This window comes from Styela clava, chromosome 13, assembly GCF_964204865.1.
Source record: "Styela clava chromosome 13, kaStyClav1.hap1.2, whole genome shotgun sequence".
NCBI classification, from domain to species: Eukaryota; Metazoa; Chordata; class Ascidiacea; order Stolidobranchia; family Styelidae; genus Styela; species Styela clava.
Window position 1 is genome coordinate 8,196,684 of NC_135262.1, and position 288,358 is coordinate 8,485,041.

Sequence of the window (288,358 nt, forward strand, 5' to 3'; positions counted from 1 at the left end):
GTAAAATGACTTTGTTGGTCTTCAGATGTAACTGGGGTGAGATGTATATGGTAGAATATATAAAACGGAATAATATAATTCTTGATTAACTTTAAATCCTTAACAAAAACATTTGAAAAAAACATTCCGAATACAATAAAAATATTGAACAAAAAGTGGCTTATTTTATCAAGTATATAAATTACTAGGCTCGTAGATGAGACGCACATATTAATTGACTAACTTTTGAGACAATAACTTGTACTTAGGTTGAAGTTGACGAACATTCGTTGCTACGAAAAGCGCATTCATTGTGCTATTATTACTTATCGATTTTAATCGGTAAGTATGTTGATAGGTATTTGGTTGTCAGTATGTCTGTTAGATGCACGCGATATCTCACGAAAGCAAGATGGAATCTGCTCCAGAGTTTGCATGTGCGTTCATCATATGTCGGACCAGAAGTCTATCGATTTTGGATGAAATATAAAAAAAATATTAATAAACAACCTGAGTAAAAATAGCGTATAATAATAGACTTTCGGATGGAAATCGTTCTCATTATTTATCCAATCCAAGTGAGGCATATTTCCAAGTCGAGGCCTCTTCGATTGTATATTTCAATTTATAATACAGATTAAGCCAAGTACAGTATTAACCTCGTCATATTATCTGGCAGAATATCTTCACGATTTGTTCAGACTTTTTTGACACAGGTAAGACAGGTATATCCAGTGTGACATAAACCTAATGATTTTAGGCTGAAATGGCATTTGTTCTGACGTTCGAAGCCAACTTCATCTTATTTCCATATCGTATGAAATTTTAAAAATATATTGGTATGAAGGAACGTCTGACTTTATTAACATAAAAAGATTTACTAGTTAACGAACAATTTATATTTTATAATAAATATATTTTATTTTGTGCTTGCATGCCACAAATAAATACACGGAAGTAGTGATGTTTGCCAGAGCGCTACTGACATTGCAAAATATCAGACGTCATATAGTACGTGACTCAAAAAACGTCCCACATAACTTCCGTAATAACTTTTATGAAAATTGAATCAGTTATTTCCTTTTGCTTAGACTTGAATTTTTGTTTGCGTTTGCTTGTATCTATAAGTTGTAGCTATCGAGAACGCTATGTACAAAAGTTATGTTTTCTACAGAATAGATTCCAAATTACTTCCTTGCCATTAGAGAAAGCCCTAGATTTCTATTTTTAGGGGTATTCGAATGGCAACGTGTATATCAGAACAATCCTCAAACAATAGGTGAACTCAAGGCTGCAATTGCTGAAAAATCTTACTGATTCATTCCAAAATTCTTACAATTTTGCGCAACTGATGCGAGTCTGCCATTTTATTCCTTGAATTTATTTCCCAGTAATTACTTCAAAGTGAGAAAACTAAGCGTGACTGCCATCAGCAGGTTTTTACTATTGAGCAACACTTTAATACACTTTATTGTTTTAAGGTATAGCCAAACTACGTTGATGGCAAACGGATAAATATGGGGAATACTAATACTCAAACAGAAATGTTCAATGATGACTCAGAAGTTACAGGCACAGAGTACTTTCATGACTTCAATCCTGACCCGAACGGTTTGTTGATTTTTGTAAACATTTTATATATTAGCTATGGCACCATCAATTTATTTATTTTCATAACTTTCTGTACACTTTGTATAAATAATCATACAACTATCTAGCAGCAATCTGGTTGAATCATGAGCACTTCGTTGATAAAACTGTAAAAATCCGACGGGGCGAATATGATAAGAATCAGGATCCAACTATAATTTTATTAGCATGCAAAAATTACTGCAGTGAGTGTATGGTATTGATAAAAAAACTGTCACATTTCACTAAAAAGACAGGTTTAAACAAAAGCGGGTCACAGGAGAATAGGATGTAGCATATTCAATGTCAATGATTGTTCGGTCTTCCAAAAGTGTGATAAGAGTATAGTATAAATGAAACAAGCATATCCTTGAAAGGCTAAATAAAAAATATAATTTGCAACAAATCTGTTTTTTCAATATGAATATATCCTTAATAAATGATTGTGGTTCATGAATTGGCCAGTGAAGGTATTTTCTTATTAAGTGAAGATCAACGCATGTAGCTGAACATTTATTCTGATATTTAATTTAAAAATATTATATTCAAAAATAATAGTTTTTATTAAGGAACACGCTCATTTCGTACTGTAACTTCTGACTGTCTTTGCTTTCTTATTAAGCGAAATAGACAAGTATCTGACTCCAAAAACAGAATATATAATAGGTTACGTGTTCAAATTGAGATATCTGTTAATTTTATATAACAGTAAGGATCTGACCAATTTGCCTGTAAAGATTTTTGTTTCCACGGATAATATATCACAATAAATTTACTTACAATAAAACACACTCACAATCGTGAAAACCAAGTCGGTGATGAATTAGCATTGTTGTATCGAACGAATTGAAATAGAAAAGCCGTGTCAAGTCAATCGTGAAAACCAAGTCGGTGATGAATTAGCATTGTTGTATCGAACGAATTGAAAAGAAAAGCCCGGCAAACCACGATCAAAATGTCTATTTAAACGGTAACATCTTTTTCATCTCGCTCGCCAAAAACGGTACCTTTCTTTATTATCCAAAAATCTCGTTTCCCACGGAGCAATTTTTGCTCATATCTAGAATGTTCGGTACCCTTCTTACAATAATTACACTTGTTTATAGGTTACCTGACATGGGAAATATCCATTTTCTCATACACGAGAAAGATCTAGACTCAATATTTCGAATGATCTAGAAAGATCTCTTCAATATTTCGGTTGTTTATGGGTCACCCGACATGGGAAAATATCCATTTTCTCATACACGAGAAAGACTAGAAAGATCTCTTCAATATTTCGGTTGTTTATGGGTCACCCGACATGGGAAAATATCCATTTTCTCATACACGAGAAAGACTAGAAAGATCTCTTCAATATTTCGGTTGTTTATGGGTCACCCGACATGGGAAAATATCCATTTTCTCATACACGAGAAAGACTAGAAAGATCTCTTCAATATTTCGATTACGTCAATTATTATATAGAATTTGACTTCCATTATCCAAATTATTGGTTAATTTGTTACACATTCCTGGCACCACAAGTGAAATATTTTAAAAACACATATTAAAAATTAACCGATAATTGTAGAAATATAAGAATGAAATCGAAATTATCATGACAGTAATCAAATCTCGTAACTTTTGAAGATGGCAATTTGAAATGTCAAAGTAATTTGTTTGAAAACTGTCGGATGAAGAGCAAAACATCCACTACGAAGAGCAAGAAAAAATGGTCGAGTGTAATTAATCAATAAGACACAAGACTCAGAAACGACAAGACAAATTCCTTAATTTTGGATATTTAAAATGGCAATTGAAAGATTTATATACAAGAAGAAAAACATGAAATTTTGAGCACTAATTATACATGCAAGAATTAAAAACATACAACTTAAGAACTCATTGTAGCCCCATTTATTATGATTCTGACTTGGGGTCTTTTCAAATTATAAGGATGAGACATTTGTATTGTGAAAGGCATTTGAATTGTGCAATTCAGTGAAACAGTAATGGTATTATTATACCTTCTTCTCACCTACACGACTTTCAAAATTGTGAGCACTTGTGAATTTTAAGATTATATCCATTTAGGCATTACTGAAATTTATAAAAAAATAATTAACAATCTTCAATACGAATTTTTCAATATATCTATATAATGACTGTTTGTAGCCCTTTTATATTTTAGTGATTGCAATTAGAGGGATTGTGAGAAAAATTTGTTTTTCCAGCCGGACTGTATTTTGAACAACAAATAGGCAAAAAATGGAGACAATAAGGTGGTGGGGAAGTGGCCACTGCAATAAAATGGGCAAGAAATAAAACATTAAAAATTAGGCGAATATATGTATAAGACACTGAAAATTGCGAGAAAACTACGGCAAAAATATATAAGACACTGAAAATCGGACGAACAAAAAAGGCGGGAATGAAACAATAAAATGGTGGGAAATTAGTACTGCAATATTTTCTTGATTACGTATGACACGGTAAACCAACGAGAAAATAAATCGAAAAACTGGCGAAAAATAGACGTTGAATTGACGAAAAATTGCCACTCCATTTGGTGGAAATTGGGCACTTCAATATTTTCTTGGTGTTTAGATCAAATCATAAGCCTAGTTGGCTGCTCGACTGAGCTTCTTTCTCTGTTACGTGTCAATGTTTGCGCGTTACCAGCTTGACTTTTTCATCTGAAAAAGATCCTTTAGACCCCATTTGGTCATCCTCCTGGGTGCCTCTGGGCGCATTGTTACAATTTTTGACCTAGTTGGTCTGTATTTACCCATGTCGGGTTGAAATAGCGCATTGTTGCAATTTTGCGACCTAGTTGGTCTATATTTGCCCCATGTCGAGCTGAAATAGCGCATTGATGCAATTTTGCAACCTAGTTGGTCTATATTTGCCCCATGTCGGGTTGAAGTAGCGCATTTTTTTGTTTGTTTTGTTATGCCAGCTTCGGGCTTTTTCGGAGAATATAACGTATTTCGTCTAATTTTTGTTAAGTCGAGCGTGGAGCTCATTCAATCACTGAATTTACTTTCAAGGGCATTTTAGTAATAACGAAATCTATCCAATCAAAAAGGGGTTTGTTAATTCCCGCCAAGCTTTCAGTTATTATAAATCTCTCGAAAGTCATTTAAAGTTTAAACATTCAAATTCTTCTACCATTAATTCATCAAAATTGAAAATTGAAAAAACTTTGCCAATGCACTTTATTAATTATTTCGTATTTAACTGAATTAGTTTCAGAAATATCCAAATCTTGAAGTCCGAATTGTGGGTCGTTTTCGTCAACAAATCGACCTTTTGACATTTGTGGGGTAATATGTGGTAATTTATAATGATTCACCCCTAATTTAACTTACGTAATATCTATCCAATATAGACCAAACCCCACTAAGCAATACCAGTTACAAAATTACCATAACAAAATTAAACCACCAAAACAATAACAGGTACATAATTACAATAAGTATGACAGTAAGACAAAATTAAAAAACGTACAAAACAATACTAAGTAATAAGATATAAAGACTTGCTTACGGTTGTTAAGTATAATCCATAATAGGCTTGCACGTAATTTACGGATTTACGGAATTACGTAATTATTTGGAGTTACGGAAGGGAAGTTACGAATTACGTAAAGTCGTAATTATTGCATTGAAACGAGCTTTCTTCAAAGCAGTCAATTTCGTCGATTGCGAAAAATGAAAGCTCAACGAGTAGAAGAAGTTAGAGTTCCGGTATTCGCAGCCGTTTTTCTCTCTCTTGTTACGTAGGTGAAGGAAGGCATGCCGCGTTGCCATTTACTAACCTATTATCAACTTATCTGGCGTGGCCAATGTAAATTATTAGTTAGTTAATGGGGGAAGAACTGAGTAGGGTCGTTTGACGTCAACACACCTGGTTTTAACTTCTCCCGCAACTAAACCATAGATAAGGGATAGAATTGTGTTAAGACCGATAGACGCTAACACGCCCGGTTTCAACTTCTTCGGGTGAAATGACTAATGAACGCAGGAGATCAATCTATCAAACATGGCCTATCAAACATTTGTATCCATTTTACTTTTATTTATTATTTACTTGTTCCAGTTTTCCGTTACTTATGGTATATATGTTCCGTTTCTATTTTATATTCACGCGTTTGAATAGTGGGAATTCCCCGCCAAGTGTGGATTAGCAATGCTTAACCATTCTTTATTGTTAATATCAACACTTGATATATGAACATGGAATATCATATTGTTTTTGGCTGTTTCATTTCAGACTTGGGGTATAAACAGGAAAATATCCATAACCTTTCAACACGACGATCTTGTGAAATTTAACGAAGAGCTTTCGCGACGAATTGGAACCAAATAAGCAAAAAGAGCGATTGATCACTCGCGCCAATACCTCGCCGTGATAATTAATGTGCGCTTATCAAATAGCAATTTGACGACAAAAGAGAGATTGCGTAATGAACCAAAACGACGGATTCCTCGCGGACCGTTGAAAATTTAACTGCTATCATATATAATCAAATATGAGCCTGTGTGTTTATTCTGTGCGAGATCCATTTTCTATTACAAAATCTTGATGTTCTGTTAACGGTTTTATCTTATATATCAGTCCGGACTTGGCCTTGCTCATGATGTTTTTCACAATTCCTCTCAATATTTCGGCCATATATGATTAACTGTCTTACCAAATGCGGCAGCTTATTTTGATTTATCGTCGACTTGAATACCACCGGCACTCGACCAAACTTTTGTCAATGTTGGCCGATAGGATCGTCGACTTGAGTTAGCAAATAAATGTTGTGAGTGTAAAATAAATGTCACAAAATGCATTGTTTTGCGATAAAACTTTGTTTTTTCGGAGAAGGCATGTCATATAAGTTCGGTATTTAAATTATACGCAAATAAATAATATTTGATCTAAATTTATCGCAAATAATGTTATAAACATTCAGTCCGCGAAATGATTGAATGTAAAATGAAGCATGGTAATCGGAATATCGTCAATAAGTCGACATCAATAATTATTATTATAAAAATGGCATTAATGTCGGATAATGCAGAAAACGCTGCAAAAACAAGTCTTCGTCGCGAGGAAATCGCAAGTATAATCAAATGAGAGAATACGCTCGTCGTTGGTTAATAAATTAGAAACCCGTAATTTTCTAAGGTGGTTTTAAAAAACTATCGTTTCCATAAATATCCGTATACCAGTGTCGGTAATGATAAAATAAAATTGATCGCATAAAAATGGGACGGTTAATTTGCGAAGGTGATAAAGAAAAACCAAAGCTAACACAAAAGATAAAAATCAGAATAAAATTAATTTGAATTCACTCCTTGATAGTTGTCTTTAACATCTGCCGCCGGCGTGTAGTACTGCCAAGAATAGAAAAACCCAACTTCAATGTCCCATACGGAAAAAAAGTGGATTCAATGGGTTGTTACGATAGGTTTAAATGCGTAGAAAAATATCGCAATTACGGGGTCATTACGTAATTGATTTTGCCGTAATTACGGAATTGATTTTTGTCAATTACGTGCAAGCCTAATCCATAATAATCTCGATATTCGGCGTCATCAGTGAGACGACTTCTGGTGATGAATAATTTCAAGTTATTATTCATAACAGTAGCGTAGCGATCATCAGAATTATTGATATTTGACGATAAGGATGACGATCGCTTGAAATGTTTGAGATCGCATTTAAAGGGATACACAATTTTCTCGATTATTCGAGACCGTTCTTACACTGATTATTCATGTAAAACACGGTCATTCAATCGTGAAAACCAAGTCGGTGATGAATTAGCATTGTTGTATCGAACGAATTGAAAAGAAAAGCCCGGCAAACCACGATCAAAATGTCTATTTAAACGGTAACATCTTTTTCATCTCGCTCGCCAAAAACGGTACCTTTCTTTATTATCCAAAAATCTCGTTTCCCACGGAGCAATTTTTGCTCATATCTAGAATGTTCGGTACCCTTCTTACAATAATTACACTTGTTTATAGGTTACCTGACATGGGAAATATCCATTTTCTCATACACGAGAAAGATCTAGACTCAATATTTCGAATGATCTAGAAAGATCTCTTCAATATTTCGGTTGTTTATGGGTCACCCGACATGGGAAAATATCCATTTTCTCATACACGAGAAAGACTAGAAAGATCTCTTCAATATTTCGGTTGTTTATGGGTCACCCGACATGGGAAAATATCCATTTTCTCATACACGAGAAAGACTAGAAAGATCTCTTCAATATTTCGATTACGTCAATTATTATATAGAATTTGACTTCCATTATCCAAATTATTGGTTAATTTGTTACAGTACATCATTATTGAGTTTTTATGACATTGTTTTGCCATTCTTAGGCGAGGTTGTTCAGATTTTGAAACAAGATGAGGACAACAAGTTAGTGCTGGATCAAAATGCTTTGGTTGGAATGCTGCGGCACCCAAGCATTGGGAATAGACCTGTTTCCATCATTACAATTGCAGGCCCATTCAGAACAGGAAAGTCATTCATGATGAATTTTTTTCTGAGATATCTTCGAAACAAAGGGGTGTGTTTGATTTATGCTGTTGTTTTTGTATGTTACAAATATCTAATTTCATTTCACGATGAGTGTAAATTCTAGTCCGGTCTCGACGTAACGTTATTGCGGATGTCGTCACGCTTTGTTGCATTTCCGTAATATACGTAAAGTTGTGCGTGACGAGACGTAGCCTCGCTTCAATGAGAACGTCATTTTGACGCAGCGTCGCTGTTAAATCTACAGAAAATCAAACATATTTGGCCATGAAATTTGAATGGCTCGTCGTGAAATCGTTTTGGATACGTCTTCAAAAAGCTATTCAAATTCTCTAGATATATTGTCGATTGTATATTAGGTTATTCAGGCAGGAAATAGTCAATTTTTGATATTTAATTTTTGTTTTTATCAAATAATTTTACACACTCATTTTTTGCCAATTACCCTCAGATAATTGGAAAATATAGCAGCAATATTTAAAGTGTAGATGGTTCTAATGACCAGCTTTCATACAGTATAAGACTTACTTAAATATCTAATGTGGTTCTTGAGATATGAGGGAATAAAGTTGATTGATTTTCACGCGATAAACTGGCCGGTAAACCGGCCAGCAGGGTTCAAGAGGTTAACGATTATAGCCGTCATTGTTATGCAAGCACCCGCAAATCGGGTCTTACGATCAGAATATGCATTGTTATGCAAGCGCGATGATTCTACCGTGTTTCCTCGAAAATAAGACCAAGCCTGAATTTTAAAAAGGATTTTAATATAAGCGCTCGCCTTTAAAAAAGACTTAGTCAACAACGCAACTTTTTTTTTCGACTCAATCCCGTGCCGTCGTTTCAATTTTGCTAAGGCGTCGGAAAATTTCGTGATTCGTGAACCTTTCAAACAACCCATATCTTATACTTTTACTGAAAAAGAGAAAAATAAAATCGGTCTTATCTGTAATGGAGCTATAATAACAAAGTTTAATTATGAAAATTCGGTTTTCTGTGGATAAAGAATATTTTTCCTTGATTTAAAAAGCGTTGCGCACTCCCATCTGCTTTGCGATTTCGTATTTATATGGGGCAGATTCCACTGACTGTCGTTAAGATTCGTTTGTTCGTTTATATGAAACTCATTGCAAAAAAGTTTTTTTTTAAAAGGTATCAATACTATTTTCACGGGGAGTCGCAACTTGTGCCTATTTTTCAAGGGCGTCAAAATACAATGAAGTTCGGGAACCACTGAGTCCCAGTCTAATCTATATGTAGCCGTTATTTTGAAAAAACGTGCTATTTATAAGTAAATGGAAATCGATATTCATATTTTGTATAATAAAATATCTCGTTATTCTTTATCCCAAAAATAAGCCCTAGTGTTATTTTCGAAAGAAAAATGAAGACAGTGTCTTATTTTTGGGGAAACACGGTATTATGATGATTTATTCACTCGGAATCGTGAAATTTTTGTGTAACACTATTTTTATTAATTGTATTTCGAATCAAAAGTCTGCTGAAAAAGTACAATAGATATGGTACTTTGTGTAAAATTGGTGTTCTCTTTGCGGCCCCTAAAATTCGTTTCGCGGCCCCTAGTTTGGGAAGCCCTGATCTATAGCATTTCAATTTTGATGAAGTCATACACAAAACTCAAAAACGAATACCATGGAACAATCCCCAGTCATTGAAAATTCCAATGAAATTGTTCCAGTAGTCGAAAAATAGGTGATTTTTTCCCAGCAACAAGAATAGAAAGAAGGAGAATAACAACAGCAACAAAATATTAACAAAACGATTTATCTCTCACTACGGTGAATTGTTGTCGCGTGTTTATCATGACGTATTTTCGTTTCAATCACCTAGTTTGCAATGACATATTCTACCTAACTTCCAGAATCCGATTTCAAAACAACAAAAATTTATCAAGAATAATAATTTCTCGAAAACGACTATATTATAATCACGCTTAAAAATCGGATGATTTACACATGGAGCTTATGAACTAAGTTGATATATTGGCTCAATCTGGAATTGTAATTCAACTTTCAAAATTCTCGATTCAAGTTCAAAATATCACATGTCTGGGAACTTTTTATTTTGTAGTATACAAATGCCGACTGGATGGGATCTAAAGATACTCCTCTCAATGATGGTTTTCATTGGCGCGGCGGTGTCGAAAAAGTTACCACTGGAATTTCGGTTTGGAGTCAACCTATTATTGTGAGGAGAGAAGGCGGACGGGAGGTAATCTTATATTTAGTTTAAAAATATTTATTTTCAAGGTCTTTTTAGATAGTCATATTGCAAACTGTGTTTGTTCTGTACTTGCTTTGTATGTTATATTCAATGGATTAAAGTTTAGAGTGTCGAGCAATATTAATTTTGGGATAAAAAAAATAGGCAATTATTAAAGTATTTAAACATGCTAAGTTTTCATAATACATTACAATTATATTATAATAACGAACGAATATTCAATCTTTTGCAATAATCGAGCTCAAAGATGCTCGAAAATTTTACGGTGTCTCGAAAATATCGTGTCCCGTGTATCAAACTTGTACTACCTGATCTACGTGTCCCCCTTGTCCTACTTATCCCACTCGTTCTACGTGTCCCACTTTCTCCACGTGTGCTACTTGTCCCAATATTGTAAATTTGGAATATAGGTGAACTATACCTGATTAAGCTAAAGGGTACTCCCGTAATGTGTGTACCAGTTTAGGTTCATTTTATTTCGATTTTCCTATTTTAGTTCTACTACGACTGTCTGTGTTAGCCAAGTGAATAAACCCACTGCCGTAGGTATCAGTCCCTTACACAACTTGATGTAAAGTAGACGAACAAACATTTTATATTTGTGATGCATATGCATACATGACGTGTCATTAGAATCAATGCTAACGGTTCAAGATACTTGAATCAATGGCACCGTAAATTGCTTTGCAACCTAGTACGCATGAAAATTGCGCCTCAACGCTTTTATTGAATAAATTAAGGTAGTTTCTGCAGACGTTTTGTTGTGTACAGGCGCTTGGAATCACGATATTTGATCTGAGTAATCTATAAAATTGTAGTTATAGGTAAGTATATTTGGTAATTTAATGTCTTGTTCAACTACATACATTTCATTCAAAAAGTGCTTCCTTCACTTATGTCTCATTCACAGGGGGAATTTATTCCCGATATTTTGCCTAAGTACATGTCGAATGTGTTAAGGTAAAAATAGTAAACGAGAGTAATGGTAGATGTGGTACAAACGGTGCAAATGGGACGCGCACAAAGAGAAAATGATTACATGCAGTACGAATGCAACGATATATACAAGTAGTGAAGGTGTACTACAACTATCATTGCAAAGTGGTACGAGTAATACAAGTGGGAAATAAATACATGAGACAAGCAATACAAGTGTGTAACACGTGAAACAACTCAACTTGCTCTCGTCACATACAATCTAAAATACTAATGACACTGCCTTTGTTGAAACTCGGACGGCATAGTGTTTTACGATTACAAAACACTACATTTTATAGACTACTTGTTGATGTCCTAATCCAAGTTATGTTAAACGTCTGGTTCAATCGACAATATACTCATACCTATGCAAAGTCTTCGTCGTTTAAATTACATTAAGTGTATAATTGCCAAAAGCACCTTGTCCATATCATCACGTACTGCGACACCAACAATCCGATAATTTTAATTGAAAAATAGCTGCCATATATGGTAATTAAAATGTTTTGTTTAATCGGGTATAGTTTATCTATACACCAACTATCACAACCTTGGTTGCTCTTCTGATTGCTCTTCTGATTCTCTTCTGAATTGCTCTATCTGATCATTCTTTAAGTGAAGTTTTCCCCAAGTGCATACTATCTATCAAAACTATTTTCTAATAAAACTATCTAGTTAGACAAATAATGGGCACGTAGGACAAGTGAAACACGTGAGATACGTCGGACACGTGGGACAATAGGGCACGTAGGAGTAGGACACGTGAGACAAGCGGGAGAACTGGGATACGTCGGACGCGTGAGACATTTGAGACAAGTGGGGTACAAGGGACACGTAGTACAAGTAAGATACTTAAAAAGAGTGACACGACATTTTCGGGACACCCGAAAAATTACATATATACTTTTGGAATGATTAAGATTTCGGTATTTGACTATCTTGAAATAGGTAAGCCAATGTTATTTACTGTAGATGGAGATATACGAAATGGCTTTAAAAAGTGACCATTGAATACGTAATAGAGCGGCTTTGTACTTTGTAACCACATTGGAAGTTATTGTAATTTACCAAAAACTATTATCACTATCACTACGACGACATATTAGTGATCAAAAGCAGAACGGTGGTTGAAATAACACTATATATATATTGAAATTAACAGGAGAACAAAAAATAATAGTCCTAGTTTTCGGCCGAGGCTAAATGGCACTTTCAATTTAAAACATCCGAGGCAGGGTTCTCAAACCATCTGAATTATCCCAAATGAGCTATTATCACAGCTACTACTGAAAAACTAATTGAAATGCAGCTGTATGAACACAACAAATATTTCGATCTTGAGGAGCAGGCTACTTATTACAAGGAGGCTTTTTGAAAAGGCGTTGGCTTGAGCCCTACGATAAAGCCTACCCCGCTTGCAGTCAAATATCGGGATTGTATATTTCTGAAGACAGTGGGAATTAATCCTGCAATCTATTACCCAGGTTTGTTATTGCAATCAACAAACATTTAAAATCTTTCATGCTTCGATCAGAAAAGTTTTATGCTTTTCTGCACCCTAATATTACAACCAACAGAAACACAGTCCGTTCAACATGCAGAGAACCTACCCGTCAAAATGCATTTTATCACCATTAATGCACAACAGCAGATGAACTCATTTTCAACTTCAACTGAGGTAACCACATATTCCCTACTTGCAGTGAACAATATTTTCCTTACACAGGGCCTCTAGTCAGTTTACAGACTCGTCCACACTGACATTGTGAAATGCTGATAGTATTGGAGGTTTAACTGGGTGAAGATGTTTTTATCTTACAGATAGCAGTTCTGTTGTGTGATTCCCAAGGAACGTTTGGTAACCAGGCCGATAAAGGAGACGATATGAAAGTTTTTACAATGAGCCTAATGATGAGTTCTGTTCTGATTTACAATCTGATGAGTAAAATACAAACTGACAACTTGGAATATTTGAAGGTTTGTAAACAAAATTCATGACTACAACCAAACAAGTCTATCCGAGTCGAACATATACTAGCGCCTGTTGGCACAATATAAAAACTGTAGATCAATTAAGCTTGTGTGTAACATCTTATTATTATTGTATTATTAAGCTCTTCATCAATTATACGAAGCGTTGCACGAAAAGCGCAGGAAAGCTATCACAGGCAAGTAAATGAGGCAGATGAGTGATACTTACAATAACAAATCACTATCTTTTATTTTACCTATTTTTTTTTTTACGTTATCTAATTGTTACAGAAATTATTCTTTCTTGTGAGAGACTGGGTAGCACCTTTTAGTTTCGAGTACGGTGATGCCGAAGCGAAAAAGTATCTGGCAACCGTGCTAGAAGGAGATGAACTCGATAAAACCTTCAAAGCAATATCATGTTATCTGATGCCGGCACCAGGAAAAACAACTCAGGTTTTTCATGACCGACAGTTTGATGGAAAGCTAGGAGGTTGGTAACAATCTGTTGTTTCGTGAATTAAAGAACTTCTATTTGTATTATATTAGTTGTATCATCAACTTCTGTTCATACTTAATCTCAACAATAAGGATGTATTTTAGATCAAGCTATCAAATTTGCTTGACTTGAAATGGGTATCGGTCAAACTGTATCTATTGTCAGATTTGTTGAAACCGATCAACCGACTGAATGTTCTATTCATAAATATGGACGGAGCCAAATGGCACCATTTTTATAGTGCTATCTTTAGGACATCTTGTCACTGCTAATTGAATCAGAAAACGAATTTGAATTTTATGTTTAAAACAGTCACATTGGAGATTGAGGAGTTTATGTATGACTTTTGTAACGCTCTTGCAACTTTCGATAAAAAAGAAGAGAGATTTCAATCCAATATTGCCTAGTTAGGTACTTAGGTATCCTCAGTCCGCAAAGTATTTTTCGGCTTGTTACATCTCAGGTTGCTATACGCCTATACATTGTTTTTGCTCGGCCTAAAATAAACTGGAATTTAGGATTCATAAATGGTCATTCAAGGCGACAGCATAGCTAATTTCATTTGATGTTCATTTTAGATTTGGACATTGAGTTCCGTGATCATCTTTCTCCATTGGCTGCTTGTTTGTTGGATCCTCAAAACCTTGTAGCGAAAGTTCAGTCCGGTGAAATGTTAATCAATATCATTGTCAAATCTTGGGAAAATATCAAAAAGTTTGAAACCCCAAATGGAATTGACGAAGTAAATTTTATTCATTTTATGTGTAGTTGTTCACTAGCATTAACTTATTCATAAACACAGAATCACTGTTGAAAAAGTTACAGGCAGTCATTTGAGCTTGAACACCTTGAAGTGTCAAGTTAATATCAATCAGATAAAGGCGATTTGAGTAAGAGCAAATATTTGCTCTAGCAAATAAAATACAGTCTTGTGAAAATTAACACCTAATCAACTTTTTTTTTATCTTGCAATCAGAACATAATATGAGGTCGATAGTAATCTTCTGTCATAGAATTATGTTATTCACATTGGTTTTTCTGTGAGGTTCAGTTATTGAACCTACATTGTTTTTGGTATTCATCAATGGCTTTTAGATTTTATTTACTTACTTATTAACCCCAATTTGGTCAGTAAATAATTTAATATATTTGTAGTCGTATTATTATTGCATTTTTCACTTATAGATAAGAATATATAATACATTGATATCAATTTACGCATTTATGTCCAATAGTTATACCAGGATCATCATTGCTTGGAGGAAATTTTCAAAACTATGAAGTCATACCAACAAGACGAAGCAAAAATTTTGGTAAATAAAATATTGTGATGAAGTTTTTGTTGTGAATAATAACAATTGTATTGTCACGGGTTAAATACTCACCTAGTTGTGCTATCATTTTAATGGTGCCAGACTAATTCGGGGATATCCAAAAATCGTCATTCTGTTTTATTTTTCCAGTAAGTAATGTAATTTATGAGTATAAGTCACTACGAGTTCAAGATGCTTTAAATATTTGTTCGTCCCGTTTATTAGATTTATGTTGGATAATCATATGAATATAGTATAATGTTGGATTTATATATCGTCATGCTAATAACCGAATTGCGTAAGTCATTTTTGCGATTTTGAGTTTTTTTTTAAAAATAGGTATTTTTGTAATGCTGCGCACCTGTCTGTTAACTCAGATTTTATTTTAGGAATTCCAAAACCCATAAAAATGAAGATTTAATGCACATCTGTGCAATTGTTTCGTCATAATGAATTATCATTGTTAGCGCTGGACTATTGTGACGTCACAATGATAAAATAACCTCGGCGATGCATTTTCGAGTTTTGCATCTCGGATTCTAGCTTAGCGCGTATTAATTTGAATTTATACTACAGTATAGGAAGGCGCGCACTTGTGATATTCACTGTCCGAGTCCAATTCACCTTGGTTGGCTTTTATATTGGATGCATTGCTTTTTTATTCTTTTTATTTAATCTTAATCTCATTTCGGTGGGTGTGCAGAACGTGTTATATTAATGAAATATATATTTTTGAACATAAATAATAATGTAATTGAAACTGATTAGCTATTTTGGGGATTGGACATTGTAGATACTGAGAATTACATTCGTTTTTGGAATGTTTAGTTTTCAGGACTGGTGCATATAGTAAAGTTGCAAAATTGGGTATGTCCCCAAGTCATAGACACATTTTTGCCTATGTCACAGTGCGCCATTATGACGTCACTTAACTGCGTCATACAAATTAACTTAAATCCGGCTACAATCAAAAAATTGAACCATGGCAAATTATTGACTCTCAATGGCATAACAATATCATTAGGAAGTTTTTTACGTTTTTTTCAAAACTGCTAAAAATGACTTACGCAATTCGGTTATTAGCGTGACGATATATATATATATAGAAGGTCCATACATTGTAAACAAAAGAATTTAGCAGTTATTGATCAGAGGCCAGTGTCTGAAACGGAAACTTCTAACGTTGTTGCTTCACAGTAATTGTTCAAATCGAGAATTGAAAGGGATGACAAAATATTGAACGTGCTTATTTGAAACAATTATTTGATAGTAGACTTTTTTCAGAAATTAAGACATATTCAAATATCTAATATTTGAGTTGTGGGACATGTTTGACTCTCGAAAAAAAATTTCTATAATTAAATATATAGAAAATTATACTTTCAAACAATCCTCATCATTAACAACTCTGATTACTCGAAATAATCAACTGATATAGGAAATCAGTGATCAACACACCTTTAGTTTGTTGAGTGGTGAAATATGTGATATATAAAACTGCAACAGGGTGACAAATCTGTAAATGCGAAAACGACAGAAAAGCAATTGTCAAAAGCAAGAAACCGGGCTTTACTTCAATTCGAAAAAAACTGTGCAGATTGCAGCAACAAGAACATAGTTAATAAGGCAAAGAACATTCTTCATGAACAACTCAAAGGCGCGAGGACACAATACCTGCTTCAAAAAGAACTTATAGAAGTATGTGGAGCGTCACACTTTTCTGGAAACTGAAAATGACAATGTTTTAAAAATGTTTTATATCATTGTAGCTTGACAAGAAGAAGAAAACGCAGTCAACATTTCAGAATATCAAGGAAGAATATTTATTCAGAATGGAAAACGTAAATATTAGATTACTAACAAGCGTAAATTCAAGATATTTGTCTCTAATAGTTCATATACAAGTTGGATGTTCTATAAAGCTTAGGTAAATGTGTACGCAGTGGAATTTGTTGGTAACCCCGATGGCCTTGTTATTAATACTCTCCCCACGACATCAACAGTATTCCGACCAATTGTAATTTAAAATAGGCCAAGTGTTGTTGGTCTTCATCGGAATTATTTTTTTTTTATATTTATTTCACAATACAAAACAATTTTAATAAGAGACGTTTCTGTACTCGTCTATTAGTTGTTCAAGCTTATTTGAACCAATTTCCTATATATACCATTATCAGCTACCAGTATAAATATTGAGACTATGAACTGATAGTACAGAGTGAGCACAAAAAATTTAACCAATTAATTTTTTAATAACATCTACAAAAATAAAGAAAATTCATTAAACATTGTTTTGGTTTCAACTTTCGTTTGTGCCGGACTTTACTTGTAAGTTAAGGAAATCTAGAACGCTTTGCACAAAAGTTATCCGTTGCGTAAAATCAATACACGATCGCGTACTCCTCTATGCGAAATTTTTGCTGCTGCAATTGCAGTTTTAAGTTCACCGGTGGTCTGAGGAATGTTATGATACACATTGTCCGTCGAATACTCAACCAGGTTAATCATCTTTTTTGAAATCGCTCTCTATCAGTCAACCTAGGACGTGAGGTGTTACGTGGGGCGTCGCCCCATCTTTTGGAACCGCTACTAATCAACTCGATGAATTTCCCTACGTCGTCCGAATGATGTCCAACGCTTTCTCTGCACCGTCACATAATGTTCCATATTCACCGCGTGATTTTCGTTTTTGAAAAAACACGGACCAGTTATGCAATGGTTACCCATGCTGTGCAATTCATCGGGTATAGCAGTCTCTGTAAAACCTTTTTTGGAGGTGTTGTACCCAGCAGGTGAATATATTTTCACTATTGTCATGCCCATATACAACAGAAAGTGTGATTCATCAGAAACCTGAGTGGGTGATTGACAAATTTGCCCAACGGTTACAAGTCTGTTTATGTTGATAAGGGGACAATTGGATCATATTCTAGGGAGAACATAACTTTTGTGCAAAACGTCCTAGATTCACGAAACTTAGATGTGTAAAATCAAACAATTTACTCCATTTCCACGTGGGTAACCAAGAAATTTATTGGTTTTGTTATTAGAACCACCCGTAAATAATAAAAATTTATTTTATTTTTCTCCAAAGCAAAAAGCACTCCTCGGACGGGACGATGGATCTGCGCATCACGACGTTAAAAAAGAAATGGAAGAAAATTTTTTGCCAACCCCTGACAACGAAGATTTTAAGTCAATCAAGGCCGATTTGGACTTTCTTTTCAAACGAATGGACTATGATTGTTCCTTTAAACAGGTGGCTTCAATTACCGCGATAGTTAACCAAATTGTACTTTAACTTTGTGTACTCATGAGTTTGCTTGAAATTATAAAATGTAAGTATAGTAATATGAAAATAGAAAGCTCTAATTATGTGTAATTGCCTTCAATAATTTGAAGTTGCTTGTGCATATAAAACCTTTCAAAATTCTACTAATTACAGATATACCAATTGCGATATTTGAAATTGTTGATATCACCAATATTCCAATATGATGTAGTTACCAACATATGTATATACAATTTTTTGAGTAGCCGGGCGGATGGGATAAAATATTTGTTCGCGAACATTGTTTACAGTGGTCTAACGGTATATTAAAATACTTGACCAAGCGCAGCTTGCATTTTGAGCTTTTACGAACGCGAAGATGCTCATCACTTCCAGCGGATCTCTTTACCAAATCCCCATGTCTCTTTATTGCGTGGTTGTACTAGATTCAAAAATGAAAGTCTATATCTAAAAGCCGATATCTGAACTTGCTAAACTGTTGCAGATTCAACATACTATTGAAGTGAATAATGCAGTAATAAAGGCCGCAAAGCATTATGAAGAAATATTTAAGGAGGTATTCATGATTTTATTTATATTATGAGTTTATAGCAAATGCATATCTGTTTTGAATCACTAATCACTACTTATTGATATACGCAGAAAGTAGGCGGCTATCACAACGAAAACGAATTGAAAATTTTCCATGAGCAGTCAATCGAAGAATCTGATAAAATATTGTACGCAGAACTGCCAGAAGCAACTATTGATCAATCACAAAGACAACGGGACAAACTCATACAAATGATAAAAACATATATCATTTACTACAATACTATGAATCAAAAAGTAAGTCGACGCCATGAAAAATGACCAACTCGTGATAAAATTCAGTTATCAGTAGGTCTACATGTTGCGCTGTTAATAATTTCATACGCTTGAGCTATGAATGCTTTTGTCGACATTTACAGCTGCTTAGAATGCAAAGTTATCTAATGAGAAGACGTTTTCAGATTTACCTTAATAAATGAATTGCTTCTGTATTTGGGGTATTTTCATTTTTTGTGATTTGTATCCTGAAAATCCAGAAAATGGATAGTTTAAGTGGAGGTTTGTTTACAATTATTTGACTACAAAATTACTACATTGACTGTTTCGTTTTATTAGAAAACAGATGACACGGAATTGTACAAGATATGGCAGTCATTCAACCAATTCATGAAAATGGTAATGTTTTAGAAACATGATTTTGAAGAATACATAACATTGTACAGTATTCAACTGATATATTGTTACAGGCTACCCGCGAAAAGGTGGTTGAAGATTCTTACATAATAGAAAAAACTCACGAATTCAACGAATCAGTAAAAACTATGAGTGAGGCTTTCGAATTTTCACGATATGGCGAATTCATGACAAAAAAATGGAATTGCAATGTTGACGAAATACGCAATATAACAATGATGAGAAATATGTATTTAAAGGTGAGATATTTTGCGTTGATATTCTATATTCTATTCTATTTATAATTTCAAAAACTAATTCCATGATTTATGAAAAGTAAAAATACCAGTACAAACATTCATTCATGTGTATCTGACGTTTGATGTTCACCACTCATAACGAAAGGTTGTGTGGGACCAGCGAATGAATGGTATTCATTCAGTCTACATGCAAAACTGGTTGACCATATTTTAGAATTTACATTGATTAGCTTATTAGATATTTCATTAGAATACGGAGAAAGATGTCGTGTCGCCTCGTCGTAGTTTCAGAAACGAATAGAAAATTACATCACACGCGCAATTTACGTTTCATCTTTATGCCGGTAGCATGTTTTACCAGGGCTCTCAAGACAAAGTTTATGTTGAAATCAGCGAAGCAGCAAGCAAGGCCGAAGCACTCAAGAAAATAAAAGTGTGAAAAAAAGTCCAAGGAAGGTTAAAAGAAGTCCATAAGCATAAGTGTAGGTAAACCAAGCCCTAGTCAAGCAAAATATTAGTAGTACCAGGAAGCAGTCAAACAAAGTTAAGCCGGCAACATGAAAATGGAGTGAAGAGAAATAGCGAAAAGAAAAAAATGGAAACCAGCGAGTTTGGGGCAGCAAGCAAAGCAATCAGGCCCCCGCCCCAGCAGCAGTCGAAAATAGGATTAGATAAAGACAATGGTTTTTTGCTGCTCTGAAGGGTCCTACGAGATGTTTCTGCGTTTGAAAGGCTTGGATGAATTGTGTCAGTGCAGAAAATGTATGCTATTGTCATTGCTCTTATCAATTTAGTATTGACAAATTGATGATTATGTTGAAAAAGGGCATAAGACTTTAGGACCGTGCCACTTACAGAGACGGCTCAACTACTGCACTATGAAGTTTGAAATATCTTCTAACCTAGGCTATATGTTTATTATATTTATAGAAAGCTATTACATTGTTCTAAAGCTAACATTTAATATGGAATCGGAAATTATTACACTAGCGGGGACTATCACATTTTTCAGCGAAGATTTAAATTCTATTAAAAAAGAAGAACTCAAATTTAAGTCTAATTTCGTTTTGGACATTAGGATAAACGATTTTGGTATAACTGCTAAAGTAAGAGCTTCCATGAAAGATAAAACATTTTGAGACACTATGTAAGGAGATGGTGCCGGAGGGATTGAAAGTGCAAACTGCGAATGCCCACGAAGAAATTGAGTTTGCAGCCATATGGCTGCAGTTGCAATTAAGGATGCTAAGTATGACTACTTACAAGTATTCGATTCTTATCCGATTCCAAAATTTTCGATTCCGATTCTCGATTTCGAATCTCGATTCCTCGACATAGCTTACCGAAAAAACATACCCACTTAAACAATACCATATGAAATCGAACAAGAGAGCGATGTTCAAATGTATGGACATTAAGACCAAAACTAAAATCGCACACATAAAAAGTATCCTTTAGTTTAGAGCCCACAGAAAATTTAAAAAAACATAAAATAAACGTAATAGCCTTCTAGAAAAAGTTTTCTAACCACTGAAAATTTCAAAGCGATAGTTCCAGTAGGTGAGCAGTTATTTTTTCATAACAATAACAAGAAAATGAATTCTAACCACAACAACAAAATAACAAAACGATCTGTATATCCACTTTAAGTCCAAAAAAATCACTGTCGTATTAAATAGAAAAAAAAAGCTATTGTAATCTAAAGTTCAATTCGTTCACATGCCTTCCTGTAAGTCTCGATTGCAGTTTGAAAACAGTAAGCTCCGCTGAGCTAAATGCTTGGGGCTATAGATGTCATTGTACAGAACAGACTGCGCCGGCATTTCAATTTTTTAACATATCTTGAAAAAGTGACCAAACTTAGTCTTTGCAGCTAATTTTATCCCGGAATCTTTAAAAAAAAATTATTAGCTGATTTCTTACTCATTGAGATTCGAAAAAGGGAGTAAGGGTTTTCGAAACATCGTAGCAAATATTTATGAAATTCTTAACGTAGAATATTTTTAAATATGCCCAATACTATAGCTAACCAAATAATTGTCCATATTTTCGAAGGAAGTAGCCGAAGCTGAACTATCAACTTATGGACATACACTTCTAGAAACATTGCATGCTGAATTGCAGGTGTGTAATATATTTTGTTTATCTATGATATCTTCCTACTTTTTTATCAGATTATTGGGCACAAAATGTATTCATTGGTCGCTTTGCAATATTAGTGTTGTTGTTTTTAAGAAAGTCTAGCAAATTCAATTCGAAAATGCCGTCAAAGCAAGGGGACGCTAGAACAGGGTGGTCCAAACCCAGGCCCGCCGCTTCATTATCTGTGGCCCGCGTCACATTCGGAGAGTAATCAAAAAATCCCATTTCGTGTTGTTTCGTGATAAAATTATTCAGAAAAATCTTTTGACATATTGTTACATCACTAATGTCACTGAATTGACTAGTGCCATAGCTAGCTGAGGCAACTAGCGAAGCTTAAATGATGTGCTTGGCAGTCTAAATTATTATCTGGCTTTCTATCTTTTTGGTCGGGAATATAGGCATCGTAGAAAACTAAAAATCGAATATGGATTTTATTAGCCTTGGATGGCTATGTCTGATAACTATGTGTTTGCACAATAAAAGTGTTTGTTTTGTGTTGCACTGTTTATCTATTCTTGGCACTATTGTGGCCCGCGAACAATGCAAAAACAAATTTGTGGCCCGCGGAGCCCACAACCTTGGACCACCCTGCGCTAGAGACTTATTACTTATATATATTTTTTTCAAATTTTGCACTTATTGCGCCAACTGGGTGTTGTGACTTGTGACGTGCAGTTTTCTGGTGCCATCATGTTGCATTTGTAATACAGACTTGAGTTTCTCGAAGGGTTTTTAAATTCCAATTAATATGAAACTAAAATTTCGCAATTTAACATTCATATATGACCGCATCATACATTTTACTTAACCGCGAGACGTCTATAATGACGTAACATAAAATGAAAATGGGATGACCAAAGTAATCCATCCGCAGATATGAGAATTTTTGAATCCTAACCATTTCAGGAGTATGAAGGAACCTATTTTTACAATCTGGGAGAAATTCTGCTTGAAGAGAAGTTTTTCATTCAAAGACAATATGACGAAAAACTGAACGAACTTTTTTTGGACGGTTGGAATAAAGGGCCACGCAATGAATACTTTAGTAAAATTGAAATAGAAATAGATTTTGCTCGCAAAATCAACAATAAAAATCAGGTCAGATGAAATTTTATATAAACCTATAAGAGTATTAATATCTAGAAGTATGCTGTTATTTTTTTTATGTTTTTATGGCGGCTATACATTATCTGCTGTTGGAAAATGCTTTAGTTTATAAATATATTACAAATATTAGTAATTTACAACAATTAATCCAAGTTATTTTCTAGGGACTAGTTGAGTTGTATTTTGAAGAAGATGCTATTCGGGCACAATTAGCTTACTGCAGAGCAATGGAAGAGGTTCATTTCAAGCTATTTTGTTTTGTATAGGAGTAACCTATTTGCTTATTCATTATAGTTTATTACATTATTATAGAAAATGACTGGTGCCTATATCAAACCAGATGTTTTGGAAGAATACCACAATGAACTTGTGTCTGAAGCATGCAAAAAATGGGAAGAAGAGGCCAAAAAAACAGATGTCGAAACTCGATTGAGATTGGAGAAACAAATTGAACGGATGAAATTCAACCTAGACGGGTTGTACAGAAAATTCAAGAATTGGAATGAAGCGAATAAATCTTTACTCAGAAGAGTAGTGGGTGGTATTTCCGGAGTTGTGGGTGCAGCTGGAGTAGGAGGCGGAGCTGTTGCTGGAACGGTTTTGGCAGAAGAAGTGACAAGTATCACTGCTACTGCGGCACTAGCGTCATCAGTTGGGATAGGTCTGGGAATTCTGGCCGGAGTATCTGTCGCCGGTATTGCATTTTTGGTCGGTAAAAAATATTTGGAAAATAAAGACAAAAGCTTTTTCGCCGAGGAATGTCACGACCTCAAGAAAAATTTAGAGAACGTTCAAAGCAGTCATCAATAGATGGAATACAATGAAGGACGTATTGCAATAAGCTCTCATCATTAATGAACATTTATTAGTTTTAGTTAGTTGGAATTTGGAACGCTTATGTCCTGCATTGTCAATGTAGATTTAGTATATCGCAGTGATTATTGTATATATTTTTTCTGCAGGGGTAGTACATATACCTGAACTGTAGGCCTACCTGAAAATATTAATGTTTCGTGAAAAAAATGTTTGAGACACGCCTCTTGCGTGTAACTTTTTTAAAGAATTGATTGTGTAAAAACCGATTATTTGTTGTTTTAATCTATAATTTAAAAATTCATCTTCAATCACAATGAATGAAATTTCAGTATATGACAGAAACCATTATTGTATATTTGCTACGAAGCTCGATATAAATCAATATATATATATTATTATATGATCTTGCAGTACCGTTCATAACTATATCCATGTAATTCAATATTAATTTAATATTCGGTACTCTCATGCTTACTGATTAAAATTGACATCCACAAAAAATTGAACTACATTGAACCCCTTCATGTTTTGCAGTGCTAGATGTTTTGGGCGTTAGTACTACAATTTTATATGGTGAAGGTAAAAGCACGTAAAATTGCGACGGTTGTTCCATACAGGTATAATCAAGATTTAAATTTGAATTATAACGACGGGTAAAGCTTTCTAAATATATATATATATTAGCTAACATAATGTTAAAGTTATTTCGTACATGCCTTGCCGTTATGCTAGAGCAGTGAGTATCAAGTTGAGGACAGCCTTCCAGGTTACCGGAGCAGCTTAAAAATCACGACGGGCATAGACAAATGTCGATAGAATTTCCCATAAATTATATATAGGTTGGACTGTTACAAACAGCACTTTTTCGCGTTTACAAAACGAATGCTGGTTGCTTACCGTAGAATGTCTTTTCATTCAACTTGATATAACTTCAGCGAAATACATCGATATTCTGTATTCCTCTAGCACTGGTATTTCTCAACTTGTGACTCTTTTGAAGATTAGTCTCAACTTAGTCTATCATGCATGTTTCTGTCCAAACATTTTAACCAATTTATATAGTAGTATATTGGAGAAGGGCGTAGCAGCGGTATGTAGACTATATTCAGGAATTTTCTGGTAAACTATGTAAACATTTAAATATTCAACTATTTCCGAAGAGACAATTTGTAAATTTTATTCCATTAGATTCTTGCTTTCGCATTTTCTCGATCCAAATTTTATTCGATTAGCTTCAAAAATAGCGGAAATGAACCATTTTTGTTATAGGTATTGTGTGTGGTTTACTAGAACAGTTTATATTCAAATCGGACAAATGGTAACTTTTTTGTAATATATACCAGGATATAAACATAAATAGATATTTTATCTGACCAAGCATGTAGGATAAAACTCAAAGAATTCTATCCTGCGCAGCGGTGGTTGGGCATATTGCATCTTATCTCCTGAGTTATTGGTTTTCCACTAATAGCTGCACAAGGCTCCATATTCTGAAAAAAAAAAAATCAGCAACAGTTTAGATATTTTAGCAAGTTTAGGTATGGACATTTTAGATATATTTAAATATTCAACTACTCAGCACTGCTTCATAGAAATTGAAGATTGAATTTTATAATTTCATAATCTCAAACAATTTCATAAAAGTACAATTTGGTTAACTAACGTGTTTATTGAAGTACAAGTGTACTTTCTGTCATATACAATTATGTGGAAAAGTTTTGTATTCAAGCCAATCATTAGGATAAACTATTTTCTGATATTCAATATGATTACTAGATGCACTGGACGACATTTGAATGATCCCTGTGATATATTTTTACCAAAACTAGTACGTTGTGCAGAGAAGGACAGAAACCTAACGAAATACTGTCAGTAATTGTTACTGACTGTCATAGAAAAAAGTCGTTATTAGTTTTGTCGCCCGTATAGAATAACTGAAGTCGATTGTTAGCCGCGTATATATAGGATACATAGCAAATAAAATGTTTCCCATCGAATGTTCTTATAATTTTACTTTGACAATAACTCAATGCACAATGAAAGTTATAGTTTCCCGTTTAGGCTTCATAAAACTTAGATCAAATGCCAAACATAATTCCTACTTGTAACATTTATTAAAAGATGAAAAAGACGCAAATGTTGAACAAAAGAGCGCAATGGTCTAGCTCAGAGTGGTCCAAAGTCCAAACTCTGGCACTGGCACACACAGTGTAAGTTAATAACTGCCACGAAAGAATATGATTTGCTGCGACATTACAAAACCAAACACGAGTAAAGATGGGGAAAATACCACGGCCCTTCTTGGGAAGCAATTTTAAGATAACTGAAGTCTTTATATATATTTATAATAAAAAAACGCCATTCATGTAACACAACAATATGCCTACTAGAACCGTAAAATCTCATTCTCTAATGTATTTGAAGTAAGCAAACTCGCGATATGTTGATCAATTTTGGATTTTTTCCGACTGCGGCCCGCGAGACGTCCTCAAAAAATTTTGCGGCCCCACCTTGCACCACCCTGGTCTAGCTTATTTCTCGCGTGCAAAGATACAAATTAACTTTACAAAAAAATCATCAATAGTCATAAGTAAGATCTAATTATTTTTAATTAGAATTTAAGAAAAAAAAAAACGACAAATCGACAAGACCTCATGTATTCGATAAAAATACGAAGCATCACAAAAAAAATTATTTTTCTTATTTCATTAGCGAATTTTATCTCGCATACTCAACCTAAGTGGTGAATCCATCGGTTATGAAGTGACACTCAGTAATAGAAAGAATATAGATTTAATATTGGATACATAGATCGAATATTGGATACTAGTAGTATAAAAGAAAAGTGTAAAATTCTGAATTTCTAAATTATAAGATTCTAATTTTGTTGCGAACATGTCAGTTAACGGTATAAAAAATATCTAAATTACACGAGACTCATAATAATAAATATGACATGATGATAATTTAAGTACAATTTTCGATAATGTTTTTCTCGTAAACATGTGATCACTCAGTTCAGTCATCGCTGACAGCTACATAATATTGAAACAGCATGCTAATATTACTAAATTCTGGCTATAAGCATGGTTGTGCTAGGCCTTGTTGTTGTTAGTCTTTTTGCTTGGTGTTTTTCTTGTTCAGTACATGAAGATAAAAGTAGTCGCCAGATGGCTATTTTTTTAATTTATTCCAAGTTCCCATCGGGTCTCAAATTTTGCTGTCTTGTAATTCGTGGGAACATTGTTTTTAAATCGTCAAGTGTGTCCGTTACGACTACCCTCCGTTTTAATTTTTGGATTCGGTGCTCTTCCAAATTTCCTTGTGATTCGCATAAACTACTGCTGTTAGTAATTGCATCCTTGCGACCATATATTTTACCATTGTTCTCTTGTTTTAGTTTCGTCGCCTGTGATTGGGAACAACCTGTTCCACTGAAACATGTTTTCCATTTTTTGACAACAGAAAAACTCACGTTATCAATATGCTCAAAGGGAACTGGTAAGCTCGACCACGAGGAATCATTATGGTCTAATTTTTCAATGAGTTCCGTTTGCTGACTGCAACCAACGACATATAAGGTGCCATCAACAACGGTGAGACTGCAATGTGGTCTAGCATATGACATGTTAGGAAGCAAGGTCCAGCCATTTACAAATTCATTGCACATTTCAACGCTATTTAATGATACTCCGTTTTCGCCTGTGCCACCGGCTACGTATATTGTACCTTGGTAATATACCGCCGATGCCTGGAATCTTCGAATTTTCAAGGGCCTTAGGCGGCTCAATGTATTTGTTGCCAAGTTCAACTTTTGCACCAAATTAGAGGTACTAGGTACTAATTTTCGAGATCTTCTGTGCTCTGTTGAGTCATCTAGAATATGTAATCCACCCATGAAAAAAAGATTGTGACCATCAGCAGTGACTGCTTGCTGCTTCCCCCAACTTTCATTTGGACCCAGGATACTCCATTTGCCTGTTTCTATATCAAAAACTTCGCCGACACTTACGATTGTTTTTGATAGTAATGGTTCAACTTCATTATTGCGTTTTCCTCCACAAGGATTTATAACACTTGCTACTGGATGAAAGGAATTACGCTGGCCGATAACAACTAGATATCCACCACAAGCTAAAAAATTCGAAATGGTTCTTTGGTCTATTATCATGTCATTTAGGTACGTCCAAGAGTGTGAAGATTTTCTAACGTCGTATCGATACAATGATCTTTCAGAAAGTAAATAAATACAATTATCCGTATATGTAATTTGATGAAGTTTTTTTTCGTAGCAATGTGTTGGTAGTTGAACAACCTCCTCCCATATGCGACTAAATGCGTCATAGGCGGATATACAGTTGTCAGTCTTATTGATTATTGCTAGCCTGGCGTCTCCATTAAGATAGCTTTTCCCCATCATAGCTTGAAGCAATAAGTTCACGCAAGCAGCTGACTCTTTGGCAAGGGGCTCCTGCCAAACGGTATTGTGTAAATAATCAACAGGGAAATGTTCTATGTGTATTGCATTTAAAAGCTCGAAGAAAAAGTCCTTTCTTGTTTTTATATCCCAATTAACCCATGTCAGAACGGCTTTCCATAGCACATCTTTGCTGGATATTATGATTTCATCAGATTTCAGATATTTTATAACATCGCGGAGTTTTAGCAATGAACCAAAGTTCTTACAATCTATTATTGACTCAAAGTTTTGTAAAATATACCGTTCCGCAGCTTCTGAGGCCAAAACACTGTCATATTTCTCGGCCATATCTTTTATAACCAAACAATTTTTCGGACTTATGTTTTCGATCAGAGACTTACATATCTTGTCTGACATGCCGCTGATTCCTAAATAAGCAGCCGCTTCCAGACAAAACCATGCAGACTCGATAGTAACGTGCACTTCTCCTGTGTAAATATATTTCATACAGCAACTTACAGCTACTGGGTTTAGACCGGTTAAGGTTATCCTACCGGCATCTTGGTTCTGTTCTAAAAACAAGTCTCGAAAATACACAGAGCATGCTGCCATTATAATACTGTGTGCTGGAAATCCCTTGCCGTCGCAAACAACGACAATATCGGACAGAAACCGTCTCTTGCGATATTCGTTGAACAGTTCAAAAGCAGTTATTGTACGGCCTATCTCCATTTCGGTATCACAGACGCAATTGCAACCAGATTACACCGCGCATTTGGCCAAACGCTAGTGCTACACTTCCAACCAACAACGATAATAAATTCTAGATAGACTTCGTCGTCTGAGTCACTTCACAGTGGTGTCGATAGACTATTGCCTACCTCGCACACCGTTCATTCACGCTTTGTTGATCTCGAATATAGTATTCGTCAGCATATGGCAAACCAACATTGAATAGAGCCAACTTCTTTATTTAGCGGTACATTTCTAACATTTAAAGACCATTACCTGATACTCGTACTGACACTCTCTCGTTTCCGTGTTATAGCCTGCGTGTGTAATGTCTTTCTTAGTGTAGGGTAGGCAATAAAGAATAATACATCGTAAAAATACTGATATTTCTGAGGGGTAAATGGAATTTCTATTATTCAAAACTTCCAGTAAATCTCACTCTACAGTACATAACACAAATACAAACATCAGTCGTCACGGTCTAAAATCCATACGCTAATTTCACTGTGTGCAGAGTTTACACCAACGATTACCATGCCACATATATATCATTTGGTTCCATTACATTTGAACCCACGTACATTTGAACCCATGACAATTGCACCTGTATGCTATTGCACCTATGGAATTTTTTTTTGTTTCACGGATAGTTAAACCCATACTAACCCTAACCCATGGGTTTTAGCATCCGCATATAGATTGAACCGGTGGATATACACATGGGTTCAAATGTACGTGGGTTCAAATGTACGGTACGGTCACCATATCATTTGCATATTGCGTATCCTTAGACCCTTGTGCACTACGCATACGCTTTGTACTAGTCACGCCAATGTGTGACTTTCGCAACACATTTACCAGTCAAATGAAACTGGTAGAACATAGAGATTCGTGTTCTAACTAAAATATACCTGACCACAAAGACAAATGTAATTAATTACACAGACAGTGACATGGTGATAATGATACTCATCAAAATACAAACACAATATATTCGATTTCATCATGTATAGGATTTGGGGATCGATGACGAAGCACAGAAGGTTTCTTAAAACATAGCCACTTGGAAAAATTCGAAAGCTGATTTTCTCCATAATGCACCGATGTACGATTGCGTTATTACAATTTCGACTCACCTGATGTCAAGATTTTCCGTTCATTTTTCTTGTAATGAATAAACTTCTGTTCTTCGTATACTTTCAGCCTCAGTTTTTTTTAATGTACACTTCAGTCATTTCCTCCAATGCTATTTTATACCCCGGGCATCTGCTGAGTTGCCAATAAACTCAAATGTCAATTTATACCTGAAACATTGTTTCAATGCATATATAAATAAATTTATATCCGGTACCCAATACTGTTACTTGTACAAGGGTTACTGGTAGGCTATCGTTTTCCGGCAATGATCAAATGCAACTACCGGTATTTTTATTATAAAACCCATTGTATCAATTTGATTTATTACACCTGACCTGACTCGCTCTATCAGTGCACAACGTCTAACACAGTGGTTCCCAAACTTTTAAAAGAAAATCCCTGACGGCCCCTCGCAATTTTTTCAATGATTCCTGGCCTTGTGCAAAAAAAAAAAAAAAAAATAAAAAAATCACAAACAAAAATTCAATGCGCCGTACGGTAGGCCATATAGGCCGCGAGCCGAGGCCATTTATCTTTCAGTTTCGTAGCGCACATCAGGTAACTACCTGAAAATGATTTTAAAATGTTCCTTAAAAATTTAGTAACAAATATTGTCTTGTTCCCACTTCCAAAAGTTGCACGTTTTACAGAAAAGACGTTTTTACTACAATAAATATGTGTTACCATCTGTCCTATTTTCTCTGCTTTTCCGGTATCATGGGCCAATGAACGCAGACTTCTGCAAGACGTAACAGTCAAGTTAGTCAGCTGTAGGTGGATCCCCTGTGGTCGGATGAATATCAGATGTACTACAACTGCTCGCTTTTGCGTTGAGTAGCCTTTCCATAGTTTTTTTCAGTTACCGGTAATATTAGTTCAGTTATTCTAAGGAGGTGTTGAAAAGTATAGGTAAGATATCAAACACTTGCATATCCTTACCATAAATAGCAATTTTAGTTGAGCACTAGCTCATAAGACGTTGTTAAATAGGTACGGTGCGGTAACTCCAACGTCTCCAAGGAAGGCTAGACCTAGAATAATATGTCACAAACAACGATATTTTCTGGCTTGCATGAAATGTTTATGATTAATTTAATGACTCTTCTTGACTATTCAGCAGACTTATACTACTATATACAGATATAGGCCACAGCATATTTGGAAATAGAAATGAATGGCTGTTTCTGTAATGCACGGTTGTGTGAAAGAGAAGAAAATCAATTTTACTAATGTCGGTTGGTCTAAATCTAAATTCATAGAGTCGACAAGAACCTGGGAAGCAATGATAAGTTATGCCGGAGTGGAAAGAAAGGTAGCATTGGAAACGATTGAGAGGTGAGAAATCAAGTTGTAGACAAACAGTTGATGTTTTAAAATATAGTCTATAGTCCATACCGGTACTCATACTGTCATAGGACATTTCAGACTGTGATATATCAAAATTTAGTGTAGATATAGTCTAGTACCGGTAATGGTATGCAAACACTGCTGGACTGTAGTACATGCAATGAGCATATATACGCTCATTTAGTACATCAGATAAAATGCATTATGTATTCAAGGTATTAGTTAGTATTTAGGGGTATTTTAAAACTCATGCTGCTCCAAATATTATTTTCTTCCTCATTTTAGATACTGTACTACAAAAGAAAACGGCAATGTTCCACCAATCCGACCTAACGCAGGCTCTGATCCCTGCTGCTATCAGTGCTATAAAATGGATTAAACAAGAAGTCTTGAAGCTTAAAGGTATATGAGAATCATAATAGTTGCAAACAGCTTAGATGGGCTATTCATATTGAAATACTTTAGCACTTTTCTGCAATTGGAACTGCCCATCAAATTCATGTTGGAGACTTCATTGAGATTTTCAATTCATTTTTTTCCCTCGACTATGAAGATCTTTTGAAGTTAACGAGGCATTAATAAATAAAGCTGAGGAATTTGAAGAGGATATGAAGAATGTAAATGATACCAGGGCACGTCTATTTAACACTGTCAAACATAAGGATTATACTCTCCACCCAACAATGATTCACTGAAGAAGCATGTGGCCCTCAAATCAGTTCTTGAGTTGGCAAACTGCAAGTGTAAGAAAAATAGTCAAAATAATTTATGAAAGTGTGCCAAAATCAACTTAAATTGCACAGATTTTTGTTTTTGTATTGACTGCAAAAATCACAGTACACTTATAGAGGAAAAGTCGATTTTTGATATAGTGGATTTCGAAAACAATTCAGAAGAAAGTGAATTAGATATTACTGTTGATTTAATAAGTATCATTTATTTGTTTTGTTTTTCGGACATTTGTTAGTGTCGTAGTCCTGTTTCTAGAAATATTATTGCCTTTGTTCAAATACATAACCACATAAACTAAAAAAAGATTAATTGTAAATTGTAATATTTCTGTTCACTATGTTATGTACATTATGTTAATTTTCTTGACTTTTGCGGTAAATTTCTAAGTGAGAAATAACTGATTTATTTGTGTTTTCGTGCTCACGATGTTAATTTGTGACTTCATTGCTTAAAAATAAACACGTTTGATAGCTTCTATAAAACGGATGTAGCTTTTTATGCTGTTCTTGTTGTAAACTGCTTGTGGTTATTACATAAAATTTATTTATGTGAATCAGCGTTGTTGGTGTCGCTGCTTTCGAGGTCACTCCCGATTCCTGTCACACAAATAAAGTATTTTTTGTTGTTGGTTACATGTAGGCCATATTTTTCGTAATCTACCTAATAAATTATGATTGACTGAGGAAGTCCGATTTTGGTCAGGCAAAACATTACAGGAATACATTTGTGTTAGTGTGCTGTAGGGCTCTCGAATTGCATAGTTCTTATGTATGTGTTGTAAACTTATGGTTATTGAATTTCCGGGAACCTCTTATATTCAATTTCGCACTAGAATTGTGGAACAAGCTGTAATGCGTTCATTATGTTCGTTTTCACACAAAACTGAAGAATTTATTTAGTTACCAGATGTGCGCTACGAAACTCATTTTCTGGGCGTTTTCATGGCTTCGTCTCACGGCCCATATCCGTGGTAAGGATCTACAAGTGTTTAATAACTTACTTATACATTTTTCAACAACGTCTTAGCATAACTTAACTAATAATAACTAAACAGGGCTATGGAAAGCCTGCCCAACTCAGCGCAAGGTCAAGCAGTAATAACTAATATTCAACAGCTGGTTTAATTCAATTGTTACGTCATGCTGAAGTCATTGTTCCTTGCCGAAAATGTAGAGAATATAGGACAGATCGTAGCACATATTTCTTGTAGTAAAAGCGTCTTTTCCGTAAAACGTGCAACTTTTGGAAGTGGGAACAAGGCAATATTTGTTACTAAATTTTTAAGAAACATTTTAAAATCATTTTCAGGTAGTTACCTGATGTGCGCTACGAAACTCACTTTCAAGGCGTTTTTCAGGGCCTCGGCTCGCGGCCTAATAGTGAAAAACATCTTTTCTCCACCTGCGTTTATCACGATAAACCCTAACTTTTCATAAGATTCGTCGTATCTCAATTTCCTTTTAGGAGGCATCTCTGGCTACGCTCTACTCACCTAATGCTATCTACCTATCTTTCAATATCGTATAAGCGTAAAACAGCATTTAGGAGTTGCCTGGCGTAAATTTATAAACTGCCTACTGCCCTACCGTAAGTAACAACATCATATACCAACAACCGTGCAAAAAGGTATCACAGCTCTGTGACATCACAATGGGAAAGAGTGTTCAAAACAGAAAGTGAGAAATCATAGGTAACTTAATATATCCAATTAAAGAGTCCAGCTGCACACTAACACAAATGTATTTCTGTAACGTTTCGTCCGACCAGAGTCAGACTTCCTCAGACAAGAAGTTTACAACAATGGCAAGAAATAAATTTGGTACATGAATTTGAAATATCAAATCAAGTATGACGTAATAATGCATAAACATTTAATTTGCATTTAGCCGTAGAAGTAATGATGGGAAAATTAGAACCACGAATATCAGTGGAGCTCATTTCAGATGTAATTAAAAAAAAAAAAAAATTATTATTGCATTTACGAAAATTATGGGTAACTAAATGTAATTAAAATTAAGATTATGGGCACTTAGAGAACACGAGGAAGTAAACCAACATTTAAACATAAATCAATGCTTAGTTTGGTGAGGACCAATTTCGAAATAAAAAAAAGTTTAAAAGTTATTGCTGAATTTTGATCTTGAATAGCGCCAAAATATAATAATAATTCATAATAATAAATGAATGAACGAACCATCTAGCATATTTCGAGTAGGACAAAAAAAAAAAAAAATTAAAAAACTATCGCAAGCACATAAATCCAAGGTTTTGAATTATAATTAAAATTAAACTTGGACACTTGAAAATAATAGTAAAATAAAACGCCAATCAAGGGGCGAGTAATAATATAAACTTAGGAAAAAGGGTGATTGTTAAATTTAAATATCATATGACGTTGAAATGAAAATTATTATTAAATAATAATTCTTAGATGAGTCTACAGTCTATTTCTCCCGTGAATTGAGTCCTTGGGGTTCCAATGTTCCGAATTTTTTGATGTAGTATGCTTCTACTGTTTGGCGATAGCTCTGGTCTCTGAATAGTTTTTTTATTCCAGTTACTGAAAAGTCACTTATTGAATGTCCCAGTTTGTTCAATGACATTAAACAACATGATGCGCAACTCCGGCATTTTTGTCCGAAGATCGTATTCGATAGCACGCTCCAATGCACATACTTGACGAGACGAAAACGAGCGGATGTGTGCTGCTTTCAAGGCGTAGCACGAATGGTGTTCGTGCCTGCTTTGACAGTTGTTGTCGATTTTAATGATATTTTTGAAAGTTGGGGTAAAAAGAAATCGGTAAAAGGTAAGGTGAATACTATTGTTGTATATCACACCCGGGCATCGCACTGTTAAGTACATGTGGGAAAGCCAGCCTTTGTCAAATACTACGAAGTTATTAATTCAGTACGGTACGTAGTTGCCCATTTGCCGAAATTACATATTTACTTACCCGTTATGGTTTCAAATAGTTCATGCACCTCCAGTTAGATTTTTTTAATCAGTGAGGATATATACTCATTGTTGATTGCTGCTCATTGTAACATACTATTACGCATTCACTTTTATTTGCGTATTGAATCAAAGTGTTAACAAGTTCACCTAACATTTCACTCATACCGGTCTATATTGTATAGTCTGATTTCTCAAGTATTTGGAGCCACGAATGCTTGTAATTTTCTGACTAAACCCTTTTATTAGTTGGTTTATATACCAAATTCAGTAAAATATTTTTTAAATAAAACATGAGATGTTGGATTTATTAGCTTTTCCATTCTGAATCATATAGACTGCTTTATTTATTCTTAACGAAAATTAATAAATCTCCTCTCTTTCTTCAGATGTGAAAGTTGTGGACAAACCTGTCTAAGCATTGTGAGACTCTTGCAGCACAAGAGGCAATAGCAGAAATAGTAAGTATATCAATCAAGAAATTAAGCCGACATAAAGCAAAACTTTCAACTATTCGTCTAATCTCAATTTCCTATTATTTATTCACAGGACAACTATAGCAGACGGGGAGATATCAGAAGTCTGGCGACATATTAGTGACAGTGTGATTCCAAGAAATATAATGCAATTGAAAATAGAAATTTGCAATAGAAAAACAACCTATGGAGGCATGCAAAGACATTTGACCCTCCGGTAGAGTTGTGTATGGCCCCCACATCCTGCAGGGCTTGAGGAAAATAACTAAAAATTCCAAAGCGTAAGATTGCTTGAGCGGTCTTATTTGTAAAAAGGCACAAAACACGCCAGACATAATTAAAACAGCTTTGGAAATGAGGATTACGGGTACCTCACTGCACCTGTGTTATATTTGGTTCATCAACTTTTGGTAGTACTATAGAAGAAATTCCGGAAGGGGTATAATCATCATTCATGATAAAATACTATCATATATTTTTTGAACAACTTCAATCTAGACCAGGGATCTCAAACTCGCGGCCCCAGACAACTTCCAGTGCGGCCCTCGATTAACAATAATTGTAATAGTATTTTGGAAGTTTTTTTTTTATCTAAATGTAATAGATTTTTCAAACCTTCTAAAGTGAAATTGATTATTCACACAGAAAACAATTTACTGAAAGTAGTTTTGGAATATTGATTTTTTTTGTCCACATTTTGACCCAATTAAGAATACACATCAAGCTAGCAAAAGAATACTTGAATAAAACACTTGAGTAATTAAATTAAACGCAAAGTACATGAAGAAGGTGGCATTTTCGAAGAAAATGGGAGTTGTAACATTTCTGCTCTTCACAAAATTCTGAAGCACATTGTTTAATTTGTCATATTTCCATCAATACAATCAAAAAACACAATAAGCTCAGCAGTCAATATGACAAATTCGAAGACCAACTTCGAACAGAAAATTTCCATGTGTTTGTATATTAATATAACTATACAACGACTTAGTTACTAAAAATCAATATCAATAATAATTCAAGCAATCCTATGCCACGCAATGTAGTGCGAAATGTCTTGTCGAAAAAATCTGTCATTTGTTTTTTTACTGATCTATACATGAAATGATAAAAGTAACTTTTTTGCATTACTGGAATTAATTAAACATTCGTAAAGATCCAGATAAACCCATGATCATGTGGCCTCGTTAGTTAGAGTTGGTACTATAAAATCATTTCAGACTGGCCTTAGTATGCTGGTGACACAAAAAAGATGCCAAACGCCAGGACAAATGTAATTATTAAAACATTGAGTTTATACTGTAGTATTTTTGTTAATTTTAGGTTCATATATTTGGATTAAGTTATTTTTAGTGTATGTATTATTCTTTCCTTATTCAAAGCTTGTTCAAAAATGATTTTGATGGTTGTACATAGAATTTTACGATTTTTTATAATAAATACTGTAACTCGCAAATGTTGCAATAATAGTGGAATGCAAATATTAATATGTAATTGCATTTGAAATTGAAGAAAATAATAAAACTTAATCCAACTGTTTAGTTGCATCACAATATATGTCACAAACTAAAACTATCTTAAAAATATCTTTTAAGTATACATTATCAAAAACTGTTTGCGGCTCTTTTTACAATTTTCAAAATGCAATGCGGCTCTCGAAAACCCATGAGTTTGACACCACTGATCTATTCTAGACGATTCAAGCATTGCTTTGGGAGATTATATCACTTCAATTAAATTGAAATAATCTCGCTATATTAAATACAAAATCGTTGCTATCATAAAGGTAAACCAATTCAGCCACTCGAAATATATTGGCCTTCACAAAGCAATGGAGGCAAAATTGAGAGTTCATGAGCTATGAACATTTGTCTTTTTCTTTGTCTTGAACTTTCCATACTCCACAGCCCCTATTAATTTTTTTTATTTTTAATTACCATGTGATGGTCATACATATCTTTAACTTGTATTTTCTGTCATGATGTATTATCTCAATGTGCCAAACTATTAATTAGTGTGCATATTTTGCTTCCAGATGACATAAATGTATTGTCATGTTTATTACCTCAGCTTGGAGTATTGACAAGAAAAAGGTGCCAGTAAATTAGGTAAAAAAATTTTCAACTCATTGTTATAATCAGACTTCACAATCAATAGGAATTATAAACAGCCAACAATCAGTGAGAATTATATGCGAAATCCCTCAGAATAAATTTGTCTAAAATCGGAGGAAGGCAAAAAATATAGGTAGTTTCCATCCACACAAGCATTTCAAGGAGACTTGCTCGAGCCAAACTAAATGAGCATCGTCAGGTGATCGGTAAGGCTGCAAGTTGAATTCAGCCCTGCAACCTCCTGCATAGAAGATAATATTAATTAGTGGGCTATGAGCTAAATTCCTAAATTTAAACAAACCTCTATGATGCATTATGTACCAGCAATGTTACCTACGATTAACTGAATATGTAATATGTCTAATAAATTTACCTACAAAAGCAAGTTCGATAGGTGCAAACTTTGTGTTATGGAATTGTATCGCAGCACAGTTTTGTATGACACCCTCTTTAAATGAAATTTCAATGATTAAGCGCAAACATTAAAATTACTAACTTTGAACTTTGTCATTATCTGCAAAATGTTTCACACAAATCTTTCCGCTATCGCGTTTGTAATCTTCTCTGATAAAACAAAACGTCTATGATGTCCAGAATTGCTCTTTACAGCTTGCCTGTTATTCCAGCTTTCCAAGTAAGCAAAACTTCTTAGATATAGAGATTATTTTCTTACGTTACAGGCGCAAAAAGGCAGGTACTAAACGTAAAGAGGACGCCGATTAGCAAAAGCAAGCGGAAAACGGTCGCGAAAGGCGACGAGAAATATGTGCATTGGAGCGTATCATGAAATACAATCTTTCGCATGTAGTCTTATGGAGTGACGTCAGAGTTGCCTATCATGTTGTTTAATGTCATTGGTTTGTTGAAGTGTTCTCCCACTACTAAATCATATTTCCTTTTCGTAGTACTTATCAGATGTTCTGTTTTACGATATTTTAACGACCTTCCGGTCTCGCCGATATACTGCATCCCACAGAGCCATGTTTATTCCAGTTACAGTATCCTTGCAGTATACGCATACGGATCCACTAGCATAAAGGCATAGAGAAAAGATAGGAAGTTAGTCTCGCGCAACCCAACTCAAATTTAACTTAATATAGTTCGCTCACGCTTTCTACGTTTCTGTTTATTTATGTGACACTGTTCTCTCGTTACGCTTGAGTGATGCGTCATGGTATTCTCTCTCTCAACGCGATATTGTGGCGCGTGTAGTCCTTAGCTATCTGGCTGTAGCTGATGTCTAATGGGGATGTGCGTTATCGGACCGATTATTGTTTGAATGTCTTGTGCCTTTGACAGAAATCGATTGCTGCTGCTAGCAAAACTCATAAAATAACATCTTAAGACAAATTCATTTATGTCACCAAATTTTAATTTCTAGTTATCATCGTTATACCAGAGCCATGATATAACTAGTCTGGAAGGCCGTATACTGACCTGTTGTTCACAGCGTCATCTAGTGTTGGCGTGGGTAATCCATAACCACAGCGTCGTCTGCTGTATATTTTAGGCTGCTCGCTGTTAACAATATTCAAAGTTCGAATGAAAATGGATTTATCTGAGGAAGAAATGCTTGAATTTTTTGATGACGTGAGTTATATAGTACTGATTGCTTACTAAGATAGGTTTCGATCCTGAAAGAATGAATAGTAAGAGATTATAGTACCGTAGTTTAATATATGAAAGAAGAGACCGTTTTTGTTTTGCTAAAAATTTGGTCAGTATTTTTTCATCACATTTGTTTTTCTTTATGCAAGCACTTAGGCACTGTTTTAGACCCGATTTTATATATCTTACAGCTTGATGACGAGATAGAAGGAAAATGGGACATATCTGTAGTAGAAATCGACTACGGAAGTGTTGATTGCAAGAAGACACTGCAGACTGCATTGAATGATTTGAACATCACATAAATCAGGAATCACCACTATGGGCAGAAGTTATAGCGGATATGATGGAAATTTCTAGGGAAGAATCCAGAAGTTAAATGACAGCTAAATACATTGAAAAATTGCAAAAGCCATATTCGAACAATTCTGAAATCTCTCATTGGACCTAAAACGCATAATCTAAGCTGTAGCACCGAAAATTATAAAAGAAGCGTTTCAAGTAACTGAGCCATTCATGCAAACGTCAATAACCAAAGACGACAAAAAGGTGAATGAGTACCTAGCTGGGGGATTGCTAAAATGGGGATTAAAGCGTCTAGGTCAGTGATTCTTAAACTTTTTGAGCTGCGCCCCCCTTTGAAAAATTTTATGAACTCCGCGCCCTCCATCTCTTTCTTGCTTTGGAAAAATGGTTTTGTGATGGGCAGGTTGCTTTATATTAAGATAGCGCTGTAAGAGTGTTGGTCTCATAGCGTCATTGCTCAGATTGCTTAGGCATAAAACGCATCGGGATACAATTTCGCCTTTCATTGTTGTATGTATAAAGTCATACACAAATATTGTTCATCATACATTCTCTTTTTTCTGCTCAGTTTGCAATACCTGGTGAAGTCAACTTAAGATTTACGTAAAATTAGGGTCAAAAATACAGTTTACACAATAGAGAAGTGCAAATGAATTCATGTAGATTTGTAGCATAAAAAAGCCGTTCAATTGTTAATAGTAATTATGCATGTGGACTTTTCCCGGCCCTTGAGCGCTGAAAATTAATGTCCCTAATGACGTTTGCGATTGCATTTTGTTTAAATCTCCGATTGTTTTCGCCCGCGTGACGTCCTATTTAAGCCGTAAAAATTATTTTTATTTCGGTGTTCATCTCCCTAAATCGGAAATTTCTCTCAACAAATATTTTGTGCCGCGAAGACATGATAATTACTTTTTGCGTTCTCGCATGAAACCATGACACCTGTGGGGAAAACGAGTTTTTATTATTTAATCATCAGCGACGAGATGCTAAAGATAGAATAAAGAAGTGAATCCGCAACCAAATATTTCTTGATGTCAAAAGGGGCATTATAAAATACTAAAACTAAAACGGAAACCAACCAACGGGTTTTGTTATGGAATGGAACGCGATAGTTCAAAAACACTTTCTTAGACATCGCAAATCTCGTGTATTCCTTGTTCGTGCGGCACACCTGTAGTGTGGATAAAGCAACCATTTCAAATATTTATATCGATCATGGGCCGTTGAAAAAGTCGGGCTATTTTAACGAGTGGTGTGATATCAACAACTGACCCAGGAGCCGTACCGCGGGTGTTATGGGGCGATGAATATGTATTTCTGATTTACTAATATACTTTATATGTAATTTCATTGTACTAAATTGAATATATATACTTTCTGAAATTGTATACCAGATCTTTCTAACGACAATAACGAATTTGCATGAGCGCAATATATATCAAAACTAAATATATATTGTCGGGCAGTTGATCTCACATCCTTATGTCCAGGGATTGATGTGCTATTTTAGATCTGTAATGAGTTTATTTTGTCATGAGTCGCCGCAACCGCGAGCTACCTTGAACACAAATAAAGTAAAATAGAGAGACATTTAGAATTCTTGTAGTTGTCATAGATTGAATATTGCGGGACAAAAAAGGGGTTTATATCGTAAAAAAGCAGGCATTTTTAACGAACCGAAGACCGTTTCAGGGTACGTTGCATGAAAATTTTCGATTCCATCTTGTGATCTTTCCATCTCCTGACCATTCTTGTGAAAAGATTTATTCGAACGAGGGCCCATAACCATTGCAAGACTGAATTGCAGAACAACGTTTCAAAAAGAAAATATGAACTCAAATCATATGGACTTCGCGATGGTTTGAAAATTTGTTTTTCTAAATAACCTCATTATTACCCTATAATAAAAATTAGCCAACAAAAAAATTTCTACTTCGTGTTTTTAGCATAAGAAATGCCAAAAAAAACTGAACCACTAGCCAGCCACTAAAATTAGAAACAAATTTAAGAAAATGGACTAGTACTTGTATATAAATTCGTATGCATGTATTTAAGCAGAAAGAAGTCAGCTTCTAGAAATTTATCAATCATTTTCAATCGCAACATTAGAACCAAAAACACTACTACTCGACTAAAGGTGGGGTTTCCAGTACGGGAACCACGCTCGCGTTGGTGACCAAAATATGCCTCTAGAGCAGGGGTCTCCAACTCAAAACATGTCGCGGGCAACGTTTTGAAATTTATTGGCCACGCGGGCCGCAAACCAAGAAATTAGGTACAAAAATGAGTACCTGAATGTATTTGCCATAGTTATGCGCATCGCGTCTGTGTAGCGTATTTAGGTATAACAACTATATAAATCTTCGATTATAATTATGGATGTTTCCTCGAGTATACACTTCCTTATGTACTGCGGTGACATTAGCCAATCAGTATAAATGCAAATTTTGACATGATAATAAACATTTTAGAAGCGCTCAGATACTTTTGCCATTCAGACAGTCTGTCGTGGTTGAATTTTGAATTTCAGTTGCAAAAGAATATCCGGAGTTATTAACTTATAATTCGCATAAGCTTATAATTCGCATTAGTCATAATAAACGCTATTATTCATTTTATACGCTAAGTTTCATATAATTTTATGCAAGAAAATTGATAGGGTCAACAATAGTCTTAAAATCGATAACTAATTTTATGCTTACCATATGCTTGGGTTGCGAGAAATTAGAAAAAGAATTTTTGGGTCACGCTGAAAAGTAGCTGCGGACCTCTGCTCTAGAGGGTCTTGGGTTATGCGGTAAAACATAGCTCGCACCACTGTCCAAAACAATACGAATAATCGCAGCCATAGAAATAGATGCCACTCTCAAGCCATTTTTCGTGGCATCACTGAGCAGCATTTTCTGGCGATTAACTTCTCCCACTACTGTATGCCTTTTCTTCCTAATCATCCAGGTATCTTAGAAAATCTTTCTCAAGCCATTCTAATCTTTTATCATAGATGTTGTAAAAAGGCTGAATTTTCTCTTGTCACTGTCTTGATCATGCACATTGAGACGCATACAAGTGAAGCAGATGTTGGGTCGTGTACCAGCATAAGAATAAACTATTTCACATTGAGAGCTGATATATCTGTATTGATACAATACCAAAAATAAATTTAACAAAAATACAACTAAATAGAAGTATATCTGACTAAATGCAAAAATATCTTACTTTGATTTCAAGGAAATTCTGCCATCATCTTCTATTTCTGGAACACTTCTGGAAATCCATGAACTATTTGTGGAAACAATATCGTAACCCAAACACGGGGTGAGATCAACCAAGTTTTTCAGTAGGATTAAAATTGGGACTTCTCTTAAATTTAGTGCCGATGATATTGTGGAAGAATAAACTCAAGCAAAAGCACAAGAAAGGGAAAATTGTTTTTGGTCAAATTGACAAATTAGAAGGCTTATTTCCGGTGTCGCATGTAAACTGTGATTATTTAGAATAGTATGTGAAATGAGCTTTGTATGTATTGATTTGATGTATTCTCCAGTTTTTCAAAGTGATACTTTCAAAAGCTGAAATTATTTCATTAATAATGGAATGTAGTTAATAATTGCAGATTGAGATGATGAAAGTGGATTAATAAGTCATTTATAGATGAATATTTGGGAACAATTGGGGGATGCTCCAAACTTAATCCAACTTTTTTTATTAGCCTTTTGAATATCTTCATCCTTGACATCATCAGCACAAATTCTAGCTTTTCCATCCTCAACTATGCTTTTAAAGTTAGGAGAGTAGCGATATTTAAACACAATCTGGATGCAATAGAAAATTACTTAGCAATTAATATGTCAAAATCATAAGTGAGTTAATAAATGGCTAACATTAGAATACAAGAGAGCTATGCTCAAATATATGGACACGTAGCGCCACCCAATGACAATGATTTTGATGACGTCATAGCGAGAGAAAAAAAGTAATAGCCTTCTGGAGAAAAATTTTATCTTTAACCACTGAAAATATCAAAGCAATTGGTCCAGTATTCGAAGAGAAAAACAATTTTTTAAAAATGGAGACGGAGACAAATAAAAACAATAACAACCAAATTTTGTAACGATCGTTATGGCCACTAAACGTGTCCAATAAGGCACAAAATAAACAGTGAAAACTCATTACATCACATACAGCAGTAGCCTACACCATATTTCTGAAATTGGAGCATAAACTTTGCCCTTGCTTTGGATACCCAAAATAAAATACGGTAAAATTGCGGATACCAAAAAACGTGATAAAACTTCTGTGTCCATTCTTTTGAAGGCATTCCAAATTTCCTTTTCTTACCAACCGGGATACGATGCTTGCTTGGAACCATAATTAACTCTGTAACTAAAAAACGAATGTTACCAGCATCGGAGTTACCAGTAGCTTAGGATAGGATTCTAGACTACCTTTTCTGCATATACAGTCTATATTTAAGTTTAATATTAATAGTTTGCCTTTTTATTTCAGTTTTACATATCTTGTCAACTTCGCGCAACTTGAATATGTAAACATGGCCTGAAAACAATCACACATCACCTGCATCAAACTGCCTGATTCGACTGTCCAGCAGACGACAGGGGTGTAAAACCCACGTCAACACCAGATGTCGCTGTTAACAACTCGGTGTCATGCAAAAAAACGAGAGCTTCCAGACTAGTTATATAATGGCTCTGGTTATACATACCACGTGTGGCAACTTTTTTAATTTGGTGTCACTAAAATACCGCAACACACTCGGCCAGGCGTATGTCGCGCTTGGGCGATAGGAACAGATTTATCAGTGACTCGAAATCCACGATATATGTATTTTATTGGGAGCGCAAAAGAAATGTAACAAAACGCTTTGTTTTGCTCTATAACTTTGTATTTTTGGAAACCTGGTGTCGTGAAACGTAAAATATGATCAAATAATCATTTTTTTATCTAACGTCGGGTACTCAGCATTTTCCGCGAGAATTCGAAAAGTCATTTATTTAAAATAAAGAATGTTTCACTATTCCATAAATGAAGATTGTTGCAATCAGAAAATTCCATGTATGATGGCAGTCGGCACCAATAATAAAACGGTGCCATAACGCTGTCTTCGCGTTATGAATATTCAAGCTGGAATTACGGTGTTTGATATCTGGCGCATACGCGTTCGGGCTCTTTGCGAGAAAACACAAGTATAATCACGCGAGACATATTTCGTGGCGAGAGAATAACGCTCGTCCCTGATTTAATAAATTATAAATTCGAAATACAAAAATTGACGCACGGCGCCGGAAAAGACGGAAACCGAGTTCGAGGGATTCGAATCCTTCGGATTCGGTATGCTATATCGTCCATCTCTACATAGGAGTAATTGAATTCTTACTTTTGTGCTATAATCCTGGTATAAACCTTTAATTACTATCCAATAAATGCAATCACAGAACAGCAGAATTACTCTGCCCCTACCTAATCAACTTTGATGACTTGTGGTACCGACACAGAGATGACTAGCAGATGCCACGGCCCCCTACTTTATCCTAATGCCTCAGTATATATTTTCATTTATTCCAACCAACAAAACCATTCCAAATACGCAAATAAAATCAAAACGGAAATCCCCTTCTGTAAGCTTCAAAATATAGCAAACTGATGACGTAGTAACGCATCACTCATGCGTAGCGAACCGTCCGTGGGCGAACTTTATTCAGTAAACTATGGAGAAATCAGTGTCGCCAGCAGTGAATGCGAAGCAGCAAAAGACGAACAGTGTGCATTTGCAAATTTAAACACTTAATTTTTGTATTATCGAAATATGAGCCATATATATAACAAATTTCTTTCGCGGGCCCCCGGAAAATGCTTCACGGATCTCAAAAGATCCGCGGACCCCACTTTGGGAACCACTGGACTCTAACCGTTGTTGCTACATTGTAACCCCCTACAATCTTACATAGATAGATGGATAGATAGTTTATTCGAATACTCCAGAATATACACAAATTTAAAATGGAGAACTCTGGAGGGCGAGCAAAATCTTTAAAAGAGTTTAGAACATGAGAAATATCATGTGCCCGCCCACCAACACACACATACAAATAAATTACAAAAAACACAAACCTATAGTTAAAACAAGGCTTGAGCCAGAAATAATCAAACGAAAGATACTCGAATGTATAGGAACTTCCGGGCTGTTATACTTTTGAAACATCTAAGCAAGGGTGGTCCAAAGTTGTGGACTCCGCGGGCCACAAATTTATTTTTGCATTGTTCGCGGGCCACAATAATGCCAAAAATAGGTAAACAGTGCAATACAAAACAAACACTTTTATTGTGCAAACACATAGTTATCAGACATAGCCATCCAAGGCCAAAAGAATCCGCATTCGATTTTAAGTTTCCAATGATGCCTGTATGGTTAGCATATATTCCCGACCAAAAAGATGGAAAGCCAGATAATAATTTAGACTGCCAAGCACATCATTCAACTTCGCTAGTTGCTTCGGCTAGCCATAACACTATACTCAATTCAGTGACATTAGAAATGTATCAATATATCAAAAGATTTTTCTGATTAATTTTATTACGAAACAACACGGAATGCGATTTTTTGATTATTCTCCGAATGTGACGCAGACCACCGAAAATGAAGCTGCGGGCCACATGTGGCTCGTGGGCCTGGATTAGGACCACCCTGACTAAGCTATCGCAGTAATAATGACCAGTTCAATATGTACAGTATATATATATGCCAGCAATACGCTGTTAATTAAATGTTTATTTTGCCCCATCCCACAGAAGCACAAGCTGAATGTCCTGTACGGTCGTTGGATGTCTGTATGTTGATCTCTTCAAAAACCATTATCCGCATTACTTTTCCATGAATTTTCTTTATTCGCTTTACACCTTGCGATTGTTCTGTTTCATACTGCAGCCGAACTTGGTCATCAGTGACCGTCAACACCAATTTGTCCATCACACTTTGATTCACAGTGTTCCATTCCACATCCAAATCCAGTTGTTCGAGTTTAATCCCATATGCTTAAAATTGTCTATGTTTTGTAACTTATTGTGAAACCAACTTAATCCAACCCTTATGTGCGATACGAAGATTGTTCATTTCCCAGAAGAAATCCACGGATTTCAACAGATATAAAACAGAGCAGCAAAAACACAGCAGCCAAACTTATAATCAACATCCGTTGGTATTATGACAATTTAATATATATAATAATATAATCACTACAGTTTATCTATCTCTAGTAAGCAGTATTAGTCGGATAATTCGTGCGGTATTCTCTGTCAATATAGGTAGAAACTCTAAAATAACAAAATTTTTGAATTAAAATTAAAACTGTGTAGTTATCATTTTCTCGTAATATTTGTTCGAGTGATTTTTACCGGTTAAATTAACTTGACTTGGCGTTAGAAATTGGCTGCTTGATATTGAAACATTCCAGATGATGACGTACGGCGCGATGATATACATTTAATTTTATTTAAATTACAATACAATTGCATTTCAAACCGATAAAATAATATGAATGGAATGTTAGACGTCGAGATATTAATATTAATTAAGCGGTTCAATTCATTTTTCGGGTAACAAGCGTATAACTATATTTAAGCTATTACCAGATATCAACAAGTTCAAAAACCCACAAGCGCGGTATGTCAAAATGAAATATACAAATTGAGTCAATAATAATTTTCTTCAAAACGCTTTGCAACGAATTGTTGAAACGAGGCGTTTCGAGTGTAACAATAAAAATAGCCTGATGTAAAGCACAATTTGTTTTTATCCCTCATTCATAATTATTAACAAGCAATTGCGTAATAAATCATCAAATCTACAGATTGAGTCAATAATAAGTTTCTTTAAAACGCTTTGCAACAAATTCGTCTGAAGACATTGGTACATCGGTGGTTGATATGCTGCCGTCTTCAAATTCTAATTTATCCAACATGACTTCTTTGTCTATTTGAAAGAAAAAGGCCAGCGATCTTCTGGATTGTAACCTTTTATCTCTGTCCTCAGGAATAACGACACGATGCATCTGAAGTGTTTTTTTAATGTTTTCGTTAGAGAAGAAAAAATATGAAAATGCACCGGTAAAATTAGAAAATGCCTGAGATTAGGAAATACAATTGAACAGTGCACATACTATGAATATTTTCTTCTAATATTTGAGTTAAATGAGTTGTGACAATAACACACGGAAGTGGTCATCGGATGTGGGATTAACACCATAAATTGTATCTTTTCACTCAATTAATTAAGGAACATTGGGGATTATTTATGACCTACTGATGAAAATATGGGGATTTTTTATCATCAACAATTTTGTGTGAGATTTTGTCATTGCTTGTTTTGCAGGCAAGAATAAGTAACTAAACAGCCACGTAAATAAAATCAGATGTAAGTATACTGAGTAAATAAATCGGAAGTGATATAAAAACAGGTAAAATACCGTGGATTTAAGTCGTCCACCTGTCCAATATTGCAGTTCATCACCAACGTTGACAAGAATCGAATTCGGAACTTCAGATATATTTTTGTACTCTCCTTCGGAATTCTTTATCTAGTATAGGAATAAGTGACAAGTGAGATAAAATATTACATATCAATTTCGGCAATACAACAAGAACTATTCAATTTTTTGAAACGCTCCCACTAATTTCAATGCATCATTAATCTAATACAGTCAACAGTTGGCGCTATACAAGACTGACTGACTACCTATCATTCATTTGTGATTTTTTTTTCATTTGTGAATGGATTTGAGAGTTTTGCTGCACACTGCTACAAATGCAATTTTGTTACGTTTCGCTTGATCAAGGTTCCAAATATGTCAAAGATGAATTAATTTTTTCTGATTTATTTGATAGATTTATACCAACCTGCAGTCCACTCAAATCATCGCCGAATAAAAACGTCAAAGATCCAAAATCAGTATGCTCAGGAAATCTAATTTGAACTCCTTCCGATATGACGTCATCATTCACAGGAGGATAATGGAGGAGTTTCAGTATAGACGGATTCTTTTCACAATTGACCGAAAGATGAGATTTGAGTAATTTATCTTTATCCTGTAAAATGGCAATGCTTGACAAATTTTACGATAAACAATTTGGCCAGGTTTGTGAATAACTGTTAATACGATTCATCAAGTTTGTGTATCTCAACATATCGTCTGAGCTATTCAGAGAAATGAGAATTAAAAAAAAAAATTGTGGTTTGAGATTAAAACGAAAGCACAGTTGAAAGTAATTAGATATATAAAATTAATTTTTAATGAATACACTCTATTAAAGTTTACTCGGTGCAAAAAAACTGATTGGTGCCAAAGCATGGAAAAAGTTAGTTAAATGTGTCTCTAAAACAACATATCTTCATTTTAAATCTGAAAGTACGCATTAACTTGCCTTCAACTTCATAGCGAGGCCCAGTGACTTGAAAACTTGTAATCCAATAACTTTACATTTTTCTTCAAACTTCTGTATTTTTTCTCGGAACCCGGGTAAATCAGGCCAATACTCGGCTCCGATAAAATATGGAAGCTGCAGACCTTCTACATAATCTGGTTTCTTCACACTTTTCGAATGAGATCTGATTTAATATAAATATGGTGTTCTGTAAATTCATCTTTGAATGGGCTGCAAAACGTTTTATGAACGCTCTGAAATTGTTTTACTTGAACGGAAGAGTAACTTACGGTGAACGGTATTATATGGAACTTTACGATATAGTTCTTGTCCGATTAAACTAATCATACTGAATAATTCTTACGGTGATCAAATCAAATTGTCAAAACTTTATGCATTTGAATTTTTTTTTAAAACCCTGATTGCCATTGACAGGATTGATTGATTAATGGTCACATGCATACAAGAGGGCAGTTATTTTACAGCTTGTGTGAATTAATATAAATTAGAAGTTATCTTCCTGCGGTCAGTGCAGATAATTTATTTTTGTTGTTATTTTGTTTTGTTTGATTGATTACCCTTTAGTGTGTCGTATTACACACTATTTCATAAACTGAAATAGCTATTTTTGATTACGGCTTGGCATTTATATTGGAACATTTAGGAATGGTGTGTAAACCAAATTCAAAATATATGACTGAGAAATCTACCAAATCATGCGCATTTTTATCTATCGTTACTTCTAACCGATCAACGCAACAGGTGAATGCAGTTTTTCGCATAGTAATAACACTCGGTAAAAATTACTTCCTTGTTCCAATTGGAACGTAGGTTAATCCAGTGCGTCCATTGTTAAAAGTCTTCTTCTTTTCTGTCGGCAGTGAGAAAAATTTCTGGGATAAAGTGTCAATTTCCAAAACTTCCTCTCTGTGAATGTAAAATTGATTTGGGTATTTCAATTATAAACCGCGAAATGGCGATTCATTTTCAAGCCAAATAGCTCACATCAGTTCAGCACACACTCAGCTCTCAAATCATTAGGACACAATGTACATTGTAGTATATTCTGCAATATAAGTTCTGAGGAGAGTAAAAAAATTCAACCCTTCGATTCATTAGGCTAATCAACACGGCAATTGTGCGCATATCAAAGATGTTCCTTACTTGTGCGCATATCAAGGATGTTCCTTACTTATAGACTGAACACTTTGAGCTATCGCCCATATGTCAACTGGCATAATATATACCTGCTTACATACCTCGTTATCACGCTGGTAGTGATGTATGCAAAACCATCTTTGGAGAATGTTTCACATAACTTCGTCCCAGCCTCAGTCAGAGCGGCACTTTCATTTTCATCTTTTCTAAAACAATCTTCAAAATCAACAACCTGTATTTCCATATCAATTGCCTTTGCCAAATTACCACATAGCTTGACAATCTATCTTTGCGTACACTGAACGGGCAATGCAAACCTTTCGTAGTATTTAACGCCGTTCAGCCTCGCTGATAAAGAGTACATATACAAATAAAAAGAACAGGTCAGTTCTCGTTGGATACTGAGTGACGACATTGCAAAATTTTAGATGTGTTGCTGCTGGAACGAACGTCGAACTTTGCATAAAATACTGACTCAAATGATTTTAGATTTTTTAGAAACCAAAAAATTATAGTTTTTTATTCTCCACTTTCTAAAGTATAAAAATTTTGACTATAGCTCTAGGCAGAATTCAATTCTAAAATCATGTGAATAACACGAACTTGTATTTTTGAAATAACTGATAAAACTTGCGATGTATAAATACCCACCTGCGCTATGAAAGTACCCAAATTACATACTTCATAGTTAATTTGTGGAACTAATTCTGTATCAGAATGAGACGTTTCTAGGCGATATGCATAACAGCTGTGTAGCAGTTTGAGTCAAAGTAACTGTTTTTCGAAGCAATATAATGTTGTAGTCTAAATGTATTTTTGAACTAAGCACATGCCGTATGCATTACCTAATAATGTACCTATTCGATGTACCAAGTGAATATGAAATGTCGTGTAGGACAAAGCACATTTATTTGTGTTTTTCGTAACTGAAGAATTGATCTTTTTACTTGAGCAGAGTATCCAAGGTGCCAAGTAGGAAGTAGTACTGATAGGTGTTGCAAGCTTCCTATATATATAACTGATTGAATATTGGATGGACGGAATATTGGATACACGGGAATAGTAACGTCTAAAAAATACTTGGGTGTATAATCAGTGGAAATGGGAGATGGAAAACGTTTTCCTAAGTAATTAAGTTGACAAGCAGCAACTTATAATATGCATGGACAAAATTTTGCTGGGCTGTAGCCTTACTGCGTTATACACGTGAAGTAATACTAACACTAATACTCGACCGTTAACTTATTTACACTAGAGCAGAGAGATTCCACCTTATAGTAAGTAAATAATGGATATATAGTGAAAACTTTTTTTTTTAAATAATACATGCTTATTTGGTCTAAAGGCTATATAACTTCAGATATATACTAAAAAATTGTTAAACCTTGGTAACACCGGTGACGAATTTATCTCAGTGAGTTAATATTAGGTTTCTATAAAACGCTTCCAATGAACTGCTCTGACGACATTGGTGTCCAACCATCGATAGCGGCTATGCTTATGCCTCGACTGGCTAAAATCCCGAGAATTTGCTATGAATATATACTATCTATCGATCTTTTAGAGCAGTGGTGCCGTGTGAGTCGTGCCGTTTTAGAGTAGTGTGCCGCGAAGAGATTTCATTTTTGAATTTATTTCATGTAGTTCCAATTCCCAATCTCTTGAATTCCGCGAGAATCACCCCACGGCTCTTGCTAACAAACAGAAACGAGAAATTTGAGGAGTCGTATTTGGGTATTGTCTCAATTCTGAGTTTTGCATAAAGCGCGCCAACACCGTTTCGCAAAATTAAAAATGTCAAACAAGGTAACAAATTAATGTGCGAAAATTTTCCCAAATAATTATTATTTGACTAGTAGAATTGCAATCATAGCCGATTTATTAAATCATCATTTGAACTCAAAATAACATTTAGGATTCACGCAATGACACGCAGTTTTTTTTTCACTACTTAATTTAATAGGAAAATAAAACAGACACGGAAGAAAATGAAAGGATAACAAGGTCAACTATCGTCTTCATATATATCCGCATTCCGGTGTCAGAACTGGTAATATTGTTAGCTTAAAATTGGGACAAGTAATTTACAAATGGTGGTGAAAATTCAAAGATCAAAGCCGGCGCACAAGATGGAAATCGGAATAAAATCCCGAATTCACTCCTTATTATATGTCGCCGATATGAACGCATAGTCCTTCCAGGAATATAAAGCCAAACTTCGACGTTCGCCGTTGTGTTATAATTGGTCCTTGTAAAAAAAGAGTACGGGCGGAAATAGCTCACAAACATTAGAATGTCTAGCGTTCTGCATGCCTGTTGTATATATACTAAAAATACCCGATATTCGATTTGATAAAACGATTCTATTTTACCCTCCCTTGCGACCTTTAATCACGCCAGTAATTTGGCGAAACGCGTGGTAGTCCAAAAACTGTTGCAATCAAACTTCATAAAACCTTCATTTAATTTAGTAAATTGCACTAATTCACAAAAGCGTGGTAGAATTGACGATTATTTTATATCTCGAACACAAAAACGGTTACCTTTTCCGAATAGTTTCTGCGGTCTGAATAGTCGAATAAGCGTTTCGACATAGTAAATGCTATGATCATCGCCATCGATAAATATATGCTCGGGCCTTGCACAAAATTCATAACGAGAAAAGATACGTCCAGCGGTTTATAACAACTTGAAACCAATTTAGTGTTTTTAACAATAATAATTAATTGTTTTAATGAAATACAGTTTGTTTGCCCTTTCATTTCTCTCGTAAGTGCCGACAATAACACTATTGAATGATTTTGGCAATGGGAGAAACATATCAAACTGTAACAAAAAAAAAATAGGTTTTGCAAAAGTGAGAATAACTGTGATAATAATAAGGCCGAAACGTGGAACGCGGAAGGTGGTGCGTCTGAAGACCACGTATTACTCGTACGGCCGCGCATCTTTTACAATAATGTCGGGTGCGCTGAAGGCGCTCTCGTGTACATTTTTGTAAGAAAATAGTTATATTATCGGTAACTATTAATCATTTGTTCGCGCTCGACTATCGCACTTTTCGAAAATGATAATTTTGTGAAGCGAAAACAACATGTGTTTAAATATAGACGAAATTATGAGGGGCGACTGCGCTCCCTAACCCCCCCCCCCCTCCCCTTCGTTGAGAGTGTGTATCTTTCAGAGAGTTAGGAGGATGTCTCCCTCACAAAAAGCAGCAATAATAAAGAAGCACCAGACATAACAGTCCTACTGACATTCACCATTACTATTCTATACCTGTTACTAAATACAGGGTATGTTGTATTTATATGAATATAATTCCCTTTATCTGATCTTCTCTTTTTATTATTATTTTATAGCAAACTGGCTTTATGCATAGAAATGTTCATGTTTTGTTATAAGTGTGCCGCAAACATTCAAAGTGCTAAATAGTGTGCGGCGATATGAAAAAAAATTGGGAACAACTGTTTTAGAGTGTCAACTGCATATCTTTAGTTGTTTTTCATTTCAAACCAGTTTGGTAAAAAATCATATTTCTCATGTAATCATAGGTTTAGGAACGATCGAACAGTACAGTATATATTGAATAAATGGTCAATCTACTGCACAGTTGGGTATATTGCCACACGTTAGGGTACATTTGGCACGTTTCGTAAAAACGTCTCCATGCAATTGCCAAAACAGCATTCTAATAACGTCTAATGATCACTGTTAGTAACGCTTGTTATGGCATATTTTGAGTATATGATCTACAAATGGTATTTCATTTATATTTTTCACATACATATTATGTCGTCCTTCTTGACCGATTAGATGAAACCCACCTACCTCGTGATCACGCTTGTAGTGATATAAGCAAAACCGTACATGTAAAACGTTTCGTATAACCTCATTCTAGCCTCTGTCAACGCGGCGTTTTCGATTATATATCGACTATTTTCAAAACAGTCCCTAAAGTCCACGATTTGTATCTCCATGTGAACGCCCCACTGACAATATTTCTTTCACAACGGCGACGCAAGGTTGAAGCAGTCAACAAGAATAATGCGATACTGTGCAGAGTGTTTCGCAATATTTGTCGATGTCTTGCCTCACTACACAAACTTGCTTGATGACCGGTTACAATTTTTGCTTTTAAAAACAAGTAATGCTATGTTCGTTTAATTCCGGTACATGACATTGACATTTTAAATGCTGTAGCACAGGGGTCGGCAACCCCCGGCACGAGATTTTATTCCGTTTTCAACTGTGATGATAAACGCGATGTCTGTAGCCGAGAGGTCAAAATCAGACGTGAGTCAATTTCGAGAATTGTTGACAACAGATTTTAAGTTTGTTTGCCGTAGTGACATAACTATGTGTACAATCTGCTGTGAAAATGTCGTTTGCCGTACCTCAAGTATTAAACGTCATTTTGAAATAAAAAAAAAATTATTCAATGGTGATTCTGAGAAGAATGAAGCTCTCAAAAGCGCAGCTTCTCGTTACGAAAAACAAAGTAATATTTTCAAAGAATTTTTTCATTCGCAATTCAAAGCACAGAAAGTAGCTATCAAATGCAGAATGTATCGCCAATCGCGCGCGGGGAGCCTTTTGCCCTTGGTATTTTCATTAAATAAGTATTTATCAATTGTTCCGAAGTTCTTTTGAAGATGTGCCAAATAAACATGTCATTCTCTCAATGAATAAACAGTTCTCAGTGTCTGCTATGAGTGAGGAAAAGCAAGGGTAGGATTCCACTAAAACAGAAGGTTATTGTGAATATTTCTTTGTATAATGTATATATTAAAACTAACTTCAATAACTTTATTATACAACGCAATATTTCATCGGTACGCAAACGTATATCTTAACATTAAATTGGTACGCCGGAAAGAATACGTTGCTGACCCGTGCTGTGGCAGTATAGCCAAAAACGAATAAATTTTTTGAGCACGTAGCAACAATCTAATCCAGAGTTACGCCAGGAGTGCTAGGAACGCCAACAAGCAGTGCTAGAATTACAATCCAGTAATTTTTGCGTGTGTTCATCGAGGCATTTCACGTGAATATTGCTCCGAACCTTTCTAATAAAAGTGGGATATTCTTCTAGTTGAATTCCATTCGTGGACTACCGGGGTCAGTTCTCGCTGGGCACTGAGTGATTCGAATATTCAACAATTAGAATAGTAATATACTATTCGAAAATTTGGTAACACGTGACGCGAAAGGTCACTTGTGCCACGCTTAAACGATTGGATTTCACAACTCACTTGCGGATTTCCGACGGAAGCACAAGGTTGTACACGCTTCGATAGATACCTAAGTGGTGTTTCTCGCGAATTCGAACAACGAGGAATATTTTTTTTTTCTGTTAGGTGCCAATCAATGGTCGCAACCCAAATTTTCTAAATTAAAAAACGGCAATACAAAATACTAAAAATAAAACGGAGAACACCATAAGTTTTGCAATAAAGCAAGGCGATGAATATGTATTTTTAATTTACTAATATACTTTATATAATCGGGCAATATATTCTCACATTATTATGTTCGCAGATTATCGTGGCATTTCAAAGAAGTAATGCTTTCATCTTGTTATGAGTCAACGCGACCGCGAGTTACCATGAACACAATTAAATTAAAATAGAAAGACCTTTTAAATTCTCGTCGTTGTCATGGATTGAATATTGTGCGAGAGAAAAGACCATTATACACTAAAAAAGGCAGCTCTTTTAACGAACTTGTAATTGCGGCGAATTTCCGATTTTGAAAATCATTAAATTTCTGTTGTGTTTAGTTTTATTGCTTCTTCACACAGACTACGGTTGCAATGATCGCACCTTGAGGCGCAAAGGTTTTCGCGGGTAAGAAATTAGTCCGCGACCAAAAAGGTTGGGAAACGCTGGTTTAGTTTGACGCCCTTGAATTCTTTATCATAATCATCACGGCAAATGTTTTTACGTTTACTCATTTTATCTCGTATGAAGTTCCAGATCTGGACTGAATTTAAAGTTTAATTTAGCGGTATATTCATGTGTTTTCTAAATCACTTATTCTTGACTAACTGCAAAGTCGAAATTAACACGTGCTGAAATGCTTGGGAAGTAGACAGTCGCTTAGAACGCCAGAAAACTAAATCAGTAGGCTACTGCTACACTTATCAAATCTATCAGATCTCGAATGGTTCTACTCGTCAACTGCAAAGCTTTCATTCACTACTGTATTTTGATTCGTGTTACACAAAAAGATCATTGCCGGTAGGCTCTTGTTTTGTCACTGTGGTAATTAATTTGATGTCATTACGTCACGTCGAATACGTGTAGCAATAGCAATCAATGGACCTTTCCCCGAGCATCGACTTCCTTGTTTACTTCGTGACATTGGCCAATCAGCCAGATGCAAAAAGGGACGTAACAATCCCCTCTTTTCGCATCCGCTCAGACACTTTTCTCACTCAGACAGATTTTCAAGCGTAGTTGTAAACATTACCTCGTTTTCACGTTTTTGAATTCTATTCGTTAGTTTTCAGTTGTGTTTCGGAAATTTAATTAAAAATCAGATAATTTAATGATCACTATGTCTTCCTAGGAGTTTTAATTTAATTGCAGTAATAAAAATAAGTGTAGAAATAGCTGTGATAGACTAGCCTGAAATACTTACCGGTTCTTTTAAAAAATAGATTGTTGTATGCGATGAATCATAATGATAGTTTGAAACACATACCCCATTTTACAGGCGCCAATTCGCAATAGCACTCTTAAAATAGCCCGGAAAATTTTGCAATAGGAAGTATAGGAAGAATTTTCCGAGGGTCAAAGGTCGGGGAAAGGTCCATAAGGTTTTAATCATTTCTAGCAAATCCATTGTCCGAATTGACCCCAAACTAAGTGCTCGATATAAAAATCTCTCCCCCTAAAATAAGGACAAAAATAAGAACACATGTCAAAATAAGGACGTTTCTTATAGAAATAAGGACGAAAAAGTTTTCTAAGACCAAGTCCTTCAAAAACTATAGCCCTAGGAAGAATTAAACTGTAAAATCATGTGAATAACACGAACTTGTATTTTTGAAATAACTGATAGAACTTGCGATGTATAAATAATACTCACTTGCGCTATAAAAATATTCGAATTACATACTTCACAGTTAATTTGTGGAACTAATTCTGTATCAAAATTAGTAACCGTTTTTTCAAAGCCATATAATGTCGTTGTCTAAATGCAAGTCCGTACTATACGTCAAGTGCAATAACATCAAGCGCCCTCTATCGCCAATTAACTTTCGTACGAAATTTTCCACTGCATTTTTTAACTATGCGCAATCCGTATGCATTACCTAATGTACCAAGTGAATATGAAAGGTCGTGTAAGACAAAGCATATTTATTTGTGTTTGACGTAACTGAAGAATTGACATTTTTACGTGAGCGAGGTATCTAAGGTGCTAAGTATAGGAAGTAGTACTGATAAGTGTTGTAAGCTTTCTTTCTAATATAGGCTATATATACTGATTAAATATTGGATGACACGGAAATAGTAACGTCTAAAAAATAATTGGGTGTATAATCAGTGGAAATAGAAGATGGAAAACGTTTTCCTAAGTAATTTAGTTGACAAGCACAAACTCATAATATGCATGGATATAATTTTGCTAGTCTTTAGCCTTGCTGTGTTATATACGTGACGCAATACTTACGCTAAGATCCGACCGTTAACTTATACACTAGAACAGAGAAATTTCACCTTAGTGGATAATGCAAACATTTTTTCCAAAATAATACAGACTTATTTGGTCTAACGGCCATATATAACTTCAGATATATTGTAGAAAAATGTTAAATCTTGGTAACACTGGTTAAGAATGTTAGCTCATTGAGTTAATAATAAGTTTCTTTAAAGCGCTTTGCAATGAACTGCTCTGACGACATTGCTATCCAGCCATCGGTAGTGGCTATGCTGCCGTCTTCAAATTCCAATTTATCCAATAAAACATCGTTGTCTATTTGAAAGAAAAAAGCGATTGATCTCCTGGATTGCAGTCTTTTCTCTTTGTCATCAGGGACTATGACGCGATGCATCTAAGAAAATAATTTAAGCGTTTCAGTAGTGTCGTTACAATGTTCAAAATGTTAGTGATTTACGAAAATACGTGCCACCAATTCAGAAAAGCTGGTAGAAACATAAAATTTAGTATTGATCAGTAATTACATTTGTCAAGACACAATATTGTTTCTATCACTCATGAAATCGATTTCACTTTAGATACCGTTGATTTGAGTCGTCCACCAGTCCAATATTGCAGCTCGTCGCCAACGTTAATCAGGATTGAATCTGGAACATTTGATATATTCTTGTATTCACCGTCCGAATTTTTCACCTAAAACGCAAAAGCCTGGAATTTATTTAGTTTTCATATCGGGAGATGCATAATGAATTCCGGTCTGCATTTTGCCTCTCGGGATTTATCGGATATGCAACACGACAATTGCTTAATGCTATTTGAGTTCGTCCCTTTGTACGTTCATAGTTGTTACAAAGCAGAATATAATATTCGATACCGAATTAGTGATGAACCTTTCAATTCTCACAATCAATGCTCTTAAATATTACTTTATTAATAATAGAATATCTGGCAGACTTGGCACCAACCTGCAGTCCACTCAAATCATCGCCGAATAAAAACGTCAGAGATCCAAAATCAGTATGCTCAGGAAACCTAGTTTGAACTCCTTCCGATATGACGTCATCATTTACAGGAGGGTAATGAAGAAGTTTCAAAGAAGACGGGTTTCCTTCGCAATTCAAGAGATGATGTGAATTGTAAAATTTATTCTTGTCCTGTACAAACAATGGCGCGATCGTTTAACCCAGAATTGTGAAATGATAGGAATGATACTTTAATTAAATGGTGATATTAACTTGCCTTCAATTTCATAGCCATGCCCAAGGACTTGAAAACTTGTAATCCAATAAGTTTACACTTTTCTTCAAACTTTCTGATTTTTTCACTAAATCCCGGTATATTTGGCCATTTGTTGTCACAGGTGATATAGGGAACACGAAAACCTTCTACATAATCTGGTTTCTTTATATCTTTCGAATGAGATCTGATTGAAAAATTGTGTTCACTAGTTACTGTTTGCCAATTGTATACAGAAATCTCGCTCTTTTTGTACTCAGAGTATTTTGATTGTCCTTTTGCCTTGGAAAACGCTGCTGATAAGTTACCGTGTGAGAGTATATAGTGAATCTCCTATGAGACGTGGCGGGATTTCGTAGTAGTGGCACGAACAAGTAAACAGGCACGTCTGTTTATTTGAGTGTGTCGAAACTGTCTGGGCTGCAATCGCAACCTCAGCTGGGCGAACAGATAGGCAGTAAACATAACTCAAAATGACCCCATTAAGTCTGAAACGGCCTGACGAATGATAGGTGGTATACCATATTAGTAGACGATGACGTCAAATTAACATGGACACATAGTATAACAGTCTGGGGTGATACTGAGGCTTTATAGATGAACCAAAATCAAAGTAAAATACGACATTTTCTTGTAATGAATAATAAAGATTACTTTCTTGTTCCTATTGGAAGATAGGTTAATCCCAATCGACCGTTGAAAAACGTTGTCTTTTCTTCCGTGGGCAGGCCAAAAAACTTCCTCGATAAACTGTCGATTTCGAGAACATCTTCTCTGCAATCATAGGTATAAGTGCGTTTCACGATTAAGATGAACTTAGAAGCATGAAATTATTTCATACAAATTTAATTGAGCTACGCAATAAAATTGAACAACTGCAAAACGCAGTCATGCAATGCATTCATTGGTTAATTGCAACTCGACATGAAATCATATTCTGAATACAAAAGCCACTGAAGTGGGGCCGCCTCGACTGGCTAACATCCCGCAAATTTGCTACGAATATAAGTTATCTATCAATCTTTTAGTCTTAGTTAGAGTATCAACTGCCATATCCTTGTTGCTTTTTTTAAACTAGTTTGGTTCAAAAATCATAATTCCCATGCAATCATAAGGTTAGAAACGATCGAACAGTCCAGTATATATTGAACAAATGGTCAATCTGATGCACAGTGGGATATATTGCTACACGTTAGAGTACATTTGGCACTTTTTGTAGAAACGTTTCCATGCAACTGCCAAAATAGCATTCTGATAACGTCTAATGATTACTGTTGGTAACGCTTGTTATGGCATATTCCGAGTATATGCTCTACAAATGGTACTTCATTTACCTATTGCACATGTATATTATGTCGCGGTTGTTGACCGATTAGATTAAACCCACCTACCTCGTGATCACGCTTGTAGTAATATAGGCAAAACCATCCCTGGAAAACGTTTCATATAACTTCATTCCAGCTTCTGTCAACGCCGCGTTTTCACTTTTATTTTGACCATTTTCAAAGCAGTCATTGAAATCTACGATTTGTATCTCCATGCGAACGATTTACTGATAATATTTCTTTAAGTACGGCAATTGAAGGTTGATGCAGCCTACAAAAGTAGCACGATGATTTGTAGTGTGTTTCGCAATATTTGCTGATGTCTTGCCTCACTGCACAAACTTGCTTGATGGCCGGTTACAACTTTTACATTTAAAAACAAATATTGCTATGTTTGTCTAATTCCGGTACAAGACATTGGCATTTTGAATGGCAGTATAGCCAAAAACGAAGCAATTGTGAGCACATTACAATCACTCAAATATAAAATGCCGTCGAATTGCGACAATCGTACACGGGAAAATGTTATCGAGAGTTACGCCAGCAACAAGCAGTGCTAGAATTACAATCCAGTCTTTTGTTGCGTGTGTTCATCGAGGCATGTCACATGAATATTGCTGCGAGCCTTTCCAATAAAAGTGGACCTTTCTCCCAATCGAATTTCATTCTTGGACTACTGACATAATAAATACCGTGATCGGTGGTGGAAAATTTAAAAAGTTTTTGATTATAAAACAATTCTAGTTTTTTTTTAAGTAAAGGTATGAACATTGGGTAATTTTTAAATATGTGCATTTGCCTGCCTTGATTTTTTCAAAGTAACGTAGCGAAAACAATTACCGTGCCACACGGTTTACAAACATTTATGGGTGCTCCCGAAGTATGCGAACCAAGATGGCGGACATCGGAACGTAACATGGGTAACAGGTTAGGGTTGGGCGATAATTTTTTTCCAATTTTCCTTATTTTAGTCCTATTATCAGTTCGAAGACTAGCCAAGAGCCTCCCGTAGTATTTATACCTAAAATTATGGCCTAACCCTAACCTAGTACACATATTACATTCCGATGTCCGCCATCTTGGTTCGCATACTTCGGGAGCCCCCATTTATGACATAATGAAATCACCAGAAAAAAGAAAGCAAGTGTGAAATTTAATATAGGACACGGCGCATCATGGCCTTTAGACTAGAGGCCCTAAGCAGTTAAGACTTTGGTGTCTTATATATAATAACAAGAGAGCTGTGCTCGAATATATGGACACGTCACAAGGTGTCGCTATTTTTTTATTCTGACACATTAAAAACGAATTTCTTGAAGTCCACAGAAATTCTTGAAATAAGTAAAAGTAATAGCCTTCGCATATTTTAAAAATGGTTCTCATGCCTGAAGACATTTATAGAGGTTTAAGATGATACGTGAGAAGGAAAAGCAAGCAAAATTCATTTCAACCAGGCTAGCATTAAGGTCTAAATCGCCTGTCCAATCATTTCAATAAACACTGAGACCTTGAAAAACGGCTATGAAAATTTCTGTGATGCTCCTCTTCCCCCGGTGCCCTTAAGCACGTGTCTATTTCGCTTAGTGGTCAATTCAGCCCTGACTATAACATCCTTGCTTTATTACACGCCCACAAATCCATCAGCATAATAGAGAAAGACTAAATAGCGCGTCATAATCCAAACTAATATCTTCAGTAAAATCGAATACTAATAGAATCGAAGTTACGGTGAAATTCTGTTTAAACGTTGAACGACTAGCGATTTTTAACAGTATTACTGTGTGTAGTTTTGCGCAGATGTAAGTTTAACCTATAAATGACTGTCACACCTTAGATTACAGTTACACTTCATCGAAAACTCATATCGTCACAGATGTCGTAGGTTTTGGTGTACTTTTTTATCATAGCGCTTTCTGCATGCTTATGGGCACGAAATATCTCAGATTTTTAAAAAATGGTAAATTTTTGACTTCTATTCCTTTCATTGCCCCGATCCTTATCCACCGTTTCACTATAAATTCTGTACGCTTGAACCATTTTCTGTGTTTCGGTTTAAGTTTAAAATCAATACGCAAAACATGGGTTCAAAACGTAATGCAATTCATTTCAGCAGAAAAGCTCACACTTGTGTTCAATTGTATTGGGTTACTCCAGCTATTGGCATATATCTATAAAAATCTTGACAATTTTAAAATATTAATCTAATTTTATATTATTGCAGCCAACAAATATGTCAACAAATTCTATCTGTCAACGATCAAAATAAAATTATCGATGATAAGTTCAGTCTTTGCTAAAAAGAAAGGATCGATACAGTCTGTTAAGATTATTTTGCTAAGCATTCTGATGAAACACAATATCTAAACTATCTTGAGGAAAATCAATGTACACTAATTTCCTATAATTTGGCATTTCATTCTTTTCGGGTCAATTTATAAATATTAAGGTTACATCTGGCAATCTGAATTTCTGATAAGAGAAGTTTAGAAAAAAAATAAACTCGATTATGTGCGAAACTAGGCCCTTAAAAAGACTTATTTAAACGGCAACACGTTGAATGTAATTCAAAATAAAAAATATACGCACGCTTTTTACAGATATATATTGTAAAAACATCTCATTTATATTTATACAAGTGTTCGAATTATGAGATATCTATACGAGTTTTTCAACAACGAAATCCTCCGGTAACTTCCAAACAAGCTCCGTTTACATATGAACTTTCTTCTGATGCTAAAAATAAACAAGCGTTAGCGACCTCTTCTGGTTTACCAAGTCGCTGCATCGGTGTTTGGGATATGAATCTTTCGCCGATGTTTTCGCAAGATCCGGCTAGCATTGGTGTGTCAATTCCACCTGGTAAAACGGCATTGCACCGAACTTTATGCTTTGGATACTCTAATGCAATTGTTTTCGTCAATCCAACCACTGCGAACTTTGACGCACAATAACTGCCAGCTTGAAAACTTCCTCTGATTCCGGCAATGCTTGAAATGTTAATCAATGATCCCCTATTCCCAGCATTCGTTTCATTGCTCATTGATGCTATAAATTTTTTTGACATCAGAAAAACTCCAGTTAAATTGACTTTGATAATCTCATCAAAGTCTTTTTCGGGTATCTCGTTAAAAAAGCATGATTTCAAAATGGCGGCACAGTTAACTAAAATTGACGCTTTTTTGTTGAGATTCTCTTGCGCTATTTCGAACGCTTTTGCAACTTCTTCTGACAAGCTAACATCGCATTCGATAAAACAATGTTTGTTTCCAAATTTTGTAGGTAAGTATTTCACTGTTTCTTCAATCCCGATCTTGTTGATATCAAGAACTGCAACACTGGCACCTTCTTTTGCAAATACTCGACAAATTGCTTGTCCTATTCCACTGCTACCGCCTGTTACGATAGCAGCTTTCCCAGCAAGCCTTCCAGTATTCATCGTAAAAATTTTTTCAAAATTTGACCTATTGCTGCCAGTGGAATTAATTCCTAATAAGAGACCACACCAGCCTTCTTGGCTTCTCAAACTATTTTAGAAATATGTACTATCGCAACTTTAATGAATGGGACGTCTCCCGCCGATATGTACCGTGCTGTAATACATAGATATGTAAACAACTTGATCGTTGGCTACAAATATACCTATGCCCAGCATACCTATATTTATTGAAGGTTAATTTACCTGAGTGTCCCTTAACGGCTATATACACATCTCATATAAAGATTATGTATAGGACATTACATGAATTTAATTTTCCCATTGGCAAAATGCATCTACAGTATAAACATCATTGTTTTGGTTTCATTAACCTTGTTTTATCTATATGTGCAATTATTAATGTCAATATATTTGTTAAGAAATCAATATGGATGAAACCAAAATCAAGCTTACTAGAGAAGCTCAAAGCCAGGTCACGCTCAAGAAAAAAAGAGACCCATCAAGAAAATAAGATAGACCTAAAAATCTGACCATCTATAAGCGAAGTAATTAGTTACCACTGAATCGGCCGGAGCTAATCAGTTTGAATTGTGGTCGTACATTACACGCCAGTAAATTTGAATTGGCTCGTAACTTGAAGCAGTTCATGTCATATCGTCAGGGATACTAAAATACGTTATTGAATTCCATAGAAATGAAGTTCTGGATTGGACCTTCTGCCAGAAAATTTCTTCTGTCCAGAGTTGAGGGTACAATAACAGTAAACGGATGAGGCCAATCGAGCAAGCTGACTGAAACCTTTACTTGGAGGGTCCGAATGCACAGCTTTTTATATATAATATCTGTAAAATAAATATAACAAGCCATCATGCAATGCCATGAAAAAGTGTGAGCTGATTCTATTTGATAGTCTCGTATAAATTCGGTCAAGAAGGTATTTCATACAAGGGCGTATTATTGGATTTATACAAGAAAAATATGTACTGGTGGGTGCATTAATGGTTGTGTCAAAACATGAGATAGCCTATTTCTAGTATGGGAAACCACCGGTCAATAAAATAGACCAACAATGAAATGCTGGAAATCAGCAAACATTACTACCAACACCATGCTTGTCCATCCTGATTATGGTTGAGTGGTTGAGTCAACGGTTAATGGTCGAGTCAAAACATGAGATAGCCTATTTCTAGTATGGGAAACAACCGGTCAATAAAATAGACCAACAATGGGATGCTGGAAATCAGCAACCATTACTACCAATCCCATAATGGTGTTTCTTCCGTACCAGAGATGTTTTAACTTTCAGAGAGCACTTGCGAAACACCCCTTGATACGCTTAAACGTGCTTCGGAGCCCTGAGCATTAAATCTGTTTATTTGTGCCACCTACCTTTCCGCGTATAATATGACGTTATGACATATTATTTAATTATTGCTTGACTGCAACGACAAGCCCTAATTATATCATGGAAATTGACCATCGTCTGATCTAGTCTGTGGTCGTTATTTTTATAATTTTGCTGGGGTGCCAAAGGAACATTTTGTGCCGGAGGTTACTACAATAACAATTTACATTCCAAACATAAAATTAGGAATTTTTGAATTTAAGATTACGAAATTAGATAAAATTCCACACAGTTTAATCTCAGCATTTGTATCATGCTGGGATGTTAATAGATTTATTTGGTAAATTTCAGTTTATCTGCCTACTTGACACAGGGCTAACACAATAGTCTTTTAAGTTTTGTCCTACAAGCACAGCCATTCTCAATATTCATGAATCAATTCGATTGATCTCCTGAAAAACGCTGACACGGTAATACAAAACTTCCTGCATAGGCACCGGCCTACGCTTTTATTTTGAATAGATCAAATGAAGTCGACTAAAGTACTATAGTATAAGGTAACACAATATTGAAATGCGGTGCTTTATACATCATCTTGCACCAACACACGGCGAACTCATCAATCATTCCGGTTATCACCGATAATTACAAATTAAATGGCGCTAAGGGCATAGAATCGACTGGCTAGCTATAGGGGTATGAAATTGATCTACGAAGAATACAAATGCACTATCGAAACTGAAAGTTCCATAAAAAACGCGAGGCAAGCAAGTGGTAGAAATGCTTTAGAAATGCAGGGCTTTATACAAAGGTCCAACAATGCCACTTCCTGCTCGCATCGGGCTTATAATATTATTCACACACATACGTCATTTCGCTGGAAACCGCTTAAATGAGCGTTACATATTGCACGACTTCAGCTCTGTTTCGGGACATCTCCCAGACAAATACAAGTTGACTCAAGTTTTAGAAACAGAAGTATAATTGCTGAACCAGTCCGTATACAAAGTCGATTCATATACCGCATTTAAATCGAGACTTGAGACGGTAGAAGATGGGAGGGAAGCAAACTAAGATTAAAAAACGACGAAGCAAGTCGAAAAAATTAATAACTACTAAACTTGATATGCTAGAAACACCAGATCACAAGCCAAAAATTATATTGCTTGGTACTGGAGGTTCGGGAAAGACTACAATCGCAAAACAAATGAGAATTTTGGCTCAGGACAGTTTCTCAGAAAAAGAAAGGAACGACTACAAAAGTACTATATACAATGGAATGTTAAGATCTATAAAAACTTTATTACCGGCTATGAGTGCTTTGAAAATAGCATTTGAGAGCAATGAGAGACTATCAGATGCTCAGATTGTTTTACACGAGAATTATGTCGAGATATCAGAACTTTCTCCGGAATTGGGTACGGCAATGAAAAACTTGGTTTGTGATTCTGGATTGAAATCATGCTTTGAAATGTTAGACAATTTTCAAGAAGAAGAATTTTTCACATATTTTTCGAAGGAAATTGACAGAATAACAGACCCGGCATATGTACCGACTCTTGAAGATATTTTACATGTTAATATAAAATCTACTGGTATTTTCACATATGATTGCTCGTACGAAGAGTTAGATTTTACATTCGTGGAAACGTCGGGAAGACGCACGGAAAGAAAGAAGTGGATTCATACTTTTGACGAAGTGGATATCGTACTATTTTGTGTATCAATGTCTGATTATAATCAAGTATTATTAGAAAATGAAGAAACGAATTGTATGACAGAAAGCTTGAAACTTTTTCAATCTATCTGCAATAATACTATTCTCAAGGAAAGCAAGTTTGTTCTTTTGTTGAACAAGAAAGATGTTCTGAATGAAAAAGTAAGGAGATGTGCATTTGGACAACATTTTGATGAATTCAAAGGAGAGAACGCCTACGAAACAGTTTCACTGTACATCAAAAACATGTTTGAAGATGTTATCGTAAACAAAGAAAAACGAGAAATACACACTTTCTTCACATGTGCTACGGATACAGACGATTTTCGTGCTATACTAGACGAACTACATAGACTTATGACTGAAAAATCACCATCTGGCAATTTTTTAAAATAATTTTTATTGGGAAATTCAAATAGTCTCATTTAAATATGCAATATTTTTTGTACTTTAAAAACTTTTTAACCTGTAAATTAGGTCGTCCAATGAATCCCTGTAATTTTTCAAGTGGAAAATATTTAAGAAAATCAATAACCATTTGAATGAATATCATTTAGTTACTTTCGTGAAGGATAAAAAGAGTGTAGTATACTTGTATACGTTCAGTACCTGAAGTAGAATTCCATAGCAAATTCTTAAATCATACAAGCCGTGTTTTATCGTCAGCTGAGAATGATTCGTTAAGCCATCCAATCAATTCGTTAAGCTTTTCGATCATCCACATTTTATGTATTGAACTATGTATGACTTCGACTTCACCATATTATACAAATTGGCATAAAATACGATCATGCTAAACGTCGACTCCACTACAAGATCCGAACCCTTGATAGAAATGAATCAACTTTTACTTACAGATTCGCATATAATTTCAGTATTAACCTTGAACGGTGGGAAAAATCTTATTTGCGGAGGGCCCAATTGATAAAAGTACTTAATGCTTTTGAAAGTCCGTATCATATACTTACTTTTGGTTGAAATTTAACATGTAAAACATTCCGAATCAGAGATTTTCAAAAAAATATTCAATATTAAGTAAAAACATGAACTGAGACAAATTTATTTGTGCTTGATTAGGTCTCTTGCTTATCTATGCTCATTTAGGGTCTTAGAACAACCAGCCACAATGTCGCCAACTTTTAATTGAGAAAATTAACTGTGACGTCACAGTTACTATTCACATTCAACATAACAGTATCGTATGTAATGGCATTTTGAACGAGGGATTCAAAAAAAACTCAAAATTAATTTTACAGTGCATAGTTAGATATTTTAGATTAACTTAAATTTTGTATATAGCCCAGTAAGAGTGTTTCACAATTTTCTCCAAGAGCAGGGGGCTTCACAAAATGCTTATCCACTTTACCCATCCTTGCCCTAAACCATAAAAATACACTTTTCGCTTTTGGGCACGAAATGTACCTATAAATCGGTTTAATAATATATTGTTGTTAAAATTCTTTATCATGTTCTCGTTCATGTATTTGTTGGTATGGAAAAAACACTGTTCCTTTTAATTATTGAACTATTTTCTTTGAAGTTTTTAAAGATGGTCGCTAGAAGACTATTAGTTTTATTTATTCCCAAATGTTGAGATAGATATTTCATTCAAAATTTCTCTGTATTATTTTTTATTTGTGGGAACACTGTTCTTAATCCACCAAGCGTGACGGCTGTCTTGCATTTTAATTTTGCACAAACTTCTTATTTTATTCGTGAATTTCTCAGGGATAGAAAAGTATTGAAGTGTACGTTCTGCTTTTGCAACTGCAATGCAAATGCTCGTATTTATAATATATTTATGATTATTAATTTAATAAAGAAAGTTAACATAGTGTATTTTGTCATTTGGTGAACAAAAGAAGCTGTTTCAATATTTCTGTAATTTCTTGGTATATTTTTTCTTATCATGTTTTTCACATTTAATGTCAATAATTTAATTTCTTGAATTTCATTTTCTGGTTTATTTATATTTCATTGTCTTTTATTCTCATTTCATAAAGCAAATATAATTTGAATGTACAAACTTTTCATCTTGTTATTGGAATAAGTTATCTGAATATGAGTACTCTTTCTTTACCCTCTGAGAGACGTGTACTGAGAATAAGCATTTTCTTCATTTAAAGTCTCCAACGAATTCTTGCAATTAGGGTTATTAACGTAAAATAGAAACAGTGAATGCCTACTTTTAAGAATCTTTATAATAACGTAAGTTTTTTGATATTTCAATCATGCAATTTGGGTAAAACCTAAATATGAGTTGCAAATCATTATTCTAATTCTAAGTGTTGTATATTCAACATACTGTAATTGATGCTTTAAAAATGTGCGGACAAAATTCAGTTTGTTACCGATTTACATCAAAATGAAACTTTTGCCATCAAACGTATAATCGAAGGTCTTCTCTACCGTTAAATCACTTTCCTGGAATGTTGTCTTTGCGAAAAGTTTTAGAAAACAGCGCTTGTGAAACTGAAGTATAAATATTGTTATATCATCCGCTCTATAGAAGTTCCTAATATACAAATATTTTTCTTATATGGCTAACTTCAACCCGGACCTAACGTTGCTTCGCTTTGCTTATTGGAAACGAAGTCGACCCATTGATGGTTTTGCTGGACTCTTGTTGTTGTAGTGATTGATGCTGATCGCTTTTCTTCCCAGACAATGAATCAGATTTCAGATTTTTATTACTTCAAGGTGGAAGAGGTTGATAGACTAGAAGGCTAATATTTTTATTTAAAAGTGTGACCGAATATTTCACCACAAACTTTGTTGTATCAGTGGCATTAAAAAATGAAAACTTTTTATTCTGTATTGGTCGACCGCCTTCATGTTGCCTGCTTGTCCGTCAATCTTTTCAAAAAACTCAGTGCTCTTAGACCTTGCCTTACCCGTACCGAAGCGCGACAGTTGTATATATATATATATTGAGCATAACCCTCATGTTTTACAGATATTTAAAAGATTGTGATATTGCATTACGAATTTGCCGAACAGAAAGCACAATATATATATACTCGCGCTAAATTGGAACTATTTTTCCTCCGTTGAATGTTACTTTTCATCAGGAAAGTTGCAATTCCTATGCCCTTGGTCATCACTCTTCAAGTGGAAATTTGAGAAATAAGTAATATATAGCATTGAGAATAATGGTTAGGTTATCAGTATCAACTCATTTCAAAATTGTTTTATAGAGTGGCTTTTCTATTAAAATGAATTGCCGATTACTGCTAACTTGACGGCATTGGATCTAGTCGTATTTGCTCTGTATCGCCACCACGTGCTGAAACTTTTATACGCGATGTCGGGACCGATCACGCCTGTAGAACAGGAGTCTGATATTGCTAGTATTGAAGCCGGAGCTCGGAGACTTCTTTTCAGATTTCCCAACACCGGAGTCGAAAATCGATATTGTTCATTAAATAAGGATTTGACCAAATCACAAATCCGCTACGAAATATTGCTACAGGAATCTGCTCAGATTCTCTTTTTGATTCAATTATCCTGAATATTCACATTGCTACGTTATCACCTCACTACGTCGTAGAGAAAGTTTAATAACGGATGCAACCACGTGAAAGTGTCTAAAGGAAATTTATATTTGACACTCAAATCGACCCATGACACTTGAGCTTCTGCTACCGGTACTTTTCCGTTATAGTTATCATATCAACTCTGACTTTGCTTTAAGTAAACTAGTGTTAAGGATCCTAGCCAGGTAGGTTTTCAACCCAATTTCACCCTGATTCGTATTTGTCCTTTTTATACTTTTTTCTTCATAACCGTAAATATAGTCGAGTTCACAAACAAACTTGTACAACAATTTCCTAACTTCTTCTGTTAATAAGGCCACACGCTGTATTATTTATGAAAGAGCTTTTATTTATTAGTTTAATAACCTTGAAATATTAAACCACGTTTTGAGCGTATATTAATATCATAATAGTATCATCTGTACATTTAAAACATAATAAAGCATGAAGATAATACATGCATAACAAATAAAAAAGAACCAACATCGCTATATTTTGTAGTTTTGTGACGAATATATCCATCTGATATATCAACATAATATCATCTTTAAAACGCTTATAACCGCTACAAATTATTCAGATGAAATAAAAATGAATGTGGCATAATTAAATTGTAGCCGGAAAACTTTCCTATCATTATTAGTAGTTTAGATACAGATTCGAAATATCGCAAGAATTAACAAAAGTTCATAATTTGAATTTGCCTAATGTAAAGTTGTGAAATTTTGGCTTGTAAAAGTTATTTTAAATAACCACTTAAATTCCGACTATCTATGGGTAGTAAAGCGGAGACAGACGGCAAATAATGTTGAGCATGTTTTAAGAATACACTAACACTTGTATGAAATGCAGAGAAACTATTCTGACATCATTATAACAGTAAACTTAACAGCGACAATAAAAAAATAATATGTTTGAAATTTTTTCTTCTAAAACGGATGAATCTCCAATGTAAACTTGCAGTGAAATTCAAGAAAATTTACTAATTTCCGTATGCAGTGTATAATATTACTTCAAATTATACATTTAATGCTTCTAAATAAAAAATATATAACAGTGAAAGAAAACAAATAAACATCATGTTCAGAAAATAAAACGTCATAAGCCGAAAGAAACGTAAATAAGTTTAAAGAAAGCAATGCGTACACAATTCCGTTTTTTTCGTATTTCATCTTGTGAATGGAAAGTAAAATCCAAAATTATTTTTAGTTCAGGCTGATAAAAAAAACTTATCAACTCTATATTTTGTAAATGAATTTCAGATATTTTGTAAAAGAAGTATAGCAATTTGTAAATGATAAATAATCATTTTTTTAATATATTCCCATGTTTTACATTGGATGTTTTGTGTTCGCGCGTTTGCTACTTGCAGGGCAACATGTTTACGGGCTTCGATTTGCCCACACGTTGGTCAAAGATGAAATAATCGGGGCTCAAGCTTTTCCCTAACATGTGATTTCAATATTACTTGATCTCAGCAGTAAACATTGTTAAAATAGGAAAGAGTACTTAATGAAATAAATCGACTAATATAGAATGCGATTCATAAAAACATGAAATTCATCTATCATTTCAATGAAAAATAATTGTAAATTTAACAATAGTTAAAAGTATTTCGTAATGTTTTCAATCGCTCTCTAACCAAGTCCAGATATCCCTAATTTAGTTCAGTAGAAGCAACGAATTTATAGCGAAATTCTTATTTTCGAGATATGTCATGATTAAACCAAGTTTGATTATTTGGTCAAATATTCATTTACTACACCGAAATGCAATACTATCAGGATATTTATTTGCACCTGTATTTTTCATCAAAACATTGGGTAAGGGAAAATATGTATAAATTACTATAGAAGACAAGAAAAAGTTAATAATAATGATATAAGGAAGTAGACATGATAGTCGGAAAAGTTGAAATGAAAAGAAAACGAAATTTAAGACGACTTCGTTGAAAATTTTTTACAAAAATGAACTGACTGAATTATAAGATGTCTTGAGCCAAGTTTAATAATATGAAACTCATCAATAATTCTAACGAGCAGTTAAATGCTGAAATTTAGCACAACTCATTACATGAATAGTGAAAAGTTATTGTTGCGGGTTTAGCTCTTGCCGAATTGATTTCAACTTGGATGATAAGAAACGTAGAAAAATCGCCGTTGTTTAAAAACAATATTTCAAGAAGGCACACGAGAGATATAGCACAAAAATTTGCATAATAAAAATCTAAAGCAGTTTTTTATGTCCTTTTGCTTCAGTTTGAAATAAACTGTGTAAAACAATACACTCTCGCCCGCAGGTCATGATGGGTTGATTTGTGTTTTTATTTGCGGTACAAATACCCCATATATTCTCCACGCCGCTTATGCTTTTCAAGACAAGCACAGTCGACTTCGCCATTTCTCTAAAAGTATATTTAACCTTAAAATAACCAGTCTAAACCGGATCTGTCCGGTACTTCTATTGATACATTACAGTAATCGGTTGCATCATTGTGGTGGGATCTATTATCGACAGAGGCATTGACATTGACATAGGTACGGTGGGTGACGGGGTAGATACTGGAACGTATGTTGCGGATGGAGCCGGGGCAGCTCCGTTCGTCATAGAAGGGGGTGAAGACTGAGATCCACGTACATTTGACAACGGTGCTGCGGCGTACATGCCCTGAAAAAGATTTTTTTTATGATGAATACTTAAAACAAATACCCAACTGCCGAAATTCGGTTATAACTTGTTGGATTAAATGAGTATAATCAATGCCCAGAAATTGATTTAAAGTTTTTTTTACCATACTGTGAATTTCATTGCTTTGTGTTTAAACTTCTTTTAAAGGGAAATTGCAGAGATAAAACGACAGTATTTGAACTTGCGTTCATTTTTTAAAATGAAATAATGGGAAATTTCATTTTTCAATTTGAATCGATTTGTTTTATTTAATTAGCACAATGAAACTTTTCCAGATACCAGTCGAAAGAAAAGACTGAATTGTGTCAAGAATAAATTAGCTGTTCTGAATGAAAACTTGAGAAAAAAAGAAAGATTTCTTTTTTCACAGACTTTATACAATTTTGATCAAGCTTGGAGGTGATTGTGTAATTTCTATAGCGACTTTGTTTCAAGTACACTAAAAGTCCCAACCTTTTATAAGGAACATAATTAGAGTAATAATGACAAGAAAAGAATCGGCGGGTTATTATAATAACACAAATCCCAGACTGATTTTTGTTGCGCATTCGGCCATTGAATTATCAAAATACTAAACTTTTATATTTTGTATAATAAATTATTGTGCAATTAAATATATATACAAGCTATTTTTGAAAGTCAAATCAAGTCAAATTTTCAATATAAACGGGAAAACAAAGAGCAATCGATATACAGACAACAAAGGGCCAAGAAATTTGTAAAGTAAATTTGAATGTTCCACTCAGAAGAAACTCGAAAACTGAATTATAAATTTGGTCATAGATCATTAATATAGACAAGGTGGCATATTTGCCTTAAATGACCGGATTATAAGAATCTTACGATAATATTCTATTTGATAAAATGTTTACGAAAAAACGATCAATTCATTTTCATTTACTAAAATACTTGTTCGGCCCTTTAAATTCTTTTATTGACAGATCCTCTTATCAGAAAGGCAAACAATATTTAGGTGTTTTGAGCTGCAGTAAGTATATTAAAAGTATGTTTGCATAAGCGTGTCTATATGCTTGTATTACCACCTAATATACGGGACGAAGGTCGTAGTAATTGCATGTCGCATCGCAAAAGATTATTTGAGAAAAAGATATTCGCTGACTGAACAAAGAGAAATTTGTTTGCTTAAATCTTGAAAAGAATTTTGTGATCAGCACCGGGAGATTTTTTACGGACATCGTGGAAAGCGCCGTCGTCGTCAGTGACGACTCATCACATACTTAAAATATTGAAAAGGAAAGGAAAGATCGCCAAGAACAGAATTTCTCGAACTTACGAGCTACGCATGACCCGTGCTTAACGCTTAATTTTGAAAATAGTGAAATGGTTCAGACTGTACGTATAATGATATACATTGGTAACTTTAATTTGATCAATAATCCTATCGCATTGAACACGTCTTATATAAAATATATTGATGTTATCATACATACCGAAATCTAACAGGCATTAATAATATAACTACTTTAAAAGTGTTTTATTGCAATTTTGTAACAGCACGAGGCTAAGAATGAGTGGATGATCATATGGACTCTTTTTTAATATGACCTCTTTGTCAGACTTTCACTCCCACATAGTATACACATACCGAAATGTATTGACGTAAGCGTTTTGCATTCAATTATCAACGAGGTCGCTGACTATGTTTGTACAATGCATTTATGTGCAGAATTTTAGTTACTCATTCACCATTATGCAACGGGTACTGACAGTACCATGGAGATAAAAAAAAACTGCAAACAAATAATATTTGCCACTGTCGAAATTTTGAACTACCGTGATGGCGGTATCGATGCTGCGCAATTATATAAACAGACACGGTACGTATAAGCCACGCACCATATTATGAAGTGAACAATTGTACTCAAAAAGTTTCGGCCTCCAGTTCGACAACACTGACAACATGATATATCATAGTTCTCGTTTACATGTACGCCTGTTAAACGTCTAGGTATTTCTAATTAAACCTTCCTTGTAAAAGGATGTATACGAACAAATTAACTAAATACCTGGTAAGCTCCGGTCTGTGGAATCACCGCTGTAAATGGGACAACAGAAGTTTGATTTGGATCTGGTTGGACGACTAATTGCGATAAAACATATTCAGCAGCATACGACTTTGCTTCATCTATCGTTGTACAGAGTTTATTCGGCTGAAAACAAAAACGAGGTAGATTAAGGATTGTTATGTACCATTTCTATAGATGTATGTGTATTTCTATTCAAGACTTTGATGTAGTAATAAATGGCAACATTTTGATCCTGAAGGTCTATATTTAAATGTCGAAAAATCCATTTTGCCCATTTGTTTCTAGGATTTTGAACAAAAATCATTTTTGCCTGCCATGATTACAAACGCTCAACAACCGACATTGCATTGTCAAGGTGATGGAATTGAAATAGCTTTCACCGCTCTAATCTGCTGGTGTATATACCAGCTATTATAAAGCAGTGCAAATTGAAAAAACGCCTTGAATACGATGAATTTACTCATATATCTATACCTGAAAATATGGCTGGTGTGGGTATAATGTCGCCAGGGCTGGAATTGAAACTTTATACACATAGAGTTGTCTGCCTTCTGGTCCTTGAGTTGTCATTAGTTGATACGTTGGAATGCCTAGCATCTGTTTTTGGCATAAATCTTCTAAAATTGCAACCGCTTGTGGGATCGCTGAACCCGTGACGGGTGGAGGAGCCACCAACGTTTGTTGAGGCGCTATGGCACTAATTGTCTGCGGAGCACATGCCGCTGCATAAGCTGCTGCCACGGCCGCGGCGTTTTGTTGCTGAGCACCAATGTTTTGAACGGGCTTATATAACGCCAAGGAGCCTGGTGCGGCAGCAGTTGGTGGAAGCATTTGTCCTGATGGACTTAGTTCTATAATATTGCCGTTAATATCAACAACCCTTTCCCCGGGATTATTTTTTGCATAGTAACGCCCGTATGTTGCTTTTCCTGCGCTGTAACCAAGATAACTGCTCCTGTTAGCAGTTCCCCTCCCGCGACCTCCCCTTAAGGCCCCACCCCGTGTTGGGTAAATACCCCTAGTGTTGGTTGTGAGATTGTATTGACCAAGTGGATAATATGCCATATCTGGTTGGTATACACCAGCCATGGTTTGTGGATAAACGACCATGCCCCCTTGGGTCATGACAGGTTGGACCTAAAATAATAGAATAATATTAGTGAGAAATACATAACAGAAAGCAAAAAAAAAAGTTTCTGTACCAAATACTATATCTAATCTTTTTAAAATCCTATATAAATGAGGCGGCCATTCTTTCAGTGATACTGATATCTTATTCGCATAAAGGCCACTTCGAATGAACATAAATGAGCTATCTTACCAGCGTCGAGGCAACGGAAGGCTGAGCCTCAACAGTGGTGCCCGGAGTCGCTCCCAATACTTTGGCTCCGACCTTTGCCAGTCTGTTGTAATCACTTTTGTCGACCGGTTTAGCGAGAGTAACTTCGATTTCTGTTCCGTCAATTTTAGTTGCATTTAGTTTATTCATCGCATTCATGCAAGCTTCTCGATTTGAAAAATGAACAAAAGCATAGTCGCGTATTTTCTTAACCCTTTCCACTGTTCCGGGGTGAAATTGACTGAAAACTTTCTGCAATGAGAACATAGAGTCAGTTACATTTTGTCAACAAACGAAATTTCAGCCAAGTTGAACTCAGCCAACGGTTAATCCAATGTTTAGTTCAAACTTATTTGTTTACCTAATATTGCCTTACGTGGTATATATATTGTGTCAAATTTGTTGTAGATCATACCGATTCCCTGTTATTTGAAAAATATTCTTATTATTTTGATTTTTTCTAACAGTGAGTACTAAATCGATTTATCGAATGAATACATGACGACAACAGTCGGTGGTATTTTTGTATTTGATTTTCAAAATCGATTTTACAGGTTTGATTGTTAATAAAACAGATATCACTTCGTACCTCTAGTAAGCATGACGATGCAAATATTATATTTGACTGTCACCTGGTAACTCCTGGAACAAAAAAGTTTTATTATATTGTCCATACCTGTATGGTATCTTCTGTGGTATCTAGCATCAAGTTTCTGACGTAGAGAACTTTGACTTGGTCCATGATGTCCTGGTCCACTTCCTGTTCCGGTTCTGCCCAATCGACCGCGATTGGATGACCCCACAGTTGAATTCTTCCTGGTATTAACTTTCGTCTGGCCATGGCGGCGGCGCGGTGGCTGTCATATTCGACGAAAGCAAATCCACGGTTTTTAGACTTATCGGAAGCACTTGGATAAACAATAACGTCAACGACGCCCTCGGTTACTTTTGTCATTTCGGCATATATTTCGTCTTTCTTTTTGGTTTTGGGTATTCCCCCAACGAACAATCGGCAATTGTCGACGCTGTAGCAAACCCCCAATAGTCTTCCCTTTCGAATTTCGTAGTTATTAAGTTTTCGCACCGCCTCTTTTGCATCGGTTTTACAAGTATACATGACGAATGCATACCCGCGGTTTTTGCCGTCAAAGTCCATCATAAGTCGCATTTCGTACAACTTGCCGACAGTCTCAAACACGGGTACGAGTTCGTCTTCAAATACGTCACGTGGAATCTTGCCGACGAAAACTTCGCTTCCTCTCGGTGGCGATCTGTTGTTCCATCCGGGGGGTGGCCCACCGTACTTTCGTTGTCCATTCTCTTGAAGCATGTTATACCCAGTACGTTTCATTAGTGCTCTGAGTGCCGCTTCGTTTGGTGCACCAGCAATTCCCTCCACTCCATTAGTGCCGATTTCAGAATTAGGCATTTCCGCACCGACACCATTCATTTTAGGCGCGCTCTGTTCCAAAATTAAATCTTCGGCAGTCATCCTAATAGGAGAAATAAATAAAAGGTCAAAAATTAAATATTTTTAAATATAATTCAAGAACAATTCCTGATTGAAACATGACTTGCTATATCGGTCAATTCTTTTTTCTACACCTTGTCTATCGGGAAATAATTCAGATAATTATAAACCACGTTAAAATTATCAAGCACTAAGAGATACCAAGTACTAATAGCAGACGTAAGATTTGATGCATAGCCCCAATTTCTCTACAAACTTACGCCATGGGCTAGATATATCAACATAGCAAACTAAATGTATATATATCAGAAACTACACATACTATACTGGGGATTCGTACTCTGTATACAATGTATAAATGCCGTAAATGCATAATGTTGAAGATTGCCATAGACAGAGATATGGTATTTGATTATACTATTAGATCAAAAATTCAAATCTATATTTTTACGAATCAAAAGTTTTCAAACAAGCACGCTCTCTAATTCGATTATAATTTGCTTGAATCGGAATTAAAATCAGGGGGTATAAACATAATATTTTATTAGTCTGAAAATCATGTAAATCTGGAATCAATTTTTTCATACGAATAGATAATACGAAATTCCTAGAAATATTTGAACGATTAACCAAAGAATCCACGACGCAAGCGCGGGGTACAGTCACATGACGTAATTTAATTAAGCGGGTGTTCATTAATTGCGCGAAAACGACCGGGAACAGATTATTAGCCAACAGAAAATATCGTTATAACGTCAGCTATGCTGAAACTAAACCTGAATATCTATCATCTTGATTGACAAGAATAATGGTCTGTTATTGGCGGTGCATGGTGAGTTCTTTTTATTGTCTATTTTACTCTCGTGCTACTCTACAACTTGCCAAAAGTTAGTTTATCGCCCTGAACCCATTGCTACATTAACGCTACACGTGGACCTTCTGGTCTAATGACTCTTCCATGTATGCGAGTCGCAGTGGCGGACGTTGCACTCGTGCAGAGTTGCATTGTTGCAAAATCCGTAGTGAGCTGTGCCGTTTGTCACTTTTATGCTATTATCACTAATGTAAGCATTAAAGTTGAATTAAATCGGAGAAGGCAAACAAGCACGTCAGTTGGTACCTGTCGCAAGCTACCGGTACCCGTCCGGTTGCAAGTGAGTAAAAGTTAATTGTTAACTTTACGACTATCTGCATGGTTATACAAACACATTAAATGTTGCATTACGATGTCACCATTGTAACAAAATTAATGTATTTTCACATTGCTTTGCTTGGTCTTTCAGGCTCTAATGCCATAAATTGTTGGCCTTTCTGTAGTAATTGAGTACTCAGGTATAACTGAGATGAATATGCGCTGTAAAGGTACTGCCGAGCTAATGCATGTGCAATTACAATACCATACTCCCAATATATTTCTGTACTACACTGTCCTCATAACCCAAATTACGTTTTATGCGATATGATTCCATGCTATGTGCAATATACGCTTGAAAAATACTTGGAACAGTTTTATGCCCAATTATGTTTTTATCATACAATATCCTGTTTCATGATATCACTCAGCGCACCACATTTTCTTTGTGAATCAAGCTAGTAATTTATACTGCACGCAGCTTTTACTGTAAAATTCGAACCATTCGCTAAACGCGTCCATAACCATAATATTTGTTAAAGGAAACAAGCAAGTAAGTCTACTCTTTAAGAACAAAGCCTGTTGAATTTGTAATATATATTATACTTATATATTGTATGAACAAACTAATGTTGGAGTGAGTAATATGCCTTCGATTATATGTTAACGACATCGGTATCTCTTATTTACTGAACTTTATACTCAATGAATGCAAAATAACGATTTTAAGCAATGCTGCATATAGTATAGTATGCCACGCCTTGGCCGCACCCATTTTCAGCTCCCAGCTGAATTTACGACACAATCTCGCTTAAATGAAGATCTTCGATACTCTCATCACCTCACTTAGGTTCATCGAAGTCTCATCTTGGGCTCCTTCATAATTAGTCAGTAAAGCAGGAAAGCTGTCTTCAGAAAGTTGTTTATATAAATATCAGTAAATGATGAAAGCGAGCAAAGGAAACTCTCCCACATATTTCCGCCATGTATAGAGCCACCCACGACTCACTGTCAATAAGAGTGTACTTTTATATTGAAAGCTTTCGTTTTTCAGTTGATAGACCGCATAATTTAGGTTTAACAAAAAAGGGAAATAACTCTGCGAACTGCGGCTACTTTGCATTTCATGTATACGGTTTACAGACGGCTGTTGACACTTTTTGGGATACTATATTCAGTCATGGACTTTTTACAAAGAAGCAGATTTACAGTTTTCTAAGAAGAGTAACACAACATGAACCTTGGCACGTTTTTTCAATTGAACAAATATTTGATAACTTTATAGGTTGAATATGCGGACAAAAGACAGGTGCTAACGATCACCACTATGTCTATGAAACCAAAATGCACCTCTAACAATGAATGAATATATTCGGTGTCCGGATTGACCGATTACCTATTGATGTTTGCTAAATTGACTGAAGAGACTAAACCAAACTTTGCGCCGAACAAATGTAAATTCCTTCTTAAGTGCGCAACATCATATGTCCGTCCACTTTTACCTCATGAATACTGTTACACTACTCATCAACAGATGAACCCATTTCACTTTTACACGACATCGAAAATAAATTGCTCAATTTTATTACAACGTAGACTAACTTCTACATGCTGTTTAAAAACTATATACGGGAAACACTCTTTATCTAACATATATATCAAATAAGTAGCAAGCACATCATCGTTTTGGGATATTTTCAACATTTATCTTCCTCTGTTTCTGAAACTGCAGTATTTTCTATCATGTAACTTACAAATTTGAAATTTTCAGAGTTAGATGCAATATCATCAATATTGCAACTTATAATATGCATACCGTACACATACCGAAATCTCATGCGATGTATCATATTTAACCACGATGACGTCACACCTCGGAAAGGGGTGATTCTTTAAAAGTATGGACCGTTGACTAATTATGTCTTGAACCATGTACCAACTACATATCATACTTGGTCTAGTGTTCAAATCTTCGTAGGTTTATACGACATTTTGCGACTTTAGCAAAATTGAAAGTCCGTGTCACGCGCTACAGCTTCCGCTAATTCACGCAATATCCCGGTAAATAGCATGAGTTATTGAGCATACTGTCTAAGGTAATTTTATTTATTTTAACTTTATTCATGTCATAATACTGCGGCTGAGCTGTAAGGCTGGAGTATTGATGCACAAAACGGATGGTACGCGTCCGTTCGTTGAGCTATTATGGCGTGTTGCTCGGAATCATAATCGCGACAATCGTTGTTTGATTCACATTGTGACGTCACAAATATACTAATCGTGAGATGTACAAAGAGTCGCATATAATCTGCTACTAGTCTACAAATTGATACAACAAAAATTAGTTGGTTGGAATTTTCGTTGAAAAAAGTATGTTATTCGAAAACTAATTAATACCTTTATCCTATAATGTTTCGATCGTCTTCTAAAAATCCATTTTTGAATCAAATTTGCCACCTGTCTAAAACACACGTCGACTCGGTAACACAGCCCCACCTATATTCAGCAGTGAAAGCGGTCTACCATTGAATGAAAATATAAATTGTTTCCATGTCTCACAAGAAAAACCCACCAGACAATAAAAATACGTTATTTTTAATAAGATCCGAGAGCATATTAATCCCTAGTAACAAAGGTAGCATCGGAGATGTGCTGAAAGGATTCCACGAAGGACAAACTTTAGTACAATGATATTCGGGAGCGGCCGACCAGCGAATGACACAAACAGTGTTTTCGAGTTGAATAAATCTCAATTTAGCTTGATAAGTGACCGAATCGTGTTTTTGAAGCATGATTTATGTACCAAACGCGCCTAACCGCCGATAGCACGAATTTGCGGACGCTTTATCCAGTCGGCGAAGGAAAATATTTATATTGGGTATACGGTGTGAAATTGCATTCACTAAAATGACACCTATGTTTATCTAACCACGTGATTATGGAAGATGATGGAATGGGAGAAAGTGACTGCGAATGGTGACAGTAAAATTCGTTTATGGAATTCTTGCGCAATCCACAAGTGGGCGGTTCAGAGCACAGATTTCCATCGGCTATATTTACTGGCTATTACAATGGAGATCAATCATTATCTTATTTAATAAAATATCATTAAGTTAAGTTATTGGCTAAATAATGGGTGCTCCCGAAGTATGCGAACCAAGATGGCGGACATCGGAACGTAACATGGGTAACAGGTTAGGGTTAGGCGATAATTTTTTTCCAATTTTCCTTATTCTAGTCCTATTATCAGTTCGAAGACTAGCCAAGAGCCTCCCGTAGTATTTATACCTAAAATTATGGCCTAACCCTAACCTAGTACACATATTACATTCCGATGTCCGTCATCTTGGTTCGCATACTTCGGGAGCCCCAAATAATGTTTTTGGAATTACAGAAATTTAAAAATCTTTTTAAATAATCAAATATTGTAAAAAAAATTACAATTAGTTTTATTTATTCAATGATCAAATTGAATAGTAAGTAAAAATTACAAGTATTGAAAATAATGAATTTGTGGCGTATAACATCATTTGTAGACAATTCTTCACATAAATATTTATGTGTTCACTTTTCCTGACTCAGAAATCCGGATATGCCGAATCTCAGACAGACCGTCTGTACTAGGCATGAATATGACACCGACGCCGTCGAGTCACACAAAAATTTTTATGTCAAAAAAAAAGTTGCGCCAAAAATTTTTTTTTGTTTTTATGACGCTATTATATGTTCAATCGATCGACTGAAAGCCACCCATTGTTATTTTCGAAGGTAAACTTTCGCGTCGAATATAGAAAATGCAACGGACTATGACAAAAATAAATATACTTTTTTTTTGTTAAAAATGCTACAATAACTGTAATACAATAGCTGGCGAAAGATGTCAACGGGAACTATTTAAGCTTTCAAAAACTTCAACATACACAAACATTATCGTTACGAGAATAAATATTTCATGAAATACATATCATAAACAATAGATGTGTTTCTAATCTTATATCCGAACAAGGCCCGTATAAGCAAGGATATAAAAAGATTCTATTTTCGGAGGAATCGTTTTTTCTGATTTGAAGTGTCAAATCTAATCTCTAGTGCTTGGATTGTGCGATAAATAAACATGACGAGTTTATAAAATGCGATGCTAACGTAAAAAGCGAGTCTGCCGTTAACATAACATCATCACCCTCCATTATGAAATATTTCTCAGTTTATTATACATTACCTGATTAACGTTCATAAACATTAGTCGACGTATTTGCGCTTGTTCGCGGGCGTACACTTAACTTGGTTCCATTTGATTTTCCACGTCTTTCATATTCAATCTGTTTGGGTTTGGTTGGAGTTCATAACGTACGTCATGCGCATTTGTCAACAATAACAATTCCATTTTGAGCTTCGACTAACTATGGACATTATTGGACAATATCGGACATTTTGACTATACCGTGTTCTTGCGGTTTGACATTTAGAAAACCATAAATTCCATGCTTATGAATAACAATTGGAACGCGAAATTCACGCTTTTTAAACTGCGATAAAAACTTTACTTGTGGCGGGACGATGGATTACAAAAGATGCGTACAAAAAGTGATAATTTTACAAATAATGTTCATAAGCCTATAAAAATCCTTATCAGTAAAATTCCATGCCATCATTTTTTATTCGTGAGTCGTGTATACAGTCATATTACGAATCAAGACTCATTGTATATTGAATTCTAGCGCATTCAAAATATATATATTTACTGCATAGGCACGGTTACTTCGAAAAAAATCGGCTTGGGAAACAATAGCCAAAGTTCAAGATATGTTATTATTATTATTGGCTTAACATAATTGGCTTATGGATAAAATAATCGATTGTCATTTCATTGCCTGGTGACGTCATGAATAACTCAACTTTGCGAACCTTTACTTTGTATTCTTAAATAGGTAAAATTATACAAGCAAGTTTTAGTAAAATTTTAATAAGTGATGTTACATTTACAATCACTTCCGCCATTTCACACTTAAAAATTTTGGAAATTTGGGAAGCAATTATTCTCGTTTTTCTTGCATTTTACCACACCAGAACAAGACCACAAGATTCGATTTTTGAGATTTGTGTTCTTCATTTATTACTGCACCGAGTGGTCATAAAGTGACAAGAAAGGTGTGTTCGATCGCGTTTAATAACAAACAAATCTTGCTCACAAAGCACCAATGCAGAAATCACTCTCATTTCGACAGCATAAATAATGCAACAACTGACGAGTCAGGTATATTGCGTCAACTTCAATCAATAGTTTTTGTTATGGAAGGAAGACTTTTATTCATCGAGACAGATGTTTAACGCATGGACCATGGGTGATTATCTCATATACCTGCTTGGATTGTGTTAAACTTAAAACAATTCCGCCATTGTCACTAATTTATTCAATCTTCCGCAACCTTTACATATCAGGGTTGGCCAAGCAGCCAAATTTAACATTTGAACTTGGAACTTAGCATCTTAAACAAAGAGGTAATTAACTTATTACAATACTTATTGTTTGAACGAGCATGAAGCCAAAATCTGTATACAGTATATATTAAAATTTGCTATAGTTCATGAAAGACTCGCAATAAGTTATTCACAAATAAGTTCATATTCTACTGCATGGATGATTTCGCAAACAATGTGATAGAAATATATATACTCCCAACACTGCATTGTGAGACGAAGTAATTAATTAAAATGTCACAGCGTGTTGAATATTAGCATAAACAGGCGACTGAAAACCTTAAAAAAATACAAATATTTTGTATCGGAGGCCGAATATAACTTTCATGTAAACCCCGTGACCTGAAATTTAAACCAAATGTTTAGCGAATCATCTTCCGGCATAGGGGCAAAGGTCAAATAAATTATATTACAAACAATGGATATAAAATTTGTCGATTCGAATATGGAGTTCAAGTAAAATAAGATGATAAAGATAGCTAATTAATGTTTACGGATATAACGATAACAATAATTTGTTTATTTACAACATCTCAAGATCGCGTGTATACTATGAGTTTTTTTGTGGTAATTACGACAAAATCCGACCTTCACAACCATTAATCGGAAAATCCGCTCAAGTTAGGTATTTGTTGTCTGGTTTACAATAGATTTACATCGTGAAATTTGAACTTATAAATGGCAGAACATGGTCATATCAAAGATAATCATTTTTATCAGTAAATCTATGTTAAATTTTTCTAATATTTATCCCCAAAATTGTGAATAAAATTTTTCCCTCAACACTTTGAAAGTTTGCGCGTAAGATAAATTGCGCCCTTTATCATCAGAACAAACTTGGACAAGATCGATATGTACAAAAGCAATGCAGTTTTTTGAAGTACCAGAAAACAATATCGTCTTGCCTTAAGCAATATGTACAACAAAATGCTTGTTTTCTCATTTTTATCGACTATATTATTGAGATAAAAACGTTGATTAGTAACCGTTTATCCAACACAAATTCAAGTCACTTCACACGTATGAAACGATAAAATAAATAATAACATTATTACAAATAAACAATCATGAAGATAAGAAATTGTTCGACAAATAATGATCACTTTATTAAAACGAAACTTTCATTAAAAATTGCAATTTTAGGAATCAATTTTAATTTTAAGCTAATATTAAAAAATCTCAAATCACATTTTATAATTCATCATAATATAATGAATCAATAGGAACTGTACTCCATTCTTGGTAAACCAATACTGTATCTTATTTGTCAATTTTTGCTATCTTCAAATCTAATCATTTCTGGCATATTCAGTTTTATTTTATATTGCACAAAAACTCATATCTATTGTAATCAAATCGTCATTCAGATAAGAAATGTTCTGGTATCATTTCTTTGTATTTTGCTTTTTTTGTCTACAAATTATTCGATTGTGCAAGAAAACTGACGATCTTTATCAAATTTTACAAAGTAAAATATGGTAATTTGTCATGCATATACATGATGTGTCAATGTCAGTTATGATATACAAAATTTGGTTGTACCTACAACCATAAATTTTAATTAATCGCTATCTTCTAATATAAATTACGATTAATTGTTTGTAATCTGCCGTGAGTAGCCAAATCATAACTTTCACTATATTTTGTTATGCTCACCATCATCCAACAATCTTCTCCTTTATTATAGATATAAATAGAGACATATGAAATACAAATACAAATGTACTTTAAACAATGAATGGTCATGAAATTGGATATTTAACATGTAATATTAGCGGACGATGTCGTCCAATCTACTCAAAAAGTTGAATACTGTCCCAAAATATAACCAGAGTGGCTGCTTACTAGAACAAGTCTACAGCCTTACGAATACAATATAATGGCCTTCTGGTACAAGGCAAAAGTGCATGCCCCTTGTTTGTCCAGTTATCAAAGAAAGGTATCATCTGACTCAAAGTTCAACGAATTTAAAAATTTGTTGCTGTCAGTAATTTTATGATTATAGCAGTCTGGTTCAGGGCATTTGAAGCTTCATCACTTAGTCGCATAAATTGGGCCACCACTTCCAAATAGACGACAATGTATCAAACTTTTTTTCAGCTTTTTTTACTAGTTTTCATAAACATCATAGAGTAATGCCTTGTTGGAGACTACAAATTCGTAACTTAGAAGTATTTTGTATATTTATCTATTCGACTCCATTTTTAATAGCAAAATAAAAAGGACTTACAATTGTTCTTTATATCTTTCAACGTCTCTTACACAAGACATTTTGACAGGCGGTGGATGTTCCCCATTCCAATCTAGTTTCCGTTTACTGGTCCCCTGAGCTGGGACATTGTTGGGTATGAACAAACCCCCTTCCATAAAAGTTGCCGGAATTGAATGGGCAGGCAACATTGGGCAAATTAGTCATATATGCCGTCTTTCAAAGTAAAAGTCAGTACGCTAAAAGCTCATAGGTCATTGCCAATGTTCATAAATTGTTATTGCTGTTTTGAAAACATAACACGTTTAAAAATATTCAGTAAAACTATCTAATTTTGACAGCTAGCAACTCTTATATATAACCGTAAATCGCAGACCTAATAAAACATTATACGACAAGAAAAAATTGATGTATTTTACTTTGTTTTAGCAAATGGGTAATAGGTTCTTAAATTTCAAATCCACGTGCTGGTCACTGATACCTTGGTGTCCGATTTCAATGTAAAAATATTGTTACAAAAATTTATTTCACCATCTGTTCAAACTTGTGCCAAGCATAAACTGATTTAACTATATATTCTACATATATGACAACGTTGATACTTATGTTCTCGGTGGAAATGAGCAATATATTGTTACAATGTTGGTAGCGACTAGCGATGAATTTTAATCCATTATGCATATGTTTGTAGACGATTTATTTTGTATTTTTAACATTTTAAAACAAATAACGGACATAGAACAAATATACTGTTGAACTGTTGTAACAAGCAGCATCTTAATTGATTTAAATGGTTACAGAATTAATTGAGAGGTGAACCCGAGAAATCGAGCTCGCAATGAAATATATTACAGCCAAACCAAATGTCACAATCGGCTAGAGTTGTTGAAGTACTTTTCTCTCCGAGTTTCCATCAATATCATTTATTTCTCATCCTTAATATTTAATCCTCTATTTGATTTTTTCGATCATTTCTGATTATAATTTTACAATTTAGATATTTTAAAATTGAAATAAGCTCCTATTTTTCCGCTGTCCAATTTCTCTTAATATTACGTAACTAAACTGCCAGGTATCTACATCGCCTGAAACTGGTTCCTCAAACAGCCGAAATAAACTTTCACACAAAGCGATTTACAACACGTCTGTTAGTAACGGTCTTTGACCATCTGTGCATATATCGTGTACCATTGTATATCAGCATCTCTATTTGCCTATTGCAATACTGTTAGAAATACCCAACACTTTTACTTGTAATTTTAAATAATTCACGTTCCTTGTATACTGGCTAATATAGTCCAACTTTTTGTGACATATTACACAACAGACATTTTTCACTAGACTAAAACTGAAATGTCATACCGAAAAAATACAGGTAATTTTGCATTTTATTTTAATAGCAACTCAGATTCGGTATGAATTTGATACATACATTCAGTGAGTCACCTCACGGAACCTGCATTGCCCGCTTGCGACTCAAATGCATTGAATGTACTGATAGAAACTGAAAGGACGTTACAACATTCATGTGAAATGGCATCAAAAGGGAATGTGCAGTAACATTAAGATATTGTGGACGATCGAACTTATTTTACTATCACGACACACACTATTAAAGATAACAAGTTGTGAATTTTGGGTTTTTAATGTCAGGTACTATTTACTACAGTTCGAGATCGGCCAAAAACCTGTGACATTTCATTTTAGTTTACTTTATTCCAATCAAAATTGTTCTGTGTTTTTGCTTCACCCTGTATATTATCTCCGATTCACTCAAGAGATGCCTGTCCGCTGTTGCTAGGTCCTTCCAATCACGGAATCCCCTTTCTTCAAAGTTACTTCTCTAAAGCCTGGCCCTGCTTGACCGAAAAATGCTGTTCTTGCTCTCTAGATTTTGATTTAATTTACTGAGGATTGCAAAAATTCATATGACTGTTTATTTGAATTTCTAGTATCAACTAAAAAGATGAAAGCGTGATTTACTTTTCGAATAGTAGTACAGATACGTATAGTCGTATACGACCATTTTCATATCAGATGTGACTAAAGTGCAGTACTAAAACTAACAGGTTATTGTATGTGATATAAACAGAGAAAAACTGAGTCTAAATGCATTTTATCAACAAACCACATAAAACGCAATTCGCTTGGGGCGTCCATTTGATTTTTGTTAAAGTATTTGATATTTTCGACTCAAAACTCAATTAAACGACAGATTATCACTTTATTATTTACATTATTTTGTTTGCCAATTCGACTACGGTGAGCATTGATATTGTTTCGAGTTTACGCTCTATACGTAGCTTTTTCAAAAAGGTTAAAAGTTAATTATAATAAAAGAAATGAGGTGATATGACTGAACAGTAACACTGTGGATAAATATGAATTTAATTTGCCTTTTTGTTCAACCAGATAATTTGTTTCATAATGCTCGTAAGTGAACAAGACTTGGTGATCTATTATGACTTCGGATAGATATAAAGCGCACAGGAAACGGCGACTATGAGTAGATTCAGTCCTATTCATGGCTAAACACTTAGATCACCAAAATGTTATCTCGAACAAAACACTAACCTGATAATATAGCATTGTGAATGTGTGAAAATATACTCAATCTATTAGTAAATTTTGATTTCACGAGAAAGGTGAAATACAGATAGTTCAATAATTCTAACACTTCTAAATATTTCTCAAGTTTAACATATTTTAGATGCTTTCACGTAATATTGTCCATGATCGCTTTAATCTTGTTTAAACTAGATCTAAATCTATCTAAAATCATATCTATCGTACATAATTCTTTACTTCCAAGTACTAAACGTTACCACCAATCTGGGATAGAGCTCAGCTCACTATACACGATGACTTGAAGGAAATCCGGACTTGCACATTCTACTATTGTCTACCATCAGTTGCCCTGTCCTGCGTACAATGATTCCAATCTTAGAAGTCATACGATGCAGTATCATATTCTTGTGTTTTGAAAGGGTTGAATCATCTATTTTTGCTCGATCGTACATGGACGTTTATAGAACACCATTTTAAGTACGAATTACAATCGGTTTGTGTATGTTGGATTGATCAAGTTTGAGTTTCGAATCAATTAATACCAATTAATTGCAATATCACGCGTTAACGGTATTCCTATTTTCTTAATATTATTCTATTATAAGATATTACTTATATGAACTCCCTCAATAGAATTTTTGATTTAAGGATGTTCTATAAATAAAGACGAAACGCTGACACTTCATATCTTTCCAGTATCCATCCTCGAGTATACATTTTATTTAAACCAATCAAATATGCCTTGCCAATTTTTATATGGCGATTCAATTAAATCGGGCCAGAATCATTCGAGAAAACAATCTGTTTTAGCATTTTATCTATTTCAGTATAATGTAGCATAAGAAGGTTTTTACCACCCTAACCAAGAACTTCGTTTTCACGATTTTCAGAAAAATAAAAATAGCTGTATTTTAACTAACAGATGGTAGACAAATACCATTACAATAATGTGCATTTGAAAATTCGACATAGGGGAAACACACTGTTGCGGTTTGCTCCAAAGTTTAAACTCAAAAAGCGAGGTTTTCGACTCATACAAGCCAGTTCGTAGGTTAACAGCCACAATCAAATACCGAAAAATTGGCTTTTAATAAAACACACGGTCCTAACGAAAGCCTATAATATATAAGATGAATTCGTCGATAAAAACACAGCACCACCCACTGAGTCGCGTTCAATGCTACGTTATTATTCGATATATATATTCATAGCAAATCAATTTCCTCTTTCCAATATATTCATCCATTCATTATTTGTGGGCATGCCCTATATATTTCGATTTCGTCAAATCATCAATCGTGCGGGGGAGCCAATATATAAAAATAGCGTTCGTTATGATGCATTTATATGAATTTGCGCTTTTTAAAAATTTGAAGTGAAAGATAATTGCTTCTTATGGTAAGCACTATCACTAATAAAATTATTAAAATAATCGAATATGAAGCGTATACAAATATTCATGGCCCACACTCAGCTGAATGTATTTCCATCTATTTGAGTGACTCAGGGAACCGACCTTTTACATTTTTTTTTAAATAGCATACAGTTATGAGGAAGTGAACCCGATTTCACATATTGATATAATTTGAGCTTCAGTTTCAATTGTTTTAGAATTGCGTAAACATTTCAAACCTAAATTTACTGACGGATAGCTGACTACAGTTCTATATATCCTAAATTCTATAGGTCGATAGACTTGCTATTTCGAACAAACTTATTTTTTTTTATATATTGAATGGAAACAATGACGGGAAATCGAGAATTTTAACAGATTTAAGGTTGAAAAACGCTTAGCATTTAACTAAAATAGCGATCTAACTAACAAACCTAACGAATCTATAAACGGGCGGATAGACCACGTCCGTTCAAAGGGCTTGGCTTATGAAAAGAATAAATAGACTCGCATTTATTAAGGAAACTTGCTTCAACAGGGTCACGCGCTCTCACTCAGAAATAGACTCACCTCTGAACAAAATTACGCATGGCCAATAAAATGTAAAAAGCTATTAAAATTATTTGAATGTTGGTGCATTACACGCCAGTAAATGTGGGCTGATGCGAGACTTGAAACAGTTCATGATGATCAGCAAAACAGCTACGTTATGGTAAACTCCACATACCTGGGGTTCTCGAAAATTTATTCAAATGTCAAACTTTCGGTATTTTTGCAGTAAACGAATGGGCGTTTGGAGCCACCGACTGAAATGCGTTCTTCATGTGTCGAATAGAAAAACTTGTTGCTTTAGCCCAAAATGTGCAAGAATTTAGCAAAATTTATTAGCTCCCGGAATTCACAATTACTTTCTCGACTAATTTTATACGCCAGTGGCTTGTTTGTTTACATATTTTGGGTTTCACCGGTCGTGGGAAACGGTGGTTTTAGGCAACAGAATAGAAGTCTACAAATACCGCAATCTTATAATCAGTTTTTACTGCAACGAAGTATCGTCTCTTGCGCAACACGTTGCGAAAAGTTGAGCAAAGCAAGGCATCCAAGAAATATACAACGCGATTGCGCTGTCTTCGTTCATGAGTTTCATCCAGCCAGGCCAACCAAAGACCGACGACAGTATTTTCAATTGCGACATGCGACTCTAAATTCAATTAAAATATTGTAAAAAAGTAAAAGAACTACCAAAACGAATTGAAGTCAATAAATATTCAGATTTCAATATACTGTACTAATGATTGGGAAATACAATATTACGAAAAAATATTACCGTGACACCACAGAGAATGATAAATAATGGACCTCCCAATTTTGAATTTGGAGATATTGCCAAACTGTAATAATAATGTTAGAATTCTATGGTTGTAAAAATGCTAAGCAAAACGCTGACTTCAATTTCGAATGAATGACGCTAACTAAACTATAACTGCATGCCTAGTATATCGGGCGCATGGAATTTTCGTGTTTTTCACGTCAAGTTCAGGCAGGCTTTTTGTTCTGGAAAATCGATTTCTAATATCCACTACCAGTACTTCGACAGTGTGATGAAATTCGGCTCAGAGCGGCTTGCATCTCATTTAATACCGAACAAAAATATTTTCTGCGTACATTAAAGCGCCGTGAAAGAGGTCATCTTTGATAAACGCAAAGCATTCGAAGTTCAAGTCTGTTCGCTCTGCTTCGATTGTTCTGAATTGGGTTTCATTTCGCCCCCATGAATAAGTACTTCTACACTTAACCCAGTCTTGAATTTAAAATCCCAGAAATTTCTTCTTTCAATTTAAAACTGAGAAATACAAGGTTACTTAATACAGATCAATCTATTCGATTAACTTTGTATCAAGTATCATGCTTGATGAAACATGACCCAATATTGCACGTTCGTTCTTCATAACCCTCATTTGTTTGATGGATGGGGCTGAGTTGTTAGGTGATACATACGAAATGTGAACTAGATAACCCTTAATAAGCCTTCGACATACCCAGGCCATACATGTACACGATCACCAAAAACCTATTATAAACTGAGATAATTTTGTTAAATTTATAAGTTGATTCTCCTTTTATAGAAGTTAGTATAAAACTTTAAAATGAGTGACAATGTTGTACTCTTAAACAGTTAGTTTAATTATATCAACAAATAGGTATATTGCTTCTAGAAAAGCATGCGTAAAAAACTAAAGTGGAACGTTACTTTTAATTAGATTAAAAAGTGCAGGCGCACAATACTTAGGGGAAGCTTGTTTTATTCACTTAGACTCTAATCCGAGGCACTCTACCGTAACAAAATATAGCAGAAAGACGGCTCTATAGTCTGACTACTTCGTAATTGATAAACCCACACAATCGAGAGTATCGAACATGCCAATCCTAAATTTAAGCGAGGATACGATAATACTCGCATTTGTGGAAAGGCAGCTTAACTTTATATTTATTTCACAAATTCTTTGGAAATTGCTCTTTTCTATTGGATATTTACCAAAAAATTGTTGGCTTCTGGCTACATTTATAATATCTTATTCGTATCTGATTTGTTTGATTTAGCAATAAATATATAATATTATTATAACATTTTTATAAAATTAACTTCCGTTAATAAAATTTCAATTTCAATTTTTTTTTTACCTTTATTATAAGAGCACATTTTCGGTCATTTGTAGTCATACTAAGAACCATTCCGTACCTCTATCCTACCATAAAATTCTGATACACATAACTGATTCGATGATTTCTGAACCCCACATCTGTATATTGCCTCTACTGTCACACAATCAAGTGATAAATGCTTGCGTCTACAGGTGTTATATCGTGCTCTCTGTAACTAATCAAATTTATGTTTTATTATCTAATTATTATTTCGCATCCGTATCGAATGAGTGCAAATATCATCGATTTGAAATTAAAATAAATTAAAATAAAATCTCTCCCCAAGCTTCTTGTCGGTAGAAAGAATGATGTATGTACAGGGTTCATATTTTAATGTCCATACCTGACGTAACTCAGAAACTGTACTCTTTTTCTAAGCTCAATTTTTAGCGAAATAAATCCCCGAGTAAAACCAACAATTTTTAGGTCTTAACCTTGTCATAAATTGCGCAATTTTTTGCTGACAAACATTCTGCGACCCCATAAATTTCCACAAATCTTCTCTAACCTCTGTTCGTGACAAACGAAGCGAGGACACTACTATTATTGTTGTTATACCTCATATGATTTGGCGACGCATCACGAACGAAAGTTATTGTAGGTCTCGAGAGTCAAGATTGACTTAAAACAAAAATTTAGGTATGAACATATGGTAGATTTTAACTATACAGCTCAGATTATCACTCTTTTAAGCTTGATACCAACGTTACACAAGAACTAAAAATACAATTCAATTTTATCCCGTATCGAGCTAGAACGATACATTTGTTGACTTGACATTCTCTCGCCAACAAAAACCCAGGAACGCGACTGTCGTAGCCGTTCACCGCGCCAGAAGAGTTAATAAAAACACGCTGGTTGCTCTGTTCGCATTGTACGATTCGGCAGCCGTTTTCACGTCGCCCTGGCAATGGTATTTACGTTTTAACATACTCCTTTAGAAATTGTGTTTTCTCAAATCTGTGTCGATGTATATAGATTAATTCTACGAAAAGAACGTACTACGTAAATAATGCCATAATAAAGACCGCTTTATGAGGTTCTTTTGTTACATTTAAATGTCCGTTATCTGGTTGTGATATTACGATATTATATCGTAAAGTAACATTATTATGAAATCATATTCAATCTTATGATATTAATATATTTTTATCGAATCTAATAAAAGATTATTAAATCCTGATTCCATTTCAAAACTATCTTCCTGTTCAAAAATTGAAAAAATCGTACGTTTAAAACTTCCGAAAATGGTTTTGACTAATGACTGGTTATATTTAACGCCTGTCTAAACGACATTATAAATTTATCTTAAAAACAGCGAAGCTGGGTTTTGAACTCCTTTTTGTAATACAGCGCGTCGTGATAATTGTATGCTTTCTCTTTCTGAATGTTACATTTTCATCCAAAAAATAGAAAATTGAAAGGTACAAAGACACAATTGGGCTGATAAAATCACAATGTGGCGATAATTTACAAAAACATTGGATTTCAATTCATAATCCACACCTGCGAAGTATTTACGACAATCTTTGATTTTTATCTATTTTTTGAAATTATTTTTGGTCACCATATTAAAATCTTCCAGAATTGTTAGCAGTATTTTCAAGTAAATCAACTGTTTTGCGACTATCAATACCGCATTGTTGACGTACATATTAACTAATCAAAGCATTCCGGAACCATCCATACTTATAAACGTACCAGATTTTACATCTCGTCTGAATCTTTTCTTAGAACTGTCATTCACAATATACTTGTAATTCTATTGTTCAGCGATGCAATTTGGTCTATTGCCATTCAAATTCAGGTCGATGAAGCTCTAACATAATTATTTGGCCTCGGAAAATAAATTACGTAATCAGAGAAACGAATTTTCCTCGCGTTAACGCGCAGAACAAAAAACCTTTGCTCGTAATTCCTTTTGTATAAATTTATCCAGAACGGGTTGCCGGTCGATATCTCGCAAACACAATTTGTCTCCGTCCTTCAGATTTGTTTTATTCAATAAAATTCAAATAAAACTATTATCCTACCTTGTTTTATTTACTTCCATGTCACGAAGACCCAGCTTGAAACTTTTTCTATTTGTTCAATTTTATTATATTTACAATTTTTGCATAATTTCGCAAAGAATAAAAATACAATTTCTCAACAAATATCTTTCAATGTACAAAACATTTACCCAAATTTCACGGCGAATTTCACAGCTTTTCGTGGAAATGAAGCGTGCCGTTCATCTACTTCATAAAATAATAAAATCAATCATCAGCTATTTTATTTAACTTATCTTATATCTTGAACCATTTCTGACCATTCTTCAGTCAAGTTTGACAGAACGTTTTCAAACTTGCTCGATACAACCTACAGACAAACAACGCAAGTCCTAGAATTGAAACATACTTTCAAATCCACAAATATTGCTATTTATTCAATTTTATTTCAACAAAGCGAGCCCTATCAATACCAATCACAGTTCACACTTCGCGCTCCCGTCCACCAAAAATGTGATCGAATACGTCGAGGAGACGGGATTCCGTTCGTAATGGTCAAATCATAAATGAAGGATGGACCCTTAATCTTAAAATAAATAGTAATTATGCGTAAATTGTGGGATATGCTAAATTTAGTCGACAAACTCAATCACACGTCGAAATTACGTTGACGCATGCTGCGTGATTTATCGATGATAGAGTAGAGAAAATCTCCAAAAACAGGGTAAAGGGTCAACAGCGCCACCAGGTGTTGGTTTATGACATTGCGTATTATTATTTTGTTTCATCGAAGTACCATTCAAATTACACTCTAGTTAAAAAATTCTCAGAATATATCAGTCAAAAACTAGATTTTTTTATCATATTCATTTTTTACTTCGAAGGACTACATATTTTATTGAAAGGATTTGATTAGTATTGGTCTTCAGGCTTGCGTCACAATACGCAGTCGACCACGGCTGCTATCAAGATACGACAGTTGCGAGAGCTTTCTCGGGCGTCATACTCATATCTCGTCTTTCGCTTTCGCAGAAATGCATTAAAGCGCAACCGTGGTTCAATGTTAAATAATTCTATTTTACGCATAGCGTTACCATGACTTAGTCTACCTACGTACGTGCATAGTCACCCCTATTTAACATGAATAAAAAGATGCAAAGTCTTGCCTTCATGCAAAACTTACTTTCAAATATGTGTTAATATAAATAATAGCATCAAGATCAGCATGATAGTATGTTGAAACAATAAAGCATTGCTTATTCAGTTTGGCACAAAAGTACAATGACTAACTGCGGTAGCCAACGCGGCATATATATATAGAAACTTGTTGACTGGTCAATCAAATTAAAATTGCAAAACTTGGAGGAATTATACACGTAGCAGACTTCTAGCGACATCTTCCACCTTTAAGAAATGGAAATGTGAAATCTAGGTGCAGAGAAAAGCAAGTGTTTTACAGAAATAACAACAAGTTCGAAAAGCGACCCGTAAGTACATATCGTGTCCATAGTGTTAGGCAGTAACAGCCATTATTGCCCGATGATGTTCTGTGCATGTAGTAACGTGCCGGTAGGAAAGCTACTGAGGTTTAAAATTTTAAGAATTTATCATTCTACCACTCTTTGTCCAGTTTTACAACTCTGACTGTGACTAGGATTATCCCTATCCTATTTTCACAAATATCAATCCCTTTTTATCTTCATATTCAAACTAAATCAGCGTGAAAGAATCAAGTTGTTGTGATATTTACAAATGACATTGATGCTGTTGTAGTTTTTCGCCTGACTGGCTTAAGCCATTATAAGTATGCTGTTAAATGCGTGAGTGTATATCGGCCTCAGATTATTGTTTTTGACTCATGTTAGAAGGTTTAAACAAAGTACTTCTGAAATAGTATTTAATGGACGCTTATCATCAATTTTGCTGTTTTCTGCGTTTGAATCTGAATAAGATGAGCATATATCGCCCCAATGTAAATTCGTTGGACTGGAATTCCGGGCATTTGCTTAAAATGAATTACTTCAAGGAATAACCTTTTGACTCGTCCACAAATTCTGGACACTTACAATTTACTTTACAATAGTATCGAATTCCCAGAGGAGCGGGGATTTCAAATTCAAGTGCCGTAACGTTTTCACTTTTTTCGCTTTACGTCTTCAGGGCATTTCTCTCGTCCATATTTGGGCATGACAGTGTCTAATCATGGACATGTGTATGCTATTAAAAATAAAATCTAGTGGAATTTACAAGAAATTAAATATTATGAACAAAGATTTTTCAAGTATGTTATATCAATAAAACGTGCTTTTCTTCTCCGATATTGACATGACTACTTATTGCTTGGAATCTGTCCTGAACCACTCATGCGTGACCACGGTTGTTTTTAAACGGGACGCGCGAACCCTTGACTATAAAACCACTTCAAGATGATATTTTAAAACGTATAAAGTTACATTCGGAAAGACATTTTCGGATCAATTTTCAAAAAAAATTATTATTTTCTTCTTGGTTTGGGATCAGATTGATGGAAATACAAAGTGGGTTCACCGACCACCCACCATTTGAATCGGCGTAGATGGGTTAGTTCAATATATATGTTAAAACATTAGGATAACATATTGGCCTAACTTACCCAATTTATGAAAAAACCTTGCAAAGTGTGGATAGTAATATACCACCAAATTAAAACCTATGTGTGCACAAGATTAAACGTTTGCACACAATAATGAGGTACGTCTAAAGTACATTATTTTACAAAATTTTATTTGGTTGTGTTCATTTTGAATATGTTCTCAATCTAAAATCATCTAGGCTGTTTATCATAAATATCTTTACTTTAGGCCGTTGTCTAACTTAGTAATGGTTTTGTATAATATTTTTACAAGGGTGTCTAACCCAGAAGATCAAACATATATATTATATATCTTTATCAAACCAACAACACCGACTACTCCTCGCGCACTGGAAGCAACTATCGCAACATAAGACGAACTTCTTCTGAGCCTCGTAGCAAAATGTTGAGTCTAGATTTCAAGGAAAGATACTTCCTTCTTTGTACTTTTCTAATGCCGTAAATTTGGTAATGCGAAATAATTTCATTTTATAAACTGAATATAAAAGAATAAATTACTGACCTTAATTTTTAGGAAGTGCCAACAGTCGTCCTTCAATCTTTTTCTTTGTCTCCTTTTATTAATTTATGTGTTATTTAATTAGTTATCTGAAGAAGAATTTTTTTTATAGTATACAGGTTTAGGAATTAGAACTTGCAATTACGATCTCGATCTCAATTATCTTGTAATGAAAAGCATCGTACACCCACACCTCGGAATCTATCAATAAATAATTTGTTTCGTTTTTGTAAATTATGTTTTGAATCCTGTGTGGGGTAGACTGTAGCACCTTGTCGGATGTACTTAAAAATGGGTACAGACTGGAACATCATGGGTCCAGACGCAAAGTCAAATATACGAGAATGTATTACTTCAAAACGTAATTTAAATTAATTCTGTTCAAGATATTTGGTGGGAAAACAAACGAATCCCAACTCGAGCAAAAATATTGCATCCCATCCATAATAGCCAATACTGTAATAAATCGTTTACACAAAGATGTACCTCTACTTAATGGTACATACTGGGAAGTTCAAAATATTTCCTCTTCCTTTTCTCTTGATCGGCACGTTCTTTAATTCAGTTATTTTATAGATTACGGCTCTTTTGAACTACTCTGGCAGATCAGTGAGGTGTACAAAATAAATGTAAAAATTGGGACACTTTACAGGTTCCCGCACGACATATTCAGGAAGGCAAACACAACAAGTAAATTTCCATTAAGTGAACGTAAAAAATCAGAAACAATAAATCTCCGCAGTGAATTTTCTGCTTATATAGGAACGTATCTGAGAAATCACACAGTTCAATATATTTTTTCCCAATTATAATTTTCTGTAACGAAATTTAACTAAATTAAACAGTAATTTTAAACAGAGGTATTTACTTGTTGTAATGTAAAAGTTTAAAATGTTTTGAAGTTGAGATGATACTGTTAACAGTGTTTCCCGGTCATACTGCCTTCATTAAGATTTTTGCGGTATTAAATATTCTATTTAAGAATTTCAGATATTTTATTGATACTGAAAAATTTTAGTAAATAGTCTGATTTTTTCATATATCTACGCAAAATATTATTTTGTAAATAAACTCAATTTTGAAATATCAGCTCTAGAAGCATCGATTTGTAAATCTCAAATGGCATCAGTTTTGTGGAAATTTCGAGATGGAATCACAACACTCTTAAGTGCTTTTGGTGACTGTGGGACCTATTCAAATTATACCTTATAAATTAAATTTTTTTTTTCTCGAAAATGCTTTCAGGGTGCAAAGACTAGAATACGATAAACAGAACGATAAATAACAAAATAGCTGTGCACATAAGAAATATTTATGATTTCTATAATCGTACGAAGAGGCAATTGCAGAATCCAAGTCATGTAATTAATATTTTCCATATTTATCCGTGCAATTAATATTTTCTCCGACTAAAATCTAAAAACTACTAGAACAAATCGGTAACATCGCTTATTCGTGCCCAATTTGTTACACAATAGGTGCATAGCCGATAATCAAAATGAGTTACTAATCTTCAAACTATATATCGAGGATTCGAAACTGACGATATTACTTTACAATACTTGCATTTATGATGGGCGAGGATTTAAAAAACGAACCAACCTCGTGCAGTGCCAGCTATTGACAAGTGTTATTGCTTTGCACCATTGCTAATTCAAAAAACAACTTTGAGGTAGAAATATATACTATCATTAGTTGTGGTTTGCCGACCTCTTGTTCATTCATTTATCCAGCAATGCACCTGGGATTTTAAAAGGGTTGTTTGCTCAGTTGTAAAGTAAAAGGGTGGTAATAATAATACCCCTAAAAATTTTCAAGTCTTTATCAAACTTGAAATGTAACTGTAAATCTTAACATGACGTTGACTAGTTTTTATTTATAATACTATGTTTCTTGTATTATCAGAAACTTTCATTGCATTTGGCTATATTAAAATTTTCAATTGTTATGAACAAAAAAAAACACAGTGAAACAGAACATAAATAGGATTAATTGAAATGCTTAAACATTTTATCAAATTATTCTCAATGATTCTATCTTCCATTATCAGGCGCAAACATAACAATTGATAAAAAGAAGTGATTTTCAAACGTCTTGGAATTACGGATATGTTTCTCCGAGCATTTTTCTCTGTGCTTGAAATCTCTACAATGACTTCCAAACAATAAATCCTATAAAATCATGATTATTTAATTTCTAAGTTTATTCTAATAACGCTGTTATTATTATTATTAATTGATAAATTAGTCTTGATATGGGAATGCGTCTAACCAAAGTATCAGACCTCAAGTTGTGGACTTGTGGAGTTTTTGCATTCAATCTTTTTTATGTTGTTATAAACTGTTGTATTTTAGATTTTTAATGTAGTGATAATGAGCTAAACCAGATGCCGATACATTTCTAACAAAGCTACGGTTGAGCGTATGCTGGCTGACCGAAACCTCTAACAAACGAGCCACCAGAATATTCTTTATGTCTCTATTATTTTGCTTGTCAAGATGCACAATGACGCCTACAGTTAGCCGATTACATTAACAACTATATACAAGGAAATAGGCAAGTTAGTTATATTTAAACTTCCCCAGTCTATGCAGTTTACTAATTCACCTGATTTGCATATTATATATATATTCAAAGTTGCTACCATTTTTTAACAAATTTTATGAAACAACATTTCTTCTTTTGTTCACTATTCAAATTTCATGCTAAAAGAGAAAATATAAAAAATAAAAATGATTAAAAAACTTAATCTTATCTTCAAGCCTTACTGTGCAGAAACATCTTCTGTACAAACTATAGCTTACATTCGCTGTTGAGGCTTCCCCATTTCTACAAAACTATCACAACCATAGATTTCAATACCTATTGACAAAACGAGCAAACCAAACTTTGTTGCCAAGTTCTCTCTCCTTATATTTAGGAATTTACCCACAAATATTGCATTTTTGCGTAAAAAGTTTGACGCAAGCGCGACAATATATTAAAGTAGTGAAGTAACGCGTCTCACGCGTCGCAACACTGGTATTTCATGCGCATAATGTCGCGATGCTGACCTAAGAAATTCTTTCCGAAATATTACGCATTTTACCCAGTCATAAATATTTGGCAGTGAACGACCGCGTGGGGATATTGCCGATGCAGTTTTTCCAAAACATTGAAAATGAATAACCGGGCATTTAACATATTTTTATAAAGCCGATCTTTATTTTTTGCGGATTTTAACTAGTACGAAGAATATTTTTGACATACGAGCAGAATACGTCAAAAATTAGCGTCAGCCACGTTTTCGCTAATTGACGAATGATCGAATCTTAGTTACTATGGATACTTCTTTAAATGATATTAATCACTGTCAGATGCTTGTATAAACTAAGAAAGTTATACTTCGCTTTATATGTCATTATGGGGTTCTTTCTAACAAAATAAGCAGACCATCGTCTTACAGCGTAATTTACAGTCAATTAACGATAAATATAAACCTACACAAATTTGAATTATTTCTATTTTGAGAGTTATGTTTAATATTTAATTCATTCCGAGTCGAGTAATATAAAAAAAATGAGCTATCCGAATTTAACTTGACTGTGAATGCAATATATGAAGGTACGCATTTTGTATTCAAAGTACACAAAGCAAGGCAATCAAAGGTAAAGTAAATTTCGCTCCGTATCAATGATATTTTCTAGAGATAATTTCTCAAAATTGAAGTAGTGGTTCTCACCCTCTTTCCAAACGACCCAAATTTTGTAAAAATAAGTTCATACATACAATTACTATCGAGCAACAACACTTCAACACCAAATACAATATAAACAATGAAATTTGCTAGAAAATAGAATCAACTTGAGGTTTTTGTCGAAAAAAAAAGTAATCCAAAAGAATCAATAGGCGACCATATAGTTTGGGAAACACTGGTCTAAAGTATCACAACTTACCTCAAATGAGAGATAACAAAACATATATTAGTATAATAGCTAAAATGTTTTTATCATCGTTTGATTTAAGCTCTGATTACTTTTTAAGGCCGAAGACAAATCCATCCTCATAATGCGGTAGGTCATCCCAGTCTACTAATTAAATTAAGTTCTTACGATGAAGCATACAACCCTAAATTGTTTGTGCCAGATGTCAAAATACAAAATGCATCACTCATTAAATTAGAATGAGATTGCTACAATACTCCAAATCGTCTTTGCTATATATGCGACTCTATACACAAAAATATTTTCTGAGGCACTACAATTTTAACTATATTTATGGTAATTTGAGTAGGACACTAAAAACGACTACCCCTGAATAAGACAAAGCAGTTTTGGTATTCCAAAGTTTGAATATTTGAAGGTTTTATTTATTTTTTTGAGAGATTTTAAAGACTATTTCGAATGACCATGTTATTCCACTTTTGTGATGGGAGCGTGAATATATATTATTTTTTTTAAATCTCAACGTTTACTTGGCCGATTTTCGCTGTACCACCTTGAACTCAATTCCAATGTTAAACTATTTGACGTTGTTATAATATGAAGAAAGAATATATAAACAACTTATCCTAGAAATCCTGAACTGATATTTTGGCAGTTTGAAACTTTACCAATTTTGCCACTATACTGTGCTCGTCTTCAAAAACGACAAAACTTTACCTTGTCGTTGCGAACAATCTCACTTTTCCAGAGATCAGTGCTGGGCCCTACTTTAACGAGATTCAGTTCATAACCTCGAGAATTTGGAGGCAACATTTTAATCATTCATTTGCATCATCCTATATGCAGTAAGAAAAAACAATAAAACGATTACGTTTATTTTGAATGGTTTAAACTAGAACAAGTATAGTTTCAAGCATGATTTTTTATTGTACATCGTATTGCCGAATATAGCATTCAAATTGGTCAACCGTAAACATTTCATAACCTTAAATTAAGATGAATGGTGATCGAAGGTAGAATGACAAAAAATTTGGCCTAAAATTTTGCATTTAATTTGAAAAGCCTTCATTTACTGCTTAAGGTTAGAGATCATGGTTGGATACCTTTACATTTGAACTTAATCTAAATTTTAAACTCAAAACCTTTTTATTGACATATCAACTCACTTTATTTCATGGTTGAAACAAGTACAAAAACCTAATTTGTGCGCAAAATATTCAATTTATTGGAAGACTACAAGCAAGTTCAGGAATAAAATAACGTTATGGTGTTTGTAGCAGGTGGTATACCAATGAATTCCGGTGTCCTTATTCTCAACAGGTCCGTAAATCTAAGTCAGTAATGGACAAAACCTATCTCGATGTAAAGATGTTGAGGAAGTTTTCAAAGTTATTCTTAACATATTTTTAAAGTTTTTTTGCATTGTTAAATTGAATTAATATAATTTATGCAACTTGGATTTGGATTTGGCATTTTAACGAGCGAAGTTGTAACTAATTAAAAATATTAACTTTTGCACGCCGGAGTAACGAATGTTAAGGGTAAACATTGAAAAAGCAAGCTTGGTGGAAATACAATTCAGAGAATTTTAATAACAAGGTGAAATGTAATTGACGTGGGGTGGAAGTAATATTAGCGCATTCCTTCTCGTAGTAAATAATTTTTTGGGAGAAAATGTCCTTATTTTTGTATTCATTCGGAACGCACAGTTGACTTTCTGGTATTAAATTGCAGAATTGCACGCTTACGCGAAAGATTATACTTTAATGGCGAGAAATTTTGGACGACGATTTTAAAACTATGCTATACCGTCCCCTTGTTTTATCATGTTACGAAATGATACAAATAACGAAATGAAAAATTTGAACGACACTAACTGGACTTCTTCTTCTGTATGTTTGGTCTAATTTCATTATATTAAAAAAGAGGATAATATTATTGTAAATCATTGAGGTCCTTTGAGTGTGGTTCACACCAAGGTTTAAAAGATTAGAATCTTGTTCAAATAATTGGCGAGGTCTAGTTGGCAGTACTATGCACATTCACACGATCCAATACTTATCTTAACCTCTGCATTTAATGAAAAATTAATAGGCACTTACTGTACAAAACTGATTATGAACATTATAATCATAACACAAATTATATTGCACATAACACACACATAACATGCATTATGAACCTTTATTGTTAAAAATCGAATTCTAGTCTTATCTTATTATGCATTATGTTTTTCTGCATTCTAACTGCAATATCAAGTCCTATCATATTCTGGCTTGACTAGACTTTGTCCAGCTGTCCCCCGAGGGGTCAATGCGTGACGTCATTCACCACCAGAATTATCTCGTCACGAATTTACAAATATATTTATTTTTTATTTGATTTTATCGAAATAATGCACATTACATGAATATTATCGACTTAATGGATAAATATTTAGTACAATTTAATATAAAAAGATTAGTTCCCCTAGCATTGCACGAAGAAACTATTTAAAAAAATGAAAGTCAAGTTACTTGAAAATATTGTTCATTAATTCACGACATTCGAGAATTTAATCTAGTTTTCGCAGTAATGTATGTAATATCGCATGTAATATCTGAATCAATTTCTAATACGATATATCTTAAGTACTACCAAGAACAACATAATCATCTTTATAGTTATTACAAACCAAATTCTATTGTGGACGTTTGTGTCAGTTCAATGGTTGGACTTTTTTAAGATAAAATTCGAAGTTAAACCACTTCCAACTCGAGACTGGGTGCCTTTCCTCTATTCTCTCCTCCTAGTCCTCTCTCTGCCATCAATTTTTTTCTTATGGCATTGATTTGAAGTTTTTTTTAAATATGGCATACAAATGCAAAAATGCAACATAATCTAACACGTCACAGAATTATTTGTTCTGCGGTAGCATGCCTTACTCAATTCTCTACAACTTTACTTCCATGACTAAATAAGTCAAAATAAATCTAAAGAATCAAGTGTAAATCTATTTAATTAATGGCTCAAACAAACATTATTATGGATATCTGTAATTGAATATTGCTGCAATTAAACCCAGACTGAAAGAAGCGTAAAAATTATTTCTAAAAAACTGCGATGACCTTTATCGACAACTATGTCCTTATTATACAGCTAAAGAAAAAATACTAAATTTTATTGGAGTAAAAAGCGACAAAAACAAAAAACAAACGACTTTAACTTTGTTTCGGAATTTAAAATACTAGTTTAAGCAAACTTAAGTTGTAATTAGTCGTTATAGCTCTTAAATGCAACGTCTAATTACAATTTTCACCGAGACTTGAGGCGATATTTGTACACAAGTATTTTCTATCTTATATTGTAAGAATGCAATAGTGGAACGTAATTTGTAGTGTTAATATTAACGCAATATTGCAAGTAGATTCAAGCCAAAAAAATATTGAATATTTTATATTTTAGACGACTGCTATATGAAAGTAACAAGCTACTAAATTTAAATCAGCAAAAAACTGCGGTTTAGATAGTTGTCATAGCAAAAAATATACTATTTGTTCGAATCAAGTCACTTATAAATTTGACTATATTTTGTTGCTTTTTCAACAGTGTGGAATGCGATTGGTTTAACTCTGTTAGTTGTACATATATGGTTCGTTCATATGGGTGACTTTGTGAACAGTTTTTTGCGTTTCTTTATACAATACAATCTTCAATGCCTGGAGTAGATCACAACTTCGTCTCATAACAATGTTTGTAATGCACTTTCACTTTTTTTTATAAGTATAAAGAGTTTACAGGCGTATTAAAGATATCTTATAATATAGCTCATACATACGCGACCAACATTAAAATGTTTAAAAATATTGATATACAAATAAATCAACAAATGGACACTTCAAAATCAAAACGAGCATATTTACATATACACATAGCAATCAATTCGTCAATTCTCACATGGATACACACAGCTAACACCCACGCGTCTGTATACCATGATATTACTAAAATTCTAAACAAAACAAATATTCAAAATGTTACAGCAGAAGTGAATAGAGGATTCAAATGCCTAGAGTACTAACACCTCGACTATGGTCCCCAATAACTTCATTTTTGTTGTATCCTCTGTAACAACTAAAATACTATACTTAGAATAATAATCTCCATCTATCCTCGTCAACGCGATAAAATCAGCTTAAAATTCCATCTCGTGAAACGAATCTATTTCCCGATAGCTTTCAATTTACGACGCCTTGTTGAATTGTAAATTTCCAACATCAAGTCACAAAGTTGTCTTTGAAACTAATATAAAGACAAACATCAAACTTAAATGGATTGGATTATTTTTTAAAGATTTATCTGCGACACTTGTGCGATCAAAAATAAATTTTTCGAAATTTTCTTATCGAAGTTTATATTGATAAACGGTTGTTTTCAAGTACTAGTTAAGTGCTTTTACGTTGTAACTTGTTGTGCCGCATATATTATTAAAATTATTAAAATGTAACTTGGATTAACGTATAAAAAATTATAAGCCTACTCGATTTAACGGATACTTTGATTGGCGTCACCAAATAGAAAATCTGAAACTCTTTTATCAAACCATTGTTAGGAATACTTAAATTGGATTATATTTCAAAACGGAATTTTTAAAATTGGTTTGTGTTCAAAGCCATAATTTTGTAAATATTTATGAAAATTTGATTATTTTATATGAACGTGGAAATGATATTTCATTTATAGCCTGATGTATGTCAGTCGTCAATTTTCTAGCGCTACCTCGGCTATACCATAGACGTAAGCTTGAGAAAATAACGTGAATTACATGTTTTATATATTTTAATTTATTGTAGTACTATTCTTGTTTTGATTTTCTGTTTTCCGATCAAAATATAAAGTATTACGTAAAATATAACCTTTCTCTGACGTTCTAATTTTCTAAAAAAGCGTACATTACAAGCGTGACGAACGTGCCAAAAATGTGGGTGAAACCACCCACGTAAACGTGCATACGTTTTACGTCAAGCACGTATTAGTTATGCACAACTCACATATATTATTATTAAAAAAGCCAGAATATAACATTTCATAAAATATGAGTGGGATCGACCGTACGTTAAGGCTTGGTACGATGTATGACCAAAGATATTGTTCTGTATATAATTTACCTATTTTTTTCTTGGTCTGTACACACCAGATCCCATCGTCTGTTATTTACCAGAAAAAAAAACTTGTAATCTGAGTGTATTTACGTTTTTACTTTTTTTTCTGTGTCGAGACTACACTGTTGCCATAGCAACACTTCAAGTCGCCCACGCAACCCATAAACAGCAGTTCGTAACGTTTGCATATATTCTAGATTTACGTTAAATGATTTATGAATTTTTACGCTTTGACCAAACGAAAGCAACATATGAACAGAATTTTCAATATTTCCTATTTCTTATATATTATCAAAGAAACGGCATGCTATTTCATATACTCATTACGTTATCCGTCATCATAATTGGTAAGCTATGATAGTGATGTATAATTATAAATGAGCATGATACATCTTACCTCCGTCATTCCACTCTTATTATTCCGTGCGGTGACCCACGACGTTGCCTTATTGCAGGGGTATAGAGAGGCCAAATAACTGCTGATAATATGCAATATAGCCTTTTATACCCATTTTTGGGAATTGATCATGAGATTCGATGCAGTGAGTTAACTTTACAAACGAAAGCATGGCTATAAAATTTATTTACGGGAGATACTACATTTATATCAAGTTCGAGGAATAAATATTCTCTTTGCTATTCTTTATGTACGCGATGAATATGCGAATGGTCATTCACTGACGAATAAACTAACTCAATAAAGAACAAAAGAGAGATGCTCAAATATATGCCAAAACAAATTAGTACGGAATATGTCATAGCAGAATCTGTTATTGCAGTCTTCACGAAACTCGCCATGCCATAAGATCGCGAACGCGGATTCGCCACAAGGTGCGCAATATTCAATTTCGATAATTCCATCGAATCGCTAGAGTCCATAGAAATTTTTGGATTAAAAAAAAATAATGGACCAAATTTTAAAGCAATTATTAGTTCGGTAGTTGAGAAAAAAGACAATTGTGTGATTTACATTTTATTTTTTACAATTTTTTTTTGATTTGATTGACTCATAAATTTTTTTTGAAAACAACAACATAATAAGAACGCGGAATCGCCACATGATGCGCAATATTAAATTTTAATGACGTCATCGAATCCCTAGAACCCACAGGAACTTTTAAAATGAAAAAAAAAATTGACCAAATTTCAAAGCAATTAGTTTAGAAGAAAGGCGATGTTTTTGAAAACAACAACATAATAACAAAATGATCCAATCCAAGTCTAATTGGTGTCCAACTTTTGAAACCATAAAATGAAGCATTGAAGGTTTGTAATATTCGTGTTGTTTTATTATACGTAATCTTACAGTAAAGAAGAATACACTTTATTTACAGCAAAATAATAATATATCGTAAAATTTAATTGTCCATAAAAACCAACAGAAGAATTTCTGGAGAAAATATTCTACTATAGATAATCAGCATATATCTGAAAACTGACAAATATATATAATTACATGTTATAGTTATGCATCTATAAAAATGGAATCAATTTATTTATCATGGGTGTTATTGACAGTCGTCTATGGATTTCCACAAGTTCTTCATATTTGAATAGCGAAATTATTATTTTAAAAGCAATACCAGGAAAGCACAGTATGGGTTCCAATAATTGTTTTGAAATATTATAGATGAGGATTGAGACGGGCACGTTATCTAAATAAAACTGCACATAGAAAGGGTTTAATTTATTTTAAATCCGTCATAAGTACAGTAAATGTTAGCTATTAAAAACCTTTAGTTTGGTACATGTACCTTATTTTGGGTGAAGGTCAAGCCTGCCCTCTCGCGGTAATATTTTATTTAAATATTTTTGAGCAATATTGCTCATAAGTGTTTATAATCAACTTTCTGATCACTTTAAATGTAATTTGAGCTATGTATATTGTAATATTCTATCTCTTTGGAAGCCTGGAATAATACGAAACGTGACGTCTAAATTTACTATGATTTAAAGTTTATTTTATCACCTTACTGAAAGCACACTTGATGTACAAATTGCAATAACTAATTAAAAAGCATTTCAGGGTGAGGAGAGCCGCGAGAAACCAAATTTGGTTATTGAGCAGCGGCACCCATGAGCAAGTCTAATGAGAAATTAATTTGGGAAAAAAGTACGTCAAGGCATGCGAAGTAATCTCGAGTTTCAACAGCAACAAAAGAAAACGACTCCGTGCACCAAGGATATGAAATACGAAAAACTTTTCAATTTTAAATCTCTCCGATTGAGTTGACAGTTTCATTTTCAATTATCATAATTGTCACCACGGAGTAAAGTGAATAAATAAAGATAAAATAAATCACAGATCAAAAAACTGTATTCAATATTCATGCTTTAAATCGTCCAGGAGCAATCCAATATATATATTTTCAAATTTCACATATAAAAAAGCGATGAGAATCAGCCTGATTATTGAGATACTGATCTGTTCTGCTTTCATCGGAGTTGACGCGTAATATCATGTTTGTCTTATCGGCTATTTTGTGTGGGAAACCTTTCCACCACAGTAAATCATTTACAGCTATTCCAGTTCCATCACGTAAGTAGAGTTTTTCTTTCTAAAATATTCGAAGAGTTTAAATAGCATAGTTATCAAGTAATATTATAAACAATAGTGTATTACCAATAAACGCAAAACCGCTTATCATGTAAACCCGTAATGATAATGAAAAAAATTATGTTTTTCTAAATCAAATTACGCACCTTGTAAATAATATTTTGAAATTTAAATTATCCGATTAACCAATGCAGACAGATATGTCAAACCGTATAACATTACAAAATAAGATAGAGCCCGTTACCCGTTAGACCGCAACTTAACACCGATATTACGGCAAAGATCGGCAGATAAGTATGGCAAAATATAGTGTTTTCGTGAAATGTGTTTTTATGGCTTAAATAAAAAGAGCAAAATTAATAAACAAATAAATAAAAACCAACTAACCGCTTCAACAATATCCGAGTTCTGCACATTTTAATGTACATTTTGTGTCAAATATTAATCGATTTAAATGCATGCTATTATTTTATAAGATTAATGTAATACGTTGTACATACGATAGGATCAAAAGTCATTCCAGTGAGAAAATAGATCTCACTCCTTCCTCTCATTTTATTGCTTCGAATGTATTCCATTATTCGTTTCATGTGGACGTTATCATAAATATTGGCTAGCTTCCCGCCAATGTTTTTGCATTTTTCAATGGCTCCGACTTTGTTAGGTTTTGAATCGGTCATCACAATGAAGACTCTGTTGTTGTAAAACTGATTAGCTTCCGCATTATCTCTATGAACATCTGCAAAGGTTCAGAAATATCAGTTACGCACCATCGAATAAAGCATTTCAGGTAAAAGACGAGGAAAAATAAAAATCAAAACGAAAGAATGGGTGTCGCAAATTGCATAATTCGAACCATGGCCCCCGCATAAATAAAGAATTTGGAACGTCAGAATTATTATAAAAGCTCCAAACGTATCAATCTATCAAACGAAAATTTCTACGAGATTGCTAAATTTGATATATGAAAGACATTTCGGAATCGCAATCCTACAAACTTGCTCGTCTGTCTTTCACCTTTAGCTTTGTTTGTGGCATTTATCACCCAAACGGAATCAGGTTCCAAAATTTTCACACTGTGGGCTGGCTTAAACATGATTTTTATTTGCGGACTGACTTTCGAAAAAGTATTGATCTTCAGGAATGAATACTAGTTCAATGAATAACTCTTATTAATTCGATGATCGTAATTTTGCGCCCGATTGGTCGCAATTTGATTAGTCACGGGTTGTTAGAAAAAAGTCCATTTTTTTCATATACGCCCGGAAGTCCGGCGTCTAACGTTACAAAAAGGTATCAATGCATCGAATCTGGAAAACTATACGACCCAGTGACAAACTCCGGGCAGCCACTCATATGAAGTATCATAAGAAATAATAGCTTCTCACAACCTAATTACTCGTAAGTTACTCGCCATGAGTAGTATACCGTAATATCAATAGTTTTATAACGGTCTGTTTTGGGGAAATATAGCAAGCTAATATTTGTCTTAGGAATCAATATTTAAGTGTTCCAAACAGCGATACGAACAAGCAGCTAGCTACTTAGCTATAAGTGTTTAACAAGAAATTATAGATATAAAGATATTATCTTACTTGTAGTAGAAACAGTAGTAGCAGAAGTGGATTTCTCACTGGTATATTCTTTTGTTGTCAAACTATCGTGAGTAGTATCACTTTCAGATCTACCGTCAGTTTTAGTTGCTGCACAAAAGTCAATTTAGACATCATAATGAAACAAGAAAAGACCAATATTATATGTCTAATTTGAATCATTATACATATCTGTAGAATTTTGGGAATATCTGCTAGGAAACAAACAAATAATTCATTTCAATTGATAATTAACACAAGCAAGCAATTTATTAACACAAGGCAAAACTAACTGGTATTAAATCTTTTACAGTTACAGTCTAGCCACTAGATCGCTGAAATGCGATCACGCAATCACGGCACGGTGTGCAATTTTTGATTTTGATGACGTCATCACACAACATTTCGAAGTGAAAAACGAGTCTCATAGAGCACCAGAAAATTTTGAAATAAATAATAGCCTTCTATTGACAAAAACAATACATAACCACGGAAAATTTTTTAAAGTAATTGGTTCAGTATAGTTGGACAAAAAAACGATTTTTTTCATAACGACACGAAAAACGAATACTAACACCAATAACATATTGACAAATTGACAGTGGCGGCGCGTCAATAGGGCCAACCGGGGCAATGCCCCGGTTGTTTTTTCGGTATAATAAAAAATATTCGAAAAATACCTCAATATCGGTTGCACAGACTGTCTACACTAGCCATATTCTCCCGACATGGTTCATTTTTCGCTCGCAAAGCCTTCGCCGAACGTCGGCGGGGCGACGCCGATTTTGCCCCGGTTGCTCATTGTATATCGTATTCTCTCTTTTATCTTCCACTCGCCGCGTTTGTCTCGTTTGTTTTCTGTTTCTTTTACTAAATCATCGGGGCTAGCCCCGAAATTATGACGACACAATGCCGACGTTTCTTACAACAACGTGTTGACATATTTACGCATTCCTTCTCGTTCGTTGGTTGCTTGAAGAGTTGATAGTTTCCTCGCCTTCGTTTTTGTCGCTTGTTTCGCTATATGAATCAGTTAGAGACCTTTAGTCCATTTGCTTTCGATTTTCCACATTCCTTTTGGGCTCCTCACTTCTTTCCAGTTTCGCATTTCTTAGCCTTAGACCTCATAATGAATAAGGTTGATGCACTACTTCGCACTCCGTTTTCGCAGCTGCCGCTGGAACAAAAATTAGAGGTACAACGTCTTGGGCCTTATCAACCAAAAAATTGTTCACTGGAACAATCCCATGACGGAGGAAAGCGTCGGCGTACATTCTGTGCAGAAACTTGGTGTAAAAAACACGAATGGTTGTGTTACAGCGAGGACAAAAATGCACTTTTTTGTTTTTATTGCCTACTTTTTGCTACCGCCCGTGACTCACGTTGGTGTAAATTTGGTTTTAGAGATCTTAAACATCTTTCCGAGCGTGCCAGGGATCATCAATCTTCTATGGAGCATCTGGACAATGCAGTAAAATACCGAACATTCGGAAATGTTAATATTGCAGCACAGTTGGATGAAGGACGCGCGGTTTCTATTCGTCGGCACAACCAAAACGTCGAGAAAAACCGCCATGCTCTCGGTCGATTGATAGATGTTCATTGGTTGTCACGAGCTGTCCCTCCGTGGGCTCTTCTAATAGAGGGGTATTTTGGGATATGGTGGAATACACCCCATCCCTAGATACAGTATTGAGAGATCATCTTGATGCCGCAACTGTTTCGAAAGGGACATCTAAGGATATCCAAAATGATTTGCTCGACTCAATGTATAAAATTTATTTACAACATTTGGCTCTGGAAATTGAGAATTGCCAGTTCCTTTCGATTCAGTCTGACGAGACAACTGACATCACGTGCGTTTCCCAACTGGCTGTGATTTTTCGGTTTGTGAAAGATGGTAAACCTACCGAGAGATTTCACAGCTTTGTACCAATCGTTGATCGCACGGCTTGCGGGATATGGGCTGTACTGAAAGAAGTGTTACAGCCTTACAACGCGAAGTCAAAATTGATAGCTCAAACTTATGACGGCGCGGCAGACATGAGTGGGTCGAAACATGGTGTTCAAGTTTATATAAAAGAAGATTTTCCTCATGCGCATTTTTTACATTGTTATGCACACCAATTTAACCTCGTTATTAAAAATATGTGTCTTGATACCCCTCCCGTCCGTATATTTTTTGCAAATGTTTCGGGGTTTTCTTCATTTTTTTCCGTTTCGCCGAAGCGCTCTGACCTCCTTCGCCAGATATGTAGCCGCCGTCTCCCAGCTTGTGCACCAACACGTTGGAACTTCCAATCACGCGTGGTGCAGGGCGTGTCCGAAATTAGGTCTGAGCTCATTGAGTGTTTCAATGGCATTCAGAGCTCTCCGGTTTGGGACGAGCGCTCTGTGAGGGAGGCGGCAGGTCTAAAGCGTCTGCTAGAAGATGGTGAGTTTTCATTTTTTCTCGCTTTTTTCTCCACAATATTCTATCACGTGGATGTATTATACGGCGCATTGCAGTCAAGGCTAATGGATGGAGCGTCTGTGCAGTCGTGTATTTCAGACTTCTGCGATGCTGTATCTCGTATCCGGGAAACAATAAAATACGACGACACATGGAGTGCTTCTTTACGCCGCGGGCAAACAACGCAGCGTTTGGTTTTGTCTGCAAAGGAATGCTGTGACATTTTGGTGAATCAAATAGGCGATCGTCTGCGCACTGAACACCTTGCCGCGTTCTTTTTGATGAACCCCAAAAATTTTTCAAAATTTGCACGTCAATTTCCCATCCATTTGTTAGCTACTGTCTCCAAATTTTACCCCATGATAAACGTGGGTAAATTGGAAAATGAATTGCGATGTATATACACCAATCAAACTTTTTTGAACATCACATCAACTTGCGCGCTCTATGGGTTCCTCATAGATAACACTCTAGTAACTACCTTTGCGGCGTCTGCAAAATTTCTGGACCTCATTTTGACGACGCCTATTTCTTCCGCCGACGCAGAGCGAACATTCAGCACGCTGAAGCGTATTAAAACGTATCTCAGAAACACAATGAAGCAAGATAGATTAAATTCCTAGGCTGTTTTATCCATTCACAGAGACGTTATTTCTGGGATGCATGACTTTAATCAGCGCGTTATTGAGCATTTTGCTTCCAAGAAACCGCGGCGTGTTGCATATATGTTCAAGCAGTAGAAGTCTAGCAGCATATATATCTATGAGTGAGCGACGCATGTCCTTATCTTTGCATTACCTTTCCTTTCTTCATAGTAACGTTTTAAACCTTATTTTAGGTTTTGTCTGCTTTTGTCCGTTTCTGTTAATATGTCATTGTATTTATCTGGGTAAATATTGCCTTTCCTTTTGAAAGAGATTTCAAAATAAACTATGTCTATATTTATTAATCCCTTGACTTGGACCGGTTTTAAAGACACTTTCTTATCGTTAAAAATTGTCGCTTTTGCCGATTGGTTGTTACCGATGGAATGTTTTTTATACTCATAAAATGATGGGAGAACTTACAGCGCTCATCCTGTCCCCGTAGATGGGGGTGACTTGGTCCCGCAGTAGCTTGCCTCGGTTGTCATAATGACCACGCGCCGCCACTGCAAAATGATCCACAGGTCCGCTTCGTTTGGTATATTATATATATTTCGTATATTGATATATTAACCTACTTAACTACCGATCTTAGGATGCACTTGAAAATATAGAAATGAAGATATCATCTTACTCAGAGTAGTGACTTCCTTGGAGGTATATTCTTTTGTGGTCGAACTATCGTAGGTAGTGTCTCTTTCAATTTCAGTTGCTGCATAAAAGTCAATATAAACATCATAACGAAAGATCAATATATAGGGATATTATTGTTCTAATTTTAATGAAAATTTCCAGGTAAACGTGCTATGACCTCTAAAAAGTGGTGATAGACTATCGTCACAATTTTCATTTTATTAGACTAGTTTGGTAACATTAAAGCTAATTCGATTTTTACAAAAAAATTATCTGGATATAAATAGAACGTAGCCTACTCATTTTTCATTTTTAAATCTAATAAAGTAACGTAAAACATAAAAAAATGAACGTGAAATATATGTAAATAAAAATTTGTACTTACCTGGTTGTTGGGTCGATTTTTCCATACTATTAGTCGTATTTAATGTGAGATTTGTAGTCGCATTAGGGATGGTATTTTGACCGGTATAGTTCGCATTCCGTTTCAAGTTTTGTATTGTCTTATTTAAACCATCCAAAAGATTATACGTTTGTTGTACGTCATCTGTTAATGAGGAACATGGTAATAATTTACAGCCTGGGCTTTGACATAAGAGGAAACGGAACGGGTTTAAACAATCTTCAACGCGAACAACACACATTGTCAAAATAATAATGATAAAAATTAGAAACTTCAAGCGACTATAAGTACATATTTGCTAATTGTGAGAAACAAATAGAAACTCAATTGAAAAAGTTTGGACTAATGCTAAAAATGTACATGTTATTTCAAAGTTTCCAACTATGATTCAACAAAACATTGTGCAATACGTTTAAAAAAAATAATTCCATTTTTATGGAACCCCACATTTCAAGTGCAAATAGTTTATAGATCATCTTTCGCTTTGGAAGAAAAAGACTTGCACTTACCTTCTAACTTATTCATTCTGTTTTTCATCTTTTCATCCTGACCAAAAAGATTTGACTTACATTAGTAACAGATGAGGTAGATCACACCCACTTTTGATGACGTAAAGGAGAAAAAAAGTTCAAAATTTTTCGTAAACAGTTTGATGGTTTTAAGTGGGAAAAATCAATAGCATGCCAAGCTTTGAAATAACGATAAATAACGTACAAAAACTTTTTTGTATAAAATTCTGCCTTGAAATAGCAAAAAAAATAATCAAAACGTTCTATATTTGTTGTCTTTGCATGTTTGTCGGGTTAATAAATACTAATAAATGGCGCGAGGGGTAGAAGGAAATTGTTAGAGCTATCTATATAGTAGCAAATCATGATTGAAGTGATTTCTAGGAATAAAAAACATTATGTATTTTTAGACGCAGCATATCGATAATTACTGATTTATGGTAAATTTCTTTATATTTAAACGAGGTGGAGAAAATCAGCCGACACATCTATTTATCAAACTGAAACTCTTTTGGAAATAGCAATAAATACACGAGTACATAATATGTAAATAATATATGGAATTGGTAACGACGAAAAATAACCCGTTAACCATTCTAGATGATAGTATTTTCGACAATGTCAATTTCTAATCCTAAGCCAAGTGCCACAAAAGGAATAAAATTAGGGAAAACAAATCATTATATAAATATAATCAATCAATTTAATAAATATGGTTGAATTCAGTGATTTAAATTTTCTAATCAAATTCAATAAAAAAATATTGAAGTTCACCGTAGTGGAGGTCTGTTTCTTTGGTGGTAATTTTATCCATGTCGGGTTATCGTCACAGATCATGGCAGACCAGCATTCCTCTCCTGTCCGAATGAGATATAAATTAACACGTTTCGATTTGTTGTGATTTGTTTTGATTTGTTTTACTAACAGCAATAAATAATATACATGCTAGCAATGTAATTATTTCCTGGGCTTTTGCAATAAATTTTCACAGATATATTAGCGTCAAACGACTTACAAATTAAAAAAAAAATTAAAATACAAAAAAAATATTTACATACCTTGAACAGACACTGTCACTTTACTAAAAATAACAGTCAATATAACAGCTTGTAAACTAATCATTTTGTACGACCTTAATATCCAATCTCGTCGAATCGTAATTTGTGTTATTAGAACAGTGGTTGTGCCTAAATCGCTTTAGTTTCACACCGTGATTGTGTACAATGAAGCCACCAGGAAATCCGTCCTTATTTTATGCAGTGTTACTAATGAAAAAAAGCGTGATGTAGGTTATTATATTTTATCATATCAACTTGACGTATTCTATTCTATGAAATCATACTTCCGCAAATTGTGGGATGGTGTCAATGGAAATTTACAGGGAGAGCTTCGTGGGTCGTTTATTTGCAACGAGGAAATATTTTAGATTTCCTCATATGCCGATTTTCTGCTTTGTACCGGTCGTCGTTTGCAAATTCTTCTTAAAGCAAAACTGATGGTTTTATTTTTCTGGTCTTTATGCACATGATGCAATATTTTGACATTTGAGATTTATATTCCGTATGTATCCACAATACGTTAACTTTCGAATCTGTGGTTGAAATACAATTGATAGCCATACTTTTAGAAAAACGCCAGATTTGGTAGAAGTCACATAGGGTCAAATTGCACAACAACAGTGTCATACACTTTTTCAGGAAATGATTTTATCACACATGATCTTATTAATTTCCAAAATTTTTAGTGAATATTGTACATATAGATCAAATTGTTCCAAACTCTTTTCCAGCAGAACGTCTTGGCCCAGCATTCCTCTCCTGTCAAAATGAGATATAAATGAACATGTTTCGAAGGTGTGGGGAGTGATTTGCTTTTACTCACATCAATAATTAATATACAGTACACGTTAGCAATGTAATTATTTCTTGGGCTTTTGCAATAAATTTTCGGCGCTCCCATAGTATGTGAACCAAGATGGCGGACACCGGAACGTAGTATGTGTAGCAGGTTAGGGTTAGGTCAATTTTTTTCCAATTTTCCTTATTGTAGTTATATTACGAGTTTGGGACTAGCCAAATGACTCCCATAGTATTTGTACCTGGAACTGGGTTGTGCCTAATTACGTTAGTTTCACACCGTGATAGTGTACAGTGAAGTCACCTGGAAATCCATCCTTATTTTATGCTGTGTAGCTTATAAAAAAAATCGTGGTGTAGGTTATACAGTATGTTATCATATCAATTCAAAGTATTCTATTCTGTGAAATTATACTTCCGCATATTGTGAGATGAAGTCAATGGAAGTTAACAAGGAGAGATTCCTATAGGTCGTTTAATTGCAAGGAAGGAAGGAATTGCGAGAAAGTATTTTGGATTTTGTCATACGCCGATTTTCTCTACAAGGCTTCGTCCTAAAGCAAAATTGATGGATTTATTTTTCTGGTCTTTGTGCACTTCTCTATTTGATAAGGTGCAATGATTTGACTTTTGAGAATTATATTCCGTATTTATCCATAATGCGTTAACTTTCCAGTGTGTGGTTGAAATATAATTAATAACCATATGCCGTTAGGAAACTCCAGATATGGTAGAAGTCAAATAGGTTTAAATTGCACAACAATAGTGTCATACACCCTTTCAGGAAATGAATTTATTATTCACGATACTATTAATGTCCAAATGATTCAGTGAATATTGTACATTTAGATCAAAAGGAGAGATTCCTATAGGTCGTTTAATTGCAAGGAAGGAAGGAATTGCGAGGAAGTATTTTGGATTTTGTCATACGCCGATTTTCTCTACAAGGCTTCGTCCTAAAGCAAAATTGATGGATTTATTTTTCTGGTCTTTGTGCACTTCTCTATTTGATAAGGTGCAATGATTTGACTTTTGAGAATTATATTCCGTATTTATCCATAATGCGTTAACTTTCCAGTGTGTGGTTGAAATATAATTAATAACCATATGCCGTTAGGAAACTCCAGATATGGTAGAAGTCAAATAGGTTAAATTGCACAACAATAGTGTCATACACCCTTTCAGGAAATGAATTTATCATTTATGATACTATTAATGTCCGAATGATTCAATGAATATTGTACATTTAGATCAAATTTTCTCAAACTTTTTTCCAGTAGAACCCCCTTGGCCCAGCATTTCTCTCCTGTCCAAATGAGATATAAATGATCATGTTTCGAAACTATGGAGAGTGATTTGTTTTTACTCACAGCAAAAATTAATATACACTTTAGCAATGTAATTATTTCCTGGTCGTTTGCAATAAATCAGATTTATTCTCACAGATATATTAGCATCAAACTGGGTTGTGCCTAATTACGTTAGTTTCACATCGTGATAGTGTACACAGTGAACCAATCCTTATTACTTATCGATTTTAATCGGTAAGTATGTTGATAGGTATTTGTCTGTCTGTGTGTTTGTCTGTCTGTCTGTTAGATGCACGCGATATCTCACGAAAGCGAGATTGAATCTGCTCCAGATTTTGCATGTGCATTCATTGTTGTTCATTGTGCATTCATATGTTGGACCAAAAGCCTATTGATTTTGGATGAATTATGTCGTATAATTAGCTAGTTATTAATTAATTAGTGATAGGACACAAGGTGTCACTATGGAGTAAGAGCGCTGTTTTGGGGGATCCCCTAACTTCCGATCGATAAGTCTTCGGTCTCTGACCGATATTCTCGTGTTATTCAGTGTTACTAATGAAAAAAATTGTGGTGTAGGTTATAATATGTTATCATATCAATTCGAAGTATTCCATTCTATGAAATCATACTTCCGCAAATTGTGGAAAGACGTTAATGGAAGTTAACGGGGAAAGCTTCCTGGGTCGTTTATTTGCAACGAGGAAGTATTTCAGATTTCCTCACACGCCGATTTTTTGCTTCGTACCGGTCGTCGTTTGCAAATTCTGCTTAATACAAAATTGACAGGAAATTCATTTTTCTGGTCTTTATACACCTTGCACACAAGGTTTTGCTTGACTTCTGAAGTATATATCCCATATTTATACCTAATACGTTAACAGTGGTTAAAATAAAATTAATAACTAAAACAACAATGTTACACACATTTTCAGAATATGATTCTTTCACAAAAATGTAATTGAATACTATACATTTAGATCGTTTTTCCCCCAAATTTTTGGATCCCCGCTCTAGAAGACCCTTATTTTAGTCGTTCTGTCTGTCTAGCTCACTGGTTCTCAACCAGTGGGCCATGGCCCACTGATGGGCCACAGTGATATTTTGCGGTGGGCCACTCAACTATCAAAAATTGCTAGTTTTAGTTATGTCACAGTAGTTTATTTTGATTGAAGCAGTAATCAATGACGATGCTGTTTTCGGCTACTGAGAAGTAATTCCCATTTTAATTATAAACGTGTAAGTGTTCATTTTCGCAGAAAGATCTTAACTTTTCTTGTAGATTTCCCCTTGAAATAAAAAGTTGATGGGCCACAAGTATTTTGGGCAACAAAAATGGGTCACGAAAGAAAAAAGGTTGAGAACCACTGGTCTAGCTGTAGCTGGACCGATTCGATTGATATTTCTAGGGTGGTATATGCTGTTATCCTAGTAAAGTGCGTTTAACGTAAAGTCCGAAAAAACATGCCGATCGTTAAAAATTTTGCATTTCCGCATAAGTTTTCGTTATTTATTTGTCAACGAAGTCGAATATTGAAATTGCTACCCACCGCAGAAGAAAATACCCTTTCGATCAAGTCGCAGTTCTTACCACTTCATGGCAGCTCCTGTCACGAACGAACCGCGGCGGCTCTTGCCATGATTTATGGCGCCATTACTGGTATATACAGTCGTGTACCAGATTTTAGTTTATTGTGCGGAATTATGTCTACTTAAACTTGAAACCTAACCCCAAATACATCAAAACTGTATCCATAAAAAATGTTCCAACTTACCCAATATTTATCACCATCAAGGGAAGCCCTGTCTTTACGGCCGACATGCCGTGGTTACGGCAGCCAAATTTTACCCGCCATTGGTTTTCAATTTGCCGCCGCGGTAACGGCAGCTCGCCATTGGTTTGTGGCAGCTAAAAAGTCAGTCGCCATGGGTTTGGCGATAGCGGCCATGGTTTGGAAATAACGCCATAGTTTCGCGGCAGCTTCAGACGCCACAAAATACTTAAAGCTGCACTTGATAACTGAGGGACAGGTTTATATCCAATCATCATTAAAGTATAATGAGACGGAGGAGCTTGGTGCAGCTTGCTAATATACAATTTTATTCACTCAAAAATAGTTGTAATTTTTTTCGTATGACCTTATCAAGGTGGTTGTTACCTTCGCTATCCGAAATCGCGACCAAGACACTGAAAGTTCGCTGAATCAAGCATGAGCTGGTAAATTGAAGCCTTTTAAAATAATTGACCCGATATCAAACGTGTCATGGTTTCAGTTCTGAATCCCCTCGCAATATGATAATTTGCATGTTATAAAAACTACTGGATAAATCAACTATTCATTTCCGAATCTCCAATTAAAAGACAGGTTTAAATCCAACCTCTATCTTTATGTCACTTTTAAAAACGATCACCAAGCTAAATGTCGCTGATAAACCACGAGTACATTGTTAAAACCAAATAGTGATGGTTTCAGTTTTCACCTTGATAAAATTAACTACTTCATGCCTTTAATAAATGAGAAGAAAACCTCGGTAACGCTTGTATGATAGCTCACCCATAGGCTCAGACAGTGCAAATATTATTTACCAAGATAATTACTGAATTGCCAATTATAAAGAACAGACCGTAATTGCAAAAAAATTAATTGATAATGTGGGAAATATCTCGAAAAGCAATGCAGAGGCCCAGTCACTGATACCTGGAAGTCTACGAAGGAAAGTATTTCTTTTTATACACTCACTCTGTCATCCAGGGGTTGAAAAAACAAGTCAATTAATTTAAAAATATATATATGCCCAAGATATGTTCTGATATTTATAACTGGGTTAAGGTTAAATCTCGTGTAAAATGTCAACAGAATAGAATTTCTGAACATACAGTGTTGTAATTATCTTATATCCCCATTCCTCTGATAGAATAGTTTTAAATAAGAATAAAATAATCTCTCTCCACGAAAAAGTAAGTGTAATTGTTAGATTTTGTTAGATCGTAGTCTAACTTCGCTGTTTGATTAGGTTATATCATGTTTTGTCTGAAAAAGGTAAAACTATGATCTTACGAACGCTAACAAATACACTTGCTGTTACGTACCATGGGATTATGTTATTCATATGTACCACTTTGATATCTTGTTCAAGCATCCTTGTAGCTACGGCCACGTACGGATCCGCAGTAGGAAGTAGAGAAAGTGCCTGCCTTTCAATATCCTCCTCTAGTACAATAGCTATCCACTTAGTTAGTAGCTACATTGCTTTGTACATTCGCACTCAAGCGTAGCGAAGAGAACAATGGAGAATAAACAAAATATAATCAGGAAGCGTGAACAAACACTATTCAAGTACAAGTATGATATAACAACGGAATATAGTCAGGGCTATTCGAGAATATTGTTTTGTTTTTAGTGTAGAGTGTGGCGTTCCAGTAGAGGTGAAAGCCAGGTATGAGCTCGGCGAAACTATTGAAATCAGACTTTCATATAGGAGGAGTAAGTTTTGGCACATAGTACGGCAATGCAGAATGTTATGATATGTTGTCAAATTATCAACTGTTTATACTGCCAAATAATATAATATGGTGATCTCCCAATACACCCTGTTCAGCCTGTATTCTTCTGGGGTTATTTGGCAGTATAAACAGTTGATAATTTGACAACATATCATAACATTCTGCTAAACATTCTCGGGTAAAAGTTATTTCAAGACTTTTACGGACTTGTTGTTATAGAATGTTATGGTATATTGTCAACAATACTTTAATGAATCGTGTGCCCTAGTATCCTTTGCCGTTGTGAGCTGATGTCAAAAGAGGGATAATAATATTTTTCCCAAAAAGTTAGTTTAAATTGTAAATTTACATTATCATTCAATTTAATAAATACAATTGTATATTCTCGTAATTTCGTCTCAATGCGTTTTGTCACTTGGTAAATAATATTAGTTTCATTTCCAATGGCAGGTTGCTCATTTATTACACAGGTTGTATATTTTCTGGAAAATAAAAATAATAAAAATATTTGTATTCCAATAAGGCTAATTATTACGTAAAGAAACAGAGTTTTTGACTTGATTCTGATTTTTACATATTACTCTATTTTGTCAATTTCAATATGTCTAAAATATACCAACTGTATACCCTTTTAGAAGTAACTGAAGTTAGAAATGTTTTTTTTTTAATTAAAATTCGATCATAAATCAGTCATGTTGTGGTCATAGGAGAAAAGCACAATTTTTGAAATATATTTGCAAACGTCTGAATCAACACGGTTTTATTATATCGTAATTTAAATACACTCCTATGTTATCAAGAAAAGATATTCTTTTGTCATATGGCGACGGTCCATATCGATTTCCTTCGCTCCAACATCACATTTATTATGCCTAACAATAGCGATACGTTTATTTGGGTAAACAAGTCGTCAGATTTACTAGAAATATGTTCCGTTTTACGTAGATACCAACAAAATTTTCTTTTGTATATTATGTATAGACGATAACGGTAATGAACCCAAGCAAACCACACTATATTAAATTAAAAATGGCTGTTCAACTTCCCAGTAACGGCAAGCTGGTTTCACAGCGCACTTTAATTACTTCCTGTGTTTTATAGAATATGTATCGCTTTATAATATACGCTAGATTAGGCATTCAAGACTAGTTATATTTTCACGTAAAGCACCGAATAGAGCACCGTGTTCTGGCCGCGGTTAGTATGATACAAAAAATCGCTTTGAAGCTTTGAAATAGCACTAGTGATAGAACATATTTTGCCTTTATTTCTGTTCAGCTGCAAACGTTTTTTATGTATTGTATTATGTGGGCTTTCTGGACGTTGTACTGTAGTGCCCCTTTTCAAACTGTCAAGGGGTCTTTTTTTGAATCAGTGTGAGAAGTATGGACTAACCACGGCAAGATAATCAGTAATCGGTAGCGTACATACTAGAGATGTATCGGTATCGGCAATATCGGCCATTTTTTCGATATCGGCCATGTATCGGTATCGATTAGATTAAGGCCGATATTTCAGATATATTTACTTTTTTGATATGGTCCAGAATGTTTTAAAAGATAAGTTGGAATACTACTTTTTAATTTATTTTTTGTCTGAAGAGATCGTGAGCTGATATATACCTGCGGTGCGTAGACAAAGTCAAACTTCCCGTTATTATTGTTTGAATCACACTTGAAAACTGAAGAAGACTATCGATTTAAAAATTGTAACGATCAACGTTATTTATATGAGACCTCCCTAGTGTCATGGGTCAATTAATACTGTTCTCATTATGACATCACACAACACTAGGTAGGTTTGATTTGCCTTGGCTGTGAACTGGATCTCCAGACCACCACCTTGCGTCAATTCTGGGCGGCTATTTAGAAATTCTTACATGTCAATATAAAAATAAAAAGCTGTTGACTACAATGCTTTCCCATAATTCCAGATATTTCTAGCCTTAAATTTACTGTGTCGCGTGTGCAAATGGTAGAGAAATGCCACTCGTCGTCAATAAAATGCTTGCAATTTAGTAATTCAAGTAAACGTTCTAAAACGCTCCATGCTTTCATTCCTCCCTTTTTAGAGAAATGATTGCACGTAATAAACTCGATTTAAAAGAGGTATTGATGAGATTCTTCCTTGGGTTGATCCTGCGCATGTTTTATATTTATTTACGCGAATCGAAAACTCAAAAATATTGCGCTAACACATATTTTATTGTGTACCCCGTGTATACCAAGAAGGATAGATAGTTTGAAGATGACTGACGCATCATTGTTATAAGCTATCAATAGTTTTTAACTTGCGTTTTATTATCTGGATATCTGTCGTCGTTTTTATTAGGAATGTTTACAATACACCCGAGTGATATTGTTACATATCTAACCATATCTAACCTAATTTCAACTAGTTAAGGTATGCAGTGAGATTTATAGGGGTACAAAAACAAACATAGGCGTAAATTAGTAAAAACAGAATTGATTATGGACTCGGTAAAAACGACGTGGACTCGAAATCGAATCCGAGTCCAAAAAATGCGTGGATTCGACTCGAATCCGAGTCCGGATCCGGATCCCGGCCCATCCCTAATATGGATACCAAACATTAATTTCATATTATGTGATATATTTTTTTTTCGATCTGAAATAATGTGTACAATGAACAACGCTCAAAGACTATTGTTTTAACCCGTCTGCCCTACACAGCACACTTAATTAAGTAATAATTACATAGTATCGGTATGGGAATATCGTATCGGTACATACGTGCCAAGTAAAACATTTACGTCTACAGCAAGAAAAACAAGTTTATTTAAATTTCTGTTTGTACCTGATAGTGTATACTAATTATGACGCTAAGTAAAGCTATAAAGGACAAGATCTTATCAACTACTTTGAATCAAACAGAGTTTTTCGACCTTGCGGAGCCGTATGGAGCATTTCGAAAACTTAACGTAAACGTCACGCCAAAGCTTGAAACAGTAGATTTTTACGGAGGCGAAAGGTCACCAGAGGAAAGCAGATATGTTCCACATACTTCACAGTATTTGAGAGGAGCTGAAAAACATGAATCAAATTTAACAAGATTCTCAACACTCTCGCGATTGTTGAAGGATTTCTCATCTGGTCAATTATGCTTCATCGGCCCTGCTGGAAGCGGAAAAACAACATTGTTAAAAGCTATAACAAGATGGGTGGTCGAAGGTCAAGGAGATCCACTCTTTCCAAATATCGAAATTGTTTTTTTCATCCAGTGTAGAAATTTTGTACGAGAGGACAAAATCACCGGAAAGCATATGCTATTAAGCAATATATATCCGAGTTTGAATGAAGAAGATGTTTTAAGTTTAATTCAATTCATAAAAATGAATCCGGATAAAGTTCTCTTCGTTTTGGATTCTTTGGACACTCATTCATACACTATCGACGGCGTATATAAAACACTAAATATACACGAAGAGGCTTCTCCTGAGTGCATTTTATGGAATTTTGTATCCGGTAAATTTTTCCCTGGCAGTCGAATTATTACATCAAGTCGCGAGCATGCAATCCGAAATTATAATGGTGAAGTAAGAGCTGATAAAATTGTATCCCTTGCTGGATTAACGAAAGAATCAATATGCAAAATTGTTGTTGGATATTTTGGTGAAGAAGAAGGAATGGATACAATGGGGATACTGGAAACCAAGTCACCATCTCTTCTCTCGCTTTGTGCCATCCCCGTGTTTTTAGTGTTTACATTAATTGGTTTGAAATCGTCTTTCGGCTTCAGCCCAAAAACAATTTCTGGTGTTATGATACTTGTTTTGCAAAGCATATTACGATCTCCTCATAGGCATGAACGGTACATTGAAGACGTTTTGAAAAAGCTGCAAAAACTCTCATTTTTCGGAACAGTTAAGGGACAGGTTCAATTCCAAGCAACTGAATTTGGAGAATACGGAATAACCGTTAAAGAAGCCAGGGATCTAACTATTGTTGCACCCAAACTGAAAGGCAAACTGTTCAAGGGTGAAGAAATTCTATTTTTTGCTCACCAATCGTTGCAAGAGACACTAACTGCATTGTACATTGCTCGTATGCCTATCGAAGAGTTTCGTGATTTCGTTTACAACTTTCTTCATCTTCCTCGCAACGCTGTGATTCGAAGAGTAGGGGAAAGTGGGGAAGGTTGGGACACTTTTTTTCTTTTGCATATTTTGAGCCTTTAATTCTGCATATTCCCTTAAGTTGGCGGGACTAATGCATAGAGGGGTAAATGTAGTTTACATTCAGCGAATAAGAAATTTTCTTGCGACACACATCTTACTACTAAAATGCTTTGAAAAACGTCTGTCAAGTGTCCCACTGTACCCCACTTGTGGGGCACATTCGGACAGACCCTGGGGCCCCATGGGTCAGTCCGTCAAAATTCAACGAAGTATGCCCTTAAAAATAAGCAATTAATCAGCATAATCGTCTAAAGAACAGGGAGACTTCAAATTTGAAGCTTTAATATTTTTAAAATCAATGTTCAACTGAAATAGTTCAGATATCAGACAAAAAGTTTCGCAAACAAATTTGATTATTCCTTCCCTCGAATCTAAATCTGGAAATATTATTGATTCTCGAATATATTCCATATTGGGCCATGGGTCAAAAGAAACCATAATATTACACTTAATATACCGCATATCTAGGTCTCTAAGCACTTATTGTATCAAACAATGTCGAATTGTGCACTGTAGGGCAAGTCCCACTGTGCCCCGGTCCATTGTTCCTCATAGGCAACAAATATTTTCAGACTATCCCACAGCGAAATCTGGAAGGCACATCCACTCGCCAACGTTATGAATATTCTACAGTGGACTAAAGCTGAATAATATCAGACGGTGGTTTGTCATGTTGGAAAGTCCAATGTAGAAAAAAGAAAAAACTGGAACGGTGAAATTTTAGTTTCAACCTTCCAAAACCAATTTCACTTCATAGCTTGCGCCGCACTACCCTTCCGTTGTCCGTTCGCGGGGACGTTGTAACTCACCAAAGGGCGGATTGAAACATCGAACCGCGGACAGGATTGCGGATATAGTATCAGTGTGAGAGCTGATTTTCCACTGTGTCCCATGTCCCAACGTGCCCCACTTTCCCCTACTATGCGGGATATTATTGGACACACAAGTTTTTGACGTGGCGCAGAATTTCCTCGAAGGTAAACTCATAACTTGGGAAATTTATCCTCAATACTCATTCATATAACAAGTTTGATATGTCCACGGAAGTTTTTCCGTCAATAACGTAAGATGAACGTCAAATATGAGACAGCATTTTGGACACGAAATGTATCTTCTTAATGTTATTCTTGTACTTGTGTGTCTTAGCATCAAATATGCTGGATGTTTGACTGAAATATTGGCTTATGTAACTACATTGGATTCGTATTTTCTTTTCAGACATTTCGGACCAGAAGGAAAAGCAAGACATTTTAAAAGCCAGCATTGTTGAGCAGCTAACTGGAGGCAAAATACGAAACCAGAACGATCTTCTTGAATAATACATTTCAATGAATGAAGCACAAGGGGGTCTCAAAGATGAAATTAAAAATTGCATTGACAGAGTGGAAAGCACTGGTCTTCCATTAACAAACAGTGATGTACATGCAATGGGGTCTTTTGTGTTCCAGTGTGGAAATCTCGGAGCGTTGTCCCTCAGAGATAGTAACTTAGATACTCTAACATTGAAAATTCTGACCTCAAGCATTGAGGGCTCCGATGTCAAGGTAAATTTTATGACTTTTAATTTTTGCAATTTTTTAATGCAAAATAATCACCGGGTTTAGTTGTTTTGTGGTATCGTATGAGCTACTTGCTGACGCATTGCAGTTTCCACCTGATACGTTTTATTAATTTTACAACAAGATTTGAATATTTTCCAATTGAAGTTTCCACAACGTTCGATTCAAATACATTCTGGAAATTAGAACTCGATAAAATAATAGCCGACAGATATAATATATTTATGACTTGAATACTGCTATCTATATCACCATTATATATCGCAGATACGCAAGTTCTGTTTGGCGTCTAATAACAGAATCGATGTTGACGGGTATAAGACAATAGGAAATTTTATGGACAATCACGAAATAACAGTGCTGGACTTGGATGGTTGTGACATAAATGCAGGAAAACTCAGAACACTCAACAACTTTATGACAAAAAAATCGGTGAGAAATGATATTTGATAAGAGTTAAGTCATTAATTTGTAATAGGTATTCTGTTATCTGACTTTTGACGTCGGTTTCCACATAACACTATGTGTACAATGTAAATTACTTTAAAACTTCTTCTTGATTCCATATTTTACCACAGTTGAAAGATTTCACGTTGGACAGAAATATATATCTTGATATTGATGGAATAAACGCGGTTGGCGAGATGGTTCAAGACTGTGAAATTGAAAGACTTTTTATAGCGCAGTGTCAACTCACACTAGGACAGTTACAACTTTTATCGTCGGTCCTGGGAAAGAATAAGGCAAGTCACGATTATATGTTTTAACAAAATCGTGAAATGTATAAAACAGTGTCACGATTTTGTTAAAAAACACCTATTTCGAATCCGTGTTTACAATAGTCATTGGCATTCGACTGACAAGAAATTTACGACTAAATGGATGTTTAAAATTGATGTTTAAAGAGATATTTAAACTTGTTTTACTTGATTCAGCTGAGTCAGTTAAGCATCAGCCAGGAGAATAAAATCGCGTCTCATGAAGATATTCTTGCAATTGCTAATCTGATTCCTCATATTACTGAAGACATGTGGATGGAAGGATGGGAAATACAAAAAGAAGATATAAACCTGTTGCGAAGTACTCTAAAAAATAGTGGAAGCAAGGTAAGGAAGTCCTAAACTTCCAGTATATCTGATGTCAGACACATACTCATCTTTTAATGAATGTTAAAACTGACATTATTACACCACTTCTTCACTCAAAATAATATAAAATACCTAATTTTCAGAAAATGAAGATTTTCACCGAATACGGTGTACTAAAAGCAAAGACGGACGAGGCTGTATTATCAGGTACTATATACCAGCACACTGTTTGAAATTTTACTAATTACGTGTCAGAACATGTATGTGCTGCATCAAAACGATGTATGGAATTGTTTGTTCAAACAAGGAAGCACTGCTTATGGAACAAAGAAGTCAAAACAGTGTATGCGTGAATTAAAATTAGGTTCATACATTATTGTGAAAAAAAGCAACAACAATAAATTAACAAAACGATTCATATATACATTTCGTAACCAAAAAGCGAATACCTTTCATATTGATTAGTTGTATATAATTTAAAGGCTAGGTGTAGAAATGATTATATGCTTTCAATTGCACGAGCTCCTCCGTGGAGGTAATCGAGGGCCGCCTTATATGACTGCGAGTTTGATTTTGAGGTCAGGACTCTATGCGCATCCTGCATATTTGTAAAAAAATAAAATAACTGACATATTATTGGTTATTAAATTATTTTACAGAAATCTCATACTCGAGCCCTCTTCTTCGTGATAAATTGAATAACTTCGTGGAGAACGAAGACACAAAATCATTGATTCTTTCCAATATTCAACTGATCGGTGACGATGCAAGAGGAATAGCTTCGGCAGTTTCAAGAAAACCCCATATTCATGAAATTTCTTTTAAAAGTTGCAATCTAGGAGACGCATCTAATGCATCATTTTTCAATGATCTTGCAAACAATATTCAGTTTAAGGTGAACAATATTATCGTCTAACGTTGTGAGCCAGATTTATTTAAGATTACTGAACCTGCATAAAATATAACATGATTATTTCCAGGATAATTATGAAGTGATATTATTGATATATAGGTAAATTTGGCTTGTATAAGGCTGTTTTACATAATATAAGTATAACAGAATGATAAACTATGTGAAATCAGTATCGTCGCTACAGAATTGAAAGCGTCCTCGGTAGTTTAAAAAGTGGATTCAAGAGTTATAAGCGCAGATGACATTGAACTCGATGTTTTTTAGTGACCTGAGCATTTTCAATCCTCATTCTTCATATATTTCTACTTTCTACTCTATATTTTCAGGCGCTCAAAATACACTGTATCAATGTTGAGGACAACCCCCGCATGGGAAATATAAATATGGACTCTCTTGGGTCTATAGTCAACATGAGCAATGCAAATGTTATTAATTTCAGTAAATGCAAACTGTCTATGTCAGAGTTCGCGTTGCTGAGGCGATCGTTTAATCAATCAAAGGTAAGATTACAACTATGCATTAGTCCTGTTTTAAAGTTTCATAATTTGAGTTCAAGGCTTCACATTATTTTTGACAATACTCATATATATTATGTTATATTCGCAAAGAAGAATTTGAAACGACTTTCAATGGAAATAAAAGAAGTCATTATTTTCTACAGAAGTTCAAAAAAAGTATTACATTCGCTAAGCGTTCTTTTAACAGTATATTAAAGAAGGTCTGCATACGCTAAAATCTTTGTTATCAAAATTTGATTCGAATTCGAATCAGGATTTTTTTTTTTTAATTCCGGAGTCGGGAGCCGGGGAGATTGGTACAGGGAAATTTAGTATATACTTCATTATTATTCCAGTATTACAAATTACTAATTTAGTTCACTGTCTTGATATACAACGACTCACCCGACATAACCGAGGAAGCACCGACTGAAGCAGGACTTTTTGTGAAACAATGCGACATTGAAGAGCTACAGATGGCTCGCTGTAATCTGACTATTCAACATATTCAAAACGTTTCGGATAAACTGAAAACTATGAAAGTAAGTATATAATTTATAATATATCTAATTTGGTAATATTGAGAGTATTTCGACATTGGGTATTTAGTTCAATTGAGCAATCTTGGGCTTACATTCATATTTTACTTCCGATTCATTGTTGTTGATATCAAAATAATTAAGATCCATCTGTTTCTGCATCCCAGTGATATTAACATTCTATCTGCTTCTATTAATGCATTCTAACAGATTGTTATAGCGTATTCGTTCGATAAATCCCGTCGAATGAAAACATTGTGGATTTGTATGTCATAGTAAAATTAACGGATTCTTTGGAATAAAAACGGGATATAATTCTGTAAACTCATTTGTGGGAATAACATGATCTTAAACGAATTTTGATTAGAAATGGGTTTGTTAAAATTATTTCAAAGATATTATCTACAAAAAGTGTTATTTTCGTATAAAAGTGGTTTACACAAACGATAAGTAAAAGTAGCGCAGAGTTTATTATTGTAGCTGATCACACCAAAACGAAGAGTACTATTGGCGATTAACTTGCCTATAATGCCGCAGTATATTATTAGGAATGTCACACAATGAAAATGTAATAGCAAACTTGAGATTTTTTATATTAAATTTTTTTTTACTTTCAGCGACCAATCAGATACTTGGATTTGAGTGAGAGTCATGGAAGAACTGTTTGTGCTGGTGATGTACAAGAGATAATCTTGCGTGTCTGAAATATTGGTTTTGAAAGGCTGGGAAATAACGGATACGCAGAAAAACGAATTACAACATGAGCTGAATAGACTGCAATCGGTTAGTGATATCAAAAGAAGTAAATTGTGTTGCCTGATATAGAATATGAAAATATTTCTTGTTTTTGTAGGGACTGACTATTGTGTTGAATGACAATATAGAGCTTTCCACAGTGACTCCAGAATTTGAAATTCGTGAGTAACTTGATTCATGTATAGTTTCATTTTCTTTTGTATATAATCAATCGCTCAAAACAAGGATATATATTATATCATTAGTGATTTATTCTCTATACAGCTACCATGATTGGAAGAACCAAAAGGGTAATTGACTATCATGGTATATTTTATTAATACAGCATAAAGGTGTATTAAACAAATCACATCATGCCAAATTGTTTATCAATTTTCAGCCTCTTAATGGAAATATATTTACTGGAGAGAGATATAAATTGACCAACAAATTTTTTAATCGAATTTTAAATACCAGAGAGATGTATGTGTCCATGTAGTTTGCTAACAAATTGTCATCAAATATAATTTGAAGACGGTTTCTTCTTTGTAAAATGTTGATTTCTATGTCTGTATACACATTTTTAATTTAACAAATTTTTTTCAGAACGAGAAGTTACTCCAAATGGCGGGGACATTTCAATTGGCGGTTATAAACTTCATTTCCCAAAGAACGCAATCTACCATGATGAAAAATTCAGTTTTCAAGTTTTCCTCGGAAAATCTTTCCAGTCAGAAGAATTTCTTACAATTACGTCAAAATTGCGGTGCAGGCCTGCCGTGCGATTTAATATTCCGATCACTATAGAAACGCCAACTTATTGTACAACCAAAGACAAAACATCTTGGCCGAAGTTGTAAGCAAGGATGAAAATGGTGTTTCGATTGTGGAAACAATTCCGCTGGAAATGAACAGGCGTACAATTAAATTCACTTGTTCCCACTTCACAGACTTTTGGACCCGAGTGCGGTGGTTTTTCTTTGGTAAATTGAACTTTACTATCCAAAGTGATGTCTACTATGACCTAAATGGGAATGTTACGTCGGTAATTCGCGCGGATGACGACGCAACAAGAGAAGCGTGCAGAATAAAGTTGGAGAACAGAAGATACCGAGTTTCGCCATTTGTCATCAACGCACTACAAATACAAGAAGGAGAAAAATTAGCAGTGACAATGGTAAGCGACAACGAGCAGTTTGTTTTCAACCCGGCAGATGCGTTGGAATTCGAAGTCACTGAGCGATTTGCTGGAAATCCGAGACAATTTCTACGTTTTATTCTGGATCCGATTCCACCTCCTAAAACTCTTCTGCAATTGAGATACACAGTTCAAAGTAATTCTGGAATAAGGCAAGATAATGTTAATCTGCGGTGGCCAAGTGAAGGTAAATAATTATTCTTAATACATTTGAGCACACTTCGACGTTAAAAATAATGCTACTTAACTTTTTTCTTAAGTCTTAGCTATAGTATTCCCATATTCAATAATATTTTCATACAAAAAGAAACGTTACGGTTTAGTTCTCCATAACTTAATAAAGTGATAGAATAACTATTTGACAATGTACTGTAATTGTCCTGTATGACTAGCCCTCGGAATAGCATGCTTCCCATAATAACAGCTCGTGACTTCTATGAATATTATGCTGCTAGTCAACCAGTTATCATTATTGTAGTAGACTTAGAGGAATGCGATCAGATTTGGGGCTGGTCTTTATTTATATATTATATGTTCTTTGGATGGTAGTGTGAAAATTTGATTTGGTCTGTCGGTAATACTATATCTTTAGTTACATAAATTTGTTAATCATTGCAAAATATAAAATTATTTAATCTATAACCGCTTTATAGTTACAGATCCTCCACCAACTGTGAATTACCATCTCCATGATCCTGAAATTGGCAACTTATACTTTAATTAATGTGACTATGTTGAAATTTTAATCACGGTTTTTTATGATTTTGTTTACATAAATCATTGTTGATACGCCTTGTATGCCAAAATATATTTATTTACACGAGCGATACAATTTTTGTATATACTAGATGCTTTTTAAAAATACCTTTTGATATTTGTATTTCCAAAAAAAAATTAGTTGCATATATATATTCAAGACGTTGACCATGTCCACTTTTAGGTAGAAGTTAGTAAAATGGACGCCGTTAAATGCTAAATATTAAAAAGACAATTGATCGAATACTCAATAAAAAGAGACCATCCTCTCACGTTTGGTTAATAACTATGATTTGCATCTATTTCATTGTCATTTGAGACTAAAAGTCGTCAAGGTCTTTGAATAAAATCAGCCAATACTGCTTTTCAAAAGTTTTGGAAACAAGGCAACTTTGCTCAAATGTATGACTATGATTTCAACATTTCAAATAGTCTTTGTATCTGCAATACAGTAGTTCAATATCCATTCTTGTATCTTGTATGTTTAAATTTTATAAACAAAAGAGCAATGCTTGATGCTTCAATGTTGTTGACGTCACCACACAAAATTGCGAAGTGTAAAACGAATTCCAATTATCGAAATAAATTAAAGTATTCCTTCTAGCGACAACAGCAATCTTTAATCGTTGAATTCCAAAACAATTCGTCCAATAGTTAAAATTAAAAGCGATTTTTTTCACAACGTACAACAACATAACTAGAATATCGGTTAGAAACCGAAAACTTATCGATTGAAGGTTAGGGCATCCCCAAAACAGTGGTTTCACTCCATAGTGACACCGTGTGTCCCATTACTAATTAATTAATAACTCATTAATTATAGGACATAATTCATCCAAAATCAATAGACTTCTGATCCAACTATGATGAATGCACATGCAAAATTTGGAGCAGATTTAACCTCGCTTCCGTGAGATATCGCGTGCATCTAACACACAGACATAGAGACAGACAAATACCTATCAACATACTTACTCTTAAGATCGATAAGTAATAATTCGTGCTATCGATTGGGTTTCCTGTCCGTCCTCTATGATTTAGTGCCGGTCGATCCGTATGCGTATAATGAATGTGTAGCGTACCGTTCGTCTATATATAAATGAATTTTCCAAGAGACACACTAAGTAACCTATACTTAAAAACTAGAAACAATTTTACAGACTAAAAAGACTCTAAAACATTAAAAATCTAACTAAAACAACCACAGCTGCATTTGAGCGAACCCACAACCTAGTCTAACAGGATAACAAAAGAAAGATCGACAGTGCCATAGCGCCCTCGATATTTTCAACAATAAATTACAAAATCTAGCAGTAATATCAAATACCAGCATTTAAAAAAACAAAGGGTCGTCACACGTGGATGCTGTAGCAAGAGTGAAGATAAATAGTGATTTAAAAGTTTTGCTGCACACTAACAGAAACATATTATTGTTTTGTCTGACCAAAGTCGGACTTCCTTCAGTAAAAATTATGTAAATAGGCAATATAATAATATACTCGTACTTGAAAACTTATTTTCGCTATATATATTTTTAATTTCATCTTCTTTTATAGCAGGCAATTAAAAAGAGGCAATTAAGATAAATATTCATAAAAAAAAGCTTAAAATGTAACAGTCATTCCCCGCTTCAATCTCTCGTGATATATTGTTAGAAAATCAAACATGCCAGTAGTGGTAGTGTCACGTCTTCAAATTCTTGTTGGTTTGCCAAGACAAGAACAAAGATGACTTTTTAGTGTCTTATTTCTGTGTTAAAACTTTAGTAGTGGATTATCTAGCCTGGCGCTCTAGGGGTATCAAGACATCATCTTGCAATGTAGCGTTAATTTTGTAGTGATTTAAATAAGTGACCGTTTTTCATCTTTGTGTTCGCTCCTGTACAACAAAAAGAGCATCTCTCGTCATTGTGGAAAAAGAAGGTTACTTACAAGTGCGAAATAAAGTTTTTTGCATAAACTTGGTTTGCAGTGCGTTACCGGTCCACGCATCACTGTGGGTGACTACCGGTAACATACTCAGATAAAAAAAAAATAAAGACTTATCACCCAGAATGAGTGTTGTCCTTAACTAACACTGTTAATTTTTGAATTATAAACAGTCCAACTAAATAATTTTAATTACCGGTATAAACAGAAGTGGACAATCGATTGCAGCCGCCATGCTGATCGGTCTGTAGGTTAAAATAACTTATTGTTATAGAGTGATCTATATATATAGGTTATGAATGCTGGGGAAAATGTGTTCTATTTATTCTTGAATGTTCCCCCATTTAGCAAATATCTTATTGGTCAGATTATCTATTCCTAATTTAAATATATTTAATATAATAAGTTCTTCTTTTTATATTTTATAATTGTAACGGCTGGACCTTAGCTGCGCTTGGATAATCGTAAGTCAGCTCGTACCAGACTAGGTTTTGACACAATATAAACTTTTGTCCAAGAATTTGTAGACAATTGTGCTATGTATTAGGTTAGCGTATCGCCTCTCCCATCACAGGTGGTCATTATCTAAGTATTATTTTAGAGTCTAATATTTTACAAAAGTGCAAATGCAAAAAAGTTCTGAATTCTTCTGCTCAACTTGTGTTGCTTATATATCGAATTGGGCATTAATTCTGTATGTTACTTGTGTATGTTCTAGTTATTATTTTTCATTGCGATTGCATTGACCTGGGTCATGGGCCAGCTGAGCACTCGTATTATAATTGCGGGATGCTTCATGATTTGTTGGCGACAGAGCAGGTTACACGTGAACAATCTAACGTGAAAGTTTGTTCATGTATTCGTAGAGAACCCCGATTTTTTTTTAAATTTTTGTCTTCTCGACGCGATAGTGTGGAGAAAATTGGAGGCGCAGTTCTTACCACTTCATGGCAGCCCTTGCCACGAACTAACCGCGGCGTCTCTTGCCATGGTTTTATGGCGCTATTATCGATATATTCACTAAGTCATGTACCAGATTTTAGTTTATCATGCAGAATTATATCTACTTAAACCTGAAACCTAACCCCAAATCTATCAAAACTGTATTCATAAGGAAAATGTTCCAACTTACCCAGGGTTTGTCACCATCCGGGCAGCCCTGTCATTACAGCCAACATGCCTTGGTTTGCGGCAGCACAATTTAACCGCCATTGGTTTTCAATTTGCTGCCGTGGTACCCGCCTCACGCCATTGGTTTGTGGCAGCTAAAAACTCAGACACCATGGTTTGACCATAGCGTTCGTGGTTTGGAAATGCGGCAGCTCCAGACGCCGCAAAATACTTGAAACTGCACTCGGAGAATTGGAGTCGAGCCGAGTGTCTTACTGGAAAGAGACGTAAAAAAAATGTCCATCGAGACTTTAGTGAAGTTTCTCGAACGTTTGAACAAATAGTTATGACTGTTTTTAGGAGGGTATAAAAAGTTTTAATTTATTTACTCTCGACGCGATAGGGAGGAGAGAATTGCGCCGATTGTCTCAGACGAGAGTCGGGCCGGGTGTCTAGGTTGGAAGAGGCGTAAAAAGAAAAAATTCCAACAAACTTGAGTCCAACAAAGTTTTTCGCACGTCTGAACAAATAGTTATGACATTTTTTAGAAGGAGTATGAAAACTCGTTCGGGAAATCGGAGAAAAAGGGTTTTCAATGTCCTTAAGTTTTACAATTAAGCAAACTGATCTTTGCAATCTAACATGATGACGCAACCCGCAAGCAAGCTATTAGTTAAGATTGTGGGCCCAGTCGATTTAACACAACTTTATTTCGTCGTGAACAGAAAACAAGATAGCGAGAAACAGCAGCATTGGCATATTTACGTTATGTGCAGATTTATTCTGACCGATCGTGACTCGAATCATCTCGTTGTTGACCAGACCAAGATATGATACCATCTTCTCATGTTAAATACTTGACATCGCAGACATACTAAGCTCTAGGTCCTAGGAAATACTTTGACTTTAAATTTTTCAGTCTTCTCCATGCAGGCCGAAACAAGAGTTCGGAATTAGTAATTTGATGTTCTCTGATGAACAATACCTTATGTTTGATAGATGATGTATGTTCCAGAAACGGCTGTGTATTTCTAAATGCTTGAAAATGGGTAAAGATTTTACCATTTTATATCACTTCGACACAAACAAGTTGAATTGAATAGTCATGGTGTCTGTGGTTGTTTATGGTTGAGCCTGACTATAACCATGTCAAGTATCAACACATCATGTATTACGTCAGTTACACACAGTTACACAATGATAAAATATCAATTTCTGCTTTTTTTTGGGTTGAAAAATATTTAAGTCTTCACATCTTGAAATCGGATTTATGTATTGTTGTTGATTCTCCATTCTCCATAAAACCTCCGTGTCATGAATGTCAAAGATATGTGGAAGCTGTACTAATTAGAAATAAATAATATATTGAAGTTACGGTGGAATGCCATTCGATCTTCAAATGACTGACTCTTTTTAACAATGATACTGTTAAAATGTTCCAGTCGTAAAATGTTTTACATACCATTTTACAGTAACTTAAATACCGTTAAAATGCCATCATGGAAAGCGATCGTTTACATTTCCCCCCATTGCCAAATACCCAGATTAAAGGCATGATATATTTTGGTATTTTGAATATAAAAATTCGCCATCGTCAACATTCCGAATTTCGAGTAAAATTTTGACTCTTGACTTTTCCGTTCTTCTCTCATGAAGGTTGGAACAAGTGGCTAAATAAATCCAATGAAAACGATAAATGGTTATTATATGAATGATGTCCCAGGCACGTTCAATTAAATAGTCGAGATTTTTGTATTTGTTTATGGTGGAACCTTTACTGCGATCGCACATGCTTGCCCGAGCACCCTGTTCTCAAAATCAAACTAAGATATCACGCGAGTGGTTTAGTTATCAATAATTCTAACCATCGAATATTTATGTAAATAATCTTTATAAAAAAAAAATTGCTTCGTCGCTCTCTTGGTTTGAATTCATCTTCTTAAATATAAATAGCCGAATAGGAACCGATACTTACGCCTATACGACCATATCACGAGTACAACTGATCTCGGAAGTTAAGGAACGTCGCGCTCGGAAAGCATGGGCGACCGACTGGGAATACCGAGTGTCGCAGGCTTTTACTGTTTTATCCAGATGGAACACAACATTTTGGGACATTTACTCACATACTAATTCGAAGTCAGGCAGACACTGGATCCAAATTACAACCGCTTCAACACAATATTTTGGGATATTTACCCGTATGTCAATATGAAGTCAAGCCGACATTGAAACCAAATTACAACGGCTTCATCTCCACTGACTTGACGTTTTATTGTGTCACAAAGTTTTAGAATTAAGCATACTTATCTTTGCAACATAATTGAAATAGGGCAAACCAACCATGTTTTCCGATCTATAAAGATGTAACCTTTCGATAATCAATTAGCAATGTGAGTGATGAATTTAGGATTAAACAAATTTTAATCCATATATTTGCACGACAAAACAACAAAAAAGATTTCGGCTTGGCCTACTATTGCACTGTACTAGGTATTGTTGAGTTAAATGGGGCGATAAAGTTTACTCGCCAGTCTTAGGATTAAGCTTAAAGTCTTTTAAATTAAATCTGTCACCTATACATGGGGCACTCATTTACATGATGCTGAAGCATAGCTTCTTGTATTTGCATAAAACTTTTTCTTTTTTCATTACATATAAGGCCATAGTACAGGATGAGTCCCCCGTACCCTCAAATTGTGAGACAGAAGCAGACGAAAGACATCGGAAGGTATAATAGAACCTCTCTCGTGAAATAAATTCTAAATTTGTCTAAGAAATGGTCTAAGGTTTTTGAATATTATTTTGGTATTTGGATTTATTTGCAAAACTTTGGCCACTATTGTATGTATAGTGGCTAAGTAATTGTAGTCATGTAGTTTGCATTTGGGCCCGTAAACCGCCTGGATAGTCGATGGTATGAACATGGAAACATTACTATGTTTATAAAAGAAAGTATTTAGGTGTAGGGAATTATGACACAACACGTACATTGGTAGGAAAGGAAATTGACAATCAATAAATAGCGTTTTCCGATGCGAAAGTAGCATACTTTATGAAAGTAATCATTGACATGATCCATGAGAAAGAGAAGGAAACCGTCGATCAATTAGTTTTCCGGTGCAAATCATCCTTTTCAATGTATAAAAAGTCATCTCTTTTGTCGTGGCGTTTTATGTGCTGGGATATATTTCTTTTTTGAGTCGAACTGACCGAGAGTGATTTTAGGCTGCGGCTACAAAACAGTTAGAGAATATTAGGGGTATATTTTTGCGAGTGAGAGTGAATCATTTGAATAAATACAAAGTAAACTAACTCTGATTTAAAACCGACAAGAGGAACAAAAAGCATTTTTATCTGCTCATTGATTAATATTTTTTAAAAATATTGAGATAAAAAAATATATTTTGATTTGAAAATTTTGTTTCCAGATTACAAAAAGTTATAAAACATGTCGTGGAAGTCTGTTGTTGTGTGCGTAGCTTTGTTGGTGATCAATTTGATTCTATGTTCAGCATATCCAAGAGGTGAGTACTGGAGACTTAGTGTAGCATTTGTAATGTTATATTGGATGGTCATTTTGTTTGTAGTACTAATTTTAGAAAGGAAGTAATTTGAATTCACTTTTAACAACTTGCTCATTGCCCAGTAAATCATTTACAATTTTTGTATTTAACTTTCTGTTCAAGTGGTGATATTTTTAGTGATACTTTTTGAACTGGGAATTCTATGCATAAGACAAATTATATATCAATTAGAGCTCGACTTTTGAGTACGAAATTTTATTCCGTGAGTTTGTTTTATAGCATCGGTATAATTTTATATCTAAAGAATGAATGAGAATTGTCATGTTTTCTTAAATTGTGAGAGGTAGGCAAAATAATAAAATATAACGTATAAAATCCCTAATATTTATTGCATCTAATCTCTTTTAGCAGGAGGTAGAGAAAATGAAATGTTGGAAACCTATACGAAATTTTTTTGTAAGTAGTTTGTGGTGAAATATTTTCTAGTCATTTTTTCTTTAAACGATTAACACAACGTTTTAATACTTCTCTATAGAACGTCGAATCTCATACAAAGACAACAAGAATTATAATATCCAGATCTATATTTTGTTGATATCCTGATAGATATGTGTTATTTTACGTGGTACAAAAAAAAAACTATGTGTGAATCTAATTGTTTATATTTATGAAATAAACATTCAAACAACCTATTTAATGGAGTCGAAACATTTTCTTTAGTTGAAAGAAAGTCGGTTTTAGCAAACGTACAGCACATTAACTGTTTGATCTTGTTCTGATAATCTAGTGTATGAACGACGCATAATCAAATTTTTAATTGATTAGACGGAATAGGAAATTTCTGTATAACTGTAGTTCAATTTTGTATAGCATTTGCAAAGCACTGCGTTTTGAACTTCCAGTTTGTGCAAACAAAATTTACCATTATACGCCATTTATATCTTCAACTAAATGTTAATGCTATAAACAAAATATTGCCATCATTTCATTCAACATTATGTTTATATTCCTTATTTGCCCTACCTCGAGAACGAGGCGCGGAAAGTTAACACCAGGGGTTCATAAAAAAATTTGTGGTGTAGTAGTCCATGATTAGTTGAAAATACAAGAGAGCTATGCTCAAATATACGGACACGTAGCGCCACCCAACGGCAATAATTTTGATGACGTCATAGCGAAAAAAAAGTAAGTTCTGGAGAAAAATTTTACCTTTAACCACTGAAAATTTCAAAGCAATTGGTCCAGTATTCAAAAAGAAGAGCGATTTTTTTAAAATGATGGATACAAATAATAACAATAACAACACAAGAGAGCAATGCTCAAATATATGGACACGCAGAACAATTTTCCAAAAAATCATATTCGGTGACTTACCAGTACCTGTATAAACAACGCACCACATCGCAGGAATCAAACAGACAAAAACACGGTGGTCGCAAATTGGTTGATAAAGATATTGTCGACGTATTGGAAATGCGCACCCCACCCGATTCTCCCTCCTTTAAATGTAGAAACGCGAAACCTTTAAAGATGGTTAAAAGAAACCCCACCTGCCAAAGTTCATCTTTTTATCTCTTATATTTGTATGGATTTTTAAGCTTTTGACAGCTACGAGTTAGTTCAGTGTCACCGCGCTACCAGAAATTCTCTATCTTTAAAAACATTGGGCTTCTAATTGCATTTCTGACCGTCATATATTTTAAGAGCACGGTTATTTCGAACAAAACTCGTCAAATTATAAACAAAGCACCACATCACAGCAATCAAACGGACGAAAACACGGTGGTCGCAAATTGGTTGACAAATACTGGCATAACACAGTATCAGCATTTGCAAAGTTATAACTGTATGATTTAAATATTTACTCAGTTCAAAGTTTTGTCAGGCAGGGATACCGGTACCGGTATGCCAATTTTGATTTTTGTTCGAAGTAGGCAAATCTGGTGAATGAAATTCATTTCACTACCGCTACTAGGCATTCTGACATTTGATATATTTCAGTGTTCGGATACGTACAAATTTTGGTTTTCGTCCGAAGTAGCCAAATCTCGTAAAGGAAATTCATTTCACTACCGGTACCAGGCATTCTGACATTTGATATATTCCAGTGTTCGGCACTTACCAGTACCAGGTAACAGCGTATGGTACCGGTGTTAGAACTGAGACAACGCAGTTACCGGTACGGTATTAGCCTAGGACTAAAATCGTTTACATGTTTCCTGTTTATAATACAATAACTGAATAACCGTATTGGTCTAGTTACGGTCTACATACCGGTACATACTTGGTCTACATACCGGTACTGGTCTACAAGACATACCACAGTCTACAAATATACTGACACCAAGCAAGCAGTCCATGATTTCGAAAAACAAATACCGGTAGCAAAGAGGAGGTAGTGAAGAGCGAAACAGTATTTACCTTTGACGCCACCGGTACCCACAAAAAATTCCGAGTTTCGCGTAGAAATACTTTACAGAATCAAACCGAACAGCCAGTGTTCCCATGGATAAAATAATACAGCGAAATTTTAGACGAAATAGCAGATTTCATGCGAAATTTTGAAATAAATAAAAGTAATAGCCTTCTGGCGAAAAAATCAATCTTTACTCACTGAAAATTTCAAAGCAATTGGTCCAGTATTCGAAGAGAAAAGCGATTTTTTTAAAAATGATGGAGACAAATAAGGAAAATAACAATAACAACAAGAGAGCTACGCACAAATATATGGACACGTTACACCAGAGCGAATCAGTCTTTACCGGTACCTTTGACGCTACCGGTACCCTCAAAAAAGTTCTGAATTTCCAGTAGCAAGAATTTTGCAGAATCAAAACGTACAGCCAGTCATGACACTGACTAAAATCCGTGTTCCCATGGACAAAAAATAATACAGCAAAATTTTAGACGAAATATCAAATTTCATAGAATTCACGCAAAATTTTGAAATAAATAAAAGTAATAGCCTTCTAGCGAAGAAATTAATCTTTAACCACTGAAAATTTCAAAGCAATTAGTCCAGTATTCGAAGAGAAGAGCGATTTTTTAAAAACGTGTCAAAGAACAAGAACAACAACAACATAATATTGAAACGATCGTTATGGCCACTAAACGTGTCTAATAACAACAAAATTTTGAAAACGATCGTTATGTCCACTACGTGTCCAAAAATAGTATGATTAAGTCATTTGGTATCGTCGTATGACTCGCACGAGACAACCACATTATAAACAAGAGAGCTATGCTCAAATATATGGACACGTAGAGTCACATACTTTTGATGACGTCATAGCGAAAAAAAAAGTAATAGCCTTCTGGAGAACATTTTTATCTTTAACCATTGAAAATTTCAAAGCAATTGGTCCAGTATTCGAAGAGAAAAGCGACTTTTCAAAAACGTGTCAAAGAACAAGAACAACAACATAATATTGAAACGATCGTTATGTTCATTACGTGTCCAACAAAGAGATGAGAGTGAATTCACGGCGGTACCGGTACCTAACGTAGGTGCGGTACTGAGTTAGCAATCAGGCAGCATCTTACCTGTACACTGTAGGCCATATACGGTAATTGATCACAGAACAGTTGTTCCCTTGCAAATTTTATGTTGTTTACACTTTAGGACAGATAATTGATCACAGAACAATTCTTCCCTTTCAAATTTTATGTTGTTTCCAGTAGACTCTCATCAAAATAAACAAATATAGTAGTGAAGCGAACTAACTTCTTTCTAACAAGAAAAAGACTTTCAATTATGTTGATGTTTAATCCATAACAAAGCAATGTTAACGACAAGCGAACAGAAAACAGAATGACAAGTTATCGTAAGAAAAGCACGTAAGTAATCATGCGTGACAAAAACATAAACAAAACAATTGTGACTCATAACGGCTATTATTAGTTAAGTGGTTCGCCACACTACCCCCCCAGACGGAATGAGTTATAAAAATCTAGTGGGTTTACGAGTTTTTCTACCAAATTTGGTTCTGTAATCATAACCGGTTGTAGGTTCGGATGAACGATCGTCTGTAGAACGCTGATTGTTCGTTGTTGTTTTAGGGATTGGAGGACGTCCTCTTGGTTTAGGAATGGATACAGAAACAGGATGGTCGAGATCAAGATGAGCTGGCTTTAACCTGTCAACAGAAATAGTTTCGCTTCGGTTTCCAATCTGTACTTTGAAAGTTTTATTCCCATGTTGCAAAACTTCGAATGGTCCTTCATAAGGTCTTTGTAAAGGAGATCGGTGTGCGTCACGACGAATAAACACGAACTTGGCTTGATTGAGTGCGGCTGGCATTCTTGCTCTGAAAGGACCATGGTGCGACGTAGGAATTGGAGCCAATGATCCTACTCTTTCTCTGAGAAGCCGAAGATTTGTGGTCGGGCAGCTATTGTCTTTAGAGTCTGATATGAAATCACCGGGGACAGTGAGGGGAGCGCCATAAACAAGCTCAGCTGACGATGCCGTAAGATCTTCTTTCGGAGCTGTGCGGATTCCCAATAAAACCCATGGAAGCACGTCCAACCAGTTTGTATCATTGAGTCGTGCCTTGATGGCAGATTTCATTGTTCGATGAAAACGTTCTACCAAACCATTTGCCTGTGGGTGGTAGGCTGTAGTGTGATGAATTTTTGTTCCCAATAATTCGGCAAAGGCAGACCAAAGGCCTGAAATGAACTGTGATCCTCGGTCAGAAGAAATGTGAAGTGGAACACCAAAACGGGCAACCCAATTTGACAGGAAAGCTCGGGCACAAGACATAGTTGATATGTCTTTGAGGGGAATGGCTTCTGGCCACCTTGTGAAACGATCTACTATTGTAAGAAGGTAATTGTATCCTTGTGATGGTGGTAAAGGACCAACTAAGTCAATGTTGATATGGTCAAAACGTTTGTCTGGCATTTTGAAATCTTCTAAAGGGGCCCGTATATGACGATTTATTTTAGACTTTTGGCATTCCAGGCATGTTTTGGCCCATTGTCCAATTTGTTTGGAAAGACCATGCCACACAAATTTTTGTGAGATCAGTTTGCGAGTGGTACGTATGCCTGGATGCGAGAGCCCGTGAACCGCATCAAAAATTTTTCTGCGCCAGCTGGCAGGCACTATAGGTCGTGGTCTACCCGTAGATACGTCACACAGCAATGTAAATTTGCCGTTGCAAAAAGGGACATCTTCGACACGAAGACCGGTGATAGCAGTGCGGTAAGCCTGTGTATCCTTGTCGTTTAGTTGATCTGTGGCCATAATTTCATAATCGATGCCGTCATTGATGTCGTTGATGACCGCGCGCGACAGGGCGTCGGCGACAGTATTATCCTTACCGGAAATATGTTTTATATCTGTTGTGTATTCAGATATGAAATTGAGGTGACGCTGTTGTCGCGCTGACCATGGCTCAGAGACTTTTGACATAGCAAAAGTGAGGGGTTTGTGATCTGTAAAAATCGTGAAGGTTCGTGCTTCGAGAAAATAACGAAAATGTCGTATTCCTAAGTAAACGGCCAAAAGTTCCTTGTCGAATGCACTGTATTTCGTCTCGGGTTTGCGTAGCTGTCTACTATAAAATGCAATTGGCTTCCAAGATCCATTTAACTTTTGCTCGAGAACACCTCCTAAGGCAACGTCCGAAGCGTCGACTGTGAGGGCAGTTGGTGCGTTTGGTTGTGGATGTGTAAGCATAACTGCATTTGCCAGTGCTTTCTTAGTTTTTTCAAATGCACATATCATACTGTCAGTCCATTCGGGCAAAACCTTCGACCCCTTGGGCAGGCCGGAAAGTGCTGCGAATAGTGGTTGCATTATTTGGGCAGCTTTGGGCAAAAACCGATGATAGAAATTAACCATGCCAAGAAACTCTTGAAGGCCTTTTACAGATGAAGGGCGAGGGAAATTAGTTATCGCCTTCACTTTATTGGGGAGAGGAAAAGCACCCTCTTTTGTAACAGTATGTCCCAGGAACTCTAATTCGCTTAAACCGAATTTACATTTGGCAGGATTGATAACCATACCGTGGCTTTTTAGCCTTTGGAAAAGATTTCGCAAGTCCTTTTTGTGTTGATCTTTAGACGTACTGGCGATAAGGATGTCGTCAAGATAGACAAATACGAAAGGCAAACCTCGACAGATGGTATCCATTAAACGCTGGAACACCTGGGCGGCGTTTTTAAGCCCAAACGGCATGCGGAGAAATTCAAATAGGCCAAATGGTGTGATAATGGCAGTTTTGGGGATATCTTGTTCATGAATAGGTATTTGATGATAACCGCGAACAAGATCCACTTTAGAGAAAATCGTCCTTCCCGCAAGACGGGCCGTAAAATCTTGTATGTTTGGGACTGGGTAGCGGTCAGGCACGGTCATATCATTTAGACGTCTGTAGTCTCCACATGGGCGCCACCCGCCGTCCTGTTTAGGTACGATGTGAAGCGCAGACGCCCAGGGGCTATTTGAGGGTCGGATGATTCCGAGTTCAATCATGTTATCAAACTCTGCCTTTGCCGCGGCTAGCTTATCGGGGTGCAATCTTCGAGCCTTTGCGTGCACCGGGGGGCCTTCTGTAACAATATGATGCTTTACCCCGTGTGCAGTGGTCGGGTTGCTGAATGTGGGGCGCGTTAAATCAGGAAATTCGTTCAGAATTTTGGCAAAATCGTTTTCGGCTACGTAGTGAAGGCAAGGCGGGGTGCCAGTAATCGTTCTGGTTGGAATACAAGCGTATGTGCTTGACTCGATAAGTCGTTTGCCCCTGATGTCAACCAAAAGTCCGTGAGAGCGCAAAAAATCTCCCCCGATAATTGCCCGTGAAACATTGGCTAATGTGAATCTCCAGGTAAAATTTCTACCGCATATAGTCAAAGGCACTTTTCGTGTGCCATATGTCGTAATTGAGGTGCCATTAGCTGCCAAAAGTGCTTGTCCTGGTCGCCCGTAACGACGGTCATGACCGGTGGCAGGCAGCACGCTGACTTGTGCACCCGTATCAACTAAAAAACTGCGTCCAGAGTTTTTGTCTGTGACGTAATAAAGGTTTGAATCGCCGACCGCCAAGGAGGTTACTGACGGTCGGCTATGGCGTTTTCCGAAACCACAAAAGAACATGGCGGGCGACATTTTTTGGCTTTCTTGCCGAATTTCCTGTGATAAAAACACATTTCAGACAAAACATGAGATGGTTTGAACGAACTGGTTTTTTGTACAGCGTTTGTCACCTCATAGCCTTTTGCAGTTAAAATATCATCTGCTTTCCTTGCCAGCTTCCGAAAATCGTCGCCCGTGGTTGTTAAAATGTCTGTAAGTTGAGACCGGACGTCTGGTGGCAGATGACTGACGAACAAATAGCGAAATAAGAAATAAGGTGTCTTACCTACTGGATACAATGCAAGCATGTTGTCCATAAGTTCCGTTGCCGTTCCATCCCCTAGTCCAGGCATTGAACAAAGGCGCGCAGCTCGTTCAGGATCCGTCAGCGAACATTTAGTAGTGAGCTTCTCTTTGAGATCTTGGTACTTGTTCGTTTCCGGCGGGTTATTGAGAACATTAAGAATGCTGGCAGCGGTATTTTCATCCAGAGCGGCAACCACGTAGTGGTATTTTGTTTCATCTGTTGTGATATTTCGAACAGCGAACTGCGCTTCGACTTGGTGGAACCAAACGGCAGGATTTTTAGTCCAGAAAATCGGCAGCTTTAATGATACCGCTGTTAGGCCTGCTTTGTTGTCTTCACTCATATTCTTCGTTATGTGCGTATTCTTTTCTCAAAAATATGCTTTTGAGGTCGGGGTCACCATTTGAAGCGAACTAACTTCTTTCTAACAAGAAAAAGACTTTCAATTATGTTGATGTTTAATCCATAACAAAGCAATGTTAACGACAAGCGAACAGAAAACAGAATGACAAGTTATCGTAAGAAAAGCACGTAAGTAATCATGCGTGACAAAAACATAAACAAAACAATTGTGACTCATAACGGCTATTATTAGTTAAGTGGTTCGCCACAGTAGGCTACAAGTGCTACAACGCTTGCATTACTGCACTGGTAGGACCGTGAAAGAATAAGTTACGGTAATTTCATTGTGGTAAGACACCGGTACCGGCACCAGTACCAGTATCGTACTTACGTACTGAGCTACCAGTACCGGTTAGCAGTCAGCCAGCATCTTACCTGTACACTGTAGGCCATATACGGTAATTGATCACAGAACAGTTTTTCCTTGCAAATTTTATGTTGTTTACACTTTAGGACAGATAATTAATCACAGAACAATTCTTCCCTTTCAAATTTTATGTTGTTTCCAGTAGACTCTCATCAAAATAAACAAATATAGTAGGCTACAAGTGCTACAACGCTTGCATTACTGCACTGGTAGGACCGTGAAAGTATAAGTTACGGTAATTTCATTGTGGTAAGACACCGGTACCGGCACCAGTACCAGTATCGTACTTACGTACTGAGCTACCAGTACCGGTACCGAACCTGTAGGTCTGATATTCCGTTCCGCATACGATAGGCTATAAAACTTGCATTGCAGCATTAGTAATACCGCGGAAGGAATAGGTCAATTTCACTGCGTTACGGTACCGGTATGGCAACTTACCAGTACCGACCTACAGTAGCTGTAGTACTGAGCAAGACAATCGATCGCGAAACCGCTTGCAATAAGTGTAAAACAGTGTTCCCATGAGTAAAAATCAATACCGCGAAATTTTGTATGAAATATCATATCTCATAGGATTCATATAAAATTTAAGAATAAACAAAAGTAATAGCCTTCTAGCGAAAAAATTAATCTTTAACCACTGAAAATTTCAAAGCAATTGGTCCAGTATTCGAAGAGAAAAGCGACTTTTTAAAAACGTGTCAAAGAACAAGAACAAGAACAACAACAACATAATATTGAAACGATCGTTATGTCCACTACGTGTCCAACAAGGACACGGGGCAACGCGGGATATATCTCTTGTAAACAAATGGTTTACAGCATCTCATAAATATTCAATTCGTCTGGTCAAGTAAACTAGAATGCTTTCGCTCTTTTTCCTCTTTGTCTTATCTATGCAATAAGTTTTTGTCAGCACATCTTGATTCAGGGGGTTCTCCTGAACTCGTCCTTGGAATGTTGTAAGATAACCAGCAAACCTGTTCAGCTGACTGGCGTTTCGAAAGTTGTATTTAAAGATGTTGACAGTCATGGGGCTATAAGTTTGGTATAGTTTTGTGAAATGGGGAACCTGTTGATAGTTGGTTCGGTAAAAAAGAGAACCCGTTTTCTTCTCACTGAGTAGCACCTTACATTTAAGTGGCAGCTTGTGGAGCGCCTTGTTCGAATTCAATGATTATTCTTTGTTTTGTTTTGATGAGAAGCGTTGTTGGGCACGATCGCTCGAATTGAGCATATTTCAAAATTTTTGTTTTTTTGTGAAAATATCCCCATTCTTCGCAATTGATGAACCTCGAATCCTGTGGGACTCGGTATCTTACTCCGACTTCGTTAGTTGCGCCATTTAGCCGTGACACCAGTCAATGCAGTGACAGTAGCGATGTATCAAGATGTCAAACATGTTTCTGATTTCAACCACGTTAAGTATCAACACATCTTGTAGCCTACGTCGGTTGTTGCCGAATATTTTACTGGTAGCTTCCTATTATTCGCTGTTTATTTACGCGTTTCATGTCACTGATTATATATATTCATTCCAACTCAAAATCTTGGAGTTGGTCAGGCCAACCAGTACCACAGTAATAAAATATCATTTTCTCCCATTTTTGTAAATTTGTGTTGAAAAATATTTAAAAATTTTATATATATAAAATATTTCATATCTTGAAATCTGATTTATGTTTTGTTGGTGATTGGTATCTTCAAAAAAACGTCCGTGTCATGAATTTGAATGAAATGTGGGAGCTGTACTAATAAAAATTAGAAAAAAAATTAAGTTACGGTGAAATTCTATTCGATTACTTAATGACTGATACTTTTTAACAGTATCACTATTAAAAAAATTAATTATCGATATTACTGCTAAAAATTCTCAGTCGTGAAATGTTTTACGTAGCATTTCACCGTAACTTCAATTTCGTGAAAATGCCATCGTGGAAAGCGACCAGCGTAACCGATTATCGGTTACATTTCCCCCATCGCCAAAGACCCAGATTGAAGGCATGATATCATCCAGAATTTTATTATAAACTTTCGACTTTGAACATTCCGAGATTCGAGTAGAATCGTGACTCTTGAATTTCCGTTCTTGTCTCATGAAGGTTGGAACAAGAGGCTAAATAAATCCAATGAAAATGGTAAATGGTTATTATATGAATGATGTCCCAGGCACGTTCAATTAAATAGTCGAGATTTTTGTATTTGTTTATGGTGGAACCTTTACTGCAATTGCGCATGCTTGCCAGAGCATAAAATATCACACGAGTGGTTTAGTTATCAATAATTCTAACCATCGAATATTTATGTAAATATTCTTCATAAAAAAAAATACGCTTTGTCGCCTTCTTGGTTTGAATTCATCTTCTTAAATATAAATAGCCGAATAGGAACCGATACTCACGCCTACGACCATTTCACGACTACAACTGATCTCGGAAGTTAAGGAACGTAGTGCTCGGAAAATACTCGGAAAGCAAGGGCGACCGACTGGGAATACCGAGTGTCGCAGGCTTTTACTGTTTTATTAAGATGGAACACAACATTTTGGGACATTTACTCACATACTAATTTGAAGTCAGGCAGACACTGGATCCAAATTACAACCGCTTCAACACAATATTTTGGGATATTTACCCGTATGTCAATATGAAGTCAAGCCGACATTGAAACCAAATTACAACGGCTTCAATTCCACTGACGTGACGTTTTATTGTGTCACAAAGTTTTAGAATTAAGCATACTTATCTTTGCAACATAATTGAAATAGGGCAAACCAACCATGTTTTCCGATCTATAAAGATGTAACCTTTCGATAATCAATTAGCAATGTGAGTGATGAATTTAGGATTAAACAAATTTTAATCCATATATTTGCACGACAAAACAACAAAAAAGATTTCGGCTTGGCCTACTATTGCACTGTACTAGGTATTGTTGAGTTAGATGGGGCGATAAAGTTTACTCGTCAGTCTTAGGATTAAGCTTAAAGTCTTTTAAATTAAATCTGTCACCTATACATGGGGCACTTATTTACATGATGCTGAAGCATAGCTTCTTGTATTTGCATAAAATTTTTTCTTTTTTCATTACATATTAGGCCATAGTACAGGATGAGTCCCCCGTACCCTCAAATTGTGAGACAGAAGCAGACGAAAGACATCGGAAGGTATAATAGAACCTCTCTCGTGAAATAAATTCTAAATTTGTCTAAGAAATGGTCTAAGGTTTTTGAATATTATTTTGGTATTTGGATTTATTTGCAAAACTTGCAATTGTATTGTATTGTATGTATAGTGACTAAGTAATTGTAGTCATGTAGTTTGCATTTGGGCCCGTAAACCGCCTGGATAGTCGATGGTATGAACATGGACACATTACTATGTTTATAAAAGAAAGTATTTAGGTGTAGGGAATTATGACACAACACGTACATTGGTAGGGAAGGAAATTGACAATCAATAAATAGCGTTTTCCGATGCGAAAGTAGCATACTTTATGAAAGTAATCATTGACATGATCCATGAGAAAGAGAAGGAAACCGTCGATCAATTAGTTTTCCGGTGCAAATCATCCTTTTCAATGTATAAAAAGTCATCTCTTTTGTCGTGGCGTTTTATGTGCTGGGATATATTTCTTTTGAGTCGGACTGACCGAGAGTGATTTTAGGCTGCGGCTACAAAACAGTTAGAGAATATTGGGGGTATATTTTTGCGAGTGAGAGTGAATCATTTGAATAAATACAAAGTAAACTAACTCTGATTTAAAACCGACAAGAGCAACAAAAAGCATTTTTATCTGCTTATTGATTAATATTTTTTAAAAATATTGAGATAAAAAAATATATTTTAATTTGAAAATTTTGTTTCCAGATTACAAAAAGTTATAAAACATGTCGTGGAAGTCTGTTGTTGTGTGCGTAGCTTTGTTGGTGATCAATTTGATTTTATGTTCAGCATATCCAAGAGGTGAGTACTGGAGACTTAGTGAAGCATTTGTAATGTTATATTGGATGGTCATTTTGTTTGTAGTACTAATTTTAGAAAGGAAGTAATTTGAATTCACTTTTAACAACTTGCTCATTGCCCAGTAAATCATTTACAATTTTTGTATTTAACTTTCTGTTGAAGTGGTGATATTTTTAGTGATACTTTTTGAACTGGGAATTCTATGCATAAGACAAATTATATATCAATTAGAGCTCGACTTTTGAGTACGAAATTTTATTCCGTGAGTTTGTTTTATAGCATCGGTATAATTTTATATCTAAAGAATGAATGAGAATTGTCATGTTTTCTTAAATTGTGAGAGGTAGGCAAAATAACAAAATATAACGTATAAAATCCCTAATATTTATTGCATCTAATCTCTTTTAGCAGGAGGTAGAGAAAATGAAATGTTGGAAACCTATACGAAATTTTATTGTAAGTAGTTTGTGGTGAAATATTTTCTAGTCATTTTTTCTTTAAACGATTAACACAACGTTTTAATACTTCTCTATAGAACGTCGAATTTCATACAAAGACAACAAGAATTATAATATCCAGATCTATATTTTGTTGATATCCTGATAGATATGTGTTATTTTACGTGGTACAAAAAAAAAACTATGTGTGAATCTAATTGTTTATATTTATGAAATAAACATTCAAACAACCTATTTAATGAAGTCGAAACATTTTATTTAGTTGAAAGAAAGTCGGTTTTAGCAAACGTACAGCACATTAACTCTTTGATCTTGTTCTGATAATCTAGTGTATGAAAGACGCATAATCAAATTTTTAATTGATTAGACGGAATAGGAAATTTCTGTATAACTGTAGTTCAATTTTGTATAGCATTTGCAAAGCACTGCGTTTTGAACTTCCAGTTTGTGCAAACAAAATTTACCATTATACGCCATTTATATCTTCAACTAAATGTTAATGCTATAAACAAAATATTGCCATCATTTCATTCAACATTATGTTTATATTCCTTATTTGCCCTACCTCGAGAACAAGGCGCGGAAAGTTAACACCAGGGGTTCATAAAAAATTTTGTGGTGTAGTAGTCCATGAATAGTTGAAAATACAAGAGAGCTATGCTCAAATATATGGACACGTAGCGCCACCCAATGGCAATAATTTTGATGACGTCATAGCGAAAATAAGTAAGTTCTGGAGAAAAATTTTACCTTTAACCACTGAAAATTTCAAAGCAATTGGTCCAGTATTCGAAAAGAAAAGCGATTTTTTTTAAAATGATGGATACAAATAACAATAACAACACAAGAGAGCAATGCTCAAATATATGGACACGCAGAACAATTTTCCAAAAAATCATATTCGGTGACTGACCAGTACCTGTATAAACAACGCACCACATCGCAGGAATCAAACAGACAAAAACACGGTGGTCGCAAATTGGTTGATAAAGATATTATCGACGTATTGGAAATGCGCACCCCACCCGATTCTCCCTCCTTTAAATGTAGAAACGCAAAACCTTTAAAGATGTTTAAAAGAAACCCAACTCTACCCACCTGCCAAAGTTCATCTTTTTATCTCTTATATTTGTATGGATTTTCAAGCTTTTGACAGCTACGAGTTAGTTCAGTGCCACCGCGCTACCAGAAATTCTCTATCTTTAAAAACATTGGGCTTCTAATTGCATTTCTGACCGTCATATATTTTAAGAACACGGTTATTTCGAACAAAACTCGTCAAATTATAAACAAAGCACCACATCAGCAATCAAACGGACGAAAACACGGTGGTCGCAAATTGGTTGACAAATACTGGCATAACACAGTATCAGCATTTGCAAAGTTATAACTGTATGATTTAAATATTTACTCAGTTCAAAGTTTTGTCAGGCAGGGATACCGGTACCGGTATGCCAATTTTAGTTTTTGTTCGAAGTAGGCAAATCTGGTGAATGAAATTCATTTCACTACCGCTACTAGGCATTCTGACATTTGATATATTTCAGTGTTCGGATACCGGTACAAACTTTGGTTTTCGTCCGAAGTAGCCAAATCTCGTAAAGGAAATTCATTTCACTACCGGTACCAGGCATTCTGACATTTGATATATTCCAGTGTTCGGCACTTACCAGTACCAGGTAACAGCGTATGGTACCGGTGTTAGAACTGAGACAACGCAGTTACCGGTACGGTATTAGCCTAGGACTAAAATCGTTTACATGTTTCCTGTTTATAATACAATAACTGAATAACCGTATTGGTCTAGTTACGGTCTACATACCGGTACATACTTGGTCTACATACCGGTACTGGTCTACAAGACATACCACAGTCTACAAATATACTGACACCAAGCAAGCAGTCCATGATTTCGAAAAACAAATACCGGTAGCGAAGAGGAGGTAGTGAAGAGCGAAGCAGTATTTACCTTTGACGCCACCGGTACCCACAAAAAATTCCGAGTTTCGCGTAGAAATAATTTACAGAATCAAACCGGACAGCCAGTGTTCCCATGGACAAAAAATAATACAGCAAAATTTTAGACGAAATATCAAATTTCATAGAATTCACGCAAAATTTTGAAATAAATAAAAGTAATAGCCTTCTAGCGAAGAAATTAATCTTTAACCACTGAAAATTTCAAAGCAATTGGTCCAGTATTCGAAGAGAAAAGCGATTTTTTAAAAACGTGTCAAAGAACAAGAACAACAACAACAACAACATAATATTGAAACGATCGTTATGGCCACTAAACGTGTCCAATAACAACAAAATTTTGAAACGATCGTTATGTCCACTACGTGTCCAAAAATAGTATGATTAAGTCATTTGGTATCGTCGTATGACTCGCATGAGACAACCACATTATAAACAAGAGAGCAATGCTCAAATATATGGACACGCACAACAATTCCCCAAAAATCATATGCGGTGACCAACGACTAACATACCGGCGGTGACTTACCAGTACCTGTATCGGGGTACCGTGACGGTACAGGGACTGTCATAGATATTTTAGGTACTGTGACAATTGAAACATCAGTTGAAATATCTCGTGATATGAGTCAATTATGTACCTTATTATCGGATCAGGTACCGAACCACAGTCAAACATTTCACATAAAAACGTTACTAAATAACATGCGTCAACTTAACACCAGCCGAATCGGGGTACAATTTTTGGTACAGTGACTGTCATAGCCGTTTAGGGCTGATGGACAATTCGACTACACCGACAACTCACCAGGCCTAGGGTGGTGTAGCCAGTCTGTGGACAATTTCATTCAAACCGCTATAAAACAAAAACCAATATATCTAACCCGTTAATTTATTCACCGTGGGTGCATTGGCGGCATTTATTCTACACGCTAAACCTCGTATTAACTTACTACGACAAATGGTTAAAGCTATACAAATCCCCAAAGTACGGCACTCGAAAGACGTATTTGCGACCGAACGACCAGTGTGCGACCACGGATTTCAAGCCTTGATCATCGTTTCTGCTGCGTCGAGACTATGGCATACGCAGCCATACAGCAATCAAACAGACAAAACACGGTGGTCGCAAATTGGTTGACAATTGTTGGTCTTGTGACAGCGTGAAAACATTGGGCTTCTAATTGCATTTCTGACCGTCATATATTTCAAGAACACGGTTATTTCGAACAAAACTCGTTAAATTATAAACAAAGCACCACATCACAGCAATCAAACAGACGAAAACACGGTGGCCGCAAATTGGTTGACAAAGATATTATCGACGTATCGGAAATGCACACCCCCTATTCCCCCTCCTTCAAATGTAGAAACGTGAAACTTTCAAATATGGTTAAAAGAAACACAACTCTACCCACCTGCCAAGATTCATCTTTTTATTTCTCATATTTGTATGGATTTTCAAGCTTTTGTCAGCTACGAGTTAGTTCAGTGTCACCGCGCTGTGTTACGGTACCAGAACTTCTCTATCTTTAGAAGGTCCTGTCTTGTGACAGCGTGAATTGAAATTGCAAGATGGTCCGTTGGACACAAAATGGCGTCCGATAAACGTAGAACGTTTAGTGACGTCATAGCAAACAAAAACAAATCTTACAGAGCTAACAGAAACGTGTCAAAGAACAAGAACAACAACAACAACAACATAATATTGAAACGATCGTTATGTCCACTACGTGTCCAACAAGGACACGAGGCAACGCGGGATATATCTCTTGTAAACAAATGGTTTACAGCATCTCATAAATATTCAATTCGTCTGGTCAAGTAAACTAGAATGCTTTTGCTCTTTTTCCTCTTTGTCTTATCTATGCAATAAGTTTTTGTCAGCACATCTTGATTCAGGGGGTTCTCCTGAACTCGTCCTTGGAATGTTGTAAGATAACCAGCAAACCTGTTCAGCTGACTGGCGTTTCGAAAGTTGTATTTAAAGATGTTGACAGTCATGGGGCTATAAGTTTGGTATAGTTTTGTGAAATGGGGAACCTGTTGATAGTTAGTTCGGTAAAAAAGAGAACCCGTTTTTTTCTCACTGAGTAGCACCTTACATTTAAGTGGCAGCTTGTAGAGCGCCTTGTTCGAATTCAATGATGATTCTTTGTTTTGTTTTGATGAGAAGCGTTGTTGGGCACGATCGCTCGAATTGAGCATATTTCAAAATTTTTGTTTTTTTGTGAAAATATCCCCATTCTTCGCAATTGATGAACCTCGAATCCTGTGGGACTCGGTATCTTACTCCGACTTCGTTAGTTGTGCCATTCAGCCGTGACACTAGTCAATGCAGTGACAGTAGCGATGTATCAAGATGTCAAACATGTTTCTGATTTCAACCACGTTAAGTATCAACACATCTTGTAGCCTACGTCGGCTGTTGCCGAATAATTTACTGGTATCTTCCTATTATTCGCTGTTTATTTACGCGTTTCATGTCACTGATTATATATATTCATTCCAACTCAAAATCTTGGAGTAGGTCAGGCCAACCAGTACCACAGTAATAAAATACCATTTTCTCCCATTTTTGTAAATTTGTGTTGAAAAATATTTAAAAATTTTATATATATAAAATATTTCATATCTTGAAATCTGATTTATGTTTTGTTGGTGATTGGTATCTTCAAAAAAACGTCCGTGTCATGAATTTGAATGAAATGTGGGAGCTGTACTAATAAAAATTGAAAAAAAAATTAAGTTACGGTGAAATTCTATTCGATTACTTAATGACTGATACTTTTTAACAGTATCACTGTTAAAAAAAATTAATTATCAATATTACTGCTAAAAATTCTCAGTCGTGAAGTGTTTTACGTAGCATTTCACCGTAACTTCAATTTCGTTTAAATGCCATCGTGGAAAGCGACCAGCGTAACCGATTATCGGTTACATTTCCCCCATCGCCAAAGACCCAGATTGAAGGCATGATATCATCCAGAATTTTATTATAAACTTTCGACTTTGAACATTCCGAGATTCGAGTAGAATTGTGACTCTTGAATTTCCGTTCTTGTCTCATGAAGGTCGGAACAAGAGGCTAAATAAATCCAATGAAAATGGTAAATGGTTATTATATGAATGATGTCCCAGGCACGTTCAATTAAATAATCGAGATTTTTGTATTTGTTTATGGTGGAACCTTTACTGCAATCGCACATGCTTGCCCGAGCATAAAATATCACACGAGTGGTTTAGTTATCAATAATTCTAACCATCGAATATTTATGTAAATAATCTTCATAAAAAAAAATACGCTTTGTCGCCTTCTTGGTTTGAATTCATCTTCTTAAATATAAATAGCCGAATAGGAACCGATACTTACGCCTACGACCATATCACGACTACAACTGATCTCGGGAGTTAAGGAACGTAGTGCTCGGAAAATACTCGGAAAGCATGGGCGACCGACTGGGAATACCGAGTGTCGCAGGCTTTTACTGTTTTATTAAGATGGAACACAACATTTTGGGACATTTACTCACATACTAATTTGAAGTCAGGCAGACACTGGATCCAAATTACAACCGCTTCAACACAATATTTTGGGATATTTACCCGTATGTCAATATGAAGTCAAGCCGACATTGAAACCAAATTACAACGGCTTCAATTCCACTGACGTGACGTTTTATTGTGTCACAAAGTTTTAGAATTAAGCATACTTATCTTTGCAACATAATTGAAATAGGGCAAACCAACCATGTTTTCCGATCTATAAAGATGTAACCTTTCGATAATCAATTAGCAATGTGAGTGATGAATTTAGGATTAAACTAATTTTAATCCATATATTTGCACGACAAAACAACAAAAAAGATTTCGGCTTGGCCTACTATTGCACTGTACTAGGTATTGTTGAGTTAAATGGGGCGATAAAGTTTACTCGTCAGTCTTAGGATTAAGCTTAAAGTCTTTTAAATTAAATCTGTCACCTATACACGGGGCATTTATTTACATGATGCTGAAGCATAGCTTCTTGTATTTGCATAAAACTTTTTCTTTTTCCATTACATATTAGGCCATAATACAGGATGAGTGCCCCGTACCCTCAAATTGTGAGACAGAAGCAGACGAAAGACATCGGAAGGTATAATAGAACCTCTCTCGTGAAATAAATTCTAAATTTGTCTAAGAAATGGTCTAAGGTTTTTGAATATTATTTTGGTATTTGGATTTATTTGCAAAACTTTGGCCACTATTGTATGTATAGTGACTAAGTAATTGTAGTCATGTAGTTTGAATTTGGGCCCGTAAACCGCCTGGATAGTCGATGGTATGAACATGGACACATTACTATGTTTATAAAAGAAAGTATTTAGGTGTAGGGAATTATGACACAACACGTACATTGGTAGGAAAGGAAATTGACAATCAATTAATAGCGTTTTCCGATGCGAAAGAAGCATACTTTATAAAAGTAATCATTGACCATGATCCATGAGAAAGAGAAGGAAACCGTCGATCAATTAGTTTTCCGGTGCAAATCATCCTTTTCAATGTATAAAAAGTCATCTCTTTTGTCGTGGCGTTTTATGTGCTGGGATATATTTCTTTTTTGAGTCGAACTGACCGAGAGTGATTTTAGGCTGCGGCTACAAAACAGTTAGAGAATATTAGGGGTATATTTTTGCGAGTGAGAGTGAATCATTTGAATAAATACAAAGTAAACTAACTCTGATTTAAAACCGACAAGAGCAACAAAAAGCATTTTTATCTGCTTATTGATTAATATTTTTTTAAAATATTGAGATAAAAAAATATATTTTAATTTGAAAATTTTGTTTCCAGATTACAAAAAGTTATAAAACATGTCGTGGAGGTCTGTTGTTGTGTGCGTAGCTTTGTTGGTGATCAATTTGATTCTATGTTCAGCATATCCAAGAGGTGAGTACTGGAGACTTAGTGTAGCAATTGTAATGTTATATTGGATGGTCATTTTGTTTGTAGTACTAATTTTAAAAAGGAAGTAATTCGAATTCACTTTTAACAACTTGCTCATTGCTCAGTAAATAATTTACAATTTTTGTATTTAACTTTTTGTTGAAGTGGTGATATTTTTAGTGATATTTTTTGAACTGGGAATTCTATGCATAAGACAAATTATATATCAATTGGAGCTCGACTTTTGAGTACGAAATTTTATTCCGTGAGTTTGTTTGATGGCATCGTTATTATTTTATATCTAAAGAATCAAGGAGAATTTTCATGCAAAATGTTTTTCTAAATTGTGAGATTGCAAATATAATAAAATATAAAATCACTAATATTTATTGCATTTAATCTTTTTTAGCAGGAGGTAGAGAAAATGAAATGTTGGAAACTTATACGAAGTTTTATTGTAAGTAGTTTGTGGTGAAATATTTTCTAGTCATTTTTTTTTAAACGATTAACTTAACGTTTTAATACTTCTCTATAGAACGTCGAATCTTATACAAAGACAACAAGAATTACAATATCCAGATCTATATTTTGTTGATATCCTGATAGATATGTGTTATTTTACGTGGTACAAAAAAAACTATGTGTGAATCTAATTGTTTATATGTATAAAATAAACATTCGAACAACCTATTTGATGGAGTCGAAACATTTTCTTTAGTTGAATGAAAGTCGGTTTTAGTAAACGTACAGCACATTATCTGTTTGATCTTGTTCTGATAATCTAGTGTATGAACGACGCATAATCAAATTTTTAATTGATCTCGTTCATAATCTATCTTTATCTATTTGTTTATGAACTGTGACAAACAAGCTTGAGTTGACATTAGACATAATCGAAAATTCCTGCGCAGTAGAACTTTTAACTATAAAATGCTTATTTTGAGAGTGAGAGAAAAAGTGTTGAGTATCTTAGAAAATGTTCCCAATAGGTTGTAAACGTTCTACAGACGTATTTTTCTTTATTTATTGACCACGTATAATCAAATTTATACTCTATGTATCTCATCTATTATTCATTCATAATCTGTGTCTATCAAGTTTGACATTAGACAGAATAAGAAATTTCTGTATAACTGTAGTTCAATTTTGTATAGAATTTGCAAAGCACTGCGTTTTGATCTTCCAGAGTGTGCAAACAAAATGTACCATTATACGCCTTTATATCTTCAACTTAATGGTAATGCTATAAACAAATTATTGCTATCATTCCATTCACAACATTATGTTTATATACCTTATTTCCTCCTCTCCAGAACAAGGCGCGGGAAGTTATTACCAGGGATTCATAATTTTTTGTGTGTTCTCGTAGTCCATGCATAGTTGAAAATGAAATAATATGAATAAATTATTTGACATCGTCGTATGACTCGCATGAGACAACCATATTATAAACCAGGACACGGGGCAACGCGGGATGTATTTCTTATAAACAAATGGTTTACAGCATCTCATAAATATTCAATTCGTCTGGTCAAGTAAATTAGAATGCTATCGCTCTTTTTCCTCTTTGTCTTATCTATGCAATAAGTTTTTGTCAGCATACCTTGATTTAGGGAGCTCTCTCGAACCCGTTCTTGGAATATTGTAAGATAACCAGCAAACCTGTTCAGCTGACTGGCGTTTCGAAAGTTGTATTTAAAGATGTTGACAGTTATCGGAGTTCGGTATAGTTTTGTGAAATGGGGAACCTGTTGATAGTGAGTTCGGTGAAAAAGAGATCCCGTTCTCTTCTCATTGAGTAGCAAGCATCTTACATTTAAGTGGCAGCTTGTGGAGCGCCTTGTTCGAATTCAATGCTGATTCGTTGTTGGGCACGATCGCTCGTATTAAGCATATTTCAAAAATTTTGTTTTGTTGTGAAAATATCCCCATTCTTCGCAATTGATGAACCTAGAATCCGGTGGCACTCGGTATCTTACTCCAAATTAGATTGAGCCCCCAATTAAATCAGGACTGTCTGCCATATTTTCAACTAACTCGGTTAATCAACTTGAGTCCTTACTGGTGAATTTACGGTTACAGTTAGTAATTTCAAATTATCAGATAACCGAACGAATAGGCAACTTCTATACTACGATTAGTGATTTATTCTTGGCGATATTTGAACATTGCCGCTTTGTTTGTACAACATATAACTTTAACACAACAAGCAGTGTGGACTAGTTCAGCGCTTCTCATCCGGTGGTCCGCGGCCCACCAAGCATCTCATGGTGGGCCGCGAACTCGTTGCCAAATTATTCGTATTTTTCTATATTTTTTTGTAGCATTGGAATTATTTCGACTTTTTAATGGAATAGCAATGCTTTTCTGATGAGAATCCGAATCGAATCCATTAATTTAGGTCAGGGAGGCCTAAAGTTATCGGCTCGTGGACCACAAAATGATTTTTGCTTTTGTTTGCGGTCCGCAATATTGCCAAGAATAGGTAAACAGGTCAATACAAAGCAAACATCTTCATTTTGCAAACACATTGATTAATATTTGTCATGTATCAAGCTTAAAGATGCAGAAAACAAAAAAAAAATCATTGAAACGTGCAAAAGCCTTTCTATATCTACATTTATAGTGTAAAATTTTAAACTCTTCATAACGGATAATATGCTTTCGCAAATGTAAGTGATTTCGAACATCGATAGGATTCTCAAAGCAAAAACCCTTAAAATTTGGAAATGATCATTGCTCACATGATTGCAAAAGGCCGTTTTAGATTATATTTGCAGATTGATTGATTACCAAATGCGAGGTACAGGAGAGTAATTACTTTTTTTTTTAACATATAGGAAGCAATTTTTGTAATACTGTTTACGATGGTAGCAAAAAATCCCCGGAAGGAATTGTATTGTTACGCCATAACATTAATATTTAGTTAGCATATTCATTGTTGATAGGTATTTGTCTGTCTGTTTGTCTGTGTGTTAGATGCACGCGATATCTCACGGAATCGAGGTTGAATCTGCTCCAAATTTTGCATGTGCATTCATCATAGCTCGGATCAGAAGCCGATTGATTTTGGATGGATTATATCTTATAATTAGCTAGTTATTAATTAATTAGTGATGGGACACACGGTGTCACTATGGAGTAAGACCACTGTTTTGGGGGATCCCCTAACCTTCGATCAATAAGTCTTCGGATTCTAACCAATATTCTAATTATTATATTGTTAGCATATATTACCAGCCAAAATATAGAAAGCCAGTGAACAATTTGGAATAGCCAAGCACATTATTCAAATTAGTTAGTTGCGTCATCTAGCCGTGACACTAATCAACGCAGTGACAGTGGCGATGTAACAAGATGTCAAACATTTGCCGCGTCTGCTATCATATGCAGTCATCCATGTCATTTATACGATGTTGGTATTTTAGAATTGTAATGATTTTATTATTACTTAAGTACGAAAATACGAATAAAAAATTTATTCGAATTGAACAGTTTAATACACATTTTATGTTGGCAGATTGCAGTGGTTTTTCCAGCCTAATGATGCTTGTATTTTTTAAGTTATTTTCGTAAGTCGACACAACCATGAGTCACGTTGAACAAAATTAAATTAATATACGGTACGGCAACTTGAATGCCGGTATCTGTCATGGACTTCTAAATTGTACGCAACAGAAAATCACCCTAATAAAAGTCACTACTTTTAACTGTATCTTTATCAAAATTATTTTCCAAAAAGCAGGAGAAAGAATAAATTATTTTTGAGTATCGTATAAATTACGGCTTTACATAACTTTCAATTTTTCGACGTAATTGAATGAAAGCTTAAATAAGAGAACTGGACTAGTTTCATTCGAAGACTCTTCAGGCTTTCGGACAAGTCATCAAAAAAGTCGATGGCACAGAAAAATTGGGAACCCCTGTATATTGATGACACCTTCCGAAGTATTGTGTCATCGTTACGGTAATCAACATATTGTGTTTTTAAATATTTATCTTTAATCATGTCAAATTCAATCATGTGAAAATCGCTGCATATTTCATGCGACATGCACACATTGATTTTTAAGAATTCAATTTATTTGTTATTTTAAGATGATTGTTTACTTACCAAGTAATAAATAAAAATATAAGTTGCTATTCAAACAAAGATAACTTTAGCACTCTCTAAAGACCGAATTCACTTAGTATTAGTTTGCTTTATTTCCCAAAAGAGGATTTAAAATGCATAGATTCAAATAGTCCTTTTTTATAACCCATTTCTCATAAATTAATTTCAAAAGCACATGTAAAGGTCATCAAAACAAAGTTCAAAACCAATTTAAAGTTGAACTCAATTAAAATTAGGAGTCTATGCTTTCACGTGTTTCCAATTTTAACTAAAAAATATCTTAACAGTATACAGTGATCGCCAAGTAACAAATTGGGGAACGTAATTTATATTAATATGTTCGCCAAGGCTCAGCACGGGAAGAAAAAAAAAACGTTGCTAACAAATAACGAAATGAGAGAAAGTGATAATTTAGGGTGAAATATTCAAAGGTGGTAATTGCTAATATTCACTTCAATCACAGTTTGCTAAGTTTGTGACATTTTTAACAAAAGTCATGATTAGTTTATATTCGAAAATGCTCAGCTTATTGTGAACACCATTCAAAAATGCGACAAATAAAGCATTCCGTTTTATAGGAAAACAGAATCACTATGCTCCGTGTATAACTCTGTCTCCTAACAATTTAGATATCCCACAGTTAAAATCAGTTTTATTGAAAGTAAAATCCTCTTCTGAAATTAAATCACATAAGCGTAGTCTCATAAATCCTGTTATCCAAACATCGTCCAAATGAAAGTAGGGATACCATCTTGAAACAGAGTAAATCGCGCTGGCATGTTTTACTGACATTGAATAAAATCCCCCTAAACAAAAAGGCGGATAATATTCGTAGGGATAAGTTTTTACATCAATTTGCCATTTGCACTCGTATCTCTTTGGTTTACCGGTTCGCGCTTGCCAAAATCCACAAAATATCGGGAAATGGTTGGCAGAATTTAACGCCAGAAAATCATTCGACGTAAAATTTATTGATGAATTTTTTTCTCCGTTCATTAAATACTCCACATCATTGTAGTAGAGAGGAAGATCTGGCAACATATCATCATCTGCAGATGAGTAGATCCAATTGTTCGGAAAATTCTCTCCTATCCATTGCATTGAAGCTAGAGCCTTATATCCTATGTTTCTGTTAAAGTTAAATATTTTGCATGGTTAATCTCTAGAAAAGTGTAGTAATACATGTAAATGTAGTATATTAATAAGATTTGATAGAGTTTTTAACAAAAATAGTGAAGGGCAATATAAATCGTTTAACTGAAATTACGTTACAGAGTTTATTTTATACATTTTAGTAAACAGCAATTAAGTTTTCTTTGATAATCCAATTTATTGGTGTTATATTGAATGACATGGTGGAATAAAAGATTTCAAATTCTTTGAATATTACAAGCCAGCAGCCAGTTTTAAGTATTTTTGTAAAAACAGATTATAAAATAGCATTTGATTGCGTTTTTGTATTAAAATTTTCCGTCTTGTGATTTGGTAGCAAATATTATACATGACGTAATGCATCATAAGAATGCAAACTTCAATGTTGTGGTGTGTTCAAAAGCGTTGTTTACTCGAATCAATATATTGTCTATTTCTTGCTAAGAATTTCGAGTTGGGGAAGGGTTTAAGTTGAGTTATTTTGTACCTGCATGTTAGCTAAGGTTTTTGTTAGATCGACTAGATGAAAGTGATATTGACATGAATAGATCGGAAATAATATGTGCGACAAATACAAATATTATTATTATACGTTCAGATAATCACAAAAAATTCAAAAATCAACCGAAGTCTATTATTATTATTACATATTTGATCGTATATAAGAGCATTGAAACTGACACTAACAACATAGTCGAGTCATGAACCATCCAGCATATGTTCTCAACGAAAATGCTTTACAGGAAGGACAATTCAGAATAAATTGATATCACCACAGTTAGTGGTATGAGTATGAATTGTAATGAAGAAAAATCAGTTTTACTCGATTCATTCGTTGCAATTTCGCGACTGAAGGGGTTATTTATGGTGGCCCATCGTTGTCACGCGTAAAATTGAAAATAAAAATAAAAAATAAAATAAAAAACCGAAAATAAAAAAATAAAAAATTAAAAATAAAAACGAAAAAAAAAAAAAAAATAAAAAAAAAAAATAAAAATTGAATAAAAAGAAAATAAAAAGGTTGTCAACGATGGTCCTTCTCGTGGCCCATCGTTGTCACGCGTTTTTATTTTTAGAAAATTTGCTTCTGCTTGGGACCAACGTTGTCAGGCATAATCCTACGCGCACAAATGTGTTCCCTGGGTTTCCAACTCACTACTGATTTTGTTCTATAAATTCTCCATGCTACAAGTTCAATAAGAATTAATATATTTATAATAATGATAAGAGAATATAAAATTGAATACGAAAATTGGGAAAATTTGATTTAAGTGTAGAAGGTAATTTAATTGGAGAATGCTGCTTAACTACTCAGTTGTCTGGACACTCGCGATGCCGGTACCGTACCGTCTTACCAAATACGTACGATATGGGGCAGGCGCAGAGAGTGTTTCAGTAGTCTATATTCTACGAGTCTATCCGTATCTCCCATTCTTTCATGAGTCATTGCATGGGTACCAGTACGGTCAGACGGTACCGTACCGGCATCGCACGAGTGTCCAGACAACTGAGCAGTTAAGCAGCATTTTCCAATTAAATTACCTTCTACACGTAAGAACAAATTTTCGTATTCAATTCTATATTCTCTTATCATTATTATAAATATGTTGCTTGTGGTTGAACTTGTAGCATGGAGAATTTATAGAACATTTTCGTTTTGAATTTATTGGATATTGCTCATGAAAATCAGTACTGAGTTAGAAACCCAGGAAACACATTTGTGCGTGTAGGATTAAGCATGACAACGTTGGTCCAAGCCGCATCAAATTTTCTAAAAATAAAAACGCGTGACAACGATGGGCCACGAGGCGGGCCATCGTTGTCAACCTTTTTATTTTCTTTTTATTCAATTTTTTTTTTAATTTTTTTTTTTTTTTCAATTATTTTTTTGTTTTTTCACAACTATTTTTTCATTTTCGCTTTTTCATTTTATTTTTTCATTTTTTTTTTTTTAATTTTACGCGTGACAACGATGGGCCACCATAGGTATTAGATAATCGAACTCACGGATAAGTTTCCTCCAAATCGATTTGTAAAATATCACCATGTATTGATTCTTCCTTTTCTAGTTGACTATGTTCTTCAATAGTTTTTGTATTTGCAACAGTAAAAATCACATGCAAGCATACCCCATTAAGGAATGTGTTGGAACCCCATGTTTTTCTGATATGATCTCGTTGTTTATCTCTGTCGTATCCTGACTTGACGGCAACAATCATTGACCATCGACAATCTGAAAAATTGTTTTGTATATTCTAGGCAAAGGAGAATAAAAATGAATATTATGGCTTTAAGGTATTAAGATGCATTCACTACCTTTGTGGTAGTCGATAATGTTAACGCTTTCGCAATATTTTACTCTGCAATCTGGATGAATAATATATATCTTTTACGCACAAGGAGTTTAGATCGGCATAAAAGATTCCTAATTCACGCAATTTGTACAACGCTACCAAAGACTATGTTGTTTGGCCTGTCTCGATGACTTGTTAGACTTGTTATTTGCCGAGTTTAGATATCAGGTCATAAAAATAGGCCTATCCATACCAACCTACCAAGACTATAATTATCGATACCAAAAAAACCGGATAGTAGAAAGGTAGTAAATCTTTAACTACGCCCACCTTACATAGCGGTAACACTGACTTATTCATTTTGGTGTTTATTTTAGTTCGTGTAGTCTATGTTGGCAAATACCGCTTACATTTATAAACCCATAATCTTATTTGTTCTACTCTCGATATGTTGGGAATGCGAATTTATTTAAAATTCGAATCTGCCTATTTGCATTTGATAAAGCGTTGGACTTGACTATGTTAGGAAGACAGATCAGAGATTTCACATCCATCAAGTATTATCTCTGCCACCTCAATCAGGGTGTAATAAATTTCGAACAAGAACGATTCCAGCCTTCAAATAATAGTAATTCGTTAAGAATCAATTGGTGTATGGGTTTGTTCAGAATGGTAACTTCATGGAAAGATTACTTATATAAATCCTAGAAATTCATTATAAATGTTACCTTCTGAATGCATGGTGTGATTGTCTGACAAAACTTTCCATGGGGTCATTTTGATATTGAACAAAGGTCTTTTCTTATCCATCCTCTTCAGCATTGTTATTTGTTCTAAACCAAATTGCTGGAATGAGGTATCTTTGACTAATGTATTTTTATCAAAAATTTTCTCTCGGTCCACTTTGATAATATGTGAGGCAAACCTGTTTTTAATATATGAAAATATTGCAGATTAGCATAATATGCTAATATACTTTCTACATCACAAACTAAGAGATTCGTATGTAGGGTATACTCTACTGCTATTAGTTATGAACCAACATTCACCAAAACTTCGTGTGAGTAAGTGTGTGTTGTTTTTCAAAATTAATCAAATGTATTCCAATTGTAAGTCATAATTTAGTGTTTTATAATTAACTTTTTACGGTACTTCCTTTGACAGAGATTGGTGAGAAATTTTCTGGCAAGTCAATAATGAAAATTGGTCTTGATTCTCAAGGTTAATAATATATATACAAATTAAGATGGCGACAACAATTAAAGATTAAACATAGCAATCCTCCAAATCGTTATTAACTGACAAAGACATCATTGATCAGTTCAATTCAATTAAATATGTTTATTTAATGAATATATAACATACCTTCCATTCTTGTACGTCACGAAGATAAAGTATATAACTAGAGATATTGATAAAGCACTCAATATCACCAATTTATATATCAGAGAAGTAATTGCCATTAATTGGTGCTTTAAACCAGTTGGTTCCCAATATTTTTCAATAAATTTTTTCCTTCGCCTATTTTTGATCTTTTTATTCCTCGCTCATCAGGCATAGAAAACTACGTTTTTGTTATTTGTTTATAAGCATAAGTGACATACACAAGTCGCACCCTGGTCTTTGTACAGTCATATAGAATATTTAATAATGTATGTATAAATACGTATTACAAAAATACTGAAAAAGTCAACAATATTAGTGCACCATTTTACAACTAATAGCCTTCGCCCTTCATAAAAAACTACCTTCCTGGGGAAGAATTCTTCCTCGACTGGAAATGCTGCTTTAAACAAGTGAAATAAATTTCGAACAATATGGATACTGTAATAGGCTGTTACAGGTATTTTATCCATGTCTGCATGTTTACTGAATAATAATGATCTCAAATGTGTATTGGACTTGATATTCGCTAATCACCTACATGTACGACCAGTGTCCAATGTTCATCTAATAGATTTAATTAGTTTCTGATATAAGATATCAAGGTGATAAGTTTCCATATACTTAACTTCAAGCAATATTTGAGATACGCTAAATTGTATGTGTACAGCATAACGCGCGCTGATAACGTCAAATTTGAAATAAAATTATGAGTAACAAATTTGAAAATATTACTCATATTTAAATCCCTGCACAAGATTTGTGCCGAAACGGAAGTCATTCATTTCAGATTCCCAATACCGTAAAAGAGGCCATTGAACAGTCTGCCATGCGCAGTAGAATAGCCTAGATATCCTTGTGTGTGTGTGTGGTTTGGTAATATATTTATGGCGCTTTAAACAATCTCTTGGTAGATTTCACAAAATCAACAAGAGCAGGGAAAATGCTAGGGTCGCGTAAGATAGCTTTGAGTTGAAAATCAATGCCATAATCGCGACATTTCATCTTTAGTATGCGTCTTTCATTTCTATATGCACGACAGTTCATTAGAAAATGTTCTACCGTCTCTGGAACATTACAGAAATCGCAAAGTCCATTATTATGGCATCCTATTTTATGGAGGTGCCCATTTAAACGGCTTGTCATTTACTGTATATTATTATTGCTAATATATATACATATAGCAGTGTTCTTTGTAAAGCCCAATGATTTTACTACATCTAAAATCACGTATAACATGTTCTAACATACTACAAATTTTGCTGAATTAAATAAAGCGTGGAAAGTCTAGGTCAGTCAGACGTTTGCAAGTTCTAATTATAAGAACATTTCTGCGTTCTAATGGGAGTTTCAAATCAATTGAGCATTTGTATCAAATATCAATTACTTGAGATACACACAAATACATAAGTTTTGTAACTGTTTTGCGTCTAAAATTTTATTCATATATTATTAAATATGACATAGCTACATTCTTTTCTTTGCTGTCAAATATATTGCTCCAGTTTAGTGTGAATGTTCATCTTGTCAAGAAAAGGTTCAAGTACAAATTCTTATTTCCTCCTTTACAAAAACCTGCTTTTGCCACAACTCTCCATTGTGCTTCTTCCTGTTCCGTTTATTTTCAAGAACTTGAAACAGTCTTGACTCATCTCATTGTACATCAGTAAATATTTAATATCCCATTTATTTACGATATAACATCGAAGATTACAATCTGTAACAAATCATATAAAGCTGTTATCATATATTTATTGAAGATAAACGTGTACTGTAACTAACGCCATTTTCCTTCCTGCTTGTACGGGCACACCTCGTGTACCAAATCTTATCGCAAGACAACTTCTTGTCTAAAAATAAAGCACAAATTCGTTTCACGTGAAGTCATATAAAATAGATTGCGAATCAACTTCGTTACAATTAAATAGGAAATATGATTTCATAATATCCACGATGTCGACCAAACGTTTCCTCGTTACGCTAAGCGCAGATTGTAACGTGAGTAATAATAAGAGGTGAAATAGAGACGTGCATTTCAGCAACGTATGCTAACAAACTTCCAGTTGACCCTTGAAGTCATCGTCATAACATCCGTTTAAAACATCGTTTAATTAGTCACCTATATGTTGTATTCTTATAGAACAGTGGTTCTTAAAGTATGGGTCGCGACCCAAACATGGGTCGCGGAAGGTTTAAAAATGGGTCGCGACAAGGTCGTCAATGCAAAGGCAATCTAAGAGGAGAAGGAAGAATTTTCAGCTTTCCCAATGTTTCAATTTAGCTTCTAAACTATGGTATTTACAAATAATGAAATATAAAATTTCATTCACGGAAAGAACTGTCTTGAGCTCATTGTTACATCACAATTCTTATATGCCAGTCACGTGTATTATTTTTATGGTATCGGTAACCAATAACCATGCACGTCGCTTGTCGTTGTGTTGACCGCGTGGAATGTCGTCTTAGTGGATTAAAATAACCATAAATGGGTGTCTTTTTGGTAATGTAAATTGTAATAGACGACGCAATGCAAAAGCTCGCTTCTCGACATTAGATTATTCAATATCTAGAGAAAATGTGACTTCATCTCGAGGCACCATTTACCGCGAACGAAGCAGTGTGTGCACATTTGATGAGTAAAAAGTTGTATATTACGAGAGATACCGAAGGCCAGCCAGGATGTCGTGTTTGCGACGGACAGCGGACGCCTTTCCTGCTACAATTCGCGACAAGGCACTTGTGCGAGCGAGGATATTTGGCACTGACGGTTATCAAAACTAAGCTCGCAATCGCCTCGATACCCGTGACAACTTGCGTATTGCGTTAAGTAAAATAGAGCTGTGTATTGAAGATATAATGAAAAGGAAATTTCAGTTCCATCAATCTCACTGAGTCAATGGACTGTTTCTAATAAATAGTTGTCTGTATCTGAGTCAAACTGTACTGACATTAAAAACACATTTTGCGTTATTTAGGATTGGGTCGCGAGTATTCATAAAACTCAGATTTGGGTCGCGCTCGAAAAAGTTTAAGAACCACTGTTATAGAATATAAGAAAATTCTCTGATATCCTACGAAATACCCTAGTTCTAAGGTGATGCATATTTAATTCATAATGATAATAACCCAGGGGTGTTGACCTCGCTTTATGTGGGCGAGCCCACGAGGTGCGGATAGGGGAAAAACGTAGATCAAACAAGGTTAGCTTTTAATACTGATTAAGCAGTCACAGACTAAAAAGGCAAAATTCAATATGAAAACGTGACCTAAAAAAACTACATAGAAAACAGAGTATGGGTGTTTAGGGGTGTCTCCAAAATTTCGTGTCCCACTTGTCCCACCTGTCCCACTGTTACCACGTGTCCCACATGTCCCACTTGCCCCCCGTGTCTCACTTGACCCACGTGTCCCACTTGTCACACCTGTACCACGTGTACCACTTGTGCCATGAGTCCCACTCTATCACGTGTCCCACTTATCCCACTTGTACCACGTGTCAAGTGGGAAACGTGGTACGAGTGGGACACGTGGTACAAGGGGTATAAGTGGGACATGTGGTACAGAGGGACACGTGGGACAAGTGGTACAAGTGGGACACGTGTACACGTGGTACAAGTGGGACAAGTGAAACATGTGGTACAAGTGGGACACGTGGTACTAGTGGGACAAGAGGGACACGTGAGACAAGTTGGACACAGGGTACACGTGGGACACGTGAGACACGACATTTTGGAGACACCGGGTGTTTAGCATGAGTAATATTTCATGATATAACAAAAACTAGCTTCAGTCGCTGGACTCCTCGCCGCCGGAGGGTGGTTCACGTAACCGCTAGTCAGTTATGGCTTCCTCCATCATCAAGTCCATAAATCTGAAAACAAATAAGGGTCTAACCGAGAATATCGGTTGGAGACCGAAGACTTATCGATCGACCACAAAAAAAATTATTAATTAATTAATTAATAACTCGCTAATTATATAATCATCCAAAATCAATAGGCTTCTGGTACGAGATATGATGAATGCACATGCAAAATTTGGAGGAGATTCAACCTCGCTTTCGTGAGATATCGCGTAACATACGAAAGTGTCTAACAGACAAACACACAAACAGACAAATACCTATCAACATACTTACCGATCTTAAGATCGATAAGTAACAAACGACAATATCGATCAGAGACCGAAGACTTATCGATCGAAAGTTAGGGGATCCCCCAAAACAGCGCTCTTACTTCATAGTGACACCTTGTGTCCCATCACTAATTAATTAATAACTCGCTAATTATACGACATAATTCGCCCAAAATCAATAGGCTTCTGGTCCGAGATAAGATGAATGCACATGCAAAATCTGGAGCAGATTCAATCCCGCTTTCGTGAGATATCGCGTGCATCTAACAGTCAAACAGACATACAAACACACAGGCAGACAAATACCTATCAACATACTTACCGATTAAAATCGATAAGTAATAAAAGTAACAGACTTCTAGCAAAAATATATAATTTTTTAATAACAGAAAATTTCAAAGCAGGCGGTCCTGTAGATCAGGCGGACCCGTAGATCAGGCGGTCCTGTAAATCAGGGGTTGTCAAACTTTTTGTGTTACGGAGCCCATGAAGAGGTTAACTATTATTCACGGATCCCCACAATGAGTGAATTAAAATCACTTTACTTCATTTAAATGCTAAAGCTTTTTTAATAGGGGTGATACAAAATAGAAATAAATCTAAATTTCACAGATAAATAATATATATTAAGGCTGTAAATTTGACACTTGGCAAACATATTATCAAAGTAGTGTCGAAATGAGGTATCCAGGCGATAATTTGAATATGACATCATTTATTGCAACCTAAAAACGTCGATGATTACTACGGTCTTTACGTCGGTGTTTATTCTCCCTAAATCACAAATTATTATCGGCATATCTAGGCATGTCTTGTTCCACAAGTACTTTGGAAATGATGTTACTGAAATCGAAACACTGTCAATTGTGCGCGCGTTGTACATTTTTATCCATCTGAAACCACCGACGGAGCCTCATGCGATTTTCCTGTATGTGACGGTATATAAGACAATTGAGTACATCAATCAATTTTTATTGCCATGAAATAAATGTTAACTCTTGTCCTCATCTGGGAATTTTTCAAACGGTTATATCTTAAAATAAACCCGAGTGACAGAACTGCAACTGCACAATTTTCACTGAATGCGAATCAAAACAAGATATAATCTGACACTACGCCTACACATTTTCATGTCCGTTGAATGCCGTGGTAATTTTGTGTAGTAATGCATCTATATTGTCGTAAGTCGACGCAACCACAGGTTACTTATAACACAATTGAACTATTGAACAAGACATTCTAAATATGTCCGCATGGGTTCTGGATTGAATACTTTTGCGCAATTGCGACTTTTACTCATTGAGATGTTAACGCTGACCTTGGAATGTTTGTAAAGACTATGTCTGATATATTGCTTGAAAATAATCTGAAGTGCTGAAAGAACAACTATTTATTTTAATATTATTTATAGTAGGCAGTTTAGTAGCGCGTATTTATGTCTACAGATTGTCTCAGCATTTTAGTTGACGTAAAGGCGAGTAACGATGAAATCAATTACATTGATACCACACTTGCATTGAATATTTTACGCAACAGAAATCTCGTTATCCGATGAAAAGTCATTTTTTTTATGGAGTGACCTACTTGCGAAGACTGTTGTGCGGGAATTTCCGAACCCCCTCTCTTTTAGCAATCCTGGCTACTCCCCTGCTTATAGATAATGTCATATTTGAATTTTGGACGCTATACCGTTGTCAAATTTATTATTGCCGATATTGCTTTCTTACAGTTACAAAATTAGCCAAGTCAGGATAGCTCGCGGAGCCCCTATGTGTCTTTCAAAGAGCCCTGGGGCTCCATACGGAGCACTTTGAGAACCTATGCTGTAGTGTAGATGATGGGAAAGACGATTTTTCGTAACGGCAAGAAGAGTCATAAACACGTATGTCAATGTATGATAAGATATTCTCACGACAGACAGCAGTAAAATATATAATTTCCACTCCTTCGCACTCACATGGGCCGTTGAGAAATTGTGACTACCATATCTCCTTTCTCTATAACCTGGCTCGTAATTATTTTAAGAATACAATATACACATTAAAAAACTTAATTGATTGATATAATATTCTCCTCATACATACGCGAGATATGACATGTGATACTGTCAGGTCAGGGCTACTATCTATAGCAGGGCTACTCAACTGACTTACCGCGATCCGAATCCGGACCTTTTGGGTATTCGGACTGCGCTCAATTCTGTATTTTGGATCATTGGTCCCACTTTTGAAGTCCCCTTTTATAGATTTAAATATATATGGAAAGAAATGCTGAAGGATGCTGAAATATAATTTCTGGAAAGACCGGACCCAAATATTTTCGAAGTTTTGTATGCGGATCTCCGGTAACTATAGTTGAGTAGCCCTGCTATAGATAACGCTGGCCTCTTGCGTCTTGCGTTGCGTGTCTTTTCTCCAGTACATCTTAAACATACTTTAGGGGAGGAAACCCCAACTGACTCCTTCAGAGGTCATAAAGCAATAGACTGTAATGGCAAATGTTCGTCTATTGCAGAATTGTACGATCAAATTGAAATGATCCAAATACATATATAATGAAATACACATATAAATCCTTGACACAGGTACATAGTTGAAGTCCAAAATCAGACTGGTCACACGAAACATAAGATAAAAAAACTTTTATTCTTAGCCCTCGATCTTTTCAGCACATGGCGCTTTCTACATGAAGGTTTTTCACTTATAAATCACCATGGAAACAGGACGAAACGACCTATTTTCATTGAATTCAATATGCTAATAATATAATGGGGCTAAATAACATTAAAATTCATAGTAACACTCCAAATTCGCTGCTATACTGTAATATTAAACATGATACTTTCATCGTATTTCTGGAAAACTAAATCTCATATGGGTAGTTCGTCTACGCACACAAACTTGAATAAGTTCGCTACACGCTACGATGCATATTGGTGAACTATTTCTTCTCTTCAGTCATTTGATCTGAAAACGACTTGTTTCGCTTTGTACGTTTTCAATCAAAACAAACGTCTGTGTATTGATTGGGTTTAGGAGAGGTGGATTTATTATGTCTGCTAGTCACTATTATTAGGCGAATATTGTATATTATATTCTTTTGTGTTTACGTGGGGTGGAACCGCAAAACTTCATTTACTCCGTTTAAAAATGCGATTGAATCTGAGCGAATGCAGCATTCTAGACGATCAATATACGATATTGTAAATCATATCCAGTCAGATTACTATATCGCGTTTTTCGATTTTCTTCTTTTTGTCTGAGGAAGCTATCATATTATACTCTTCTCAATATGTTTAAAGTAGATTAAATGTTGATTTTATTTCGTTATAATTACTACAAAACTAGTCGCAGACAACATTTTAACATTATAAACATCTGATTCGCTACCTTTAGGGTAGTTGAATTGAATGAGTGCCTCTCATTTATGTCTAAAATTTCTGAATGCCCGAAACATTATCCTAACTAAGATTCAGACAAAGCCCATATCATTTTATGTAGAATTTTATTTCATATAAACAAAATAGCAATAGCGCCACAGTGCAAAATTTAAAGCATATTTCTACATATAACATTGATGTCAAACTAACAAATTTAACCATATATGTAGCATGGAAATACCATGAACATACATACTGGAAAACACGAACAAAATAAACACATTTAAACAAAAGCTATAGAAGGGATATTCTGATGTCGAGGCCATATTTTCCTAACAAAAATATTTTATTCTGAAACGATGCACACTATAAGCAGAAGCTAACAAAACACAAAACGAGGAAGCAAAATAAAATAACAGTAAAAAAATATTACTTGTTCTACATTTTATCTCCGAGACCTACTTGGTGAGCTACACAGGATGAACGGTCGAAAAATTCTTGTAAGGCACAGATAAATATGAGCAGCAGCAAAAAAATTAGAAACCGGACGAGATTGAAACCTTCCTATAACAAAGGTAAGGGCAATGAGTGCAATTATTATTTTGTGGTAAACTGATATAATTTAGTTGGACCGTAATACCCAAATAGGTTGTGTTCATTTTGAATTGAGATGAAGTTATTATTTGGAAACAAAATTTTTTTGTTGTTGATAGAATCTGGGGTGTAGACCATAAACTAACTAGAGGAGAAAAATTATCTTGCTGATGAGGACCTGCCATCAACAGCAGTCGTACTAATTATTTAGTGGACTATTTGTGATAAAAATTCTATTTTGTTTTTGAAAATAGTATACAAATCACCTTTTGCGAATTTGTTGTTATTTTTTAAAATAATGCAATTTCATATCAACATTTTGATTGGGTTAGTGATCGTTTGTTCTACAATATTAATACTAATTCCATCAGCTACAAAATGGCCTACACTCTCTGCTTTGATCATACATGAGACATGCATAAACTACGGAAAAAAAGAAGAGTTCAAACATGCCCCATACGGGTTTTACTAAACAGGACATAAAGTTAAATAAAAAAGAAAATGGATAAAAAAAGAAAAATATTTAAAAAAAATATTATATAAGAAAATATGAAAGCAGATGTTTCGCGAAATTGAACAGTTGTATATTTAAATATAATGCAAAGCAGTGTCGCCTGTGATTACAAAGGAACGATGAATATAAAATACTTAACAATTGTGATTATTAAATATTTAGAATGTGTTTGCAGAGAATATTCCGACAGAATCATAGTATATTCGACAGCGCATAGGAACTATACTTCGTCAAAAATTTCACGTTCACAAATATGTTAAGATAAATTTCCTCACAAAACTCGCTACTATACGAAAAAGGGTGTTATTTGAATGTCTAATTTCCATTCCTATCCGGCCATATTCAGTGTTCCCATTTTCAAAACATTCGACGCAAATTTGATTCATGGATTGCTTTTAGCAAAGTGAATTACATTTTCAATTGCATTGAAGTAACTTTACACTCCCAACTTTCAGCTCTGTGAGCCTCCACTACTCGGCACTGGTGCTTTTTAGAAGCTTGTAAGCGCTCATACTGCGTTTTGCTCTGGTAGCGGTGAATGGTATCCTTTTATCGCAGGAACCGTCGGAGGAGGCACGTACCTTAACCTCTGATCAAAATTAGCTGGACTTGACATTTGTTTGTGAAACTGTGGAGGCGCACCGTTGCTATGACTACTATGACGATTATTTTGTCCTGGTTGAGACATTTGCGTCATGTAACCATTTACGTAAGGTTTTTTGTTCGACCTGTGAGCCTGTGAACGTAAAGGAAGACTCGAATATTTATCTGGTAAATGCATTGCTGGGTGATTCGAATTATCTCTTTGATCGTATGTTGGATATCTATTCTGTGGCGAATAGGTGTCGTACGATTGTTGTCTGTTAAATGGTTCCATTTGTAATCGTTTGCCGTTAGCCGCTCTTGGATTGGTCGGAAGAGTAGCGTATATATTAGGTGGTGATTGCTGGTATCCTTGTTGATGCATAGGCATCACTGCTTGTACCAGCCTCGGCGGTGAGTTGTTTCCAACAGGCGTTGAAGGCTGTGACTGAAAAGAGAAAGACTCGCTTCGCTTTCTGTCGTGCTGATTAGGTACCGAAATAGAATGTTGTGAGCGTTTTGAGTTTGATCTCGACACTGGTTTATGACTTGAAGGCGGTGGAAGTGGTGGTTGTGGTACAGTCGGTGAAGTTGGTTCTGAGTTCAATCTTTTGCGCCCTCTCTGGCCGAGTTGAAGATTTTCCGGTCGAGGCAAAGTAGGGACTTTGTTAGCGCGTTCGTCGTCGTTTTGCATCGAATTTCGAGGACTTGAACCTTTTCCACTGTCGCTTGAATCGTGTCTAGCTCTTTCGTCAAATTCTTCTGGCACGGCTTCCATTTCTTGCGATCTTCTTTGTTGTTCCATGAGAATAACTCGTTCGACATCGTTTAAAACATGGGTTGTATTTTCCAAATCAAAATCGAACTGTTGCAAGTCTTTGAATGTTGGTGTCGTGACTTGGGGTACTGGCGTAGAATGACGCGATGATAATCTGCTGGCACCAACTTTATCAGCTCGAAGAGTAGAAGCGTTTGAATATTCTGACGGATCCGAAGATCGGTTACTTGATGAATGACCGAGTCGAGGTGCGGTTGCGTAGGAATGGCGCCCTCTTGTGTTCATGCTAGACACAGACGATCCTGGTTGTGCCGAGTTTCGTCGTTTTGATCCGTAGCTTGCTAGGGATTCTGTGGTAGTTACCTGGCTAGTACTGCTTACGCTAGTCATCCTAGATCCAGGGCGACCGTTTGGAATATATTTTGAGCTGACGACAGAGTCGTTACAGAAGCTATTTCGTGGTTGTTTGACACATTCGTCGTATTTATTGCTATCGACAAGAGGTTCGTTTTGAGGATCTGCTAAAGTTGATTGACTGATATTTCGTGGTGGTATATGGCCAGGCTGTTTTCTTTTTCGTTTCGGAGAAATGCTTGCAAGTAAAGAATGCGCTTTTTTACATAACGTGTCCTTCACTGCAATCGAACCTTTGGAAGCGTCAATCGTTTCTTGTTGTTTTTCTGTATCAAGTACTGTAACAGGGGTGGTACAGCAAAACTTGCTACAACAGAATCCAATACTGAAAAAGAGAAGTGCGCATGCAAGCGCGATCGCCAAAACAATTTCCCATTGTATATAAAAACCAGAATCCTCATTAATTGTACCTTTGTGTTGGGAATAAACACCATCATCACCGTTTTGTGACACAATAAATGTACCGTTAGTGGCATTGGCTTCATCTCCATTATTTTTGTTGTTGTTCTTTCTTGGGGCTTCGTTTTCTTTTTCTGTCGTTGTAACAGAATCAGAATCGCCGTTTTTAATTCCGTCTTTATCGTTAGATGGTAAATCAGTTTGTGGACAAAGGCTGGCGATATCATCCACACGATTGATTGCGTTTGAGTGGACGTATTGTTCCACGTTGACGGATGGTGACGTGTATTCGACGCATTTTGTGCCGTTCCATCCACAATATGGGTCTGCTGACCCAAGACACGAATCTTTGCATCGATGAACGTCGCATGACCTCATAGCTACAGTGATGACGCAATGCTTGTACGTCATAAAAATCTGATTTCGACTCGGGTCAAGAGTGATATGGAACACTGATTTGGTGGTTTCATCAATTTTGCTGCTACGTGTCAAGTTACCAGAGCACCTGTAATTAATGTGATTTTGTTAAAAAGTGAGTTTCACAATAATTTACAAAATAATTTTACTTTTGAGAAAACATTGCTTACGTACCTATTGACGTCATAAACAGACTGCCTTCTAAGTAATGTTGCAGTTTTGATGCCGCTAGTTGGTGCCAAGTACCGTAATAGATCGCCGTTCGATGTGCCAACAAAATACACGGTCCAGTTTTTATGTGGCCCAGCTGAGGAGTCCACGGCAACAGATGACCAGCTTTCTCCCACATGAGTGGTTAGTAGAGATCCTCTTGCTTGGTCTTCTAAGAGTGGGTGAGATTTGAGAAAAAGTAACTCCGATTCGGAGTACGATTCACTGGGGCAATTTCCAGGGTGTCGAGCCCCCGTGGGAGCGGTCGATTTAATGTCACCGGTCCCCTTGTCATCTTTAAATCGACCCAAAAGGGCATCGTGTATGGCGTTCAACGAAAAAGCGCAGACGGCTGACCCCGGAACAGAGTGACTAAAATAAAGATGAAGATTCATTGTTATTAACCGAGATTTAACAAAAATCTCGAAAAACGAATTTCGTATAATTTGTAACAATACTTACTCTGGAGTTGTGAAAGTTGCGTAAATCATTTTAATAGTTTCCGTTTTTGGCCCCGCCCCCACATGTACATCCACTGGTTCTGAAACGTCTCGCAATTGGTCAAAATAGAAGCCATTCACAGAGCAATTCAACCGAGTCTTTTCAAACTTTGTCCACTGTCTCACTAAAACGTGTTGGCCACCGACATCGTTCTTGCATACCTACGATGAAAAAAGTCAAATTAATCATTCAGCTAAAACATATCTATTTTTTATTTTATTTTTTTGCTCTTGCATACCTACGATGAAAAAAGTCAAATTAATCATTCAGTTGAAACATCTATTTTTTATTTTATTTTTTTGCTTAAATTATACCTGAGCAACGTACGCCATCATGCGGATATCACCATTGACCTGCGAAGGTACCATTTCGTTCATAAAAATCAGGACTCGAGGTCCGTCGTCGACCATTTTGACAAAGTAGGGTTCTGAAAAAAAAAAGAAAACCTCAATTATACACCAAATCCAGGAATACGATACTAAACAGCTCCATATATCTAAACTTACCATTCAAAAATTTCGAATCGAACTTTGGTGTTCTGAGTTGTTTGCTGTTTCCCAGGCTACGGCTGATAGCGTAAGAACGACCGCTAAATTCTGAGACTGTCGCTGAATACAGAGATTCTCCTGAAATTAAAATATATTTGTTTTAACAGCGGCAGAGCATCTTCGAATAAAAACTAACCAATTTCAATCAAAAGTAAATAAAAACTTCAACCGCCAAGCTTTTCCAATGTCATTTGAGGTTGAAAAGTTTTTCCATCAAAAAACAATATTTTAAAAAGTTGGTACCGGTACTTATAATTTCACATCATGAAAAATTTCCATAAAATGGATTATACGTACGACTCCTCTATATTCAATTCTGGTCACTTAAATCATTTGCTAGCATTATATATTATATTATATATAAATATACCACTTAAATAATAAATTTGAATATCATTTTTTTAAAGATATAATTTTCTTGGTGTGTTTACGATCTCCCGCGGAAATAAACGATTGTCAAATTTATCATTCGCCCACCCACTGTGACTTAGGGAATTAAAAGAATAATTCACCACAGTTTCCCGATGAATCAATGCTAAAATAGATTAAAATAAGGGACTGGTAAAGATATTGCATATGAATAATATTTATGTGAAAATTTATCTCCGGAAAATAATCGTTTAGGGGCATCGTGATGGTTCCCCTCACCGAATTTTCATATGATATTATGACGTCACTTTTTAGATTATGACATCACTTTTGGTGTTCATTTAGGAAGATGATGAGCATCCGTTGAACAAGGTACAACACATAGTAGATTCGGAAATAGCAAGAAATTCTAAAGGAAATGGTAACACTACCGGTACGTATTCATGAAACGTGTGCATGTTTCATTCACACAGTGTATAGAAAAGTACGTCGCCCGTTTTGACGTACGCATATGACGTAGATTTGAAAAGGATTTCCGTTACGTTTGTCGCCGGAAAACAAGAGATAACTATTTAATTCAATATATACGTAAGTAGTGTAAATGTATTCAAGTATTCAGAATAAGGCGCGATAAATGTAAATGTGCAGTGCTGTGCGCAAACAGCATTAGTACTTGGAATTCTAGTTTATCAGGAAATAAAAAAACGAAAGCATTGCCACCACGTATGATGCAGTAATGCCCGACGTATTTATTTATGGCCAGTGAAAAATGCTTCGATTTCGAAAAATTGCTTCCACGTAAATGTCATTAAAACATCGTTTTATAATTTATCGCTTTCAAGTCTCCTTGCGAGATTAAAATTATTAATATCTGATTAAATTGTTTTATGATATATTATGTAATTAAACTATTATTCATATTATAATTTGATAATTGTGAAATATTAAAAAAAAATCTTACATAACAATGAAGCAATCACATTAATATATTTTCAAAATTTGAAAGTTTAACAAAAAAAGTTTTGATTACATTTTTGATTAAAAATACTTAATCATAGTAACCAAGAACCAAAATTGCTGCTTCATTTTTGAATACAAGGAAATTAACAACAATTTTTTATCGGTGAAAATTAAACCTTAAATTAAACCCGTGTATCGTTTCTCCTGCCTTTTTAGTTTACAGCTGAGTATATATTTAACCATCTTTAATAATACTTTTCGTCTTGAGATTTCAATAAAATAAATGGTCTTGAAAACTAACTTATAAATTTAGTTTGGAACGTACATGGACCAAATATAAACGTTGTTAAACAATCTTGCCTTTTGCCAATGAAGAATCTTGCCTTTTGCCAATGAAGGTGTATTGCTGATAATGAAATTTGTTAAGGTGAAACTATATCTATAGGATTGGTATTAAATTTATCTTAGATTCATGTATGAGCAGTATATTAACGTTTTCGTTGAAATTACAGATAAGTGCTTGGTTCAAACCAGATGTTTGGCTGGTAAACAAAGATATGAACGATAAAAATTGAAAAATAACAAATTGATTAAAACCTTAATATATGAAAATTGCAGACAATTTAAACGAATTTTGAAGTTTTCAATATAGCTTTTGTGGCAAAATTAAAATGATGAACTTAAATTCAAGTATGCCCTTCTGAGTGCTCATAAAATATAAACGATCCGTCCATCCTATCCATGCTTAGAAAAATACAGAGAAGACTATAGTAACAAAAACAAATTACGGGGAAATGACATTAAATTCAATTTATTTTCCTAACAGCTTCGAATTGACTACTCGAAAACACTTGAAACTTGTATTTATTCAGTCTTGATATAAAAACACAAAACAGATAGCAAATGATAGGTCGGTAGCCCTGATAAATCGTAAATGGTCGTCAACGACGCTAACTGAGCTCAGACAGGAAAATTGTAAATTATTAAGCCAGCTTCGTTTGTATAAAGTAAAAAAGCCATGGTAACTCTGCCTTATTAAATGTAACAAGTATGGCATCGTAAATATATCGAAACAGCCATTAAATAGCCTAAATTGGGTATAATATTTTACGTGTCTACTAACAGTATTTACAGTGAAGGTAAACAGTTCAACTTATGTTTGTAACAGGGCGGTTTAATCCGGTTTTGGACGGTTGGCAGATAAGATGACTTTTAGACTTTGACATTGGGGAACTGAAAGTCGTTTTATTTTATATTTTAGGTGATTTTAAGGCGTTTCATTTGCATTTTAATTTCACTTTTACGACTGAAATAACTTTTTGCTTTGCAGCAAATAAAAATTTAATATCACCGCCCTTGCCAAACTTCTGAATTTCGCGATTGCAAAAAATTTCATGAGTTAAAACCATACGACAATTGATACACAAGGAAACTAAAATTTGACGAATTTAAATTGGAAATGTACTCTGCTTTTAGCTATAGCAAAACAAATTTGACAAATCCAAAAGTAAATCCTTGTTTAACATGGAATATGACATATTATTAAACACGAAACATGACGTCCCGTGAGAGCGGATAATAAGATGAGATTAGGTTTTTCATGTCATGTTATGAAACCTTTAAAATCACATTTATTGGTTTATCTATTACCATGTCAGCAAAATTGAGTAATATCAAGCATGGACATGCATGAAACACGTTTGCAAATGAAATGAATATGTATATACTCTGAATCTCGAATAACCTTTTACTGTACAATAGGATAACCCTACTTTTAGTAAACTACAAATAATAAAATAAAAAGTGTATTTGGGTTAAAATGGCTTGAATTGTGTATTTTGCGATTTAAAAAACCATTTATTTTTTCACATCTGACTCATTTCAATTTTACGATATTGACATAAAAAAAGAAAAAAAAGCCTCACGATAAAATTACATTAAGTGCTTAAGATTTCCGCTTTTAAAACGTAATTCTAAGTCTGTCTACTTATTTGCCGACGAGCATCATCTTGACGGATGAGTCGTCTATTTTTCTTGTTTAGTTCAGGATATCTTTTGACAGGTGAAACTAAAAAGCTCGAACGCAATTTTCCCTTTGACATTACATTGAATATATTCAAATACAGAATATATTTGAAATGGCCATAAAGATAAAGCGTTTGCGCTACAATTATGACCACTTACCGGAATACAAACTGACTCCTGTCTGGTGCGGACCAAATGCGCATTTTTCTGTTCCAGAAAACGATTCTTCGTCTGCAATCAGTTCAATTTCACCGTGTTTTGACGTTGCCTAAAATATGAAAATATTTTGTATTGTAAATACGGAGTACTATGATAAATACGTGTGAAATGTACTGCAATTGCATAGTATAAATTTGTCAAATTACCGATAAGAAGTGACTAATGCTTGGACGATGAGTAAAAGCATTTGATTATGGCATTTTCAGTGTTGTGATTTGAGAAAATTGTTATATAGACGTGCCATAATAATTTAAAATTCGGATTATTATCGCAATATAGAAACAGTTGTTTTCAAATAAAATTCAAATATTGTGACGTGTGAATGGAAATATTAATGATACGCAAGGGAGGATAGTTGAATTTTTTTGGGGAGTAATTCTGAAAATTGAAATCGCAAGAAACACCGCATGTGAACAAATGGTCTTATCTAAATCCAAGATCAAATTTATTCTAGAAATATAATCTATGATCGGCCATGAATCGCAGTTGTGAAGTATTATTTTTGATATTATGTATGGGTTATGCTCGATCAAATATAAATTTAAAGATTCTTACCGTGATATACTTGCAAAGTGGATCAAATGAATTCGTAGCACACACTAACAATTTGTTGCCGTTTTCGTCCATCGGTTGCAAGACTCGAATATAATTATCACAATTTTCCTAATATAAAATAAATTAAAAAATAATGAAACGAGATTACTTATAAAAAATCAAAAGCAAACAGAACTGATCTAAATTCAGAAATGTGAATTCCTATGAGAAAACGCTTATCCGATTAAAATTGAACGCGAAGCAAACAACATGTCGTTTTATTCTATTTTATTTTTTTTATTTCATGCTGAAAGTTTCCATTATCCGTAACGTTCGCTCAGTTAAAAAATAAGGTATAAGAGCATTTATTCAAATACAAATTTTAAAAGAGGCAAAATATTTCACCAACGAAAAAAAAAATTTTTGTCATCAATAATTTCAGTGCAAAACACTATATACAGGCTTTTGAAGAAACCGTGAAATAACAAATATGACCAATCCGTGCTCAAAATAATCAAATTTGGAACATTATGAGAATGGCATTATGAGCGGCATAGTAATACAAACTGACACAGCACGGTGCCTTACCATTGTAACTGGCGTCGTAACCACTTTCGAACAACTTCAAGTTCAAATAGGAAAAATAAAAACAGACAGGGCGTATAAAGAAGTAGTTTTGAAGTGTGTGTCGCCTAGAGACAAAGAGCAGCGCAGTCGCACTATATTTCTAGTCGCCTAAGAACTTGTAGGCTCAAATGGAACCATTAGTCAACAAGCGTGCGACAGACGATGATTGACGAGTCTATTCAAGTCCTTGGAAATGAGATTTTATCTTTCGCCGTCTGCAACTTGTATTAAAACCAAAAGGCTTCAAAAGCTCTTCAAATTTATCTACATCTTAAACTTGGTCAGTAACTCATCTTAGAAAACTGGGGTTTAAATACACATTTTTCTGTTATCAAACAAAATCACTTATGGCGAAAAGATTTCTGTTTGGTCTTGGGATTGCGTTTTTGAATTCGCGGATTTCACGCTCGACTGTACTTTTTAAATGAATTTGTTCGTAGGCGTAAAAACAGCAAACATGATTAATTATGGAGTCTGAGGTTCACTTGAGCAACTTATCCACCGCCAGTTTAGGCCAGTCGAATTGAACACAATTGGAGTCAAAATAATCGTAGCCTAAACATATCAAATTGACCGCTTCCGCTGCGCTGTATTGACATTGACGCTTGTAGAGTTTTGTGCCCGTAAATTAGAAGAAATCCAATTTATATAACACATAATAAAACAGTTTTTAACGAAGTCATGCTCAAAGCAATACTATATTTTTAGTACAATACCGATAGCAAATTTTTGAATGATTAGTACCGACAACTGACAGTCCAGTTTGAACTCGACGGGACGAAACAAACGGCTGTTCATATCCTTCGGTCAAAACAATATGCGTCGATGGTCTCAATAACAAATTTCTAATAAATTAAAATATTAAAAAGAAGCGTCTATAAGTGGAAACAACTCGCAAGTGCCGCAATACTCTTGGGACCATCGAGCTGTTGTTGGTTGCTAACTTATTTGAAATTTGATGCGAACGGCTGGTGCGAGATTTTTAACTTATAAGTGTGGCGGATGGCATGACCGAATCAGCGGGCAATGTGACAATGATTCGGGGGTTTGTCAGTTGGCTTTGTAAAATTGTAATTTCAACCTATACATTTCCAAAACAAAGTTATTTTAAAACTTCCTTTATTTTTGTCGTACTTTGACGCCTAAAAGTTATTTTAGATTTTCAATGACCGCAGAATATATTTTTCTGGTTCACGTAGACGCCAAACAGCAGTTTAAACAAACGAGGCTCCGAGCGCAGAAAACAGTTTAATTAGTAGATAACAAGCAAGTAACCATCGTCACCGCTAATTACAAACTTGAATATCCGGATTGTTGGCGCCCACGACCAAATTAAATTTCCTATGTACCTACTAATCTAAATTAGGTTTGGTGCAACGTAGGCCTGGGATAAAAATTGCAACTTGAATTTTGGTAATTATTGCGGGTGTTTTTAGTAATCTTGGCGACAGGTTAATTAGTCCATTTAATTGTAATTAATAGTTTGCTGGTTTTATTTGCAAAAATGATTTTTTTACCAAACCCGTTATGTTTCCAAATGAATTATTCGAAAATTAGTGTATATAATACCAAATTTATAGTAATTGCACAGATCTTTCAATGAGAAAGGTGTGTTTTAAAAAATAGCGTAATTTTTCTCTTATACCCGTAACTCCAATTCCACGAATAAAAATAAATGGATGAAAAAGGAACCAAATTATTTTGGCAAAAAACACTAAAACAATGCCTCATTGTATAGAACATTGCTACAAATTGTCGTTTTGCATAAAATAGTTGACAATCAGATGAATAAATGCTTACAATTACAGCGTCCTAATTACGAGATTGCGGAGTCGAAAATTTGATTACAAAACGAAAAAGTAAAGAAAACGAAAAATTAGATGTTTGCTTATAAAATTAGAATGTTTACCTCGCTTTGGCCTTTCATTTGACAAAGTCCTTTTGCTCCCTTATCAGATTTCCATGTGAAAATCTAAATATAATAAATCTAATTTGGAAACACGAAAACATTAAAATTGGCCGATTCCAAGTGTTAAATTGAAAACATTTATGTTCAGAGTATTCATGGATGAAAAACAAAAATCTTGATTATTTTCTCTTAGTGTGATATTATTGCAAAACCTTGTTTGAAATATTATGAGACAAAGATTTATTTAACCTTCTATCAACGCAAAAAAAAATTAATAGAAACAAGCTGATTTTTAAGCACGTTTATGAAACAAACCTGGTAATAAATAACTAAAAGAATAATTATTATATATATATTTTTTAATTCGTAATTTTGAAGAGTATTTTTACAAAACAAACAATGTTCAAAAGTTTAACTTACATTTGCAGGTAAAACTTTTTTATCTGATGTAGGAGAAAAGTCGTCAGTTCGAACGATAAATAATTTTTCTCTGAAAATAAAAATTAATCGGTGTAAATATTTGAAAACAACAAGAGATTGGGAATACAAATTTTGAATAATAAGCAAAATATATCGACAAATGGCACTTTATATCTTTGTTTATAGCTTCACTTCAAATTCGGGTATCCATCTAATCTGAGTTACTCTATCAGCAAGTAAATTTGTAGAAACTGTCAAATTCTTAATATCGATCAAATTGTGCATTTGTCTGATTCAATCAACCACCTTCGATAGTTAATTACACACGTTTGCTAAATAAAATATATGACTTTATTTACTGTCCATAAACATATAATTTCAGTTCACCAGCTTACTTTAATTTGCCATCCGATCGGATGGTCGTAATTCATCGTTCGAGCGCTAAAAACAATTAACTGGACAGTAAAACACTTCGGCGTGAAATATTATCACAAACGATACGCCGCTGACATACGCCGGCTGCGTTAACTTCGGTGCCTTTGTTGCTGACCCAGATACGTCGACTCATAACTTATTGTTTTTATGACAACGTTATTATTTCAAAGAGTCTGTAAATGTCGTTCCAGTGATTTTTAAGCAAACATAATGGCTTGTTTCAATTCAAGATTCAACCTACGCGCAATATTCCAGTGTTCCCTACAATCTAAAATAATTTTTTAGAATTTATTTTTACCAAATACTTATTTTATTAGAGGGAACATTACCCCTTTAACCCATTTTTTCGGCAATATGCAATTACTGAAACAAAATACTCTATTTCCAGTGAAAATTTATATTAAACAGGAATGACTCAAAAAATTATATTAACCTATATAGACATAGAGTTTGTTACCACAATTACGACGTTTCGTATATAGCACGAAGTGGGCCGTAAACAAAGTATACCGGTGGTGATTCACCTACTTTTCTGGTTATTATAAACTGACGAAATAAAATTATAACTTGAAAAACTAGAATGAGTCAGAAGGAACACTTCTACTCTGTCAGTGAGAGCCTACAAGATCTGTCAAGTGTAGATTGAGAGTTACTCCAGACAAAACTCGAATTGATTAAAAAAATGCTGTTACCACGTTTAACCCAAAGATAAAGCTCGATTTTGAGCAAAAATGATCCATATTTCATGATTGATCGAATAAAACAAGCATCATTTATTGGAAAATTCATTTTGGCGCGCTTTTCTCACAAGTGACTCCAAAATTTATTGTGTTTATTGACGCAGCACTGTTGGCCTGTTTTGAGTGTTCATATCGCCATTGACGTGGGATATTGTGATTTAATATTGAATTTGCGCGTCCTGAAGTGCCGTTTTATGAAAAATCAGCACTTGAAATAGGGCTGATAAAGCGGAGAAGAGGTTCAATGTACTGTATTGTTAACATGAAGTGTTTTTATTCTAATTTGGTGATTTTGCTCGATAAGAAATGACGGGAAAATCTGTTTCAACAATACTCCATAGGAGTTTTAATAAAAATGATAATAATGAATGAAAAAGCTGAAAGCTTTTGAAATTTATCACTAAGCGTATCTCATTCCACCATTATTTTCACTGTTTTCATGAAATATAAAAAATATAAGCAAAATTTAACTGGCCTATTCGCATATAATTATACACACTTACAAAGCGTTATTTACGTTGGCGAATCCCTTATTATCCTAAATCTCCGTCACCGTTCATAGGCTCAAATTTGCGTGCAAAACTCCAATTATATATATAGGGTTCATTTTCTGGGCCATTTATCTCCAATAACACAGTATCACGCCCCCAATGTATTGAGGCCTAATTATGCTTTAAAGAGAATTTGGAACCTACTAAACACGGAGTTTCTATTGTAGCGCATCTCAGGCGTGGAAAATGATAGTTTTTATCAAACTACAACAGAGAATAATGGTGACGACCCTCTCAGCTTATCATCATGTGGTATACTAGATTGGGACGTTGTTTTTTAAAGGCAGAAAGCGTAGCCCTCGACTAACCCTAATACATATTTTCTTTACTAATTTAAAATAAATAAATATTGACATAACATGTTACACATGTATTACAGTATCTGGTATGGAGGTGACTTGTTGGTTACTATTTGGTTGTATTATAACGAGAGTAGCCTACTTAGATCATTGTAGAATATCCCCAGATGGTGAATTTGAGTGCAAATGGAAACCCAAGTCTAAATATAACCCTGGTTCTGCTAAGTGGTAAATATTAATTAGAATAAGGGAGGATGATCATGAATAGAAAAAGCAATCACAAAGCTGCTTTAATTGTTCCCACGTAAAGAGTCGCACGAAAACTGGGTCGTCAATATTTGCTTTTGTTAGCTATTGTAGGTATGTCGTAAACGAATGACGTCACAAATTGGAGTCATCGGTTCGATTGTATGGTGATGTCAACAGAGTGTTAATATAATGCCATACCGGGATTTTTTTTTGCGAATTCTCCGACTTCGTTGAAATCACCCCAGAATTATTTTCTAAAGACCCCATAACCCCACGTATATTTTTTCTCGCTTCACTGCGAGGCGTGATTTAAATCCCCACAAAACCGCAAAACGAAACTTTCGAAAGAAAAGTAGGCGTCAGAAACGGGAAACATTGTGTGCGTCATAATGCCTTTTCTCTCTGTCAAACTATATGCTTTTCAGACCAATAAACCACGTGGCCATGTCATCTTCTGAATGAATGAATATGTTCTCATCGTAATACAAGTGGGATTTTACATTTTGATAATAAAAATGGAAAGTTTAAAACATACAGAAAATACGATTCAAGCCAGGTGTGTGTTGTTAGGCGAGTAAACAAAGACCGTTGCACGTAAAACATAATGAAGTCTGGTTGGGAATATGGACGGTTCCGTTTTATTGTCATTCTGGGAAATTTGAGCTATCGTCGGCTTTTGTGTGTCTTTAACATGAACAAAAACACTAAATTTAGCTCAAAAAGGGGAAACGTTAGTCGTGATACAATTGAAAAACACTACTACCCGTATCAATTTCCATTTCCTCCCAGTGACGAAGACAAAAACAAAGTACCGTTACATCACGTATGATAGAGGCTCCAAATGTAGACTATCGACATATATAAAATCTTATACGGGTAAATATATCCATGGCGGTGACAGCTAGTTTTTAATTTCCCGATTTGCCTTATAAGGTATAATAAGCCGCTCAGACAGAAACGGTGTTAAACTTCTAAATTTATGTGAGGAAACGTTAATTTGTTTTTGAAAAAGTCAGCTTATTTCTGAACTCCACGCCAATAATCCAATCAGGTTAAGTAAACTTGTTACCGTAAAAGGAAGCAATATGCCAAAGCTGACGTTATCTAAATTTAAATATCTTAAATAAGATTATTTCCTATGCTTGGAAAATTTTAAAATTTTGTCTATTTTGATTGATTTTTGATGTTGGACGCATTTGCACGACACCTTTTGTGCCGGTAGCGAAAGTAGTCTGTTTCAAATTGAGTACCGTAGTATGGACGATTACTTTCGCGTGTAAATTTACAAAGGGTACAACAGGCCGGAAGAAGGCCTGTTCCTTCACAAAAACGTCCTTTTGCAGATGATATCGAGTTCCCTGTTTCAATTCACCGGAGGGGAAAGTTTACGCCAGTGTTATATGTGTTTGTAGCGAGGGATAATACAAGCTCTTCGTTTCATATAACATAGTCAAAGGTCTTGTTTTCACGACGATAATCGACAGAAGAACACAATACTGGAAGGTTTGAATAGAGACGCGAGGTATAATCTACTAATCCGTCTTTTCATAAATTTTGAATCAATGGCACTCGAGACTCCCGCGAAAAATAACAACAATTGTACGACGAAAGACCATGTGTTTGAAGCCTACCGGCACACCCTACTGTCGCCCACTGTTTCCCTCGTGTTTTATGCCGTTGTGGTCAACCACAATAAAGGTGGCGATTGATGCACCTAATTATAATACTAACTGGTAAATTGTATAGTATTGGCAAATTATTGTGAGTACACCTGGACGAAATAAACTCCGTTGACAAGCTGAATTAAAATTGCCAATGTGGCGTATAAATGAATATTATTAACGTACATTTTGTGCTAAAGAATGGTGTAAATGGCAATATGGTGATTCAGTGCAGCGGAGTTCTTCGTAAGATATGAAGCGTATACTCCCAAATTTTTCTCATCGAAATTCATCGAATACTCTAAACAAGTGCTTCTTGGGTTCCAATGACGGATTTGTGATTTTTTAGCCAAAAATGCGTTTCAGTTTTCACCAAAAATGTCACAAAAATGTACTTTTCTATGTTTTTCATTAAAACAGGCTTCGAATTCGAGTGGGCACGCGCCACTTTGAGTTTGTTTGCACTACAAGCTGTTTTGCAGCGAACAATTGGGTACTTGACTCCGACATGCTGGACAAAAATAGAGGTCAAGCCCCATTTTGAGTCAGGGAAATTCAATCTTATGGAAAGCTATCAGTGTATCGATAACAAAAGCTACCGTAGCGAAGACGTGTAATTTAGCCTGGCCGAAAACCTGTTTTGAAGAAATAGTACCGGGCCTTATTAGGACAGATTACACCTTGCCTACGCAAATTTGACTTGTTCTAGACGCTCCTATTACTTTATATTTATTCAATTGTGTGTATTTGCAGTAACAGGTGTAAGAGTGCAATTTATCAAACTTTTTTATTTGGGCGTGTATGAACCAAGGAATATTTTAAAATAGAATACACTTTCAACAATGGCCCACACTTGCTAAAAATGAGAGTTCAGTCCCAAATGTGGCTTTTATACGAGTTGTAATTACGTAATACTGAGAACCACACAATAGAAAATACTCGATCGCACTTTCACCCCGTCATCGGATCCTGGCTCATCGCGTGACAAATCAAAACCACACCACTCCTCTATAAAAAGACTTGAAAAGAGTCGAAAAACGATGATTTAGGTACGTTTTGTACAATATAAATTCAAATATATACTATATTTTAGCTCTCTTAGTCAAAAAACACCCACCTTGCTGAAATCGCGATAACGGTTTTCCCGGCAATTTTCATCATTTTGATATCTTGAACGTACTGGAGTCCATCTGAAGATAAATCGCCTCCGGTAAAAACCGAACTCGGAACATCTGGAAAATAATGATGGGTAGTTATTAGGATGATTAATCTACCATGTTTACACCAACAATACGAACGTTGTGACCCTTATACACAAACAATTATAGAACATAATAACACACACACAACCAAGCATAACCTGTGATTATAACCATGAAATCTGGTATAAACAGTCTGTTGATATAGTTTTATCACAGTCATGTGTTTTTACGAATGATCGGGTCCATGTCACGGATTATTGTCAACTCAGCAGTTAACTTGTGTAAATTTCCTTATCAGACTGTATTGTAGAAAACACAGTTGCTTAATTTAAAATTGAACTTTACTGATTAGTGTCTACCTGTGGTGGCCTTCGCCGGCTGTACGTGTTTAACCTAAACACACAGCATATTATGCACTCGGCAGGTGCTAGGCGACAGCTTTGGCCTCAGCCCGCATGAGAAATGAAAAATTACCTCACCGAACAGTCAGAAAATTAGTTATACTAAACGCTCTTCAATCGAAAATAACAAAAACCGACTCGATAACCAATATTTTATACAAAAAAAATCAACTTCTGAAAGTGTGAAAATATTCTGAAATTGAGTCATTAAATGGATAAGCCGTCGATTTGCGAGTCAAAATGACAGAAAATATTTCAATACCTAATTTTTTGATTGATCAATCTATAGGAATTCACTGATAAATTATATTAATTTACCATTTTTTTCATCAGCCAATCTTGGTGCGACTAAACATATCATAAACATTATCCATAATTTAAAGCCAAATGAACCGAATTAATTTCATTTTCTATCATGGTATTCAAAAGCGTACACGGTGGCAAAGTCAGGAGTGCACGGCGCCCTGAATTCAGAATAACGTCACAGAAGTCAAGTACACTGCCGAATCTATTTTGAATCTTACTTGATCATCACATAAACCAATTGATGAATTGATGAACAAAAAAAGGGGAAAAAGACCTCGAGCCATGCGCTGTATAGGCTGAATGGTTAATGGGTTTGTCTTAAAAACATTTATATATTCAAATTTGATTAAAATATATATTTTTAACCTTATAACGCCTCATTAAAAACCTAACTACGTGATTGTTATGATAACTAATCTAAAGGAAATTGCTAATTTATTTATAGAGAACGGTATGGTCCATTTAAAACAATTTTACGTTTTGAGTTAACCACAAAAGTTTAACGATTTGAGTAGGTAGGTTTTAAATAACGACAAATTGTGAACACTGGGATACGTAGTAAGTGTTGATAGTAAAACTACTTGTAGACGACAATTTTGTCTACGGATTTCTGAGTCAGCGGCCGAGCCGGAGATTAGCCCAGCATGTCGCCGCGGAAACGAAAACGACCTTTTCAAGCAAAGGCGTCTTCCAAACATGGGCGAAAAATCAATTATAAAAATAAAACAATTTATATATGGCCCATGGGCGAACGGAGATTTATATAAGAAAAAAAATTGAGGTCGTGAAAAAGTTGAAAGATCGACCCTATCTAGATCGACTGCAGCGAGGCGTTGACAGCGACCGTCAATCAAGACACCGTGACGTCAAAAGTAGTTTGGTTCTTGCTCAAAATAATGTATTTTACACGCCTGAGGGAAAAATTCAGACAAACGTAAATAAACTAATAATAAACTACGAGACCAAGATAACTGACATTTGGGGAAATTGGTGAGAACTCTTTATCGAGTCTAAAAACTTTTCGCATGGGAACTGACAATCTGAAAAAAAGCGTATTTTGCCGTTTATTGTCACACTGAATTATATTTATTACCGATACATAGATGACTAATTTGGTGTATAACTTTAGCGACACAATTTTCACAACTGTCTAAATAATGGACGGTTTTATATTGACTACTGACCCATTTTCCAAAATCAACAGAGCGTGTGGACGGGAAAACAGGTGTATCAGGACTCATTTCCAGCGTCCGGGAACACAACGTTTGCTTACATATGTATTTGAGGGAAAATTGTCACTGTATATCCAATAAATAGCTTGGTGTAGTTTGTGTGTAGTTAACTGTTTCCTTAGTAGGTTTAATTTTAAAGATTTAGCTATTGAATCATCTCGCACTAGTTTGGTACTTTTACATATGTAACACGTTATAGTTTCACTTTGAATGGTTGCTTAACTTTTCAACCTGTATTTGACTTTATTATCACAAAAATAAACACAATTTATTTTATTTAAGTAAAGAGTTTAGCATGGCAATCTCAGCTCAGAGCAGGCTTATGTGGTTAAGGTTGCACGCTTCAGTAAATGTAAATAAACTTTTGCAGCGAACCGGAATAATAACCCCGACCCATAAGGCGATAGTGATAGTTAAGTCTATACTGTTTACTAAAGGCGGAAACCAAGAAACCTGGGCTGAGTCCGATTGTCATATAACAGACTTGATCAAACATGGATCGAATTAGCTTTACGTTAACAGAGTGGTTTATTCCAGAGTCATGTTCGACAATGCGATGCAATTGACTGGGTTTTAAATAATGGGCTATAATTTTAGATTCAAATTGGTTCGGATAAAAAATTGAAGATGCGTAAATTTAGAATGGATTTTGCAGGGGTGTTCCCGTCAAGTACACGCCCAAATCTATTTTGTTATTTCCATACGACAACTTGAACTTATTCGACAGAAAAAGATCAACTTATATTCTGTTTCCCCCTAGTTCTGTTTATAGCATAGATCTGGTTAATGTGAGGGTGTTGTGGAAAATTTCAAATTCAGAACAATGGTTTATTTGGCTGTTTTCGAGAGCATTTGTATCCGCGTCTGAATCACAACTCTCAAGTCGAGTGTCCCACTTAAAAAATGAACCCGTTGTACACAAGAAAAAATACAATTTCAATAGTGATGCTCAACTCAAACTCTATGCTAAGTTTAAGAGTTGGGGTTAACGACAAAAGTACCAATTAGGTACGCGACCAACTCTAATCGATGTGGTACGAACTCCGAACCTCAGCCGAATTGGGAGCTAAAAATACAAATGTAAAGCTGTTATTTTATAGCTGATAGGCACAACTGTTGGCTTGTTTATACCGGCCTGAAATTAGGGTGATTGTCAAGAATATCTTTTTTGTAACAGAAAAAGGGCTAATGTTTTATAAATATAATTCTTAGTTTAAATACTATCTGAACCACCGAAGGGTGTAAAATCAAAATTTTCAACTAATTCGTAATGCAATATTGTAAGTCACTATGGCGAACAGCTTTTTACATCTTGAACGTGATTTATGAGTACGATAATAAAAACGTGGACAAGTTGAAACATCTTCGTCGTCCTAATGACGCGCATTTTTACGATTGATGACGATGACGAAAGTTTTGTTTTGTAGCTTTTGATCGATTAGCATTAATGCGTATTTCTGGTGATAGTTTTGCTCTCACAAAACACCGGAACATAATAAACCCTGAGGCGAAAAGAATGGATATTACAATCATAAGAAAAGCTAACCAAACAAACGACCATCTCGATTTAATTACTTCAACTAGATATCTAATTTTTACGATATATGACAGATAACATTATTTTAATTTGTGATCATTGTGAGGAAACATGAAAAATTTAAATAAGCGATTGCAATCTTGGTTGCAGACTAATCAGTAAACTGCTCGAGTGTTTATTCCCAATAGTAGCCACAAGCATCGATGTCTAGAATCGTTAGCAACTTTTTTATCGCTGGTGATGTTCCAAACTACTCGACTTTGTTTGTAATCCACTCAAAACCGTCCGTAAGTTTAATTTCTGACAAAGAATAAATGACCTAGGACTTAGACGTGTAATCTCAATCACAAACAAACCACTTGTGTTTTAGTTTAAACGTTGTACGTGACGAGATGCTCATACGCCAAAGTCGAAAAGACGTTTACTTTTTCTTTTGCGTTAGGCCGTTGATAAATCAAGAATTTATACACTATTCGAACATTGGCCAACTAAACTATTATAGCATTATTTTCATCAAATCATAAAACTAGTATTTGCAAAGGAGTGTAACCGTTACTCCAACGCTGTGCAAACGTTTGTGGGCATAGAGGTGACGTGTTGGCCGGGCATCGCGTGATCTTTAGACGACCACGCCTATTCATACGCCCGTTTTCAATTCAATTTTGATTTTTCGGGTCAACAAATCCTTTATTATCCTATATTTACAATTACGGCTACTGCGTGCGTACTTGACGGTTGCCTGGCAAGCAAACTTAGTTATTTAAAACAAGCGCGCAGAATTACACGATTCTGCTGACGCAACTTGCACGTAACATGCTGAATCATCTTCTTTGGGTTATCCCTGATTTTAGTTTTTGAAAATACTTCTTTATCTATGCATATAATATGTAACAAGCAATTAGTTTTAACTTCCATTTTACCGATAACATCATTCTTTTCAATTCAAGGATATAGTTGTCAGAATCATGACGTTTAAAGGTGTCATTTACGGCAATCCTGTCCTCGGTAGCGGGAAGTACTCTCTAATTATCTGTTCCAACGTATAACAAAACAGCGAATTTTTATAACCTCGGGCGATAAAAGTGATATCATTTTGAATTGTGATCTAATATTTTGCTAAATAAATTATTAACCAATTTTTACTACTGTACACAAATCCATCCCAGCCAAGAAAACCATACCAAAAATAATTTCAAAGCTACTTCCTAAGTACCAACTTACAATAGCTACAAAAAGTGTAACTTTTGTACAAAAAACATACAATTTGTTTGAAAATATATCATGTTTTGTCTCTGGTGGAACAAGGTGAAAATATAAGCTTCATATTCACAAGAATATAATTTGATCGTACAAAAAATAACGATTCATAATCTGGTCATATTAAAACTAATTCCGCCCGAAATCCCTTATTATATCAGGATTATAAAATGCTGAATATATTTTGAGCCGATCTTTGGTATAATTAGTGTAGTTTCCCAGTACAATTGCCCACAAGACGATTATTTCTCCCACAAAATCAAGTTTTATTGCGGATGAGTTCTATGTCGCCCTGGGGGTTTTAATGCTATACTACCAATCAACGGCATGAGATTATTATAGAACAATATTTCCAATATAATAGCTGATAGATTCGAACAAATATTGATGAAATAACTATTATTCAAATTGTATAAATAGTTTTAGTTTGCAATTAACATTTCTTCATAATTTAAACTATTTTAAGCAACAATACAATGGCCCGTGTCTAACAGGTTAAAATTAATACGAAACTACTATGTCAAAATATGGTATGAAATTAGTCATGTAGTGTGGGCATCTATTCCTATTCCATAATTCGAAAATATTAAACTCGCTGACGTCAGCACAACAACATGACACGCTTGGCTGGGTTCGAGCCTCTTGGGAGAGCTAGAGTATACAAATCCGTATCGTAGTACAGCAGGGGGCACAGCAAATAAAACGGAGAAAATGAGGTCGCAGCGGTGTTTACAAAGTAACAAGATGCAATATAAAGCGACCTGTTTTGCTGCATTGTATTCGGGTTTTACAACCAACGCAATATTCGATTTATTGCCGGGAATTAAAATTCGACGTGGAAAGCGCGAAAGGATTTCAGAAGATTAACTTTTCGAAACGCTTTTCACACAGATATTAGTCCTGTGTTTCTTTGGAATTAAACTTGACATTGTATCGTATTATTATTGCTGTAGATAAAATTTAAACAACATGTCTTACCGTTCAACTTTGTAACCGATATTGGTGCAACGTTCTCCGGGAAAGAACTCGACCCTACATGATTGAATAATATCACCAAAGTTGCGATCCGCCTGAAAATAAAAAAGATAAAAAATTATACAAATGTACAATTGTCATTAAAGCAACCAGAATCCATTACATTTTGAACTACTCGAACGGCGAGAGGCATACCCTGTTATTTTCTGAGGCTTAATTACAGAGAGCCGGGCAGAAGCTGTGCCTGGTACCATTCGGTCAAATTATCACAATAACCATTCACTCAGTACGGGGAAGGCCTATAATTTAAGTTAATTGCGTGGAACCTTACATTTTTAATAGCGGATTTGAGCTTTCAAGTTGGTCATCATCAGCATTAATAAATGTCAAAAACGATTTGATGGAACTAACTTATTCAAAATGTTACAAGAAAAATTATGTACGTTTTACGATAAATAAATAGTACTTACAACGAAATCCAAAAATATGGCTTCATTGAGATTTTCGCGTATCCACTTTTTTACAGGTGTTGAATCAGAATCAATAATATCCCAAAAATATTCAACAAGTGTCCACAATTTTGCGTAAGCTTACTATTCAGCTGTTGTGCGTTCTGGCTGTTGAACAGTATCAGTATTCCAATTTCCAATATACAAGTCGTTATCGTAAATGCATGTCACGGGAGGCGATATTCGAATCTTATCGCTTTTTTCTTAAAATCGAAGGTGTTAACTCAAACAGCGTTGTCGTTCGCTGTTGGAAATCTCTGCTTGATTTTTCCGTCGATTTTAATTGTCTTATCTTATCAAGCCACTGTAACGTAGCTTATTAGAATAACAATGTACCGATTCAGGAAAAATATCTGCGGGATAAATATAAATCAGGTTACACCTATGCATATTATAATAACGGTATAATTTTCAAATCTTATTTTTTTTTCTGTTTACAACGCTCAATACATGAGTTGTGGCAAGCCATATCCATGAAATTAAATTCATCAAAAGTAAGTTAATAAACGCATCCTTTTGTGCCACATTAAACATGTAACTATGCACTTTCCTCAGTAAATTACTGCTGCGTTAGGCCCAAAATACGAATCGAAATTACTAAGCGTTACTAAATATACCAATACTCCAACAAACTAAGATCTCTCACCGATACAATTTTACTCAAAGCTACCTTTTGTGACGACCCGATATATTCAATTTGCGAACAAGAAGGATTATTGCCTGACAGTTATCGCCCATTCAGCTATTGGTGACAATTTCGTACTGCCTTGCGAAAACTTCTCACCGACGCCCCGTTTATTACACACACACAGCTTAATTAGCTCTAATAAACATAACTTAACGCGTTGCAAATTTTCTGTATTGTTATTAGTAATTTATTTCGAAATTTACGCCTTAAAATAGCTTACAAGCGATATGAAAATAGGAATAATATTATCGCGCACCATCTCTATGTACAAAAACTGCCGACGGCTAACGGCGCACTACGCTACTACGACGGTACTTTACGAAGCAACGACGAGACGACGCCTGAACTAACTCTCTCATGGAAACCTGCCTTTTTCTATTTGCACTGAATCAACTAGCTGGAGGGTATCGTTTTACGATGTCTTTTTGTTCGAACCAAATCGGTAGGCGACTGCGAAAGTGGATTTTACGGCCGCCGGCGCGAAATAAAATCGCCACTGGACTAAAATAATTCCAATGATGTAACCAATAACCTTATAAGGGACAAAGATATTGTTTACATGTCCGAGTTGGTGCCTTGTAAACTTTATTTATTCCGAAAAAGAGAGATTTTAAACAAAGCTTTTCATATAAACAGACTGTACATATATGAGTATTCACTGTGAAATTTATAAACCTAGTCTACTGCGCTAATAAATTTGTTTGTTACTGCATCGGAAAGGAACTTGTCAATACCCCGGAACCTAAGTTTTGTATAGACTTCCACACTTATCCTAACTATCTCATTGCGGCAAATGTGCCTTGAGGCGTCATCATGAAGAGCCCATCTGACTCCAGACAATTAGATAATTGACAGCGGCAGTTTTGCGTTAATTAGAGCATATCGCAAATGAAAAAAATTGCTTCGGAACTTAAACAAACCTAAGCGAAGCTTATCCACTAGAAATGGCGCAAAAATAAACAACAGAAGACCGACTCGACTGGTCCTATTTTAAGTGTTTTTCCAGCAAGGCCTGATTCCAAATCTATCAGCAAAGTTTTATCAAAGACCACGCGTAACTTGTGCCAAGGCATACATCTCGGTGCAAGGCGTACATACATCTTGGTGCATTATACATTTCATAATTACCCCCTTTTCCCCATCAGTGATCGAAAGACTTGTGGAAAACCCTCACACGCAGCTTGCGCACACCATAAAGACCTCACGCACGGTAATAATCCTTATTTAAGCCTGTCACACACGTACACTTGAATTAAGGTAAACTCAACTTGTCGCCAGATTTGGGTTGGATTTACGTCAACGTCGCGTGAGATTTTGAGTCAAACTGTACCATTGTTTGTTTTTAATCTCCCAAAACTGTTTGTACTTAGATTGGTGTATCGATTGGAGCGATAAATTTAGAGTACCGTTAGCTGTCGACAATTTTCAGTAAAATATTCTGACACAAGTCACAGAAACTCCATTCAATAAGTTTTAATTTTAAATCTTTATAACAAGTATATATAATGAGATAAAAATTGCCATACCCTCCTCATATGAATGATATATATAATGAAAAGGCAGATTTCAGGAGATAATTTAACATGTCGATCACGAAGATTTAAAACGGCACAGAAAATAAGTGGTAAAACTATGTTTATCGTCACAAAACGGTGCAAGACCGACCGATAAAAATCTACTAAGATAGCTACCAAGTACAACCAGCCATATACACCTAGAATGGTACATTTGGTTTTAGGAATTGATTGTAGGTTAGAAAATGATCACATATCGTGCCGTGTCAATTTACCAAAGTAATACCATAACCTCATGCCAAAGTCATTCAATGAAAAGGAACTCGCTACATCTTCTCCTCTACATGGCCAACTTGTTAGTATTTTGAATTACACTGCATTAAACGCAATATAATTGCCAAAGTTTTAATAAATAATAAATGGCTTTTATTCGATATAATTATTGTATGTGTGTAGTCTTGATGATGGTTAATCAATTTTATAAAAGCAAAATCGATTCGCTATAATTCCGATCATTCTGCGAAGATTAAATCGTATAGGATATTATATTAATTATGTATTCCCAATTCCATTATGCAGCCATCTGCTAAAAAGTTTTTTTTATGCAGGTAAGGACCTAATGATTAGGCTAATATAAAGTAAATAGGGTGGTAATTTGGATAGCCATATCTCCGGATGATCATTTCTGGTGATACCATCATTACTTGAAAAATCTAAAAGCAGTTGCCTGTGCAGAGTGGTGAGTAAGTTGGCTTTCCGAAAACTTGGCAAAAATGAAACAGCACACACTAAAATGACTTAATAGCGTTTAAATCTTTCACACCATATGCGATTTGTTCCACACCAATGTCCCTGCATTAAATAAAATTATATCTTGAGATTGCAAATCCCGATGAATCCACTGTTAAAAAATCTGAAAACGTGTTACTTAGATAATGAAAAATTTATAATATAAACTTTGAAAAAATGTTTTTGATCGAAGAAACAAATTGCTTTTAAATGTCAGTACTGATATCTAAAAATAATGAGGATAATGATAAATATATAGGCAGCGTCTTGTTTCAAGTTTATTTTCAGTTTCCTCAATAAAAAAAGTTATTTTTATTCAACTATTATTCATTGTTATTTTTTATGAAAACATTAAGTATCGGCCATAAATGAGCACATCTAAATGCGTGGTTTATTATGGTCGACACTAAATATAATAAATTTATATAACTGAATAGGTTTCTGACACATTTATAGAATTAGGCTGACGGGTATTTTCCAAGTGACTTTGAACTCACATTAAAATCTTATCTCAAAATGACATATAATCCATTATAGTATTACATTTTGGACAAAAAATCATATTTTCCGTAATTTTGAATGATTATTTTGTGGAAAAATAGACACGAAAATACAATTTAGAAATGAAAAGTAGATAAGTAAACAAAAATAATTTAATGGGCTTTATCAGTGATATAATCTGTATTTTATGAAATCATTCCCGTTGAAAAATAATATGTTATTTTAGTAAGAATATCATCGTATTTTTTCAACTTTTGATTACGATGAGGCATTGACCAAAGGCTTGGACATATTCAGGTTTATGTTGCATATTAGTTGGCGACATTACAAATAGTTTAACTATATTATTAATTGCGATAGATTTCATAGAACGCATTTAAAGAAATTCGTACAGTAAGCGGAATACGTGTATCTATTAAATATAATATGAACAAATAGTTTTCATAAAAAATGGAGATACACTCGTATAGTATGGATAAAAATAAAAACAAAGCTTCCGCTTTAGAACAAGATTCGCATTAGAACTTCTCTTCAAGTGAATTTACAATCGTTCAAGTATGACCCTATATGATTCGCTATAAAATGGTCAAACTTTCAACACCTGGTAACATAAATCTGTATTGTTGTGATGCTTCTAATTTAGCTTAGCAATTAAAACCGACACCTAAGTCGTTAAATGAACATTTTCACAAATTGGCCTTTTATTTGCAGGTGCAAAATAGTGAATTATGGCCTATTATTGCCTATAGAATATCCCCAAGGCCGTTGCCTTGTAATTGTCGGTTTATAGCTTCAATGTACAAAGAGTTTTATCGTATATTGCTTTTGCGGGAGTAAGCACAATGCAACAAAGGATCCTGAAGCGCAAAGACATTTAAAACTACCTTGTGTTTGTTTTGATCAAGTTTCCTTTGATTAAAAACAGGCGCAATTGACGCTTTGAAGCTGTGAGCTATAAACACTGACTTGCTTTGATTTGACACACACGCAAGATCCCGCAGCATTACTTTCAAGAAGACATGAGATGAAATGAATTTCACCATTTATCAGTTATTGTGATGGCATTACTGTCGTGAAATATCGGGTCGTTAACACAGTATACAAAATACAGTCTACCTTTGAAACCTTCATTCTATGCCATTTGAGTTCGCGTCTCAATTCTGTTATTGTACATTTCCTCAAATTTTGCAACCACGTTGAGTATTTTTGACTGGTTATTGACTGAATTATTTTTAGGGTATTTTATCATCAAGTATATTTTGCAATGAAACTAAGCGACAAAATTTCGCAGAAATGGAATTTTACAAATTGACATTTTAATGTTTGAGACATTAACTGACCCAGTGGCCAATGACCGTTATTGTCAATAACTAAACGTACTGGCCAATGCGGAGGTTTGGACACAGATATAATCTGGACGTTCAAGAAAAGTACATTTTACTATGCAAAAGCGTGTGGTTATTTTTACGATTTTTCCAGATATTTTCCGGATTCAAGTCCGGAATAGTTATACCATACGAGAAAAAAAATTAAACTTTCTGACTGTAATTGTTTTTCATTCAATATATACGTTTATTTGACTAAAAATCAATTTTTATCGAAGCCCTTTATTTCAAGCAACAAAGGTGAACGCGAAACATCCAGTTAACCGAATTGGACAAATGATGGCTTATACACGGTACAAACAGAATTAACATTCTTTTCCGATGTAATCTAGTTATGTCCTTAATCAACGTTATGCATTCGTCTACCCGATCAATACTGTCCGTATAATGAGATAGGAGTGTTCGCCCCTGGAGAATTGTACGGACTATTTATGGCACTACACTGCACTCTTGAAAATACGTAAAAATGTATTTGGCTTCACGCCAATCAGAGCACCGTTTATAATAACTAGTTTGAAATGGGATAAAAAATGGAATACCTGCAACAGATTTTATTTTAAAAAGTGAAATATGAAAGCTTAGAAATGGTTGGAAATAAATCATATTTGTTTTTGTCAAAACAGAATAAAATAATTTTCAGCGCGAAATCGTCTGTTTACTCAACCTAGTCGATAGCATCAGAACTAATAGGTAATGAAGCTTCAAACTGCAATCAAATATGATTTCTTTATTTGAAGCACGTGGAAAGGTAATTTAAAACAACCATCTTCAATGAAAATTGGCAATGAGCGATTATTTGTTTTGTAGATGTGATAATTCTAAAAACTAATCATACTCTAAGATTAAAATCGGAGATATTCCAAACCGAAAAAGTTAATATGACTCTGACCTTTCCCAATATATTTTCGATTTTTATTTATCTGTCCATGCCTTGGTTAAAGTAATTTTTTGTACTAAAAGGAGTAATTGCTCTGCTGTGTCCGACCTTAAAATTTATTTTACAACGATTTCAGGATATCTTGTTATATTATTTCATTGAAAATTAATTTTTTGCAACATATGTTTTTGAGGTAAAGTGGGGGTGAATCCTGTTCCGGTGGCTTTTATGTGGTGGTCGGAGGCATTAACACTTCGAAAATCAAAAGAGCGAAAATCTGTAACAGAGATGGGAAGAAAATCGCAAAGTTGCCACACAAAAATGTTTCAGGTATTCGTAAATGAGCATCGATATGTATTGCATTTTAAGAATACCCCAAACTGCATAAATACACCAAAATCATGTCATTACTCAGATCGACATCGCGATGGCGTTCGTTACTTCGGAGTGCCAGTATCTTTGAATAATAATAAATTATTTAGCATGATTTCCCGCGCCTGTCAATCCAGGTTTTCGTCTTGCACGATGCATGCTGATGCATTTCCATGTAGAATTAAACAGATTTAAAACAACAATTATCGAGAAAAACATTGTAACAAGAGAGAAATCTTATTATCTTTTCCCTAAAGACGGAACGTCGGAATGGGATTTTCAGATTAGGGTGAAAAAAATCTGTCGACAAGATTGTAGCTTCGCGCAAGTAACTGTTGAGTTTGATCTGGTAAAATAGATAATTGTAATGCTGTCAAGTATGGGACGACTCGGTTCTATCTATACAGTAAAGATATGACGAATGAAAAACTATACATATGTGTGTCACGATCTCATTGCGAGCTCCAACAAATTAAAGACAATTTGGGTAAAAACATCACACACACACACAGCGAGAGAGAGAGAAACAAAGTCAACATCATTTTATATTCAAGTCAAAACAAAAAATAATTTAAGTAATCGGGTAATGATTGTTTTAAGTGTCAATGTGCAAGACTGATAACGTTATCGAGGCTTCGGTATTTTTATGCTGTATATAAAATATCAGTTTGGATAAAGCATTAACCATAAAAATGAGATAAAATGTCAATAAAAATGCTGGTTTTACGACAGCTTGTTTAGAAACAAATTTCATCTGGCCGCTAAAATGATGAAACCGCCAAATAGTAATATTGTTCTTAGTAAATCTCCAGAAAATGTGTATCATACAAAATGAAAACAGTTTCAGGAATTCCACATAAAATTCGTATTCTTAGAATGTTTCCATCTGATTTCATAATGATGATGTTAATTCTCACAGATTTAGCATGCACATTTCATTAATTCAATGCGTTTTGTATATTAAAGTTAAGTCGACGACGCCCTTTTGTCTATACTTGTTATAAGTAACGCAGAGAACTCGAAGGGATATATTCTAAACTTTCTCAATGACAGATTATAATAATTTATACTTCCTAGAGTAAATATTTAAACAGAGACAAATGAAGTATAAACTTTGTTTATTATTTTAATTTAATTGGTTCCACGGCTTGAATGTTTCCAGCTTAAATCTAATCACAGACACTTCCAACAGAGAAGTTATCTAATGTCTGGACCTAGAGATAACATGCGATATGCCACGCGGAAAGTTTCATTTTTATTAATAAAAAAAATTATCCTGTGGACGGAGATTTTATACAAGACTGATTGTGGTATGAAGACCCCGGACAGACTGCGAGACATTCACATTTTCTACTGTCGATAGCATAAAGTAAGAAAAATACCGGGAAAATGAAATTGACCAATTGTTTTAGCAAATTGCTATAGTTTTTGTAAATTAAAAAAAATGTTTGTCTCTGCACTGATATGCATTTATTTGATTTGAGGAGAATAACATTTACAGTGCGAGTGACGTAATAATTGCTACGTGATATGTTGCACCTTTTTATACAATAACTTTAAGATAGTGTGCACCGTGTTGTTCCTGAGGCGTGTCTACAATGGATCGTGATATGAATATGATATTTGATCATTTTGATGGATATCATATTAATGCCGATCGCAACCTACGATAGCAATATTGTTCTCAAATTAATTCAATCTTGCGTATCAATTTCATTACATATATTGACTCTACATCCATTGTATATATTCTATTGAAACTTTTAGACGTTGCGTTCACTTGAAAGCTTATTTGAGTTGATTTTTAATGGCAAAACATCCGACCGTTTCAAGCGGCAAAATGTATTCCGTCATTTGAGAAAGGTCATGTGACTTTGATGTCGAGATATTGCCTATTACAGTCCAATAATACATTTTCAGTACATCCTCCTAATGAAAATGCCCTCGACAGATTTCATATATTCATGCAACTCCGTTTATGTTCCCATCGTCGCCATAGCCTGGTTTAAACCACATTTTTAAATTATCCAGCACTATTTTCCTTACTTACCAAAAACACTGGCAAATGTAGGGTTTATGAACAAACGCTGCGATGTCACCAGTCTATGGTTTGTGCTATGCTTACTACCATTTGTAATTTTCCTGCCTGCTTGTGTGCCTCATCCAGAGATTCCCAAAACCATCATTACGTCATTAATTGGTCATTTTATAAGAAGAGTAAAGAAGTAGAAAATACTGGGCAATGAATGTAAGTAAGGTAATTTGATTTGCGTCTCAAATCCTTTTACGTGATTGGCACAATAAATAATTCCAATATTTACCTGATAGGACTGACGGGGTTATGGCGCCACCTTGCAGGTCGACTGAAACTGCGGTCAAATTAATGTGAGTGGCGAAGCGGGTGGTTAGAGATACACAAGAAATCTTGGACTCCAAACTAGAGATGTACCGATACCACTTTTTTCGCCGATACCGATACCGATCCGATACCAGCTAAAAACGCCGATACCGATACCGATACGCCGATATCACAAAAAGGCCGATACTACCGATATTCCGATACCGATACTATGTAATTATTACCTAATTAGGTGTGCTGTGTAGGGCAGACGGGTTAAAACAATGGTCTTTGAGCGTTGTTCATAGCACACATTATTTCAGATCGAAAAAGAGATCTATCACATAATATGAAATTGATGTTTGGCATCCAGATGCTTTAACTGATTAAGATACACACTAGTAATCTCGGTGTTCAATTAGAAAAATCCTGAGCCGGGATGTCCAATCCGAATTTATTGTTAATATCGCGACTTTCGAATATCGTTACTTATGTTTAAAAGAATATCGCCCACACATTCTAGCGCCGCCGTCCTACGTTCAAATTAAAAGCATTTTACAAATATTTCATTTTGTGGTTAATCGTAATCATCGCCGCAATAAACCAAAGCCAACATGAAAGAATATCAATCAGCACCGACAAGAAGAAGGCCTACCCATAACCGTCGAGGAGTTTTTTTTTACTTTACTATTTTATAATATTTTACAATTGCTATCATATATTTTGAGACAATCTAACTCTAGGCGGTCATGTCAAAATATCTATAAAGAAATTGGGTAGTTAAACAAAATTAAAATTAATACCTGCGTAGACTGATAATTGTGTCGGAATTTAGTTTATCGATGTCGACGGACTAAAATGAAAATAAATGATAGTCGTAATTGATGACAAACAGTCAGAATTTATATCCGTGCCAAAAGTGCATGTGCCGTTATTCAGGACCCCAATTCCACTGTATGATTTAAAACTGGGCGCCTACTTGCTTTTTGTTATGTGCTGTGTTGATATATTTCTTCATAATTACTATGTAATATCAAAAATGTCAATATGAAAATTTGACAGCAAAAATAGCCAAATTAGTTAAGCTAGTTTGACTGATGAATAGCTAAAAACAGGTGAATCCTATTCCCTCGCGGGGATGGGGACAAGTATGGCTCATAGCTCACGATCTCTCCAGACAAAAAAATAAATTGAAAAGTAGTATTCCAACTTATCTTTTAAAACATTCTGGACCAAATCAAAAAAGTAAATATATCGGAAATATCGGCCTTAATCTAACCGATACCGATACATGGCCGATACCGAAATAATGACCGATATTGCCGATACCGATACCCGATACCGATACCCGATACCGATACATCGGTACATCTCTACTCCAAACACTACCGACATGATGCGGAGCTTAGTATAAGGTAATTACAACATGGCACCACGTGTAACGAATCATGTTCATGGGACAAAATAGCGTGTATGGTTTAATATTCTGGCCATTCGTCCACCTTGCCCGTATATTTGGAATGTTTTTAGTCTACTCCATTTGGTGTGTTTTCACAAGGAAACCCACATCGATTAAAGTTCAATGGTATGGAAGAGGAAGATAGCATCGTATTCTATTTCAATACAGTAATCGCTGGTTGGTTACGGCTACCTCCACCACCAAGTCCATGAATCAGAAACAAATAACTGGCTAACTAACCTTATACCCGGAATGGACTGGTAACCGGACGCGAGACCGTGGTTCGCCATATGATTAAGCCGACTTATTGGTTTTCCTTTCCCCCAGGAATAAATAGGTAAATTCTATCCTAAGTTCATGACCTATATATTACGATGTTTTATTACAAATCATTGCGACAATGAACTGCAATGTTCCAAAGTATAGTGTCAAATATTGTTGTTATTTATTTCCAATAATTCAAATTATTAGTTATTTTGTGTCTATTATCGCTGCTTACAACAAGATGTACAGAGCATTTGATGCATTGTGAGAAAGTTGGTGTGAGCTGGAGACCAGGGCTCTCGAGTCGAAGGAAAAGTGCGACCGACTCCGACTCCTGTTTGAATATATATATTTGATTACCTCTTAATTAGTGTTGAGAACTTAAATCAAATTTTCACAAAAAACTTGAGTGTATATGTAAACGTCCTCTTATTCAGAGCTTTTAAAACTGGATGTCCCGAAAAGGCTCAGTGGGTGAAATATTTTATCGCACCTAACTTATATTAAAAAAAAGTACTGATCAATTTGAAAGATTTCGATTTTAGAACCATTACTGACTACTGAAACACCCCATCACCGAAATATTGCCAAGATTCATCTTCTGCGCGAGACTATGCAAGCACATCGATCTAATTCAGTGGTTCTTAATATTTCCGAGCATGCCGAACGCATGCGCTTTTCTTCAAGCTTTCGTCGAACCCCATCGTATTGAACGGTTGAAATTAGCCCAATGCTAACTTCATGAAGGGGAAGCTAACTTCGTACAAGGTTATAGAAAATGTACATTGTGGGTGGTGTAACCTTAGGAACGGACTATTAGCCCGCTCTAATATTTCAATGTTTTGTCACTATAGTGTCGGCGGCAGAGGGAGCGTTTTTTTTATTTGCAAGTTATGCGGGTGAAAAACTGATAAAAAAAATAGCAACTTGTAAATCCAAAAGATGATAATATGCCTCAAAAACGTTGGAAGTTCATGTCACTCGTTTCTCAAACTGGATTGAAATGCGGATAAAAGTGTTCGCCGATATAGTATTCTTTGTTGCAAATTTATCACCTAGTAAAATTCAAACGCGCTCTGATTTTGCATTCATTTATGTACACTCAATGCTAATCTTCGATTTATCCGTAAAACTGAGTTAAATTTCATTAGTACGGTAGATACGGGTCAGGCAAAATCTTGGTTTGTCATAACAACCTAAGTTATTCCAAAATCACAGGCATAAAGCAACTAAAAGCGCTATCATAGATAATTACCATTCGTACGATATCTGTGAAGATATGAGCTTTCAATGAAATATACTAGAATCTGAGGTGTAGAACACCGACAAGTTCACTAATCTTTTTTTTTGAATATCTGCGATGAACTACAGTTATTTTGGCATAATTGCATGCTAGGTGATAGATACGTCCCATAATATACAACTGTTTCAGATGACCTTCGTCGAACCCCTGGAACAGCTCCACCGAACCCCAGAAGTTCGATCGAACCCAGGTTAAGAACCACTGATCTAATTGGAGGTATTGCAAATTTTATTCCTTTTTATACTTTCTGTATTATTAAATATTACCTGACGCTTGCGAAAATATTTGGCCATGGAAAATCGGCTGTGATGAAATAAGTTTAAAGAACACTGCTTCAGTAGACTGCCAAGAACGCTTAACTTATGCTTTTTGTGCTATAGAAAACTTGATTTCTTCTAGCATCATTGAAAGTCTGAAATTTCGTCTCCGGATTTTGGGAGTTTAAAAATACGACTCCTGTCACAAGACAAACTCCGGCTCTACAGCGTTGATTCGTATCAACGTTGTCGAACAACTCAAAGATTAATGAGATCTTACATTAACTTCATTTTATTTGCAGCATTAGTAAATAAAAAAAATATTAAGTATAACATAATAATAATATCGAGATATTATAGTTAGAAGCAAGGCGTAAAAAGGCCTTTTTAAACAAGCAGAAAACAAATTATAATAATAAAACAATATGTATAAGAAAATAGCGAAGCAGCAAAATAATAAAACAAAGCATATTAATACACATATGGCAACATGTCAAATATGATTCTGTGTAAAAATGAAACACTAATGCGATAGAAACAATGCAACAAACAAAAATCTTCACAAACTGATTACAATGATATGATATCATTCGAAGCAAACGTGAAAAATTTAAGGATCTCAGGCCCCATCTTGCGGATGAAAAATATTACGAACGGTATATCATGGCAGCTTTGCCGATAATACACATAAGCGAGCATACATAAACGTACAGGAAACGAATAACACTAAAATAACATAAAACTTACACGTAGTTGTGAGAAGCGTTGGCACAATAGTTGGAGTGTTGTGTATAATACTGTATATCAGTTAAAATGGGTTAAAATTGAAAAAAAATGACTGAACACTCTTTATGTGAACTATAACTGGGTTCCACAAATTATTTGATTCTGGAAGAAAATGTGATTCAAATTATAAATTCAGGGCTTAAAATCGAAAATTAATTATTTAAGATAGGCCACACTTTGTGGTCTGGTAATAGTCAGCAATTCTGCTGTTTATAATTCTAGAACAATTCAATATAGCGGCCATTTTCTGTTGCAGAAAATATATATTTAAAAATACAGAAATCACACTAAACGGTATGAAATTAGGAAGAGTTGAAAATACACAAAAACTAATTTATGGTTCCTAATTCAATACTGATTAATTCCAGGGTATTTTTTCCGGCTTTTCTAACTTTACCTCGCTCTAAAAATGTATTAAAATATATAAACAGCTAAAAATACAACGGAAACGATATATGTAAACCATTAAAACACTCTGTACCAAAAATAGAGAAAAGGCCGTAATTTTATGATTAAAATATTTAAAGGACGGAGTTGAAACTTGATTAGAAAATTAAAAAAAAAATAAACAATGCTACCTAAATAATAAAAATTTAATCTTTTACGGACAGATGTATTTATAGAAAGAAACTTTTCGGAAAAAAGTGATTTGCAAAATTAAAAAAAAACAACAGGAAAATGAAACTCATTACACAATGAGAACAAGTCTGAAATGAAGTGGGAGTAATAAAAACGACTTTTATGCTTGAATGCTCAGCAGCAGACAAGCACTTCTTGTTGTTATTTCAGGACGTTACGCTTAGTTAGCTTATAAAATGAAGAATGTACTTTTACCAAAATACGGGATTGTGATAGCTAAAGCAATAATTCTATTTATAAGACGTCTCGAAAACTGAAATACAAATTAAAATTTGCAAAATATGCTGGTAATGAAATAGCAAACGTATATTAAAAATTGATTCATTTAAGTATTTTCACGAAATTTATACTTCTTGAGAATGCATGCCTTCACTCAACCATAGACACGCAAAATATGAGACAAAATCGGTCAAAGATTATCTTTTTAAACAACTGAGCTACCAAGTTGTTATAAACGCGTAATAATGTTTCATAATAATATGGTAGTTATGCCTGTTATTTCATTTTATTAGTTTGGTATTCATTCTGAGTTTGCATATGTAATACGCCTATTTTTACTTTATAATATTTCACGTGACTCATGGGTAACTTTATGACTGATAAATTGAGTTATTAATGATTTGATTACTCTGTATTTTGATAAAACACCGTTCGAATACATTTAACGACATTTTACATCAGATTAATATTTGATCTGAGCGTCAATTATTCTTTACAAAAACCTCATCAATTACAGAGTGAATTATATATAGCCGAGTGTGGATCAATGATAAAATTTTCATAAATAATAACTGAGGAAATTTCAAAAAGTACTTAATAGCAGTAGTTGTTCCTCTGACTGCAACTGTTGAAATAAATAAAAAACAAGACAGGCTAGCAGAACTTAACATGCTGGACTGTAGGAAAGGATACCAATAAATCTATAGCTAATACCGGTATAAAAATTGGAAATTTATGCAAAGCAAAATATGCTGTGTAATATAGGACAAAATAAAATCATATTCATAAGTTATAAAATAAAAGATGTTTATTGACTGAGCTGAAGCAATTGTGCTCTGAGTAAATGAAATAGTTTGCAATGGATTCATGATTTGTTCAATATTTTAGCAACTGACTTTCCTTTAATCTACCTTTGACAAAAATAACATTTAGCAGTATGCGGAGCATAAACATGGAAAATGGGCAGGCAACAAAATACGCCATTTCGTGAACTGACGAAATAAAGAAGACGAGACATAACATACTTCATACCGGATACAAAGCAGAATGGATAGACACACGAGTTACGTGCTTTTAAAAAAAGAAATTGCCATCACATAAATAATGCATAATAAACGCATGACAATCTTCCATGATTTTTTGAACTTTGTAAATTTGAAATTCGCAAGGGAAAAATCAACATGGCAGTATGTAATTTTAGCACTCGCGTAGGCATGGCCCAGATCCAGGTTGCATGACAAGCATGAAACAAAGGGAAGTACCACATAATTCAACTATGTGAAGTTTGAGCATGTTTTTCCATCTACATAAAGCGGGAAATTACAGTAATAAGCCATCAATTTCTGCTACTACTGCTTCTGCGTCTATTTCTTCAATTGTGCTCAATTTTTCATCGACAGTTTTTCCATTTGCTGGATTTGCATTATTTTGAGCATTTTTCGATGCCTCGATATTACGTATTAGCATATTTTCCTGTTCATTTGGCTCTGCTTCGCTTTGTCTGGCCGGATCATATCGTCCGATGAGTGGCTGTTGTTCGGGTTGACCAGGTTGACCCCATTGTTTACTCGCATAATCAGGGCCCTTGTCGTGTGCGACTGGCAAGAGATTTGAGGCAGAAAAGTCTTCACCGTAGTGATGTTGTGGTGGAAGATCGTGAATTGGAGTTTGGCGGTAGTCCTGTAAGCCCCCAGGGTAATAACCTTGATTTGATGGAACCATATCATAACGAGGGGTACTTTGGTTCGGAACTTGGTAAAATAATTGGGGTTGACTAGAATCTGGACGATAACGAGGGTTATTTTGCGCGAGGCCAGGGTTATATTGATTTGTGTTACTACTCGCACTGGATAAATTGCTATGAATGTCCTCGGTTTGGTTTTGGTTAGACGGGTCATAACCTTGGAGGTTAATGTATGCACCGCCACGCTCTGGTTCATTTTGGTACATTCTGTTGTGCATGTGAGGCGTAGACATATGCATACCCGGATGATGTTGCATTCCGTGATCTTGTGGTTGAAAACTTGAATGTGATTGGATGGATTCATTATGACCTCCGACCTGACTGAAACCATCTCCAGAACCCTGATCACTGTTTCCTAAATGAGCGAATTTCTGACCGGGATCGTAATAGTAGGGTGTGCTCGGATCCCCATGATACCTGTGACACACAAAAAAATGAATATATTCAGGTCTGAGAAAACTATTTTACTATTACTATTTTTTTCAACTTACTAATCTATTTTTTATTTCAAATCAAAATCATTTGTTAGTTAGAATTTTGTTACGTGAATTTCACCAGAACTTTTTTCTCAACAGCGTTTTAAGTAAGACTGACTTACGAAAAGGATAGATCTTAAAATCAAGAATATTAACCTACTTTATCAAACAGTTGAACAGAAGGTGGCGCTTTTTTAAGACTATTCACAGGTGAACAAAATATTTACCTGACAGACTATTTCAAATTTGAATCAAATTCAAAAACGTACCTGAAACCATGTGGATCCCCAGGATGGCCTTGGTACATCATGTGATTAGGTGGAGGAAGATCAACAGTTGCTACAATAATAAGAAATAATAGTATTTTAACATTTCGATACAAGTTTTCAACAGAAAAGCATACAAGGAAAGAAATAATAGCTTTTTGTATCACAAACCAAATATGAAAATTTACAACTTTTGTACAGATACTACTTATCACATCCAAACTTGTAATTTAGTCTAACCAATGATTTTTGATCCATACAAAGTACTATTTCACTCTTGGGAGAAGGAGTTTCTTTGTAATCAGTCACATTCACAACTCATGCTTCGGAAGAATACCAAACAGGCCAGTACTGCAGTTATAGCAATAGAGGTTAAAACTACAAATGTTTTTCATTTTACAAACTTGACCGAAATATTTGCACCTATTCTCATATTGTTATCATGGGTGAGAACACCAGTTCTCAACAGCTCAGTTCTCAAATTGTGCTATGAGATAATTAGAATTTTTGGTAAAACTAGGATGGCTCAAAAACTTCCCCATATAAAATTAACACAAAACAACTATAGCAAACTAACAGGTAAAGAACATTACATCAGACCCAAATTAAAAACACCTTTTTTGCTAATAAATCATAATTTCAAATTTTTAAAAATAAATTTTTGAATGTTCGTAATTTCTATTTTCGAGCTGCTTACCTGGCTGCGCAAGACTAGACGGAGATCTAAGTAAAGAATCTGGCATCCAACAAGCATCACTGTGACCATACATTAAACACTCTTCTGTGCACTTCGATGTCATTGGCATTTTTTGGTGGTCTAAAGTAAATAAAATGAAGTGATGTATATGTATTACTAGATACCAGTGTTAGATACGGTGAAAGTCTCAAAACCCCCGGGCAGCGGTTGACTTTAAGTCGAATTTCGAGTCGAGTGAATCGATGAGCTATCTCTTACTAGAGCAGACATGGGCAAAGTACGGCCCGCGGGCCAAATCCGGCCCATTGGGTAATTCAATCTGGCTCGCCTGATGATGCCACAACCAAACTGAAACCAATTTTGATGTTTTATATAAAAAAGGAATTTGTAGGATTGAGCTTAAATTTAGTTTTCGCACGAGGCATATTGATTTCCACTGTTTGTAACACTGTAAATATTGGTTATAAAATGTAACTTCTTGTGTCACACTTACATGGCCCGCCAGACTAGTTGGGCAAAATTTTTGGCCCCTGGTTCAAGAACCTTGCTCACACCCCTGTACTAGAGGTTAGTAAAGTATGCATCCAAATCCTTTAGATGACTTGAATCACTTTGATTCTAACTCGAGTTGAGACAATCACGGAGGTAATTTGCGAATAATTTAGTTATTTAACTCGACTCACTTCGAGTCTTTGATAAATGGTGAGACCAACTCGAGTCAAGTTAATGACTCAAACCTTCTCAACACTGCCAAAAAAATGCTACTAAAACTTTACCTCCATAAGGCATATTTTGCATCGGTATTCCTTGTGGATGTGAATAGGACATCGGAGCGTAACTTGGCAGTTGTATGAATCTCATATCTTGCGGGTCTTGTGGTGAATTTGGGTCAGTATATCTAACTGGATGATATCCATCAGCACCCACACTATCTCCTGTACCCGAATCGTGCCCGTCATGTGAAACACTGCCTTCTGATTGGAGATCGGGTAGAACACGGACTTTATCAAGTTTATCCTGAAAAACAAGAGGGTAATCCTCAAATATGTGGTGTGTACTAGATGCAATATGGAGGCCGGCTCAATGACCCAGTGGTTAAAATGTTAAACTCCACTATGTAGGTACTTACATATCATTAGATATCAATCGATGCTAGTTTGGAGTGAAAGCCTCGTGTAAAGAGGTGTACCAGGGAATTAAAAAAAGCAAAACATCAGTACCAAAAAACTTAGGGAAGTCTAAAATGATAAGAAAATAAAAGTAATAGCTTTGTAGCAATTTAAAATACTGAAAATTTAAAAATGATTGGGCCATTGATTGCAACAAAAATTTTTGCCACAACAAGAAAAACACTAAACAACAGGCAAAATGAACATTACCTCCGAAACACAAAATAGTGAATCTATCAATACAAATGCATCTATGATCATATACGATATACAGTATACAAACTCTAATCCGAAGATAAAACATATTTTAGTTTGTTGCCAGGTACCAGTATTAAAGTTCAATATTTTTAATGCAAATGCCACTGCATATCTGATATATCGAACTACTGTCTTAAAGGAAACCTTTTTCAAAATGAGGTAAAATTTGCATGAATATTTCATATAGGCCTACATATAGATGATAATATTACATAAAGAGGAAAATATTCAATTTTTATTTTAGACCGGTCTTTGAATAAGTTTGAGAAATATAGTCACTTAGACAAAATTTGTGATAAATTTAAACAAAAAATATTATACCTGTCCAATATGAGGTTGCGATGCTGTCCACTCTGAATGGAACGAAGATCGACTGTCCACTGTTCCTTGACCATTGTATGACCGACGATTGGAACCTAATCAAAATTGTATCGTTTTAATCATAATTTCACTTGAGTTTTTTAAACTGCTACACCAAATAAAAAGCCTAAAAAAATTGAAAGATGTCCAGTGGTGCGGGAATATCTAAAAGACTTATTGAATCATTATGATCTAAGTATAATATTATATATCATGTAAGAAGAATTTGTCACATATTATAATTCTCGCCATTGCTCAAATCTGATATGAGCCCAGTATATAAGACAAAAATGAAACAGAAAATTTCGAATTCTGAACAAAAAATAAAATAAAATTCAAAATTACCTCTCTTTTTGATATTTTTCTTATCTGCAGTATCGTAGCCAGCACTATTCCATCCTGTACTATTTCCCTGTTGACAATTGTAACTTCGACTCTTCTTGTGTTTTGCACAACATTTGCATTTGATCAAAATAATCTGAAAATTATAAGTTTTCCACTTTTGTTTAAAGGCTCGCAACCTTGTTTAAGTAAAATAGCTATAACCATCATTTCAATGATCAAATCATTATTTTATCTTTAAAAAGACAATAGACTGATCAATTTTAATGTCATCCCTAAATCAGCTATACACATCAGTGGGCTTTCTATTTTTGTTGCAAGGCTCGCAACCTTGTTTGAGGAAAATACCATTTAAACTAGCATTCCATTGAATTAGTATTTTATGATTTATAAGAAGACCATAAAATAATCATTTTTAATATTACAGTATTTTGTGTAAGTTGTAATCATTAAATTCCAAAATACATAAAAATGCAGCAATTATTTAAAAAAAATATAACAAATGAACGTATAATTTAAATTTCCCGTGGTACTCATGTATTGATGTTTTCAAGCACATACAATCGGATTACCAGATGAAGGAACAGACGATAATAAATATATAAATATTCTGTTTCGCCCTGAAGCGGTTCAAATTTCAAACAACTCATTTTTTTGTCATTATCGCTGAATTATGATAATTTGGTACATTTCTAACAATTCTAAACAAGACCTTATTATCCGAAAACATGGTAATAATAAGGATAAAATTAATATCAAATTTTAAAATTAAGCATTTTTTAAGAATAAAATGATGTCTAATCATTAATTTTTGAGCGAATTTTTAATTAGAATAATATATTCGAACGATTAATCACAGAAAGTATTTTGATGAAGGGTACTATTCAAGATTGGATCAAGTGTGGATCAATGATTTTAAGATCGGTCAATTTCAGAACAAAGCGAACTTTTTAACAAAATTCAACCCTGGCCCATATTTAATAAAAATACTTACTACTATCACTAATAAAATGATGAAAATAAGAAGCCCAAAACCGATTATAAAATAAATTGTCAATTGATCTAAACTCGCTTTGTTCAATTTTGTATCTGTTATCCTGGGGAATAGAGGATTGCTTTGGCATTCTGTCATTGCATCGGTGAAATTCACATTTTCTGGGTTGTCCTTCGATAAATATACGTTTATCTGCAAAAAGTCAATAAGATGATTTGAGGTTTAAAAATCGATATAATGAACAACTTTTTATTAGAAATTCATCACACCAGTAATCCAGTATATTAAACTAGAAAAATGGTAAATCAAGGTTTGGCCCATACTGAGCCGTTTCGAATCCTGTAGGGGCTATTTTAGTGCTATCATAGAGCAGTTCAAGTACTCCTGGCTAGATACGGCTTCCACCACTATCAAATCCACATATCTGAACAAATAACTGCTGTTCTTTGTATGATTAATCCATCTCATAAGTTTATTCAGGATCTCTTAGAATAAATATAAATATCCTAGAAAATTATTTAAAACAAAATATAGTAATATCACTCACATAAGCATCTGTTGATAATCTTGGAATACCTAAGTCGGAAATCAAAATTTTCAAAACATGGCATCCCAGTTTGACGGCGGTTACGTCGACGGTCTCAGAGAAAGTTAAATTACCATCTTCTGTATCGATTTCAAAGTAATTTCCTTGGTCACCATCTGCGATAGTAAAACTCAGTTCAGCGTTCACACCCTCATCTAAATCCGAAGCTTGAATCTGAAGAAGCGTCATCGGTTCATAAGAAGTGTTTGTTTCTTTGTAATCGACAATCGACGACCAATCTGAAATCGAAGGTTCTTGTAATCCACCAGGCGGTGGCGACACGATACGTGATTCTGCTATTTCTGATTTTCTTTCTGAATTTTTATTAGGAATTTGTACGAAAACAATATCCTTTTTTGGATCAGGAAAAATTACAAATGGATGGTTGTCATTTATATCCGTTAGATAGATTTCAACAGGAACGCTAGCTCTGCTACGTGGAACTCCACCATCTGTAGCAACAACTGATATTCGTATCGGCCGATCACTGTAAATCTCTCGATCCAGTTTTGTCTTGTTGCCATAAAAATGGATAAATCCTGAGAAAATTTAATAAAATATATAATGAAAACCAAAAAACGTAACATAGTCACAAAGATATAGGAAATAACCAACTCGAAAGGAATGAAAAAGCCATGTTTTCATCATTCCATAGAAAAATAAGGTTTTGAAAAAAAAATCATATAAAAATTGCTTAAATTATTTGAAATCAATAATTGGGTGCTTCTATTATGAAGCTACCCAGTGTGAATACAAAAATAGAAGAGGAAATTGTTAGGGTGAAAATTGCTTGAAAAAACAGACTTCAATATAAATTATATTGATCAAAAAAGTTATGAATAAACAAAGAAGTATGTGAAAAAGAAAGTCTTCTGAAAATAGGTTATGTTGTAATCCTGTGTTATAAATATAGAATTTACAAACCAAAAAAACAGATAACCGAAACCAACTTGATCATAGTATCGAGTACGCTATGTTTCACAGGAAAAACTAAATATTAATATTATTGCTAAAGTATTTTTCTAAAAAAGAGTTTGCTTGTATAGGCTATAGCAATTATATGAAATACAATTAAAATAAAGCTTGTGGTATGTTTTTTTAATATCATCTGTCAAGTTCCTTCATATTATACCTGTTTTGCCATCGATTTGAAACATTTCAAGCCATAAACTTTCGTCTTGTGAGCTGGTAACACCATCCTCTGATTTGAATTGTTCAATTGTGTAGGTCAATTTTCCATTAGTATCTTTCGACCAATCATCATCTGTGGCTTTGACTTGGCCAATGTATTTCCCATCATTGCTGTGTTCATCGAGACGGAACATGTACGATTGTTCCTCAAATTTGGGGGCGTTGTCGTTTTCATCAATGACGGTTATCTAGATAAAATATTGTTTTTATAAAAAAAAATTAAAATCAAATTTTGAGGGAAAAGTGACTATAAAAGTCAAAATTTATGTTAGATTAAGTTTCCTACTAATAATTGACAATTATTGAACAAGGGGGAGAAATAAAACAGGAATTACGTCAGTTTGGTCTGTTATGTCAATAAATGTTTTAAGAGTAGAGTAACAGTTCGATACAAATTCAAAATAGAATTTGGACCAATCAATAATTATTGACCACAAATGAAGACTGAAAAAGTAAAAATAAAACGAAGTGAAAAGGATCCTATAATATTGGATGGGTGCCAAATTTTACAGATGATAAAAAGCAAACATGGCGTACGCCAAGTCCACTTGAAGCGTAGTGGCAAAGATGGCACCAGCACTGTCATTTAAAGCTCCACTATTGTTCGCTAATGTTGATAAATATGATGGAATGCTTGTTCAGAAGATAACAAGTGGATTTCCTAATTGAAGAGGTTTCGAGTGTAGACCCTTGAAAGAACATTTCAATCAAGCATAAAACAGTGACAAATTGAGCTATATAGCTCAATTTATCACTGTTCCACGCTTGATTATGACTTCAACTTTAAAGTAACCTATTATCCACAAGTTTGAGGTCAGATGTCAAATGATTCACTATAGATTGTAGAAAAGATAAATAAAAATTTCCCGCGAACGTGAAAAGTAAATTTCTCCTGAACAACAGTCATGAATATGTTATCTGAGATTACCAAGGTGACATTGATGAAATAATTGCGTAATTTTCTACATATCATATACCTCCACAATTCGAAATTTGTCTGGAGATATTCATTTTGATTTTTTCAAAGTAATAAAGTATTATCTACACCATACACAGTTGTAGAAAACGTTTAAATAGCATGGAGAATGTTTCAAATTTGAAAAATTTTGAATTTGAAAATATTATGGAGAAATAGGGGTGCTCCCGAAGTATGCGAACCAAGATGGCGGACATCGGAACGTAACATGGGTAACAGGTTAGGGTTAGGCGAAAATTTTTTTCCCAATTTTTCTTATTTTAGTCCTATTATCAGTTCGAAGACTAGCCAAGAGCCTCCCGTAGTATTTATACCTAAAATTATGGCCTAACCCTAACCTAGTACACATATTACATTCCGATGTCCGCCATCTTGGTTCGCATACTTCGGGAGCCCCGAAATAGGTGCCATTTAATAAACTAGTATTTAATCATAATTTGAAACAATTTCACCCCAAAGTATTTCAATAAAGAGGTGAAAAAACAGAAATATACATTTTTCTAAATTTCTCAAAACATCTTTAAAAAGTTCTTCCGTTTGGGGTAAAGCCCTTGAAATACAATTTGAGCTAGTTTATATAGTACTTGATAATAAAGAAGGACTATCGCTTCAAAATAGAAAATAATGGTTGTTTTAACTTTTAATTCAAAAATAATAAGATTTAAAATGTAGGATTTTTTTTCGAGAAAATTTGTATGGCAGGTACGGTACATTAACCTATCTAGCCAACCAATTTGATGAAGGAAAAGTTTTTTCTAGAGGTACAAGTTCTGAAAGTTCATTAACCATTACCCACAATTCATTTATCCAAAGGAAAACAAATCCGTGCATAAAAGATGAGATTTACATATAGCTATCATCATCGCTAACAATGTTTTGCCACTGCGACACAAAGTGAAATATTGCATTCCATTATTGCATCATACATCAATATTCAATATAATTTCATCAAATATTTTGGAGAATATTTCCATCATCATTTTGCATAATAGCTTATGATGCATATTTTCTGATGGATTGTTATTAATTATATTAAAAAAAAACATAATATGAAAATCCTATTATCATATTAGATGCGTGTAAGAATTTTAAATAATAATAAGAAACGAATACGGAAATATAGAGTTCGATTAGGAGCCTTATAATGTGCAGGGAGGGAATTTATTCGAAGCATTTTTGGCAAACTTTTCGGCGCTAATTTGACAGATATCGACCGAGGTGGAGTTGAAATGCATGCTAAATTGGTTTCTATGGTAGTAGAAAAAATTATCTAACCCCCGAAAGTTGAGGTGTTATGATAGATTACTCGATCAAGTATAGAATGTATATAAACTGTGCTTGTGAAACATGGTTTAACAATGTTCCATGCTTGATTAAAATAAGTTATCGTTAAGTGGTATGACCTGTCGAAGTGGCCTGGAGACACCATGGTTCTCTTGTACAATTACGTCTCTGTTAAATTATGCATACATTTTTGAACAAACGAGATCAGAAAATACTTATCGATTTAATTTAAAAGGAATATTTTATGTGTAAAATAGAGCATATAAAACCGCACTATGTCTCATGCCTACACAGCTGCTATTGACAACAGAGTATGTTTTGTGGTCTCATGCAGACTAACCACTTTCTATTCCATGTGGAATAAACCACTGAATATTAAATAATGTCAAATTTTCACATTTGAAAGTCAATCTTATCGCATGACCAGAAAAATTATTTCTTTTTGTTATTTATTGAGGGTATAATAATTTAGTTTATATGATATATATAAAATTTCATAAAAATTTTATTTAATGGGACAAGTCGTCAAGATAGAATACATTCATTCACCAAATAACAAACAGATTGATAGCAAAATATTCAAATTTTTGTCAAATTAAAAAAGTACAATACCTTCAATTTTGTTGTTGCATTTAACGGTGGTTTTCCATTATCCTTCGCTAAAACAGTGAGAAAACCAGGTTCTCTGATTGTTTCTGCGTCTAAAACATCATCAATAGCAAGTCGAACTTCACCAGACACAGGATCTATTTCAAAAACTTTTGTCAGAGGAAATTTCTTTTTTCCTTTCATAATTGAATCTTTACTTCGTAAAAACGTATATGTTATATTGGAATTCGGTCCTGGTTTTTCATCCAAATCTGTAGCCTGGAAAAATAAAATATTAGCATTAAATGAAAGAATTATTAAGCTAAAATTCGCAAATATATATAGACTCATTATAGAAAGTATAAAATTGTAGTAGTTCAGCGGTTGTGTATTATTTTTGAAGTCTTTTTTACACAATACACAAATATAGATGTTTTGAGAATGGCCAAAACTTCTATTGAAGTTTAAATCCTCAAAAATTCGTCAAAATTCATATCCAACATAAAATAAGATCACAAGTATAGACAAGAAGACGTGAGTTCTATATCAGTAAACCAAACGGATCAAATAGAAACATTTTCTAATTATAAAAAACATGAGACCCAATTGTTTTAATATAAATATTGGTGAAATCATAATTTGTATTTTGCATACAAAATATTATGGAGTGTGCTTCAAAATTAAAAAAATTGTGCCAACTTCGATATGTCTTTCTAAATTTAAATGGTGATACAATGCACAAGAAAATTATCATCATGGTTTAAACAAACCATGACATTCCTGATTATAATAACATGAACTGCTATAATAAGTCTTGCGTAAATGAGAATTAACAAACGCACAATTCTACTTTATTGTCTCAGTAACTCTTGGCACTAGGGTAGACATCTGTAATTTTACTCAGAGATTGATCTCTTTTATTTCTGAGTGAGCACGGAAACTCTGAGTTAATCTCCTTGAAAATATTTGAAAAATGTAATTTCTATTTTCAAATTATTTACTAATTTGCATACAGCAAATTTACATATACCTAACTACGAAATCAATCTCTATAAACAGTAATATATTTCCATATAATGTTTCCTGTAATTAAAAGAATAAAATTAATCTCAATGCACAACCATACTGAATTGACATCACATTCCCATAATATTTAAATTTTCCAAATTATAGAAAACCACAAATAGGCATTAGACCACCCATGGGATATAGACTAATAGGTACCTATACAAAACAATACAAGGTATTTCTTTGTTGGTAATGTAAATAAAATTTGAATCCTATAAATATAAATGGCAGTTTTAGTCTTTCATTACAAACAATTTTTAATACAATTTTACAGATTGAAAACACATAAATATAAAAATACAACAAAGGACCTTGTGTTTGCGCTATATGTGAAAATTAGATTTCTTTAGACAGATTTATAATTTTCAATTTTCATTTGCAATTCTTTAGTAAAGAATAGTATCCGAGTGACTGACAATGCAAAATAAAAGCCCTGACAGATAACTTAGCGTTTTATTAAACGTTGGACTTAATTACAGTATGTTGGCAGAGACAGTTGTTGTTGTTAGAGATACCAGGTTCAAATTCCAAGCAAACGGAGACTCATAGTGGGAGATTGATTACCGAATTGTGCTATGGCTTAGCTAGGAGCAAAGTATAAATTCTTATTACAACACCATGTTTCATTGAACCTAAGATTAAATAATTATTAATCAGCGGTAATCCTTTGTGAACAAGCTAATAACGCATGAATTAGGAATTGACGTTGATACTGTTAGTCAAGTATTTTTCAAATAAACCAATTATACAAATAGATAGATAGTATGTTTCATTTGACTGCCTTTACCAACAGTGGAAATAGGTGAATATAATCATTATGAAAACATAGTTAAATTACAGATTTATTTTTACAGTTCTATTAGTGTCTTATGTGTACCCCATTAACAATCACAACACAATTTACTTGTAACCTTTAAATTCACGAAAACGACCTTACAATGAATTATTGGTATTACAATGGGACGTAAGTAATTAGACCTTGTATTAAATTACCAACTAATCCTATATACATGGTATCAAATCACCTTTACATATATCAAGTTTCCTATATTATCGCTGAGTGATATTCATTTGAGCCGCGTGCTATGGGAAAACTGGTCAAGCATAGAGGTAACATACCAATGTGCCATTTTTAAAATTGCTGTTAAATTTCAGCCAAAAATTGTTTTGGCAAAAAAACACATAGTTTGAATGAGTATTTTCAAAATTGTCATTAAACCTTATAAAGCTAAGCAACTACACACAAATTTCTTTATTTCGGTCGTTTAACCACAACACCATTGTTGCAAAGTGCAGATAGTAATAAAGGAAATAATAAGAATGCATCATTTGTGGTGAATATTTCCTATTGGTTAATAAGGATGCTGTTCCCAAGCTTGCATTTCAACTTTTCCAAGACTATAATAAAGCACTAGTTTTGTTCCCAGGATATTAAAATCAAAATAGTTTTAAATGCAATGTTTTTAATGCAATTGTCAACATGCCAAACTGTCGTATCAAATAAATATCTCACTACCCCTAACACCAGACAAATTTTCAATATTGGCAGACATATTATACAAAGAATATAATATAGATTCAAAATTCAGAAAAATGCTTTTTTTGGGGGGGGGTCATAATTTCCCATTTCTGCATTGAAATAACCTAACTGTTTAACAAGACAAAACATTATACTAACTCTGTATGTGTATCCAGTTCTCATCGAAAGTAAAAAATATAAGTATAATATCAACCCACCTTTAAAGTCATTATAACAGTTCCAGCCGTTGCTGTTTCGCTGACTCCAACTCTGAATTCATTATGAAAAAACTGGGGTGGGTTGTCATTGATATCTCCAACTTTAATTTTCAGTGTTCGGCTATTGGTCTGCGATGGTTTTCCATGATCCCAAGCTTCTATGTTTATATAATATGAATTCTTTTCTTCTCTGTCAAGAGTGCCGACAATTTTCAAAAGGAATCTGTAAATGATATTATTTTAGCTCCTAAAGTATTATATGTTTAATAAATAAAAATCAACAGAATATGCCTAAATTAACAGTAATAATTTAAATATTGCAAAGTTGAAATGCAAATTAACTAAAAAAATTTGGTATCAAAAATTAAATTTTCTATGTTCATACCTGCTTGAGTTGTCCTCAATGCTCTGCAATGAAAATAATCCTTTATCAGCTATTTTACATGATACAGTGCCATTGTCACCACCATCCTTATCCGTGATGGTAACAAAAGCAATGTATGTTCCCATATCAATGTTTTCCATAAGGATTGCATCAAAACCAGAATCGCTTGGAACTTTCCGAACGCTGTCAGTCGTCATAAAACTAACTTCGATTTCCGGTTTATTATCGTTCACATCTTGTACCTTCACGGTAACTGTGGTGTATGCTGACACAGCATTAGGACCCATATCTGTCGCTTCCACAGTCAAATGATGAATTTGTTTCGTCTCAAAATCAAGCTTTTTGCTGCTTTTTACAGATATAACTCCAGTTCTTGAATTGAGGTCAAATATCTCTCGATCGTCCACACTCACAACACTTGGGAACTTGTATACGATTACACCATTGATGCCAATGTCTTTATCTTTTGCATTGAGCTGTAATATGAAACACAATAATGATTGAATAAAAAAGGTAATCAGAAGATTTACAGCTAAAATAGAACTCAGAAAGTGGAACTTATTTACTTTAATACTAGTAATCAATGATTAATCATACTTATTGCAGTATAACAATAGTTTAAAAAAAGGGTTATGTTATAAAATTTTCGCATAAGTACTGTACATAAAAAGGAATTGAAGCAGTGACAAAAAATAAACCTTTGAATATATGAAGACATGAAACATAACAGACCAACAAAAACACTGATGTTAAACATTATAAAAAGTTGAATAAAAATTTGAAACATCACCTCAATTATAGTAATACATGTATATATGGTAATAAGCGAACAAGTCTTACTAGTTATGCATGTATTACTATAAATACGTCAACTAGTAACCATTTCCTATTACCTGAATTATCTCTTTCCCTTTTGCTTCATGTTCGTCAACTTCAACGACATACAATGATTTCGGAAAAGTAGGTGCATTGTCATTCGAATCTGTTATGTTAATCCGCACCGTAGCTGAACCCGTTAGAGCAGGCCTGCCTCCGTCAACAGCTTCTAATATTAATTCATGTATGCCTTGTCTTTCCCTGTCTAAAGATTTTATTAATTCCAATTTTGGAATCTTAGTTTCATCAATGTTTCTTATGACACCAAGTTTGAAATATTTTTCAAATGAGCGTGAACCAGTTGCAGATTTTATTTGGTACGTTTGTATGGAGTTTATTCCGTAATCTGGGTCGACAGCACTATCCAATCGTATGCTGGTGCCAACCTCAACAGCTTCTGACATCATTTTATTTATAATTTTATTTTCAAATTTTGGCACATTATCATTGTTATCAGTTATTTCAATTCTAATATTAACCATTTTGAGTGATGGCAATGAAGTCTTTTCTCCAAAAGGTAAAACAGCTACAGCAATTTCAATATAACAATGTTCTCGATTGTCTGGGCATAGTTTTTCACGATCCATTTCTTTTTTTACTTTTAATACACCAGAACGAGTGCCGACTTGCGTATATTCCATTCCTGATAAAATTGTATATTCACGTTGCTCAGTACTTGGCCACTTTAGTTGATGTGGTATTTTTACAAGCGTTGTACCATTTCTCGCCATTTCAGCAACTTTGAGTGATATCTCGCTTTCTGCTTTCGACAAATTCATCAGGGAAAGCAGAGAAAAAACCACTAAGAAAGATGACAGTTCCATTTTCCCCATTCTTGCGTAAAGATGAAATTGCTCAATGTTTCAATGTGTAGAAAAATAATTTTTGAAAACTACATGTAAATAATATAATAATGTGGTATGTACATTGCTATATTTCTGTAAACAATATTACATCAATTTAGGTATTAGGTTGTTATAAACAGTTCACGCTTATGATTATTGAGGTGTTGCTTCGAAAAAACATACAGACATAGGCCTAGCCTGACTTCTTTCAGTATTTACAGGTTTGCATGTTTAATCAATGCTACATGCAGACTTGATAGAGATTTACTGCTGTTTAGTCTTCAACCCTACTGCAGTACTGCCATATCTGCTTATTCTGTTCTTGGGAAACAATGAAATAAGCATGGAATTCGGAGGAAATGCTGTTATATTCCCTCTTATATTCTTAATTCTGAGGTCTGAGAGATTGAAAAACTTATATTATACCGGTATTCTTCTGTTCATAATCTTAAAAGTATTAACACTATCAGACTATAGTTCAGATAGTTATACAATAACAAAAGACATTAGTATAAAACTATCTCTCCTACAGCCTTACAGCAGTCGAGATGATGATAGATAAATTATCTTCATCTTGCACAGTTGTATCTCAATAGACCTACAGCAATATCTACATATACAGACAGACAGATATATATTTTGCTGAAATATACCTGTATACCGTAACTGCATATTCTGATACCTGCAACTCTGCAAGTACAACCATAGGTACAACAGTTCAGCAGTACGGTACAACGTACAACAAATGAATATGAAAGCTTGGATAAAATAATATATTTCTAACTTTAATGTACATTACATGCAACAATACAGACATCAACAATTACAGATTTAGTCATGTATCTGTGTATTGGAAGCCTCCGCTAGTCTAGCTACTCGACTATCAGACTACAGGAACTAATACTCTCGTCTGCCAAAAATTCCCGAACGTAGTCCAGCTGCCGCTTGCGGTTTTTGCAAATTCCGCATGATGTTTGTTTATTATATCTGGCGTTCCCAACTACATTGTTTCTATGATGAAACCATTCAGGCCTGACGTAGCCGGATAAGCACTTACCTAAAAGAAGTAGTAAAATAAACGCTAATGATACTTCAAAAAAGTGTAACTACAAACAAAATCTTTTATATTATGCTTTACTGAGAAATTTGACGCAAATTTAACAAGTTTGAAATGTTTTCATAGTAAATAATTGCTGATTTTTTCCGAATTGTCGCTCTATTTCTAATCGATAGAAATACTTCATTCAACGAACATTACCCAGATATAAAGCAATACAAATATTCAAGAGGTACTAACTGAACATGGTAGTTTAGTGAAAACAAAAAATTCGGTCAAATTCACGCTATATTTACCTTTATTTATCAATACATGCACTAATTACATCACAATTAAATTGCGCGAGAAATACAAGATATATATTCATATCTTTATGTTTTATCTATAATTAGTTTGTAAAGCATAAACACAAGCTTTCTAAAATAGTCTGTCGTTACAAATACATAAATTTATCTGCTGCTTCCTATAAATCTGTAAAAAATTAACAGCGTCAAGATACAAATATGATTAGATAGACTATCTATATCGAACAAGTTGAGAAAATAATATATTTCCTTCAGTATAGACTATATTTTACAAGAAATGTCTACGTAGCCGGAAAACTACCCGTTATGCAAAAACCTCAGACGAATCAAAGTATGCACGCTGCAAATGACGCTCACATTATTCTCGCACTTCATTATGGCATACAATGTGGAAAAATCAACGAAGATCACTGATTTCCAAAACATTAGAACCATATATATATTATCTCATCACATTTTCAGTATACGTTACATTCCTGAACATGCCACACTGTAATATTCTATTCTCTTCCCGTACTCGTATAGTCTCGTTGCGAAAAAGAAAATTTAGATACCCCTTTCTGGCATCGTATAATTAAACGGGACAAAATTATGGCTCGTAAAATTACGTAGGACTGTAATTTACTTATTTGATTTTAAAAAGCAATTAGTTCCGATAATATACGACTATCTCAATAAACATCCTTCAATTAGTTTTACAATCAGGAATATTGAACATAAGTTATTGATTTATGAAACTCCCGACCGGAATATTCAAAATATTTTAGTGCTATAAGGCGGTATCGTGTATTACAAAGTTAACTACATCACTCATTTTGGCTGTCAAATGTTTCTTCTGTTTATGAGACAAAATATATCCCTTAACTTCAGAAGGGTATGAGCGCCGTGCTTTTTCGTTTCAATCTCTGATAATTTACCCACCCTCCCTCTCTCTATATTTTTCTTAGATCCATCTGACCTCTTCTATCCCATGAACCCGATAGCCTGAAACGTCATTCTACGTATATTGTGTAAACTACAGCAGAACATTAACATAAGGAAGAGATGGAATCGACAACGGAAATATTTTCACGCTCCAGTATACGAATATAATCAAATAATAGCGTGGACATCGACATTACAGCCACATATGGAATTTGGCCTGTCTACTATGCGCGTGACGAATTTCCTTTCCCCAATTGGAATCTATTCTTCAAGCCTAAATGATTTTTATTCTTTTTAACATCAAATACTTAAACACGATTAGGGAACTCTTATCGCATTGTAATGCAAAAGTGGACTGTGTTATTTACTTTGCTAATGGAATAAAATGTTGTATTGATTAATAAGCGATTGATTAACACCTTTCGGCCTTTCATTCATATTTTATGAATACACACTAATCTTTTTAATCCTTCAAAAATAACCCACACGATAACACCCACTTTTCTAACCAGGTATAAAATTGTTAATCCATAAATCCGTTTCTGATTCCTTTGAAACTGGCTTTACGCAATTAGAAAGTGTTGTTTAAATTCTAAAAATTTACCTTTTAATTAAGCGGATAAGGATATTCTTTTTACAAACAAATATACAAATTAACATTGAGATATGACAATGTATATTTTATGTCGCAATATACAGCACAACTTTTCTTATTGTACAGATTTACAGAGCGTGATTTTATTGTCTCCATTTTGCGATTTATTACATTGTAGACACGAACGCGTACGTTTGAATTTGTCCAATTCAAAGGCAATAAAACATTGTTTGCTGGTAAACGAACTTGGATCAAATGTGAATGCGAAACAAAGAAGAAGTTATACCTTCAAGTTTGGTTTGCCTGTTTCTACGACTACACTAGACACGAGTCAGCGATCTTGTCTATTATTTCAGAATGATCACATCGATAATTATAGCAAGTCTGGTTTAAAACCACCTTATTTCCTCAAGCCCATAATAAAAATATAGCTTCAAAATCTGTTTGAAAATCAAATTAAATTTCCTGCATTTAAAACTAACAAACTAAATATTATGCATAACTCGAAAACGTCGCTTCGGCGTATTTTCTTCAAACAATGCAAAAACGCCCAAGAGAGGCTTATTGTTCCACAGCATAAATTACACCCTGCGATAAAATCTTTTTTTTTTCGAAATAATGGCGTCGAGATTATAAAACGGAAAGCAGTCTCGTCGTCGGCGTTATGCTACAAAACTTATCTCCGCTGTAAAACTAAACCAAAAAAAAAAACTTAAAAAGAAAAGAAGAGCACGCTACAAATTAGTTTAAAAGATGTTGTAATTTTTCGCTTCGCCGAACCTCCGTTCCGCTTCACTCATAAGCTAGTGTGTGCGACGAAGCGCCTCCGGCTAAGTGTTGGTCGATATTTTCACAGAATAATAGTATGAAACACGGGGAGAAAATTACAACGTTAATCGCGCAGAAACCTCGACTTTAGAGCTTTATTTTCTTCATTATGAACGTTTACAAAACTGACATTGATACTTATCTTACTGTTTAACTTTTACATATTACAATATGATCCTTTCTCTGAAATATATTCATACAAAAGCCTAGGCAGTTTATTTAAAATCTCATTTGAAGAATTTAAAACGGTCCATGTCATAACGTTTGTTGCTCATACATAATTTTCATTTTCACGGTTTTGAACCGTGACTTTGCCCATTGTAATTTTTAAAAGTAAACAAGACCATCATTGTCACCAGTTTTTATAGTTTATAGTTATAAATTAACTTTGCCAAGTATATATAATATGTAACGAGTGCATTACACCATCGGCCCTTTCTCGATAGAGCTCGAAATAAATAATTTTGGACTAATACTCTGATACATAGTATGAAAGACAAATGTATTATATGTTCGTATTAAATAAACTTTAAATAATCAGCAGAGAACATAGATTTTGAGGCAGGCGTCTCTATTTAGCTTAAGTTTTGAGACTGTTTATTGAAGCCTTCTAAATCCAGCAATGCTAGATAAAAAAAGCTCCTGCTTCGTTCTTTTCGCGGGTGTTCCACTGCAACAATGATGACGGCTTTGACCATCGTTGGATATTACTGAATCAATCATGTTCATCCCTCAAACTTGACATCCGGAATTTCTTTTGTGTGAAATCACTGGTGTTGTGTAAACTAAGATGAGAAAGACGATTCTTAGTTCTCAATCAAAAATACTTCATGCATAACGATTACTTCCGAATTCGAAAGATAGATTAGTAAATTATGTATTATGACATCATGATGTAAGGACGGCATTTAAAATGAATCACAACAGTGTCATATATCACCTCGGCCTACGCTGTAATCGTTGTGCTTGAGGTCATTAACATGAAATCTAATTGATACTATTTCTTATATATTATTGACAAAACCCTCGCCATAAGATTTCCTTATATATCACAAAAAGGGTTTTATCAGAAGAATTCATATTTTATATAAAACTTGTTTTACTCCAAATTAATCGATTATTTAAGTGAAATATTCATACTCGAATCATCGATGCTTCTAACCGGGTTTGTTTTGTAAGTATAAATATTGAGAAAGCTAATTGTGCTTCAAGTAGCCAAATTAGATGATTATGTAGTTACATCATTGTCGTTTAAATTTATAAATTTATCGAGTTTCATAATCTATCCCAACTTGAGTTTCTTACTCAAACACCAATGATATTCTTTCTTATACGGCGCTTATGCACGCAAGTCCTGTACAAGCAAACTATGATATATATTTAACGATAAGTGGGGTTGATTGCAAAAACTTATCTATCCATTTTCATAATCTATTCCAACGTAGTTATACAAATACTAATGATTTTTATACGATGCTCGTTCGCTCATTTCTTTCTAAAAAGGCCCCGTACATGTTGCCTATGATATCTAAGGATATGTAACGTTGATTGTGATTATATGTTCAATGGAGTGTGCTACAATTTTGTCTGGTAAAGTGGCAAAGTCATAAAATAAGTTTTTACAATTTGGTTGGCATTTATGCAGTAGAGAGTAGACAAACATAACCAAGCTAATGAACAGCTTTGCGCAGAAGTGCTCTTTAATCACCCAAAGGAATTCGATATCTTATTTATTAAAGATCAACCCATTTCGTAATCTTTTCGGGATTTTTATCCAGAGATTTGTGTGATGAATCCGCACTACACATGCATCATGTGCCTTCTTGCTACGCATCGAAAATTTGATCGGTCGTTTAGCGCCATCTAGAGGATATCTATAGCTATATTCGCGGAGGCGATAACAATCAATCAATCAATCGTTTATTTTGTCATCACAAAAAACAACTTCAAACAAAAAATGACACAATGAATAAATTACAGTACTAATTATGTTTTTTGCGTGACCGGAGTCGCGAGGGACCTGAGAAGGTCTTCAAGCAGCGACACCTACAGCGCTGTTACAGGTTAGAATAAACATTATTGAATGAGGGATAAAATGAATAAATCCTAGGAATAAGTCACAACTGATACAAATACATCGACATTCGAAATATTTGAGATTATGACACAGTAAAACAGAAAATATAACTATCTCGGAATAATTACTAACAAATAATAAAAATGCGAGGAAAGGAAGATAAAAGCACAGAAAAATTATAGGAAAGGCAAGTTTGGTGGTATATGCAACTAGGATAGGATTTACATATTTATCCCGGGGGAGAGGAAAGCCGATAAGACGGCTTATCCATATGGCGAACCACGGCCTCTCGTCCGGTTACCATTCCAAGTCGGGTATGGGATTAGTTTTACTGTATTGTTTGTTTTCGGAAGAATGGACTTGGTGGTGGAGGAAGCCGTAACCGACCAGCGGTTACGTGAACCACCCAACGACGGCGAGGAGTCCAGCAATCCTCTCGCACATAACCATTCCTGCATGGGATTCGAACCTGCGAACCCACGCAGAGTAGTTAGAGGTGCGGTGGCGAGCGTATTCCTAACGCTTAGCCCGTTGAGCCACACCGCCGCGCTAAAAGCAAGATAAGGCAAAAATGCAATTTTGGAGACTCTTACGAAAAATTGATAGAGTCTAATGAGGATTACAAACAAACTATTATATGTATATTATGCACACAATAAAGAGAAAAGGATAAAACGACCAGATCATTTGAAAATAATAGAGAACGTAGAATAAGGGCAATAGGTTATCGCGCTCAACATGCAGTCAAATGATTTGGGATTGTTTATCACGATATGAACTATGTTTAAACAGCATTAAAATATTTCAATAGCGGGTTTAAAGTTAGCTCTTCGTAATGGAAGTTTCAATCAGTTAAAGAGACTTTGTCTCTAGTAATTCTTGGCAATTAAAAACACATTTTCAAATCGCCAGTTTGAATAGCAATGAGAGTACAACTTATACAATATTTTGTTTTAAAACAGGGACTTGTTTTGACTTCGTTTTTCTCTGTATCTTTTATATTTTTTTTATTTATTAAAATACCTCTTGCATATTGGTTAATGTTCTGTGGTCGTTGCTGTATGCTTTTGACTGATACGTTGGAAATATTTTTAAACCACGACTTAACGCAAATTGATAACAGTTAACGCAACAGTTAAAATTAGCACCGTATGGCGGGCTGGGATATATTAGCGTTTGATACATAACGTGAAACGAATCAGGATCAGGAGAATATGCAAGAAAAATTGACGCAAATGATTGATTTCTGTCAAATCCCATAAGAAATGCATTACATGCCTCGTAAAAGTTGGAAGTCTATCACCAAAACGAGAGAGGCTTCAAGAGAGAAGCGCACTCTATTTATATATATCTCTGTGCGCGTGACGGCTGTCGCCGTTTTTCGTTCATGGCCGCTTTGAGAAAAAGTTGGGCAAACATAAGTATTCATGCGCAATTTTCTAGTTGAATACGTATCGCTTGTTCTGTCGTAAGCTGAGTTTACAAAAAATATCTTCAATACCTATCCGATTTACTCACTGATTTAGCGAGTACTGCCGCATTTGTCATTTTATTTGCAATCCAAGTATCCGGAAAGAGGTGGGCCTATACAGTAGGCGTAGACAGATGATAATAGTCAAGCCAAAAGTCAGTGCAAGCTTTAACACTGCACTGCAATTATAAATTCAGATATATTGGCAAGTGGATATTATGAGCATAAAATTTTATTACAAGGCTTGATTTCGTGAGGAATTGTTCAATTTATTTTGCAATGCAACAGAGAAATTTCTGTCATGGATTCGGATGTTGACTGCTCGTCAGATGTTCCATCGCGTAAGTAGTATATCATCGCTATATTTCTAATTCTCATTGACTCAATTTAGCTACGCTCTGAAGTAGTTATTCGTAAATTAACTAGTAATGATGGAGTTAATGGTAAAAAACGACATTTTGACTGCATTACTAGGCGGTTTCTATATGGGGAGATCCCCTTAATTGAAACCATTTGACTGCTTGTGAATAGCGACGGGTCTGGCCTATTTTGTACATTTACAAACAATAAGCCTCAGAACAAAGAGACTGACGCGATGTGATAATGTCAATCTCTACAACAGGCATTATTGGTCACAATATGATCCAATAGGGATCATCAAATCATGGTAGGCGTTCAGACGCATGAACCTGTCGACAAGCCACTGAGCCATGTCTGCCCCACCCCGTTAAACGGATCAAGTCACATTTTCTGGTACCATGGCGTTTAATTACAACTCCAAACTTCTACGATTTGGAAATCAAGTTATTAATAAATATACTTACTTATAACCGCAATTTTCAGATTGTACAGATTTTTGAAACTACATACATGATGTCATAATTTATTTTGTATCGACTTCACTATGACATCATAAGTCTTTTAAACCTAACATGACGCATTACTAGATTTTCCACGTTGTCTAGGACTGTAGAATACAGATTATGACATCACAAATGTTATATAACTCTCAACTTAGTCTTACGTTCGACATTGGGCGCACACTGAAATGTTGGTAAGTTAACATTTTCAGCGGGGGTAAACAAAAATGTGATCTAAAGCAGGGGTGTCAAACTTGCGGCCCGCGGGCCGCATGCGGCCCCAGAGAGCTTCCAATGCGGCCCTCGAACGCTTAACAATAATTGTATTATTTTGTACGTTTTTTTAATATCTAAATGTAATACATTTTTCTAACCTTTTGAAGTGAAATTGATTAGTCACACAAAAAACGACAATTTACTGAAAGTAGATTTGGAAAATTGAAATTTTTTTTGTTTCCAATTTGACCCAATTGTGGATACACCTCAAGCTAAATAAAACGCAAATTACACGAAGAAGATGCATTTTTGAAGAAAATTGGGAGTTGCAATATTTCTGCATTTCTCAAAATTCTACAGCACATTGTTTGATTTGTCACATTTCCATCAGTACAATGAAAAAATCAATATAAGTAGATATTATCAGAATAAGCTCAGAAGTCGATATGTCAAATTTAAAGAAAATTCGAACTGAAAATTTTTATGTGTTTGTAACATATCATTATAATTATACAACTACCTAGGTACTAAAAATCAATATTAATCATAACTCAAACGGTTCTATGCCACGTAAAGGTAAGAAATGTCTGGTCTGGTCTGGAACTCAGCCATTTGTTTGATTTATGGATCTATACATGAAATGATAAACGTAATATTTTGCATTACTTAAATTAAATAAAACATTCTCAAAGATCCAGATTAACTGATGATCATGTGACCTCATTAATTAGAGTTGGTACTGTAAAATCATTTCAGCCTGATATTAGAAAGCTCGGGGCACAAAAAAGATGCCAAACGTTATTACATATAAAATTAAAACAACATTGAGTTTATCTGTAGTATTCTTGTAAATTTTAGGTCTATATATTTACCGTAGATTAAGTCATTAAGTCATGTATTATTGTTTCCTTATGCTTATTGAAACTTTGTTCAAAAATTTTATGGATAGTACATAAAAATTTATGATTTTTTGTATAAAATGATAATAACTGTAAATTAAAATAACAGTGAAATGCGAAAATTTATATGTAAATGGCATTTGAAATTTAAGAAAATGATAAAACTTCATTCGGCATGTCACGAACTACACCTATCTGAAAATATGCTTCCAGTATACATTATCAAAATATATCAAAAACTGTTTGCGGCCCTTTGCACAACTGCCAAATTGCAATGCGGCCCTCGGAAACCAACGAGTTTGACACCCCTGATCTAAAGTCTTCTGAATATATTAAGAACGAGTGCCCCTTATTGTTACCTATTTTTAGCTGTTTTTCACCCACACTATCTCAACTATTCTACTCATTTTGGCCACCAAAATGTGTTATAAATAATTTGATATTAAATTGTAATTTTGAATAAAGATATCAATCGAATAATGGTTTTTCCCGTTGTGTAAAACACAAAATAGGGCAACATGTAGTCACAAAATCATGCGTACGCCACTGAATGTATTGGTTTTATAAGAAAGACTACATTACTAGGCGGTTTCTATCTGGGGAAATGCCCATAATCGAAACCACTCGTTTGTGAATAGCTTCAGGTATGCGACGGATGTGGCCTATTTGGTACCTTGGCAAACAATAAGCCTCCGAAAATAAAGACCGACGCGATGTTAGAAGTAGAGATGTACCGATACCACTTTTGTCGCCGATACCAGCTAAAAACGCCGACACCGATATTCGATACTATGTAATTATTACCTCACGTGCGCAAGACAGACGGTTTAAAACAATAGTCTTTGGACATTATTAATAGTGCACATTATTTCCGTATAAAAAAAGAAATATCACACACATATATATTTATTAGGAAGTGGGCTAGATGTTTGGGATCCAAATGCGTTAATTAATTGATTCAGATGCATTGAGCACTGGCGCTAGTAATCTCGGTGTTCAATTAGAAAACTAATAGGATTTGGCTCCTGTTGGTGGTAAAATAAATAAATGTTTAGCCTAGTTATCGTATGAACTGATACATTGAGTTACGTGCGCAGGATTTGGGACCAATATAACGTCGTATTTTATATTTTACACGTCGGAACATCCACTAATATTCGATTGATATATTTTTCCATAAATACCATGTAATATTAAAAAGATTTTGAATTTGGCAGCGAAAATAATCAAATTGATTGAGCCAGTTTGGCTGATAAATGGCTAGAAACAGGCCAGAATACGATACCCGTTTCTATTGGCGGGGGTGGGGACGTGCATAGCTTGTAGTTCACGATCTATCCAGAAAAAAATAATTTTTAAGATCAGTATTCTAACCAAATTTTTAAAACATTCTGGATTATATTGAGAAGCGAAATATATCGGAAATATTGGTCTAAATCCAGCCGATACCGATACACTACCGATACCGAAAAATTGGCCGATACTGATACCGATACATCGGTACATCTCTAGTTGAGAGAGAGAGAGAGAGATTTATTGTTTTGTCAACCGTAAACGAACAATGGTATACAAAATAATATATACAATATACACAAAGTTAATTCGGTATAGACTGGGGGGAGCGATACGACCATAAGGTCATCGGAGTCAGCTCCCCCCTGGGTTGGAAGCAGTTTAAATTAATAAGACCAGCGCAGTGATATAAAATTGCACCTCAACGCCAGCAACATACTAAAATAAAAATACAACTACCAGATGCGACATAATAATGTCAATGTATACAACAGGCGGTATTTGTCACAATATGATCCAATAGAGGTCATCAAATCATGGAAGGCGTTCAGACCTGGGGCGTCATTCGCTAAACTTCGTAAAAAGCCGGGTTTCACTAGCATTCTCTCGAAATCTTACGCACGGTCGCAGTTGAACAAAATGCACTGACTGATCACTCAGCCGTATCAGTTGTCGCCGCTTACGGTCGAGCGTGTTTCGCCTTCGCGGTAACCTATCGGCTTTCTCTGCTTCACCTTTGCAGCCTACGTTTTGAAATTTTGTTCATATAGCAGTGGCGTAATCTATAGACTGACGGATAGGCTACTTGGAATAAATGGTGAAGTTACACAGAGAGAGATTTATTGCCACCAATGACATTAAACAACATGATAGGCAACTCTGACGTCACTCCATAAGACTACAGGCGAAACATTATATTTCATGATACGCTCCAATGCACATATTTCTCGTCGCCTTTCGCGTCCGTTTTCCGCTCGCTTTTGCTACTCGGCGTCTTTTTTACGTGTAGTACCTGTCTTTTTGCGCCTGTAACGAAACAAAATAATCTCTATATCTAAGAAGTTTTGCTTACTTGGAAAGCTGGAATAACAGGCAAGCTGTAAAGAGCAATTCTGGACATCATAGACGTTTTTTTTTATCAGAGAAGATTACAAACGCGATAGCGGAAAGATTTGTGTGGAACATTTTGCAGATAATGACAAAGTTCAAAGTTAGTAATTTTAATGTTTGCGCTTAATCATTGAAATTTCATTTAATGAGGGTGTCATACAAAACTGTGCTGCGATACAATTCCATAACACAAAGTTTGCACCTATCGAACTTGCTTTTGTAGGTGAATTTATTAGACGTATTACATATTCAGTTAATCGTAGGTAACATTGCTGGTACATAATGCATCGTAGATAGGTTTGTTTAAATTTAGGAATTTAGCTCATAGCCCACTAATTAATATTATCTTCTATGCAGGAGGTTGCAGGGCTGAATTCAACTTGCAGCCTTACCGATCACCTGGCGATGCTCATTTAGTTTGGCTCGAGCAAATCTTCTTGAAATGCTTGTGTGGATGGAAACTACCTATATTTTTTGCCTTCCTCCGATTTTAGACAAATGTATTCTGAGGGATTTCGCATATAATTCTCACTGATTGTTGGCTGTTTATAATTCCTATTGATTGTGAATTCTGATTATAACAATGAGTTGAAAATTTTTTTACCTAATTTACTGGCACCTTTTTCTTGTCAATACTCCAAGCTGAGGTAATAAACATGACAATACATTTATGTCATCTGGAAGCAAAATATGCACACTAATTAATAGTTTGGCACATTGAGATAATACATCATGACAGAAAATACAAGTTAAAGATATGTATGACAATCACATGGTAATTAAAATTAAAAAAAATTAATAGGGGCTGTGGAGTATGAAAAGTTCAAGACAAAGAAAAGAACAAATGTTCATAGCTCATGAACTCTCAATTTTGCCTCCATTGCTTTGTGAAGGCCAATATATTTCGAGTGGCTGAATTAGTTTACCTTTATGATAGCAACGATTTTGTATTTAATATAGGGAGATTATTTCAATTTATTTGAAGTGATATAATTTCCCAAAGCAATGCTTGAATCGTCTAGAATAGATCAGTGGTGTCAAACTCATGGGTTTTCGAGAGCCGCATTGCATTTTGAAAATTGTAAAAAGAGCCGCAAACAGTTTTTGATAATGTATACTTAAAAGATATTTTTAAGATAGTTTTAGTTTGTGACATGTATTGTGATGCAACTAAACAGTTGGATTAAGTTTTATTATTTTCTTCAATTTCAAATGCAATTACATATTAATATTTGCATTCCACTATTATTGCAACATTTGCAAGTTACAGTATTTATTATAAAAAATCGTAAAATTCTATGTACAACCATCAAAATCATTTTTGAACAAGCTTTGAATAAGGAAAGAATAATACATACATTAAAAATAACTTAATCTAAATATATGAACCTAAAATTAACAAAAATACTACAGTATAAACTCAATGTTTTATTAATTACATTTGTCCTGGCGTTTGGCATCTTTTTTGTGTCACCAGCATACAAACGCCAGTCTGAAATGATTTTATAGTACCAACTCTAGCTAACGAGGCCACATGATCATGGGTTTATCTGGATCTTTACGAATGTTTAATTAATTCCAGTAATGCAAAAAAGTTACTTTTATCATTTCATGTATAGATCAGTAAAAAAACAAATGACAGATTTTTTCGACAAGACATTTCGCACTACATTGCGTGGCATAGGATTGCTTGAATTATTATTGATATTGATTTTTAGTAACTAAGTCGTTGTATAATTATATTAATATACAAACACATGGAAATTTTCTGTTCGAAGTTGGTCTTCGAATTTGTCATATTGACTGCTGAGCTTATTGTATTTTTTGATTGTATTGATGGAAATATGACAAATTAAACAATGTGCTTCAGAATTTTGTGAAGAGCAGAAATGTTACAACTCCCATTTTCTTCGAAAATGCCACCTTCTTCATGTACTTTGCGTTTAATTTAATTACTCAAGTGTTTTATTCAAGTATTCTTTTGCTAGCTTGATGTGTATTCTTAATTGGGTCAAAATGTGGACAAAAAAAATTAATATTCCAAAACTACTCTCAGTAAATTGTTTTCTGTGTGAATAATCAATTTCACTTTAGAAGGTTTGAAAAATCTATTACATTTAGATAAAAAAAAAACTTCCAAAATACTATTACAATTATTGTTAAGCGTTCGAGGGTCGCACTGGAAGTTCTCTGGGGCCGCGAGTTTGAGATCCCTGGTCTAGATTGAAGTTGTTCAAAAAATATATGATAGTATTTTATCATGAATGATGATTATACCCTTTCCGGAATTTCTTCTATAGTACTACCAAAAGTTGATGAACCAAATATAACACAGGTGCAGTGAGGTACCCGTAATCCTCATTTCCAAAGCTGTTTTAAGTATGTCTGGCGTGTTTTGTGCCTTTTTACAAATAAGACCGCTTATGCAATCTTACGCTTTGGAATTTTTAGTTATTTTCCTCAAGCCCTGCAGGATGTGGGGGCCATACACAACTCTACCGGAGGGTCAAATGTCTTTGCATGCCTCCATAGGTTGTTTTTCTATTGCAAACATTATATTTCTTGGAATCACACTGTCACTGATATGTCGCCAGACTTCTGATATCTCCCCGTCCGCTATAGTTGTCCTGTGAATAAATAATAGGAAATTGAGATTAGATGAATAGTTGAAAGTTTTGCTTTATGTCGGCTTAATTTCTTGATTGATATACTTTCTATTTCTGCTATTGCCTCTTGTACTGCAAGAGTCTCACAATGCTCAGACAGGTTTGTCCACAACTTTCACATCTGAAGAAAGAGAGGAGATTTATTAATTTTCGTTAAGAATAAATAAAGCAGTCTATATGATTTAGAATGGAAAAGCCAATAAATCCAATATCTCATGTTTTATGTAAAAAATATTTTACTGAATTTGGTATATAAACCAATTAATAAAAGGGTTTAGTCAGAAAATTACAAGCATTCGTGGCTCCAAATACTTGAGAAATCAGACTGTACAATATAGACCGGTATGAGTGAAATGTTAGGTGAACTTGTTAACACTTTGATTCAATACGCAAATAAAAGTGAATGCGCAATAGTATGTTACAATGAGCAGCAATCAACAATGAGTATATATCCTCACTGATTAAAAAAATCTAACTGGAGGTGCATGAACTATTTGAAACCATAAGGGGTAAGTAAATATGTAATTTCGGCAAATGGGCAACTACGTACCGTACTGAATTAATAACTTCGTAGTATTTGACAAAGGCTGGCTTTCCCACATGTACTTAACAGTGCGATGCCCGGGTGTGATATACAACAATAGTATTCACCTTACCTTTTACCGATTTCTTTTTACCCCAACTTTTAAAAATGTCATTAAAATCGACAACAACTGTCAAAGCAGGCACGAACACCATTCGTGCTACGCCTTGAAAGCAGCACACATCCGCTCGTTTTCGTCTCGTCAAGTATGTGCATTGTAGCGTGCTATCGAATACGATCTTCGGACAAAAATGCCGGAGTTGCGCATCATGTTGTTTAATGTCATTGTTGCCACAAAACAAATTAAATATTCTCAAATTTCGCGTGACGTCATAATCACGTGACAAACTCGCTGGACCAAAACTGCAGGTATAACCCGCTGGTCTGTCGTCTGCCGTGAACTGTGTAGCAGTAAGCAGTGCGTTCGTTTCATGCAGTGGTGTTTGAAATCATATCTATTCTGTAGCGTTAGTTGGTAGGCTATAGCCAATTTTTGCACGCCATTTGTTTGTTCCTCCAGCTTAATAGTGCAAGGTTTTATGATAATATGTTACGATGAGGCAGGGTGTTTGTTAGCACTGCAGTTTTTTAAATTGCTGGATCTGTAACAGTTTTTTTTCTGTCAGTCATTCCCAGATAGCCTAAATAATCTAATTGTTATTGTTGTGCATTATTCCATATAATGGCGTCGTCAGTTTCTATACATAGCCTACATCACCTGGACTCCAGTGCAAAAAAACGGTAGCCTACTTTGAAAAACTTGAAATGTGTGACTTGGAACAATGTCCCTATTTGTCACCACAGGATGCATGGGTGAATGAAACATCAATAACTATTTGTAACATTTGAACTATTTGTGTAACAGACAATAAAATCAGTGAGTTGCCAAAGCTTGTTAAGATTCCATATTTTTAATTTTTCATTGAGTCTATAGTCCTCTATTAACCCTTTCTGTGCGGTGGGCACGTATACGTACCCATGACAAAAGTCGCTAGATTGCGGCAGGTACGTTGATGTACTCCACTGTTTAATTTAGCAATCGGTCGCAAACTGTTGGTCTAGTTTTTCCTGGTTTTAATTTATTGATAAGAAGTCTTCTTCGAGATTAACATAAGCGACGATAAATCTGGCTTTCGTTAACGACGGGAATTTTATTTGCGGCGGAACGAGGGAGTGTTTTTGAAATTTATGCAAATTTCGGTATTTTTTGGATGGTAATAGAAGACATATTATCCCTTCCATCTACCAAAGTATTTTGAATTGGATCACGAAATTGCTACAGCAATAATATGCTATTGTTTGCCAACCACGAAGTGGTAACAGTAAAGGATTTAGCGAATATTTCTATTTTTTTATCACGGTTTGAAGTTTCAACTCCCAAGAAAAAAAAATGCCTTTTTTCTATCCGGTTTGTGACTCAGACCACCACTTTTAAAAAAACTTTTTTTTTTCAATCGCCAATTGCAAGCTCTTTAAATAAGCTTTCCAACGAGCCGTCAGTGGGCAGCGGAGGATCATTAGTTTTTCGTTAGTCGATCGATTAGTTGTGGGGGTACAAATGCATAAAATCGGCGTTGCAAATATGATTATTTAATAAACAAGAGAGCTACGCACAAATATATGGACACGTTAGACCAGAGCGAATAAGTCCTTACCGGTACCTTTGACGCTACCGGTACCCTCAAAAAAGTTCTGAATTTCCAGTAGCAAGAATTTTGCAGAATCAAAACGTACAGCCAGTCATGACACTGACTAAAATCCGAGTTCCCATGGATAAAAAATATTACAGCAAAATTTTAGACGAAATATCAAATTTCATAGAATTCACGCAAAATTTTGAAATAAATAAAAGTAATAGCCTTCTAGCGAAAAAATTAATCTTTAACCACTGAAAATTTCAAAGCAATTGGTCCGGTATTCGAAGAGAAAAGCGACTTTTTAAAAACGTGTCAAAGAACAAGAACAACAACAACAACATAATATTGAAACGATCGTTATGGTCACTAAACGTGTCCAAAAATAAAAATTGCATGGAAAGGGTTAAGGTCCTTTCATTTGCATCTAGCGGATTTTTTTCTTTCGGATACGACATGGAGAGATTGTTGGGCTTTTCTTCTGCAAGCTTCAATATAGGTAGCCATTGTGAATCTGTGTTTATAATACTGTAGGTAGGCCAATGCTAGAATAAACAAAAAACAATGACTTCAACAACTGAACAATCTCTGAATCTCAACCCTAGTTTAATCTGTAAATGCGGCAGATATTCCACAGCTAAGTTAACGGCACTAGACTACATACACGCTTACCCGAGTAAGGCCTTTTGATACTATGCCAATTTTTACAAAGTATGCTAACCTCTCAACAAGCCTATTTTAATTTGAATCACTGCTGAGAGCAATCTGAACTGTTAACGAGGCGAAGATTGTCCTCGTTAGCTAGCGAGCTCTTCAGCGCGTTAAAGAACTTTCGTGAATACCGATTCTCGATAAAATGTGAGAAGAATGCACTTTACGAGACGTCTCATTTGGCGCCAAAAAAACTCTCTCGAATAATTTCTCTCGAATATTTATGAAGCTCTGTGAATACCATTTATGCTTTTCACGAGAAAGTCGGTGCTTAACTAACACGTTAAGCGGTAACGAAGCTTTGTGAATGGGGCCCCCGGTTCAGACGCATTGACATCCGGGCAAGCCACTGAGCCATGTCCGCTCCACCCCGCCAAACGGATCGTGTCAAGTTTTATGGTACCATGGCGTTTAATTACAAGTTCAAATTTCTCAATGATTCAATAGTATTATTAAATGTACTTTCTTATAACCGCAATTTTTAGATTATGCATATTTTTGAAACTACATACATATGACGGCATAAAGCATTTATCATCGAACTTCACTATGACGCCATAATGCATTTAAACCTAACCAAGCGCCTCACTATATTTTCCACGTTGTCTAAAATACACATTATGAGTACATCACAAATTTAATATAACCTCTCGACTTAGTCCTACGTTTGACACTGGGCGCACACTGAATTTTTCGACAGTTAACACCTCCTAAAGTTTTCTAATTTTTTTGAGAACGGGCGCCTAGTGTCGCGCAGATGCATGAATTTGATAATGGAGGAAGCTCTTACCGTCCAGCGAGGGGTCATTCTGTAATATAGTAAACCGTAAGAAGTGAGTCTAGTGACACATTGAATTGCTAATGTCAATTTTTGGTGCTATGTTCCAAGCTAAAACAATGTTCATTTCAAATATTGTTGCCAGCCAATTTTTTTTTGATTCATCCCATACTCGGGAGAGCATAATATATAAGTATATATTCTAGAAATATCGTTCCGGATATCGGCAATTCAAATTTTCAGCGCATCGGTAGGGGCACCTTTTCGACCTTACCGACGAAAACGTCATATCAATACACCTCTAGAATCATCTAGGACAGGGATGGGCAACTTCTTTAGTCGGCGGGCCAGATGTGGGAAAATGGTCGGTTGGCCGGATTATTACAAAAAAAAAACTCGGTATCCAATCTTTGTTAAATGCGGGACACTCTCTGTCAACTTTTCGTTTTTGGGATATTCCATGGTTAATAAAAACTAATATAAAATCTAATTTCTAGAATCTATTTATATTTAGAATCTAAATATAAATACAAGAGAGCAACGCTCAAATATATGGACACGTGGACTAGAGCGAAGCAGGGTTTACCTTCGACGTTACCGGTACCGTACCCTCAAAAAGTTCCGGGTTTTCAGTCGCAAGAATTTTCACAGTCAGCCGTCACGCTTGGCGGATTAAAAACCGTGTTCCCATAATTAAAGATTAATACAGCGCAATTTTAGATGAAATATTAGATCTCATGAGATTCATAGAAAATTCAGGAATGAATGAAAGTAATAGCCTTCTGGAAAAAAATTAATCTTGAACCACTGAAAATTCCAAATCAATTGGTCCAGTATTCGAAGAGAAAAGCGATTTTTTAGTGATAATGACGAAAGAAAATAACAATAACAACAAAATTTTGAAACGATCGTTATGGCCACTAAACGTGTCCAATAACTGATAACAGTAGTGGGGGATGTTTACAACGCTCTCTGCTTTGATCTTTTATTGTTTGTTTAACAAGTGTGCTAAGGCAATTGTTTATTTCACCAGCTCGCACTGACAGTGCGGTGAGAGTATAGCGATCGGCAACTTTCAGGAATGATGCGTCGGACCACATTACAGTGTGGTGGGATATAGTCAGCGGGCCGGTCAAAATCTCGTCGCGGGCCAGACCCGGACCGCGGGCCGTATGTTGCCTACCCCATATCTAGGATCTCAACCTGGGACACATAAATCTCTACTGCACGCATATAATGATATTACCGGCTGCGTGCGCCTCTCATTTTATTCGCCCTTTGTTCTAAGATGGATAAACAGTTATTTTTAACTCAATCATTGCACGAAAATCACATTACGTGGTACCTGACTCGCGAAGAAATTTCCAAGGTTCAAAATATAAGACTTGAATGTACTACATTGGCAGTGTCTTTTCATTAAATAAAATATACCTGAAAAATACTACGATATATTCTCGATCAGAGTTTAAGCTTGTGGGCATTTATCAATTTTATTTTCGTCTGAATAAGTTACGCTTTAGCGACAAGTGTTTTTGAGTACCAAAAAACACCAACAATCGTTTACTACGAAAATGTTTAGACCAGGACTTCCTAAGTCTATATACGAATCCCTTAACTACAGAACTTGAAGCATTGACACAATCCCTGGTAATAACACTGTGTATTGTTCGAATCAGGATTGTGGAGCCTAATCTGGAATTTGATTTCAAAGTTCTAAATGTATGCACAGGAGTCTAAATTTTTACCTGAATAAAAAAGTATTTGGAACTATTCTAACTCCACAGCCCTGGTTGGAACGCTGCTGACAGTTTTTATGTAAAATTCATGAGAACTTAAGCACAGTAAGTTAATGTGCTTTTTAACACTTGAATTACAGACTCTGAAACAGAGAGTTCGTCTGGATTGGGAAATTATGACGTGGCAATATATTTTCACTATACTACGAAAGAAAAGATTTCGGATGCAGAGAAAATATTGATTGAAGATGGCCTTACAATATGTCTCAGTCATAGAGATGCTCCTGCAGCTAGACCTAAATTACAAAATCTCTATTCAATTGCGAAGCGATCTGATTTAAGGTAACTGTATATTGTAGAAATTGACACAATTCACCGTCTCCTTTCTTTCCGCATCCAAGTAAATATTTTGACTTCGACTCCAAATCTGAAATTTGAGAAAACTAATTTCTGGGCGCAAGTTTTCTATATTTGCAAATTGAGAATGCTCATGTCAAGCTTAATGCTTTTTGAGTTTCTGTTGGAAACTATGAATTCGATAATTACCGAAAAAAGTATAAAATTCTGGCTCCCGGATACGGAAACTTCGTAATTTGACTCTAGTTTTGGAAACTTAAAATTAAGCCTCCGAATCGAACATCAGTGAAAACTTTGCCTATTTTCGACTTCACAGCATTGATATATCTGTCGCGAGTAAAAGCTTTCCAGTCTATGACTTAACTATCATTGCTCTTCTTTTAGTCGACAGCTCACTAATATTTAAAGCGTACATAAATAAACGCAGTTATTGCTTACATTTTGTCGTATAACAATAATACACACTTCTCAGCGAACGTTCAATTTCAGAGTGTTTTTGATCACCGACAAATTTGTAAAAGAAGAATTCTCGTTTCACCTGCGCCTTCTTGAAAATGCCGACGTTTCAACAAAAGAAAACACGTTATTACTTATGAGAAGAAGTCAAATACGACACATTCCGGAGCACGTGAAAGACTTTACTTGCAAAGTTTTTAAAGACCGCATTAGGGGAGAAGATATAGCAGAATTGATTAAAGAGTTCCGTGCTAAGGATGGTGAACAAGTGTCAGATTTTATTTCAGATGGTTAGTCAGTGTTTACTTCAGTACTCAGTTTTGTTTGAAAAATTCAAACCCTCCCTAACTAGTGAGCAAATGCGTTGTAACAGGTTTCAAATTTTTTGATTATCAGTGTGACTCATAATGCTTAAATTAAATCTTGTTGCGTTTTGTAATCGCACAGGCATATATTTCTTCAGAGGTGTTTTTCGGAATATGTTGCACTTTTTTTTTGCAAAGTATATGAAGAAAATGTAGTCTTTCTCATTTTGTTATTTTATTTTAAGATTTCCCCAATGACGAAGATAACGCTGTTGCTGAGATTTCGTCAGGAATCAACGACCAGCTAGAGGTATGTGAGGAAAACATTAAAACATATGAGACCAAACTCAGAAGGTTCAAAGAATTGTTCGGAGTAGTTAGCAAAAAAAGATGTTACATATTGATCGTGAGTCCGCTCCACGAACGGTCTGCCGCTTTAAATGATATTGTCGCAGTTCCTTGGATTCGAGTATTTGATTTTGATTCAAAAAGCAGAGTTAACGGATTACTTTCGTGGACTGAAGAGGTATTAGGAAAACGACATCACACCAAAACCGATCAACTTGATAGCATCGATATTCCTAATGACGACGTCACTAATTGGGTATTCATTAATGGTTATACTGATAGCGCAGATACATTAAGTTCGGTAAACCGCACCATTCCTCCTCAAGTGATATATAAACATGGCGATAGTCTGGTGGAGTACTGTGTCTTGCAGAAAGTACCAGTCATTCTTGTAATGTGGTATCCCACATATAGCAATCTGGATAAAAACTTCGAAAGCTTTTTCAGCGGTCTACAATACCACTTCACCGGTCGCTTGAATACGTTTAATTGTATTGTATGTGTTCCCTCAATGCCAAACAAACGCAGTAGGTTGTACGGTATGTTTGAACGTCTTGATTTGCTTGACAATATTATTGTTGTTCCTGTTAAAATATTGTGTCAGTGGCTCAAAAGTAGAATGGAAGACAGTTATCAAGCCTTGTCGACTTCTTCTGGGGCTATGACTCTCCCAAAATACCCGGATCAGGGAGAATCGCTCGTCAAAGTTGAAGTGGACCAGGAAGAACTGGTTTGGATCAGGACTCAAGTACATATTTTGGTTATGCCTGGTATTGATCACAGTAGTACAACTATTGCGAATCCTACTCAAAACAAAGGTTACGATTTTCTCAAAGGGCATGATATCGATTGGACTGTTTTAGAAAATGGGGAGTACGACGTAAAGAGAGATCTACTTGAAGAGGCCATAGCGTATATCGAACAGAAGCATGCCAAGACGGGCAAATCCGGACTTGTAACAATATATCATTCACCCGGGGGCGGGGGAACAACTTTCGCACGAAGGTTGCTGTTTGAGCTGCGTGATAAGCTTCCATGTGGCGAATTAAAATCAGGTCAAATTATTTTGAAAAATCTGGTAGATCGTCTCATCACGATTCGAAATTTAACACGTCTTCAAACTGTTTTGCTGTTAGATGGCAGAAGCATGCATGATGTGAAAAAAATTATGGCCATTTGTAGCAAAATGCGAATCTTAGTAATTCATGTTCGTCGATATTATCAGGAATCAGAAAAAGCTCCTAGCGGAGATGGAATATTTTTTCTCCGTGATAGTGTTTCAAAGCAAGAAGCTAACGAGTTCGGAATGATTTACTCAAAGGCTGCTCCAGAAAACAAGTCCAAACTGATGTCACTCTCGCAAAAAATAGAAAACGAAGAAGCACATTTTGTCTTTGAATATGGATTAACAGCATTTCAATCAAAGTACCAAGGAATTCGCAGATATGTCCACGGATATTTGCAGATTGAAGACAATCAAAAACTTCAAGATTGGCACACTGTTTTGGTGTTTTTATCGTTGGCAAATTATTACGGACATAGGGGATTACCAAGCAAATTGTTTGGAAAAATTCTTCACAAAAGTGACAATGAAACGGTTGAATTAGAGGATCTACCACACGCTGCCCGGCAGTTTATAACAGAAGAAGAGCATACTTGGAAAATTACCTACTATATTGTAAGTAAGCTTATTTTGGAACAAGTATTGGTGAAGCGATCTACGACTGAATACGATTTTAGTTATAACACTCTTACAACAAAGGCCTCACAAGAGCTATGTTGTTGGGCGACACGTTTCATAGAAAATATGTACGGTTACGTTGGAGAATATGGCAAGGTCGGAACTCATATATACGAAATACTCACTTCCATTTTTATAAGACGCCATTACGACGATCCCGGAGAAAACGAGTTGGAATCAAGACCACGACTGCACTATTCCAAGCTTCTTGAAGAAACATGTTCCCATACGGATAAGGGAATCATTTTGAAAAAACTAGTTACTTGTTTTCCCAACGAAGCTGAATTTCGAGCTCACTTGGGTAGATTTCATTCAAAACAGGGGGAGTTTGATCAGGCAGAAATTTGTTTTAAGCTGGCAATTGAGACTAAGAAAAACGAAACCAGAAGACCGGATCCGGATTTATTGCTTCCCAAAAATGCTGAACAAAATAGAGGAGACAGTGTATTGGAAAGAATATATAACATGGCTGGCTTCGCTTGTATGTCGCATATTCGAACAGAAATTGGTGTTCGTTTGGGGAATATTTCAGAACGCACATTGCGAGGCAAAAGTCGACCAAATCTGATCAGGTCTTGTCTTGAAAAAGCTGAAAGAGCCATTAAAAATTTTGAAAATGGAAGAGACTGGTACCAGAACGGCTCGAATCCCTCTTTCGCGAATCTGGGCGAACTCAAAGTTCGCTTGCAACTCATAGAGCTTGCGAAGCAAATAAGTGACGGTCAATATCAATCCCTGCTTAAAAAAGACAGCCCGTACATTGATCTTGGCAATTTCGTGCTTGAATCTTTTCACGAATGTGATCTTCTTCTGGCGCACTGCATATCGTACAGGTCTAGAAATATGGACATACCCGAGGAAGAAATCGATCTGTGCTTGAACCACTTCAATTTCTTTTTCTCAAACGCAACGAAGGCATTGGAGCAATGGTCCGGAAATGATAAGTCGATTCATTCAATGAAATGTCATCTTTCAATGCTGAAAATCAAACTTCGCGGACAAAATAGAAAGTGGTTCAGGCTGAACGAGGATGTGAAGTCTACCGAACAAATAAAAAAATTTGTTAATTTGTGCGAAAAAATATGTGATGCTGTTTGCAACGATGAACTTTCTAAGACTAGAATATCTAGTTATATGATGGAATGGCTGAGAGCAATAAGACATAAGCACATGCCTCGAACCTATAATTTGACCGACGTATTGTCACGCATAAGAAAATGGAAAGTCCGCAAGGAAATGGGTTCATTAGCGAACTTTTATCATTATGTGTTGGCCACCACGCTATCATTGAGTTCTGTTAGTCGAGAAATAGCCGATGCGTTCAGTAATGAATCTCATAAAATCAAGGAATATATGAGACAAAACGATTTCACTCATCTGCATCTACTTGACACAAGTGAATGGCTTGGTCGAAGTGAAGATCCGCAAAGTTTCAATCGCCTCATTCCGTCATTAGATTTGGGAGAATGGGATGGAAGATTTTGGACTAATAAACAGCAAATATCTCGACTTCAAGTTTGCACAGGCTCGATCTACTTCTGCAGACCATACGATGGAATAATCATTGTTGATGTCGGCACTTCAACACCAATCGGAGTGTTTTTTGTGCCCCAAAGATATTCCATCGGAGTTTCCCACTCTAAAAAGAAAACAAGGGTTGAATTTTATATAAGTTTCAATCCTCGACGTTTTGCTGAGGCACATGAAGTCACTCCTCTTAAGAAATACAAATGCCAAAATCCTTCTTGCAAATCACCTACCGAAATACCAACACTGGGAAAGGAACCTGGAGAATGCGTGGCTCCGTGTAACATGTGTGATACTATAGTAGTAAAACCGACGTGATTTGATATATTATGATTTGCGATTGAGTGTAAACTATTCTCGTATATATTTGTAATATAATTGCAAGTTTTTTCCACGATTGTTTGCCAGAGTTGGACTACCCATTGGTACAATTATTGTACTTTGTCTGATAATTAATAAACACACTCAACTTCATTGGATGATTATTTTTACAATTTGATAATTTGGCATTTTCCACTGATCCATGAATTAACTATTTGAATTTTTCGATGCTTAAAGCTTGCAAGTTATATATATCTGTTATTTTTTAAAACTACTGCGATGGCCTGCCCGACTGTACGAATAATAGCAAAAGTTCATTAAATGTTGACATCGACATATTTATATTGTTATTCATATGTTCACATGTTTCTTCAGTTATTAATTTACTACCTGAATCTAAGCATCAGCTTCATAATCGGGTATTATACTTTAGAATCTTAATTATGACTTCTTCAACTATTTTGCTTCCAACATTATTCTTTCAACTTTTCTTAAATAAAATGAATTATAAATCTTTTATTTAAATTATATTCCGTATGCTTGCACTATGTTTGCTTATAACCAGTAGAAAGGTATTTGCATACTGAAATTTCGTGTATTCATCTAATATTCAGTACTGTTGAATGGCGTCTTGGAAAAAATGCGGAACTATAGAAATTTATTTGTCGAGTCATTGCAATTGGATTTAATTAAAAGAGGATTCAATTTCAGTCTTTAAAAATTTGGTGTTTTATTACCAATACGATTCAAATCAATAACTGCTGAACCACTGAATTACAAGTTAGCAACTTTTCGACTTATTTATTATCACATGATTGTTTCTTATTGTTAAATACTGAATGACCGATGAGAATTGCACCAATACCGCAGTAATTCGTTCTTTCAACTAACACCAGCGGCCCCTGCAATTCGGTAAGAATAGTGTGTTCTGTATGGTAAACTGCCAATTATACTATGAATAAATCATTTCATATTTTCCGAGAATTTGTCTTTCCATTGGTAATGTATAAATCAAATTTTTATAATATAGCATGAGATTTTCGCTTTGTCTTGGTTATTCTAGAGACAGATCTTTTCGTTTTTATTATTTGTAATGTTGCAATGTGGTGGTGTGACCTAATTGTACAAATACTTGTAAAATGAAATCAGCTGTTCTATTACGTTGCAGTTCAACAGCATCTGAAGCCGCTTAATGACTAAATGAATGTATTTATATACTAAAAAAACTTTCAATTGTTATCATGCAACCACTTTGCATCAATTTCGTTTTGATTTTTCGAATTTCAGTAGATTAGAAATCTGATATTTTTGCTACCGTATAACATGTTTGCGGTTTATTCCGATGAAGGGTAAAAACGATTTTATTTTGGAAATAAATATACTCATATATTCTGTTTACAAAAATGTAATTCGTGGAAATATTCCAATATCTGGTAACTACATTTACTCACTATAGAACACGTTTGCATCCTGAAGCAACGTAAAAAATAAACTTATTTTGAAATTGAATATATATATAATTCTTTTGCAACAATGTAATCCTTTAGAATATACGAGCTGTTGTTATGAAGATTTGCAGAGTTATTCCAATCGCCTAATTTAGCCATTAGATTTGGGAGAATGGGACGAAAGATTTTGGGCTAAACAAAAAATATCTCGACTTCTAGTTTCCACAGGCTCAATCTACTTCTGCAGGCCACACGATGGTATTGTCATTGTTGATGTCGGCACCCAAACATTATCTTTTACAGTACATTACCTTACCTACCTACAATGCGTCATCGGTATTGAAAAACTTCCGTTCTGTAAAATCGAAGTTTAAGACATTCGTCACGCTTGATAGAAATAAATACAGCGAAAACTCTTTACGAGTAAAAGTTTGCGATCTGTCACAATAGACTACCGGTACTGCAGTCTTCACGACAAGCGCGCATGCGGAACCGCCACAGGGTGCCATATTTCTTGACGTGCCATATTTCTTGATGTTCCATAGACAAACGAATGCCAGAGCCGACGGCAATTGTTGAAAGTTAAACCGTGATTCCGATCACTCCAAAATTAGGAAATATTTGAACTAACGTTAGGTTCTCCCTGTCGGCACCACCAGTATTAAAATTGATATTTAGTTTGAAACTTCACCCCAAGTATCACAGGGTTTCAAATTTTTGAAAAGCTAAATAAAAGTCATTCGTCGATCATTCCCCAAATACAGGTTCTACAAACTTTCTTTGAACGTGTTTTTCCCCAGAAAAAAAAGGTGAATTTATTATTTCGTCAACCAGAAAACACATAATATGTAAAAAAATGATAATAACAAAATAGGTGAATCTAAAGTTTTCGGTATGACCCGATTTCAAGCGTGATGTAACAAATTCGATGGACAATGAGAAAACGGTGAATTCCGACCTTCAAAATACCAAATTTGTCAAAGCAGCCAAAAACTACATCGGGTAATGTTATATGGTATAATGTGCTCCCGTAGTATATGCGCCAAGATGACGGACACCGGAACGTAGCATGTGTACCAGGTTAGGGTTATAGCTCAATAACTTCTTCGCCATCTTCATCCTCTGGTAAAAACTTGGAATATGTGCAACCCATGTCACAATATAATAACTGAGTTATGCTACTTTAAAATTAGGAGCAGTAAGGATTAAATCTGAAAAATATAGTGGTGCACAGTACGAAAATTGGAAGGCATACAATGACTGGTCGCCATATTCAACATTTCATTTGATTATTGGCATCTTCGATATTGAGGAGTCATTCCGAAATTTCGCTCCAAAATTAACCTGGGTTACTCTGGCCGCCATTCCCAGCACCCAATTCTGCAAGCAGATAAATCTTGAAAATAATTCCTTCACTTATATAACACGATGTCATATAAAGAGCGGATGTCAGGAGATCGCGAGATGGGATTTTGGTTTATTTATTATACAAACGAATGTTCTTGATCGAAATATAATTCTTTATACGTTCCCAAGTTTTCCTAAATCTGATGAACCCATGCCTGGCCCTACTTGGTTTTTGCCAAATTAAATTCTCAAAATCAACAATTTGCAGATTCGGATATTTCAAAATTTCCCCAAATCAAGAATCTAATACTCGTATAATTCTTAATTTATATGATCAAAGCTCATTTGGTTCATCAATTTGATTCATTCTAGCTCTGGTGCAAACTAACTGTCTTATCCATGGGTGGGCAAATTTTGATCACCTAAACTGGCGGGCCATGTAAGTGTGACGTAAAAAGTTACATTTTATGAACAATATTTACAGTGTTACAAAGGCAACAGTGAAAAACAATAAGCCTCGTGCCCAAACTAAATGTAACCGCAATCTCAACAAATACCTTCGAGTTATTTTTTGCTGAAATATCAAAATTTGATTTCAGTTTGGTTGTGACAGCACCAGGCGGGCCAGATTGAATCACCCAACGGGCCGGATTTGGCCCGCGGGCCATACTTTGCCCAAGTCTGGTCTTATCTCTCGTTCACAGTTTCCAAATTTATAGAACACCTCTGAAAAAATGTTGCAATTAGTGCGGCGTTATGCTCTTTTATAGATTCAACCGCATGCACTAAAGATTAAACGCATTATAGTGTGCGACGTATATTTCTATTCATTTTGAAAGTATGCCGATGTCACCAACCATTTTTCCTCGGATTATGATGATTAATAAGCAAATTAAAGCAAAGTACGCTATAGTTAATCAATTTTCTATGCTACTAAAATGAATGCATTTTTGGGATTCAATTGTAGGTCGTCTACAAAAATTTCTGTAGTGACTCCCTTTCTTTGGTGCCCCGAGCAAGGGCACCGATTGAAAAACTCGATGTCAGGAATGGTTTTTTCCACTCTTCGCCACAAACTAAATTGAACTGCAGAATAAAAGTTGCAAATAATCGCAAATCTTAACCGACACATGCTTTCAGCGTTCAGTGATTAAATTGCAACTTGTATAAATATTAGTAAATATAAAACCTTTTTCATAAATTACTTAATCCAGACAAACAAATAGCACAATATACAAACAGGTCAGTGATACATGAAATAGCTTAACCAGGGTGGTCCAAGAGCCTCGAGTTATTGTCGGCCTCGCGGGCCACAAAGTTATTTTTGCGAGCCACAATAGTGCCAAGAATAGGTGAACATTGCAATACAAAACAAACACCTTTATTGTTGAAACACATTATCATTATTTTTCATTTATCAAGCTAAAACATGGAAGAACCACCAAAAACCTCACTAAAACGTGCAAACATTTTACTATATCCTACATGTAGTGTAAGCTTTCAAACTTTTCAAAACGGATGAAAGTGCCATAAAGAGAAAAATGCCGTTTTCGAATTTGAGATACAGAAGGTTAATTAGTATAGTTACTAAATTGTCTGACATATAGGCAGCATTTTTTTAATACTGTTTAGGCTGGTTGCAAAAAAACACCCGGCAGGAATTATATTTTCGGCCATAACATTAAAATTTATTTATCAGGCATAGCCAACTTAGACTAATAGGTTCCTCATTCGATTTTTAGTTTCCTATAAAGACTATTTTGTAGCAAAAATTCCCGACCAAAAAGATAGAAAGCCAGTTAACAATTTAGACTAGCCAAGCACATTATTCAACTTTGCTAGTTGCCTCAGCTAGCCATAACACTAGTCAATTCAGTGACATTAGTGATGTAACAATATGTCTAAAGATTTTTTCTGGTTATTTTGATGACGAAACAACACCAAATGCGATTTTTTACCACCCTCCCGCAAATGTAACGCTGGCCACAGATAATAAGGTGGCGACCCACATGTGGCTCGCGGGCCTGGGTTTGGATCACCCTGCGCTAAACCAACAAATTGCCCCCATAGGGGGGGGGGGGGGGGGTTCTATTCGATATTCGTAACTCGTAAGTTCAATGTGAGCTGCGACTTTAAAGACATTTTTAAATTATGGATAATATAATATATCTCCATAGCTGCAGTTGTTTTGCCGTCTCTGTTGTCATATACAAAACCATTTTCACACGGTTCGATAAGACTTCTGTTTACTTGAATATAATTTTCAGCAGATTGATTAGTTTGGATTTCAACGGCAAATCTTAATATAAGAAGATCATGGATTTTGTAACTTAATATATTGTTGTACAATAGCGTAACATTTTTTACATCGTTGGTTCATAGCGTCAAAGATTGTCGCTGACGACGGATACTAAAATTTGGTAATACTGAGAATAATTATTAAGTATACTCCATGGAAATTTTGGTCTAGACTAGAGTGTCATTTGTTGTCCAAATACAAAGTTCGGGAATAATAAGAAATATTAAAACTGGTCACTTCGATACACAGAAATTGTCGTATATTTTGTCAAAACTATATAATATTACACAATAAACATTTTAATGAAGATAATCAAGATAACGAAGGGAAGATTATTATCTGTACCTTCGGCAGCTACTCAACGTTTTGTTATTTTCTGAGGAATATAATTGAACAAATAGGAATTGTTGAAATGAATATAATTCTGTAACAAAAAAAAATTATTCAAGGTATTTCATGAAATGTGCAACTTGTTTATTGAAACGTATTAGCTGAAATTTATATATTTAAATTTTACGGTAAGCAACTTGAAGACAATTACAAAACTGAATCAAACACAAATTTTTTTGATAATCAATCTCCGGAACTAGGCATATATGTGGCGGTGCATGAAAAACAAAAACTGGCGAAAAGATTACCATTCCTTCGGGTATTGCAGTGATTATCAAACTTGCTAGGATTAGTTTGTGATATGCGCTGGTAGATCCCGATTCTTCAAAAACGTTGTCCATTTTCGTCAACGACAAACAAATTCATTCGCATATAAACAATAATTTAATTCTTTGATGCTGATGTCTTGTTATTTAACAATGATACATTTTAATAGGTTTTCCTATGTTTCAAGATAACTGTATGCAAGCTTAATGCGACTTTTAATCAGAGATTGACTGCCTCGCAAGACAAACTAGAATCTGCAGTCTATGATGCGGTTGGGTGTACACGAATATAAAAAAAAATGCGTGTCTCTCATGATGCAAATTTTTTCATCATTGTGTCTGTGCTGTTCTGTATCCTCTATATTTCTCCAGAATTAGAATATTACTCATAATAATTGCCCTATCTTAATAATAGTATAACATGGTGCAATTAATTTTTTTATTATTGTGTCTGTGCTATTCCTATTGTTTATTTATATTTTATACTGATTCCGTTCTGTTATGTTGATCTGTAACGTACTAGAATAACTAGATCACACATCACAGTGTAGCACCGGTATAATATATATTTTACACATGTCCTCTGAACTCTATCACAATGTGCTGTTAGTGTCGAATCATGGAACTGAAATATCTGCTGACTCATTTTCCGTCTTTTTTATATTTATATTGTAGCAACCAATTCCGACTTTTTAATAACAGTGTAAATTTGGTCAGGAGCCTTGATGACCTTCAACGGTCTCTCTCTCCCACGGAGAAAAACTTAAATATCATTACGTCGTTCTACAAAGGCACGCTTACATTTCAAATAACAACACAAGAGAAACAGGAAATAATAGTCACGTTGTTGCCAGGCCTGTATACAGGCTTGTATTTTTGTTATGATTTGAAGTTAAGCCTGATCGAGATATTGTCGTGAGTTCCCGGGTCAGGTAGCGCGGTGGTGGCGTGCTCTCCTGTGTCTGATAAACACGAGGTGATAATACCGTGGGAGGGGCTGAAGACAAGATGATTAGAGTGCAAAATAATTCATAGGGTAACCGACCGCTGTGAGTAATTCAAAAGTGAAACATCATCACACCACATGCCCGTAGCGCTTTAGGTTAGGACTATTCCGAGGGAGGAAGATTGAAAAACAAATTTATTAAAAACCCAATTAAACAAAAAAATGGGCTAATCGTAGATCCTGATGTTTTTGATGAGGGAGGCAGGTTTCAGGATTTTCACCAGTTTCTGTTCGAATAATTTGGAGAGCTACCAAATAAAATTTTAAAAAAGTAATTTGTTGGTTCCACTTCGTAAAAATGTATTTGATTACTTGTACCAAGGTGTATACCTATTTTTTTTAATTCATTCAGGTTTACCGATAATTCTGCCTATTTCGAGAATTAGCTTCCGCCTTCGATTAAGTTGCCGTTTTTCGATTCAGAATCATCTTTAAAGTCTTTTCGACAAAATTTGAACAATCTTTTTCCTTAGTATCATTAATGTCGTAGTTTATATAAAATATCCGATCGCAAAAATCGTGAATAATATATTAGATTGAACCTGAACGCAATAAACTGCGAGACACCGCGGTCTAAGATTTAACTTTTTCAAGCGTGAGTGTTTTTAGCGTGTAGGTAAAATACTTTTATTGTTGCGATGGTCGAGAAGCACAGTTGAATTATATAAACCAAACCAAGAATAGTTGAAAACACATACATCATCAGTCTTATACATATGTGAGACGCTAAATGTGCCCTAGACGTTAATTCTTGCACGGTGCAAGTTTCAATTTGTTTATGGTTTGGAAAAATGAATGTATCCTCACCCTTGATCCGAAACAAAATCCATCGACATTTTAGCATTGTACTCTTTTTGATGCCTTATTTTTGAGTTTTTTTAGATTTACAAGTACCGTATACGACGTAATTTACCAAAACAAATTCAATTATTTACCTACCTACTATTTAACTGTACCAATAGCTATAGTTTCCTTCAGATCTTCAACAGATTTTTCGCAACGTAATTTGACTTCAATTTATCCGAAGACAAAATGATCATTTTGATATTATACTGCATGAACAATCCATCGTTGCCAACTGTTTTCCATTATCTTTGCACCCACGTAACTTTGCTCCCGTAAACTGCTTCCAGAACATTTGAACTCCGGATATTTTTACCCACAGAATTTGCACTTATGGACAATGAAATCACATGTATGTATAGATCCGCGAATAAGCGGACCTATAGAATGCTTCACCTACATGCATTCACATACATCACATCCACGATTATATGGAATAATACTGTGAGGTAAACAAGACTGCTACTTGCCACCGAATATTGTACATCTCATATGTTCATACCCGGTGTATAGTTGAATCATAACTTATGTTTTGAATTTAAATTGAAAATTTATTAATATTCGTAAATGAATGGAAATCCAAGTTAGATGTAAAATATGATTGCACAGTTGTTTGTTGATATAAGATTCTAGGTAATCAGTATATATTAAAGACAAATAAGTAAAAAATGTTTAGATAAGCTGGAAATCGAAGAATGATCTTTTGATGGGATCGAATCAGAAATAATACAGTCAGGCTGTGATCCTAGTTTCAACGAGATCCCCATCATCTGTAGTTCTCACATTAAAGTTGATATCTCTTCTTGTACAAGTATGAGTACATACCAATCTGAAAAAAGATGGAGTTATATGAATACAATTATTAAATACTTCACGTCTGTTTTGCAGGAATACCCGGGAATGTTTCGATTTGACTGTTTAATCGACTATCGTCGACTGCTGGATGGTTTGCTGCCTTGAGTCAAGGCTTACTTGCGGTCAATTTTTCATTGCCAAAAGTCGCCGCAATCTAATTTTGAGAAGTTCCATATTTATGGGGTTTCAGTTTTTTCGATTTTGTTGTAAAAGTAGGTAATTTACTACATAGGGGGTAAATGAATATTGGGGATAGCAGTTGCCGCTTGTTTTTATCAAACTTGGGGTCTGAAAATCATTCAAATAAGGATTTTTCCGCCTTTTTTTAATTTTCATGCAAGTACCAACAATAACATTAAAACAGCATGAAAACAATTTTGAGCACTAGTATTGCCATATTTGCAAAGATATAAATATCATAATGATATTTGTATGCTTAATTAAGAACTTTAGGCTATCGCCGATAAAATCAGAAGAGGGATGGGTGCACATGGGTCTAGGAAATTATGAAACAAAAATGTTTAGGAAAAATAGGGCTAATCTTCACAAAGCGCAATTTTTATCTAGACGATCACCATAAAAATTCACAAGAATCTCTTTGTCATAGAGATATTGACCGCGTTACCTGTATTTTTCGAGTTCAACAGAATCTTTCACTGTTTCTGGAAGCGATGAATACTTTGTTTCAGGAAGAACAAGCGTTAAAAGTCCAGCGATTAAGCTTAAACCTCCCATGACATAGAACGGAATCCATTTGGCTGATACTTCACCTGAGCGTAATAAATCGAACATTTTCATTTATTATCCATATTTAAATAACGAAAAAGTAGGGACCTACATGAGAAAAGGCGGTAAACTCATTCATTATAAATCCACTAGTGATAACTGAAATAACACCATTAAAAAAAATACATTTGAAGCTAATATTAAAAAAAAAAACAGAAAGTAAGTTTACGATAAACAGTGACAATGACACAAACATACAGCGATAAGGACCAACCTGAGTAAGCGAGAAAGGGCGCCATCAAACATGCTACCCTAGCCGAGGAAGAAGCTATTCCAACACCGGTACTTCGCAATATTGTAGGGAAAAGTTCGGCTGTGTATAAATAAACCATTCCCACACTTGATGATGAAAATACTTTTCCAATCATCGCCATCGCAATACTCGCTTTTTCATCTACACAAAATATAATATGCAGGATTCGTATAACTATAAATCGCACTTAATATCAAGAAACTTTTTATCAAAATAAGATTTGTCCGAATTTTGAGATCTGTATTGTTTCATACATCTGCACACACGAATTGTTTCATTAGGCACCGTACAAATATGTACATATGTAGCCATGTAGGTTACATATGTCCGGTTTAGCTGGGATTGTACATATGTAGCCATATTACTAAGCCTCGGAATCGAACCAAGGTTTCATATATATGGTAAGCCAATATATGCGATTGAAAAAACTAAGAATTTGTGTCCACCAATTCAGGGTCATCAATAAACATTTGAAACAGTTCTGCCAGTATATTGTATTTATGGGTCGGTACTCAATAATTCAAAAAATTAATACAAAATTAGTAATAATGCAAAACTCACAGGATCCGAGTAGTGGACACAAAATGAGGTACATCGCTGATAACAAAAAGGAAATAGATATTGTCAAACGGCGTCCCAGTTTTTTTAGTCCAATTAAAGCAAGTACTCATCCTGGAATTTCTGCTACAGCTGATAGGAAATTAGTCCAATATCTACTTCCTCCCAAGTTGGATGTGTTGTATCCGAATGTATAATAACATACAAATGAAACCATCCTATGAAGCAAAAATTTATTATAAATTTCGTCAAGACCAGAAAGTACACAGAGGGGTACCGTAATCTGTTCTATGTCTGGTGGGAACGAACCTGGCTCTAAATACACAGATTTCGTTTTTTCTTTTGTGATACATTATAGCATAAAATACTGCACATTTCATTCCTTACCATAACCAACATAAAACCAAAAGTCTTTCCACCAAAATTCTGTTATGAAAAAGCATGGATAACGATTTCCTAAAACTGACGAGTTTTCGATTCATCGGTTCAACATTGTTTTGCTGTGAAATTAAAATCATCGTAATCAACGTTCACTTTTTCAATAGTTAATATATTTCAAGAAAGTGAATGAAATTTCTAAATTTCTAAAAAACACATTGTTTGAAATGCCTGAAGGAAATTAGAATTAGTTGAGTTATTGAATGGAGATTCATCGTTGAATTAGTTTACAACACATGAGTTGTAATCAGTAGTTATACATGAGCATGACCGATTCAGAGGTCGAGTTTATTCATTAATTTGGTTTGTTCACTTAGTTGCGTTTTCACACAATTTTCCAATATTACCTCATTTTTGTCATTTATTCTCGTGTTTTGCATAAGTTCGACAAGTGCTTCGGACGATTTCGATTTATTTGAAAATCGTTTTGCAATATCTACGGCTTCCTTAGTTCTTCCTCTAGACATCAACCAACGGGAAGATTCTGGTAAATAACTGAACGCAAAAATGGTATTAAATGGATTTTTGAGAAAAGATGAATTTTTTTTGGTTAAATTGTTGTGAATAAGAGTGGTATTAAAAAATCTGAACATTATGTTATCAATGTAGTCATATCGTTGCACCAGAACTAATTCACGTGAGCTTGGAAATAAGCGTCAGAGCAAATCAAAGAATCAAAAACCAATCCATTGAGGAAACCACAGAGAGTCCAAAAAATACCTCTCGTCACCCTTACGTCGTCTTTAAGTAATAAGTTGAAAGAGATAGGTCCTATTTAGCTAAATTGACCTCACCAGTAATACGTCATAAAAAAGATGCAAAAGAATCCAGGAATTCTTATTATCCATCTCCAGTAGACGCAGAAATATGCAATGCATGTCATCATCATATAACCAATAGACACGCATATATTACAAAGAAATACAACAAGGCCTCTGTGCTCTTTCTTGACGAGTTCTTGAGCTGAAAGTCAAATACAGCTTTGTAGTTTAAATTTCACAAAAGTACTTCATTTTGTTTACCAGTACAACAGTAACAAGTCATCAAAATTAAGTTCTTTAAACTCTGAGTTCGTAATAAACATTCATAATGTAATTACCATGGACAAATATTGAGTTGTAAGCCATGGTGCATCCACTGCCATACAACAAAAAACATATCCAACTCATCCAATAATTCACAGCCAAACTGTATCCAAAATTAACCAACATTAAAATTGTGAGACATCCAAGATCAGCAACTCGTCTGCCAAACCTAAAAAATGGATCCCTATTTATAACAAAATAGCAATGCTCAAGTCAAATATACCGACTCGGAACATATGGTACCGGTATGCAACTTACAGGTTATTCTGTTATCTGATCATTCAGAAGATGAAGATGAAGAATCAAACAAAATTGCTAATCTCAATGACGTAGCAAATTACATAAAAACCGGTACAGTCGCATCTGGGCATTGTGCACCGGGACTGGTATGACGCGGCGTCGCAATATTCGTAAAAATAGCAAAATTTGGATTGAAATATCGATCGCTATGTAGGGGCTTTATTCGTTTATGTATTGGCAATGTGATAATGGTTGGCCGTAGTTCAGACATTTTTCATCATAAAAGGTCGATAAAAAGAAAACAACTACCAATGTTTTAGGACTAAATCTTTCAATCATATGATTTGATTGGGCTAGATGTACATTTGTAATAAATGAGCGGAAGAGTGAAAGTCTTCCACTCGATCTAATTCGGGTTCCAGAAATATTGTAAAATATAAATTGAAATTTTGTTAGTTATAGATTCTGCTTCCGTATAATGGACCAATGTACAAAGAAACGAATTGGCAATATTCATATATACCGCCTCTAAATAACTTGAAAATAAATGAAACAAATACTTGTCTGATAGTGCTCCAGAGATTATTCCACTAGCGAGGGCACCGATTGAAAAACTCGATGTCAAGAATGGTTTTTTCCACTCTTCGCCACAAACTAAATTGAACTGCAGAACAAAAGTTGCAAATAATCGTAGATTCTTAACCGACACGTGCTTTCAGCGTTAAGTAATTAAATTGCAACTTGTACAAATATTATAAAATAGGTAAACCAACAAATTACCACCATAGACAAACGAGGGTATCTGAATTTTACCAGAAAAGCATGGGATTCTAATCGATATTCTTATGTACATTGTAAGTTGCGGCTTTAATTGTAAAGACATTTTTTATTTATTTATGGCTGATATAATATATATACCTCCATAGCTGCAGTTGTTTTGCCGTCCCTGTTGTCATATACAAAACCATCTTCACACGGTTCGATAAGACTTCTATTTACTTGAATATAATTTTCGGCAGATTGATTAGTTTGGACTTTAACGGTAAATCTTAATATAAGAAGATCACGGATTTTGTAACTTAATATACTGTTGTACAATAGCGTAACATTTTTTACATCGTTGGTTCATGGCCCTAAAAGATTGTTGCTAACGACGGATACTAAAATTTGGTAATACTGAAAATGAATATAAAGTATACTTCACACAAATTTTAGTCTGGAGTTTCATTAGTTGTCTGAATAAAAGGTTCGAGAATAATATGAAATATTAAAACTGGTCACTTCGATACACATAAATTGTCGTATATTTTGTCAAAACAATATTTATTGTTACACAACACAATAAACATTTTAATGCAGGTAATCCAGACAACGAAGGAAAGAATATTATCTGTACCTTCGGCAGTTACTCAAGGTTTTGTTATTTTTTGAAGATGCAGGAATATAATTGAACAAATATGAATTGTTGAAGTGAATATCATTCTGTAACAGAAAAAAATACTTAAATTTTTTTTTGCAACTTGTTCCTTTAATCGGGTTAGCTAAAAGTCATATATTTAGATTTTAAGCTAAATAACTGGAAGACAATTACGCGGCGCGGCGGTGTGGCTCATCGTGCTAAGCGTTAGGAATACGCTCACCACCGCACCTCTGATTTCCCCTTCGTGGGTTCGCATATTCGAATCCCATGCGGGAATGGTTATAGGCAAGATGATTGCTGGACTCCTCGCGCCGTAGGGTGGTTCATGTAACAGCTTCCGGCTTCCTCTACCATCAAGTTCATGCTTCCGACAACAAATAAGTAACTAATCCTATACCCGACATGGAATGGTAACCGGATAAGTGGCCGTGTCTCTCTCTCCCCCAGGATAAATATATAAATCCTATCTTATCAAACAATGCAGAATAAAACACACACTTACTTGATGATCAATCTCCGGAACTAGGCATCTATGCGGCGGTGCATGAAAAACAAAAACTGGCGAAAAGATTACCATTCCTTGAGGTATTGTAGTGATTATCAAACTTGCTAGGATTAGTTTGTGATATGCGCTGGTAGATCCCGATTCTTCAAAAACATCGTCCATTTTCGTCAAAGACAAACGAATTCATTTACATTACGACTCTTTCAAATGTATGCATTACACGTTTGCGTGAGAATAGACTGTATAAATAATAATATAATTTTTTGCAACTGATCCTTTGATATCTAACCATGATATATTTTGCAAGATACTTGTATGCAAACTTGAGGCGACTTTTAATCAGAGATTGACAGCTCGCAAGACAACTAGCATCTGTAGTCAATGTTGTGGTTGGCTGTACACGAATGGAATACGCCGTGTCTCGCGGAGATAAACTTAAATATATTTGGTACGTCGTTCTGCAAAGGCCCGCTTACATTTCAAATACCAACACAACAGAAATAGGAAATAATAGTCACGTTGTTGCCAGTGCATGCTTGCACTTTGTTATGTTTTGAAGTTGGGTCTGAAAAAATTTACTGATAGATATTGTCTTGCGTATAAGAGTACGCGGCGCCGATGATGCGGTCGAAGCGTGCTGTGCCTGGTAAACACGAGCTTGAAATGCCATGGAATGAGCTGAAGACAAGCTGATTTGAGAGACAAATAATCTATAGGTAAACCGTCATATACACTGTGACTAATTCAAAACTGAAACTTTATCACACCATATGCTTGGAGCGCTATACGCTAGGGTTAATCCGATTTCAAAAAAGGAAAATGAAAAAAATGAAAAGATGTTTTCAATAAAGAAGACGAATTTGAGATAATCACTAGTTTCTTTTTATCTGGTGACATTTTGGACGAGCGCAATCTTCAATCAAACTTTTCCTAACAAATACGATGTTGATAATAAAATAATCCACCTCGTGAAAAATGAGAGAGTGAGTCTACTTGCCAGATGAATTGTATCAAAATATATCATACCTATATATTTTAATTCATTTAGTTTTTCCTGATAATTCTGACTTTTCGAGAATTCCTTCCGTCCTCTATTAAGTTGCCATTTTCTCGATTTAGAATAATCTTTAAAGTCTCGACAAAATTTGAACAATCATTTTCTTTGGTATACGTATTGTCGTAGTTGATACAAAATAGCACATTGCATCAAACATGGCTAATGTATTAGATTTGACCTGAACGCAATGAACTGCTAGCCGGCGGGGGTCTAGGATTTGACTTTTTTAAGCTTCAGTGTTTTTAGCATGTAGTTAGAATATTTGTATTGTTGCTGTAGTAGAGAAGCACATTTGGATTATATAAACCAAACCAAGAATAGTTTAAGGACAGGACAATCTTATATACATATGTGAGACGACGAACTTGTCTTCGTCGTTAACTCTTGTCCGGTGTTTCAATTTGTTTATGGTTTGGAAAAATGAATGTATTTCCCACTCTTGATCCGAAAAATGTCCATTGACATTTCAGAATTGTAATATTTTGATGCCTTTTATCGAGGTGTTTTAGCTGTACATGTACCGTATACGTAACTTTCAAATATACACCATTAACTGTATAGTGATTTGTTACCACTACACATAAATTGTCCGTTGATTGGTCTGGTTTTGCGGATTATGATCCCAGCATTGGCCGACAATAATTTAGTCTTTCGTTCGCTCTGTTAATAGCCCTGATAATAATCTGTTAATAGCCTTCGGCCGTAGTGAATAGTAGGGCTGGGCATTTTCGAATACCTTGTGATTTCAGAATCGAATCGAATAATTTTTTTCGCATCGAATCGAATCTCGAATACTTGAAAATATATAATTGTAAGCGACTTTAATATAGTAATTGGTCCTCTCAACAAATGAATTACTGAAGACAGAATAAATCACTCAGATAGATTACTGAGCGTTCACACAGAATAACAAACACGTTTTATCAATACCTCACTACAGAAAATAGTCATATGTTAGAATTTCGTTAAAAAAATATGACTCCAATGAAAAAAAAATTGGGGAATTCACCTCGACCATTAAGCGGAAAGATAAAAACAAGATGGCGGCGATTCGAAATTTAGCTCTGAACCGATTCGAATAATTTACTATTCGATTCGATTCGAATATTCGATTCGAAATGCCCAGCCCTAGTGAATAGACGATTGAAAACACCTTATATATGAGTTTATTGCAATTCCAACAATATACACAAAATACAATGCACACACAATTAGATCAAATCTAGTCTGACTATCATTAAAAGTAAGGCAGAATAAATATAGGTTTCTACAGAGCAATTAAAATATAATAAAGAAACAAATTTTGCATTCTCCCTATATATACATTTTGAAACCATCATTTTTATTAAAAAAAATGATCTAATCACGTGCCGTTTACAGGTGTACTGATAGCTAATTTTAGCGTAATTAATCACATAGTTCGTGAGACTAAAGTTTCATTACTGCAACTTAACTAAAGCTCCTGGTAAGGCATAATGACAATTAAGGTATACAAAAACGTTTTGAAAACAAAAACTAAAAACTGACAAATAACACGTAAAACTATAAAAACGAGGCAATGTTTACAGTCTTGCTTGATCATCTGTCTGAGCGACTGCGGAAACAACAACAACTAATTAACTTTTCAAAATTTTATTTGATAGATCTGAATGTCTCCAAGTATTAAAATAGAAACTAGTGAAAATCCCAAACCTACTTGTTTGTAATAAATTTGTTTTTCATTTTTCCTGCCTCGGAATAGTCCTAACCTAAAGCGCTACAGGCATATAGTGTGATGAAGTTTCACATTTGAATTACTCACAGTGTATATGTGGTCGGTTTACTTATAGAATATTGCACACGTAGTAGACCTATGAATCGTTTTGTTATTATGGTGTTCTTGTGTTCTCGTTTGCCATTCAATCAGCTTGTCTTCAGCTCATTCCATGACATTTCCAGCTCGTTTTTACCAGGCACAGCACGCCTCCACCGCGCCATCGGCTCCGCGTACTCTTATACGCAAGACAATATAATATATCAGTAAATTTGTTCAGGCTTAACCTAAAAACATAACAAAGATGCAACCTCTCAGGCGGGAATAGCAACAACGTGACTATTATTTCCTATTTCTGTTGTGTTGTTATTTGAAATGTAAGCGTGCCTTTGCTGAACGACGTACAATAAATATTTGAGTTTAAATTGATCTCCACCAGACACGCAGTGTTTTATTCGTGCACAACCAACCGCATCATAAACTACAGATACTAGTTGTCTTGCGAGGCAGTCAATCTCTGATTAAAAGTCGCCTTAAGCTTGCACACAGGTGTCTTGAAACATGGGAAAACCTACATTCGGAACAAAAATATATCATTGTTAAATATTGAAAGATCAGCGGCAAAAAATTATATCATTATTTATACGGTCGATTTTAATCCGAACGTATAATGCCTAAGTTTGGAAAAATCGTAATGTGAATGAATTCGTTTGTCGTCGACGAAAATAGACGATGTATTTGAAGAATCGGGATCTACCAGCGCTTATCACAAACTAATCCTAGCAAGTTTGATTATCACTGCAATACCTCAAGCAATGGTAAACTTGTCGCCTGTTTATGTTTTTCATGCACCGCCGCATAGATGCTTAGTTCCGGAGATTAATCACCAAGTAAATGTGTGTTTGATTCAGTTTTGTAATTATCTTCCAGTTTCTTAGGATAAAATCTAAATATTTGACCATTAGTCAACCTGATTCAAGAAACAAATTGCACAATTCATGAGAGATCTTGAATAATTTTTTTGTGTTACAGAATGATATTCATTTCAATAATTCATATTTGTTCAATTATATTCCTGCATCTTCAAAAAATAACAAAACCTTGAGTGACTGCCGTAGGTACATTCTTTCTTTGGTTCGTTGTCTTGATTACCTTAATTAAAATGTTCATTGTGTAATTATATATAAATAGTTTTGACAAAATATACGACAACATCTGTGTATCGAGGGGACTTGTTTTGATATTTCTTTTTATTTTCAAACGTTTTATTTAGACAACAAATAAAACCAGTATTATCAAATTTTAGTATCCATTGTCATCAACAATTTTTGTGGCCATGAACCAACGGCGTAAAAATGTTATTGTACAACAGTATGTTTAGTTACAGAATCCATAATCTTCTTATATTTATCACCATTAAGATTTACCGTTGAAATCCAAACTAATCAGTATGCTGAAAATTATTTGAGTATTATTCGAGTAAATACAAGACTTATCGAACCGTGTGAAGATGGTTTTGAATATGACAATAGGGACGGCAAAACAACCGCAGCTATGGAGGTATATTAGCTATAAATAAAATATCAAAATAACAAATCAACAGTTATCCATTTAAGGTAAGGGTTCGTTTTAGCAATGATTTGAAAATTTGAATTTTCTGCGCAATCTGCATTCCTAGCCCTAACTGGATTATTTCTATTTTTATATTTTGAGTGGCCTTTTATTATCGGGTAATGGTTTTCCAGTTGCCTATTCAATTCGTGGTCAAGACGAGGGCATTTAGTATGTCTTGCTTTATAAATTAATCGATTTAAATCTTAGTGAAAATCTTAGTATGCAGTTGAGAGTTGTCACATTGATCAGGTCGTCCTAATATTAAGCGCTTAGTAAATCGAAAAAGTTTCCAATAATCTCACTGGGACAACAAATTCATTGAATCTTTTTTTGTTATTTTTTTTAAAACTTTTTGCTGTCATATCTCAGCTGTTTGGATGCATGGGTTTTAGCATTTTCGTTTGATGTTTGTTTCCATTGATAAATATTATCAGGTATCATAGTATGACTAAAAAGTGTGACCCGCTTACTCGGCAGTGACTGATAAGATAGCCCGCGATAACAAATAGGTTCGTCAACCCAGATCTAAACCAACTGTTCGTTTATTTTGCTTGTTTTCATCTGGATTGAGCTGGACTCAGCATTTAAAAAAAATATCTATTAACATTTCTGTAAGTTGCAATTCAATTACTGAACGCTGAAAGCATGTGTCGGTTAAGATTCTGTGATTATTTGCAACTTCTATTCTGCAGTTCAATTTACTATGTGGCGAAGAGTGGAAAAAACCTTTCCTGACATCGAGTTTATCAATCGGTGCCCTTGCTAGTGGAATAATCTCTGGAGCACTATATCAGACAAGTATTTTTTGTTTACATTTCACATGGATTTTAAACGTGGTATATTTAAACATTGCCAATTCTTTCATTTGTACATTGGTTAATTGTAGGGACTTTTATGACAAATAAGTCAGTAGAAAAAATTATCATTTGATCACTTTTTGCCAAAAAATTATAATACATTGAAGTAATACGAAGTAATCAAGTCCCATTAAATTAAACGGTACTCGTGATGCGTTTCCCTATTGGCCAAATATCTAATTCGTCCGAGCAGAATCTAAAACTAACAACGGTTCAATTTTAATTTACGGTATTTCTGAGACCCGAATTCGAGCAAGTGACCTATAAACTTACAAGACTTTCACTCTTCGGCTCATTTATTACAAATGTACATCTAGCCCAATCAAATCATTTGATTGAAAAATATTATGTCAAGATTTAGTCATCACAATTTGGTAGTTGTTACATTTTATCGACATTTGTTGTTGAAAAGTATTCGAAGCTATATGGGCGAATAATTATCCCATTGCCATAACCTACAAGAGTAAGGCCCCTATTTTTTTCGAATTTTCCGTGTCCTACATAGTGATCGATATTTCAATCCAAATTTTGATATTTCTACAAATATTGTGCCACCGCGTGATATTACGTCATACAAGTCCGCCATCCATCCAATCCAACAATCCGGTGCTCTTTGCCCAGGTGTGACTGTACCGGTATCTATGTAATTAGCTACGTCATCGAGATTTGAAATTTTTTTTGAATGATCAGATAACGGAGCACACTGTAAATCGCATAGGCTGTCGGTACCATAGGCTCCGTGTACATGTATTTTGAGCATTGCTATTTTGCTATAAATAAGGATCCATTTTTAGGTTCGGCAGACGAACTGCTGCTTTTGTATGCGTCACAATTTTAATGTTGGTTATTTTTGGATACAGTTTGGCTGTGAATTATCGGGTAAGCTGGATATGTGTTTTGTTGTATGACAGTGGAGGCGGCATAACTTACAGCTTAACATTTGTCCACGGTAATTAACAACAGTAATAATATTATTGAAGTTTTATTATTAATTTTGATGACCTATTACTGGTAAACAAACTAGAGTACTTTAACGAAAATTGAATAAACAACTGCAAAGCTGTACTTGACTTTTAGCTCAAGAACTCGACAAGAAAGAGCACAGAGGCTTTATTGTATGTCTTTGTAATATATTATGCTGGTCCATTGATTATATGATGATGACATTTATTGCATATTGAAGTTTTATTATTAATTTTGATGACCTATTACTGGTAAACAAACTAGAGTACTTTAACGAAAATTGAATAAACAACTGCAAAGCTGTACTTGACTTTCAGCTCAAGAACTCGACAAGAAAGAGCACAGAGGCTTTATTGTATGTCTTTGTAATATATTATGCTGGTCTATTGGTTATATGATGATGACATTCATTGCATATTTTTTTGTGCACTGGAGATGGATAATAAGAATTCCATAATTCTTCTGCATTTTATTTATGACGTATTATTGGTGAGGTATTGTTGTTACCAAGTTTCATTTCCTGGTGAATTGAATTAGGCTACTTATCAGAGCCATAAGTTAGGTCTGGGTTGCTTTACGCTTGATTCAGTATGGACCATGTAGGGCATTCAGTATTAGTTAATAAAACATTATAATTCTGAGGTTCACGTTAAATAGACCTGGTGCAGCAGTATAACTACATTTATAACATAATGTTCAGAGAGGTTTATTTTAAATTTTAATACCATGCTTACACACAACAATTAAACCAAAATAAATTCCATCTTTCCCCCCAAAATCTATTTAATACCATTTTTGCGTTCAGTTATTTGCCAGAATCTCCTCGTTGGTTGATGTCTAGACAGAGGAAGAACTAAGGAAGTGGTAGATATTGCAAAACGATTTTTAAATAAATTGAAATCGTCCGAAGCGCTTGTCGAACTTATGGAAAACACGAGTATGAATGACAAAAATGAGGTAATATTGGGAAATTGTGGGAAAAAGCAATTAGGTGAACAGAACAAATTAATAAATAAACTCGACCTCTGGATTGCTCATGCTCATGTATAACTCCTGACTACAACTAATGTGTTGTTAACTAATTCTTTTAATTTCACAGCAAAACAATGTTGAATCAAAAACGCGTCAGTTTTAGGAAATCGTTATCCATGCTTTTTCATAACAGAATTTCTCTGAAAAGAACATTGGTTCTATGTTGGTTATAGTAAGAAAATAAAAATACAGTATTTTATGCTAAATCTGTCATAAAAGAAATAAAATAATAAGAGTATATATAGAGCCAGAAAAAGTTCGTTCCCACCATACATAGCACACATTATATCACATAAAATGCACCATTCTGTGTACTTTCTGGTCTTGACGAAAATTATAATAAAAAGAAATTTGAATATGTCTGAACGTGAATATGTTTGTTGCTCCACAGGGAAGTTTCATTTGTATGGTAATATACATTTGGATACAACACTTTCAACTTGGGAGGAAGTAGATATTGGAATAGTTTCCCATCAGCTGTAGCAGAAATTCCAGTATGGATACCTGATTTTTTTGGACTGAAAAAGCTCGGACGCCGTTTGTCAATATCTGTTGCCTTTTTGTTATCGGCAATGTGCCTCATTTTGTGCCCGCTACTCGTATCTGGTGAGTTTTGTTTTACTGCTAGGTTGTTTATTACGTAATTTTTTTAATTGTGTTTTATAAATAAATTAGCACGAGTCCCGACCAATGAACGAGATAGACTGGCAGCGTTGTTCCAAATGTTACAGGATGACCCGGAGTTGGTGGACATAAAATCGTGGTGTTATCAATCGCATAGATTGGCTTAGCATGTATATAAAACCTTGGTTCAATTCCGAGGCTTAGTAATATTCGACTCATATTGTAATATTGGAAAACGTGCAATTTCATTCAGGAATTTTGATAACATTAGATGTTAAATTGATGTATATATTATTCATACAACAATTATTTGATAACAATGTAATTTTTCCCTCCATTTCTCACTGAACTATAAAAGTGAGTCGCAAATCAGTGATAAATAGACTGCCTCCGGTAAAAAAATTGTATTAATATTAAATGAAAAAATATATATGGCTGTCGCACTTGCATGATCAGGACATTTAAGTTGACCGGGATGGACGCTGGTGCAGCTTGTCAACATTGAGACACTCCCAGCTCAACCTTGACGTATGGTAAGCCTATACACGGCTACATAGGTACATAATTGCCTAGGGCTGAATACGCAATAATAAACCCTTTAAGTATGTACATTGTACAGACAGATTCATTATTCGGAAAAATATCAGTCCGACAAATAGATGTGATTATTTTTTTTTATTCTTTATCAGTGAGACTTCTACTGCTGCATTACCGCTATTAGAGATTGAACATTGGGTTTATATTTTGTAACTTTCAAAGAAATACACGGACTACTGGTTTCATGTTTTAGGCTACTTCTGTTACGAGACTTAATAAAGTTCATAGCTGAAAACAGTGATCCACAAGCGTATGTAGAATAAATCACGTACAGTAATGCAGTTGCAAAATTTTTAGGGCACGAAATATTTTCGGGAATGACATCCCAACAACGCAATAGTTCGTTTTCTGCACTTCTATCTCGTATTCCCTTCTCTAATTGCTTATATTTCTTTTTAAATCAATTTATAACAGTGAGTTAGCAAGTAACGCTAACCAACATGAGCTGTACAACTCCATACAACAAGCAGAAACGGAGAAAAAGAGTGGCGCAGACGAACTATATTATACATAAGAATGTAGCAAACTGAATGCTGCGCTCTTCTCGACAAAATTTGCCTAGAGCCCACTCAGTTGTTATGACATAATATATTTCTTGAAAGAACTAAAAAAGTTTAAATCGGGGTTGTTCAACCTTTTTGGCCAAAGGACCACATTCAGTTTACGAATGATTGCGCGGACCACTTGACATGGTTGTTATGTTCTAGTTTTCACTACACTGATTACAGATTAATGAAAAAAAAACTCGCACCAAAATTATAAGAACAATGAAAATACGAAGATACAGTCAAATCAAAAGTATATATTACACATAGATATTTTAATGTCAAGTATGACATCGCTTTCATCTAATAAGTTTTTCAATATTCGGTGCGATGGACGATGTAGCAATGCAGAGCGAGTTTTTCATATGATTGTCAGAAATTAGTGATCTCACGGGGGATTTGACATGGTTCATCCACGAAAAACTCGCTCGTACAAGTAGCCAAAGTGCTGACAATTATTGAGGTCATAAAAACTGCCTCTTCTAGCTTCACAGAAAAACAGATTGAAATACATATCAGGCGATAAAAATAAATTCAAACATCTCTCTCCAGCAATAACGCTCACAATGGGACATAAATAAGCTTTCGATAGCTGGGTAGTGCTTCTCGCGCGTTTGATGGACGAGAGATAATTTCTTTATTAGAGGTTTCAATAATGGCCCAGATTTGTGAAAAACATTGGGATTGGATTAATACCGTGCGGGCCACTCGGAAACCTTCGGAGGGCCACATGTGGCCCGCGGGCCACGGGTTGGACGACTCTGGTTTAAATGAATAACGAATTGTTAACAAACGATAATAAATTAACGAACACCTAGTTTCATCAGATAATACAGAGTCTTGAGACTTTTTATCTGGAGGAGAATGATCTCGTTTCCGAGTCCTCATTCGCGTGCCGAATAAATGGGCTCGCGTGCAACTTCATCGCCCCGGCGCTGTATAAAAAGGATAATCAAAAACGTATATATTACAGGCCAAATAAACAATAAAAAACAAATCATAGTGTTTCTAATGAACGAGTTTGATGGTCTTATTTAACTCCGTGGGCCTCCAGGTTGACGACCCCTGGGCTATACGCGAATTACCTTGTTGCGTGGAATCCTTCCGCATGTGATAACGCCCACATAATTCAAAACTGCAAACGTAATCAAGTGCACAATGCACCGGCCGCCGAATAAAAACAGGTTTGGCAAAATCGACCCCATTCGGCTTTTCGACCCCCTCTGTGTCGTTTTCGCCTAGTTTGGGAATCATTGCATCAGTCAATCAATAATGTGCAATTAATGCGAGTCATTTGCACAAATAAATCATGGCATGTTGCATCGCGTCAGTGCTCACAATAGTGAATCTTAATTATAGATAAGCATGGATAAAAATATGCAAGAATGGAATGGCAAGAATACACAAGCTGCAATAGAATCCAGTGGAATGTATTATTGATAAGATTCAAATTTGATTGACCATAGCTTACTTGGCATTGATTAGGGCAGGGCTACTCAACTGCCGGACCGCGGTCCGAATCCGGACCTTTCGACCGTGCAGTTTGGACCGCGACTGATTGTTTATTTCGGCACCACAAGCATCGTTTTATAAGTATGAGTATATTTTGATTTCCCCGCAAAAAATATACACAAAACACAAACAATGAACACACAGAGGATTAGGATAATCGAGGAAACTGGCAAAACCTTCATAAAAGTATAATACATGTAAATATACATGCGCCAGTTTACCAACATTCAAGACACAAACATATATTCAAAATTAAAATAACAAAACACGAACGAGTATCGTTCGGGCGTCAAACTTGTGTAGCATAAACATTCGGTGGGTTCCAATTAATAAATACATTTTTATAGAATGGAATGCATGACTATGGTATGTGTATTACAACAGTGCTTTCCCTACAAAAATATGGAATAAAAAACACTCGTTGGCGTAAAATGGTGATGCTGTAGTTCAATTTCAATGCAAAAATGTACAAACATTGATTGGGGTATCGAGTTCTTTTGTCGTTTTCGATTAGTTCAATTTAAAATTATTGTATCCGTCCCAATGCTTCCAACATTAATATATATCAAATTTCCACGAACGACCACCATTCCAACAGGTATATAGTTTCAGATGATTTTGATACTATTTACATACACAGGATGGAAAGATCTATAGGATGTTCCCCGACCTTTGACCCCAGACAAATTCTCCCTATTCTTTACTATTGCAAAATTTTGGATACGTATTTCGCGAGTGTTTCAGGGAGTTAACAATTACAAACTGATTTACATGATCGAAACCATTATTTTTATTAAAATATACAACCACGTACCGCTTACACGCTCATTTGAGCATAGTCTATCGAAGCTTTCCCGGGACTTATTTTTGATTATTGTAACTAAACTAAAGCTTGTCGGAAGACATAATGACAATTACAATACTTCATTTACAACTAAATTTCAGAAACACAACCAAAAACTAACGAATAACACGCGAATCCAAAAACATGGCTTGTTTAGAGCCATGCTTGAATATATGTCTGAGCAAACGAAGTGTCTGAGCGGCTTCAAAAAATTTAATTGTACGTCATCGTTGACAATTTGCTGATTGATCATTGTTACGTAATTAAACAGCGAAAACGATGCTCGGGGAAAAATCCACCCATTGCCGTACTGGTATAGATATGCGACATGTGTATCCATATTTTTGATTCATTCATTGCTCTTGTATTTAATTATTAATGTATTTGAAGTTTCGTTTATTTAATGAAATAAATTTTCTGGAATGTCCGGACCCCAGTAATTTTAAAGTTTTGTAAACGGACCTTTGGTGAAAATAGTTGAGTAGCCCTGGATTAGGGTATATTTTATCAGAATCTGAGGAAATGTGAAGTATTCCCTAAGAATGAATAGAAAGGTATAGCGCACGGCAATTTACTGCGTTTCGTCTTTCTGGCTGTGGTAGCAACCTTCACATGTCGCGGAGCTTTCAAGACAGAATTTACTGTGTTTTTTCTTTTATTTCTAATGTGTATAATAAAGAAGCATGACGTCGCAACAATTTCAAAATGAGATGTTTTATAAATTAAGAAACAGTTAAGCAGAGATCAAACGGTCAGTTGGCACAAGAGACAGAGAAGATCAAATTGATGAACCGTCTTCGGGTCTTATTATTCCTCCATCCCGGTCAGAAATTTGGTTTGCAAATTCACTCCTTTGAATTATCGGTTTGCAAATTCACTCCTTTGAATTATCTTATGCGTCTTGTCGCTATGATTGCATAATAACGCATTTTTTTGATAAAAGTGAACGAAGTAATATGAACTACAAATTCAAAACGGGATATCACGGGCATGAATACACATGCTTCGAATTAGAGCTAATATCTGAAGCCCGAGTCCGATCGGGTCGGACCTGAAATGTCAATCATTACGTTCGGGTCGGGTCGGGTTTTTCTCCATCACTGACTTTTCTTTTAAATGAGTCGTTTCGGCCGTGTTTTGGCCACGAGAGACCGTGGTCTGCAAAAAAACATTGCCTCATCAACACGACACATACTGCACTAAACTATTGCAATGACAATTCAATGAGCTCCTAAATAAAATATGAAATTTCGGGTTTGCTTCGGGCTCGGGCAAATCCAGTTAATTAGTCGGGCTCCGGTCGGGTTAAATACCCACGGGCCTGGGTCTGGAATTTCTGGGCCCGATCTTACCTCTACTTCGAATCAACGCAGTTCAATGTAATTTTTTCGGGGTAGTCTAGTCGAGAGCTGCCAAGCGTGACGTCGTTAATTAAGTAAGATTCTAATCAACGAGATCCTCGTCAGTAGCGGTGGCGCAGGGGAAGCGTAGGGACATGGTCAAACATCAGGCCAGAGGTTCGAATCCCGCGAGGTAGTAGGTTGAGTTATAGGGATGGGAGGAGAGACCAAGATAGATGAGCAAGCAAATGGGCGAGGAAGAAAAATGCAGCGGGGAAAAGGAACCGGCGAGCAAGTGAGACCAGCCAACAGTGCGATCAAGTGAGAGTGTTGCGGGGGACAGCAGCCGACAGTTAGCTTCAGGGATAGTGCCGCCTGAGGCAAAAATAATAATAGAAGATGTTAAGTTTAAGGTTGCAGCAAAAAGTGTGTGTAGGAGTGGAAACCGCTGAGTTGCGTGAGAGCTGCCGCCTGAGACAAGTCAAAAAATAATTGAAGAAGTTAGATGAAGTTGCATGGCTGAGCTAAAAGTTGCTGGGTAGGAAATAGCAGCAGAAAAAAGAGAGATTATTTAGACAACAAATAAAACCAGTATTATCAAATTTCAGTATCCATTGTCATCGACAATTTTTGTAGCCATGAAACAACGGCGTAAAAATGTTATTGTACAACAGTATGTTTAGTTACAGAATCCATAATCTTCTTATATTTATCACCATTAAGATTTACCGTTGAAATCCAAACTAATCTGCTGAAAATTATTCGAGTATTATAAATAAAATATAATTATAAATAAAAGACTTATCGAACCGTGTGAAGATGGTTTTGTATATGACAATAGAAACGGCAAAACAACCGCAGCTATGGAGGTATATTAGCTATAAATAAAATATCAAAATACGAAATCAACAATTATCTAGTTGAGGTAAGGGTTCGTTTTAACAATGATTTGAAAATTTGAATTTTCTGCGCAATCTGCATTCCTAGCCCTAACTGGATTATTTCTATTTTTATATTTTGAGTGGCCTTTTTTTTTATCGGGTAATGATTTTTCAGTTGCCTATTCAATTCGTGGTCAATACGAGTGCATTTAGTATGTCTTGCTTTATAAATTAATCGATTTAAATCTTAGTAAAAATCTTAGTATGCAGTTGAGAGTTCTCACATTGATCAGGTCGTCCTAATATTAAGCGCTTAGTAAATCGAAAAAGTTTCCAATAATCTCACTGGGACAACAAACTCATTGAATCTTTTTTTGTTATTTTTTTTAAAACTTTTTGCTGTCATATCTCAGCTGTTTGGATGCATGGGGCTTAGCATTTTCGTCTGATGTTTGTTTCCATTGATAAAAATTATCAGGTATCATAGTATGACTAAAAAGTGTGACCCGCTTACTCGGCAGTGCCTGATAAGATAGCCCGCGATAACAAATAGGTTCGTCAACCTAGATCTAAACCAACTGTTTGTTTATTTTGCTTGTTTTCATCTGGATTGAGCTGGACTCAGCATTTAAAATAATCATATTTATTAACATTTCTGTTAGTTGCAATTCAATTACTGAACGCTGAAAGCATGTGTCGGTTAAGATTCTGTGATTATTTGCAACTTCTATTCTGCAGTTCAATTTACTATGTGGCGAAGAGTGGAAAAAACCTTTCCTGACATCGAGTTTATCAATCGGTGCCCACAAGTAATTTTTGTTTACATTTCACAGGGATTTTAAACGTGGTATGTTTAAATATTGCCAATTATTTCATTTGTACATTGGTTAATTGTAGGGACTTTTATGACAAATAAGTCAGTAGAAAAAAGTATCATTTGATCACTTTTTACCAAAAAATTATAATACATTGAAGTAATACGAAGTAATCAAGTCCCATTAAATTAAACGATACTCGTGATGCGTTTCCCTATTGACCAAATATCTAATTCGTCCGAGCAGAATCTAAAACTAACAACGGTTCAATTTTAATTTACGGTATTTCTGAGACCCGAATTCGAGCAAGTGAACTATAAACTTGCAAGACTTTCACTCTTCGGCTCATTTATTACAAATGTACATCTAGTCCAATCAAATCATTTGATTGAAAAATATTATGTCAAGAGTTAGTCATTACAATTTGGTAGTTGTTACATTTTATCGACATTTGATGTTGGAAAGTATTCGAAGCTATGGGCGAATAATTATCCCATTGCCATAACCTACAAGAGTAAAGCCCCTATTTTTTTTTTCGAATTATCCGTGTCCTACATAGTGATCGATATTTCAATCCAAATTTTGATATTTCTACAAATATTGTGCCACCGCGTGATATTACGTCATACAAGTCCGCCATCCATCCAATCCAACAATCCGGTGCTCTTTGCCCAGGTGTGACTGTACCGGTATCTATGTAATTAGCTACGTCATTGAGATTTTTTTTGAATGATCAGATAACGGAGCTCACTGTAAGTCGCATAGGCTGTCGGTACCATAGGCTCCGTGTACATGTATTTTGAGCATTGCTATTTTGCTATAAATAAGGATCCATTTTTAGGTTCGGCAGACGAACTGCTGATCTTGTATGCGTCACAATTTTAATGTTGGTTATTTTTGGATACAGTTTGGCTGTGAATTATCGGATAAGCTGGATATGTTTTTTGTTGTATGACAGTGGAGGCGGCATAACTTACAGCCCAACATTTGTCCACGGTAATTAACAACAGTAATAATATTATTGAAGTTTTATTATTAATTTTGATGACCTATTACTGGTAAACAAACTAGAGTACTTTAATAACGAAAATTGAATAAACAACTGCAAAGCTGTACTTGACTTTCAGCTCAAGAACTCGACAAGAAAGAGCACAGAGGCCTTATTGTATGTCTTTGTAATATATTATGCTGGTCTATTGGTTATATGATGATGACATTCATTGCATATTGAAGTTTTGGTATTAATTTTGATGACCTGTTACTGGTAAACAAACTAGAGTACTTTAACGAAAATTGAATAAACAACTGCAAAGCTGTACTTGACTTTCAGCTCAAGAACTCGGCAAGAAAGAGCACAGAGGCCTTATTGTATGTCTTTGTAATATATTACGCTGGTCTATTGGTTATATGATGATGACATTCATTGCATATTTTTTTGTGCACTGGAGATGGATAATAAGAATTCCATAATTCTTTTGCATTTTATTTTTGACGTATTATTGGTGAGGTATTGTTGTTACCAAGTTGCATTTCCTGGTGAATTGAATTACCCATCAGAGCCGTAAGTTAGGTCTGGGTTGCATTACGCCTGATTCAGTATGGGCCATGTAGGGCATTCGATATTGGTTAACGGAACATTATAATTCTGAGGTTCCTATAATTAATGAGTTCATTGCATATTTGAAGAGTTCAACTTATGTGGTCATGATTAGGGTCTATTCCAACCACTCCACTAACCAATATACATGTCCCATAATAGAATCCAAAATTACAATTTACTCCAAAATGATACTAGAGCGACAGGGTAGGAAAGGTTTCGCAGCACAGTTGCATATCATTTTTTCCTCGAAAAACGATTAAGTTGTTGTTTCGGGAAAAATCACATTTTCACCTTAGTCATAGAACCTATCTCTTACAACTTATTACTAGAAAAAGACGTAGGGGTGCCAAGAGGTATTCGTCTATTTTTCTGGACTCTCTGTGGCTCTCTTCAATTTTCAGGCTCACGTTAAATAGACCTGGTGCAGCAGTATAACTACATTTATAACATAATGTTCAGAGAGTTTTTTTTTAATTTCAATACCATGCTTACACACAACAATTAAACCAAAATAAATTCCATCTTTCCCCCCAAAATCTATTTAATACTATTTTTGCGTTCAGTTATTTTCCAGAATCTCCTCGTTGGTGATGTCTAGACAGAGGAAGAACTAAGGAAGCGGTAGATATTGCAAAACGATTTTTAAATAAATCGAAATCGTCCGAAGCTCTTGTCGAACTTATGGAAAACACGAGAATGAATGACAAAAATGAGGTAATATTGGGAAATTGTGGAAAAAAGCAATTAGGTGAACAAAACAAATTAATAAATAAACTCGACCTCTGGATTGTTCATGCTTATGTATAACTCCTGACTACAACTAATGTGTTGTTAACTAATTCTTTTAATTTCACAGCAAAACAATGTTGAATCGAAGAATCGAAAACGCGTCAGTTTTAGGAAATCGTTATCCATGCTTTTTCATAACAGAATTTCGCTGAAAAGAACATTGGTTCTATGTTGGTTATGGTAAGAAAATAAAAATACAGTATTTTATGCTAAATCTGTCATAAAAGAAATAAAATAATGAAAGTATATATAGAGCCAGATAAGTTCGTTCCCACCATACATAGCACACATTATATCACATAAAATGCACCATTCTGTGTACTTTCTGGTCTTGACGAAAATTATAATAAAAAGAAATTTGAATATGTCTGAACGTGAATATGTTTGTTGCTCCACAGGGTAGTTTCATTTGTATGGTAATATACATTTGGATACAACACTTTCAACTTGGGAGGAAGTAGATATTGGAATAGTTTCCCATCAGCTGTAGCAGAAATTCCAGTATGGATACCTGATTTTTTTGGACTGAAAAAGCTCGGACGCCGTTTGTCAATATCTGTTGCCTTTTTGTTATCGGCAATGTGCCTCATTTTGTGCCCGCTACTCGTATCTGGTGAGTTTTGTTTTACTGCTGAGTTGTTTATTACGTAATTTTTTTAATTGTGTTTTATAAATAAATTAGCACGAGTCCCGACCAATGAACGAGATAGACTGGCAGCGTTGTTCCAAATGTTACATGATGACCCGGAGTTGGTGGACATGAGTTCGTGGTGTTATCAATCGCATAGATAGGCTTAACATGTATATAAAACCTTGGTTCAATTCCGAGGCTTAGTAATATTCGACTCATATTGTAATATTGGAAAACGTGCAATTTCATTCAGGCATTTTGATAACATTAGATGTTAAATTGATGTATATATTATTCATACAACAATTATTTGATAACAATGTAATTTTTCCCTCCATTTCTCACTGAACTATAAAAGTGAGTCGCAAATCAGTGATAAATGGACTGCCTCCGGTAAAAAAATTGTATTAATATTAAATGAAAAAATATATATGACTGTCGCACTTGCATGATCAGGTCATTTAAGTTGACCGGGATGGACGCTGGTGCAGCTTGTCAAAATTGGGACACTCCCAGCTCAACCTTGACGTACGGTAAGGGCTGAATACGCAATATTAAACCCTCTAAGTATGTACCTTGTACAGACAGATTCACTATTCGAAAAAATATCAGTCCGACAAATAGATGTGATTATTTTTTTTATTCTATATCAGTGAGACTTTTACTGCTGCATTACCGCTGATAGAGATTGGACATTGGGTTTATATTTTGTAACTTTCAAAGAAATACACGGACTACTGGTTTCATGTTTTAGGCTACTTCTGTTACGAGACTTAATAAAGTTCATAGCTGAAAACAGTGATCCACAAGCGTATGTAGAATAAATCACGTACAGTAATGCAGTTGCAAAGTTTTTAGAGCACGAAATATTTTCGGGAATGACATCCCAACAACGCAATAGTTCGTTTTCTGCACTTCTATTTTGTATTCCCTTCCCTAATTGCTTATATTTCTTTCTAAATCAATTTATAACAGTGAGTTAGCAAGTAACTCTAACCAACATGAGCTGTACAACTCCATACATCAAGCAGAAACGTAGAAAAAGAGTGGCGCAGACGAACTATATTATACATAAGAATGTAGCAAAATGAATACTGCGCTCTTCTCGACAAAATTTGCCTAGAGCCCACTCAGTTGTTATGTCATAATATATTTCTTGAAAGAACTAAAAAAGTTTAAATCGGGGTTGTCCAACCTTTTTGGCCAAAGGGCCACATTCAGTTTACGAATGATTACGCGGACCACTTGACATGGTTGTTATGTTCTAGTTTTCACTACACTGATTACAGATTAATGAAAAAAAAAACTCGCACCAAAATTATAAGAACAATGAAAATACGAAGATACAGTCAAATCAAAAGTATATATTACACATAGATATTTTAATGTCAAGTATGACATCGCTTTCATCTAATAAGTTTTTCAATATTCGGTGCGATGTACGATGTAGCAATGCAGAGCGAGTTTTTCATATGATTGTCAGAAATTAGTGATCTCACGGGGGATTTGACATGGTTCATCCACGAAAAACTTGCTCGTACAAGTAGACAAAGTGCTGACAATTATTGAGGTCATAAAAACTCTTCTAGCTTCACAGAAAAACAGATTGAAATACATATCAGGCGATAAAAATAAATTCAAACATCTCTCTCCAGCAATAACGCTCACAATGGGACATAAATAAGCTTTCGATAGCTGGGTAGTGCTTCTCGCGCGTTTGATGGACGAGAGATAATTTCTTTATTAGAGGTTTCAATAATGGCCCAGATTTGTGAAAAACATTGGGATTGGATTAATACCGTGCGGGCCACTCGGAAACCTTCGGCGGGCCACGGGTTGGACGACTCTGGTTTAAATGAATAACGAATTGTTAACAAACGATAATAAATTAACGAACACCTAGTTTCATCAGATAATACAGAGTCTTGAGACTTTTTATCTGGAGGAGAATGATCTCGTTTCCGAGTCCTCATTCGCGTGCCGAATAAATGGGCTCGCGTGCAACTTCATCGCCCCGGCGCTGTATAAAAAGGATAATCAAAAACGTATATATTACAGGCCAAATAAACAATAAAAAACAAATCATAGTGTTTCTAATGAACGAGTTTGATGGTCTTATTTAACTCCGTGGGCCTCCAGGTTGACGACCCCTGGGCTATACGCGAATTACCTTGTTGCGTGGAATCCTTCCGCATGTGATAACGCCCACATAATTCAAAACTGCAAACGTAATCAAGTGCACAATGCACCGGCCGCCGAATAAAAACAGGTTTGGCAAAATCGACCCCATTCGACTTTTCGACCCCCTCTGTGTCGTTTTCGCCTAGTTTGGGAATCATTGCATCAGTCAATCAATAATGTGCAATTAATGCGAGTCATTTGCACAAATAAATCATAGCATGTTGCATCGCGTCAGTGCTCACAATAGTGAA

At 35.0% G+C, this 288,358-nt stretch overlaps 11 protein-coding genes, 5 long non-coding RNA genes and 2 pseudogenes across 27 annotated transcripts; 9 read left to right on the plus strand and 9 right to left on the minus strand.

The window, feature by feature from the left end:
- Nucleotides 1–550: 550 nt before the first annotated feature.
- On the plus strand, nt 551–24,622 carry LOC120333353 (uncharacterized). The gene is made up of 20 exons (XM_039400758.2): nt 551–695; nt 1,461–1,590; nt 7,980–8,170; nt 10,231–10,371; nt 13,183–13,338; nt 13,476–13,529; nt 13,624–13,825; nt 14,410–14,573; nt 15,067–15,144; nt 16,651–16,842; nt 16,914–16,985; nt 18,239–18,403; nt 18,921–18,992; nt 19,079–19,264; nt 19,583–19,642; nt 19,714–19,899; nt 21,955–22,023; nt 22,951–23,142; nt 23,316–23,387; nt 23,464–24,622. Exons 2-20 carry the CDS (start codon nt 1,497–1,499, stop codon nt 23,959–23,961), a joined length of 2,844 nt encoding a protein of 947 aa, XP_039256692.2. The 5' UTR covers nt 551–695; nt 1,461–1,496; the 3' UTR covers nt 23,962–24,622.
- Nucleotides 24,623–31,273: 6,651 nt separating this feature from the next.
- Nucleotides 31,274–32,928, plus strand: LOC144431322 (uncharacterized). Its single transcript, XR_013479944.1, has 2 exons — nt 31,274–31,591; nt 31,889–32,928. It is a non-coding gene; the product is annotated as an uncharacterized LOC144431322 (long non-coding RNA).
- A 1,998-nt stretch (nt 32,929–34,926) lies between these two features.
- LOC144431419 (uncharacterized) lies at nt 34,927–35,881 on the plus strand. The gene is made up of 3 exons (XR_013479989.1): nt 34,927–35,144; nt 35,680–35,751; nt 35,840–35,881. It is a non-coding gene; the product is annotated as an uncharacterized LOC144431419 (long non-coding RNA).
- Nucleotides 35,882–47,282: 11,401 nt separating this feature from the next.
- LOC120333362 (uncharacterized) lies at nt 47,283–51,194 on the minus strand. Its single transcript, XM_039400772.2, has 6 exons — nt 50,492–51,194; nt 50,040–50,159; nt 49,233–49,416; nt 48,708–48,896; nt 48,278–48,388; nt 47,283–47,863 (listed from the first exon to the last, which is right to left on the minus strand). Exons 1-6 carry the CDS (start codon nt 50,632–50,634, stop codon nt 47,669–47,671), a joined length of 942 nt encoding a protein of 313 aa, XP_039256706.2. The 5' UTR covers nt 50,635–51,194; the 3' UTR covers nt 47,283–47,668.
- A 6,123-nt stretch (nt 51,195–57,317) lies between these two features.
- On the minus strand, nt 57,318–61,696 carry LOC120333361 (uncharacterized). 2 transcript variants are annotated; one of them, XM_039400770.2, is made up of 6 exons: nt 60,686–61,321; nt 59,949–60,068; nt 59,298–59,481; nt 59,024–59,212; nt 58,641–58,751; nt 57,318–58,452 (listed from the first exon to the last, which is right to left on the minus strand). In XM_039400770.2, exons 1-6 carry the CDS (start codon nt 60,832–60,834, stop codon nt 58,252–58,254), a joined length of 954 nt encoding a protein of 317 aa, XP_039256704.2. In that variant the 5' UTR covers nt 60,835–61,321; the 3' UTR covers nt 57,318–58,251. The 2 variants fall into 2 exon arrangements, with proteins under 2 accessions (XP_039256704.2, XP_039256705.2); XM_039400771.2 differs by having other exon boundaries at nt 58,324–58,452; nt 58,583–58,751; nt 60,686–61,696.
- Nucleotides 61,697–62,744: 1,048 nt separating this feature from the next.
- LOC120333367 ((3R)-3-hydroxyacyl-CoA dehydrogenase pseudogene) lies at nt 62,745–64,879 on the minus strand (annotated as a pseudogene).
- Nucleotides 64,880–66,454: 1,575 nt separating this feature from the next.
- Nucleotides 66,455–67,513, plus strand: LOC120333117 (guanine nucleotide-binding protein G(i) subunit alpha pseudogene; annotated as a pseudogene).
- Nucleotides 67,514–70,981: 3,468 nt separating this feature from the next.
- Nucleotides 70,982–98,893, minus strand: LOC120332546 (putative RNA-binding protein 46). 4 transcript variants are annotated; one of them, XM_039399813.2, is made up of 6 exons: nt 98,808–98,893; nt 77,405–78,221; nt 76,711–76,980; nt 75,864–76,526; nt 75,369–75,512; nt 70,982–73,320 (listed from the first exon to the last, which is right to left on the minus strand). In XM_039399813.2, exons 2-6 carry the CDS (start codon nt 78,218–78,220, stop codon nt 73,114–73,116), a joined length of 2,100 nt encoding a protein of 699 aa, XP_039255747.2. In that variant the 5' UTR covers nt 78,221; nt 98,808–98,893; the 3' UTR covers nt 70,982–73,113. The 4 variants fall into 4 exon arrangements, with proteins under 4 accessions (XP_039255747.2, XP_039255746.2, XP_077975253.1 ...); XM_039399812.2 differs by lacking the exon at nt 98,808–98,893 and adding an exon at nt 87,040–87,314; XM_078119127.1 differs by lacking the exon at nt 98,808–98,893 and adding an exon at nt 86,466–86,492.
- Nucleotides 98,894–109,153: 10,260 nt separating this feature from the next.
- Nucleotides 109,154–117,896, minus strand: LOC144431304 (uncharacterized). The gene is made up of 8 exons (XM_078119265.1): nt 117,717–117,896; nt 117,433–117,515; nt 116,659–116,695; nt 116,132–116,293; nt 115,748–115,825; nt 112,021–112,128; nt 110,926–111,164; nt 109,154–110,426 (listed from the first exon to the last, which is right to left on the minus strand). Exons 1-8 carry the CDS (start codon nt 117,778–117,780, stop codon nt 110,238–110,240), a joined length of 960 nt encoding a protein of 319 aa, XP_077975391.1. The 5' UTR covers nt 117,781–117,896; the 3' UTR covers nt 109,154–110,237.
- An 8,239-nt stretch (nt 117,897–126,135) lies between these two features.
- LOC144431288 (uncharacterized) lies at nt 126,136–135,421 on the plus strand. 4 transcript variants are annotated; one of them, XM_078119209.1, is made up of 13 exons: nt 128,113–128,504; nt 128,746–129,071; nt 129,354–129,518; nt 129,665–129,829; nt 130,022–130,192; nt 130,318–130,381; nt 130,834–131,069; nt 131,414–131,587; nt 131,962–132,126; nt 132,741–132,906; nt 132,977–133,040; nt 133,465–134,243; nt 134,710–135,421. In XM_078119209.1, the coding sequence occupies exons 2-10, from the start codon at nt 128,856–128,858 to the stop codon at nt 132,825–132,827; spliced, it is 1,443 nt and encodes a 480-aa protein (XP_077975335.1). In that variant the 5' UTR covers nt 128,113–128,504; nt 128,746–128,855; the 3' UTR covers nt 132,828–132,906; nt 132,977–133,040; nt 133,465–134,243; nt 134,710–135,421. The 4 variants fall into 4 exon arrangements, with proteins under 4 accessions (XP_077975333.1, XP_077975336.1, XP_077975335.1 ...); XM_078119208.1 differs by having other exon boundaries at nt 134,716–135,419; XM_078119210.1 differs by lacking the exons at nt 132,741–132,906; nt 132,977–133,040; nt 133,465–134,243; nt 134,710–135,421 and having other exon boundaries at nt 128,112–128,504; nt 131,941–132,056.
- Nucleotides 135,422–140,566: 5,145 nt separating this feature from the next.
- LOC120332787 (uncharacterized) lies at nt 140,567–142,069 on the plus strand. Of its 3 annotated transcripts, none has more exons than XR_013479996.1 (4): nt 140,567–140,581; nt 141,282–141,377; nt 141,786–141,833; nt 141,913–142,069. It is a non-coding gene; the product is annotated as an uncharacterized LOC120332787 (long non-coding RNA). The 3 variants fall into 3 exon arrangements; XR_013479994.1 differs by lacking the exon at nt 140,567–140,581 and adding an exon at nt 141,096–141,112; XR_013479995.1 differs by lacking the exon at nt 140,567–140,581 and adding an exon at nt 141,142–141,156.
- Nucleotides 142,070–153,203: 11,134 nt separating this feature from the next.
- Nucleotides 153,204–154,197, plus strand: LOC144431454 (uncharacterized). Its single transcript, XR_013480028.1, has 3 exons — nt 153,204–153,505; nt 153,914–153,961; nt 154,041–154,197. It is a non-coding gene; the product is annotated as an uncharacterized LOC144431454 (long non-coding RNA).
- Nucleotides 154,198–159,999: 5,802 nt separating this feature from the next.
- LOC120332598 (uncharacterized) lies at nt 160,000–161,562 on the plus strand. The gene is made up of 4 exons (XR_013480013.1): nt 160,000–160,078; nt 160,780–160,875; nt 161,282–161,329; nt 161,408–161,562. It is a non-coding gene; the product is annotated as an uncharacterized LOC120332598 (long non-coding RNA).
- A 2,844-nt stretch (nt 161,563–164,406) lies between these two features.
- On the minus strand, nt 164,407–170,292 carry LOC120332597 (beta-1,3-galactosyltransferase 5-like). 2 transcript variants are annotated; one of them, XM_039399878.2, is made up of 4 exons: nt 169,798–170,284; nt 169,161–169,357; nt 168,146–168,371; nt 164,407–166,115 (listed from the first exon to the last, which is right to left on the minus strand). In XM_039399878.2, the coding sequence occupies exons 1-4, from the start codon at nt 169,893–169,895 to the stop codon at nt 165,578–165,580; spliced, it is 1,059 nt and encodes a 352-aa protein (XP_039255812.2). In that variant the 5' UTR covers nt 169,896–170,284; the 3' UTR covers nt 164,407–165,577. The 2 variants fall into 2 exon arrangements, with proteins under 2 accessions (XP_039255812.2, XP_077975710.1); XM_078119584.1 differs by having other exon boundaries at nt 165,959–166,115; nt 168,268–168,371; nt 169,798–170,292.
- A 7,144-nt stretch (nt 170,293–177,436) lies between these two features.
- Nucleotides 177,437–201,071, minus strand: LOC120332885 (uncharacterized). The gene is made up of 12 exons (XM_039400215.2): nt 200,664–201,071; nt 200,197–200,288; nt 194,401–194,515; nt 189,349–189,418; nt 188,929–188,991; nt 186,414–186,521; nt 185,799–185,907; nt 182,244–182,363; nt 182,052–182,164; nt 181,699–181,898; nt 181,201–181,608; nt 177,437–181,114 (listed from the first exon to the last, which is right to left on the minus strand). The coding sequence occupies exons 1-12, from the start codon at nt 200,687–200,689 to the stop codon at nt 178,945–178,947; spliced, it is 3,594 nt and encodes a 1,197-aa protein (XP_039256149.2). The 5' UTR covers nt 200,690–201,071; the 3' UTR covers nt 177,437–178,944.
- A 12,825-nt stretch (nt 201,072–213,896) lies between these two features.
- On the minus strand, nt 213,897–230,052 carry LOC120332136 (protocadherin-11 X-linked-like). Its single transcript, XM_039399318.2, has 13 exons — nt 229,108–230,052; nt 228,215–228,690; nt 227,830–228,052; nt 225,049–225,303; nt 222,118–222,364; nt 220,947–221,524; nt 220,400–220,591; nt 219,409–219,541; nt 219,025–219,119; nt 218,053–218,293; nt 217,277–217,396; nt 216,583–216,652; nt 213,897–216,254 (listed from the first exon to the last, which is right to left on the minus strand). Exons 1-13 carry the CDS (start codon nt 229,921–229,923, stop codon nt 215,414–215,416), a joined length of 4,287 nt encoding a protein of 1,428 aa, XP_039255252.2. The 5' UTR covers nt 229,924–230,052; the 3' UTR covers nt 213,897–215,413.
- Nucleotides 230,053–237,232: 7,180 nt separating this feature from the next.
- On the plus strand, nt 237,233–256,293 carry LOC120333050 (uncharacterized). Its single transcript, XM_039400399.2, has 4 exons — nt 237,233–237,533; nt 249,819–250,020; nt 250,525–250,781; nt 251,042–256,293. The coding sequence occupies exons 1-4, from the start codon at nt 237,494–237,496 to the stop codon at nt 254,728–254,730; spliced, it is 4,188 nt and encodes a 1,395-aa protein (XP_039256333.2). The 5' UTR covers nt 237,233–237,493; the 3' UTR covers nt 254,731–256,293.
- Nucleotides 256,294–264,227: 7,934 nt separating this feature from the next.
- LOC120333116 (solute carrier family 22 member 4-like) lies at nt 264,228–268,818 on the minus strand. 2 transcript variants are annotated; one of them, XM_039400466.2, is made up of 10 exons: nt 268,470–268,818; nt 267,944–268,029; nt 267,466–267,595; nt 267,108–267,211; nt 266,322–266,476; nt 266,017–266,185; nt 265,570–265,717; nt 265,172–265,284; nt 264,788–265,002; nt 264,228–264,367 (listed from the first exon to the last, which is right to left on the minus strand). In XM_039400466.2, exons 1-9 carry the CDS (start codon nt 268,632–268,634, stop codon nt 264,894–264,896), a joined length of 1,179 nt encoding a protein of 392 aa, XP_039256400.2. In that variant the 5' UTR covers nt 268,635–268,818; the 3' UTR covers nt 264,228–264,367; nt 264,788–264,893. The 2 variants fall into 2 exon arrangements, with proteins under 2 accessions (XP_039256400.2, XP_077975734.1); XM_078119608.1 differs by lacking the exons at nt 264,228–264,367; nt 265,172–265,284 and having other exon boundaries at nt 264,810–265,002.
- Nucleotides 268,819–288,358: the final 19,540 nt, after the last annotated feature.

Bases quoted from the DNA above. Each gene is read 5' to 3' on its own strand.
- LOC120333353 (XM_039400758.2), top strand. From the start codon at position 1,497: ATGGGGAATACTAATACTCAAACAGAAATGTTCAATGATGACTCAGAA. The intron at 10,372-13,182 runs GTAATCTTATAT...TTTATCTTACAG, and splicing joins GGAGAGAAGGCGGACGGGAG to ATAGCAGTTCTGTTGTGTGA. The intron at 15,145-16,650 runs GTAAATAAAATA...AAACTGCAACAG, and splicing joins AAGACGAAGCAAAAATTTTG to GGTGACAAATCTGTAAATGC.
- LOC120333362 (XM_039400772.2), bottom strand. From the start codon at position 50,634: ATGGAAATACAGGTTGTTGATTTTGAAGATTGTTTTAGAAAAGATGAA. The intron at 48,897-49,232 runs GCAAGTTAATGC...GCCATTTTACAG, and splicing joins GCCTCGCTATGAAGTTGAAG to GATAAAGATAAATTACTCAA. The intron at 48,389-48,707 runs GTTGGTATAAAT...TTCCTATACTAG, and splicing joins ATGATTTGAGTGGACTGCAG to ATAAAGAATTCCGAAGGAGA.
- LOC120333361 (XM_039400770.2), bottom strand. From the start codon at position 60,834: ATGGAGATACAAATCGTAGATTTCAATGACTGCTTTGAAAATGGTCAA. The intron at 60,069-60,685 runs GTAGGTGGGTTT...CTATGATTGCAG, and splicing joins ACTACAAGCGTGATCACGAG to AGAAGATGTTCTCGAAATCG. The intron at 58,453-58,640 runs GTATCTAAAGTG...TTATTTTCTTAG, and splicing joins GTGGACGACTCAAATCAACG to ATGCATCGCGTCATAGTCCC.
- LOC120332546 (XM_039399812.2), bottom strand. From the start codon at position 87,209: ATGTTGCCTGCCCATTCAATTCCGGCAACTTTTATGGAAGGGGGTTTG. The intron at 76,527-76,710 runs GTAAGATAGCTC...CTATTATTTTAG, and splicing joins CTTCCGTTGCCTCGACGCTG to GTCCAACCTGTCATGACCCA. The intron at 73,321-75,368 runs GTATTTAGTTAA...AATCTTTTTCAG, and splicing joins CACAGACCGGAGCTTACCAG to GGCATGTACGCCGCAGCACC.
- LOC144431304 (XM_078119265.1), bottom strand. From the start codon at position 117,780: ATGATTAGTTTACAAGCTGTTATATTGACTGTTATTTTTAGTAAAGTG. The intron at 116,294-116,658 runs GTAAGTGCAAGT...CCTCATTAACAG, and splicing joins CAGAATGAATAAGTTAGAAG to ATGACGTACAACAAACGTAT. The intron at 112,129-115,747 runs GTAAGATGATAT...ACTTTTGTGCAG, and splicing joins CAAGGAAGTCACTACTCTGA to CAACTAAAACTGACGGTAGA.
- LOC144431288 (XM_078119207.1), top strand. From the start codon at position 126,166: ATGACGCTAAGTAAAGCTATAAAGGACAAGATCTTATCAACTACTTTG. The intron at 127,469-128,444 runs TAGGGGAAAGTG...CCCACTTTCCCC, and splicing joins CAACGCTGTGATTCGAAGAG to TACTATGCGGGATATTATTG. The intron at 128,505-128,745 runs GTAAACTCATAA...TTTTCTTTTCAG, and splicing joins GGCGCAGAATTTCCTCGAAG to ACATTTCGGACCAGAAGGAA.
- LOC120332597 (XM_039399878.2), bottom strand. From the start codon at position 169,895: ATGGCAATTACTTCTCTGATATATAAATTGGTGATATTGAGTGCTTTA. The intron at 168,372-169,160 runs GTAACATTTATA...ACAATTTTTCAG, and splicing joins TCACACCATGCATTCAGAAG to ATTGTCGATGGTCAATGATT. The intron at 166,116-168,145 runs GTGAGTTCGATT...TAACTTTAACAG, and splicing joins GATTTGGAGGAAACTTATCC to AAACATAGGATATAAGGCTC.
- LOC120332885 (XM_039400215.2), bottom strand. From the start codon at position 200,689: ATGAAGCCATATTTTTGGATTTCGTT. The intron at 189,419-194,400 runs GTGGGTGTTTTT...TTTTATTTTCAG, and splicing joins GTTATCGCGATTTCAGCAAG to AGAAAAATTATTTATCGTTC. The intron at 181,609-181,698 runs GTAAGTATTGTT...TCTTTATTTTAG, and splicing joins GCAACTTTCACAACTCCAGA to TCACTCTGTTCCGGGGTCAG.
- LOC120332136 (XM_039399318.2), bottom strand. From the start codon at position 229,923: ATGGGGAAAATGGAACTGTCATCTTTCTTAGTGGTTTTTTCTCTGCTT. The intron at 228,053-228,214 runs GTATGAACATAG...TATCATTTACAG, and splicing joins ATTGAGGACAACTCAAGCAG to ATTCCTTTTGAAAATTGTCG. The intron at 225,304-227,829 runs GTGGGTTGATAT...TTATTTTTCCAG, and splicing joins CTGTTATAATGACTTTAAAG to GCTACAGATTTGGATGAAAA.
- LOC120333050 (XM_039400399.2), top strand. From the start codon at position 237,494: ATGGATTCGGATGTTGACTGCTCGTCAGATGTTCCATCGC. The intron at 250,021-250,524 runs GTAACTGTATAT...GTTCAATTTCAG, and splicing joins GCGAAGCGATCTGATTTAAG to AGTGTTTTTGATCACCGACA. The intron at 250,782-251,041 runs GTTAGTCAGTGT...TTTTATTTTAAG, and splicing joins GTCAGATTTTATTTCAGATG to ATTTCCCCAATGACGAAGAT.
- LOC120333116 (XM_039400466.2), bottom strand. From the start codon at position 268,634: ATGGACGATGTTTTTGAAGAATCGGGATCTACCAGCGCATATCACAAA. The intron at 267,212-267,465 runs GTATATATATTA...TTTGTTCTGCAG, and splicing joins AAACAACTGCAGCTATGGAG to TTCAATTTAGTTTGTGGCGA. The intron at 265,285-265,569 runs GTAATATTGGAA...TTAATTTCACAG, and splicing joins GAATAAATGACAAAAATGAG to CAAAACAATGTTGAACCGAT.